The sequence below is a fragment of the Cyanistes caeruleus genome, chromosome 2 (assembly GCF_971803275.1).
Source record: "Cyanistes caeruleus chromosome 2, bCyaCae1.hap1.1, whole genome shotgun sequence".
NCBI lineage: Eukaryota > Metazoa > Chordata > Aves > Passeriformes > Paridae > Cyanistes > Cyanistes caeruleus.
This window is the reverse complement of record NC_141702.1, coordinates 69465155-69753512: the sequence shown is the minus strand read 5'-3', so window position 1 is coordinate 69753512 and position 288358 is coordinate 69465155. Positions and strand designations below refer to the sequence as shown.

Sequence of the window (288358 nt, the reverse complement as noted above, 5' to 3'; positions counted from 1 at the left end):
AAAGTCAATAAAAATTGACAGTACCCCCATGGGGTTGGGTTTTTTTGGTCACGTATACCTGAAACATTTATTTCCCTGGGAAAAGAGAGATAAAGTCAAGAACTTTATTCTCTGCATGTAAGTGAAAAAGGTTATTAAGAAAAGCTTTTGTCAGGCAGGACACCCACTCAGCTAGCACTGTGCCTGACGAGATCCTTGGAGGCCCTGCTATGTGGGGTGTACCACAGGGAGAGGAGGACGCTTCATGCATGCATCTTCATTGATGCCTCTCTTGGGAGAGGCGCTGAATTCTCCTTCTCTTTCTCCCTGGGTTTATCTGTTGACGGATTACACCAAAAGAGCCCTTTCATAAAGCTCCATTAGAATGCCAGTGCATGCAGCACGGGCCACTGAAATATTCCCAAAGCCACAGACAACGCTGACAATCTGCAATATTTTAGCATAAGCTCTGACCCAGTATACAGCAAAACAGACGAATGGCACTTCCCCTAGGGCAGGAATCGCTTCTGAAGCTGCTGACAACTTGCTGTTTATCTCATTTCAGTCCCGTTCTTAATCACTGTTCGAGACAAAACTTTTTCTAACCCAGATTCCAGCTTGAAGATCTCCAGAAGAAAGACCCTTGACCTCCCTCCTGGTAGCCCTCTCAGCTGCTGGCAGAGCTGCCTGTCAGATGCTGCAGTATTGCTCCACGCTTCCAGGGCAGGAGGGGTGGTGGGGCTGAGCCAGGCTCTGTTCCCACTGCCCCACATGGAGCCTGCAGCTCAGCCTCCAGCCAGGAAAGGAGCTCACTGCAGCAGCGGCAGCTTCTTCAAAGTTCACCTCTGTTTGCTCCTGTTGTTAGCTCCAAAGCAGGAACAAAACAGCAGATGCACCATTTAGTCAGTTTTGGTATTGCACAACTGAAAGAGAATAGGAAAGCACCCCCAGGAACTGAGCCAAGTCAATAATGGAGACAGATTAAGCAATACATGCACCTGGCTGTCAGAAGTGTAAGATACTCTCTCTTTAGTAATTACAGAGCAATTATGAAGTTAACAGCAATTCCAATAAGGACATGTATTTCACAATACAATTTTGTTCACAGTCCATCAGGATCAGTCACACCAAGGAGATACAACTCTGAAACCAAACTGTCCTCACCCCTGCAGGCATAATCCTTTAAATGCCAGTCCTTGGTGGGGTGGGATCTTGCACTAAGCAGCAATTAAATTATTAGTTATTAATAGGATGTAATTTAAGCTCTACTTCAATGTGACTTCTAAAAAAATCCCACTTTTAAGATAGGTAATAGAAACCAAGATGAGGTGCAGAGTTTGGGTATTGAGTTTTTGCAAGCTCAGTTTACTTGTATTATAATTCTGAAAAAACACAGACAGATTAAAGCTGGGTTTCAATATATCTGAAGTCACCAGTCTGTTCTGCATGGTCTGGATGAAAATCTTAGATTTTGTGACTCTTTCTAGTGGTAAAATCACAATGATCTCAGTTTATCTTATCCATCCAAAGAGTGAACAGAGAACAGAAAAACTGTTCTAAGGTCCAGAACAGATCCATACCTGAATTTGAGATACTAAATCAAACTCAGATCTGCTGAAGTTTGCAAAGTCTGACTTGCACTGAAATCCATCTTTGCTTCAAAGTACTGAGATCTGCCATTTTGTGCCTGTTCTAAGAGGAAAAACAGCCTGCTTCGTGCTGCTGCAAGGCACACGAGGTGGAGGTCACCTGTGGTGGCACTGTACTGCTGTGGCTTGCAGCCAGGAGGAACACTGCACCATCACCACTTGCTAACAAGGACTAGAAATCACTGAGCAAGTGACCCAGGTTGGCTGCTCCAGCGCCCAGCCTGACCTGGGCCTGGGCACACACGGCAGCAGTGCCCGCGGGATGTCCCTCGGTGCCACCGCGCTGGATTTCTGAGCACTGCAGATTCCCATGTGGGCTGTGAGCCTCCCAACAGCCAAACACCCATCCAGACAGCAGTGACATTTGGGTACTGTCTGCTTCCCCCACCTTGCTCTGCCTTTGAAGAACATTGCAGACGAGCCCATCCGCACAGAAAAGAAAGGGTGACCCAGGCTACAAAACTATGAACATGAAGCGTGGACAACGACAAGAGGAAGTGAGCACACAGAACACTCATGGCTTTGGACAAAGAAATGTTACTAATGTGTGCATGAAACCCACTAATTCTAGTCTTTAAGGGACTTTCTGTGCAACAGCAGCCAGCCAGGAAGTCTTCCATCAAGACTAGCATTAATCTCCTCACTGTCTCTTTCTCATATCTCCTTTCAGGCTTTATTTCATTCAAGTAGTGAAACCTGTTGTGGTTTACTTTGATAGAGCCACTCACTCAGTGTGTTCAGGCATTGGGGATGTTTTAGTATCTCTCACTGCATCACCAGTAGGGCTGAAAAGGTGCTATTGTGGTTTGACAGCTAAGGGAATATGTGATTCTATCAAGAGGTATCCAAATATCTAAGTGCCCTAGAAAGATTAAATTATTTATTATCAGAACTCCTGGCAGAAATATAGCCAAGCATTATCCCCATTCTCCAGACAACAAGAACATTTTTGTAATGAGTCATGGTTACAAGAGCTACCCAAGGCTTGCTCTGAGCAAGTGAACCAAAGCACAGACATTGGGAAAGCCTAAGATTTATATGTCCCAGGCAGAAATTTTACTATCACTACAGATAATGCCCTCCAACAAACTGGTGGAGATAGGGACTTGAGCTCCTGGAAGACATGGAAGAGTATGTGGGAGTTGCAATTTTAGTACACAGAGCTCAGCAGCACTCAGAGGGTTCAGAGGGGAAACAAGGTGGCCATGGAAAACTTTTACACTTCTATCCTCCTTTCATCTTCATCCTCTTTGATCACTATGCATCACTAAGGACTTTTTCTCTTCAAATCATTTATGGGATGGATTTTTAGCAACTAGAGCTAAAGTGATGGTTGGAAATACACATATGCATGTGTGTATGCATGCTCACACACAGAATTGCATCACTAGTCTCCATAAACTTAGCAAAGGCTGCAGTACACCAGATATGACATCTCAGTGCCTTCCCTCTAGTCTCCTATTATGTCATCTTTTTACTTATGCTTTATCTATGTTTAGATCATATCTCTGGGGCAAAGACTACATCTTTTATACATTTCTCTGATGTGCTTCTGAGATTAGAGACACTGAGTCGAAATAACTCAAGCCTCTCCATGAAGAGCATGCTACATTTTTGTGTTTTATGGTGGGTCCCTGGCAGCAAGAAGCTTTAAAAGCAAAGAACTAGAAGGACAAGCCATAGATCACATTTAAATGGCAACATTTCAGTGCATTGCACTTGCTGTGCTGTTGCCTTAGAAGGAGCTGCACAGCACAGCAGACACAAGCAGAGTGACACAGTGGAGAGCTCAGCAGTCAGACCACCCCTAAACCCATCTTGGGAAGCAAATGTCCTCTGCTGCTGATGTGTGGGTACAGCTCTGCACCAAATTCCTGCAGGCCAAGTGGCTGGGCACAGAGCACCTGCACAGCCCTTGGGAGGCTCAAAGGCCACCAGTCTGGCAGCCCTGCACACCATGTTTTCTTCTCATTCTCTGCTACTGCATTTATTTCCCCAGTGGCTCCCTTTCTTCTAGGAGTTTTCTTCAGCAAGCTTAAAGTTAGCCTTTTCCTCTTGCCTCAGTCCAGGTCCACTAGCATTACCCTTTTCTAAAAAAAAAATCGGTTGCCTTGGGTATTGCCTTTTTTACAGCCAACTTAGCAAAACCAGATGCAGCTGCCCTGATGTTGTCTCCACACCATCTGGGAGAGCCCTGCCAGTGCTTTCTGCCCAGGCTTACAGAAATTCATCCTGGTTTGATTGGGACAACCGATACAGGGCCCTAGGTGTGACCAGTGAACCCTCTGGGTCACGAGGACCACATGCTGTGCCAGGGAGGAGACCCTGGCATCCCATCCTGCCACCATTGGATCAGCTCTGCAGGGCCTCAGTGCTGCTTCTTCCAAGTGGGTGTCGCTCGTTTCCTCTCCGTATCACATTCAAAGGCAGCATTCATCTTGTCATATCTTGCAGCAGTTTCTCTGTGGCACGTTGCCGAGGATGATGCTGGGATGTTTATTTCACCCTTTTGTTAGAAAGGATGACAGGTTTTTGGATGAGCTTGCTGCGGTTTGTAGAAGCAGGGAGGGAAAAACAAGTTGGTCCAAGGTGGAGGAAAAGAGGTATAGGCTGAGGACATTTCTGAGGCACCTGGACTTGCACTAGGAAGGGTTTGCTCCCTTGTGTGAGCACAGCTCCTGTCATCAATAGTTTTGACACCGTTGCCTCCCATTTTGACAGCACTGGCTTGCTCACCAAATCACTCTGCAATTCTGTGCACACAACCTTCTGGATATCTGTCTTCATATCTTGATGCAAACTGACATAAATGGGCTTTTCTTCACCCTATTTTTTTTTTTTTCTTTTAATATGATACCATTGCTCAATGGAAGTTCTGGGGATTTGGGTTCACTTGGGTGTCTTCTGTTGAAAGAGAAACGAGGCATCCAGTGGCACTGATAAAATCTGCTCTGGAACAAAGAGAGTATTAACAGTGAAGGGCTGATATCTCCTGGCACTGCATGAGTCTAAAAAGATGCAGTAGCTTATTTACAATGTGGTGGCTCCCCCTGCTCTGAGGAAGGAGTTTCTGCTGCCTGAACAGGCCCAAAAATGGATGGGACCTCCTCCCATCCTCTTCCTCCTCCTCCCTGCAAGCACAAAGTTCAACATTAGCCTTGTCATTCCCACATTTGCTGGAATGGTGTGTTGTGTCATGGTCTACCCAATACAGACCTAACACAGCATTGCTGCTGAAAGCTGATCATCTTATCCTGCCTCCCACCCCTGCTCCTACCTTTCTGCCACTTGCCTGGTGCCAGACCAAGGGCTCCTGAAGCTGTGGGGGGATTACCTCTGCTCGTCCACCCTGCAGAGACTGAGCACTGCCCCACCAAGTCACACATTTCCACCTGGAACAGCAAACTGTTCCAACACACAGTGTGGCTGCAGTGCTCACTGTGCACTCTGTGGCACATGAACCAGGGAAAATGCAGAAGGATCCTCTGGTGATGGCAGTGTGGTTTTAAGTGAGCTTGATGGTAGCCCAACACTGCAGCCTGAGGTCTGCACATGGCAAAGGATGCCCTGCCCCTGCTGCAGTGGGGCAGCACCAACCAGATCTGGGTGGTGCATGGCCTTGCAAAGACTTACGAAGTGTGCTTAGTTTCCAATAAAATCCACACAGAAAATGTAAAAATACAATTTTGATCCAGTTAAAGTGCTTAGCCTTGATCTGCTTTTCAGACAGATTTCTCAGGGGAGTAGGCCAGGAGAAGTGCCAGGGGATGCTGGGAACAGGGACACGGGAGCATGGAAAAGAGCTAAGGTGACTGCAGTTATAAGGTAGAAAACCACCAAAAGTTAGAGGGAGAAAGAGATATGGGGAGGTGCTGACAACACTAAAAGGTGGAGAAAGCTCTGGGAGGATATGGTAGAGCAAATATATTTCAGTGGGGGTGCAGAACACCAAGGACACAAACATATAACAAAAAGGAGGTTTTAAATTCCATAGCTCATGGAACAAAGGACTTCTGAAATCTACGTATTTTATACACAAATGTGCTGGATTTATCCAGCTACTGCCCAAAACTGCAGGAACTAGATTTATCATGTGAAGTCAGCTCTCCACTTAAAACAACTGGTCACTGCCTCTCAACAAGAGTCCAAACCAAACCCACAGATCTAAAATACCCTGAATCTTGGGAAATTGTAGTCTGCAGCCGGGGCCTCCTGTAAACTATGCAAACATCAGCATTTCAGACCAGCCAGCCAGCTGCAGGAGCCAAATGAAGCCTATTTCCCAAGACTTCAGACTATGTCTGACAGTGGGCTACACTCTCACACAGCCCATGTCAAACAGAGAGTGTTGCACTGCTCACCCCAGATCACCTACCAATACCTCAGCATAAGAAACAGGAATAAATTATTTATTCCCACCATCCCTGGAGAAGGTGGGAACAGCCACCAGCTGCTCCAGCAGCATGAGCAGGGATGTGGGCCCAGTGAGCAGCGTTCAGAACTGAGCATTCACTGCTCCCACAGTTGCCAGTGTTGGTACTTGCAAGCTGGACAGTTTACAAGACGCAGGTGGGAGGAAATTCCATATCTTGATGGGGGTACACATGATTAACAGTTGCCACTGACACAAATCTCCTTGCTGCTGAACTCACTGACATCGCAGGGTAGGCATCGCTGACGCTCTGTGTGTTGGTCTCCTGCTGATCTCAGTAAAACCGAGAAAAAGTTCAGCTTCTTTTAACTGATAGGGAAGCAGTGAAGAGCTGTGTGGTTTGCAATACTCCATCAGTGGCGTGAACACTCCAGCACCCCCACAAGGAGCCGATTTCCTGGTTCCTGCAGTGCAAGGAGGGTGGGAGCAGGGATGAACCAGTACAGGCACTGGGGTGCATCACACTCGCTGTGGTAAAACAGCTACCAGCGTGCAGAGCCAGAGACATCCCTGCCTCAAACGCTTCAACCCAACTCTGCTTTTTTTGCCCGCTGCTTCGGTGCTGCCGCTGTGCCCCCAGGCAGGCAGGGATGGATTGCTCATCCCCAAGGGTGAGGCACAGAGAGGATGGGGAGCCTGGGCCATCCTGAATGTTGTCAGCTGGGTACACAGACTGGCTGTGGGCACACACCACACCTGGGTCCCTCACCCTGGAAAGGCAATCTAAACTTTCAAGTGCCTTAATTGCCACTTCCCAAGCAGTCACCTAGCTCTTCCAAATGCAGGGAGAGGGGGTGGAGCAGTGGACTTAAAGCAAGCGTGGGGCTAGGATGTCCCACTCGGCATGAGCGAGTTGCGCTGTAACAGTACAGGCTTGGTGATCCTTCTAAGACTTCTTTCCAAGAGATCTGAGAGTGCACAGCCCCGCTTGCCTGCCCTGATCCCCCTTCCCGTGCCCGTTTGATCCCATGCTAGAGCTATAACCCTGGTCAGGTTTGTAGCTCCTCTCGGCAGGCACACTGTGAATTCCTATCCTGCCTGAGAAAAGGGTGGTTTGCTATCGTTTTCACAAGGTGCTGACTTAGCAACAGAGCCTTTGGGAAAACCACAGTAAACTCACTGCAGTTCTCAAAGACTATTTCCTTGAGTGCAGTGAGCTGTCTGCAGAGAGGTATTGACAGTTCTCGTGCCTCTTCTCCTCTCTACCAGCCAATTTGCATTGTGAGAAAGATGAGATCTTAAAAACGGACAATTACCGCCCTTACTAATTACCCATATTAACCATCTCACTTAGAGGAGTGCCTGAGGGGGCCTTACCCAAAGCTGGAGCTCTGCCACGCCAAGTTCCTGCCCCCAGAAGCACACGTGTGCTGCCAGGGGTTACCCGAGACACGCAGCGCTAACCTGACCTGGCTTGGCTTTCAGAAGGGAAAATTGAAGAACCGTGACCGCCAGCTATCACTTGGGAAGCAGAGCCCGTGTCATTGCATCCTCTTCTAGGAATTTACTCTCCACATGCTCATCAGGTTCGTTTTGGGTTTGCCCTCCATGTGGCTTTGCTACTAAATGCCTTGGGAAATTACTCTGTATTATGTAAAGTGCATTTCCCCAAGGTTTGGTCCCACTTTGCCCCATATCTTTCCTTGTCCCTCACTGGGCAAAACTGAAATTCCTGGGTCTGATACGGAGATGATGAAAGTGAAGAGGAGATTCTCTGAGTCTGAACACATGAGCAGAGGGAAACAATCATCCCATTCTTCATGAACAAAAGCTAAGATAGGATGATGTCATAGCGCCCATCAGTGGAGGATCTACAGTTCAAGTGAATGGGATTATGTAAAACTTGGAAGTAGCATCTGAGAGAAGGGCAAGGAACCATGCAAAGGACCAGGCTTTGGTACAAGAGTAGACTGGAAAGACACTAAGTGTGTTTGAAACTAAAGAAGGTAAGGAAATATTAATGAATTGGCACCAACCAGCAACAAAGAAATCCATTATTTATAGGCAAGACAAATAATTATACATGCAAGGTCAAAGAAGACACTGGCACGGAAGTTTCTTTAGAGACATGAGAGCAGAAAGTAATTGACTGTCTAGACACAGCCACGGCTGAAACGCTGAAATCCTATGATTTGGATGAGTAGGAACAAATGGGCCATGTTGGTCAAGCACAGCTGGTTCATGCAAGGAGCTCCAAAAGCACTTCCACGGAGGAGATGGGTCTTGGTGGCACCAGAGTCCATATTGTGGGCACGAGGCTGAAAACACGAGAGCTGAAACTTTTCCAAGGGGACCAAGGAGACTCTCACATCAAAGGCTGGGATTCAGACAACTTAGGGCAAGCTACATTTGCTCTATGGATTCATACCGATTCTCCAATAAACTCTGCTTTATTAGATACATTCTCGTGTTTGCCACAGCATATTATGGCCCCAACCAACAGAGGCAGGCAGCCTTGAGCATGCAAGGACACCAGCAGGAGCCAGGCTGTTGGGGCACAGGCCCTTCCTCACCAGCCCCAAGACCTCAGGAGGAGCAAAACACACTGGATTTGGGGATCAGAGGGAACTAAGGAAATGCCAGAGTCTGATGGGAAATGCAGAGCTTGCATGAAGCAGCACAGTGCCTTTGGCTCATCTGACAAAAGATGACACTGCCTTCCTTCTGAATTGGACATATTTAGGTGCCACCAGTGCAAATATGTTTCACAAGCACTCAGAAGAAAAACAAAGAGGCACAAGGATGGACTACAAACCCTTACATAGCAAAAGAGCTGCATTTGTTCCAACAAACTTCTTGCTGAATTTGTTTAAAGTCACTTTGCTTGCCGCTGCTGCCAGCAAGTCTGCTGCTGTCACTGGAGGTGCTGGCACAGCCACCCTGCTCTTCTCCCACCACAAGCACCCCATCTGCCCCAAATGGCACGGGGTGAGGTCAGGCTTGGTGCTTGTGCCTGGAGACTCTCCTTTCCTCTTCTCACACCCTCCTGCAGGCACCCTGAGCAAACAGCAAAAATCCCTCACACTGGCAATTTTCCTCTCTACTGAACCTCGTCAGTCTTTAAAAAGAAAGAGACACATGCACAAATATGAGAACCCAAGCTCCCAAATTTCTGCAGGAAGATCTGATGAGTGTTTGTTTTGGTTTTCAGTGTGGCATGTATGTCTTTGTGGAACCAGAGGGCATTCTCCCACTGAGGAGAGCCTTTACTTTAAAGCCAGAAGGCCACACAATTACTACTGCTGTCACAGTTATGAAATACTACCACATTGGAGAAGAGAGAGAAAAAAATACTCTCAAGAAAATGAAAACCAAGTACACATTGGCAGTTTAGGTAAAAAGTCTGGTATTAATGATGCTGTTCCAGTATATTATCTTCATAAGGACTGCATGGATTTCCTTCACGTAACACTGGCTTGAAACACTGGAGGTGATTTGCTTGACATCTAAAAGTGGGTCAAAGACTCATCTCTAACCTAAATTAGATGCACAAGGACAGACCTTGCAGTGTTCCCTTACTGGGAACTGAGAGCTAGTGGGCAACCACACGGTATTTCCTAAAACTCCAGCCCCTCTGGCAGTGCAGAAAGAACCACTCCGTAAAGAGAAGGCTCTGGATGGCACACACACCTCCATGTAAAAATGCAGGATAGGGAGAGGAAACCATATGGGGAAAACTACACACTGAAAGAAAATGGATCTGAGCATACCACGAGCACTTGTATGTCACATAAAGCAATTTGTAGTTGCAAGGATGAGTGTAGTTAAAGGACTTGGCACAGAGTGGAATCTATGCTGGAAATGGATGGAGAAATCAGGACTAGTGAGCTCTTGCTGTGACTCCCACTGTGAAACAGCATATGAGATGCTGTTATGACAAGTGCAGTCTATTGGCCATCACTACCAACCTTTCACACGGCTCATTAGGGAAAGGTCACAGGTTATTTTTATTTTAATTCCCGAGGACATACTTGGTTTGCTTCACACACTTCCACACAGGATTTCAATCTACACACCCAGATCACTCCACTCTTATAAACACAGCCATACATAGAGTGTATTCCTTCCTGCTCTTTACTTATAAAGCAAAACACAAAGCCATAAAAAGCCTTCTCAAACTCCAGCTGTGCCACTTTATGTGGTACTTTATTACTTTTTGTGAATACACTAAAGGTCTCTGGCATATTATCCCTGTTTTGAAGATTGATTTAGGAGGAGACTCTTACCACCCAGCACATCTGAAGTGGGGCTGTGCTCCAGGGGCAATAGCAGTGTCCATGGGACTACTTGTGGAAGACAACTCTGTCGCACAGGGAGACTCAAAACGTGATTAGGAAGCCTAACAGGATGCAGAACCAGTGGACTTTATCCTCAAACCAGTCTTAGTCGACAGTTGCCCATGCAAATTCACAGACAGTGCCCTTGGTAAGTCTTTGGTCTCCCTCTCTTTGTTACTTCTCCTCCTCTTCATTACACAGACCATCAGTGTAACACTTCTGTCCTAGAGGAGGTCACCCTCTTGGAATAACATGGTACTTTCCTTGTTACAGCCTGGAAACTGTAGTTTGGATCCTGCTTCTAACATACTGTCTAACATCTGCTACGGGATACTTTTACCCCTTCTGCAGAGAGGATAAAAGGACAGTGTTGGTAAGTGACCTGCTCAAGGTGGTGCAGTAAAGCAGTGGCAGACCTGTGGTGAGGCACTGAGACATTCTGGATTCTTCTACATGGCTCATCAGGACTTTGCATAGGAGAAAAGTTTCCTTGTTTTTCTTTTTTTAAGTTAATTCCACATGAAGAGAAGAAAGGACTTGCTTGATTAAAAAAAATATGTATGTTTCATTGCTTAGCCCTCCCATAACGTAAGAATTTTTCCTGTACGACAAAAAAAAGCCTATAGTTTGCCAAAGCATACTCCCCAGCAATTGTCCTAGCATTATAGTAAGTGGCAGCACTTTGGACCATTGCTGGAGATAAATTCACATTGTTCAGAAAGATAATGGCATTTTGCATCTGGTTACAGTTAATGCCAGCACTGGTTTTCTCCCAGGCAACTTTCTTTCCTATTTAGTGTTTGTTTAAACCTTCATTTTGTGGATGAAGTGGTTTTTTGTTAATATGATACTAATTTATTGATTTCATCACTTTTGTCATGGCTGTATTTTTCCTCCTTCAAAACACTTCACATATATTGTTTTAAGGAAGAAAATACATTGGTCAGGAAGTTTCTGTCTGGACATTTTCTTAATGTGCTCTGAGCTATGGCCTTAGAAGGTCACAGACAGGCATTCTTTCACTTAAAATAATGTCCTTTTCATTCTTCCCGACCTCCACAGGTAACTAGGACAACACTAAATACCATTTGACACCACTAAACCCCAAAGACCCCATAGACAAAAATACATAGCAATGAAAAAACTCCCCCAAGTATCTCAGAGCCAAGAGATGCCTCATTTCACAAGTGGGAAGATGAAGAGCAGAGAGATTGGGAGTGAGAGGAGGGCCCAAATCATACTCTGTGAGAACTGCAGGGTAGCACACCCTGCTGCTGATCAACACACTCATGGGGTCTCATGCTCACCCTTCTCTATGCCCAGGAAGGTCCCAGTGATATCAGGGTGTATCAAGGCCTAAAAACCAGCACAGGATGGATGAAAGAGATCCATGTATATTTTGTTCCCTCCTCAGCTGTGTAAAGAATATTTCAAGGGTAGGTTCTGCCGCTCCTACATCAAAGATGAAGCAGGAAGGAACAATTTTTTGCATTAAAAGGTATGAAATAGTGGAGACCACTCCAATCTTTCAAGGAGCAGAGAAATATGGCCTTCAAGGGCTGCTCTGAAGTGCAATCAGCTGCAGCACACAGCCGCTTCCTGTGACAAGTGCCCAAAGTCCCTAGGATGATACTGATCTGGAGACCAGCTAGCAAGACAGTGAGGACGGGCCACATCCTGGGAGAGTGAATCAGCATAGCAGTGAGGACTTTCACAAACTTTGCCTCAGCTGATTCTGTGGCTGCTTGCAGAGAGGGAGGGTGGAGGTGGAGGATGCTGCCCTGAGCAGATGCTGCTTGTGGGTCCCCTGTGCACAGCACTTCATGACAACACCACGGGTGGGACCCCAGTGGTGCTGGGTGTCTTTTGGGTGCAAGCTCCTTAAAAGTGACCAAGGCCAAACCCAAGGGCTGCTCTTTGTTTGGGTGGGCACATTGCAATACTGTTTATGATGGGAAGCCTGCTGAGAAGCGTGCCTCAGATGAAAGGAAGCTTATGAGCTTATGCCTTGCTAACTTTGATGTGCACAGTTCACACAGCCCTTGGCTTCCTTTCCTGTGCATCTTAGCTGGTCTCCCCAGCTGCCTGGTTACACCTTCCCCCTCCTTCCAGGCTGCCTTGCAGGCAGAAGCCGGGGAGAGGTTTCTCATTCCCAGTGAGCCTGGATATTTCATATCCCACAGCAAAGACCTCTGCTAGTGCCTGCTCAACCTTTGTTTCCAGGGGAAAGAAGTTGCATTTTCCACCCCAAGGGCTTGCATTAGGGATCCTGTAAGATCAGCAAAGTGATTTGAACAGCCAGTTTGCCCTAAGCTTGGGCCATTGCTGCGGGACCGTGACACCTTGCATGGCTTGGAGAGGAATGGGGCCATAAGAGAGGCCAAGGCCAGACATTTAAATAATGTCTGTTCCTTTAATTTGTGGATGGAAATTTGCCTGTAGAGGTATGTAGGTATGCAAGTAAGGCATGAGGGCTGACAGTTATCACCAACTGTTCAGATGTTTAAGGCTTTTTTAAATCTATCATCTCCATCCCTTGAAGAGAGATATGAGCCTCTCTCTTCCTACTGTTTTCTATTCCACTCCTTCCCTAGGCACTCCCTCGAGGCCCTGTGTCTCAGATTTATTTCATCTATTTTTGAAGAAGAACAAGGGGCAGGTGGTGCCTGCAGAAGCTGAAAGAGAAAAGATGGACATATCTAGCACATGCCAAGAAAACAAACATGAAATCTCTGGAGCCGCCCGATCCTCTGGAACGCTGAGCAACTTGCCACTTTTTTCTTCTTGACGCGCTTATTTTTATGAGCTCAAAGAATAAAATATTGGATGTTACACAGCAGCTGCCCCAGGAAATAATTCACTCATTCCATTGCTGCAGACTTCAAGGAAAAAAAAAAGAGCAGTGAAAGGAGGGGTGGGGGGAAGCCAGTTCCTTTGCAAAATATCCAATTTCCCAGCAGCTCTAACAGCATAAATGAGAAGAATGTTTGGGTTTGGTGTCCCTCCAATTCTCATGGTTTTGCTGAGGATTTTGGAGAATGCATTTACTCCTTTGCTAACTGCAAGAACAGATTTATCCTGCAGCCATGTGCTGAATGAGTATTCAGGCCTAGAAGGAGTCTGAAAGCATAAACATTTACTTCATAAAAGAGATTCTGCAGACAGGAGGCCAGAGACAGTTGACTCTGGGTAAGCATTTGAGCTCCATTGTAAAAAAACGTCCAGCAGCCAGAAGCAGACGTGCACACATTTCACACACTGGCCTTTGCCACAGTGGACAGTGATCCAAAGGGGCCCGGGAAGAGGCTGCCTCTTGACTGAGCCTGAAGTGCAGAGGAGGTTCCAGCATTTCCATCTTTACTGCAGATGGGAAACCAGCCCCAGCTCTGCCTCTCACTGTGCAGTGCTTCGCCTGGACTTGGGGTGGGGAAATGAAAAAATAGCTCCATAACCAGGGAAAACCCTGGAGCTTTGTGTCTCCCATCCAGATGATGCTGTAAGGAGACACAAGCTCATATTTTAGCTTTTCCCACAATAGGAATATCAGTGAGGACTTGTCTCCTCTTTACCTGGCTGTTTATTTTACAAAACTTCTCAAGAGAGCATAAAGCTGCTCCCTCCTGACAAATTGGATTGAAATCTGCCAAATGTTGAAAGATGTTGTCAGGGACTTACTTTCACACATAGTGAAGCAAGACCCCATGAGCCTTGCTCTCTTGAGAAGCCAGGCTGCAAGTGCAGCAGAAGGTAAGCACTATTCCAAGAGGAATGCTGTTGCACTGGCAGTCAGAGAGATGTTCACCAGCCACCCAGCAACCTGTAGGCATGTGTGGAATTTTAGGAGTAACCTGTACCCCACTAGCTTTGAGCGACCTGCATTGTTTTCCAATAAAGTGGCAGCACATTGTGGTTTTGCATTACAACATCAAATTCCAACGTAGAGCAAAGGACCAAAGCAAGAGTTGCACACAAAATGAAACATCCTGCATACTATTTATATTTTTCCTTCAAAATGAATAGTTAGGTAGTTCAGCCCTATCTGCCAGGAAAACCAAGCACAGATGACATTTAAAGAGGATGTAGCAAACTCTTCTGCAACATCCTCCTGGCCAGGAGCTTGCACAGGATGGAGGGGTATGAATCACAGCTGGGCAGCACACCACCAGATCACTGCACCAGACAGCTCCTCAGCCAATGACAATCCTCAAGCAGAGTATCATGCTTGCATATGAAAGCAAAATTCTGAGAAAGCTTCTGGCATTCTTTTTTTTTTTCATGCCATGGTATAGAATTGGTGGAGTTGTGCTTGGTTTAGACAATTGTTAACATTCTTGGTTTTCCCTATCTAATGTAAATGCTGCTTTCCCTATCTAATGTAAATGCAGAACCACAGCTCCTGGCAAAAAGGAAGAGTGTTTAGGAGCCTGCCCACCCATAATGATTTTCCTTTGCTACCTGCCAGGGTCTGACTATATGGGAGCTGGGGGCACAGAGTAGCAAGTCTTTTAATTGGTCACCAGGCTGCTTTTCCCTAGACATGTGTGGATGTATCTGATGGGCTGTTCTGAGATCTTAACCACTAATACATTTGTATTAGTAGAGGAAATTTGTATCTGTATTTTGTGTTTGTAATTTGTATTTGTAGAGGAAAGCCCACCAGTAGATTTAAAGGCAGTAGATTTGGTTTGGGACTTGGGCCACAAGATCCTTTATAAGATCCAGACTTTCCAGCTCCCAGGTGATGAAAAACAGTGGTTGATCACAAATGTTGCTCTATCTCAACAAATTCCCAAGTCAGTTGAAGGACAGTCACAACGGGTGCACAGAATAAGGAGCTCAGGGGCTGATGAATCATCGGCATTACCACTATTTGTATGCAAAACCAAGCTGTTGAATCTGTGCCCTTCAGTAGCACCTTCCTCCCCTTTGCCTTTTCAGATCTCCTCTGTTTTCTGGTGCAAATTCCAGGCTTGATGGTAGAAAGGCTCCCGCATATGGATGCACATAGGAAGCAAGGGGGAAACTAATCTTCCTACATGCCTGCCATTATCAGTGAAGATAGGCCAGCAACTTCTTGAGGGCATTTCAAAAGAAAAGCTTCACAGAGGTGCTCTGAACTATTTCCTGCAGGATCCTCTTTCTCTCTGCCAGGTAGCCTGAGGCTTGCCTTTGTGGAAACCTCTTTAGATCCAGTTTCTTGGGGCTGAAACTGAGGTTTGCTGTCAAGCCAAGAAAATCTTCCTTCATCTGCTTCTACTCAAGCAGCCCAAACCCACCCCAAAGGCAATGAATAGCAGCATCCTCTGCTGTAAAGGCCTAAAAGCTGGATCAGCACCAATCACTTAAAGTCATAAAGAGGGATCATCCTACTTGATGAAGCAGGCCTACAGCCCAGGGAAATTGTGAAATCTCCATCCTTGGAGACATGCAGAATGTGCTTGAGCAAGGCCCTAAAAAACCTGATCTCCCTGTGAAGCTCTGAGCAGGAGTTTGGACAAGAGACCTCCAGAGCTTCCGTGTATTCCACAGTGTAGACTTAAGCAAGAAGCTCTAAGAAAACAGAGTGCTGTGTGGTACACCCTCCTCCCCATGGAGAGAGGACTAGAACAGAACAGCACAGTGGTGGTATGTCACACACCTAAGGAAGGCATCAGTCATGTTCTGCTTGTGAGACGTGTGCAATGTGCAACCTGCCCAAAGCAGAGCCCTTCACCAAGCAGCCCGCTGCCCTCAGCACTTTCTGCAGCCTCCGTGGCTGCTGTTGACATGAAGGCTGCTATCTCAGCTAACTACTGGTTCACAAGCTGTAATGTGGCCAGCAGTGAGTCTGGGGACTTCAAATGGGCAAGAATATGCAAGACCTGAAAAGAAAATTGTCCTCACGGGGCTGTCACTCTCCAACAGTTAACTCTGAAAATTATTAATTTCAGGATTCCCAGGTTTACAAGCGCTAGGCTTCCTGGTTATTTTCAGTCACTGCCAAAATAAAACTCAGTTTCCACATGCATACATTTTCCTCGTACTCTCCCCCCTACTGGCCTCATCAACATTTTTTTATCAGGAAACTCATTATTTATACTCTTCTGGCAAGGACATTATATTTCATCAGTGTTGCCAGCAATGCCAATTTCCCTCCTTACAGTTCTATCCTAAAATATTTTCATTTCTCTCACCTTGTATTTCTCAGTAAACCAATAAAGCACAAATTCTAAGCCTTCCAGTTTCCCTCTTTTTCCTCCCACAACAGTCATTGAAGTCTAACCACAGACGTCTGTGCTTCTTTTCAATAACTGTGCATGCAGTTGCCTATAAAATATGCACATGATAGCGCAGGGAAATTCCACACACGTTTTCTCCATCTGAAGATATACTGGTTCATACGTTACATTTATATTGGGTCTGGATCGTGTCCTGCCATCATTCTGCAGGGAGAAATCCCAAGGCAGTCAACAGAGGCTTTTCAAGCAGATAAATGACAGAACTTGGCCCTACAAGCGGAATATTGTATGATATATTTCCTTTTCTGTTTGCCAAATTGATGTTAAGAAGGGGTTATGCACTTAGACAGTCATCATAAGTTTCAGAAATAATCAGCAGACATTTTTACTGAAACCCCAGAAAACAGAGCAATTAATCAGAATATCACTGCTTTTTCTATGAAGTTGCAGTTGCTTTTATTTTACTGGCATTGCATCACAAAGCAGTTTTTCCACCATGGGAGCTTTGAGGTCACCATTAATTTATGGGGGAAAACCTTTTTTACTCCGGGTTTTCTGAAAATACACAAACAAGCACCACTCAGACATGACATAACTGAACCACAGATCCAAGCCCCTCTCAGGTTCCAGCATCCCCTGTGGACCCTGCCAGATGTGCTGCACCCATGGAGAATGACCAGGGACGACACAAGTACATGGAACAAGCTGTTCCGTGGGGGCCGGTGAGCTGAAACAAAAGGCAGATAAGATTGATGCTTTGATGTATGCAAGCTCTGTGGAGGAGCAAAGTCAAATTAACAGCCTGAGCTCCCCAACAGCAACGGCATTGAAGGGGAATATTAATGCAGTTACCACATCTGCATCTCATTTTCCTTCAGTGTTTCCTAGTCATACTGAGATCACCCACTGGAGAGTGACATAACAGCATGAGCTGATGGGAAAGTGTCTTGAGATGTATTATGAAAAAAAAATATGCAGAATACACAAATACAGCAGGGACAGAGGGAGGTGAGCTGACCAAACCCTGCATTTTCCATTTATGAAAGATGAATGGAGGCATTTTTAGGACACCTCTTTTCTCACACACACCTGAAACAGCAGCATTGCCAGATCCAGTCCTTAGCTGTGCTCCTTTGTTACAGTCCAGCATTGCTTCCATGGGTTGCTGTGGCACAGAGATACACACATATACCTCCTGCCAAGTTGTTAAAATGCAAAAGGACACCATTTAGCCCCTGTGGAGGGTCCCAAAGTGGGCACTGCACACGTCTGCACAGCACCCAGCTAGTGTCCCTGCATGGTACTGCACCAGCACAGCACTTCAGCTCCTATGGGCATCTCCTGGAAGACACCCACATAGACAAGGTCTGTGCCTTCAGGTAGGATTGAAATGGAGAGGATTGAAGCCACCTTATCCTAAATGACTGGAGTTCAGTGCTCGTTAGACTCACGGTGATAGGTGAATTGCCTTTACTTGCTTGAGGGCATCCGTGCTATCAGGCCATAAGTCTGTGTGTGTCAAAAGTTCACAAGTGGTGACCCAATTACCTGTCTGTAGCAGTGGGGCTATGGTATCTGGCAGGCAGATCATGCAATACCTTAGCACTTAGGTCAAGGCACTAAGCCTTCTTGAATTGCATGAGATGTATCTGGTTTCGCAGAGAAGTCACGGACAAAAAATTAACTGCAGCACTGGAGGTAATCTGGGGAGTTTTAAAGATTTCTGTTGGGTTTTATCACATTCAACATTGTGTCTGCTTGACTTGCAATTAACAGCAAAGCTGCCACTGAGTTTGGCAGGGCAGGTCTGTGGAAATGTGAAAGAAGCATCAAGTCTTTTCCCCAGCCTACCTCCCCCCCACTTAGAAGCCCATCGAAAGAAACACTGCAGGATCCGAGGAAATGACAAGCTCGTGCTGCCAGTGCAAGTGAGAGGTGTATTGTCTTTTCTGTCCCCAGGGGAGCATCATAACAGCCCACTGGAGCTACCTGTCCATGCTGGGCATGAGCCCCAACAGGAGCCCCAAATCCTACTCCACGTCAGCATTTCCCCGGAGCTGTGGGAAATCTCAGTCAGATCTAATCGGTGCTTGAGCATGCTGGCACGGGTCCACCTAGATTGGGAAGCAATGCTGCTTTCAGAAAGTGACACTTCACACCATCCTCCACTACTGGCATCCTTCATCTGGCAGCTCTGGCTCCCCCCAGAAAGGTAGACCATCAAGGACTTCTCCAAGAGCAGATACACCCAGTGCAGATTTGCAGCCTGCCTGTGTCACCAGCCTGCAAGTGCCACTGGTACATTTGTTCAATTTGTGGCCACAGACCTGCCTGCCCCCAGCATTTTGCCCTCAACAAACAGGGTGCAGTTCTCACAGATGGGTGGGGGCCACACTCAGAAATGGTGCCTGGTGCTGCATCAGAATGTGAGGTCAGGTACAGTTTCTATCGCAGCAAGAATCAAAGATTCTGCCAATCTAAAACTCAATCTAAAACTTCTTTGTCGGTAGTTAAAAAAATTGGTAGCTCTGCAGCGTGCTTTTTTTTCTCTTCATGCTTTTCTAGCTCAGTAGAGGGAGAGAGAGGTGCCACACAAAGATTATGAGTGACAGGCTGATACAATGACTAAACATCTTTGGCTTATTTTCATCGTTAGACCAACTGAGCATAGCTAGCACATAATAAATCTGAGTTGCAATTAAAGGCCTGCAGCGTTTTTACTAGATGGAAGTTCAAATTCCCAAACCTAATTCCTATTCCTAGGCTTTGGTATCCTTTTAGGGGTGTGACATTTTATTCTTCCCTTTTTCATCACAGATGACAGGAACTGCACTGGAGGCAGTGGCCAGATGGCTTTCCTGCCACACAGCAGCAGCAACTTCAGCAGCAGCAGCAGCAGCAGCAGTAGCAGCAGCAGCAGCAGCAGCTCTGTCACTTAAGGGGTCTGTAGGTTTTGATCCTGGTGGCTCCAAACACAGACTTTATCCTAAGCCTGAAGGCTGGTCTAAGCTCTGTCTGGAGCTCAGGAACTTGGTCTGTCAAATGACAGAGTACCCCTTAGCTCCATTCCTGGTGATTTATTCAAAGGTGCAAGAGTAGCTTTTTGTAAATTTTAAATCCTGATGCAAGGGAAATTAGCCATTGTTTTCCTTCAGGGTCCCAGATTCACCACTATTAGCATTCAAAAATAAAATAAAGTTATGACCAGCTGTAAAAATACTAGCTAAAGAAGTTGCAGATGTTCCTAGGGGAGCTACTGAAATATTTTGGCACCTTTGCTCTGTCATTAGAAACAAAATGCGATCGTCGGTTAGGGCGGCAGTGAGAGTTCAAGTGGACAGAGAAAAACAGGAAAGCATTTAACAGTGCTAATAGTGAATGTGGGTTCAGCCCTACAAAACGTTTGCAGAAGCACTGGCAGGACTCCAGCTCCCAAACCCCATGCTTCACCCTGACTCTGGCCTTTAGGTCCTGGAGCATCAGTGGGTAGCTGGGGAGAAGTCAGGATTGCAGCACATGCCTTTGCTGCACGGACAGTCCAGAGCATGGGCTAGAGACAGCTTAAAACACGGCTTGGCACAGGATAAGGGCTCACAGCAGGCAGGTATAATGGTCTGACAAACACACTGCTGTGGGTAAACTACTTCTATGAGCTAAACTTCTTCAACCTAGCTGGAGTATCTCCACAAGACACTTAATCCCACTTCAAGCTAGCTCCAATGTTGGCAATGGGGATATAGCCTGAAACCCAAAGGAGACCAAATATCTTATAAAAATACAAATAGGCACTCAGGCACCCTTGAAATGTTTACTCCTAAGAGAAGGGCCTAGGCCATTGTGCATTTTGCAGAAAAGTGTAAATTGCTCTGCCTTAGGCCAGCCAGGAGGAAGCTTCATTCCAAGAGTGAATAGTTCCTGCCTCCAAATTCTTTCATCTTTCTCTGCCTGACTCTTTCTGGCTCATCTCTGGTTTTCCTCTTCTTTCCAGATGCTGTGGGGAAACTCTAAGGATTGAAGGATTCTGCCCTAATTCACCCCAGGGGAAAGAAACAAGATACATAGCCAAGTTGTCCAGGAAGATGCAGTCAAAGGAAGTCATATGGCCCAGAGATAAGGAGGTGAGTGAATCAGTCACTGTGTGACATGGTAGCACTGGGGGAGAAAAAATGGGACTTACCCATTCATAAAAGCCTGCCTTGGAAAGGGAGGCAGAGCCAAGAAGCAGCAACTGGTCCAGTACACACCATCACCTTACTGGGGAAGGGAGAACTCGTGCAGTGCCTTGTGCTTTAGGTCCAGGTAGCAGTATACACATGAACTGTGACCACAGAAATAGCTGCAGGAGCTGTCCTGTGCTACCACTCACTGGCATTCCCCAAGTTAACAGCTGGGCTGACATTAATTAGAAACATTTTTCCCCTTTTCTAATCTCTAATAGGTCATCTAATCCATGCCAACTGAATTGCAGGGTTTTTCAGAAAAACAGATTGTCAAAAGCTCTTTCGTCTGCTGGAGAAGTTTGAATAATTGGACATTTCTACTGGAAAATTAATCTCTGATCTAATAGACATCACATAGCTGAGATTTTCCTCAGCGTTCATTTCTGCCCAGACAACTGAGCACCATGCTGCATTCTCCACAAACAAAATGTCCATCCAAGAAAAAGAGGTTACTGCACTCAGTACAGTACTCAGAATCTTGATATGCCACCAACTATGCATGACAAATGCTGGAGAGGAGCAAAGCCTACAGGAAGAAAAGAGTGTGTGTGCTCTGGAGAGGCAGAAGGGTCCCAGCCCACAATATTTAAGCCCAGTTCCAAATTTTCTCAGCATTTCTGCTTCTTTGGATGGGAGTTTGGGTCTGTGTGCATTTCTGTGAAGGAGACAAGGAGGAAGGGAGGGAGCCTCTTCTTTGTTCCCAAACAACATCTCAGCCTGTCTCAGGCTCACACATCAACATCAAACAAGCAAAGACAAACAACATCACAGCTCTACAATGCTTAAGCTCGATTGAATGACGACAATTCCACGTTAAAATAAAAAAGAACATCAGAGCTTTCCACAGCTGCATCAACATTATCTATTAAAAAAAGCATGACACTACATGAAGCTTTGGCTGTGCAAGCCAAGAACCTAAATCAGCCATGGTTTGGAACGAGGCCATCGCTGAATTCTCGTGTAAAGTGATGCTGCCATATTGCTTACTTTCCACTGAGGTTTTCCACAAATTAACAGCTGTAGCAGACTCCCAGAAAACAGCAACTCTTTCCAAGTCTTTCTTCTCTGAAAATGTTGTTTCTTCACTTTATTCTTCCCCATATGGAGGGGGAGAGGAGGGTAAAAAAACTCAACAGCTCTATGAAACAAAAACCAAAAAAACTCCAGACAGACTGTGAGAAAAATTAATCGCAAAGATTGCCTGGAAAGAGAGCGGTTATCTGTAAAATTAAACCAGTGGTGGGCCCAATTTTTCTTTTTATTATACCAGCATGGTGGGATTGAGAATCAAACCCAGAAAAATATTTCTGGAGCAGCCCTTCTGATTTATGACCATCTCAGCCACTCTGACAAGATCAGAAAACTGCTGGATTCTTTCCAGTTGAGCACCACCAAAGGCCAAATCATTCCCATTTAGGGAAAAACAAAACTTCCCTCTGGTTCAGCGAGAACAGTGTTTGGCACCAAGCACAGAGAAAACCGCCTCGTTTCAGCTGGCTTGCTGAAGTGCAGCTGAGATGGAAAGGCGATACCAGGCTGGTGTGGGTGGCTTCAGATCATACTCTTTCCTCCTGATTGCATCTTGGACATCACTAGGTCCCACACAGGGCGATGCAGAGGGATTCGTTATAAGTGACAAAAAAACCTCTTAAAGCAAAAGTTATTTGATTTCTAGCATGCACAGATGGCTGTTGACTCACTTGTGAGAGGAGTGATGGAACTAGCAGTCTGGCAGAAGCATTGGGACTCGCAGCATTAGAAAATATGGATTCACAGAGCTGGTCGGAAGATCTGTGGTGTAGTAAAAGGCAATCCTTGTGTCTAGAGAAGGGGCTTTCCAGATGGTGGAGTCCTGGGTTCTGCCTCCTCGTGCCTACCAGCACGATGCAAAGATGTGGGTTGCTGTGGGTACTTGGGTGTGCGCTGACAGCGACACAGGGTGCTTTACAAGAACAGCAAATAAAGTCATCCAGGGCGCCTGGTGCTGTGCCCTTCAGAGCCTCTTGACCCCAGGGTCACCTCCATGCAGCTATGCTACAGACAGACACTTCAAAATCTCTGCCAAAGGCAAGTCCTTTTTGGGGAGGACTGGGAGGGTGATAGCACCGTGAGCTATCACGGAAAGAGAACCTTGGAAAGTCAGCTGAGGTGAGCCAGGACCACTGGTTGATGGTGTTACTGACTCCTAGGTGACTTACCCTGTGTGTCAGAGGCAGTAGCAGCCCCAAGCCCAAGGGCCATCACAGGACTGTGCTGGCTCCTCTTCCCCATCTGCTGTTGGCATGCTCTGCAGGTCTCAGGAGCCACTCATCGCAGTCAGGAAACAGCTACCGCAAAGCCAAACTTCCTAACTCCAGCCAGCACAGGATGTGATGACTTTGGGTCAAATGGCAAACTGCACCACATGGCGACTCTCCCAAGTGCACAGCTATCTGGGGAAGGACCTCGTCTTGCTGCCAGTCCCCTGCCCTGAGCAGTCTTTCTTGTCCCTGCTTTGCTCAGCTCATCATCTGAAGGCTTGCATATTATACTTCTGATGCTGGCCATGTGCAAAAGGAGCTATCAACAGCCAGCTCTCTACTCAGGGAAATTTCTCTTCAGATAAATTTTTTCCAAAGTATGAAATTAATCAGCCTGCTGGAGCACAGAATGCTGCTTCAGCTTCAAGTTCAGAAGCCTCTGCTGTCCAGGTTGCTACTGACACAGATCTTCAGATTTTCATTTGCATCTCACACCCCTGTGATCCCACTGTATTAGCCAGGTCTCATGTGATCAGTGCTCACTTCACACAACAAGCTTGAAAAATAAATATACCTATCTCATCTTTCAAGCATAGCCATGGCCTATAAGTTCCCAAAAAAACCCCAAACCACCAAACCTACAAGGAATGCTGGAGAACAAAGGACCTGATCATTTCTCCTGACATAAATTTTAAAAAAGCATTAAAATATCCATTTACTAGTGAGGGGCTCTGTCCTCAGTGCACTCCCAAGCCTCAGAGATGTTCTGTCATACTGTTCACTAATTGTTTTCAGTGTTTGATGTGAGTATTTTTGGCAGTCAGTTTGTCATGAATTGACACTTATTTTGTCAACCTATCTTCAGCAAAACTGCACACCCTCCCTCCTCGTAGACCTGTCAGAAACATAAAGATTACTCATTGCATATTTCTAAGAAGCTCCTGAAGCCAGCTCTTGGAGTTTGCATAACAACCATTGTCGACAATCCACCTACAGCAGCTTAAAAATACAGATTTGAATGGGTGAAGAGAGGCCAGGAGTTCTCAGAAGGACGAGTCAGATTCAGGATTTTATTAATAGAACCGGAGGTGTTCTCATGAAGGCAAAAAAAAACCCCAAAACCCACTCTCTTGTTATCTTAGCTGTCATCAGCAGTCACCTTTTCAAAAACAGGCAGGCGAGATGCAGAGTATTCCTGTAGATGAGCAAACAGAAAGCTGCTGCAGAAAAACATTGAGAGCGAGATGGAGAGCAGCAAGCACCACGGATCCTCTCCCAGGTCCTCCTTGGGAAGTGCTGGGTGCCCACTGACCTCGCTGGAGAGACTTCATTTATTTTTATTTTTTTTTAGTCTGGTGCCACACATTTCACCCCTGGAGGGTTAAATTCTAAATGAAGGGAATCCACCAGAAAAACACTCACAAAGCTGTTTGTGGCATGGGCTCCAGCGCTCTCTCCAACAAAATAAAGCAGTAATATTAACTGGAGTGCACAACAGGCACTCACCAAAAGAGCAGATGAACTGGTGCAGATCAGCATCTGGGAGGAGCAGGGCACAGGACAGCAGGATGATGGGTGGCTGGCTGCGTTTCTGCCACGCTGCCTCAGCAGCACCCTGCCCAGCCCTGCCTCCAGAGCTCAGCAAGGGCAGCATGGAAACCCGGCCACCTCCTCACCCGCGGCTTGCTCCTGGAGGATGGCCAGCTGCGGCACAGCAGAGAAGGTGCTGCCCTGCCTAAAGGTTTCCCATGTGCTTGTGCCACCTTCTCCCAGGTCTTGGAGGAAAGGAGGGACATTGGGGATGGCCACGAGAGTGAGATGCATGGGCAGGAGAGCCCAGAGAACAACAGCGACATCAGAGGCATCATCCAGCCACGTTAAAAACCTCCGCTCCAAAAAAACTTCAACGCTCACAGTCTTTTCCGAGCCAAATCCCCAGCCTGTTAGGTTCACCATTAACAACAATCCCTGCAACTTTCTCAGCCTTGCTGTTTACACAAGCTAGAGCTTTCATACATAAAACTCTTAAATGAAAACATTAAAGAGCAGCTGGCGCCTCTTGGAAAACTCATAAAAAGTCTGTTTCCAAACAGTGTCGCTTCTATACCATAAATTTCTATATTTCTCACTCCCCTCATTCCTTATTTCTAAAGACATTTGCATGAAAACAGGAACTTTGTTTATTAAAGAGTTCATCTGCTCCTGCTGTTAATTTTCCACCTGAAGCCAGAATCCCCCGGGTATGACATCATTAGCACAGCTCTGGAAATGATCATGAAGTCACAAACAGAGGGTTAGGGCTCCACTCGGAGAATAAACAGCAAGAAGACAGAACCTCTGCCACTGCCAAACCCCAGATCCTTATCCAGTTTTTCCTGGAGCAACATCCCATTGACTTCAGTGGGACATTGACCAAAATAAGGCTGTCAGCAATTCCTGTTTCAACCATTCCTCCCTTCCTGTTCCTGCCTCCGGGGCATGAGGGATTTGCCCTGTACAGCAGCTCTGGGTCAGGAGAAGCCCTGCCCTGGCATGATGCTGGTCCTCCCACTACCACATCCTCACACTGCTCCCTGCAGGCAGGGGCAGTCCGAGGGGGGCACCACCTCATCCCTATATCTGCTCCTATGAGCGCCCCCCTTTCCAGCTAGGCACCATGACATGTCCTGCTTGCCCATGCCACATGAAGCCCATCATGTGGAGATCTCATGCAGGCCAGGAGAGCAGCTGCTGGGCTGCAGGAGACCAGAAGGGAGCCCTGCTGCAGCTGCACATGGGCTGTGGTGGAGTGGAGCTGCTCCATGCGCAGCCATAGACAGGAACAGCTGTCTAGCAGTGCTGGAGTCTGGGGACGACTAAGGGCACCTGAAGATCAAGAATAAACACCTTATAGGGAGACCTATAGGAGGAAAAGATATGTTTCATGTGCAGAGGCAGAAAAAAGAAACACAGGAGCTAATATGTCTCCTTGTGTGAGGATGGAAAGACAAAGTAGAGATGTCTTTTATTAGAACAGAACCAGCAACACTAATCAAATCTACATTTTCACCTCCTGCTCCATGAAAAGCACAAGAAAATGACTGTGAACTTAGAGAGCTTCATTAAATCTCTTTTCACATATAAAATCTCCGAGACAGTTGAAGCCCTTCCCTCTCATCAGAGGCGAGCACAGCTAATATATAACTGCTCAGGCCAAACACTGCTCATTTTTAATCAGATACCTATGCATGCAAGCGGCGTATTTGTCATGTGATGGCTCTCTGCTTGAAGCGTGACGTCTCTGTGATGGGTCTCTGCATGAGTGCCACAATGCTGGCTTGCTGCAGCAGCAAATATCATCTGGCTCTACACGACCAGCACTCTCCATCCAGCAGCCTGTGGTAAGCAGGCTGCTTGTCTCCCTGCCTCCCCATCCTGGGCCACGTCAGCAGCTACTCTGGGCTGCTCAAAACTGCTGTTATGGAGCTGACACCTGAGCACAGATGTCTGAAAATCCACATACCTGTGAGAATGGGATGTGGCTGAGTGGGATAGAGACAGTCTGGCTTGAAACAAAGTTATTAATATTGCATGGGGAAGGTGGAAGCAGAATATGGGATTGATCAGATACAGTCCTTAAAGGATTTCTTCAGTTTATCCTTGTATTCTAAGCTTTAAAACATTTGCATACATATTGCAACATCTTTATTCAGGGCTGGTGCTGGGATCCTGAACAGTGTTTCAGAAATATTGACTATTTGTTGAATATGAACAGGTAATATTTGGTACAGCAGAGGGAAAAAAAAATAAAAAATATGTATTTACTCTTGCAAATAAAACCTAAGTTTTCCGCTCAGTGAAATCACCGTGATTTGATTGATTACCACAAAGCTGCTGCATGGTGGCAGTGCTCTGTTTTCATGACCTGATTTGGGCTTGGCTGCTGGGAGACACTGTCTGGGGGAGAGCTGGCCAAGGAGTGCTCCAGATGCATGGCACTGCACGACAACCACGTGCCTCTCCTCCCTCGGCTCTGCCACCAGGTCCCACTCCCCCCAGCTCCCTCCAGAACAGCCCCTAGGCACCACAGCCTCCCATTTCCTTCAGTTAGGCCCATTGTTATAGCAAGTCCAAGTGTTTTCCTTGGCATGGGCCAGCAGTCCCATAGCACTGTACTTCCTCCACACAGAATAAGTGTTATTTAACAGCTCTGATTATTTTGGAGAGTTGTTCAGCCTCTTTTTTTTTTTTTTTTAGAAAAAAAAAGAGAATACGTTGAAACTGATTGTATTGGCTGCTTGTGCCTATTTTTTTCTGGACGGTCCTCGTTCTCTTTGTATAAAACGTGGGATGCAGACCCAGGCAGTTTTTCAAGAAGGCACAGTGCCACTGTCATGTGTGCTTTGTTTAAAGGAGTTGTCACCTCTGTCAAGATAAGCATGCAAAAAAGGAAAACGCAGCCACGTTGGGAAGAGGTGTCCGGTCTCCGCTCTTGGTCACCCCAGTACGCACCCAACTGAGTCAATAAGAATTTGGTCCAAAGCAAGTAACAACAGGAAGAGCTGATAAAGCTCCTCTGGGTGCTGTTATTTATCCCCTTAGCACACCTTCTGATAGCATAACTCTAACCCATCAAAGAAGGTTGCCCTCCTTTCCTGATGTGGATACAGGCAGACAAAGAGTAAATATTTCAATGCAACTGAAAGTGTCTCTGACTCATCATACCATCATCATTTTTCTGGAAGCCACTGGCTTCAATCTCTTTCCTCAGCCCTTCCCTTAGGACAGTTTACTCTCTGCATTTTCTCAGAAAATCCCCAATGTTCTCTTTGAGAGTCAGTATTGTTAATTTTAAAGAGCAATCATGAGACGAGCCCTCCCTTGCTCTGCCTTCCAACCCTTGTTTTACCATTTCCTTACTTTCAAGCCCCAGTGTAACAAATGTTCAAGGTCTTCCTCCCACCTGCTTCTCCAAGGCAGTTTTAAATTAGCCATGATTTCCTTCTCTCCTCAGCTTCTCATTTTTTCCAAAGTCTGTACTATCAAATCCTAACGCCCTCCTTTCCTCTTTGTTATTTGAGGCAGCCCTGTTTCGTGCTGCTCATTCATGAGGACACTTCCACCCACTCCACTGAGCCAATATTCCCCACCTCTGCTCTGCATAAATGCTTTCATCCCCACATTAGTCTAGCTCTCACTTCCAGCAGCTGCTTTTTATTTCAGAGAGGGGGGCGTGGGGACTGTGGGGAGTATTTTTGTTGTCGTTATTGTTTGTTTTTTGCTATGTTGGGGTTTTTTTTTGTTTGCATATGTGTGTGTGTGCGTGTGTGTGTGTGTGTGTGTGCGTGTGTGTGTGCGTGTGTGTGTGTGTGTGTCTGTTTTATGGGTAGCCCTTCACACTCTGCAGGGCTGCAGAGTCTTTCTGAAGTGAGTACTTTCTTGGGAGGAGGGCAGATCATGGCAACAGAAGTGAAGGTTGCTTGCTAGAAAGATCGTTTGCTCTCTTGAGTATGAAAAAAACCTACTGCTGCTAACTTCAAGTGGGCCCACCCTCTGCTCCAGGCATCTTTACAGCCATGAAAATTACAATGTCACTGGTATTAACAGCACGAAATGGCAACGGCTCGCTCCACTACAACTCCCCTGCTCCTGCAGGGATAACAGCGGAAACTTCAAATTAAATTGAGAAGCTGCCTCTCCAGCCAATGCCTCCAGCAATCTTCCCCAGAGGAAAGTGGGACTACAGGGCTTGACTGGAGAGGTAGTGAACCTCCAGGCTGCTGGAGTCCATGGGGGAGTTAGTCCCAGACCATCTGTTTTTTTTACAATGAGGATGCTGAAACACCACAATGTGTTACCCAGAGAAGTTGTGCATGCCCCGTCCTGGGAAACATTCACAGTCAGGTTGGACAGGACTCTGGGCAACCTGATCTAGTTAAAGATACCCCTGCTCATTGCAGAGGGTTGAACCAGATGACCTTTGAACGTCCTTTCCAAGCCAAACTATTCCATGATTCTATGAAATCTGGCAAGTGTCCCCATGGGCAGAGCAGGCTGTGGCCCCAATGTACAAGGACAGTGACCCACAGAGAGCTGGCACAGGCCAAAGAACTCCGATGAGTGGGAGAGCTGGTCAGCCAGGGCATGGGCACACCCCACCCCAGCTCTGCTGGTGTGACACTGGCCAAAGCTACCTCCAGAAAGCACTTTGGGCTGGAGCAGTGCTGGGTTCACTCATGGCTTTTCTTCTCCTGGCCTGGAGGTGGTCTCATCAGCTTGACAACGTCATCTTACCCCAGCCTTTTGGCTTCTCTCCACTTCCCTGAACTGCTCTGCACCACCACCACAGAGGCCCAGGGATGCCTCCCATCTCCTGCTCCCTCTCACTTCTCTGGGTTTTCATTCTCCAGACTCTTCTCAAGTCTTCACTTTATTTCTTCTGTTCCCACACAAGGATCCAGCAGCCATAAATGGATCAAGTTGTGGCAAGATCTAAAACTGTCCCATCTTCAGAAAGCCAGAAGTACCCTGCAATCTGTGAGAGCTAGCCAGTCCAGCCACAACAGTGACATATCCAGACCTGGGATATAAGGGTTAAACTTGCCTGGCTTCTAAAATCCCATAATACTTGTGTGCACAGAGCTGTTACACTGCAATTTACTCTAAATTGATACTCCATTTATCTGTCCATAGCCTTGGCATCTTGCTGCCCCTGCACTCCTAAATCACCCCTCTTTAGCCTCTCCTTATTTAATTTTCCAGCTCTTCGAGCAAACTCTTCTGCTAACGGTCCCCGCATACCTCTGCATCCTCACCTTTGAAAATATTGCCCCTGTCTCACTTTCCATGCAAACATGTTAAGGCATGGAGCTGAAATGTCATGCCAGAAAAAGCAACCCAGGTTGTTTTGGTACATGCAGTGGTCAGCATGCCCTGCTGGAGAGCCTACCAACATGTAACTAATATCCTGAGTTTTGGAGCCAGACAAGTCCTACTCATTCTCTTGCCCAAACCACAGAGACAAGAACATCCAGCCTCTCCAATGTCTCACAAATCCTGGGATCAACGTGGAGATACAGATAGAGAAAAGCTGAAAAGCCACCAAACTGCCCAGCGAAGCTGGCATTGTGATCTGGAACCTTCTCATTCTTGTAGAAGCAGTCATGCCCCTTACTGGAGTGGGCAGGCTGTGACATTTGACTGAAGGTATCTTATCTGGATGCAGTAGCTGAGACCTCCCTTTTGAACATACAGATGAGTTTGACCTGCTTCTGCTGAGATAAAGAAATCAGAGGAAAGCCTGGGGAAAATGGAATCTGAACAGAGTAAAAAGAGACATTTGCATGCAAGGAATAGCTGTAGCACCACAAACCCATCCTTTTTTTTCTGCTAGCCCACCACACCACTTTGAAAAATCCTTCTGCAGGCTTTAGTCTTGTGGTCAGGGGAGCAAAAGCACGCAGCACTGCATGTTAAATATCCTCTGATGCTCCATTTCAAACCTGTGGTGTGAAAGCCCCTCTCAGACACCAAGACAAGCCTTGCTTTGCTGTGCTTCTAAACGGGCACCAGAACCAGCACAGAAACACATCTACCTAGGGCTGGCATCTTTGATTTATTGATTTATTTTGAATATGCTGTTCCTCTTGCACATCTAACTCCCTCCTCCAAGGGCACAAGACCTTTGCACTTTTCTGATGACTTCATCCTTTGTACTCCGCTCCCACAAGCTATAGGTCAGGGATCGGATGACGGACTTGACCCAAACTGGCTGACAAAGGCTTCTCATCTGCTTGGCATGGCATTCAGAGAAATCGATTCACTGAGGTGTCAGTGCTGCATTGCATTCAGCAGCAGTTTCCAGGCATGCCATGAAAGGCACCAGCACATCAATAAGTGGGATTATTGACCCATTCAGTAGAAACTCCAGTACTGAGCATCCTTCTCAGTTCCCCATGGTCTGACGGCAGACCTTCTTCCAACCATGTGTGTTATACTGAGTATAAAGAGTAAAAGTTTCAATTTTGCAGAGTTGCCTTCCCAACACTTTTGACAGGCACCTCTGAGATTCCTTCTGAATGAGAGGAATGCCATGCCTTCACAATATCATTGGATATTTTGCACTTTTTGCTGTGCAAGTTAGGTGTTCAAGGAGGTACAGGCCAGCATGAAGATAGGAACAGGTATAAATAGAAATGTGTCTCTGCCGTTCTTAAAAGACAAATCAAAAGGAAAAATCATCATCCTCAGATGAAGTCACCCTTCCCTCCAGTTCATGTCATCTTCAGGCACACAGGTCAGGCCTGGACTTTCTAATCTTGCTCCATCTTGCCACTGAACCAGATTTTATCCCCCCACAAAGTCCATCCACATCATCTTCTCTCATTACCAACACTTTCCTGAGCATCTATCTTCTCTATTTTCCTTCTCAAGTCTTTATGAACACATTTAGCACTTTTGCTGGTTGGCCTTGTTAATAATTGCCTACTTCTCACCTTTTTTTTCTGGGCAGAAGAAGGGACCATGTCTTCCCAGAATTAGAAGCCCTGTCCAGGAGTGTATCTCATCAGTGGGCAAATGTTCATGTCCTGCTGGTGTCCTTACACCCCCTGCCCTCAAAATACACCCACAGGGCAATGGGGCACTTCTTAATAAGACCACCTCACAGTGGAAACCAGGTGCCATAACAGTAACATAAATTTTCTCAATTCCTAAAATTTACAAAGGATTATGCTCCAGTTTTTGGTTTTTTTTTCACCAGCTGCTGGTGTGGTAAAACTAAAGACCCATTTATGATGGATGACAGTACCTCAACAGTGTTTAAATGGAAGTCTATAGATGTTTTTGCCAATGGTGTCTGAATAAAACAAGGCTAGACACAGTTTGGCTAAGGATCAGACCAAAGATACCAGAACTTCTTGAGTGCTTTGAATGTTTTAAGGTATATCCATCACTAACTGAAGACAGAGTTAGTTCATTTCTTGAGATATATTTGAAGTAATTTGCAAAAGCGAGCATGAAAACTGAAAGCACCATGGAAATGTGGTCTGAATGGTTACACTACACTGACTGTGAAAGGAATTCAGTACAGATGAGGGAATATATATATATATTGTGTGTGTATATATATATATATATATATATATATATATATATGTATACACGCACATAAAATTCAGTTTGGAGCTGGCTGGCTGGTTCCAGCTCGGCTGTGGTGCCCCAAAATGCCTCATCCTGCAGCCTTCTGAAATGACAGGCTATCTGTTATGAAAATCACTTTGAACTTTGATATTTCTGGTCCAGAGCCTCCCTCTAGAATTCTCCTATGTATTAACTGCTTTTGCATATGATAACTGTTTCAAAGCCGAGTCACACATTCAGCATATCTTTACATCGTGGTTTCACTATGCAAATTGTCTGTGCTCCTCTCTTCTAGGTACTGGATTTGATGCATCCCCCTGCCTTTCTTACCTCATGTGGGGCCCCTTCAGGGCTTGCCTCCCAGCTCCAAGAGCATAATTGAACATCAGCCCACCCAACTAAACAGGCTGCTCACATGGAGAAATGCCTCCCAGTCTGAGATGAAGCCTTGTCAGGTTGCCGGATAAAAAAAGCCCTACATTCATTTCTCTCGCTCACAGGCTCGCTGCTTAGTCAGCTGTTACACCGCCGCATAAAACCTTTGCTAAAAGAGCTGTGGTAGAAAATAGCTGATCAGTAAGTCTGAAGTGTCAGAGCTGTCTGGGTAGGTGGAGGCACTAACAGGAAGGCAGGAAACCCAGTCTGTAAGCTTAGGGCTGGGAGAGAGGAAACCGTTTCCATTCAGTACAGAGATTGTAGGGCAACACTGATGGGAGGGCTCAAGCTCAGCCAAAAAGCCATTTTTTAATCCTCTGTTTTAATGATTCCTGGTTGCTGGAACTCAGCACCCCAGGGAGGAAGCGTGGGCCAGCTTATGCTGAATGCTGCTCCTTGCTCCTACCCTTGCAGCCATGGGGAGGGGAGGCAGAGGATCTATAAACATATTTCACACAAGTGTGTGTGAAATAACCCACATAAATCACCCTGCGAGACTTTTTTTAAATGCCTGCTACCTGTAACACCAGCCACAATTAGCACACCAACTTATTTACATGCCATAAATCCGTGGCTCACAAAGACCTGTTGTACTGACTTTTCACCACAAACCTGTGAGCTTTGGTAAATTCGTTAAATCAGACTCACCCCCCTTTCTTATAAAGGGTTTCAAGCAGCTCACAGCAGCATAAAGGTAAATCACACAAGGGCTGCCTTGTCCTCCCAGACTCCGATCACAGCTCTAGCATTCACCCTTTTGCAATTCCAAATCCTGATTAGATCTGGGAATAGATCCTGCACATGGATCCAAGTGTGGGGAAAACAATGCACCAAAGATCTGGAGCTCACTAAACCCCTCGGAGCCCCCACCGACATCTCCCAGCCTGGCAGCTGTTCCAAGGCAGCTTTCAGTTTTAATCGCAAATTATTCTCCTGACAGCCCACAGTAAAATTAAAGCAAGCATCACAAGACAAAGAGGCTCGACTTTGGTTTACAAATTTCATGCAGGATCCTTTGGGGGTTCTAGCTGGATTCCAGGAAGAGCAAACCAGCCCCCCAGATGCAGCAGCTGTGCCCAGGCGCGCCCCGAGGCAGAGGTGCCGCTCCTGCGGTGTCTGACAGCGGTTCCCGCACGTGTCGGCACCTCTGGCCAGCCCCACCGGTGGGTTACACTTTGCTGTGCCCAAGTACACACTGCCACAGATGTCACCACACGTGGTTCACTCCTTCTCCTTCTCCTCCTCGCTGACCAAGCCCAGCAGGGAAATACATTTCTCACAAGCGGCAGAAACCAGACTCTCTCACACCAGGTGTGCGTTGTGTGAGGGAAATCAAAAGCAAGTTATGTTTGAACCTGCAGTACCCACACAGCTTGACCAAGCCATAAAAACAGATCTGTGTCAGTACAGAGACACCCAGAAGTGTCCATTTGCTCCTGTGTGTGCAGGCATGTGCTTGCAGTGTGGTCTGAGCACTGCCTGGCACATTGAAGCCTCACTGCAAATTAGGGATGGGGGATTATTTTTTAGTTTCCCAATTGCAAACTAAGGATTTACCCATCCCTCCCACAAAGGTCTTGTGAGGATAAACGGAGTTATTTGAACATTTTGAAGGCTGGAAGTGCTAAGAGCCAGACGGGAGGGAGTGGTCCGGAGAAGCAAGGAAGCAGAGCGTACATTCAGTGGAGGAGTCGTTCCAGCTAATGCACAGAGAGCTCTCTTGCTCCCTGAAAAGCCACTCCAGACAATGCCTAACAGAGTGCACATATTGCAGAGCCTCATGTTTTCCTGGAAAAGCACAGAGCAGCAGTGGTTTTGGGCTCTGCTCGGGCTCTGACCGCTTGGAGCACCACACCACCTCCAACCCATGCCCATTAACAGAATTTAGGTCCCACTTTGCTCGCTCCTTTTCCTGCTCCATTCTCGGTGGCTTCCAAGGGCAGATGTTCCCACATTTCTCTTCCCCAAAATAAGGCAGGAGTGTTCCTTGTCCTTCATGGGACTTACTGTACATCACAATTTATCATCTTCAGTCAGTGGGGCACCCAACCCAAATGGCACCATCCTGTCGGCAGGCCAAACCCCCTAAGAAGTGCAGCAATTCATTTATCTCACCAGCACCACACTGCCAAAGGGGATGGTAGGAAGAAGATGATCCGTGGGCTCTCACAGCACCCACCAAACACAAGAGCATGTGGAGATACAAATACAGAGCATCCATGAACTCAGCATGGCAGGCCAGTAGCTGGGAGCAGCGAAAGGGATGGATTTTCACACCCCTGTCACACATGGCCACGATCTCCACACAAGTGAGAGAAGGGAAAAGTCCATGGGCTGCAGCCAGAAAATAACCTGCACTTGCAATCCAGCTGCCTCCTAGCTAAGGAAGGTGTTAATAACAAGAAGGATTGAGTGGAAGAAGCAAAAAGGGCTGTTCTGGACCCCAGCATCAAGCTTTCCATTTCTTCCCTAAGCACAGCAGGGAAGAAAGGCTGCAGAGTGGACCACCAGTATATTGGCATTTTTCCCACTAATTGAAGTTTCCACTCACATAAAACTATCCCATGCTAATATGTTGCACTTTCATTAAAATCACGTCACTTCAATTCTTTATATTTTTATTGTGGCATATAAATTACACTGCCCAAGCAAAAAAAAAAAAAAAAAAAGAAAAGCCATTATAAAATGAAATTCTGAAATTAAGTGCTCCATTCTAACCAGAGAAAAAGGGAACGTTTTGAACAAAATAATTCGGCCTGTATATTTTTCTAAACAAAACTGTGTCACAACAAATGGAATCCTACAAAGACCATTTGTATTAATAAAATGGTATTTTTGCAATAAAAAAAATTGCTGGCAAAGTGTTCAGCTGGTTTTATTAGTGTCATTAAGAATCCTCCCACATTCTCCTATTTTTCTGCAGCTAGCAAAGAGGTACATTCAGAATTTCATTATTTGAGAATGAGGCAATAGATAAAATAAAAAATAAAGAGCAATTTGTACTCCTATAATGGCTTCCTCCCCAAAGCTTCACAGCAGTTTACAAAAAACTCCGTGATTTAACCTCCTCTCTTGCAATCTAGCTATTCCTCCTTTTTATGGCTGGGAAAAATATCTCTTGAGAGAGCCTCTGTTCATTTCAAACATCTGCATTCTGAGTGCCAAGAGCGTGATTTACCACAGTTTACTGCGCTCCAAATCAGTGTCCAGGATAGGTACTCAGTATTTCTAGCAAAAAAGACCACAGGCATCTCACATCAGCTATCCCAGACTCCTGGAATCTGCTACGGAGCTGGAGTGAATTTGGGACAGCAGGAAACTCAACCTCTGTTCCTTAGCTCTGGGCTTCTTCTCAATTTCCAGGCTCCAGGGCACAAGAGGCCGAGCCTTTCACCTTGTTCTAGCCTTCTCCAAAAACACACAGGGATATTTCAAATGTTTTGTTAGGCAGGAATAAGCTCTTTGCAGAAACATTGACTGGCTCAATTCTCTTTTGTCCGTTTTACAGCCTCTGCATTCCTGTTGGGCGACACTTAAAGACGTAAAAGAATTCCCAGTATTTAAAAAACTTCTTATTTTTAATGTTTTCTGGTGCCAAAACTGGCAGACGTCTGTGCACGTATGGAAAAGGCAGGAAAGCAGGGCTGCTTCTGGGGAAGAAACGCTTCTTTCATTTCCTTCCCTCTTCAACATCGGTTGATATTAATTTTAAACCTGGCTGGCACTCCACAGTAAGGAGAGTGAAAGATCTTGTTCTTTCATCCAAAAAAGTATCAAATAGGTGTAGCTGCAATTTTAAAGCAACCCCGCCAAGCCATTAAGTTCCCAAAAGGACGCTGGCCTTCCTGGCAGCACGGGCTTTGCCGTATCAGATGCAGCAGACCACCAGATCACAAAGCCTTACTGCTTCCTTCTAGCCATGACCCGTATTTCATCCTGTGCTTCAGAAGAAGATGAAAGGCCTTCATAATGCATCCTAAACATTACCATATGGAAAAATCTTGCAGCATTTAAAAAGGATAAGCACACAGGGTCCTGTAGAAATACTAGGACACTCTAGCATTCATTTCTAAATCCCAGTGGGACAATTATAACGTCTCTAATTTTCTGTGGAGGGGAAGTTTATCCCTGATAGATCCTACGGGCAGTGGTGAAGAGAGCTTTTCATCACAATAAGCACAGGACAGAACGCAAAAATATTCTTATGCCCAAACCTGTGAAAAATCGAATTTCTCAACTCCACAATTTTTAATGCAGGTAGGCCAGGGTTCAATTTGTACCTTAAAAATTGTATAATGACAGCAACTATAAAGACTCAGAACCAGAACAAGGACCAATGAGGCCATTAATAATAGTAATAAATGCAGTTCTGCATGAGGAAAACAGCCAAGGAATAAAAAAAAAATAAAAAAAAAGGCATTTTAGAATATGTTAGGTCCTCTGTAAAATTCCCACTGCATTTGTACAATGCAGTAACAATTAAGGAGCAATTCCCTGTCTCGGAAAAGAGGCTGCAATCCACCTTGTGTTATCAGATGTTACCTAGGAGGTCAGGAATGCTCCAAATGATGCTGCTTGTCCCGGCTCTCCTTGCCCTAGGGGCACAGGCAGCAGCCGGGCGCCGGGAGCCGCTCTGTGCCTCAGCAGCGGGGCAGGGGCTGCCCGAGCATCCTTTGCTCCAGGAAGGATAAAGGAAAGTCCACATCTCTGCCAGGCTGCGCAGGGAGCGCGGCAGGAATAAAAGCAGGACCCCTCTAGCAGGAGCGCTCCCCACGGCGTTATCTGCAGGATCACGGCTCTCCCTGGAGAAACTCTCTGCCTGGGAATGGGGGACATGCAGCTGGCACAGACCCCTCTTCCAGGCTCCAGTGGCACGAGTCCTGCCTCACTGAGCACCACTGAAAGCCAGGAACCTTCCAGTCTCCCTCCTTCCCATGCGCCTCCAGCTGCCACAGGCCTGCAGGCGTACAGCTGCATTCTGAACAAACACACCAGACGTTTCTTTTCCTTGGACAATTTTTCTTGAGCAACTCTGGAGAGCAAACTGCACAAACTGTCCTCGGTCGCACAGCTTCAATGCCCAAATCTTTTCCTCCTCAGGCAGTAAATGCAGCTATTGTTTTGCCAGTTGGTCGGGTTACTCTCTTTTTATTTTTTTTTTGGGAGAGCCTCGTGTTGCTGCCAAGGTAATGCACAATGTTTCACACTTTTAAAAGCCAGCCCGGGTTGTGTAACGCTACCCTAGCACCACCAAACAACAGGACGGTGTCAGCCCAGGGAAAAAACAAGCCTGGAAGCTAGAGGAGGGAAGATTAAAGCAAAGCGGCAGCATGGTTTTTAATTGTGCCTTAGAATTTGTAATCTAGTTAATGGTCCTTCCAGCCCATCCTGTGTAAAGACATGAGCATGTGGCATGTGCTGAAGGAGGATCAACACTGACACACTGACAGATGCGCTTATTGGCACAAGAGACTGGATTAGGTTTTGGACTGGATTTTTCAACTTGTTAGCTAGCCAGCAGTAACTTGCTTTTTTGGAGGGGAAGGGAGGGATCAAACAATTGCTGCAGTGGGATATTAGTTCCCTGGCACTTCATCTTCTTCCATTACAGATTCTCTGCTTGAACATGAGACAATGCTGCCATTCCTTCCCCCTGACTCACTGGCAATTCTTTATCCATCTCTGGTTGGCTGCTTTGGAGATTTTTTTGGCTGGAATTTGATCACCCCCACCTGCCCTTTTATTCTCTCTCCATACTTTTCAACACTTCTGTCTCCTTCATCACATCCCAAAAAGCTCTGCTGTGTAGTGGAAGCCCGTAAGTTAGCCAGAAGTTCAATACATTCACCTTGGCGTCATGCGATTTTGCTTGCCCTTTTGAGGAAGATGAGGAGCGAGTGCCTTGTACCGCAGGCACGCCGGCATGCGTGGCAAAGAGAAGGTGGAAAGTGGCTGCCTGCCGAGAGGGATGCAGCTAATGTTTAACAGCACACCTATGAAAGCTAGCTCTGTTCACATTCCTCGGGAGAGCCGTCCCACAGGTTGACAGAGGGCTGTTCACAGAAGAGGGCAGGAGTAACCAAGGAGAACCAAATCCTAGCCGGTGGGAGAGGTGGGGGATTGCAAAAGTCCTTGGAGCCCGGCCAGGACGTGGGTTAGAGGTTACAAGTGCCATGGGTGCTCTTGTTCTGACAGCAGAGTGACGCCTGAGGTGTCATGCCCTCCTGCAGGGCTCACAGCTTCCCGGAATCTGAGCAGCAGCTGAGCAGCTGGGTACACAAACATCTCCCATCCAGCCCATGAGTTCCCAGGCCCGTCCCCCTTTGCCATCTCGCCACATTCCAACTACACAGGTAAGCGCAAGGGGGTAGGTGTTTGGGACAATGGTGGCACTGTCACTGGACTACACTTTTTGATAAACCTTCTGTGTTCTTTCACTCTTCCCCACTTTCCCTCTGCTGAGTCCTGCGTTCCACGTGTTTGGTCCCCAGCCCATGGGACCCTTGGTCCCACAGGGAGAAGCCACTGCTAGGACACCACATCAGTGCTTTGAGGGTGGCGGGAGCGGGCACTGCGACTTCTGTGTCTCGCACAGCAGAGACACCACAGCCAGGGATGCTTGCAGAGGGCTGCTTGTGCCTGGCTGGGTCTGTGGCTCTCCTGCAGCCACCCAGCCCCAAGGCTGAGCCTCTCAGGGAGGCTATTAACGGAGCAAAGGGTCAGGCTGGGACACCACCCCTGCTTGTGGCAGCAGTGCCAAGGGACATGCTTCCAGAAGCCAGCAGCAGTCTGAGGAGCCCTTGCAAATACCTGGCTCCAAAATAGGCACACTGGTTGCTGAGCCTGCACCCTCCCCATGGAAGGTGAATGCACACGCTTCCCTAGAGCAAACAAACAGGAGCACACCAGCCAAACTCCTGCCTAGCCCACGGGAGTAGTTCCAGGTGAGGAAGAGAACAATTCACCCACCTACAGATGAGACTGCAGTACAAACAACCACACAGGACAGAGGTGAGCCACTTGAAGGGGCCAGTTAAGCAGGCAATAACAAGGTCTGCCCTGCTTTCGCCCTCCAGAGAGCCACCAGCCCTCAGCCTGGGGGACTGTGTGTCCCAGGAAGGAGCCAGACTAGCTGCCAGGAACCTCACCATCCCCTCTGAGGGCTTAAATAGCTAGCATGCCTCCTGCATGTCCACACGGCCAAGCTGCTCCTTCAGTGGTTTTCCAAGCACAGTGTATTTACTTTTTAATTGGGTGAGCAGGAACAACTGACCCTAGAGCTAGTGAAGAGCAGGAAGGGGCTCATCAAGTTATACAGCCCCCTTGGGCCAGCATTAGCACTGCTGCACCCAGCTGTGCTCTGGCTCCATGTTCCACGGGAGGGTTCAGGGTCCCAGTGGGCCCCCAGGGCACAGCAGGCATGTCACAGAAATCTGGTCTGTGCCCACAAAAACTACAGCCTACAGCCAGGTTTGTGCTGCAGGCTTTTGCTGGCAGAACAGCGCCATTGAGGTGTGTGCAGGGATGCAGCCATGCAGCTTGCCAAAGCAGGATACACCTGCAGCCCTGGGAACATTGTACCTCCCCAAGGAAGATCGGCAGGCATTTCTCAGTCCAACATCCCAAATGTCATCACATGGGTTTTGCTGAGCAGAGGTCTGAGCAGAGAGCTGGCTGGCCCCTGGAATAGGTGGCTGGTGGTGAATCCTCTATCCAAAACTGCAGGTGGTTGGCCCAGGGCACAAATGGCAGAAAAAGCATTGATAGTTCTGCAGTGAGAACAGAGGGATGCCAGTTCTCAACCTGACCTGCAGTTCTGAACCCAGGGTTCAGCTCCCTGTTCAGAGACAGGACAACCTGTCCTCAGTCACAGCCCTGCTCAAATCTGTGCCCTTCAGATCCAAAACAAACAACAGCCAGTTCCTGGTAGGGCTGAGGAGCAAACAGCAGGGCCATCAGCAAGAGCCAGGTGGGAGCTTCTGGCTCTAAGCCTGAGGGAGCTGGGGAGGAGGAGGAGAAAGCTACACAGTGATGGGAACATTGCTCTCCAGAGAAGGGGTGCAGCAGGGGTGACAGAGAGTGCACAAGTGAGTTCATAACTGCCTGTCAGGGAACCAGCTCTGCACTTAGGAGATGTTTCCTTGTGCCAGCTGTAGCTCAGCACCTACGGGATCAGCAGCATGACAGCAGGAGCAGTAGGCTGCCACTTTCTCCTGGTGACCCCGGGTGTTCACCCATCAGCACACTTGCACTCACACACATGTAAAAGCCCCAGGCCATCTGCTCTTCTTCAGACTGCAAAATCATGTAGTTTGAAAAGCCCTAAAATGCTGATTCCTCCCTCAGCAGGGACACACTTCTCCAGAAATACAAAAGCATGAGTCCATTGGGGAAAAAGAATATACAGGACTGTTTTACAGTGTAACCGTCTATCAATGCCATGTGGGATGCTGCTGAAAGAATTTTGGAACAACTGTGAGACTTTTTGGATGCTCAAACACTGAATGAGTCAAAAAATCATCTGTGTCCTACAGAGAAACATTTTAGAAAACAAAGCAATTGGCTTCTAGCAACATGATGTAACCTTGGTTTTTCCTCCCCCTATTGTAAGTGCATCTCTGGGTGTTTGCTTTTAAAGCTGTATCCATTAATAATGTGCCTCTATATTTATTTAGAGATATGTCAAACAAGGAGTGCTTATCCGTAGCTCCAGGCAACCCAACAATTTTAATACATAAACAGCTATATAAATGAGTCTCATAATTGTCCAACAAAAGCTTCAGCAACAAAGAACCCCATAAGCACACCGTCTCTGCTCAGGATGCTCAAAATTCGGCATCCACTTCAGCAGCCAAGGAGAACAAATAAGCTTTCCAAGGGAACCGGCTCGGGTTATTACAGATCAAACAGAGGAACAAGTTGTTTGCCTTTCCTTAACTTAAAAAAAAAAACAACCCACAAATGGAAAAACATGGGCCAGTTTTTCAAGCAAGCTCGGCACGTTGCCTGCCTAAATTACACTTACATGCAAGTGCATGCAAATGTGTTGTTTCCCTGGTCATGTGCCTGAACTGCATCCACATTTTCCTCAAATGCCTTCTGGAACGTGACAGGACATGCACGAGCAACCTCCCCATCCCTTCAGAAACCAGAGCATGGGCATGCTGGTGGGAGCAGAGGAAACACCTGCATTCCTCCACAGCACAAATGCAGCCAAAATAATGATGAGTCTGAAAAAAGCCCGACCGAAGGCAAAGGTCAGCTTGCTGGGACATTGTGGAGCAGAGGGGGCTCGGCTTGGCAGGAGAGAGCCTTATGCCCTTGTGCTTTTAAATGTATTTTCCTGCAGGAGATGGGGAAAAAAGCCAAATAAAAATAAGCAAACATTTTCAGCTTCTGCTGCAGTTCTGTAGAGGGGTGGCTAAACACTGCTGGCGATAGCTCAGCCCCCATCAGAGCCTGCTGCTGTATCCCTTCCAGAGAGATGGAGTCTGCCTGCCACTGAGGCAATGGAGGTGCACAGCAGGGCACAACATGCCACCTCTGTGTCTCAGGCAAGCAGCTGTGCCCCTGTGCAGTGCTTTGTGCCAAGCCTGCTCCAGTGAAAACCCAAACAATGCACTTGCTGAAACCTTGCAGGACCTACTGTGCACATCCCCCGAACGTGAAATACCAATGGTGAGATGTGAGGTCCTGCTTTTTCCCCTCGGGGAGTTGGTGCTGATCTCTCAGTTGGACATCACCCACCCCACACAGGGGACTGAGGGAAGGCACTAAAGGCACCAAAGGCGGTTCAGCTTCCATACCTGCTTTTCTCTTCCTTCATGGGAGTTACACACAAAAGAATCATATGAGAGGGCCACAAGAGACAAGGGTAAGAAAAGCTTCAGTAGTTCAGCTTAGACATATGGGGTTTTTAATCCTCCTCCCTCTGTCTGTCAGATGCTCAAAGGAAAAAATAAAGTGCTTGGACAGGCCAGTTTGGTGTGAGTCCCTGTCCCTCCCTTCCTGCTCTCCCTCACTGCAGCACAAGAGGAAAAACACTTGAAAGGCTAGGGGTGGCCTCAAGGATGTCTGCTTTGCCTCCACTCATGCCACTCTTTTCCTTTTGTATCTTTTCTAACATCCAAAGAGGAAAAAGGCAGGACCATCTCCTGCACCCAGGTGCCTTTCTCACACACACACAGACAAGCACATTCCCATTGAAAACAAGACGGCAGTGCATTGAACTTGTCCCTGAATGTAACCCTTCTGGCTTGAACAGCCCTGCTGGCTCCTGCCCTGGGCAAGGTTTCAGTTTCCCTGTGGCTTGATGACGCGATTTGGGCAGGATTTATGAGGCTTACAAAAAAACACAATTAAATCTAAGGGGCAATGAAGGGGATTTTTTTCCTTCTTTTTTTTTTCCTCCCTTTTCATTGCTTGCTTCTAGGACTAAGGCGAAAGTTGAATTGGCAGAAGCTGGCTGTGTTGGCTGGAGCCTGAATTTCTAGCCAAAGATGTTTTCTCCAAGTCTAGTTAAATTAATTTCCTTGATTTTTTCAAACATTTTCTTTGCTCTAAGTGACTGAGAAGCCATTGATATTTCAGTTGAGGAGCAATCAAAACACAGGACCTGAAGGGCCAAAGCCATCTCTGCTGTAAATGTGGTGTCTGGCACTGCAGCTGCCACCGCTGAGGGAAACAGCTGAGGTGGACATCCTGGAAGATAAAGCAGGTAGGGAGAAGAAGCCAGGTTGGGACTGAAATATCCCCTCTGCTTCCAAGAGATAAAGAGCCATCCCTTTGGGAAGAGACCCAGTCAGGTCCCTGTCTGACCCTGAAGGCTCGAAGACTGGATGTACCCAAATCCAACAGAGAGGAGCATGACCTCCACTGGAAACCACACATGCTGGAAAAGAAAAAGCCCGTGTCCCAGCTTTGTGCTTTGAGTCCTGTTCAATAAATAATAACAGAATATGCTGGAACTGTGTCAGCTATGTCATTTCAGGTGAAGAAGGCTTGTGTTTTCTAGATACCAGCTCTGTAAACCCCCAAGGAGCAAGGTGCCAGGGCAAGCAAGGGTCACACGGTGCCCAGCGAGGCACGTGCGCACCCACAGCCACGCGTGCCCAGGCAAATGCACCTCTCTCTCTCCTGCAAAAACTAAACTTCGGATCTTGTGGGCTGATTTTCTTAATCCAAAAGCAAAGGTCAAACAGAAAGTACGTGGCTTTGGTTTATTTATGAAGAACCTTAGCCATCAGACTTTCCAAAATCATCAGCAAATTCTGCACATCCACGTTTAAACCCCTCAGAAAGGCGTTGTGCCCTGCCCTTCCAAAGGCCCCCCTGTTCAGGTGCTGGGCTGGCAGTGTCAGGAGCCAGGAGCCATGCACAGCACCAGCCAGCCTGGCACAGCCCACAGCAGGGCCACGTCCACCAGGAGAGGGGACCCGGTGAACTCAGACACAGCGCATCCTCTGAGGATGTCAGCTCACTTGAATTATTTACTTATTTCTTATGACATTACTGAAAAGGAGAGTGAGGAAAAAAACCCCTCCCAACTCGCCTGAAGAGGAAATGAATAGGGAAACTTTGAGATTTCTCATCCCTTCAAAAAGCCCCTCGGTGAGCACGGCCACTGCAGCTGCCCCCGAGAGGCCTTGCAGCACCTCAGTCCTGATACCAACAAGGAAGCACCAACAAGGCACTTAACCACACAGCCAGTTTCTCTTCTAAGCCTTCGGGTTGCCTCAGAAGTTTTTTAAACAAGACGCTTTCCTGTTTTTGAAACCTGTGCATCCGTATGGTTTGCAGGTTACTCAAATAACCTTATCACTTGGAGCAACTCTGGCATGAATTTCAAAACTGCTTACTGCGGTGCTCCCCTCCCCTCTCCACACATATCTATTTACTCATAGGGAGCCTTATTTACAGTATCTTCCTGCCAACTGCTGACACAGAAGAAAAAAAAGCCCTGGGTTACACATTAAGCTTTATCGTTGAAGTATTCATGCCAGACGGTGTCCAAACAGAGTTAACTGACTGACCTTAGCTCAGGGTAAGCCACACAAGGGGGAAATTTCTATCGCAATCTGCTTGCACGGGCAGAGCTCGTTTCGCACCACCAGCTTTTTCATCTCCTCCCCCCCTTCATCTGGGCTGAAAAGGCTTTTCAAAGAAAACATGGTTTTGTTTTCAGAAAGCCAAGTAGAGCTGGCTCCTTGTAAGTTCATTAAAGGAGGAATTACCAGAAGGAGACGTTTGCAGGTAAATGTTAAGGCATGGAGAGGGGCTGCCTGTACAACAAATCCTGATCTAAAATCCACACAGCCTGCGAGTCAAATTCAATTCTTCTGTCAAAAGCGGGGAAACGAAGAGGACTGCCATGCAAGAATATGCCGTCCAGAGGGTCTGGAAAATTCAGAAATCAGCTTCACTACGCCTGTTTTGCACAGCAGCTTTGGAAAGATCTGCCAAACGTAACAGTTTCATTTGACAGTCATCTTTTGGCTTAACTTCTGAGCTGGCTGGTGGCCATCTCCCATTGCACAATAAATGCCTGCAAAATTAATCATGAACTCCCTGCCTGGAACTCCCAGTGCTGCTCTCCTGAGGGGTACCTGCAGCCTGCTCCAAAACCCTGCCAGAACCTCAGGCCCTTGTGTTCATTAATGGCCCAGCCAGCGAGGGAGGACAAACCATCACAAAAACAACCCATGAACTTTATTCTTCCACTTCTGCAATCTGCTGGCAGAGCCATTTACTTCTGTGTACACTTCATGACAGCCACACCACAACCAGGCACAAAGGCGCTTATCTCAACCTCACACTTCACATCCTTTCTTCTCACAGCTAACACTTGGCTGGTGAAGAAAGTTGTATGACCTGTCTTGGGGGAAAGAAGCACCAAGACCTGCTCTCAGATTAACCTGTCCTGATCCTCTCTCCCCAGTAAATTCGCTGCCACCAGTTCGGCAGGGGTGCGGTGAGGTCCCCATGCTGCAACACTGTCTGCGTGTGCTGGTTTTGTCAGCAGGGACCCGTGGGAATGCAGACGGAGTGGGTTTGTTGTTTGGAAGAAGTTCTGGCTGGCCAGCCCTGCCACGGGAGTGTGGGGCATGGGGCATGGGTGGGACATCACCGCACTTGCTCCCTGAATAAACCACACCCCACTTCACTGCTCCGCGTCCCCTTCTGTGATTGGAATGACTTTCTTCTGCCAAGCAAGCTGCTCTGCACTGGGGAGGAAAAGCCTCTGCTCCCCACTTCCCATCCTCAGCATGCAGTGCCAGCACTCGGGGAGTGCCTTTCCCCGGCGTTCCCGTCCCACCGCAGGGGTGCAGCCCTTGCTCTGACAACCTCCTTAATGGATTTGCACCTCGTTTGCAGCAGAGGTCTCTCCCTCCGTGTGCTCAGCGGAGCTCTCAGGCTCCCCAGACCCTCTGAGCGCACTTGGCTCTTGCCCAGATTGCAGCGGGCAGCTGCTGTCACATTCCCAGCCCTGGGCTTTCCAGCAAGGATGGGGCCATCAAATCCAGGGTGCCATCTCCTCTTTTCCCAGCAACGCTAATTAAATTGCTCGTTTTAAAAAGTAAGTGAATTGCATTCCTGCTCCGTTAATTAGTTCCTCCTATGCAGTTTTCTTCTTCCAATAGACTAAATTGAATTGTGCATACAAACATCCCGGGAAAATAACCAAAAAAAAAAAAACCCAATGAGGATTTAAACAGCTCCAGAAGGGAGCACGAATGTATTTCCTAATATGTCTAATAACAAAACATAAAGGTATAAAACAAATGTGATTAAAACCAGAGAAGCAAGCAGCACACATTTTATTGCTATGTTTTCACTTTTTATTTCTTTTTAACAAGGATAAAAAATAACTTGTGCAACCTCTGCCAGGAAGTGAGTGGATCTTTGAACTCTGCCATCTGGCTAGTGGAATCCGTATTTTTGTTGCCTCAGGTTACAGGTTAATCCTGCCAGTTTTTATTATTTGTAGAAGTAGTTGGCCTCTTGGAAGCTTTTATGGTCTCTGTCACAGAGAAGATTGCCGGTGAGCAAAATGCACACACAAAATACTGGGGTCATTGTGGTGAGGACATTGAGCAGGGAGAGAAAGAGAGAGGGGGGAAAAAGGCAGCTCTGTCTAATCTAAAATTATCCTTTTTATTACAAGAGAAGACGTTGCAACATGTGCTGGCCAATTTGCCTCACTGACTGCAAGTCAGCGCAGACAGGAAGGCTGAGCCTCCCTGCTCATGGTGGAAGTCAAGCCCGAGCATGCCCAGCAGCTGGGGAGACCCATGTGATGACAACAGCATCCAGCTCCATCTGGTGATGTGCTCCAGCCCCCCCCGGGCACTTTTCCATCTAGTCTTGCAAGCAGCTGGATCAATTTACTCTAGCCTACGGTGCATTGCACAGGCACAGACTGAAATTATTACTCATGGAAATCCCCTCTGTCTCAGTGCTTTGAACAAGGAATCAGGTAGCTTTCAACCTCCTGACAATTAATAGCCTTTGGTCGAGGGAGAGCAGTGCAAAAATGCTGGAAGGGATGGGTTTCAAAACAGCTTGCTTAGTTTCTAGTAAATTAAAGGGAGTGGGTGGTTGAGGTACACAGTAATATTATCCAGCCCAGTGTGGTCTTCACTGACGTCAGCAGGACATTTTTTTCCCTTCCCTTTCCCTCTGTCTGCCTGCCTCCTGAAAAGAGACACATGGAGGCTAACGCTGTGACAGAAGCGTGGCTCATACACCCGGAGAACCTCCAGCTTTCCATCAACAAAGCCAGAGCACAGATGCCACTACGTTGCAAATGAGCGGCACCAAAATATATGCAAGTCATTTCAGAGGAGGGAAAAATCTGTTGGAAACAGAAATCATGAGGACTTGCAGTATGTATTTCTCTTCATGTTGCATGATTAACTGTTCTGACTAAGACAACGCTCTTCCTGTGGCTAAGAACACATCCTCATCTCAGATTTTGCTTGAAATAGCACATTTGACCCTGACCCCTCCCCACAACTGCTGTGCCCATCCCAGCAGAGCTCTGCGGTGTTTGCAACTGTGTTTTCTCAGTCTCACTGAACACATCATTTTCTCTCGGGCCCCTGTACTGTAGGCTGGAGGCATTATACAATAACTGCCAGCTTTGCATTGAAAATATGCCAATAAGTTCAGCAGAAAAATTCCACCATGCTTTCAGCAAACGTGATTTCTGTGTACCATCGTGCACTTGCAGCCTTTTCGTGCACTTCTATTTGCATATGGAATAAAAGGTGGCTGGACAGCAAACAAAAAGATGTACAACACTGAGATGCTGCAGGTAGGAAAAATGAACCCTAGACTCGTAGACATCACCTTCCAGGTGAAACATAACACTACAGTGCCCACATTTACTGTGCCAAAAATACAAAATACAGAAAACGTCCAGGCCAGAATTTTTTTAGGGTTGCAAAAGACAAAGGGGACTTTTTTATAACAAAAATGTGTACTGAAGCTGCTGTGCCAGGTTCTGACTCAACACATGCATACGGCTCAAAGTGGAAGATTTTTCCAGTAATTGAGTGGACTGAATGAGCTCATCATGACCCACTGAGCAAGTTTTCTTAGTATTCGTTTTGAGCAAGAGAACAGCTTTGATCAGTGTTTGCACTCATTTGACTTTTCCCCTGTTCCCAAACTTTTGTTCCTTTCATGAAACAACCGTTCCATTCGGCTCCTCTTGGTGAAAGGAGCAATTTTTTCCTAAGTGTGGCCACGGGACTTAAGTAAATATCACTGAAGCGCTAAAAATCCAATGTATTAATGATACTGCAGGCATTGTCAAGTTGCAGGATCTCCAGAATGAGAGCAGAAGAGTACTGTCCATAAAAACCAAAAGACACGGTCGTTCCACAGAACATTGCAGACACAGACAGGGCATCCTTGTGCAGGAGGCTGAGGGGGATGTGTGAAAGTGGAAGACCATGAATTGCTGCAAACAAATTATGCAATCACCAACTGGCACATTCTTCTTGTCCTTCCATATCCTGATCTCCTGATTTCGTGATGGTCACCCATGCAAATTGATGGCATTCTGCCTGCTGCTCTGAAGAGGATTTTTGCAGCATTTTCTTATTACGGCGTGAAACTTTACGTGGTGTGAAGGTTGAGGAAAAGGTCTTGAACCAAGTCATTTTTGGCAGGAGTAGCTACAATTCCCTCAGGGCTACAGCTGTAGGCTGGCCTTTGCTGCAAACACCCCGTATCTTTGCGTGCCTGCCTTCAGAGAACCACTCAGAGATTTTTACAAGCAAGTATCGCCCATTTGCCTTTTCTGTGAGTTGCCTGCTGAGGTCCCTTTGACAACAGTGTCTTTCGGGATTTATTTGCAACTTTCATTAGGGCATTTTGGAGAAAAAAAAAATGGAAGGAATTAATAGCTATCCGTAATTACAACTCAGTGTGGCAGTGCCTGTGAGTTAATGGAGCTCATATTTCCAAGTTGCCACTCCTGAATTTTAGCCACCAACCTCTGCTCCCTTCTTCCTGCAAATGGAAAGTCCCTATTGCTTTACACGGTAGGCAAAGTCAATTGCCCTCTAGACTTTGAAAGAAAAGGAACTTCGATGAATAGATAACTCAGCCATGCAGCACTCTTCATTTAAAAGAAAACACTCTTCCATTTTGACACCTGACAGGTGCAGCTCAGGTGGTAGCCTGCTTTCTTCCCAGGTCTCACCAAAAAGTAGGAATGGCACTCCAGAGCCCTGCCTACAGAGCTCCAGGCTCTCTGAGTGAGCATTTTAACAACTCAGCTGTGGCCACAACAGCTTGCAGCACAGTGTGCCCAGCCATGGCAGATGAGGTTGAAAGGAAATCCACAGCCTTCTCCAGTTCTCTTTTTCAGCTATTTTTGGAGATGTAGTCAAGTCCACACCACATTGATCTGCACAGCTATCTTCAGACAGCCTTTGGCCACCCTGCCATGTAAGAGCAGAGCTTGAGCCCAGGTTTTAAGTTCCAAGCAAGGTGGCCCTGATGGTGAGAAACAGCCCAGCTTGCTCCGCTTGGACTGAGGTTGTCAATGTACACTGGTTTTCTAGCAGAGGATCAATGGCAGCTGTCAACTCATGTCACCCTGGCCACCAAACAGCCATGGGCTGGTCATGGGTCTGAGCCATTCACGCTGCAGGCAAGGCTGAAGGTGGACCTGAAGGTGCACTTGCCTGAAGGTGGAAACAAGACCACCAGGCAAAGCAATGCCCCATCACCCCCCAGCCAAATGCAAACAAAAATATTAACCTTCCCATAAGATAGGCCCCTGGAAAATATCTTATGTGATTGCTTCTCACTAGCCCTGGTGAAAAGCATGCAAAGAAAGAGAGCTGCACATCTCAGCTGGCAGGCAAAGAGTCCTTTATAGGGACGCCCCTGAATTATTATTACCACCACTCTCCTTCTTTACAAAGCCTTCAGAAATCTTTCCAGGATGGTATTTTTGTGACCAGACAAAGGTCAGAGTCCCTGCTATGATAAATCAGGCCTGATTCAGAGGCAGGTTCAGCTGACAGAGTCATCTGACCAGGCAGCTGTGCACAGACCCTGAACCAGTTCCCTTCTTGTGCCTCTGTCAGGCTGGGCATGAAGCTCAGACATCTGCTAGTTCCTGAATTACAGCGTGCACGCAATAACGGACGTGCCCTGCTCGGGGAAGCTTGTGTTTATTATTTTCCAAACTTTGCATCAACTACACACACAACCAGACCGCAGCGTCCGGTCACCAAATCTGCTGTGTGCAGCTGCCTTGGCTGCTAAAATGGATGGTGACTTCGTAAGGCTGTGGCTTCCCTAGGAAAAAAATTAAAAAACAAAACTAAAGGAAAAAAAATTTGCATTTCCCCTTTTCTGTCTTGCAAAATCCTTCCCTTTGAGAAACTACGCAAAGTGCTGCTAGGTCACATCGTACTTGTAAGGAGGGCAGCAGGCCCAGCCATATCACCCACAGCTTTGTTCATGTCCAGAAAAAGTGTTTGGGGATAGTTCACAGGCACCCGATGGGGGCCAGTGCACCCACGTATTCCCTGGGGTTTAGGGGGGATTGATGTCAACCCCGAGCCAGCACAAGGACAAGTGGCCCCACACGACTCCCCAGCATGTCCCGGGTGTCCTGCTGAGCAGCAGCACAATCAGCTCTTGCTATCATGCCAGCCTGGGCCCCAGGGCATCCCCTGCCCTGTTCCCACTCCGTGCCTGCCTTCTGAGGTGCTGTTTGTGCTCCCCCATGAAAAAATGCTGCCCCGCTGAGTGGCCTTGGATCATTCCCTGCACCAGAACCTTCCCCAGCAGGAAACTGTGCCAGGCCCCCAGTAACCTGTGAGGAATGCTGGGGCCACCCTCCAGACCCAAAAATGCCCACACTGGGGGAGGTGGCAGCTGGGGTCCCCCCACAGCCAGCACCAGTGCTCAGGGTGAGCTCCCAGCCCACAGCTGTTGTCCACAAATGAGGCTGAAATCCCCTTCCGCCATTCCCCTGCCAGCACCACTGAGCTGCACTGCTGTGACCTTTTCAGGGAAATCTGCCTGGATGCTTTGGCTCTGCCCCTCTGGCAGCCGCATCAGAGGGGGAGCTGAGCCCACTGTAAAGGTCAGAGAGGCACAGCCTGCCCCTCAGGGAGCTGCTGGACCTGCCAACTCAGCTGTTGTCTTCCCATGGCTACGGCTGCCATCCCTGCTTGGAAAGGGCACGAGCGCGATCCGGTTCTTAGTCTGGAAATTGTAAGGCCATGGTCTCAGATGGGCTCTCAAGAAACAGGAGAGGCAGGGTGCTCTGCGCTGGCTCCTTGTCAGGGAAAACTGAGAAGGGTTCTCACAAGAAGCTGCTTTTAGGGTTGATCATTTCTCAGAGCTACTTAGTCCCACACTGAAAGGGCCAAGCCTCGTGCTTCACATAAGGCATTTGTGTCTGCTTGGAAAAAACAGGAAAAAGCCCCTGAGACTGAGAAATTTTAAAGACACTGCAAAAAACCCCAAAGCTTCAAGCCTGTGAGCACCTCTCCTAACCATACACAAATTGCTTCCATATTTTACAAGTTTTGAAGAGTGTGTGTATGCGCTTTGTAAATCAGCAAGCCTGACCCTGAAGCCATCCAAAACTCATGATCAAAAACTTCTGAGTATTTGAGGTGCAGGTGACATCATGCTCCAAAGGGTTCCTTCATCTAAGTAAAAAAAAAAAAAGGAATTTTTGAAGCAGAACAACAGAAGCTCTGAAAACTTGCTTTCTGTGCCAGGAAACACGATGCATAATGGGGACACACACAGTCCCATCGGGACCAGCGAGAAGCAAACAGGCCCTTTTTTCTGTACTTATGGGACTGAAATGACCTCCAGACAAATACCCCACCACCTGTGACATTTGAGCGTTCAGAAACAAAAATCTGTCCTGTGGTCTCTGCGCCTTTTGTCTGCCCTCCTGCATCTCTGCATCCAGTCTGGGGAGCACAGGTAGGGCACGGGGACATGGCTGGGAGCTGCTGCTTTTGTGGTGCCCCTCACTGCAGTGCCCCTGGGTCTTTTGAGGCATCGTGGGTTTCTGCCAACACTGCTGAACGGCTACGGTTCACACATTGCTGTGTCAAAGTTTCTTGGTAGCCATTTCAGGGTAGCATAACATCCCAGAAGGCTGGGCTGTGGCCACTACCAAGACAGCTCAGGTTTGCTCCTTTACCCCAACAGCAGTCCCAAGGGCTGTGACTGTGACAGCAAGTCATGCAGTCCAGTAGGAGCATAGCATATCTGTGGGGCAAAGCACTCGGGATTAAGGATATTACATCCATGTAGAATGGGCTGCATCAGACTAGCTGCAGTCTGACTCTGTGAACTCAGATGGGAAGCAAATGGGGAGCTCCCAGAGAGCACTTTCCAGTTTAGTTTCTTCCACCAGAAACTCAGCCTATGTATTGCAAGGTCACCCCACAAGGTTGAAAGCTGTGTGGGAGCAACAAGGATGTTTGTCCAAAGGATATCCCCAGCCTGAAATGAGCCAGTAATGCTGGTGCTTCCAGCTCATCCGTCTGCCCTGGGCACAGAAATGGAAGAGCCCCAATGCCACTGCTCACCAGATGCTAGTAACTTGTATGAGCAACCTAGGTGGATCCAGGCAATCTGACACAAGGCACAAGCACAGAGGACACTGGCTGAGAAGGGGGAGGAAAGGAGATATGTTTAGGAAAACAACACTGCAGAGGAGGATGGATGCAGTTACAGCCCCTGCCTCTGTACATTGGGATCCAGTGGGACAGGACAAGGTTTTTCGGGCAACCCCATCTCATCCCCATTTCCATCCCCAGCCCACACAGTGCTACTGCAGGCTGTGGTGAGAGAGGAGGAAGATGCTCCTCAATGCACATCCGAGTGAAGGCCTGGACACAGGGGTGGTGGTGGTACAGAGGCACCCAGCTCAGCCCAGCCACCTCTGGGAAAAGGCAGTCGGGCAGGCTGGCCTGCAGGCCCCAGCAGCTCCAGAAAGGACACGAAACCTCATCGTTGTGAAAGCAGGAGGTGACAGTTCATGCTAAGACAAGAGGCTCCAGGGTGATTTCACTGCTGGCATGAGGTGCAGCTTGCTGTGTGCCACCACTCTGCAGCTCCTCAGGGCTCCCCTCTGGCACAGCGAGCCTCCAGGAGTGTTGTTCCTCCATCCACTAGCCAGGACAGCTCACAGCATGGCCAAGGACAACTCTCCTGCCTTGAGAGACTTGTCTTTATAGGAAAATACAAGGACAGGGGGATAAAGGCAAACATTTGTGACAAAATAGAGGTGTAAAATCATGAAGGTGCCAGGTAGTTTGGAGCTCCATAGCAAGGCAGGGCCATCTCAAACAGCCAGATGCCCATGAAATGTTATTTCTGGACACCGCTTCAGAACTGATTGGAGGGAAGTGTGACATTTACTGAGTCACCTCCACCACTTCCTGCAGCACCTGGCGCTTACTTCAAGGGCTCTCATTTAGATACTGGGAACTTGCTTGCTGTTCAGGCTGAAAATAACACCATTTTACTTTCATTTTTTTTTCTGAGAAGCTTTGCTGAAATCATGATCTGTAATGCAACAGCCTCCAGTGCAGCCCCATGTGCACAAGCACGATGAAAGAGCAGCTTAAAAGCTGTCAGTCACCTGGTACTTCTCCCAGAAGGCAATCAGCAGCACATAGCTGCTTTCTCCTTGAATCCTGTAACCAGCAGCAAGACTTTCATTTTCCAAGCCACCCAAACCATGTTGCATCCTGAACACTGATGGAGGTTTTTGCCACTTCCTCTGACTGCACCAGTAAGCTGCAGCCTCCCCAGCCTCAAACATGGGCTGCAGCAGCCGCACCATGAACAGAAATAATTTTGAAGGACAGCTCTGAATCTCTGCCTTTATGAAGAGGCATTCAGGGCTCCCGTGTCCCTGCTTGTTCTTGTCAGAGCCCTCCAGGGCTCGGGATGCACAGCTTCAAAGTGCAAGCAATTTCTGAGAAGCGGAATTGAAAAGAAAAGCTAAATCTAATTTAAAAAAAAAACAAACCACAAAACCAACAACCAAACACAGACAAGTGTTTCTTTAGTTTCATATCTAAATTATTTTTACATATTTCTTCTGCTTTTAAGTACTCCCCTTGCTGAGGATCTAAAACGGATTAATTCATTGTGTACACACATTAAGCTTCCCTGTTTTGATATACAGTTTATTAATAAGGAAAGAACAGATTTTCCACCTTGTTATTACAGAATTTACACAACATTTCACATCCAATCCAAAAACATTTGCGGTGTTTCTTTCAAAAGTTGAAGCTGGATAAAAAACATTGTGTCCTTATGGAGACAAAACCTTTCATTAAAGGCCATTACAGTCACAAAGGATCAGCCACCTAAACCCAAGTGTCTTCGTTGGCAGAGCATCCATTAAAACAACTACTCGAACAGGATATGACATGTGAATGTTTAGTCTGTGGAAAAAAAAAAAAGAAAAAAGGAAAAAAAGTATCAAATGTAGAAACATAGAAATGTCAAGGGTGAAAGAAGAACAGGGGCTGCTTGCTGTTAGAAATGTCTCCTCTTGCATCACACTGGCCTGTGAGGGCCATGCATGCAGAAGCACCATGGAAGTTCTAAGAACGGATGAGAAGCCACCCTTTCTTGTGAAATACACTGTTTTTCCAGAGACTGTTCCAATTAGGAGTCAGACAGGAGTAAATGTGCAAAGCTGTCTGAGGAGAGCTGCAAAGCCATGTTGTTCTGCCTGTGCATTTCGATGTCAAGGCTCCCGGGACGCGCTGTACACAGCGGCTCTGCAGCGCCAGGGAGAACAGTGCTCGCCCAGCAGAGAGCAAAGCCACTGCTGCAGACACTGTGCTGGTGCTCTGCTTGCTCTGTTGCTTTGGGCAGACTCTAAGGGAATAGTTCATTTGTTTCCAATCTCTCCTTGGTTTCTTTAGTCTGGGATATTGACCAAAAGGCACAGAAAAATGTTGTGTGGACAATAAACTGCCTATCTAAAAGAATTAATATTGCTGCATTAAACCCCCAGGGTTTGGGAGGTTTCATCCAGGTACACAACTGGACATTAAGCTCTGAAAAATGAGGCTGGACAGAGTAAAACAAAATTATGTTCTCTCCAGCTGGACATATTTTATAACCTGTCTGTCTGCCACATTAAATGGAAGAGAGGAAAGACCAGTTGGGACGTGCACCTAAGCTGAGATCTTCTGATCATTCCTCTTTTTTCCCTTCTTTCTACTCATATATCTGGAGACTTTGAAAACTAGGTGCAGGCTGAGGCTGGTTATTAACCAGAACAAGGAGAGGGCTTTTGTGGACATCTGTGCTTGCTTTCTTGTGGGACTTGTCAGAAAAGGAGGCAGGGTGCATTTTTACTGGAAGGGGAGATTAATCATCTAGGAGATGCAAACACAAGAGAAAAGAAATAGTGTCTGTTGAGACACTTCCAGCTACATCATGCCCCTTGCCCAGCATGCTCCTGGCCTTGAGGGCAGGCTCAGCACCCAGAGGTCTCCAGGGCACTGAAAAAGTAGAGTTGCAGGGGAATGGCTGGGTGCCAGAGACAGGCACCTCCTGTGCCACTGCCAAGGCAGCAAAATCCTGCACACAGCCACATTCTTCATAAAATTACAGAAAATGTTAATTTATAGCAAATCCTTCCCAATTAAAGACCATAAAGCTCCACAGTTAATCAGGCTGATTAAATGAATTAAACTTGTTAAGAACAGTTTTATCAAAACATTTACATTTCTGCTGAGCAGAGATTCATGTGACTTTGAGCTGCAAAGTACACAGTTGCCATGAGAGGACTGAAAAGAGGATTGGGAACATTAACCACGTAAAAAATCAAGCCTACCACTGCTTCTCTTAGCATTCACTTAAACAAAGGAGTTCCCTGGTCCATTAATTTCATAACCATGTCAAGTATCTCCTGCTTTCTGGAAAGAGAAGCATTGTTTACCATCAGTGGTAGGAAACATATGGATCAAAAGGTGGGGAATTCATCCCCACCTTAAGAAACCTTTCCAAGCCAAAGTGCTGCAAGGGGTCCTGGGAGAGCAGCACCCCTCACCCAACCCATGGTGTACACCCATGGCACTTGTCCAGGTAAAATGATGGCCTGGGTCCGAGAGCACCTATGAAGAGACATGTCCACAAGAGTACACAACACGCACGTGTCCACAGCTCTCTGAAGGATTAAAGTAACACAGCAGGGGACTTTTACCTTGTGTGTAAGTCTGCTCAGCTTCAGGCCCCACAGACATGGGTCCAATGAAGGCCTTAGATGTCTAGCTTAATTCAGACACTCATCTTCAGTGTCACCCAACCGTGGTGTAGTGCTGAGAGGAACTGGATATTCAACCAGCGCCCTAGGTCCTTCAAAAGAGATCAGAGCCGGTTGGTGGTGACATCCCATTTACCTGTGCCATACCAGGACCCACCAGCCCCATGTCTTCCCAGAGCCTGACTTGATAGGGCTGAGCTGGGGGCAGACAGACCTGAAATGGCTTGACATAGGCTGAGCTGGTATTGAGGGTTTTCTCTGAGCTTACGCAGAGAGAGGGGCACCCTCTCACAACACTCCACACCTCCTGTAGGATAAATAACATGTAGGATTTGCTGTCTGTCTGCTCACTGTAGAGCAAGTCATGGTGATAGGACTTACACTGGATGACTCACTCCTGCACAGCTCAGATACAGCAAACCACAGCCAGGGACGAGGTATCTAACCACACACCAGCAGGCATGCCTGTCACAAATGGGTAGCCCCTGCAGAAGGCAGGTTAGTGTAGGCTTCAGATCCTTCTCAAATACTTAGGGCCACCTCACCAGTGGGTTTTCTTTGCTGCTCAACATGCACTGCCCTCCATGGCAGGTAGTTTGAATGTAGCACTGTATCCACAATAATGTCCTGAGGATTCGGTGAGACTGCACAATCCCAGCTAAGAAGGCAGTGAAGTGGGAACAAGCATACTTAGAAGATCTGCAGGTTCAGCATTTTTCAGTGAGTTCTGCTAAGGCAAAGGCAAACTTGGCATTGCTACTTCATCTTCTGTGCCATATGCTTTATTCATCTGAGAGTTGTTTTTCCTGCGGGGGAGGGTGGACTGGCAGGTATGGAAAGAAATTCATTAAAATTACTTTGGTCGGTTCTTTGTGCTGGCCACCATCTCCATTTTGGTTTTTATTTCTCATGCCCAGAACAATCCTGAAACAAAGGCATCCTCTCCTGGAGCACAGTAAATACTCTCAAAAGGAGTGTCTGAAAGGCCATGCTCCTTGGATGAGCCTGTAAAGGCTACAAGTTGTGGCTGGAGTATTTATAAAGAGTGGTAGAAACCAAGAGACTGATAATAAAAGTAACACATGTTAAGAAACCAGCTATACTTACATTCCATGCAGCAACTGGGTATTGGCAAAGGTACCATCTGCTTATGTGCAAGCCACTTGCCTGGTTTTGCAACAACAGGTTTCTCAGATGATGCTTGAACTGTGCTACCTATTCCATTTTGCACTACTTGTCAGATAAATGGCAGCCTTTTTAATGGAAAGACAGGCATTTGATTATTTTAGGTCCAGGGATTCTGGCCAATTCCTTCCCAAAAGTGGCTGGGGCTGAATAGCCAAAGAAAATTTATGCATTTCAACTTAATTATGCTTAAACACTGCAAGTCACAACACAGAAATGGACAGAAGCCTGAGGGGTCGTAGAAATCTCCAGGAAAAGGACTTTTCTGTTCAGTGAAACTGCCAGCAGGTCCTGATAATGGCCATTACAAATGTATTTCCATGTTCTAACCTTTTAAAGTATATATTATTTTCAGTTTAAAAGAGGTCTGCATTCATTCTTGAAGTCCTGTGATGTTTCTGCACCCAATGGTTTCCAGGTCTGTCCATAGGCTGTAGCAAGTTTTTGTTTATCCATACAAGACAAAGCTTTGAAGGGTTCAGACCACAAAAGTAAAAATCAAATAACTCATGAGCCACAGGCAAACAGGGTGGGACATTTGGCTCCCACGGCTTTGGAGAAGCTTCCAGTTCACTGCCAGTTTGATGCAATGATACTGGGTAGCCACACAGACAAAGCCATTTGCCTCTCCTTTCCTTGACTGTGAGGTTAGGTACAAACCCCTTCCTAGTTCCATGTCTAATGCCCACAGGGAAGAAATAGTCAAAAATGTTTCTTAAGAAAGACAAAAATTGCATAGACATCCCAATAAATGGTCTTCAGGTATGTAGTGCATGTTTCACAGGTTGGGCTTAGGTGTCATTTACAGATTAGGTTGAAATTGAGTCCTTTCATATTCTAATCCAAAATGAATATAAAAATGAAGTGTCTCCTGCACATACAAAGTGCATATACCATTCCAAAGCTTATACATGTCCAAATAATCAGCTCTTAAAACCTCTGCCTGAGTTCAGCAGAATGCATTAGTGCTGAGAATAACCAAGGGCTGGACTTCTCCAGAAAGGCCTTGCTCACCATTTTAATACACTTCCCTTTCCATATATCCAAACTGTCAGCCTGCTCAGACCCCAGGGAGTGCCCAGTGCAACTGTCAATGGACACGAATCATTTCCCAAGCTGAGGACATAAGAACCTGTAAAACATTTCTTTCTGTTAAAAGATTGTTTTGGATGTAGTAATGAGGAGGAGTGTGTGAGGTTTGGTTTCTAGTTAATGATCTCTCAAAAAAAAAGTTTCTGAAATGGGGGATTGGGAAGGAAAACAGCATCTAACAGCTCCTGCTGGGACATGGACAATGCAAGGAAACATTTGGAAAAATAATCCATAGCAGTTGCTGAAAAGGGCTTAACAAATGGAAAAGAAGAGGTATCAAACTAAATGCTGGTTTATAAAATAAGAGGGCCTCATTTGGACCTGTAGAGAGGTGAAGAACATTGTGCCATTGAGCAGAAGGGAGATGGCTTTTCTCTGCAGTGTGCTGCTGGGTTTGAGCCGTCCTATAAAACAGATAAAACAACAGCAGGCACTCGTGTGTCAAAGAGATGTTGGCTTATTGGAAAGAATTCAACAATGAACAGCAATTGAATAACTGAAGGCAATATTAAATAGCTAGACAGCACAGTTTGGATAAGTAAATCCCTAAGAGGAAAATAAAATCATTTGACGGTATCAACATCAAGGAGAGAGTGCTGTTTACAGAGCTCTAGATGAGCTGTAACAAGAAAGGAAAATACCCCTTCCTACAGAAAGGGAAAATGTGGACTGGAAGTTTGAGCTGCTAACCCCCTGCTGGTGACCTTCACAGCCCTCTCAACCCCCTGCCAAAACCTCATTTGGTGCAGAGGTTGCCAAGTGGGTCCCCTGGACCACTCACAGCCACGATGGCAACAACCTTCTGCCACACACACCACGTGTGCTGCACACCAGCAGGCTCCTTTCCCCCTGTGCCTGCACCTCCCACATGGAAAGAGAAAGCCAAAGTGTTTCTCTTCACAATTTCCCATCACTAAAATGACATTTCTCCCCAGCATTTGATTCAACAGCAAAGCATGAAGCACCTGGTAGGTCTGCAAAACAGCAAGTCCACCTCTGGAGCCTGAAAATGCCACATTACAAGCACAGGTCAGTACTTGCCTGTAGCAATTGGACAACCGGATGCATAGCAGCAGGATTTCACACACATCCCTACATGTTTTCTGGTGGGGCCATCCACAGAGCCAGTTTCTAATTTCCCCCTGTGAGCTCTGTCTGGAGTTAAAGTTGCTTAACTCTTCCCATTAGTGATGCCTTGCTCAAGCTCAAATACACCATGCTGGATGTCTGCCTCAGGCCGACTCTTCTGGTAATTTTCAGCTAAAATATTTCAACTGTCTCCTAGAATAAGATTAGAAAGATATATGTTAGTTTGCTCTGTTCAAATCAAGAGATCAAGCGTGTCTGGCTTCAGAGGCTGGTAGTGATACTCAGCCAGGGAAGGGGGATGTGCCTTTGCGAGGGTCTTAAGTTCCCCCACCTGTCGTCAAGTTACAAGTTATACAAAGCCTCACTCTGCATGTGCCTCATGGGGTCTTGTTTGAATTTGGTAGATGATTTATCTGAGGACCCCATCTGTTCTGGTCTTCCTGCAGGCCAGGGACACAGGTGCTGCCTACTGTCACCAGTGCCAAGGGCTGCCATTGGCTCTGGCCTTGAAGGTGAAGTAGGGATCCTCTCATCCTGCACAGCTGCAATTAAGCAGGACAAGGACCTTTCCCCACACAACCTCATGTCCCCTGAGAACTGTCTGTCCTGGGCATCAAAAGGTATAGAGTTGTTGTCTGGAAAAAAAAAAAAAAAAGTATTTACATATGGATTTTAATCCTGTAGCTAAAAGCAACACTACCATGGCTCCTGTGCAGATGGGACTCAACTGGCAAGTGTTACATCAATCATGTCTAACTGCTGAGTGCTTGACCCTACAAGCTTCCCATACTTTCAGTCTATGCTGGGTTTGTGTCATTTCCTTGACTTACACATGGCAAACTGAAACAAAAATGCAGGAATCCCATCCCACGTGACATCACACTGGCTACCGCATGACTCACTGGCAGGGCTGGCTCTATTCTCAGATGTTAATTCCATCATGCTTGAAAAGTAGAATAACTGGGAATACTGATAGCCCAACAACCTCTGCTGAGGGAGCAAGCAAAAGTGACTCACAGCCTGTGCCAACCACTTCCCCATGTATTGCTGACAATAGACAATTACTGCACAGCAGAAATCTCTGGGTTCTCTGCACCCCAGGTTCTGCAGAAGGTGTGGTCTGGTGAGGATACTCCCAAATCTGACTTCTTCTGGTCCTCCTGGTGCTTCCAGCCTGCCTTCTGCCTTGGTCCTGCTCCCATATCCACCTCCACATGTGACATTAGTTCCCCGCTCCAGGCAGGGGCCCTCAGCCTTTGCACTGCAGTAGGGTTCCCTCCCTCCTTCCTTCCCTCCCTCAGCCAGGTTCTAGCCCTAGTCAGCATCAGCCTTCCTGCCTGTTCACCTCAATATCATCAAAGGAGCACCTCTGGGTGCACCTCCAGGCTCTGGTGAACAGCAGCCTGACAGTGACCCCGTCAGCACAGAAAAGCAATGTCCAAGAGCTGCTGCTCGGCACTTGCAGCAGGAGGCTGCAGTGTGCCTGCCCTATCATCATCTGTGATTCAGCACCAGACTCGAACGAGTCTCCACTGAGCAAGTGTCTTCAGAGAATTCAGATTCTAAGTCTTAAGAAGTTTCTGTTGAGTGGCTGAGATTTGAAGCCTTTTTTCCCTATGGCTTCTTAGTTCAACTTATTTCTTTTTTCCCCCATGAAAAACAACCAAAGGTGCATTGCTGATATCTGCCAAATTTCAAGCCTTTCCTGTAGAAGCAGAAAGTGATAGAGTTCATCAACAGATCACTTTAAGAACATGTTTCAATATGAAGGAAAAAATATTGTTTCTCTCATCTCTTTCCTGTGAGCAAACAAAAGCATTTTTTCCTGAAGCTTCCCAGATGCATTCAGCCTGAGACAGAATGGCTAAGTGGTAGATAGATAGTTTTCAGAGGTTTTCAAGCATCTGAACACTTGGTCTTATAAGAAATGTTAGCTAGTCTTAAAAACAGACAGAGTCCACATCAAAGTCATCAAGTACATGTATTTTAAATTGAGCTTCTGCTGAGTCAGGAGTAGAGATGAACAGAAAATGCATTAATTTGATGGTAAATTCCCCAATTTGTAACTGCTTCTGTACTTTGTAAGAAGACCATGGTGAAGAGACGCATTTCCTTCAGAAGTGCTCATGCTCTGCCACAAGCTGCCTAAGCAGAGACTGGGATCTAAATGAGCTTGATAAGTGATTCTCCCCAGGACCTTCACTCCAGGGCGCCAGGGCTCTCCAGGAACCCACTCTGGGACCTGGAGCTGTATTTTCCCACTTTCCCAGCACTCACAGACCTCCAGAGCAGGCATTCTGAGGGGTGCACCACAAGGATGCAGGTGCCAAGCAGATGTGTTGCATTGCTCAGTGCTCGATTGGGAGCTAGACACACAGAGCTGCTGGGCTGGGTAGGGGAGCAAGGGCTCCAGCTTTTCAGATTTACTGTGTATGTGTGGATTATTTAGAGCCCGGAGTAATGGGCACCCTCAGTGAAGGGTGCTGCCAAACAGAGGGAAAGCTGTGGGTTGTTTTTTTGGATCAGGCCAGGAAGGTCATATCACTTAGCAATCATGTTATGGCATGAACTAATAAAAGACTCAGCCCATCTCCCGCTCCATCACTGCTGAGCATTTCCATCTCTACATCACACACACACATGCAGACACTCTCCCTGCACAAGGCAATCCCACCAATACTCATCATGGCACCACACCCTACATCAGGCCACTCTTGCTCATGATGCATGTGTGCAGAATGTGCAATTCTCTGCCACCTCATTTTCAAAGCACAGGCAAAGCCTGGTCCCCATTTGTTTATGCAGAGACAAGTCTGCAGACAGATGGGCTCAACCTGTCCTTCCTTCCTTCCTTCCTCTTGCCTCCCACCTTTTCCCAAGAAGGCCCAATGCATGCTTGCACCTGCAATGGTGCCACAGCACTTGCTGAAACACCTCCTCTCCTGCTCCAGGGATGTTTTTGCCTGTGACCAACAAGCTGGTGCTGGTGTTTCACAGTGCTGCTCTTCAAGCCCCTCTTTCATAGCCACACCACAATTCCTGATCCTTGCAGCCGGGAACCTGCTTATTTGTTATCCTTTGCTGACAGAAACAAAAAGGAGTGGAGGTGGGGTGCAGGGGGCAAGAGAGAAGTGTGTTTTCATTTCTGTGCTTTTGATTTTGTCTGAGCAATATAGAAAAGCTGTTCTTACACCAATGGTGTGGTCACTGCTGGGGCAGCAAGGGCATGAACAAGAGGGCCCGTGAGCCCTGCAGTGCTGCATGAGGTGTAGTGGTAACGCTCCCTAAAGGGAACCCATGCACAAGTTTTCATGTGAATAATAAAAACCCAAGCCTCCTCACTCTTCTCAATGTTCCAATCCCTCCTTCTGTTTTCTCTATAATTCCATTTTCATCTCTCTCGCTTCTTTGTACCCTGATTTTACAGATATCACTCCTTTGGCGAAGAGCATCCCTGTGCTGAGATGATGAGTTTATAAGCAAAGGGCTGCAACAAATGCCTCGTGAAGCCCAGCCAGCAGGCCCCAGCCCCCTTCTTCCCCTCCTCAAAGTTCACACGGTTTAGTATTCAAGCTTCCTGCTGCCTGCCCAGCCAGCTCACTATTCACAGGCAAACTGCGCTCCTCCGCTTGGCTCCCGAAGAAGAATAAGTATAAAAAGCCCTGAAAGTCTTGCTGCTGAGCCAGCAGGAAACTCAAACTGCTCTGAGCATGGGAACCAAGAGAAATGCTGTGGCCAGCACAACAGGTATTGTTTGGGAGGAAATCCCGGCAGCAGACACGACTGCCTACGCACACACAGATATATATGTATATGTTTAGTGAGGGTTTGGCAAAAGGGAGGGTTGGGGAAGTGTACGAGGAGAGAAGAATAGATTAGCAGCTATATCCAAGAAAGAATGAGAGAGCTGCTCAGCCAAGATAAACAGCTATTTCACTAGCCAAAGAACTGACCCGTTTGCCACGTATTCAAACCATGTGGGGCCTCAAAGTGAAGTGATGAGTCTGGCCTTGGTCTCTTGACATTGGGTTTTTAACAAGTCTTTCTATATCCTGGATTTTGTTCATATCATGAGTGAGTTTATGAGGCAAATGTCATGTTTCTCCCACTTGCTGTGTTTTGATTTATGTCAGGGAGCATTTTTTAATCTGGATTCCCTTTGAGTGAAAGGAAACGAGGAGATGGACTCCAGGAGCACAGCTCCTGCACTCTGGCCTCTAATGAGCACCCAGTCCCTGGGAACCAGAACTGAGGCAGTCTGGTGTAAATCCCCTGACACAGCAAGTGCTCAGCACCAAATAGCCACCTCTGTGAATCAGTTTCCCGATGCATCACACCAGCTTCTAACCATAGGCACAGTCAATCTGCAAATATGGTAAATTTAAGTGCAAAAAGAGAAGGAAGAAGGAAAAACTTGAATTACATAAGTTCTTTTTTTTCAGTGAATAAAAAGTGAATAAAAATTGTGGTAAATGAGCTAACAAATGTCAATTCACAGGGATCACAACAAGAAGTTTGACAAGATTATGGTGATCTAGAAGTATTTTAATTATTATGTCTTCCAGTCTTTCTTGACAGAGATGCTCTAAAGAAATAAACCTGAGAGCAACAGGTCATTCCACGCAACTCAGCACCCCTTGCAATTATTCTAAGGAGAAGCAGCTGTGAAAAATCCCCATAAGAGAATGTGTGGCCCCAAGTCTTTGGATAAACACCAAAAAGCAGTTTGGAAACCTGGCTGAAACAAGCTGATTCTCCAGAGTCTATAACACCAGTGGAAAATGTGGCTAAGAGCTTACCTCTGCTACTAACAGCTTTCCTATAATAGTTTTTTCCTGTGCTATCTGGAAGTTCCAGGCTGCTCAGGACTTCTGCAGTGCTCTTACCCCTGAAAGTCCACTGCAGAGCCATGGCAGAAGGAGGGAGATCTGAACTCTCACCTCCTAGGCTCCCAAATGAAAAGTCCTCCAAAAAGAAAAGTATCTTAAAACTCTGCTAACTGCCTTAGTGACCCTGGCATGGGCACTGAGCAGAGATGAAAGCCAAGCAGTAGGAAAGGCAGCTGGTTGGTGCACAGATAACCTGGGATGTTCAGAGCAGCCACATGGAGCCAGGAATGGAAAATGTGACCAGTCCTTTGTGGCAGAAGGGACAGAGTCACATGCAGGAGATTTTAGTAAGCAGTGTGAAGCTCAGAGATACCCACCAGCATTTCTCCCTGTGATGGGCACCTGGAAGAAAGCAAAGCAGTCCCCTGGGGAGCAGCAGCCCCTCAGCCCCAGGAGCTGAGGTTTCCATCCTGCAGGGTGGTGACATGAAGCAGAGGCACTCACACCTCTCCTCACCTGTCCCCACTCAAAAGTACTTTGTGGAAAGGGAATTAAACTGCAGTACAGCATTCCTGCACAGCAGATGGGCTGCATCATGGATCACCCCTGCCCCGGGGAGTGCTGTATGCACACTGCACCCACAGGCACAGCTGCATGGCTTACAAATGTGCCCTTGCACATTCGTAAATGCAGTGCTGATCACAGGGAGCAAACAAGCAGCCCAGAGCTTCCCAGGTCTCTGCGGGATGAGCAGAGAATGGCCGGTGCCACTGCAAGTGCAAAGGTCACCGAGTCATCCATGTGCTCCCCCGTGAAGCACAGGGACTGAGGGTGTAGGGAAAGAGATCCCACCTCCCCAGGGCTCAGGAGCAGAGGGAAAGGAGTGAAAGCCTCCCCGCCGCAGGTTCTCACACACAGCCTTGGCACTGTGCCTCCCTGCCGACCAGGAAAACTGGCTGCCATTACGTAGAGCCCCATTCAGCCTCACAGGCCCATTCAGAGCGGTGCTGGGGTGGACTGCCAGCCAGGGGGACACCCATTGACAGGCTCCGTGAGCACTGCACAGACAGGCCCTGCCCGCCGGCTGGGACATCCGCCAGTGGCTGCATGGAGAAAGGCCCTGTGTGCTTGCCCGTGTTTGTTATGGGAGTCCAAAGAGGAGAACAAAACTGCAAAGCAAGACAATACTTCTAAGCTGAAGGGGAACATTTCTTCCCGCATTAATTATTTCCCATGCTATTCCTGGCAGTGACCTTCACCAGGAAGGAAAAAAAATCAGATTTGTTTTTATATCTTTTATCCGACTTCCTATACTAAAGCCTCTGGCTAGAATGACTCACATTTATATCAGCCATCACATTATATTACACTGTATGAGTGCTGCTACCTGTCTTGTCTTCCTCAGCATTAGGGTTCGTTACCATTAAACCCAGCAATTTGCAGCTATATTTAAAACTACCTGCCTCAGTGGCAGTGTCCATAATACCCTTGTTTCATCTTTGGAAGTAGTACCATGAGGATTACATTTGAGACTGCTGGTGATCTGCCCTGAATTGAAGGGAAATTTTTCTGGTTCTGTGCAGAGAAGTGTTTGCCTGTTGCAGAGCAGGCTCCTCTTCTCCAGCCACTTAGGATGAAATCACTTTTGTGCATCACTGGCCTGTTACATACCCACTTGCCCTGTTAGAGGCTCCTAGCATTATTTCCGCTCCCTGTGTGCAACAGAGCTGCATGCTGAAACCATGGCCCCGTGGGGGGAATGACCCTGATGGTTCCTCATCAACCACTGTCCCAGCTTCCCCTGCCCACAACTTACAGGGTTCTGTAGAAATTCCATTAGAGGAGTTTCAGAGACTCACGCCCCTCCCAAAGAACCTCCCAAAGACGGCAGCAGGCTGGTCCTTGTTCTCGCATTTCATTTACACTTGGTTTCTTTCTCTGCTTTACAAACACTGTGCTCACAAAGCATCACCTTTGTCATAAAAAGTGCGTTTGCAAGCAGGTTACCTTCCAGACTTCTCTTTTTTTTTTAAAAAAAAAGGCATTTGGATTGCAGCAATGGCCTGTCTCCTGCCAGAACTGAAGCTGTGCCGTGCCAGGAGCTGTGAGAGTGTCCAGGGAGCATCCTAGCCCTCAGCTGCTTCCAGCCTAAAAGTGAAGCAGTCTAAAGGTTAAAAGAAGAATGTCAACTAGAGGTTTTAACATAATAATATACCTGAAAAAGAGCTTGATCTTCATCCTACAGAATCCCAAGGAAACCTAGTGAAAATTTAACCATCCCACAGAGTCTAGACCCTTTTGCCTGCCACAGAAACACTGTTGTGTCCACCATTGCTGAAAGACCCCTGACCTGCAGTATGAGGATGGAACCAATGCTGGCTGCTGGTCGTGCTGGGGCCCTGTTCCATCTCTGAGCTGTGGCTCATGGCATGTCGGCACGGCCGGTGCAGAATGTACCGACCTCTTCTATAAACAAAGCAGCACCATGAACCTTGGTGTGAAATCAACTAATTTAAGGCAAATTGCTGCAAGTGTGACAAACAGCAGGAGGTAAGGAAGGCTTAAGGGTACTTCCAAAAGTGTTTATTTCATTGACAGCCCCAGAAGAGGTCATAGTCTGGAGCTGGCAGAATGTCTTCAACAGCCATTGTTCTTTCTTGTGCAGGTCCATGTGATTTTCCATAACGCAAGATCTAACCACTGGGCTTGAGGCTGTAGCACAGGATTTTAGTTCAAAGATAAAAGCCCAAGAGAGAGACTTTAAAAAAAAATAAAATATATATATATATCTATATATATCTATATGTTCAGGTCACTAAATAAATAAAGAAACATGAGACATGAAAATAAATGCAACTTTTCTTTAAATTTACTGCTTCTTTCATTCATTTACTGCTGCATGGAATATATTCAATGGCTTATTGTCATCCTGAAATAATAGGTATACATTAATATCCATTGCAAAACCATCCCTTCATGTTTGTAGGCTTTGTTGATAGAGGAGAGGAAGCACACAGGCCCTCCCAGGCAAGATCGTATTCACAGGTACAAACCTTTTTTTCAGTGATGAATGAATCCTTTCAGAAATGCTAGTATCAGCATTTATACAAGGTGGCCAATGTAAACAGTAACTGCTGGTTCATTATTCTTTTTGTATCCTTTGCCAATTTCCAAATCTTCAGAGTTAGTGTTGAAACAGGCACCATTTTGTTGGAAAAGAGCAAAAATGCATTTAGGAACCAAAACCTACTGATGGGAATACTGATGACATAACCTCAAGGAAGGGCTTTCCTGTGAACTCCACCAGTGTGAGAGAGGAGGAGAGAGATTAAGAAGATGGGGATTTTGATACTTGGATCATATCTCACTGCTTGCATTCCCCCAGGAGATTTAGTACTACTTCTGAAAGCAGCTGCCAAAAATATGCTTTGATGTATCTTTCATCTGAAGCTATCTGTATTGATAAACTATGTTTGTGCAGATGAAGCACTGAATCAGATAGGACTTTTTTGTTCCCACTTCTACCACAAGTTCTTGGTGTGTCCTTGGAAAAGCAATGAGTTTGTGTGCTTGACCCCAGCCTCTCTCAGCCAAGCAGAGACCACTTTCCTACACTGGCAGCATGGAAAAAAGTTCTGTGCATCATGAGATAGACAGGTCCCACCGTACTGAGTTCTCCTGAAAGAAAACAAATTGACACTGGTCAGATTCAGGCTGCTCTAAAATGAATAATATGATTCATTAGGAAACAAATTCTTCAGTTCAGAAATTACCAGTAACAATCTTTTCTCCTGAGATTATTGCTCGCACAGATGAGCCAAATAAAGGACCATTTCAAAGGCTGTGATTAATTTCAGTGCAAAGACACTGGCTTTGCTTTGATTGCAGGGGACTGTGACTTAAATTAGGCCAGCTGACTTTGTCCTGAAGAGGACTACAGTTTCTCACATGGTCTGTAGCATAGCCCAACTGTGGATGGTGGCCAAAGCCAAAGGACATTCAACCCTGCCCTAGGACATTTGCCCTGATAAAGAGAAAATACACTGGATGGAAATGGAGTTGTCAGAAGCTGTTGAGGGCAGCTGTAGATTCCAGAAAAAAAAGCATTTCCTCAGATCACAGGGGATGACCATTTCTCCTACTTACACTCTGCTCCCCCAAGTAACTGAGCACTGCTGGATTAAGCTGGGGAGATGGGGATGGAGGAGCATGAAGCAATCTTTTTTGGTAAGGGAACATGTGTAGTAAATAACAGCTGCAAAGGCTCCCTCATGTATTGAAGTCATTATAATTCAGTGTTTTCCTTCTCAAAATCAGGTTTTAATGGGAAGCAAGTTTCAACCTTTCTAAAGGAGTACTCTAAAATAAGCTTGTTAAGCTTGGAAAGTACTTTGGGAGCCCCTGGGATGAAAGGTGCTCTAGGAATGAAAGCTGATATTTACGATTATTGCTTGAAAGGAACAGAGAGGAACAGTAATGTAAAATATGAATAGCTGCTGGTGCTAAAAAACATATCATTGACTTGGTGCCAAAGAAGATAGTCCTAGCTCTCAAACCTGGATGACAAGGATTTAAGAGATGCAAAAAGTGGAAGAGAGTCCTGCAAATAACAGCAAAAGCCAGCCTGACTGCAGGGCAAATAGGTGTCTTGTGGGTTTTTCTTTTCTTCCTCCTAAATTGCAGCCATATGATCTGATCTCTCTCATCCCAGCTCTGCCAGACAAACAGATGCCTGTTAACCAGAGTAAGTACTGCTGGTTTGTACTCATCTTAAGAGAGGAACCTAGAGATCCCTTTGGACATCAGGGGAGAAAAATATCCTTGGTAAATGGTCATATGTTATGGATTGGCCTAAGTAAATTCGTATCTTATCTCACTCAAAGGACTAAGAGCAGAAGCACTTCAGGCTAATGTAAATTAAACTTCTCTATTTTAGAAAGCTACAAGAGAAGAGAATCAGGCTAGCAGGCTCTGCTCCTGCAAACACCTACCTGCATACTCTCAGCTTGTAAAATGCCTGCTATTGATTTTACACTGGGCATTTGGCCCCCTAATGTGGCACTCCACAGCTGCTAGAGATCTTTCTCTATCCAGACCTGCTATTGAAACATCTTTATGTTGGTCTCCTGCTCTTCCACTTCTCCCTGAGAAGAGCTAAAAAGAAAATCCTTTAAGAGAAAAAATTCTAAATCTTCACTTCTTCAAAAACAAGCTTGAAAGCGACTCTAGTGCATAAGAAATCTTCCCTACAAAAACCCACAGGATTTCAGGATGTGATTTTTTTTTTTTTAATGTAGTAGAGAATAACACAGCATGTAGCACAGGCTGAATGTTAATATCATACACATTTAAATTAGCTATAAGGATATTATTTTTTAAATGAGCTACTGCAATGAATTAACAAAAAAAAGGCTGTGCACTCCAATTCACAGGCTCCAAATGAAGACAGGATACCTTTCACAGGCATGCATCAAGAAGATGTGGGTTAGTGGGCTAGAAGAACTGGAGTGGCTCTAGGGACAGGGATTCTGCTAATGAACACCCCACCCAGGTTAGCAGCAGTCTGTGTGTCTTGGAGCAAAGCCTTGCAAGCTCTCTGCAGGCATGTCTCCCATATTTCAAATGTGGCTGTGCCCCACATCAGCCAGGAGAGCAGCATGATTGTGCTCTCTGGGTCGCTGAAGGCCGAGCAGAGCCCTGGCCTCACCTCTGGCTCTGGAGAAGAGCCATTTCATTGAATCGACACTGACAGGGCCGCTTGGCACTGCAGCTGCAGCACTGGCACTCTGTAAGGGGAAGAAGGTCCCCTGGCAGCTTGTGCTGCTGGGGCTGGGGTGTGGAGCATGCTCCTGCACAGTCCTTTCCATCAGCCCTGCTTCCTCTTCCTGGCACAGTCTAATGCTGATGGATCTGTATCAGAAATAACAGAAAGTCCTTGGCCTTTTTTTTCCTTCTTTTATTTCTTTTTTCCTTCCCTTTAGCTATTTAGGCCAGCTCTGGCTAATCACGCTCTCTAACTTACACTCAGTCACTGCCATGGCAACCATTTCAACATGCAGTTCATAGACTGCCTCTGAAACACACACACCTTGATGCTTCAGGAGAGGCATTAGAAGAGGAGAACTATCATCTGCTACACTGACACATTTTTCTACAGTATTACCTCTGGCAGCATGAATCTCTTCTTTTAGCTCTGAATAGCTCATCACTTGTTCTGTCCCCTTTTCCTCCCACCAAAATAGGTTCTTTAAAAACTGACACAGATTTATGCAGACGAAAAAGAAATGGTGTAGGAAGGGAAATGCATTCAGAAATTCCACTCTGTGGCATCTGAATTCACTCTTTTAAGAATCTTGAAAGCCTGTCCTGTTACTGCTTCACAGGAAATCCTGAGACCTGGTTATAACCATGGTGCTAGTAATTGGTTGTGGGTCCAATCCCTTATATGATCCATTCACTTAGGAGTTAAACTCAATGATTCCTGTGGGTCCCTTCCAACTAAGAAATTCTGTTTTGTTCTATTATGCCTCAGTGGAAAAGGAGAAAGCTTTGGGGGCTTCCTTCCTGGTTTTTTCGGACCCCAGGAGAGAGAGAGCGGCTCAGGAATACAGTGAGTGCTTCTCCTTTCTCCTTTGCAAAATGGCTCCTCTTCAGACGTGCAGCTGCCCTGCAATGTGCAAAAACCAGCTCTGCTTTAGTCCAAGTATAGAAAGCAAGATTTGAACAGCAGTGAAAAAAGATCTACCTGGAACATGTAGGCACATTTTTCCAACAGTCACCTCCGAGGATCTTGCTCAAGGTCTGCTGTAATTAGGTTTGCTTTTGTCTAGTCATGATGCCTGGCACCCGGGCAGCAGTGAAGTGCTGCACAGGTGTCTGCCATGCTGCCTACAAGCAGACCATTTATTCTGCTCACACTTAACACACTCTTCTCCCTGATGCAGTCAGAGGGGAGGCTCTGACTGCCAGCACCACGGTATAAAAAAATCCTTTTTAGTTTCTTTATGTAATTATAGCTGCTGTGTGGAAGAACCTGATTCCGTGTCTTGAATGTTTTATGTGTTTATGTGTGTAGGTTTCAAATGTGTATATATCACATGTAGTGTCCTGTTGATCCTTATCAGGTGTAATTACACTATCCATTTCTTTCTTCCCATCTTTTTCTGTGTTTTTATCATTGTCAGCTGGCCACTAGCCACAAACAAGGCCTGCCCCCACCACTACCACCTACTTGACATCAATAAGAAAAATGTTTCTGCTGCTGAGCAGGGGAGAAGAGAAATTCAGATGCACCCATGAGCAAACAAATATTGGTGCACCTAAAGTAAACTGTGTGGAACATTTGATTTCAGTTTAAATTATTTCAGTTTAAATGATTTCACTTTAAACTCAGCCCCCCTAGCCGTAGTAGAGTGCCCTCAAACACAGTTCTTCAAACCCAAATGTTTCCCAGGAACAAAATCTGGGAGACAAGTGGCAGGAGTCCCTAAGGCAGGCAGATAAATCTCAGCCAGCAGGTAAATAATATACAGCAGTCACCTTTGCCCTGTTATTTTAGTGCAGGCACATGCAGACACGCACGCTGTTTTATAAGAACTGCAAATGCACTTTCCAGCAAGCATCATTTGTGCATACTATCTTCCACTGAAATCAAGAGAATAAGTCAATCTAAGACTGCTGAAGTCAGGAAACGTTGTGTGTTCAGAAAGAAACATCATGTACAGTCTATCAAATCTCTGGGACTCCTTGCCTATGTATAGCATGCTTGGGGAGACCCAGATACTCAGCTGTCCTTTCTAATCTGCAACCTAAAGTCAAGACAAAGGCTGGCAGGAGGAGAATATAGGACACAGCTGACTGCTTTTAGGCCACATAGCTAATGCATTTCTGTTACTGTATAATAATCATGGACAAAATTACAATACATCTGTGAATGGGGAATACCACCTCCATGGCATGCCTACACCCCACACCCAACTCTTCAGTGAATCCAATTTCTATAAACCACTGTCATGAATTTAGACTTTCACCACACCTCCCTGTCCCAATGTTTCCAAATGTGCCAGTCGCCCTTGGTCTGTAGGTAAGGATGCACACTTATCCCCATGTGACAGGGGGCATGAAGTGACAAAGGCTGGAAATTAAGCTGGAAATCTTTTCCTTCTTATGTCATGCATTAGGTAACTTGCCTGACACCAGCCAGACTGGCAGCATCTAGAGCAGAAAATCAAGCCAGTGAATCAGGTGGAGCTCCACCATCCACCCCCAAGCTCTTAGTGTGGTCCTGGGCACAGTTCTGGCCCAGGCCAAACAGTGCTCTACCAAACTGTTCCCAAGCATAGTCCAGGAGTTAGCAAGGCCCAGGATTGTTCCCAAAGTAGTCTGTATGTGACCAGTTGGTACTGGAGTGCAATGGCATTTAAACATCTGTCACACCAAGGCCAGACAGTGTTAGCCATCCACAAAGAATACAGCTGCTGCCTGGTTTATTAGCACAGACATGGCCCATGGCACACAGGCCTGTGCCTCGGGCTTTTGCCCAAGACAGTGTACTTTGCTGATCAGGACACAGCTCTGAGCCAGCCATGCCAGTCCTCTCCCCCACTTTTTTCCAGTGTAGTGTCAAACTAACTTTGGCTACAGCTGCTTTAAACCATCACATCTGACACTGAAGAGGCTGAGCAGAGCAGAGTTGATGTAGCCAGTGCCATGTCCAGCTGGGAGCTGAGCCTGTCCCCGGGAGCATCATATCCTGCTATGCTCCACCCTACCAAATCCCACCAGGTGAGCATCTGGGCATACCTGGCTTGTAGTCAGGGGAAAAGATGGTGCCATAGTTGCCTGTTTCTCCACTGGAAGGGCTTCATTTTGACTTCACACAATAGGCAAGCAGAAAAGCAGCAGCAGCAGCAGTCCATCCCCTGGCATGTGGCCTCTGCAAGGCCTTCCTGCCTCAGCCCCAGCCCCAGCCTGATGTGTCTTGGCTCCAACCAAGGAGGACATCAGACTTGACCAAAGGGGTGCTGCAGACCAGACCAGAACCTTAATTGCCCAAACAGGCAGTGCATGAACATAGACTGGGCTCACACCCGGACTAAGCATTTGTTACAGACATACCCTCAGCAAGTCTGGCCCAACCATGAAATGAAGCTGGATGTCCTGAGGCCACCAGTCCTCTCTTCCTTAGCATTGTGTTCCTGGGAATATAAACCAAACCTTGCAGGGGCAGGAGAGCAGCAGCAGACATTGATTCTGTTTTCGTTTGATAAAAATGAAAAGAGGGTGCCTGCAGAGCAGATCTCCTGCATTTTCTCTCCTGCATTTTCCATCAGAGAAACATGACCTCTTGGGAGGTTGCATTAACAAGCACCTCTCCTTCCTCCACCCCTGCCTGGGCAGCATGACATCTCTTCACAGTACTGAGCTGAGGAAAGCTGACAGTTCACAGACAGTGCAGAAACCTGTACTGTGTGCACTCTCATCTCCTTTGGAATCCAGCATTGGGCGCTGTCTTGCTTTCCAAAGAGATGTGAAAGAGATTAGAAAGAAAGTAAAAAGACAGTTTTTATATTTACTTAAGAAACATTCAGGTCTTGTTGTGTTCCAAGGAAGGGTGCTGGCACAGGACAGAGATCAGGAGTGCTCCAATTCGTATGTTCCCAAGCAGGTCAGGAGAGATTGCAGAGAAAAGCAAACATTGCAAAAACCTTTTGCAATGCAAAACTCTACAAACAATTGCAAATTGTTTGAGTTAAAGCAGAGAAATTGCTTGAATGGGTTTTGAATCCTTTTCCTTCTTCCTAATAATGAGCATTTTCTTTTTTGCAAGCATGACCCTGGAATGAGAAGTCTCATAGTTTGGGGATATGTTCACACTGGGAGCATTCACGTGATCTTTCAGATCACATTCCTCCTATTTATAAGAGTATTAGTCATCCACTTAGAGAGCAGAACTAATACCATGTTTGTTAAATGACTAAATGCATGCTATGAATAACCAGTGGAGGGTACTTAAAACCACGGTTACATTCAAGAGCACACAGAGAAGACATGGCCAGCTAATGCTTAGATGGGATACAAATAATACTATTGAATGTAAAATACATTTGAAAAACAATTTGAAGACAGTTCATTCACAGGAAGAAAGGACTAAATTAACTGCATAGATTCTTTTCCAGAGAGTTCACCTAGTTATTTAGACATATAGGGGAGCTGGCAAGAATGCATGACAGCTGGAGACTTAAATTTGACAAAAGTCCAGGCAGAACTAGCAGTAAGACTAAGAGGATGGATCACAACTCTGCTGGACCTTGGCCTTTACACTACACAGAAAACGTCAGGGTTGTTGTACTTCAAGTTTGCGACTTTGTCACTGGCAAAACACGAGGTTTAGGAGCACTGAGTAATACCTAATATGTTGCTCAACTTAGCTTCAGGGAAAGCACAATACAAACCCTGCATGTTATTAGCCTCAACACGTTTGTGAGTCCCAGCCAACATGAGTAAACTTTCTGTGCCTCAGATCTTCCCAGTGGCCAGCAAACTTTCACAAGCAGTATCAGTTCCTGGGTCAGGAAAAAATGGTGCTTCCCAGGCTCTGAGGACTTCCCTGCTGTGCACACAGTATTATCAGCACTTTGGGAAGCATTCAGCAGAACGAGATAGACGTAGTCAGTACACTCAGACCATTTTTGCAAAAGCATATGAGTGCACGCATCTGTCAGGAGAGGATCTGGAGGAGAGGAGAGGAAGAGTGAAAGACAAAAAGGTGGGTGGAACAGGAAGAAGGGAAGTATAGACAGCAGACTATGTGCCCCTCTATAAAAGAAACACAGAAGCAGTCTGGGCTGTGTGAGGTGCACATTTCTGACAGCAGGGAAAATGGAAATGGGAACAGCTCTGCAAAGAATTTACAAGAGTTTTGAATAATGATGTGCAAATTATGGGCTGGAATGCAGAATATGAAAGGACTTTAAGTTCCCACCTGCCCCTCAGTTCAGCATTAAAGTCCAATGATTGCTTTCACACTGTAGAGGATGGTGCTGGGGGATGCCTGGCTGCACTCCATTTTGGCCAAACATTCTGAGGGTGAGGTTGGACATTACTGGCAGGAAGTGCCCAGATGTAGTCACCTGGCACATCAGGGAGCTGCCCTTGCCAGCACACCTCCCCAATCTCAGCCTGCCCAGAGGGAGACCAGCGCCACACCACAGGCAGCTGCTGAAAGGTTCAGTGAGAAGGTGGCAGCTAAAGGTGCAAACATCACTTCCTCATTGCAGCCTCCGTGAATGCCCTGCCTGTGCAACACAGAGGATGTTTTGAATGGCAGAGCACAGGCAGTGAATCATCATATAATCACTGCTGGTGTGTCCCAGCCTCAGTGTATCATCAAGCCTTCCTTTGGGTCAAGTAACCATCTGAGTCTGACTCACCGCCACCGCACAGGTTTCTCCTCGCACAGGCTGGCGTGGTCAGTGAACAGAGCTAATTGGATGTGCTCTCACTCTTTCACCCGTGATCCAGGAAGGACAGCAAGGCTGAGTGCAGCTTTCTGTGCCGACCCTGGTAGCACACAGGGTTCCCATAGATCACCTAGTCTGTTGGGCTCTACAGAAGTCAGGTAGCTAACTGTTAACCTTGTAAGTTGTCACTGTTTCCTTAAAAACTCCCCATGGGTCAAAGGGTTAGCACTTTCATGGGCTAGAGCATGTCCATAGCAAGACAAGGCCTCCAAAACACAGAATAATTGAGGCTGACAGGGACCTCAGGATGTCATCTGGTTTGACACCTCTACAAAGCCAGGCTTGAACACCCCCCTCCTAGTCCGCAGAGTCTGAGCTGCCAACATAGAGGAAGAAATCCCATACAAGCCAAGAAGCACTTATGCTGCTGAAGCCCCACCCAGATCACACAGTTAAGAAATAAAAACAATAGAGAAATCCAGCAACATCAGGTACTAGCAGAGGGCCACTGGAATGGCAGAGTAAACTGAGGGAAAGACCAGCAAACCAAGTGTAGGAGAGAGAGAAGTCATGTTTGCTTCCTTTGCTGACAAGATGGAGGCAAGAAGGGTGGTGTGCCGACATTTCTCTGTTCTCTCAGTTTGCTGCACGTGAAAACGTGCCACCTCCTGACACCACGAAGGCAAAGTAGGAGTCAAGGTTGCTGCAGTTGGAAGAGGGAGCAGAGTCCTGGCTCCACCCTGCCTGCACAGTTCCTCCTTCACAGGCCTTGAGAGGGGTGGAGGGAACAGGCAACCCTCATTCCTCTCTAGGCCAGATGGGAGCAGGGCTCACCAGGTCTCACCTCCACCCTGTCACTAATATCAAATAATAATAGTATTTAGCACTTCCATAATTACCTTTGCACTCTGATATCACAGACACAGCTGAATTGGAAGTCATTAAGATCATTATAATGAGCTTCAGTGGATCCTTTCAGTCAGAGGCATTATTTAGCCAGCCCTCATTTTCGTGGTTACATCTGAATAAGCACTCTGCATTGAGGTGAGGTTCGCCAATGAGACACTGGCTTAAAGGCAGTCTTCTACTTTCAAAGGCAGAATAAGTGTCATTATGCATCATGTTTCACCAGACTTCAAAATGCCAAGGAAGGTAAGTCAGGTTACAGCTGACTCCACCTGCAAATTCCAAGAGCTGCAAAACTCTTCCCATGGACTGGCACATGGGGAAGGTCTGACATGACCCCCAGTTATGGCAGGTGCCGTTCTGGAGGCCTTCAATGCTCAACACAAGCAGCCACTACAACCTCTCGCTGCAGGTGTCAATTCAGCAGGAATTGTTACTAAAGCAGAGAGGGCAGAAGGCCAGAAGCTCTGGGAGCCCCTTGCACCGGGAACAGGAGTACTGTGCTGACCTAGTGAAGGGCTGGGCTGCTGGCCAGAGCTCAGGCAGGCAGGCACGTGGACATATGGCTGGACCGAGCATTGTTGGGGCCTGTGAGCAGAACTGAGCCCGGGGCCATCTGCAGAACAGAGGTCTGCTGGTCCTCAGTCTACTTACAGCCTCACTGAAGACGTCTTCCTTTAGCCTTTCACTAAGAAAAATTAAGTGTCCCTCTAATTGTGGTTACTTCTCTCATACCTGCTCATAAATGCAAATAAAGGCACTTATTTCTCCCATTTTTGTTCGCCCTTTGTGTTTGAGCTGTGAATCCCTTGGGAATCCACAGCCCAAATATCAAGGGCTTCTAGATGTACCTGTCTTATTAATAACAAAAGTAATGTGCTGCTTTTGTTACTGAAGTGGGAGGAAATGTAGGCACACGGAACAAGCACTTGTAATGCTATTTCTTATCTTTAAAAAAAAGAACAAAAAGGTAATCGAGTGCAATACTTTGACCAAGAGCAAAGGTAAAATCACAGCAGCTGACTCAGTGTAACAGAATAGAGTTGGCAACATTTCAGCCTGCCTTCTCAGGAACATAAACATGGGAATGTGTTAAGAGTACCATAACATATCCAAAACACTGTCTGAATGAAAGGAGTTAGTGTTGGGCAAAAGTATTATTTTCAGCAGCAAGAAAGTTATTCCAGCAAAGCACGAGGACAAACTTGTGTTTATTTCTTGGTGTTCAGGTAGTGTCAACTTTACAAATAAACCAAATCAAGGCAGAGAATCTAAGCCTGCACTACTCGCCCCAAATACAGCTAAAATGCTCTCCTAAAGTGTTTGTGACCTAACCGTTCAATCCATCCTCCAGAAGCAGGTTAAAAGAGAAGACTTGGGCAAGAACCAAACAAGTTTCAGTGCAGCTTAGAAATACAGTCAAGACACACAGCTGCTTCTCTACTTCAAGACAAACTGCTGTTTTAGTTGTTACAAAAAAAATATTGAGGAGCAATGACACTTCCTGAGCTCTGGCTGTATCTGCAGTGGAAAGGAGTTTCCCACGCCGTTTCCTTAATTAGCACAAATATGCTGACAACCTTCTCCATGCTGAAATCAAACCATAGGTCACAAAAAAGTTGATCTATCTATGCATCCAAATTCACCACATGCTGAGCCAACATGTTTCAAAGCCTTAATCAGTACCCAGATTATAACATGGCTTTGTCATGCATCCAGCTGCTGAAATAAACTTGGATGTCCCAATATGAAACCTATTTGTCCTGCAGTCAGCAAATATGAAAAGTGCCAATATATACATTTTGCAAGTGCTAGGATTGTGTGCTGGCATTTATTGGATAATTTTAACCATTATGTGAATTTATAAATATGACCAGTTGAATTAGAGAAATAATATGATCTGAAGATCAGATTCTAAGCTTGCTTAAACTGAAATAAACAGGGAGTAACTCATTCGGCATCCAGTAATTTACTCTGGTTTCCTCATGGAGAGATCAAGGCCACAGTTACCTCTTTACACAGCTCAATCTGAGCTTTAGTCCTTGTCAACAGCACGTGCTATAGTACAATCATGCAGCAGTTGAACAGAAAAGACAGCATGCCAATACAGTAAATAGTGTAGTACCAGCCCTAGGGAAAAGTTTAGCAACCTTATGACAGGTATGGTTAAGTGTGTGAACCTTGGACAGTTTTTGCCTTGTTGGTAACGCAGCTGGCAGGACAAACCCTAAACACAATTTATGCCTGGCCAGCTCCTGGCCAGCTCACAGCTAATTCTGAATGAAAGCTGTGATGTCTAAGCTGCTTCCTCCTGGCCAAGCAGCCCATTTTCCGTGACCGGTTCAGTAAGGTTGCTGCCTGTTGTGTGGACAGGACACTGCAGCGTGCCAGTGTGACTGTCTGACCCCTTCTCCTACATTTCAGTTGTCCCTAAAGCAGTACATCCCACAGTATGCTGCACCAGGGGCTGCTGCTCTCAGAAGGCTTCTTCCAGGAATCCACCTCGATCGTTACTGTTCTGTGGCGTCACTGCCCACATTTTCCCAGAACCACTTGGCACCGATGTGGCTGCACAGCATGGCAGGTAGCTCTGCCAGCATAGCTGCTGCTTGGAAAATCTGCCCTGTGGATGTAAGATGAGCATCTCACTGGTTACCCGCTATAATTCTTTTAGCTGGATACAAGGTCACAGTTGTGAGTAACAAGAATGTCTCTTCGATGACATTGACATCAATTACCTGTACTTTCTTGCCAAATAATAAAAAAAAACCACACCAGAAAGTGATGCCCCATGAAGAACAAATAGAACAAATTAGATCCCATTTTGTGTCCCTTCACCTGTAAGACAGGTTTGAATGTCACTGAATTCTGAACTTGTGAGTGTCACCCAGCCCAAAATGAATGAAACCAGGCTGATGGCTAAGTCTGTAACTTTCCTCTTGAGCTGTTTTCTCTTCTGAATTTTATTTTGCTACATTTATTTATTAATTTCAGTACTACCACAGAGCAACTTTAAGACACAAATGCACTGTCATCTGCCACAGCAAATTTTCCTTAGGCACTGTCAGTAAAAGTACTTCCTTCAAATTTGTCATGACTGGATGGGACTCCTCCTGAGCTGGTAAGGCTAGAGGGAAAACTATGCCAAGGGCCAGACATGAGTGGCTGCAAGAACTGAAACTGGCCTTGGCTTCCATTTGAGGTACAGGCAGCTGGACGCTTCAGTGGTTGCATGGGGAAGGAGGCAGATGTCCCTCCCTGCTTGCAGAAGGACAAGAAACCGACAGGAAGTAAAAGTACTTCCTACTGCTCAGACTGCACCCTGAACCCTTGTTGCTGTTAAACAGCCTTAGTCTCCCCCAGGGAGAAAGGGAGGGAGGGATAGGTTGAAAGTAAGTCTGACCTTCCTGTAAGAATGGACTTACTGATGCTGTGCTGGACTGAAATATGAAACCACTGAAACCCTGGGCCTAGAGAGAGGGAATTACCAAACCAAGCCCAGCATGATTCAATAAAGCAAACTAAGTCTCACACAGCAGCTTCCTCTTCCTAACCCCATTCCTTCTCTCTGAAAGGCACTTTGCATGTTTCAACCACATAGCCACTAGCAGTGATCTAGACACCAAGAAAGCTGCCAACATCCGGCTGTGCATCAGCACAAGCCAGAGGGACATAAATCAGGCAAGGTGCAGGTAGTCAATTCACTCATAAATCCTTCTCCAACAATGTCCATTGTGCTCAACTAGTGGCAAAAACCCCCATCCACACAAAGATTGACACACCTTTGCCTCCCACTGACCTCAATATAAAATTCATATTTGGAGAACAGAACCCCATGATCTTGGCCTCATTTACACCAGTTTCACACAGTTACCTCCTTGGGAATACCCCATCTTAGCACAGGTGTTCCCAAGACCAAACCTGTCTCACTCAGCAACTCTGAGAACCACTAATCTAGGACTTTCTTCACTGAAGAAAAACCCAAACCAAACAAACAAAAATAAATAAATAAACCCCCCCCCCCCCCAAAAATACCACCAAAAAAAAACCAAAACAAACAAACAAACCAACCCTGTTTTTCCTCTCCCTCAGTTGCCACTGAAGGCATAGCTTAGGGAGCTCACAAACAGGAGGGCAACTTGGAGCCTGCAGATCCTTCACTGAACACATGAGCCAGCACCACACAAACCTTCCCTGCAGTCCCACTGCTGCTAGGCCTTGACCAGAAGGTACCACCAACACAAGGCAAGTTTCCACGGTCCTCTTTCTCTGGAGGGCTTCTGCTGCATTGGCCATTGGAGGCCATGGCTGAGCTGCTGGTTTAGAATGTCAAAGTCCTCCCTGCTAGAAATGAGAGCAACACTCACAGCATACGCTTCACTTGAGCTGGCACTGGTTTCTTCCCCTTTTCTAGCCTTTGCCATCACAGCTTAGAAGTTTGGGTCTATGCCTTGTTTACAAATTTGGCTCAGGAATAAAAACCCCAGGTTTTAATTTGCTGGCCAAAGGCTAACAGGCCTGACCTCAGTCATTAGCTGATATGAGGACTTGCTGAAGAATTAGGAAGTGCTAAACCAGAAAATGACCAATATTGATGGCCCGAGAGGAGTCTTGCTCCATTTCTGACCTCATAGACAGCACTGTGCCCAATGAACATACCACAGCACACTACACAGAAGAAATTATCTCTATCCCAGACATTGTAAAATACTGTACTGAGTTACAAACTGAAGCAAGGATGTGGTGCAGAAGTCCCAGACAGCCTTGGAGGCAGGACTATTCGTGTATCACAAAACTCAGATGAAGTTGTGCTGCTTACATTGCCATAGGGCAAGGAGATGAGAGAGACAGGATTTAGTATTTCCAGAAGGCTTGTTTTAGCAACTGATGACATATGGGGACAGGATTCTCTAAATTTCCCTTGGCTCAAGAATACAAAATCCTATTTCCCCATACACCATTAGTTTGCTAGCCACCTAGTCAAGTGCTGTTTAAAGCCCTAGGCTTTTAAATTCTTCTTGGTTAATTCTTTGTATTGACCTCTGTCCTGCCATAGAGGCAAAGACCCTTGCTTTGGGAAACTATTTTCCCTCAAAGTTGTCTGAGCTGGCTCTACCCTTTCCCCAGAGGTGTGTCTACAACCAGCATCTTGAATTGATGAGATCCCAAAGAAATAAATAGCTTACACAGGTGGAATTCGGTACAGATAATGGAAGTAAACACCAGCTTGATATTTGAGGAGTTTCTGTGCACAGTTTCATTTGTGCCTACTAGCCTACAGGTGTCCTACAAGCTAAGGATGCTTCAGCTGACTGGTTTTATCACACCACCCTCGCATGTTTCTAAAAGCATCTCTCCTTTTGATCACATGGCAGCAGGTACTCACTTGCTTACACACACAGCAGCGTTACAAGTGACTGTGCTGAACACATGCTGCACCGGTGAGCTCTGCAATATTATCTGTGGCTATAGGGCTGCCACCCCTCCCACACGGTCTCATTTTTCTCAGTGTAACCCCAGCTTTGGCCCTACTCAGTCCTTGGCCACTTTTCAGAGGGAAGTTTGCTCTTCCTCTCCTCCACCCATCTGAGTTCAGCAATCAGGAATACAGAGGAAAACTTCTGCTCTTTTACGTTTGGGATGAGCAGACAACTGGCCCACACTCTGTCCAGCAGCGTGAATGCCAGGTTATGTGAGGACAGCAGAGCCCACATACCACTGCTGGGCTATGAGCACTTCAGATATGACTGACTCTGCTCAGGAGACTGAAATATAAACAGCAATTTCTGGGAGGAGTGGCTCCATCCAAATACTCCCCCATCTTAGTCACAGGCTAAAATAAATAAATAAATAAATAAATGAACAAACAAACAAAGCCATATAGTCTCCCAGTTGTTGTGCTCACAGTCATGTGACTGGCGTCAGCCCTCATCCCAAGGTGAAATACGGATCCAAAGACTGGGTCCTGGCTTCGTGGTGCTCCAATGGCACAAACGGGACAGCCCCTACGTGGGAAGGCACAGATTTCACCCACCTGGCAGACAGCAAAGCCCAGCTGTATGCCACCTGCTCCCAGCTCCATCACGCTTACATAAGGGAAATACTGAGGGGGCCAGGACACATTTAACCCAGAAATCCCCACTTGACCAAGCGGATCCAAAGTGAATCCATCCCACCCAAAACCACATCTAGGAAGCAAAACAAACAAGGGCCACTGCACAGCAGGGACCTGAAGAGGCTGGGGAACAGGCCCAAGGAAGTAATTTCCTCTTCCCCCGTGCTTTGGTGAATGGGAATAGCTATGCAGTGAGCCAAGAGGGCACACTGGGGCAGAATCAGTCTAGACTTGCTCTGCTTCTTGTCCTCCTTCCCGCAGCATCTGCTGCTGGCCCCTGTCAGAGGCAGGATAAAGAGCTAAGCAGACTTCACATCCGGCACAGCACAGCCATTTGTACTCCCCTGCCTTATGAGTCTGGCCAAAGCTCCTGCGTGTGCATGAAAGGTGATCCCAGCATTACATTTATTCCTCCTCTTTGTCCAAATTAGAAATGGCTCCTCAGCCTACAACCTCGCCAGGCTATGTTAAAACATCTAAGTATAATCAGGAATGCAGATGGAGGTCCAAGCATGGGTGAGCAACCACGAGACTATATTTTAACAGGAACTATCCCATTGGGCTCTGAAAGCTACCTAAAGTGTATCTGCATGTTGCTAATTATATTTACTGGTGGTGGTTGGCATTTTTTTTTTTCAAGCTGAAGATGAGTCAGAAAAAGAAAAAGAAGTCCTTTATTGTTGTGGTAGCAGAAGGATGTCTCCTGAGGGTGTATGTAATGCACTACTGTCACGGCATGACAATGGAAAAACTGACTGCTGAGCCAACCAAACCCCCATAAATACCTAATGATATCTCTCTTGGCCCAGATTTTCTACAAGTCGGTGCCTGAACTGCATACAAAATGACAATCGATATGAAAGGATCTCTTTTCTCAACAGAGCCAGAATTTAAGAGCCCAACTGAGCATTATATTCCAGTTCATACAAAGACATCCTTCTAAAGGTCTGTCATAATAACTTAAAGGTGGTGATCCAGCAAAAACCTGCCAGGCCTCTCTTCACGATCTCCCCCACGCTCCAGCCATGAGCACAAAGAACAGCTGGCCTCAGCGAACAGCAGTATTAATTACAACATGGTGACACAAACAATGAGTGCCTAGGTATGTTATTGGGTCTGCATTCATGTGGGAAAAGAACAACATTTTCTTCCTCTTCTCCTTCTTCCTCTCCTCCTGGCTTGAGTAGCTCTGCCACCTCGTGTACTCGGCTGGGGAGGCAGCCGTGCCAAGCACCTGGCCCAGTTACAGGTATGTGCACAGACACAGGGAGCCCGTTGTGAGAAAACTCAGCCTTAGCAAATTTCTCTGGCCATCATCCAGCCTCTGCACATTGGGCAAGAGACTCTCCCTGGCCGCGGTTACATCAGTCACCACCACCTCCCTCAATGTCATGGCACAGGAAGCGGCTGCCAGGGGAGGGGGGGGGGTGGGGGGGAGAGAGAGAGAGAGAGAAGCAGTCGCTGTTTTTTGAAACAGGCTGTCCAAAAAACATTACAACACCCTTGCCGGTTTCCAGTGGGTTTGCTCAGTTCCTCCCTTCCCGTGAAGACCACACAGGCTTCGCGAGGGCGTTCCGCCCTGCCGCAGAAAGGCGGTCTCTGGGGCCCACCGCCCCGCCAGCCGCTGCGCAGCGCCGTGATTCCCCCGGCTTCCTCCAGGCGCTCTCCCACTTTCCATCGAGAGCCAGAACCAAACCCAAAAGCTGACACTTGTGGGGGGGAAACATAAGCATTTTCTTACTTACTTTCTTTATATATATGTATATGTATATATATATTTTTTCCCCCAGAGGGAGATTTTCTCATGCTGCTCCGCCCCCAGCACAAGGGGGAGGCAGGGCTGGAACTCGGAGCATTCGAAGCCCCTCAGTTGCACTCGCTCCTCTCACGCCTCTCCTGTGCCTGCCCCAGGCCCTCGCACCCTGCCGGACTTGCACGCTCTGGGCACAGAGGCCGCCCAAGGCCGCCCTCGGGCCACCAGGACTCCCTGCCCTCCCCCAAGGCAGCAGCAGGCCACAGGGGCCCAGGCTGGGACTGCCAGCGCCGGCGGGCTGCAGCACCGCTGCCGGCACGGCCATCAGCCAGATCCCACTCTTGGCTACTGCCAAGGGTAAATTTGTAAATTTAGAATGACATCCTCCCGGCAGTGACTGGGAATCTGGTCTTTGCAAGGGCTCAGAGCAGACCCTGGACAAGGGATGGCACTTCCAAATGGTCATCTGGGGCGTGGTGCAAGCAAAAGCAGTGTATAAAATAGAGCAAAACTGGCAAACAAAAGTACTGCTCCTGGCATGAATGTACTTCCATATTGATTCAACACTTAAAAAGGCAGTGAATGAGAATGAGGATGTCCTTTCTTCAAACCCTCCAGCAAATTCACTTTCGCTTTTGGCAACCTGCTGCTTTCTCACCCCTCAGCTCCTCACCCTGACCGCAGCAGCACCTTCCTCCACCGCCAAACCCTCTGTGCTGCCTCCCCTCGCTCCCTCCTCTGCTCAGCTTCTTGCCTGAAGTCCTCCTAGAGGAGGAGCTGAAATTTTTCCCTGACCACCCTGGCAAAAGCGGGGAGACATTGCCGAAATCCGCTGGGAAGCCATCACCCATGTGGGCAGCACAGCTGAGCCCCGGGCTGTGAACCTGCCCCTCAGCCCTGCCTCTCCTGGGACAGGAGCCCGTGCGGGTTTGTGAGCTGGCCAGACCGGGGAAGCTTTTCTCCAGTCAGAGGCTCTGGAAGGACTATTTGGCTGCAACGTATCATATGACTTTGTTCTTAGAGTTACATTTTAACTGAGAAAGTTTAACAAGTATGACTTATGGGCTTCTAAAATTGGCAGCAGAAAAATGAGCTGAGGAAGTCATGGAAAAAAACCACAAGCGAGGCCATTCCATGTTATGCACAATTTCTGGGCTCTTTTTCCAATCTTCTGGTTTTTTTGGATGGTGGAAAATATTTTCCAGCTACACAGGCCTGGCTTCACTGAGTATGTATTTATGCCAAGTTTATAAAAAGCAGCTGCAGACATGGTTGAATGAAAGGATTACACTGCTGTCTGTCTTCCAGAAGGTGCTTCAGTTCACACCCTGTCCCATAGAGCAAGGCTCGCTTCTCAAATCTCCATGAACTTATGTAAGGAAGGACAAAATTTGAACCACACAATACAAACAGCTGTGGCTGTGCATGCGAGTGGGCACGCACGTGTGTACACACAGCTCTTGGATAGCTACGAGCATTTCCTAGCCACTGCTAACGCTGGCTTCTAGCACTTCAAGTTTACCACCGTTCCTCCAACCTCTCCCCAACCTACAGCCTCCATCTTCCATGAATACAAAAACGGGGAAAGGGCTTTCAGGGTCAGGAGCCTGGTCTCAATGTATTTCTGCTGCCTGCTTCATGCATACCTGCTCTCCAGCTGCTCCCGCTGAAATTCAGGCTTCACCAGCCTCACGTATTTTCAGGCTGCCAGGGTTTAAGGCTAGGAGAGATCGCTGTAAGCGTGCAGCCTGATCCCCTCCGCAACACATAACACTGAATTTCAATCAGGAATCCAGGCAGCAGAGGCATAACCTTAATTTTCAGCCATGCCTTGTCACAGTCTTGGCCTGATACACTAGTCGCAAGAGGAGAGTCACAAATAATTCTTCGCTCTCCTAAACAGAATGGCTCCAGGGGGTGGGGGGAGGACACAAACTGAAAGCAAATGTATATAAAAAGGTAAGGTAGGTGGTAAGCTGCAGATCATGCATTACAGATCTGTATCCTGCTGTTTTTTCAGTTGAGTATGTTAGAATAACAGTACTGAGAATGACAGTGTTACATCAGGAATATCGGTCAAGACAATATTTCCTGGCAATTGTTTGAGAAATGCATTTCTCACAGCTAATTGCTCCCAAGAGGCTGTGTTTTCTCTGTTTTTAGAAGGAGAGTGATTAAGAAAGAAGGTTTTTAAACCTCTGCACCCTGCTGCGGGACAAAGAACTGTGGGGGAAAGAAAGGAAAAAAGAAAGAAAAGAAAAAGGCACAACAGCTGTAATGTTCTATGAAATGATTTTGTTCTGTTCTCTTGCCGAGCTGGTGGGTGCAATCATCAGTTTGGCAGAGATAAATACAGGAAAAGCAAGCCATTTTTCAGGAGCCGCAGCTGCAGGAGTGCCACATTGCCATCTAGCGACACGGGCTCTGGAAGCCGAAGCAGCGTGGCTCTGACAGCTCCCCAAACCTCCTGCACTGGTGCCCGCCTCTGGCCAGCACACCTGGACATAGCACCCCCTTTCCTTCTCATGATTTACAGCCAAGCTTGAAAACTGCAAAACTGCTTGGTCTATAAAAGACAAGTGTAGGAAGGCAAGGGAAAAAGGAAAAAAAATCCACCATAAAGAAGTATAACATGAACTTGGCTTTGCTAGGAAAAGCTGGTTTTTACACCGATGTCCACAGATTCTCATCTTACATTGCTGCTGCTACTGCTGCTGCACACAAAACTTCCACAACTTCGTCATTCTCTGCAGTTATCATACATACATATCATCTGTGGCAAAATGATGGGCTGGCAGGAACAGTGAGCACTGCCTTGTCCCATGGAGACAGGCCTGACTGATGCCCTGTTCCCTGTCATGTTGGACCAAACACCTGTGTGCTCTGATGCTATCTGCAGTGCCAGCCCTGAATATTTGTACATCTATGTACAACTGCAATGTACAACAGCTATGTACATCTGCAATGTACCTCTGCATTTGTATTCTGAAAAGAATACAAATGTTAACCTTTCAATGCTTTAAAAAAGAAAAGCCGAAGTGCTAAGTCCCCTTGACAGCAAAAGGAAGGCACTCAGTCTTCAGAAGATGCCCAGCAAAGGGCAGCGTACAAATTTTTTTTCGTATGATCTTCACGTAGCAAGTTAAAAAGAAAAAAGAGCTTTGGTGTATGAGAATTCTGACATTCACTGAAAGCTGTTAAATTGAAAGACCCTCACTACAGCAGACTTATATTTACCCAGAAAACAAAAACACTCCCAGTGCTAAACTCTGCCAGAAGACACCATCATTTTGGGAAGCAATGGAAGAAGCCTTGCATCAGGCATCTAAGACTGCCCACAAAGCTCTGCTTCATGACACATGCCCTTCCCACTGAAATAAATGACCAGTCTCACACCTTATAGGCACTAAAAGGTGACGAGCAGCAGACTGTATTGGCTCTGGGGCAAAGGATGGTGTGTCTAGCTAATCATTACCTCTGTCTTTGGTCCTTGTTTCCTGTGAAGCTTCACAAGAGTACAGCTATACTGCATCTGCAGGCATGTCAAGAAGGGTGATATTCTTTCATATTAGCAAAAAATAATGTGGTCTTCCAAGAAAAAAGGAAAATGCAGTTAAGTTCCCCCAAATGAAGATAATTAATGCTCCTCCAGTGAACTACTCTCTCAGCAGCATGTCTTCAAAAACCCAGTGAAGTGTCTGCAAATTCTTTGGTGACTACATATACTATGAGGACCTACAAATACTTTGAATTTACAAAACCACTCCTGCATCAATTAATAACAAAGTTTGTGGTGTCAGCCCCTGAGACCCACATCACCTGCAACATTACCAGGAGCTGGGCAGGCAGAATTTGAACACTCAGATTTCAAAAAAGGAAAAGCCATGAAGACTCCTGAGTTTGAGCTATTACTGGCTCTGTCAGACTGCAATCTGTTTTTTTTTTCTTTAAAACCAGGGTGAGATCACCGTTTTTCTTGAAAACATGCTGCCCAAGGTAGGAGATGGCCATCTGTGAAAAGATCTAAAGTTAATGACAAATATTGTCAGGCCTGCTGGAGATCTTCAAGGGCAATGCAGCAGAGAAAACACTGCTCCTGACTGACACCAGAATGGTCCTAACACCATTCTGGAAACAACCAAAATAAAGAGAGGGATTCTACACAGGAGTCAATGTTTTTCCCCTGCTTCACATTTTATGACCAAAAGCATGGGGAGAGCACTGCCCCAGTATCAATACATTACAGTATCAATTCCATCCCAGGGGCTGTGTTCCCTTTAGAAAATCAACAACTTATGAGCACTTGCTTTCACAGTTGCCCAGAGAAGCCAAGGCGCCCAAGTGGTGCTCGAGCTTAGTGCTCAAGGTCCCACTAAGAACCAGACAGTCCACTGGTTCTGGAGGGTGGCAGGGCACACCAGTCTCATCATCTGACTTCCTAAACATATGGCTACCACATAACCAGCTCCTGCCAGGCATGTCCTCCTCTGCTTTCTGAAAACCAGCTCCAAATTAGAAAAAAGAGGATAGAGTCAACAGGTCTGCTCTAACCACCAAGACCTGGAGGGTCAAAAGTGTGCTTTAGAAGGCTGCATTGTTTTTAAGGATGGGGCAGCTGTCTAAAACAGGGCTACAACTTTCTCTCTGTAAAGTATCTCTCAAATTTGCAACTGTTTTATCAGGTTATTAAGCATTCGCAGTTTGCAATCCAACATCTATGATGGACACTGACTCACTCTATTGTCTTCTAGGCTGTTTCCCTTATTTATGCCTGCTTTAATACCCTATGACCCAACTTTCCTATTTGCATGATGGTATCACTGAATTTCAGGCACTACAGTTTGGGCTGATTACAAAGTTTTGACAGAATAGAGTTCCTTTTAAAGTTGCTATCCAACAGCAAGCTACATTTCTGAAAGATTGCTTCTTATATTTTCAGTGTAGAAGGTATTTACCAACTGCAGGACTGACAGCAGAGCTATTAACCCAGTGCTTGACAGCTCATGTTATTGCTTTCAGCTGGGGGGGAAGTTGTGCCTCAAATCTATTCGGTTATAGAGGGTGCCTTCAATACTTCTTTCTTTTGGTAGGTTTAATGATTTATAAGGAGATCTATGGTTGGTTGAAGTCCGATTTTTCCTGATTACATTAGTGACTAGCATTGATTAGCCAACTAGTCTAAAATTCATTTGACTTAGAAAAGCAAGCTTTAGAGCTTCAAACAAAATTCAGATAAAACACCCACCCAATTACTACCAAAACGATCATGCTATCCTAAACCTTACCTTCTCCCTTCCTGTGTCACTGTCCCAATGTCCTGCTCTTGACTGTTTAGGTTTCCATGAGGAAAGGAACATGCAGAGTAAATTGCAGGATCAGGACCACAGGTTGTGAATTTGCAGAAGCAGAGACTTCATCTTGACAGATTCTTCAGTGTCACACATATCTCTGCTGATACAGAAGTAATAATAATAATTTCATGCTAAGAATTCTGCCAGTGCCAATGGCCACTAAGTAACATCCCCACAAAGAAATAAAAAAGTGTCAGACAACTTCTAATATAAGCCAAGGAACCTGATGTTAAAGCTCAAATTTTTAGATGGAGAGATAAAAACAAATGAAACATAAACCAAATAGCAACCCCTCATGGTTATGCAAATTCAGGTGTCATTATAACAAACACTCCAACTAGAACTCAATAAATATGGAGCCAGTAACCTGGGGTTAGATGGGGCTTCCCTTCTTTATATAGGCAAAAACTTCTACTTCCTCAGTGCTAGGAACTGGCAGTCTTCCTCGTGGTAACTTAACAGGACCAGGCTGTATTAATCCAGCTCAATGTGTGGTGAAAGTAAATTTTCATCAAAACCAGGTTGTTCCCACCAGTAATGAAATACAGCTATGAATTGATTAGGTGTGTACTAGCAATTAAAAACAAGGGAGAGTTTCTCAGAGAATATGCTTGCTCAAGAATCCCTTTTCTTGATTTCTCCATTTAATTAGTCATTGCATTATAATTCACAAATTCATGCAATAATCATTGTCATTTTAATCATCAAAGCTGAATGTACATTCTTTCTCATTAAATAATATTAAATACAACAAGAGATGCTAACCAGGTTGTTTCAGAACTCCAGGGAAATACTCTTTTACATACATGCCAAAACAGGCAAATACTGTTTTTTTACAGCAAATTTCTGTATCTTCCAGGCTCTGTTACAGGGTGCAACATGGCCAGAGTGATCTAAGGAAGGAGAAGCAATATGGTTTTCACACAGTATCTTTTATTAAACAGGTTTCTCTACATGTTGTCATGTGTTGAGCAGACTTTGAAGAATTTCTTACTAACAAGTTGAATGTTTGGAAAAATGCTGATTGACGGCTACAAGGGTGGAAAATTTCCATTTACTTGTATAGCATACATACACTTTACCCCCCACAAACACAGACCAGGAAGCAGAGAAAAAGCACTTTGGAGATGTAGGAGTAGTTAAGATTCAGTTTTGAGCCAGGGTGACACTACAATGCAAACAGCTGCCTCCAAGGCATGAGAGAGACAAAGCAGGAGATCAGCTCACTTCACGTCAGCTGGAGGATCACAACAGGGTGAGTAGATTTTGTCAACTTCAGCTGAAATTCAACTGGCATCGAAATTGCATCCTGTCACCAACCTATAATATCTTGCCTCCTTATTTTTTTGGTTGGGTTTTCTCACATGGCCCATCACAGGCAGAGTCCAGCTCCAGGCAAAATTTCAAAATGCAGATTTCACTTCCACCCCTAGCAAAGGTCATCCACAATAATCACAGGGGGGCAGGGGAAAACTTCTCTTGTGTGCCTGGAATCAGATACAGTTGCATTTTATTGCAGAGCTGAAGTTGTATAATGAAGCTGGCTTATCTGTATACCTAGTTTGTGTTGAGGGATGGAGAGAAAGAGGGAAATCCTCCTGATCATGTCATCACAAGTTAAACACACAGGATTTTGAAAGCCAAAATTAGGTATTATCAGTAGAAACACATTCCACTGCTGCTCCACTGAGCCTGTCTTACACACCGTACCAAATCTGTCTGGATGAAATGCTGCATTGCATCACCTCACCAGACAAGAAGATTTTAAAAATTAGGATTTTGCAGGGTGAGCTTGCACAAAATGTGTGTGCAAAACTGCCCCCTGCTGTTTAGATTAAGACCTGCTCAAGTAAATGATTTTGTGACCAAATCAGTTTTTAGCTGTAAGGGTTCAGCATGCAAAGAGGTAGAACTATCTGACTTCATCTGTTTTCTGCCTCCATGCACACTAGAAATTTCATACACAAAAGCTACTCACAACTGCCTTGCAGTATGGACCATCCCAAGAGATCTGTAGGCTGCAGGAACACTGTGCCAGCCGCAATACTCGCTCTGTCAAGCAACCCTCCCACCATGGGAGCACCACTAGACACCCTCTCATGCCGAAGATGAGTCGAGAACATCTCAGGGAGCAAGGGAAATGATGAAATTGTGAGTACTGCATGACATCTGCCTGTCAACCTGTTAAAGACAGACCTGACCTTTAAAAAGTAGGAACAGGAACTGTATGCCTGGAGTCAAAAGCTTATAGCTCAGAGGCCTTTAAAAGTTAAGGACTATTAAGTTACAGGAATGATTGGAAAACAGGGAGTGAGTTCATTAAGAGATGTCCAGTAAATATTCTTTAAAACTAGTCCCTACTGCAGAGAAAGAAGAGAGAACCTGGAATTTCTTTTCAAGAACACATGGAAACCACTGTACTTTGAAAAAGCTGCCCATTATCTAGAGCCAGCATGTCGGACAGTTTGGTACAAAATGTAACACAGAAGGGCCAGCTGTTTTCTACAGCTTCACTCACACATTCATACACCGGATGTGGCAAACTCTGCCGTGTGAGAACAGCATTAGACATCCACATTTTTTTGGGGAAGTTTGATTTTGGTACAAATGCAGAAAACAAGTACTGTTAACTGAAGCTAGTTCGGTTTCCAGAGCGCCTCTGATGAAAGCCCAGTCCTTGTGAATTAAGCACAGGTTTCGGCTCTTTGCAACAGGCTTTTGGTCAGTGCACAGAGAATACTGTAAGCTATGCTGGTATTTGTAAACACATTAACTTAGAACCAACCCAAAACTTGGGTGCAGCAGAAGCCTTGTAGAATTTTTTTTTTTTCTTTTCACAGCAGCCCTTTTTATGTCCATACATTTAAAAACACAGAAGCATGGGTGTGCAGCACAACATGCCTTTGAAACAATCACTAAAAGCACTTAGTGACCACTTCAAAGATTCCCTTGATGTTTAACTCATGTTAACTGTAACACAACAGTCATGTAGGGCCACTGTTCAGCCTAAGGGACTTTAAACACACCATCAACAGATGTACAAATGAAACTTTAGAAAGATTCTCCTGAGTGCTTAAATAGCTGGAGCTTTACTTTGATGATGGCTGGCTGGCCTCCTACACAGCAGGGCTGGGACTTCTCCATTTTTCATGTTAAGGGCAACAATAATATTGTGTCAGCCCCCAGGGAAAGGAAATTAGTAGCAGATGATTCAGTGTGTGCCTGACCACTCTGGTTTTGGATTTGATTCCATAATTTAGAAAACTTAAATGTGAGACATCAAAGGTAGACCTGCATGATAATGAAACTATCTGGGTGGGTTTTTTTCCTATAAAAACTGCCTGAGAAGCTCATAACTGATGACAGAAGACTTCCCAACATAAAAGTAACAGACTTCTCGGTTTCTTTATAAGAAATCCTTTTAGTGCTGAAAACAAGTGCCATGTTCTTGAAGAAGCAAAGGGAAGATGGTTCTTTCCGGGAGAAGGACTAGAAGTTTAACCTGCAGAAAATAAGATTACTGAACTTACTCTCCAGCAGCTGTGAGCTCCACAGCAGCAAATCCACAACTGGAATTGTAGATTACTTCTACACTTTTTTTCATTTGCACAAGTGAAAAGAAATGCACAGCACTATGGACAGCTAATGCAATGGCATTACTACTGCTGATGCAGAACCATCCATCATTACCACCACGTTTCTGATGATGTACACTGAAACGTTGTAGCAGTGTCTGAAAGCAGTGTATTTGCTTGAGTCTGAAACATCTGTGGACTGTGCATGCTTAGCTATACCTCTGTCAGCCTGCCACTCTTGGAGCAACAGCAAATTTGCATTCTAGACAGTATCTTCCAAGTCTTCACAATTGTACAGTATTCGCATCACTGGGACATTTGGGGAGAAGAAAAAAATTCAAGTCTTGTTAAAAGGATCCAGCATTCCACCCTATTAGTCCAAGGCACTCAAAACAGGTATCAGAGCTTGCTCTAGCATACTAACCAGGTACTTCTGGTTTATCAGATATGAGAATAAATTTGCATTTAAGGCTACATTTAAACCTATGCTATCTTAAATTTTGTTTGCATCTAACTTTGCAAGCTCAAGAAAATGAAAAATGTTTGAGCAATATGTGTGTCTATGTTCCTTATTACAGCCGATACCATTTATAGACATAATCACTGTCACCAAGGCTTCCATCAAAATCAGAATTGACACCCAGGTTTGCTGAAACCCAGTTCAGGAGAGCTTTGCTGCAAGCTAAAATGTGAATTCAAATTGTCATCATTATACCAAAGAGTGTAGAAAAATGCTCAGGTTTGTGTGACTTTTGTCTTGTGCTGTTTGGGTTTGTTTTTCAAGGCAGGATGGAAGTTTTATTCACCTTAAAACAATGTTAAAAGTTGAACTAAAAAGACATGCTGAAGCGATCAGCAAAACAGTAAATATGCCAACAGTTCTGTCAACATAACCTAAGAATTCCTACCTTTTACTTTTAAGGGTTAGAAGGGAAAAGAAAAACTCTGGCAAAAAAAAACCCATTAAAGTCAGAATCTTCTGTAATTACACATTTCACATGTAATTTCACATGTAATTCTGTAATTTTAACAGAATTTCATACATATTTTTATTAAGTGCAAAATAACTTTGTCCCTGTAAAATAAATTAAAAGAGCACACTGGCCATTATCCCCTGAAGAATATGGCTACTACATTTTACTTTTACTTTATGCTACCTGAAAAATTCAAGCACAAAGATTAAACTACATCCAGTTGTTTAAGACATGTTTGTGGATACCAGCCACTAACCTTAGTATTTATCACATTACAGAAAATTTCAGTAGCACCTCAAATCTTTGGAAATAATGTTTTCAAGGGCTTAAGGGGAAAATACCTATTCCATATCAAACCATCTCAGTAGAATGACTCAGTAAGAGCCACTTCTACTTCCAATTCCAGGTATTGACTGCTAGGTCACCATCAACTATCCCCTTAACCTCTCAAAAATCCTGTGTGAGGCAATTCCTGAACCAGAGGAGAATCTACCTTTGAAGAAATTTGCACAAGGCTGAATAAGACAGAGTTAGCTAGAGTACTCTCAAAGTCTCACTTCTACTAGATTATGTCACCTAATACCTTACTATTCATCTAGCAGCATCATAAGTACTAATGGTCAGCTGGTCTGAAAGACACCTCAAAGCATTCTCCTCGAGCTAAAATTCACTGTGCCAAAAAGATAAACCTACATTTTTAATTGTTTCTTCTGCCACCTAAGTGTTGACAGCAAACCTAGAGAATAGCAGAAGCCAGTCTGTTTTAATGTTTAGAAGATTCTACCCATGAAAAGTTTGTTTTCATAAGTACATTTACTCACTTGAGCCTGCTGTATATTTGTCTTCTTTCCACTGGCAAAGCAAGATTCTCCACACCATACTGAAACTGTACAACATCTAATTCCATTAGCTTTGCTATTTACCCTAGGGATAGAATTGTCTTACCTTATCAGTGCAATTTTTTTCCTTAAGGCAAATGCCTTTAAAAGACTGTCATCAACCATTTCCTATGGTCTTGAAGACTACAGACTGAAAGGTCAACTGTCTATCTTGCAGCATTTCAAGCTTTCCAAAAAACCCCAACCTTTGTGCTCTTAAAAGCTGCCCAGGTTCTATTCCAAACAGCTTTGTTTCAGACACCTGTATTAACAGAGCTTTCAAGTTTGCCAGTAATTTTTAATTGATCACTTTACATGTTTTTGTTCCTGACAGAAACGGATTTGTCATTCTTTCTGCAGCCAGTCATCTATTACCATTGTGATTTGCATCTCCTTCTAAGTTGATCTCTTACTGTTTAAATGATCATAAATTTATTTTCTCAGGAAATTACACAAGGTTTTAAATGTAATTAAAAGCACTGGAAGACCAGCCATAACATTAAAAATAAATTTTAATGTTGTCATTTTTAGATCATTTGCTCTGACACCCAAATATTCTGGATTTTAAAGTAGTACTGTAGGGACACACAAGTGCAGATAAATCTTTATTGCCATAACTTCGTTTTTTCAAAAATGAGCACTGGGTTTTTAATAGGTCGTAGTTTTATGTCTGTATATGTACAACATTACAACTGCGTATTTTAATAATAATGAAGTTAGTGATACTTTGATAACTCAACACAGTGTATTTATAAAATGAATTCTTATCAAAATACACTTTTCACTGGGATAATAAATAAAATCCTGCGAAACCCACCTACACAAAGTTAATTTTAACTCTGGTAGAACCCGATGTGGTACACAGTCCATTAACTACTATGTTTGCCCCTTTATCCCCCTACTGATGCTCATCTTCTGGGGTAAGAAAACTTTTTTCCCCCTGTTGTGGTGTGACCTCATTCAACATCATCTTCAGCCAAGCACTGTGCATTTACAATTCTCTGTAAGAAGGAGAAAAACTCATTCACAATTACATAAAATTGACAGCAAGCAACTGATTATCAAGCAATGTAATTTTACACTGAACATTAAGCAGTGTAATTACTGAACAAACTGATTAAAGTTAAAAATGGCAATCTATTTGACTTAAGTTTTTGAAGTCAGTTCCACAATAATTACATACAGTGCAATACCTAACAAAGCCAAAGTCAGATAAACAATATTCTATCAACCTCAAGTGATGACCTTTGTGTGGTTTCTGGCACTGTTCTCTTGGGGAACATTTTTGTTCAATCATTTCCCCAACTCCTATGTCTTAAGTACCTGACACTTTCCAGTGTTAGCACTGACTATATGGACTTTAACCTGAAATGTAACCAGGCCTGAGCTATAAGAAGAGACAATCGATACCCAGTACTGAATCTCTGCTTTATGTCAGGTTACACTGTTAGGGAGTCCCCTTGTAGTTCTAAGAACATAAAACATTTATTTTACAACAGACTCACCTGCCAGCATATTAACAATATTACCCACTCAGTACTCAGACTAGAATGGGAGAGCATTTTATACACAATGCTGCTAACACTTTTGTCATCAGGGAAACTCCCAAGCTTCCAAAACTGTCAGGGGTTCTGGTGCTAGTTAACATCTTGTGTCTAAAGCTGCCCCCAGAAGCAACAGGGTAGCAAATGCAAGAGATTAATTTTGATGAACTTTCATAGCATTTACACACACTTGTAGAAATGTAAATTAAAAAAACCAACCAACCAAACCCTCAAGACCCAGTGCAATAAAGTTACTGTTTTTTCCAATCCCCCCAACTTCTATTTGGGAAACACTGGATCCACTTATAGTATCAGAGCTGTGGTCAGATGCCTCTACTTCAAGAGCTTAGCATACCCTACACACAAGAGAAGTTTTGTATTTCTATTTTATCCTGGTTGCTATTAATGCTACATGGTAATTTTTATATTCACTTTTTACCATCTCAGGTGAAATAAAACAGCTTCTTTTAATCTAACTGAACATATTAAAAAACCAACAGATTACAAAACCTGATACTCAAGACTGGTGTAGCAGATAAAGTATTTCAGCTATTTCTACACCAAAGCAACAGGGAATGTTTCACATACCTGACTTATTGTAGGGAGCTTAGTTAGAAGCATTTGAAACACTGGTGGTGGAAGAGTCTGCTGTAGAACTTGTAGTAGCTGCTGCGGCTGCCCACACACAGCAATGGCATTGGTCAAGTGATCAACGCCTTTTTCATATTCACCTGTGTGACAAATTAATACAGTGTTTTGAAATCAAGCATCTTCCACACTGTAATACATTTTACACAAAACAGACACCAAGAGTGGATTAAATTACAGTGAATCAATGCACACTAAGCTGTTCTCCTTTCTTGATGGACTTTCTGAACACACAAACAAATAAGCAGATTTTCTTGGACGAATTTGACTCCCCAGAATTTCTTTGTGTACAGAAGTCACCTTCTAGCAAAGTCAGAGAAAAATTATTTTACAATATACCCTTTGGAAACTAAAATATTATTACCTTGAGCTAGTAATTCCTCTCCAAGCTGAATCTCCTCAAGGAAAAACTTCTGAACTGCTTCAGCATCTTTCAGATCAGGCAACTATAACACACACAGTAAATCGGCCCTTAAACACCAGCTAATAAAAAGTTAGCAGAAAATATTCTCAACTGAAATTAAACATGCACACAACCCTATTGTTACACAGACACTGAAGAAACAAGTGTCATCACTAAGTTAAGTGTACACAGAATATTTTTTGAAAATCAGACTCAGGTCTCATAACACTGCATCACAAATATGTAGAGACAGAGCCTGAAATACCTATACTCAGTTCATTAAGTACACAATTTAGGAGAAAATACAAATTCTAAGGTGCATTATGTTTATGTTTTTATTGTTTTATTGCAATTGTTCAAGAGAAATCTTATATTTTCTTTCTGGATCCATTGGTAATAATGAAAAGGAAATCAAATACTTTTTGCAATAGAACCTATCAAGTTCAGTTATAAGTGTATCTCATCAGTAATTTTAAAATAAAGTCTGAAAAGTCCTTGTTCATATTACAAAGAGGAAAACACCATCAAATCACATAGCAAATGTTGTACTTTCCAATATAACTCCTCTGTCTGACATGAAAAAGGAATGATCACAGTTATTACTGAGCATTAAAAAAACCTAAAGACTGCATATTTGCAGGGGTGTTTGGAATCCTGGAATCAAACCCAATCCTTAAGTAAAGCTTACAAATAATACAAGTGAAACATCTTTCAAAATAGCACTGCATTATTGAACACAGTATTACCTTGGAAAGTCCTGCTCTCTCTTTGGCAAGCTTCTGTTTCTTCCTTCCTGTAAGAAGAAAAACATCTTTTATTTTCAATTTGCAATCAAAAAGCCCTTCAGATTATAATCTGAAACCATGAACAAATCAAAGTCCTTTTCAAAAGAAGAAACAGGCAATGTATTCCAAATATTGAAGACTGAGCACAAGACTGCAACCCACTCAGTGCAAAAGAGCATCATTTAGAGGTCTAATGAGGACTGGCAGTAGCACCAACCCAAAATGGCAATTCTTCTCCTGACAACTGCAGCAAACACCAGCTGTGCAGGGCAGCACAGCAGCAGCACAGCACACCTCATGCACTGCAGGCACACAGAAGCAAAGAGAATTAGAATAATACAGGAATTAGCTACATGACTTTTAACAACAAACCCCAGTAGAACTGTCTGTAAGTCAAGGCTATCTAGTTTTGAAGGTGCACCACCAAGGAAGGGGAACTTCAGCAGGCCACAGCAGACACACACAGAGCACTCTCTCAGCTACTTTATAGCAAAGACTTAGGAACTAGTTAATATGTGGCAATGTCCCATGGTTCCCCCAGCAAGAGCAATAGGAAAGCATACATCTCTGAAACCTGGGGGAAGAAAACATTTACAGATGGAGCAAACATTTACAGATTTAACTGCCTAACCTTGAGGCAAAAAGTTGGTCTGCTACATGAAGTTGTACTACTCCAGCAAAACCAGTGTAATTAAAGTTGCTTTTAATGCAGCTAGGCAGGTATAAAGAGTTTTATAACAGCATCTCTTCATACAAGAAAGCATAATTATTCTAATACTGGCAATTTCCTTACAATAATGATTTTTGTAAGTCTTCAGTTCGTCAACTGAAATAGTTACACCACTAAAACCTCTGAATACAACCCATGGTTAAACTGTTCTTTTCTCTCTTTGTCCTCAGTGTCTGCTCTGGAAACTCCTACACTGACAAAGACCAACCATCACACAGCACTGATTTTTCTTTTGATACAATTTTACAAGCTGGAAATACTCCCAAATATGACTAGCAGTTTCACATGCTGCTAGTGTTAAATTAAAAATTTTCAGTTGTCCACATGATGAAGACAGAAATATTATTCCCTAGTATACTGATAACCTAGCACATGGCATTCACTGATGAGTTTGTGTTCTTCATAGAAAGGGAGTTTCTAACTAGATGGAACACCTTAATACACCATATTAATAAAACTTAGCACCTAGATTTCTACAACTAACTGACCTGTGCATGTCATTTTACACTACAGATGGAAAAATGTGTTGGATAGAACTGTAGTATACTACAATTTTATCATTTTGCTGGGTTTCAATATTAAAGAATTGCCCTTGAAAATTAGTGCTTCAGTGAGCTCACTCCAACTTTTCAGAAGCATTAATTTGCACAAAACTTTAAATTGCACTACTATGCAAACAAGTTTTGATAATAGATAAAATCCAAAAGATTAAATTTTAAAAAATTTAGTATTTGAAATGTTTTACTATCAAAACAAGCCACATTGCAGCTGTAGTGCATTCAGTAAAAAACCAAAAAGCAATACAAAACATAACAGCTTAACATTTGTACATCATTTTGAGGAGAAAATTGTGTTTTCTTAGCATGACTATGATACCTTCTTATTAAAATATAATAAAAGGTATCATTCACTAGGTTAAGCATTCTGAAATAAAGAACAAGACAAAAGGTATGCTGGTAACTGGAACTAATGAAAGCTTTTGACCACTGATGACACTGATTTGAAATCATATGCTTTAACCTGAAAATAGTGGAGGAATATGAAGAATCACCAAGATTTTAAAACTGAAAAATTATCAACCAAATCTTTCAAGTCTGACTACTACGGAACTTTTTTTTTCCTCTTCTTAATACTTTTTTACTGGCTCTTTAAAAGTTCACTGGCTAAAACAATTAGAAAGCTCAAGTAACTCTAAAGGATATTTATGAATTCTTCCCATACTGGTTGGGAAGAAATACTAGTTTCAAAGTATCTCTGCAATAACAACCAAAAGTTACATTTTTAATATGACAAGCAAAAAGTAATGGCTTTGATGGGTAAAAATGCTCAAAAAACAAACAAACAAAAAACCCCACCCCATACCTAAAAAATCCCCCAAGTTCATTTTCCCTCAGGGACTTCCACAAAAATGAAACACTTCCCTCTATTCTAAAGAGATAATAATCACATTTTATAAAGGGTAAGGCAATCTTTCATAGAATGAATCTTTATTTTCACAGAAATGCAGTGCATGCATCCAAAGCACAAAGCTAAACTGCAGCTATCACACTGCAGGTCCTCCAGGCAGAGCTCTTGTACAAGGGTACAAGTTTCAAAAGAGAATCAAATGGATGACCTGTCCTGCTGGCACGGGTTACAAAAGCCCCTGAGTAGCCCCAGCTGTTTCCTAACCAGTCCCAGAAAGCAGAAAACCCAAAAATCCATTTGCATTTTCAGCTGCCACCAGTGAAGTCTGCCTACTGCCCTCCTCTCACTCTGCTGTTCAGGCAGAAGGTGCTCTTGGGCAAAATTCAGCACTGTCAGAAATTCTGTCTCTGAACAAAGATATCTGTGTCTGAGTTTTAAAACCGAGTACTTCTATTTTATTTGTTCAAGAAGGCAAATAGTGAACATACCTGAAGTATTTTATTCATAAAATACAGCTAGGTAAGCTCAGGAGCTACAGATGTTTATAGCTTTGCTATCTTTTGGTCCCAAGACTTTGGACATGCCCCCAAACTAGCAATAGCAAGACCTAAAAAAAAACCCAACAGAAAAAACCCACCCCCAAACCTGCTAAATAAGATCAAGACATCTGGAAAATCAAAGTCTAGCAGTCCTATAAGCCTTCCGGAAACTTCCAGGAAATTTTTTTCCCAGAAACCTAAATCAGGTCACCTCATTTTTATGGCAGACCTTTGCAAATGTAAACTTTGGCCCAAACACAGCACACAGAGATGTGCAGTGTAACTGGGAGGGCAAAAAAACCAACCGGTTCTTCATTTGTCAGCATGCGCTTGATGAAATATGACAGGCAATCCACGGATGTGTCAAGTCTCCTGTCCTTCCCAAATTCTGGTGACACTGCAGCACAGAGGCTGAAAAAGGATCTTATCCTAAGAAGGTTACTGGAAAAGATGTGCTGTGAAGGTGGTTTCTCCAAGCTTTCTATCCCATACCCCCACTATTGCACAACACATGGAGCCATCTTTACATAAAGAAATGCAGCTGGCAGCTGCACTGAACCGTTCCTGGTCAAGTATTTTACAGCCCAAGCATTCCTGTCTACCCAACAGTAAAAATGCTGTAATACCCAGATCCCTGGCACCACTGCTGAAGCATCCATACTAAATTATCTGTAACACTACCAAAAAAGTAACAACCAAACAAATAAGGCCTAATAACTAAATGCAGACCAGTGCAGCATGCGCAAGGACTGTAAGTCCTACAATTAAGTCCCCCAAATGACAACTGCCACCTCCTACCAAGCCAAAATGCATTTGTTTTCCACTTCAAAGTTAATTTTATTTCTTAATCAGAGCAGTTCTAAGGTTTATTCAGAACATGACTGGATAGATTATGGAAACCTGGAATCCAAAAATAATTTTTGGTGCTTCTGCAAAAACCTTATGTAATTCGGTCCTTCTCCTACTGCATATTTGGCATCATAAAAAAGGCCCACGGCTGATTATGTTGCTGAAAATTGAGTCTCTTTGTGAAAAACAAGCACATACCAGTTAACTGCACTGAAATTTTCCAATTAATGACTTGCACTGCAGGGAGAAAAGTACTTGGAACACACATGAGGTATCTGCCCAAAATCCTACACACAGGAGCGAGGGCCTGAAGCTGAAATATCTGACAGAGCTAACTTGCTGTGGAGGAAATTCTGGAAAGCAGAATTAATGCACCGCTAAGTGACCACAACGGCCAGGCAAATTCAATCCATGAAGGCAAAACCAAAGCTGTTAAACCACATTTTAATGCTATCAGGTAAATAATCATTCTCAACCAGTCTAGTTATTGACTTTTCCATCCATGAAACTGCTGATCACATCATGTTTACTTCCCAGGAAAATTTACCTTAACGGTAACTTCTTATCTTCAGATTAGTTACCAAAGGAATAATATACATATTACCCCAACAGAAATAACTCAGTATAAAAAGTACCACTTTACTGCTCATGATTAATTTGTGTTCCTTCAGTATTCATGCCTACAACTGCATTTAAAACCCCCACTGATTATTAGAACGTTTAAATAAATGTTGAAGATGTGAAATGATGAAGAGCCATGGGAAAAGAGCTCTACATCTTGGATTAATCAACAGTTTTCTCTGGCATTCATTCTTATCCTGGAAGCCAATGGCAGGGCTGCCAGGAGGGTTTAGAATGCAGCCGATGAAACACCACCGACCCCTGCCTCACCACAGCAACAACTTCACTGTAAGAGATCACACTGCTTTACCTGCTCATCTTCCAAAAGCAAAAAAAAAAAAAAAAGTGCATCACCACATAAACGTGGTGCCTTTAATAGCACTGCTGAGCCTGTAGGAGAGCAAGACTGGAGAAGAAAAAAGGCGGTGGGGAGGTGAATTTGAACCAAGCATGGACGGGAACCACAGGTTCCCAACACCTACAGCAAACGCTCTCTGATGGGATGACCCTGTCTAAAAAGAGGCTGTAGTGAGGTGGGGATCAGTCTCTTCCACCATGCCGGCAGTGAGAGGACCAGAGAAAATGGCCTTAAAGCTGAGACATGGGAGATTCAGATGAGACGTTAGGGTGGCCAGGCATTGGAACAGGTTACCCAGGGAGATGGTGGAGTCGCGACCACTGGGGGTGTCCAGCAGGGGACGGTGTCTGGCGCTGGGCGATGCTGGTTAGTGCTGCAGGGGTTGCAGTGGCAGTGCTGGGCGGGACTCGAAGGCATCTCCCAGTTTTGGCGGTTCTGTGACTCGTGCCCCGGCCCTGGTTTCGGCGAAGGGACGGCGAGAGGCCGCAGAGCCGCCGGGGCCTGGGGCAGAGGGGGCGGGGGGTCCGGGCCGGGCCCGGGGGCGGCGCTGCGGCGACAGCACGTGCTGCCTTCCCGCGCCCCGCCGGGCGGGTGAGCGAGGGAGAGAAACGGGGGGAATCACTGAGGGGAACGCGCGGCGGCGGGGAGGGACGGCACGGCACGGGAGGAAAGGGGAGGGGGCGCCCCGGGACACTCACGCTCCCGCAGCCGGTTCTTGAAATTGGGGTCGCTCCGCCTCTTGCGGTCGAAGTAGATGCAGTATCCGATGAAGAGCGCCCCGCAGAGCCCCGCGGCGATGGCGCTGGTCCTGCCCACCATCATGGCGCTGCCGCCGCCCCCGCGCCGCTCCCGCCGCGCGGCCCGCGCCGAGCTCCGCAGGCACCTTGGGGCGAGCGGGCACAGGGAAAGGACCCCTCCTCGCTTCCGCTCACGTCATCAGTCCGCGCCGGCACAGGGCGACTCCCGCAGTGCCTGCGCCGAGGCCGGGGCGCATGCGCGAGCGGAGGGGCGTGGCCTGGGCGTCGGCGTTTGCCCGCCAAGAGCCGTGAGGGGCCGCGAGAGCGGGAAACGGGATCCCGGGAAAGAGCCCTCGAATTATCCCGTCCAGCCTGACCCAACAACACCCACGACCACGGCACTCAGTGCCACGTCCAGGCTTCCCTTAACCACCTCCAGCGATGGTGACTCCACCACCTCCCTGGACAGCCCATCCCGAAATCTAGCCATCCTTTCTGCAGATAAATTCCTCCTGATGTCCAACCTGAACTAAGGCACAGCTTGAGGCTACGTCCTGTCATCCTGTCCCTAACTGCCTGGGAGAAGAGACCGGCCCCCACCTGGCTACAGCCGCCGTTCAGGGAGCTATAGAGTGGTAAGGCCATCCCTGAGCTTCCTTTTCTCCCGGCTAAAAGTCCCCAGAGCTCCCCCAGCTGCTCCTCGTAAGACCTGTGCTCCCAGACCCTTCACCAGCTCCACTGCCCTTCTCTGCGCAACAAAAAAGCCACCCAAATCAAGGTAGCAATTTCGTCACAGACCCAGTGTGAATGTGAGTCACTTTCTTCTATAGCCATTGTGGGTAATCCTACATAACTCCAAAAAAAAGAATTCACAGTTAGCCTCTGCAGCAAGACCTCAGCTGGAGACAGATTCCTGGAACACTGGAATAAAATCATGCAGCACCTCCCGCTGCCTTCCGGGAGAAGCCAGATGCCCCAGAGCAAACATCAAGAAGGACAACAGCTGTACTAAAACCAAAATTTATGACACTCTCACATATAAAAGCCACTCATATACATCCATCCTTGTAACACTAATTAGCATTTTTACTGGATTGATTTTTATCAAAGGACTGTTTTTTTTTCCCAGCTTTACTCTTGGGAGTAGTTTTCAGTCTTTTTGGTTTCGTGCTCTTCTTTAATGGGGTTGCTTTCTCACCAACAAAAGAATTGTTAGAGGAGCTCTTTTCTTTTTTCTTCTTCTTATCAACTCTGTCCTTGGTAGCATGAGACTTGTCGGGATTTTTCTGTGCTTTCTTCTTGTCCACCACGCGCTGCACTCGTATCTTTCTTCCCATCAGAACAGAGTTGTTGAGTTTCAGAGCAAGATGTACAGCATCTGTGTTCTACAAAAACCAGAGAGCCCCTTTAAAAGCAGCATTACTTCCCAGCTGAGTGCTTTCAAATGAACACTTACCTGTCTTGGAAATTGGTAAGCATGATTTTACAATGCTGAGCACTCAAACCACTCTCTTTAGGGAATGACACAACAGCTCTGCTCAGGAACACCAGCACCCCCACACACTGAGGCACAGACACTTGAAAATAGGCTATGAAACAGCTTACAGTGAGACACTGAAGTCTGAGGCAGAGAGAGACAAGGAAAAATTGTGAAAAAAGTCATTGGGCTGCAGGAAATGAACTAAAGAAAATGAGGCTGGGAGACTGGCATGAGAAAGGAAGTTGTACTGAATCAAAAGTGAAGAACCGGTACGCAAACCAGCTGCAGGAAAGAATTCCACTCACATTTTGACACATAAGAAATGGGAGAACATTGGAGTTATACCAGATGAACTCATCTGTCCCTCCTTTAAGTCTTTAAGGTAAAGTCACTTCTTTCACCCCAGTGTGTACAAAACCTAAGATACTTTGTTTTGTATCTGCTTCCGCAGCACCGGTCTTCCAAGCTGCTTTCACCATCCGCAGCAACGCTGCCATTTAACTTCATACATATACACACACACAAACCCCAAAGAATTACTAAAAAGAGAACAGAAATGCTCTAAAGGCAGAGCCCAACTGAGGTTTTGAAGAACTCCCCGTGTGCTGGAGCAAAGGTGCACACGTACCTCAAAGAGGACGTAGCCGAAGCCTTTCCCCAGGCCCGTCCTCCAGTCTCTCACCACTCGCACTCCCACGACGTCTCCGCAGTCATGGAAGTGCTCCCGCACCGCATCGTCGCAGATGTCTGCAGGCAACACAAGGGGACAGATGCTTCTTCAGGGAAACACATGGCTTTGAAAGCCTGGCCCACATCCAGTTAGTTCACATTTAGCCACTCAGGGACACGAACAATAGGGAATACGGATAGGTAGACAAATAGCAGTGGTTCAGAAAAAGCCCAGCAAGCTGACAATGCACACTTTATGCGGGGCTATTTGCTCTGACAGTTACCGAGTCACTGCTTCTCCAGCTCTGAAGAGTATGACATAAATCACAAAGAACTAAGGCAAAAATGGAAATAGATTTTTCAAATTATTTCATTTATGCTTGGAACATAGCAGAAATTAAGAATCCTGCTATACAATTTTCTAGCTCCTCCTTATGCCAGAATTTCTTTCTAAGAATTAATGCTGTTGATAATGAGCTTGAGCTGGCAGTTCTTTGACTGCTCATTGACTGAGCCATGAATTTTAACTGAATGGGGGAGAAGGGATTTACAGTTTCCAACCACGGCTGCTATCCAATTATTCTGATAATTGCTGAGTGTATGAGCCTTTCTCCATCTCATGCCTAGGCAGACAAATCTGATGTGCCATCACAGATGGCACAAAAATGAAAAAATGCAGGTTATTTTATCTTTTTTGTATAGGTACGCTTCATGGAATCCCCTGACGTAGACATACATAAAAACATCTCTCTGCTGAGGGGAGGGGCTAAACTCAATGGTATGGGTTTAACTACAGGAATGGGACCTAGACATGCTGAGAAAGGTCCAAGCTGCTGAAGTCATTTCAGAGCACAGCAAATCACAGAATATTCTGAGTTGAAACTGGCTCACAAGGATCGTCATATCCCAGTTTTAGCCCTGCCTGGACAGTCACTCAAGCCTGTGGTTCACAGAAAGCACCACAAGGAGAAGCCATCACTGTCCATCATTTGGAATTGGTTCACAAACAGGTATTGGTAACCCTTGAGTAGTTTAGAAAGCCATGGCCTATGCAACTTAGTCGTATTTATATAAAAAACATGAAGCAACAACAAGAACTAAAAGCACTTGCAGTGCTGCCTACAATAAAGGAAACAATCAATGTGCAGAATTGGACAGAAACTTCCAATCTCTTTAGGTGTTTTAATTAACAAATAAAAATTACCTCCAGCAAAAGGTATCTATCCACCTAATACCAAGAAATAAAAAGCCTAATGTAAACCATTCCATAAATGCAAATCAATAATGCATAACAATCCATTTCAGGCTTACCATATGAAAGATTTCCCAAGAATACAGATCGTTTATTGTCATGCTAAAAAACAAGAGAGATGGGACAGTAAGTTTTTTGATCCAGAAGTTATTTGATCCAGAAAAAAACCAACCAAAACCAATAAAAACCACACAACCAAAGCAGAAAAGGGGATTTCTAGCCACACATCTTACTTACCGAACTAGTTTTAGATGCAGTGTCAACTCTGATGTGAAATCCAGTAGCAATTTCTGTTCCATTCCTTTTGTGATCAAAAACAGAAGGTTTCAGAAGTGAAATAATCATTACTTATTTGACAATGTCACTGCAAAGCAGTATTCCAAAAGGAAAGTTGTTACTTTTAAGTTTGAGCAACATTTTATTCTGATTCAAGCAAAAGAGGGGAAGTTGTTTAAATTCAGCTATAAATCTACCTGAACTACCCCTTCAACAGGGAATGAGGAACAAAACTGAAACTTACTCCTTCAGAGCCTTCTGGGCATCACATTCTTCCTTAAAGACCACGTAGGCATTGACAAACTTGGCATTGGGGTGCACCTTACGCCTGGAACGGGAAAAGGACACGTTACTGCTCAAATCCTGCTGATGCTGTGCAGTGCACAGGCACTTCTTACTGAGCACCTTCATGCCTCTGCTTGTTCTGTGCACACCAACAACTTCATTTCCCTTGCAGGTCAAGCTACCCCTGTATGTGCAAGGGAGTGCCACTGTACATCTTGTTCAGCCCATATATGCACCCTGAGCAAGCTTCCTCAGCTCATAAACATATCTGAAGAAATTAAAGACTTTTAGCAGCTTCCTCCTTCCTAAAATATAAGAAATGCAACCTCAGGTAACAAATTACAAGTACAAATGGCACATAATTCTTTATTACTCGTTGAGAAAACTTAATACCCACAAAGGTAATGACAAAAGACAAAGGAACACAAAATACATAAAAAATACCTAATACAGACAAACTTTTAATGACCAGCATTTAAACATTGTTTAGGCCTTGAAAAATACACAAAATTCACAAGGGGAACCTACTTGATTGCCGCTACCTTTTTGGATACAGTATCTTCTGCTGGAATCTTAAAAGATAAAAAGAGCTTGCGTTAGGTGGGCCTAGCATCAATTTATCACAATCAGTTTTTCCCTTAGACGAAGGTGAATTCAAGCAGGGGCCACCCAAAGCAACACAGCCAGTACAGGGAGAAAAGGCCAGAAGTGGCTGGACCTAGAGATGGTCTAAAAAAGCCCTCAGAGTTAAAGAGCTTGTCTTGACTTTGTCTGACATGTTTCTTGTGTTCCAAGAGGGTTATCATCAACTATTTTAGTGAGTAGCCTGATTTACAATAATGTCTTTGGTACTATGATTTAAAAACAGGTGAGCAATGCCTCAGCCAAACCAGCAATAATAATGGCATTCCTCTTTCGGAGAATGTAAAGCTCTGATCCTGGATCAGCTGCTGCTGCTGCTACAGGAAATGTGTATCTCTGGTGCTCCAGGGGTAACATCTCCAAGGCTTCTTCTAATAGCAAAACCCACATATCCCAAACCACTTCTGACCTAGTGAAGGTACAAGCCTTTCATATACTACTGCCCTTTAAAATCAACAAATAATTTTGTTATATAACATTAAAGGAAATAACATACCAGAGACCGGAAGCGAATGGATTGGATTTGTCCATACTTCTTAAAAAGAGATTTCAGTACCTAAACAGATGATGTTACAAACACTCAGTACACTTTTCAACCTGGTAATGAAACTTATTTTTTAGTATTTATAAGTGATACCGTTCTTACACTGTTTCCCTTTTACTTATAGGAGGTCCCTTAATGCGCTACTAAAACAAATGCAAGTAATTTCTAACTATTTGTGTGGCAGCTTCTTCTTCTACAGATTGCCAAAACTGAAGTCCTGCCTCTTACTACAGAATAAAGTATAAACTTAACGTGTTTAATGTTACAATCTGAAGCACTGTTTACATGCAAAATCAGAAGCAGAGTAATTTTGTAAATGCAGTTCTCATTTATTCAGTCATTTTTTCACTGACAAGGAACTGACCAATTCAACTCAAGAGAGAGTCACTGCATCTCCTGCTGCAGGAAGTCCAACTTCAGGAAAGCAGAGATTGTCTCTAATGGTTTCTGAGAACAAGCACCATTCCCTGCTTTCCCAAAAGCAGTTCCAATCACAAGTGTCTGTGACTTTCCCAGCTGGAAACATCCCCTCAAACTGAGAACTGCTGCAACTCCTTTCATTCCTTTAGCAGACAGAACCCACCCACGCACCTGAAGAGTACAGCTGACAGGCAAGTTTCCAACAAAAACCGTTCTTCTGTCTGCTGCTTCATCTGCCACCCTGTTTATCTTCTGCTGTTTTGCAGTAGCACTCCTAGCTGAATTAACACCACTTTTGGTGATGGCTTGAGAAGCCTTTTTCTTTTGCTTTGCTTTGTTTTGAAACAATTTTTGATCCTCCTCTTCATCTGCCTGCTGTAAAGCGTTCTCTCTGACCAGAAACAAACAAGCAGGTTACAATTCATGGGAAAAAAAGCAGGGGGTTTGGGGTCAAAGAACTGAAGCCTCCAAGATATTTTAACTTACATTTGAAATTATGTTTTAACTCTAAAATTTCAAACATTATTTGCTCATTCTGCATTAAACAAATGTATCTGACCGTTCAGTAACATGAAAAACTATTTGCTGTCTCCAGGACACTGCATTCACTGTTTACCAGGAGTAATACAGAAATACTTCAGGATTAAATAATTTGATAGCCTCTAAAATTGAAGGGGAAAGAAATAATCTTTGCATTATGTTGGAACTTAGAACAGATTTAATCCTTCTCAGTATGCAGGAGACTCAGAACAAACCTCTGGAATACTGCCATGCACTAACAGGTCTCTCTCTATCCCAACCTGCCCTAAGAGCAGGAACAAGGAGCAGATCTGAAGGAGCCTCTGGAAGGCTACAGACACAAACACAGCGAACAGGTTCCACGGGCCCTGTGCCAGGGACAGGATGAGGGGTTCACCTTGCACTACTCCAGTTCGCTTTACTATCCAAACTGCATTGAAGAGCCAGCAGCTTCCAGCCTGCCCTGAAGCACCCTGCTTCAAGTATTTATGAGAAGAGAGTCACAGAGAGCTTGTGTGTCACTGCAGAGGCCACAGACAGCTCACTGTGCCTCGCACCTTGCTCCTGCTGAAACCACCTGCGCTGGATAAAGCCAAGAACAGCTAGAAAGCATCTCCCGAGCCAGAGAGAACTAGATCCATGTGTTTATATCTCCAGCCGCTGGACCTCACGGCTCTCTAGCAGGGCACTTGCACTTCACAGACCCAGAGTTTCAAGAAGCTGCACTACTTTCTCCTTCAGGGGAAAACTACAGAAAATTTGCACAATCTTAAAAATAATCTTAAACACCAAGCTGAAGATGAGTAGACGAGAACTTCGTTGTTTCATCGAACTCATATTACAATTAATGTAGATGCTAGGGAATTTAATTTTACTATAGAATGGTGTCACCTACTCACCTCTCTGTCAGTTTTTTCTCTGCTTCTGAACGTTCCTTCTTTCTGGCCTTCTTCTCTTTTACCGGAGGTTCTTGTATGACGGATAAGTTCTGCTCTTCTGACACTTTCTCCGCTTCTTCTGCACGCTTCCTTTTCTTATTTCCCTTTAAAAAAGTGATGAGAGAAACAGACCTGAAGGACAAAATTCCAGGAACACCCTGAAGTTACTTCACATACCGCAACTTATTTGGAGCGCCGCTGCCGGTCGCTCACTCACCCCCGGCACAGGCAGCAGCACCGGCGGGGCGGCGGCGCGGAAGAGGCGAGCGAGGGGCGCAGCGGGCGCCGCGGCCGCCCCGAGGCTGCCGGACACCTGCCCCAGCACGTAGGGCTCCCCCTGCTCCTGCTCCTGCCCCCGCTCGGCCTTCGCCGGCCGCCGCTGCCCCGCACCGCCCCGGCGGCCCCGCATGGCGGACACCGAGCGCGGCGGAGCGGGCGCGGCCGCGTCACTTCCGACGCGCGGGGCCGGGAGGTGCTCCCGGGCTGGGAGCTGCTTGGCGTCCTGGAAACAGCCAGCATCAGCAGCGGAGGGACACAGGCTGAAGCTGCGCCAGGGGAGGCTGAGGCTGAGCATGAAGAGAAACATCTTCACAGAAAGGATGACCAGATACTGGAATGGATTGACAGGGAAGTAGCGGGGTCAGCATGCCCGGGTTAAGGGAAGACTGGACATGGTCCTTTTAGTACCATGGTCTAGTTGACGTGGGGGTGTTTGGTCATAGATTGTACTGCATGATCTCAGACGTCTTTTCCAACCTAATTGATTCTGTGATGAGCGTGTGATGAGAGGCGGTCTCACCAATTTCCCACGACCCTGAGTTCCAAGGGGAACTGAAGCAAAGCTGGCACTGCTTTGGCTGTCTTGTTACACGTTTGATGCACTCTTTGAGCTGCCACTGTAAGCAGCTCTGTTGGCACCAGCATCCAACTCTAGGCTAAACAAACAACCCAGCTGTTGAATGGAAGTGTTGGTCTTGACCCGTCCACCAGGTATCGCCCCTGCCTTGCCTGCTGCGTGCCAGGAAAGGTGGTGACCCTCGTGGATGGGGTCAGCCCAAGAGAACACACAAATCCTTGAAAAGGGGCAGGTGGCTGCTACGTGATTTGTAGTGGCTTCTCCTATCTGCCTTCACACAGAAGAGTGGCACTGTAGTGACACAGGAGGGGCAGAACAAGCTCAACCATCATCCAGCCCACTTCAGAGACTCATGGCAAATAAAACTCAGCAAGAGGCATACAGCCTCCAGGAACTCTCTCTGAGAGCAAGTTCAATCCCTGTGCCAACAGGAAAATTCCACAGTGGGAACTACCCAGTCATAAATATGGACAGGTATCAGTGGAGACTGCAACTAAGGGGAGGTGGGAGCACTGCAGAGCCTTCAAATAAGGCATTTTCCCTCAGCACACACCAATCTCAGCTATTCCCAACACGATCAGTTGTGACACAAACCTGTCTGTCCCTCTGCTAAGGTTTAGAGATCAGAGCAGAGGGTGTTTGCCTTGCTTCACCTCTGGGATCATGATCCAAGCAGGCACTCAGGAGTACGGGCACAGCCCAGCAGGCACTGCTAGTGGCAAGCTGCCTCAGCTGCAAGCAGAGTGCATGTGCCAGGCAGGGGACTCACACACACAGAAAGCTCGTATAGTATGCTCCCTGAAAAGCAGCTCAGGTTTAACCCACTGGAGCATGGGATAAAACTGCCTGGCTAACAGCTTGCCAAAGGTATCTTCCTTTGTTACTTACTAGAGACAAGTGGTTCCATGTATCCGGAGAGGAACATTTACAGACTACTTCACAGAAGAGGTGCAACATAACGCGTTCAGACAAATGTTTGAATAGCCGCTAAAATGTATCAGAGATGTGATGAAAATTAAATAATCTCTGTATTAAGGAAAATAAAAAATCCTAGTTATGCAAAAGCTTGACTTGAGAGAAGGGAGCTAACCAATGATACCTGTTTTAAAAAAGTAAACAAATCCCCCCGCAGATCACAGAGTAATTGTCACATCAAAGCAAATATGCTGGCACTAAAACTGAGAGCTGATCCAGAACTAGTAGCGGGTGAAGAGCTGAATTTGAATCTTGCTTGCCCAGATGCAGCTCGCAGTAATGTCCATACCCCTTATGCCTACTGAAACCCAAAAGCAGAACTGAACTACCATGACGCTGATTCCACTAAATTTAAACAGGTGAAAACATCCTCTTAGGATCTTCACTGAAAATATTAAAATTACCCCTGTCAGTCTTGGATCATTGTAATTTTTAACACAGTCAGTGTTTCCAAAGCTCATTTGTCATGGATTGTTACTGTCAGTTTCATCAGTAATCTGTCACCCTGCAGGGGTAACAGTATTTTGGTCACCTGAACTACAGACAGTAGCTTGTTTCAACTGGCTCTGCCTAAATGATGGGCCACGCTTTCGCCTTCAGTTGAAAAAGACGATGGATTTGAATTAATCACCAACCGGAAAATTAGGCAAATGCACGTGCTCTATCTTACCTTTGTATGTCCACTACAGCACAGCAAAGATCATTTGCTAAACTGATTCTGCAGCTTGATGTAATTTTCATGAACACACTACAGTTGCTTAATTGAACTGTTAGAAACAAAATCAGGGATTCACAAACTATGGCATTTTATTTCAGAGGCCTTTGCTTACATTTGTACAATATATTACATAACTCTCCATTTTCTGCAGAACCTAATATATATTTTATAGCTTTTTTCTATAAGCTTTTCCTTCAATGTCTGTCAACAAATTTTTACAGTCCTGTACAATTCTGAATACTTTGAAACCATTTTCAATAAAATCAGTTATAACCTTAAGCGCACACTACGAAGACTGAAAATGCTTTTCTTAGAAAAGTCAAATGAAAAGGATTCTGACACTCTAGCATCTACAAACAAAATGCTTCAAATTCTTACATGTTGTATTGCCAGAAAACAAAGAAAAACATGCCAGCCCCTATTTCCCCAGGCAAAAGAAGTACACAGAACTACAATTAAAACAGTAAAACAATCTGTACAATAAAGTACTGTGTATTAACAGTGCCAGGTATTAAATAGCTTGAATGAACACTTCCGCAATATACAAATGTCTTACAAAGGTATAGAATTAACAGGAGAGAGCTTGGGATTCATTCAACATAAAATCAATACAAGTGAAAACATTTTGAAGTTGGTTTTGGAATTTGTACAAGGCATTTAAAAAATTAAACATCTACCACTCGGCTAGCTAGTTATTTTAAAAACAACTACCCTTTTGTGGCAGTGTTGGTATCAGTAACCACAAATTATAACCTCACACCTTACTCCCTCTCAAAGTCCTCTCCTAGAAGCTCGTAATAAAATAAGCATTACAAATGAAATATTTGTTGCTTTAAGGGGAAAAGAAACATTTACAAGAAAACACAAAAATATACCTGTTATAATCCATTATGAATAAATATACACTTTAAACTGGCTGAATACAATCTTTATACATTAAGATTTAATACAGTTTGTTAGCCATTTTCTTTCTTTTTCATAATGTATTTTATCAAAATTAAAAAAAAATACTGTTTTATAGAAAAATGGCAAAGTACAGTAGTTTCATTCCAATTAATGGGTTCTTAAAACCCAGAGTAACCTATTTAAGCCTAATTCAAACCTGTAAACATTAGTCAGTCTTTTTTTTTTTTTTTTTCTTTTTTTTTTTTAAAAGGAATCCTCATATTTGGTTATCAGGACTGATGTCAGACATCCTACTAACTGCAGGTTTTGAATAGATGTGCTTGACGTATACAATTAAAGCCACTATAAGGTGACTTAGCAGTTAAAAAACAATTAGCTTGTACAAATGAAAATATTTTCAATATTTGTCATAAATAAATGGAAAAATATCAAATGTTCCAGCTTTAACAAAATACCAGGGAATACAGTAAGCCTCACCACATTGATTTAGATCACCCCAACAACTATATACTTATTGTCCTGTCTCTACAGGCAGTGAACAGCCTCCATTTGCCACAGTGGAAGGCCTTCGAGTCACTAGACTTACAATTCCCAGACAAGTTGGAAACAATTATTGCTTGAGGAAAAGCAGTTTGTTGTACTTTTTCTTCATAAAAGTGCACTTAAGTGCAAAGTTAGCTTGTCAAGAAACAACTTTAAATACAAAATAGTGCTTGTCTGAATTTTGTGCCACTGTGCAGTATAAAAAAAAAAACAAAAAAAAAAAAGGAAAAAAAGAAAGAGTGGCCCTCAGCAGCCATTAAGTGCAAAGTGCTTTGGCAAGTCCTGCTGTCACCTGCACTCAACTGACATTCCATTCTGTGATGAACTTGACATAGATGGTTCTGCTAAGGTTAACATAACTGCAGCCGTAATGGAACTAGAGGAAGGTGATGAGGAGGAAGATGACGTAGTAGCAGCACCTGCACAGGAAAAGGAAAAGACAAGTTACAGGGATTAATAAATCAAGCAGTAAACATGTTTTCCCATTCAGCAGCAAGCATTGGTACACACTGACTCTAGCAACCAATGCCTTGTAATGGAAAAGAAACCAGCTTCCACTGCCTGGTTTGTGTAGGAAACACTCAATTTAACTTGAAGGCATAGAATAAACCCCTTATTCTACGGGGAAAGCACTAACTAGGCCCACGAGCAATACTACAGTAAATTTATTTGTAACTTGAAGAAAACTCAGAAGTTATTAATACCCTTTGTACACTGCTTAGAAAAGTTTCTTTTCTGTATATTTTTTCCCTGTAGGAAGTAGTTATGCCTCATGAGCATTAAACAGATTGCTCTTCCCCATCCACAGTCACTGGGTATTTGATCCTCCTAATGCTCATAAAATACCCGCACACAGCATTTCCCAAAACCCAAACAAAAACCACGCTCCTAATGACACCCATCTCCCTGCAAATCATCCTTAATATAACATGCAGTTAAGCTCTCTAAAAGCAGAACTTAAGTTTCCAGCACTTACTTTCCCGCTCTTTTTTCTTTAAGCGCTTTCTTCTTCGGTCAATGGAAGCCACCTCAGATTTCAAGGACAGGTAATGTTTCCTGATTTCTTGCAATTTTTCTTGGAGAACTGTTATCCGCTCGGCACTAGTCAGATTTTCCAAGTCAGCTGCAAGTTAAACAATCTCTGTTAACTATTGTATTGAAGCATTTCCAAACACTTCTGGATGTCAGCGAAGTGGAAGGTACTCAAATCTTAGTGATGTTATTTGAGGTAGTGGACAGCAAACATAAGAAACAACAGCAGCAACAGCTGCTCTTTATCACCCCAAATTTGTTCATTTTTTATTATTCTTTACAAGATACCACCATATGCTTTTTGGGGACTTTTTAAAGAACTGGGAGAGGAAAAAAAAATTCATTCTCTTCCCCATAAGGAGAAAAAGGATAAAAAAACCCCAAAGAAACCCTCCCACAACGGATGAAAACATCAGGGCTAAAAAACAAGCTCTGAGCCTGCTGCTTTCAGTCCTTCCTGGAGCTCAGTTTGACCCCAGACACTGTAGAGGTCAGCCTTGCCTGACTTGTGTTGGTACAAAACAAGCAGGTTACAACAGGAATGTGCACAGTTGTGGGGTGGCTCTGGTGGAGTCCCTGGCATTTGTGCCATTGGGAAAACCCATACAGGACAACCTTGCTGGACATGGCCAGCACAGGAGCTGCTCCTCTGGTGTTCCCAGCTGGGAGCTCCCCACAGTTTGGTACAGGCAGGAGAAACTCTTGGTTCAATCCAGGGAAGCCACACTGGAGACACTCCATTCTAAAGCATTTAAGAATCATTTAAACTACTGTTAAATGCACTGCAACAACCTTTAATGAGGGCAGCACCAAAGGACCAAAAGCCACAACTATATTAGGCTGTGGGAAAAAGCTCAAGTGTCTGACTTGGCTACAAAAGGAAATGTGTCAAACAGCACTCCGTAGACCAACTTCTGCCAAGCAACTTTAGCTTGTGGAGTGTAGCAGGGTAAAAAGAAAGGAAGGAAAAAAAGCCATTCAAATGTGTTCAATGAATCTCAACAGGACAGTAAGTGACAATAAAGACCTTCTACATTACATACTCCTGAGGAGCACAAGAATGTAACTGGATTGTGGAGAACTACTGGGAAAAAATACTTCTGGAAGTAGACTAATGCTGAGGTGCAAGGTTGGGGAGAAAAAAAAAACAAAAAACCAAAAAACAACCCAGCAAAGTCAGATTCAATTGGTAAATTGCACTAGTATCAGTGAATTAATAAGCCACTGATCTGTTTTTCAGATAGGCAAATGTGGGAGCTTTTCCACACTGCTCACCCCTGGCTAGAACACTAGCTTGACTGAAACAGAGTGGAAGTTCAACATGTGCTGGTTCACTAATGCAAAATGGATGGGGAAAAAATTACAAATCAATCACCTAAATGTCTGAAAAAGAACTAGAGGAATAAACAGCAAAGAAATATCAACAGAAGAAGCACACAGAGCAGGTAATGTTCATGCCAGAATGACAGGTATGCACACCACAACAAAAATAGCAAGACACCTCAGGAGTCAGATCTAAGAACAGTCCTGGGAGAGTGTGACACAGGCAGCTCCCTGTGTTGCAATTGCAAATTCAGGATGGGAACAAAAAAGCCAAAATACAGAACATTCAAAAAGCCTTTTTACACTATGCCACAAGATGATACTAGGTGAGTTTTCAAGAAAATACTTACACATTTGAAAACTCCACTTGTAAACTTTGGGCAAACGATTATTCTGTTCTTTGAGATCAGACTCCTTCTCTCCATTTTTACCACATTTTCCTGGAGACTGTGTTCTTGTGAGTGATTTGGTTTGGTGAGATTTCATGCCAGTAGAAACCGATTTTGCTGGCTGAGACTTGGACACACTTTCACCAGCAGATAGTTCATCACTGTCGCTGCTGTTTGCTGAAGAAACAAGAAGACATCGTTACAAAACAAAGCCCAAACTAAAGCTTGTCACAAGCAACTTGTGTTCTGATTTTCATACAACAGGAATTTATTTGACCCAAATCCTTTACTTTCAAACAACAGAGTCCATCCTGGTGCAGCAGCTTGGCTTGATGCTCTCTGCATCACTGAAGCACAAACCAGGTATAAAGCAGGGCCAAAACGAACCACATCATGGGGCTGTGCTTTTTCTAAGAGTTCACAAGACTGATCATTATGGTCTATCTCCTAATTACATCTAATTTCTAACATCAATTTCTAATGCAGTATTCAACATATATATAAACCTCCATCCCATTTTAGAGCTAACAGTTACAGACAGATCTTTAACTGTATTTTTAGGACATGTATAGCAGAAATCAGAGCAAACACAGCCTTTTCTTAGCCTTATGTCACCTTTATTTTAACTTTGCTCTACTAAAATCACTATCAATAATCTGAACATGTGTGACATACTCTACAAATTCCTCAGATATGATGATAAATTTTTTTAATTTTGGAAAAAGATCTTGCACTGACACAAAATGGGAGAACTATACCTCATGCTGAAGAAACTTTTAACTATAAAGGAACAGGCTGAACTGAACACAGGTTTTTAATCAAACCACTCAAAGGAGAGTAACAAAATAATCTATCTAAAAGACAGGATTTATGAGTAATGATTGAAAGAATGAAGTTTTTTAGCATTACTAAAATAGAACTGTTGAAAATTTCTTGTTGAAACTCTTTCAACGAAAGAGTTGAAAGCAGACACAAGAGACTGTAATTCAACACAAGTCTAGCAAAGCAGTGAAATAAAAAGCCTAGGAAATCTGCAGAACCTCAACTGTTACAGTAGTTTTTTAAAAACACACTGAATTTATATTTATTAATAAAAATGTATGCCTTAGTTGTACCTGCCCCAGGTGTTGACAAAATGAGCCCTGAACTCTTTGGCCTTTGTGATCTGGTGATCTGCACAGGAGAAACTCAATACCCAAGACATGCAGTGTGAAAGAGCTTGGCCAGTTGCTTGTTGGTGTTGGTTTAATGCAAAGGCAAGAGCTGAAGGTGCCACAAAAGCAATTTAACAGGTACACCAGAATTTTGCTGAAAGCTTTTGTTTTTTTTTGCTTACAGCTGAATCACATTTTATCTATTTATTTTGCTTATTACATCCAGTAGTGCCTGAAGTCTAACAAAAAGAGCCCACCAAAGAACTACGTGGTAGTAACTTTGAAGCTTCACATCCTGATGAAGACATAGGTTGAGAAAAAGGGGTAAATTCACCAAATCCAAGGGAATAAAGGCAAGGCTAAAAATGGTGTATTTGTTCTGAAAATTCAGTTTGTTTTGTTACTTTAATTTCTGGGACAAGGGCGGGAATAAGGATTATAAAAGGAGGAGATCAGTGAAATAGAATTAAAAAGGATGAGAAAATATAAAGAGGAGATCAATGAACATGAAACACAGCTGGGGTAAAAGCAAATACCAGAGCACCAAATACAGACTTTTACTAAAAGCTGTTAATAGAAAGAGGGGAGGGAAGCTGGCCAGAGAGAGGAAAAAAGGCATGGCATATGCTTTTTAGCCTTCCTTTAACTCCATTTTTTACAGTTATCCTCCAGACTTCAGTTTCTAGCTGTTTCCTGGTATTTTTTTATTAACAGTGAAATGAAACAGTAATTGATCTTCTTGTCTCCCAACAACCCCTAACACAACTCTTCTTTTATTATGCTTCCCTTACCCAGTACAGTGGTTTCTATTCCAATTAACTTCTACAACTACAAAAAACTGCAAAGGCTGCATTATTTACCGTAGATGTAACAGACAGCACAGGAAGAAAACCAGAATCTGTATTCTTCTGGAATTATTCTCGTATTTGGCATAGTATACAGATATTAACCTCTAAAAATTCATCTTGCAGAAAATACAGAGTATAATTTCCTTCAGGTCCAAGTCGCCTCTCTAAAGCAGGCAGCTATCATGATACAGAGATACCTGTCCCAATTCTGCCATGTGTATAATACCCTCTTTTCTTGGCTTTTCTGAATTACACAGTACAAAGGAACTCTTAGAAATAGGCCCAGAAATAGTACAAGACATTTAAAAACACTTCGGTGTTTAGGTAGAGCAGTTTCTTCATTTAAACACTGTTAAGAATTCCCTGATGAGAACATTTTGTCCTAATGCATTTTTTATTTACAGACTTCATCTCCTACAATCAGTTGAACAAATGACACGCTACTTTCACACCTTTTATTTCACACTAAGGTGCTGTACTTACTAGTTTTACTCTTCTTTTTGCTGCTCACAGATGTTTTGTGGCTTCTTTTCTGCTTTTTTGAGGAGCTGCCTCCTCCCTGAGCATCTTTAAGTCTTTTTTGGCCTGTACAGACTATAATTGGGAAAAGAAAGTAAAAAAGAAAGAAACAGAAATTAAATAAGTGCTTGCACTTCTCCCACAAAACACTTCAAAGCTTCAGTTTGTAGACAACAATGCAACTGTTCCTGGCTAACCTTAATGCACCTCAGTTTTCTACTTATATTGACAAGAATATGGAAGGCAGACAAAGTTTCTTTGCACAGAGTGCACATGTATGATGATTAAAAATTACTTTCCCATATGCATCACCAGAATTTCTCTTGAACCACATAGATTTACTATTTTTTAATACAGTAAATTGAATAAGAATGCATTTATTAAAAAAGTTATCAAGACCAACTGGGACTAAAAATTGTTTTTAAAAGTTTGCTGTACTTGGAAGCTGCGAGAAAAAAAACACAAAGCCATAATCTGTGATCAGTAATTACATTGATTGAATTGTTAAAAAAAATCCTAGATAATGTTAAAAAGAAAAACAAACAATAAGAAAGGAAAGGCAAACAAAAAACAAGGGAAAAATCCTACTGGTATTTGTGACCACAAGGGGAAAAAGTAGAAAAGGAACAAGGAAGGATTCTAGTACACCTGCTAAAAGAGAGTGTTTTATGACTTCTTCAAACGTTGTTTCAGAACCATGTGACTTACAGATTAAAAAAGACCCCTGGAATAAAACAATTTAAATTAAGGAGCCAAATTTTCTGAAACAGGTGACATGCTGACAAAATCAGAGAGAAAGTTGAAGTCTAATGCATGTAAAAATACTCTTTTACAATAGTGTAAAACTTCTTTTAAGTGGCAATAAACTACTTTCATATAAAAAAACCCAAGCAACTTAAGTTCTAAACCAACACAGCTCTAACTAGCAAAGCAATACAGGTGTATTTATTGAGGGCAACCTCAATAAATTCACCTCAATTCACCTACTCCCAATTGTCTCCTTTAAGGAAACATATTTTGCTGCATACTTTCAGAAGAACATTTCCAACAGAAAGCTGAACACACCTTTAAGGGCATTTTGGAAAAAAATTAGCTAATTGTTAGCCAAAATCCACTGAGATTAAAAAAAAAACACTTCTGTCTCAGGATTGTAGACAAAATGTATTTTCATCCTCTGTGTTCGTAACTTTTAGCCACTACAACACAGTGAAAGTAGTTATACTTCTGATAAACTGCAAAACAGCCAGTCACTTTCAAAAAAAAGCTTTTGGATCTTGCCTTGCCAGCAGTTAAAAAGAAGGCAGCACTACAGTGACATCATGTGCACAAGAGTTTATTATCCCCCATTCTCTAGTGGTTTCAGAAAAGGAATTTCAATCTGAAAAATCACATATGAAAGTGAAACATAGCTGAAAAGGTTAATGCTTTATCAGCTTGACTTGAATCTTATGAAGTTAATGTTCTAGAAAAATAAAGATTAGAAATGACTGCTTAAGCACCTGAGAAGCAAGAGGGTTTTCTCCAAAACAAACAACTTACAGAGAATTAAATTTTATGCAAGAAAAGCAGCTCCTGCTTCTAAGGAGGGTGTTGAAAATGCTTCCCTCTTGCTACAATAAATTCTCCCCTACACAAGCTATTACAGTTTGCTCTGGGCTTTTTTGCCATATCTAGTATAAACTTCATTCTTTTATCCTTTGTCCCTCAGTGAAACCACCACAATTGCTAACAAAAGGCCAATAAACTTGCTAGCAGATTACATTTTCATGACAGATTCATGAGATGATTATGCCATTTCCACACATCTGAAATGGACAGCAGGCTACTACTTCCTGCAACAACTAACTTCCCTTCACCATAACCAAAACAGCATGAAAACACATCAGCAATGTTAGAAATAAGAGCTAGTTAGGTTGGAGACAGCTCTGTTCACCCTTTCCTTTATTACCTTTTTCAGCATGCTCTGGCTCTGGTTGATTACTACTACTGGAGCTGACGCTGGCATCAAAACCTGTTGGAGAAATATTTCCCTCAGATTGGAGGTCTTGGAGCTCCCCTGCCACACTGTCCACCTCTATTGTGCTATCTGTTTCACTTTTGATGCTTCGAATCTCTTCTTGATTTGGTGGCAATGCCTCAGAGACAGTGACACTGGACTGATGTCTACTGGACTCTGTCACAGTTACAGAGGAAGGTGACTCAGGAGTTGTAGGAGGTGTATTTAGCACTGAATTGCTGCCGCTGCTTGGAAATTCAACTTTCTTCTCACCCACTTCAGTTGGTTTCTCCTCAACAGGCTTAACATCCACACTTGCCGGCAAAGATTTTTCAAGTTCACAGTTAGGCAAAGAAATGCCTTCTTCTGCGAGAGTCTGAAGCTGCTGCTCTGCCGCAGCATCCTCAGGAGCAGCATGTGGAGGAGAGGCAGCAGCCTCAGTATCAGAGTCTGAGAACAGCTCCTTCAGCGTTTTCTTCGGCCATTGTCCTTGGATACTTGACCACACATCTTTTCGATCCTTCGCTCTGGTGTTCTGGAGTCTTTCATCAGAGTTATTTAGAAGCTTTATTCTTTTCTCTCCCACTTCAGAAAATCCAGAGTAGAAAGTACTTGTCCGTAAAGATTTCCTTTTCTCCTCTAGTCCATTGTACTTTTTCGTTGGAGTGATTTTCAGTTTAGATTTGTCTTCCTCATCTTCATCAGAGGAGCTGTTACTGCTATTTTCTAAACTAAGGGAGTCTTTGTTTTTGGACTTCTCATCCTTTCTATTAGGTGACACGGTCTTTAAGGACTCCTCTGCAACACAGTGTCTTCTCTTACCACGCTTCACTTGTGGTTTTGCTGTTTTATCCACGATCTCCTTCTTTCCATCCTTTCTCTTCTTTGTGGCTTCGTCTTCTCCATCAGAGTCACTATCTTCAGATAACTCTTCCATCTCTTTCCGCAATCTTTCAGGAGATTTGGATACAGACTTGGGTACTACTGCATCTGTAAGAGCTTTTGTTTCTTCTGGGAGGGATGAACCACTCTGTTCTTTTAGACGGAGTTCATTTTTATCTTGGCTTACAGCTTCAGGCTGAGATTCCTCTTTCCCATCAGCATGTAAATTCGGGGCACTTTGGTCATCTTCTTGCTCACTATCATCAGAACTTTCAGAAGCTAATTAAAAAAAATCCAAACAAAACAAAAACAAAACAAGAAAAGTTTGTCTTCATTCTGGTTACAAAGAACTGTTAAAAAGAAAAACCAAAAAAACAACTAAAGGAAACTGTACAGATATGAAGACATGCTACACGGATCTCTAGCAGTCTCTCTCTTAAATGGTACCTCCTGAAGAGTTCAGAACTCATGGTACAATGGCTAGATTAGAAACTATGAAGATTCTCTGTTACACAGTGCATCTCCAAGAATCTCTGAAGAGGTAGAGAAAGCACAGAATGCATTAATCCATAAATACAAACTTCTGCACTATTACCCAGACCAGGAACTGAATATATGAATATGCCCTTACATATTTCTTATGAGTTACAAATACTACCATTATCTGCCTTTTTATCAAAGCCCATAATACAGACATCATTTTCCCTGGAAAATCCAGAGTCTAAAGGACAGAACAACAACACACACATTGGAAACTCTCTAACAAACCAATGATGATCAGCCTGGAAAAAAGAAATGAAAACAATACATAAAGGCACTTAGGGAAACAAATGGACAAGAAGAGTGTAGGACAACTGCAAGAAAATTCAGGGTCAGCAATAAAGGAACAGAGAAGAACAAAGATATATAATCCAGAAGGAATCAACAGCAATCTCATACAGTGAGAAAAGATACGGATTCAAGGAGAAACACAGGAACTGGCTCAAATATATATATAAATATATATATATATATATGTAACTCCTCGATTTGTAAAGTTAATTACAGATTAATTATCACACTAATGAAAGTGTCACCGCTAATTGGGTTTGTTTCTCATTTCCTAAGGAAATGAAGCATAATAAATTACGTTGATTGTTATTCTACCTACAGTTTTGGAACTCAGTGGCCAGTGTCATCCAAGTTCAAATAAGCTGGAATGATTATTAAATTCACACAGCTTCCACAAAAGTTTGTGGTTACCCAAACTACCTACACCATACATGATTTGTTTCTCTGGAAGCATGCTCTAAACTAAGAATGAAGAGAAGTAAGTAGGTATTAAAATGCTGCTGTAAATGTGTGGGCAGGGAAACATAGTCCTAGCAACAACAGACATGCATTAATAATGGGTCCTATAGCTTAGGTAAATCAAAAATTAAAAATTTAGAAATTAGGGAGTAAAAATGCTTTGCTCTATGTCAAACAAACAAACAAACAAACAAAAAAGGATGGCAACACAAAATGTAATTGACTGTAAAAGACTGTTAACAGACTGAACTCACAGAAACTGCCAACATCGTTTTGTCCAAGGGTTACTTCTGAAGATGATGTTGTAATTAGCCAGACAGACTCAAGCATTTAGTTACATCACTTATTCTACATTGTCATTTACTCCTGTCTAAAGTCCATTTACAGAACCAGAAAGAGCTTTTAAGTGCAATACCTTGTAGCCCATTAATGATAGAAGTAATTTCTATTGATTTAACTGGAGCTTGTTCAGTATTTTTGGCTTCAGTGCTTTCAAGTTTGGACCCAGTCTCTGGTGATGTGCTGGTGTGAAAGGGGGGTTTTGACAAACGTCGCAATTTACAAGGTTTAGGAGAATACTTCTCTTCCTTCTCTCTGTCAGTTTTATTCTAGGTGGAAAAAAAGATACAAAAACTCTTCTCAATGGAGCACACATCTTACCATGGATTACAATTAAACAATGCTTACAGTTATCTTAAACATTGAATCTGTATAGGAAAGCTCTCCTCTTTGTTTAAAGGACTACAAACACTTTTCTACACTCCATGCCAAGGCCTTTCTACTGAAGACAGGGACTTTGTCAACACTAAAACAATGGGAAGACAAACACAAGCAGTGCTCCAGGAGCAGTGGCACTGCAGGATGCCAGGCTCAGCAGTGGCAGAAGGAAAAGCTTCCTTGCAAGCCCACTGTCCAAAAAATACGTCATCATCTAAGCCTAAGTATCAGTTGTGGAAGAATCAATTTTGAAAGAAATCTTGACAATATACTGAGTCCCATGCACATGGATTGGTCCATACGTTTGCTCTGCAAAATCAGAGAACTCTAAAATTTAACTCCCTCAAGCTGGCTCCCAACACTGACAATAATCTGTATCCTTCTCATTTGTTCTTTGTAAATGACTACATGCATTTAATTAAAAACTCAGGAAAGAGAAGCTTCCCCTCCTCACCTCAAGGAGAAAAAGCCAAAACCATGATGAAAAGGAGTATCCATGTTTACAAGGCTATGAAGTTGCTTTGCCTGATAAGCATTTGTAGGCCAATCAAAAGGTCAGGAAGGGAGGCTGGGATTACTTAACTAGGTATCAAACCAATGCTGGGAGCAACAAGAGAGAAAAGAGAGAAAAACTACCTTTATTTTCTTTCGATGCTTAATTTTTGGTACATTTTTATCAGCTGGTCTCACTATCTTGTCTGCTTTTATCCATTCATCATACCTAAACAGAAAAAGAAATAGTATACATTTAACATTTTAAGAGAACAATCACAATAAAAATTTAACTGAGGAAAAAGAGAATTAGTAGCCATATAAAACCAGAATTGGATTTTGAATCAAGTAATCTGTGGAATTCTCACGTCTGTGAAGTTTCAGCTAAGGTTCAGACGATTAACATCTTTTTACACTGAAGGGTAAATGCAAAACCTATTTTCCAGTCTGCACAGAACAGCAGTAATCCATGTATGCAGGTAAAACAAATTACCTGAATGAGAAATCTGTACACACTTTTAAAATATGTACTTCCTATTTATACATTGTAAAGCCTTAACAATAAGATAAATCATTTCACCTAAAATGTGACCAGTTAATAAAAATAAACTCTTTTGATCCCAAGTGACTGCAAGAGTTATCTGGAGTGAGCAACCCTTGGGAGTCACCAACTCTGAGTCACTGACTTCACAGTCATGTTTTTCAGTCCCTTTTCTGTTAAAGGTTTCCATTTTGTATCAGGGTGATACAAGACAAAAACATACTAAATAGCAACAAGATATTAACAACAGGCATCTTGTTATTCAAGACTGGACCTGTTAAGTACAAATCCAAGACCGAAGAAGTACATTCTTAGTAAGAATATACTGTAACTACAGCACTGTGCTTGCCAAATTGTGTATTCCTGAAAAACTCAAGAATCATTTTAAAACAATTTTTTTTTTACTCCTAATAAGAGTAAGTTGCTTTGATACTTAAATTGTTAATTCAAGAACCATCTGCATAAGAAAAAGTTCAGTTAAAAAATAGTTGGTATTAACTTTGACCTAAATTTACATACAAACAAATTCTGATCCTCCTAGGCAAACATAAAAATAGAGGGGAAAAAATCAACTTCTAAAAACCCAAAAAACCAAACCACACTCAAAAAAAATTGTACAAGATCCAGTTGAGCACAATTACCATGCTGGCTTTCCAGCTGGGCTTACTTGGTCATTTTGATATATGCAATATACAGTCCTAATTCAGCTTCTTCACAACCACTGCCAATTATAACCACAATATTAACATAAATTCAAAAGATTTAGGGAAAAACATGCAAGTTTCCAACTTCCTTTCCTACTTACTGTAAGTTATGAGCTATACGAGGGATTTCAGAAGCTAAATACTGTATTCTACTAAAATTTCACATAATAATACAGTGAAAAATTAAATAGCAGCAGTCTGAAAAACAGCTTCCCAAAACAAATTGTTCTGATTTTTTCCCCTCCATGTGATAATAAAAATCACAAAATCTCACAGCAGGCCATGCAGACTGTGATGTACCAAGACTGCCTACACTGCTGCAGACACCACTGTCATTGTACTATTACACTATCATTACCAGGTGAACCATCAGTAAACAGGTTCAAAACTGAAATGCAATTCTGCAGAGTACTTGATCACACAGAAAAAAAACATATTCCGAGACTGTGGGAAACCCTATTTGAAACAATTTTTCTTGAAGATAAAGACATGTTTTGCACAAGAAATACCATGAAGTGCCTGCCAAATGGACTTCGTGACCCAGAGAAATGCAGGAGTGTTTTATTAGATTTAAATACACGCAGGAGAACAGCACAAGGACCAGACAAACACATGGTGAAAAGTGAGGATTCTGACAGTGTCCTTTCTGCCTCAGCCACATTGCTAGAATACCAAATTCGTATTCACTCATTCTTATGCATCTCCAATAAGAAATTAATCTTCCTCCTATGCAAAGTCTGTGCACAGCCCACACTGTCTGAGATTCATGGCAACTGTTGGGGCAGGAGCTGATAGACATGGGGGCACACTGAACCAAAGGAGAGAAGTTGCAGAATCTGAAAAGAGAATACCTGCCCAAACCACAGAGTCCTAAACATCATGTATTAGAAACAGTGGTCAAGCAAGCACTCATCTGAAGGAGCACAAACTGGAACATTAATGTGTGACAGTCACAGTTGCTGGCCAGAGCATTTCCTGCTTTACTCCTGACTGCACCCAAAACAGCAGACAGACCCTTCGAGGAAGCCACAGAAATCTCACATCTTTTCCAAGCAATCAGCTGCCCACTCTTCACACCTTTGCATCACACAGCTCCTTTCACTACTCACATATTGGATGCATATGGTTTACCTAAACCTGGGACAACTGGACCCCAGGCTGAAACAGATTCTGCAAAAAAGATACATTCTGAGCCACAGTTGACAACCTGACCCTAAATTAAAATCTCCTCCACTGCAAGACAGAGAAGCACCCTGAAAGTGGCATCTAAAATGGGGTGTATGACTCAGACTAGAGCCTCTTTCCAGAACTGCACCTGTTAACATATGAACACCTACCTCACCACTAATCTTACTTTGGACAGTCTGTTCACAAAACAAAATTAACCCAAAAATATTACAAAAAAGTTTTTCAGCTCTCATTACAAGAAGCATGTCCTTTCAGAGGACATGCTTTGTTTTACTGCAGTGCTGTCTTTCACATGTCTTCACCACCCTAAGGTGAGCAGATGAGAGTGGAGAGGAAGGAGATAATATGGGGAGCTGCTCCTAAAAGAGGTTACACAGATTTCTTTGAAAATCAAGACTGGGGATTTAATAAGGAATTATTATTTACTTATTTTTTTTAAAATCAGGTTTCATATGAAAACCTGTGATGCATTCATAAAGAAAATCCCCTTGCCTTACCAAAATGAAGACAAAGAAGAGCACCTTGCATCAGAGTATGTACTGATACTACTACATTCCTATGTGCTGCTTACTAGATAAAATGCACCACAACATACTCTCAGAGACTGCATAGTCAACCTCCACAGAAGTGCTGGAGGAGAAACAAGGAAGAAAGCATACTTGTCCAGACTCGATTTGTACTAGTAAAGGTGCTACTTTCCTCAGAAGGACAAGTGACCTCAAGGAGCTAGCAAGCCTTGGCAAATTCACTGAAAAGGTCCAGTATACTATCTGTAGCTGGTAAAAAGGCAGAATGAATTTTTTTTTTCCTGTGATCAAAGAAAGGAGAAAAATTAGTCTGATACTCAAATACTTAAATATTAGATGGGGATTCTGGGATTCTAGTTTGCCTAATTTCTTTTTTGGGGTTTTTTTTTTTGTAATCCCTCCCCATGACATACATTACTCTCCAGGACCCAAAATTTTGCTGCACATTTAATTTCAGTGGTTTACTGTAAAGTATAAAATTTGCATATGAAGTAATGTTTCAACAAACTTAGATAGAAATTTGCACTTTCACATGCAGATTTCTGGAGGAAAGAAGTTTTGAGACTAACAAGTCTTAGCTTTGAACATTTGAAACATTCAAGAATAATATGTCTTGTGATGTTGTACCATCATGACATACAGTTTCAACAACCTAGATGCTTTTTAAATATGCACCCTCTAATTACTGGGAACACAGTGCAGAAGAAAGTCACCTCCAACACGTACACAATGAACTGTTCTTTGCACTGGGAGCTGAAGATTAAAATTACAACAGAAGGAACTGGCACCATAGGCCCCAAAGAAGTTTTAATTACATACAAAGCACACATAATTCAGAACATCACTGTTCTGTCAGAAGAAGTACAGTTTCTCTGTATTTCTCTGCTTCTTCTGGTTAACATGTGATACCATAAGGAGATCCCTCTAACAGGCTAGAGATTTGTACCATTCCCTTTGACTACAAGTCAGGCTCCACTGAACACTACCATTCAGAGACCTTTATCAAAGACACACATCACCTGAATCTCAGGAGTTAACAAGATCCTTTAGCATAATGCTGTACAGCTTCCGCACTTTCTATTTACTCTTTAAAACAAAAAAAAGTTCCACAGTTCTTAATGTCACTGTTCCAGAGCATTTAAAAAAACCAACAAACCCAACTAATGAAGGTGAGTATCAAGTTTAACTAACTTCAGTCCAGATACCCTAAAGAATGTGAGCATGCACACACAGAGTTATTCTGAATTCCAGACTGATACTGAAATTACCTTGTGATAAGAACCATTCATAGTCATTTAGGATTTCTGCTCAAACTTATGAGTTTAAAGAACAGGCCATTACATGGCATACTTGACCAAAAGGGGAAACAGGAAAGTCAACTTTAAGGAGCAGAAGAATGGCAGAATTAAAAAAAAACTGGATGATTAGCACATCCTAGTTCAGTACATTGGCTGTACAGTACATACAGTACTTGTACCCGCTGAGTAATCTACAATGAATAAGGAGAGGAGGGAATTGCTTCCTACCCAACTAAGGCAGCTGCTTTTCCAGGTTGTCACTGACTGAAAGCCAAATCAAGCTATTACAGCCTACAACACTAGGCTTCACAACATAAACTGTCAAAGTGCTTAGATGCTGGTTAAAGCTGAGGCTAACACACTCTTTCTGTCAAATCCATAAACTTAAGTAGTATTACATGTATGAAAAAAATTAATCACATTTAGCAGAGTCCACGCACAGTCCCACGGCTGAATCTCAATCACTGATGTGATTTTCAGTGAAGAATCCTACTCCCCCCTGCCCCCCAAACCTTTTCAGAGAGCTCTTTGGAAACACCAGGTAAAAATATAGTCCTGCTGCCAAGAAAGACCAAACAATCAACAGTCCTTACTTCCCAAATGAGTGCAAGTTAACTAAAAATGCTTTTATTATCAAACATATCCTAGTCACAGAAAGAATGCCTCTGACATCCATCTGCAGATTTATTTAAAATGCAGAGTTAAAAATTTAGAATCTTGATTTCTCCTTTGAGAACTGGGATGCTGGGATCTCCAAGGTGAAGAAGACTCATTTTTGACTTCTCATTTCTTCAGATTTGAAGCGGCACTGCTTAAATAAAAATGTGATCATCTCACCTCAAGCACGGATAATAGCATGGTGTTTGCTCAAAAAGAAAAATAACTTCTATGCTTACATGTGAATTCCAAAATAAGAGTTTAAAAGCAAGAAACCTCTTGGAATGGTAGACACAGTAGTCTTCAGTGAGTAGGATGAAAATTTCAGCAAACTGCACTCCAAGGGAGTCCTCCTCAATAAGAACTGGACCAAAATGCAAGTCACAACCCAGCTCCCAACCTTGAGCAGGCTGCATCTCCCCTCATATCTTGGCTTCACAGCCCACTATGCTTACAGATGTTGCCTGAAGACAGTTTATGTCAGATCCTATTCCTGTAGATCAGTGTAGATCAAAATTCTACAGAAGATCAGTACCAAAACTGGCAAGAGCGAGATTCCTCCTCGGCAGTAGCTCAGGTGTGGCTGGAAATCACCAGGCCTTGATGCAAAGAGGTGAATTCAAGGCAGCAAGAGAAGCATCATACTTCTCTGTTACCTTAGCTAGCAGATCTTGCTAGAAATGAATAAATGATGTTCCTCCTGCCTTCTTGGTCACAGGCAGTATGCCCAGATGACAGATGAAGGTTACAAGAACCTCAGCTTTCCCAGAAAAGGAAAAACAAGAAAAAAGTACCTCAGACTTGTCTCAGACTTGTGGGTGTTGTTTTTTTTTACAGACAGTAATATTAAAAAGGCAATAATTAAGGACAATGAGCAGTTATGTTGAAACGGAGGAAAGAAGCAGACATGCTTATATGCTGTTCAAAAACTTCAGTTTTCTCTACTATTTTCAAAGTTGCTTCAAGTTTCAAATGGCAAAAAAGAGGTCTGAAATAGCATCAGAAATACTTCAACTTATTTCTAATAATGCTAGACTAAAGACAGTAAAAAGCATATGCTCCTCCTTATATTAAAGAAAGCATGAGAAGCCACTAGGCTAAGAAGAGTCTGGCTGGGAAGTTTAGGGCAGCCTCAGGGGCAGGTGGGGTAGGGAGGATAGATATCAGATCAGATGAAATGCAGTTATTTGCCGTGCACTTATTTGCCACTAAGAATCTTGTTGGTTTCCAGTTAAACACACTGTTGCTGGTGTACTCTCTGCTTCACTGACAGGAGTGAGTTCACAGCCTCAGCTACTACTATCTACTCAAACAATGAATCAGAGAAAATCGGCTTAAGAGAGCCAGAGGAGGAACCTGAAAAGAGTGACGTGTCACTTGCATGGGAAGATCTAAAAGAAAGATGGGGAATAAATGAAGCCTTCTTTGAACAAGCCATTTTAAGATGAGTTGCAAAGTAACTAAAGCCCTGCATTTATATAGTGTTAAAAATCTAAGTTTCATACAGTACAATGACCTTCACAGAACACCAAATACTGAAAGTTTAGGACTCCAGATGTCTATTAGTTTAGTTTTTAAAATTCATAAGTGTATTTGAGAAGTAATTCAAGAAGTAATCACTAACTAAAACTCAAGTTACCTCACGTTCCATCCACAGTAGTGCACCAAGTAAAGGACTTCTCCACCTTCGATGTCAGAATCTTTAATACTAGCTTCATACATTTTTTGATTTTTCCCTCTTCCATACCGCACTTGGACTTTCATGCCTGGTGGATAGCATTCAAACTCTTCTTCCTCATTGTTATTGTTGTCTTCTTCCTCCTCCTCCTCCTCTTCCTCCTCCTCTGCTTCTTCTTCATCTTCATCTTCTTCCTTATTCGTGTCATCTCTTGAAAGGTTTAAAAAATTGTAGAGTTAATATGAGATACTTCATAAGCTTTTCAGTTCCAAACCACATATATTGATAAATATTGTGGATGCATTAGAGAGTGGGAAACAGGAGGCTCCAAATATGTGAAACTGTACTACAGCTGAGTAATATCAGCAAAATAGAATATAGTAACACACACAAAATCCAGTGACTGTAAGATGCAAAAGTGACTTAAAGAAAAAAAAAATCCATCAAAATCTGTATGAGTAGAAGTTGCTCAAACTCATCTTTATATGATTCTTGCATGCAGTTTCTTTGTTTAAATATAATTTTCTCACTTAAAATTCTTTTCAATATAGAGAAAATTTCCTAAATTCTATTTTTCAACCTACAAGTTTTACAAATGCTTCTTGAAACTTGCTTCTCAAAAAAATCCTTGCTTGATTGCCATACATAAACTCTATCTCAATAGCTTAAAATTACTGCAACCACAACCAGATTTCAGACAAAAAACCCCAACATCTTATGTGACTGTATTAGCAAATTAAACAACCCGTGCTAATTTATGACCTTGTCACTCCTTGCCAATTATGCCAAAAGTATTCTAAATATGTCAAACTTACGTTTAATTACCATATAAATACACAAGCAGGTGTTCACTGCTTTCAGAAGCAAGCTAATTTTGAACACATCTTTAGATATTTTGGACCAATTTTCAGAAGCAGTAAGAACCCACAAATCATGCTAGTTTCAGTCAATGGTAGCTACAGGCTGCTCAGTTATCTCAAAATTATCTGCAATCAGCTTAAAGAGGCAGAGTACATTACCAAAGTTAATGAGAGAAAATATCTTCTAATCTTAATTAGACTTATAAAGCAGTATTATTGACCCTCATATCATTCTAATCACACACTGCAACACAGAACAGATTTAGTTGCTGACTAAATTCACAATAACTGCAGGCTGCCAATAATAAAAAAACCCTGATATGAGGAACAGGTATGTTTGGATATCTGGATAAGAGAACGTAAGTACTGCTCTAAGTCTGATTCACACCAGTATTTCAGTAAAGCTCACAAAGAGAAGTCTGTATTAATAATCTAAACCATTCCATAACATTTTCAGTAGAAAATGCTCATATAAACCAAGCTACTATCTCTCTGCAAAAGGATGCTCCTTTGCAGAACTGCAGTAGTACTATCTAATTAGCTGACAAAATTCAGAACAAGATGCTAAATTCAACTGTAGTATAACCACACTGATTTAATAAACTTACTCCAGAAATTAATGTTGTCACACCTATATATATATATATATATATATATATATATATATATGCATAGGCACACTAAATATATAAGCACATATATGTATATACACACATGTGCATACACAATGCAATAAAGGCTAAAAAAATCCATCTTTGTCTATTAAGTACACCAAGTCACAGATGTTGCATCTATTCAGGTATATATAGCATGGACCATACAGTTTAATTCTAGAAGGCCAAGATTTTAATTTTATTTTTTAATGTATATATATGTATGTATGTATATGTATAAATACACACACACACACAAAGTCTTGGCCTTCCAGGAGGTAGACAGATGAATAAACAAGCTTTGAAAACTCACTTACAGCAAAATTTACTTCCCAAGGAAATCAGTAAAAAAAGGTGCCTGAAGATTCAGATGAAAAATTTGAGTAGAATTCCACAGCTAACAATAAAAAGCACCAACTAGTAACTTAAATGATTTTAAGTTAAACTCTCTGCTGCACTAAATAAAAACACCTAGCCAATTTCAGTTCAAGAGGTACTATCATACAAAAGCTAAAAAAGAAAGGGATCAGAAGCCGAGCTACCACTGCTCCAATAACAAGATAAGCTTGGGATTTTCCATTACTAAGTACACGTCAAAACTGCAGTGAACCAAATTTTGCCTTTTTTTTTCTCTCCAAGATCTAGGGGCACAATCCTCGAATGCTGTCTGCAAAGTAAAGTATGCCTATGCTGGAGATTCAGGATTTTCCAGACACTGGCAATTATGGTGCCAGTGGCTTTTCAAAAGCTGAGCAAATCTGGAGTCTTTCTCATCTTAATCACCCTATGGCTTTCTTGGTGTCCCAACATATCCTACAAAGACTCCATGAAAACACCAGAAATTGGTACCTTCTGGAAGAGATGTGTGAAACCATCATTGTGAAGTTGAGTAACTTGGATGGTCAAGGAGATGTGAACAGCAGGCTGAACATAGGTGTAAGGGCATGTCAGGAAGCAAAAGCAAAATGGAAGCAGAGATGGCTGGAATTAAAAAGTGTTCTAACAAGTGACTTGGTTAGTAATCATAAGCTCAAGATTTTAGGAAACCAAACAGAAGCAAAGAATGTTCATCATTTTGGAGCAGAAAAAAACCAACACACTCATAGAGCTCCTGGATCAAACAAACCAACCAAACCAAAAAACAACAAAAAAACCCCAATACAACCCCAGAACACATACCAACGGTTGCAAGGAAGATATTGTCTTATAATGCCATAAATAGTTCAAATCTGGCAGTGCAGACAAAGGAGAAGTCGTGACTGCCACAAAATTGAGGTTTTTAAGAGGAAATTGTGATTGTAGGCATCCATTATTGCACAGTCAGAACTTCATTAGTCCATGTATGTAATGCATGAGATCACTGGATTTTCTTCAATGCTGTTTAGTCAAAGTCCCATTTGAGGGGAGGGCATGGGGAAAAGGAAAAAAAAAAAGAAAAAAAGAAACAAACCTCTTGGCAGCAGACAGTAATTGTCAACTTAAAACCAGTACCAAGCAAAATCTACCACAAAGCTGCAACAATCTGAACAACCCAAGCAGCAGCTGATGAAACAAGGCAGCAGCAGATGTGCATACACAGTGTACAGGAGACACGACAGTACAAGTGTAACTCTGTTCCAGGATCCAAAGTATTACCAGAAAGCTTATCAGGACTCAAAAGCATTTCAAATTACAACCACAAATTAAAAAGAATACCCCCACCCCATCTCACAAGGACTGGGAATATAAACTTCAGAAGCAAGAAATTATTGAATTACAATGCAAAACTATTCATTAATAAAACCATTAAAATGTTAAGATCATACAAACATTGCTTATCATTAGTTTCAAAGGGCAATGCAAAATCCTCAAAATGCTAAACCCACACACACAACAGGTCATTCTCAGTCAATATAAAGACTTAACACCAACAAACCCAAAATTAAGTGTCTTAACAACCAGATGTAGTTAAAAATGAAACAAATACTGCTGCTCTTACACCACTCAAGAAAATGCAGCATCATGCAAATCTCTTTCAACCCACATTCTCTGGCATGAAACATGAGCTGTAACAAAGCCCAGGTGAAACCCTGTGATTTGGAACATTCTATCTGCTTCCTAGGATTCCTGTTTTGCAGCAAACCTAGCCCTACTCCAATACACATCCCCTGATGCACCAAACTGGTACACACAGCAGGTGAGCTGGCACATGCAAAATTATTTTTTCATGGGTTATTCTAAAATTTGAGGAAGCAAGATTATTTCAATTATTGGCTCAATTAAGTCATTACAGTTAATTGAGTCACTAGCAGAAATAAACTTCAGTATAATTGACACTTCAAGTTTAGGAATTAGCTTCTATTTTAATTTCCTGCTTATTTTTTTCCTTTTTCTCATCCTAGAGAATAATTTAACCTCTACTTCTCATAATACAGAGCTGAAAGACGTTCAGTCTCTCTTTATGTTGTCCATCACAAATGTATTAAGGTAACCTTATGTTTTAAGGCAGAGAGGTCATTAAGACCTTTACTTATGCCATGACAATGGAATCTCACCTTTAATTACACAAAATAACACCTCCCCAAGAAATCACCAGTATTTGTCTTCCCTCTTGTCTTGGTTTTGGCTGGGATAAAGTTTGTTTCTCCTTGGTAGCACAATGCTCTCCAGGGTGGGAGGAAAGTGAGCCACTGGTTGCATGGTACACAACTGCCAGCTGGGTTAAACCACAGCACATCTGAAGCTACAAAGAAAATCTGAAAATAAAATCCCCAAGGACTTCTGTCTGCACACAGAAAGTTGGAATAAATGCAGTTAGGGTCCCCTGTCCAAAGGGAAGGGGAAGGCACTGCCTTGATCTGAGTCACAGTCAGTCTAGTACAGTAGACTTCAATCATGCAACCACGTAGTCTGTAACAGTGTGTTCCCTCTGCTGCCACAGACAGTGAGAGAACCTCATGTTATCGCTTCCCATCATTCAGCCACATGTGTTGAAACATGCCTCAAAAGGATAAAGGGTGGTTCCAAAGTCTGACTGTTTTTACAGCACTGGGTCACATTCCCTTTGGAAACATCCAGTATCTGATGAATGTTTAAAGACTCTCCCACACATGTAAGCCTTGGTGACCACCAGGATTAACAACCTGCACAATGACCATTTGTTATGTAAAATATGATGGCAGAACCACTTTTCCCAAATCAGATGTCTCCCTTCCATTCAATACAAAGAGCTAGTACATTTACACCACCACTCTGTGCTTTATTATTGTGTCACTTGCGGCTTATTGCTGTATCAAAAGCAATTATTACATGTATGTATCAGTTTGTACTCCATATTAAAAAAAAATCAATTAGACTGTTTCTGAAAACATGACTACACAAGAACTTCTTTCCTCATACAAAGACAGCTAAAATACATAAATAGAACACACATCACAAATAAGAGAATTTAAATATATTCCTATAAATAAAATTACTAAGTATGGTCCTTATAAGCATTTTTCTTTTGCATACACACCAAGAATCTCAGATTCTGAGCATATGTTTATACTACACAAGCATTGAACATGACACATTTTTCTCCTTTTTCCCAAGCTAATCAATTCCACATAGCTTTCTCCAGTTTGATTCAAGTTTATCTCAATATATAGTTCTCAACTCTTCAGAAGCTAAGACATATGCCTTTTATATCAAATATTCTACACTCCAAAAGATTCTAACCTCCTTGCTACCAATTCAGATTCACCACCACAATGATGTGTGATTTCAACAGATAAGGAACTGAAGAAAACATTGCCTCTAACAATGTCTTTCTCCCATATGCGAAATGGAGCGTCTGACTATTATATAAATCCATTGTAAACTGCTTTCAGAAAATCCCTAATAGGTATTATCAGAAAATATAACTCTTGTACAAAAAGTTTCAACAGCAGCCCAGGCACAGCAGGTAATCCTCTTACCCCACAGGGGCAATAAACCTTAGTAAAATCCTTCACATGAAACAATGCCCATTGTTACTTAGTTTTCAATTACTGCTTTTATTAATCCTACTTCCCCCCTACTGCTTACAGGAGGGGAAATGTTATTACTGCGTGAAAGATGCATGTAACAGCTTTAAGATTATGATTTTTTCCCTTTGCACGTGAATGAATGGTTGATAGTCTTGAACATAATTAAACCAAAGATGTTTAGCATTTTCACTTTGTGATATTGTCAAAATATGACAGCACCACCTGCCAGAAAACCACACCATGAAGACCTAAACCATCAGTATCAGACAACAAGAAGTGTTCAGGTTTCTAAAGACATTTGTTCATGCATTCCTCGGAGGAAATAAAAAAAAATTAGACGGTTTTCAAGAACAAGAAACAAGTAAATTCAAGAAGTTTCCTAAGGCCAAGGAAGGACTTGTGAAAATGACAGTCTAATGAGCAAGAACAAGGTAAGAACCAGACATGGCTGCCCTTCCTGGTGTTAAGGAAAGAAGGAAAATACAAGAACAAAACCTCTTGCAATGTCTACGTACTGCAACTGGGATTCTTAAAAGAATTTTTCCTGGGCACCTCAAATACCACCCAAATACTACCGTCCAAATACTACACATATAAAAGTCTGCTGCCAATTTTTGTTGAGAAGCCAAAATTACCCAGATTCTCAGCACTTAACCTTTCATTTCAGTATGAAGCTCTTGACAGTGGTCTGTCCCAGCTGCCTTAGAGCAAAGTGTTAAAACCAAAATAAAACACAAAACCAACCCAAAAAAATTCTCAATAAAAAGTCCAAAACCAACACAGAAACTTGGAGTTGAATTAACTATCTGGGGAAAAAAATCTTACTAACATTGGCTATATAGCAATTAACCTACACTTCACTTTCCAAACTGCACCTACTACAAAATTTTTGAAGATTTACCTTTCATTTTATTTGCCTGTATTAAAAAATCCACACCTCCTAAAAACTCCACTGGGCCCCTGGCCTCAATCTCTTTGGAACATATTCAATTGCCTACACTGTTCACTGTGTAGAAAAACACCTCAGTTCTCAATTTGCTGACTTCCACTGAAGCATTCCAACAAATTAAAACAGTTACGATTGCATGCTACAAAGGAAACAGCACACCAACTATGCATTGCTACAGTTGAATATCATGACTTCCACAACATGAAGTTTGCAGGAACTTCTAAAGAAGAAGGATTTTGAACTTGTTGATTCATTGGCCAAGTATAACTACTTTCTTTGATTTTATCAAAAAGGATGATTTACAAAGTCAGTTTTGTAAACGACCCTCTGGGACAGACACTTGGAACATAACACATCACTGTCCTTTTTTTTAAACTTGTTTTAATGACTGTACAACCTGTTATCTAGCACAGGTATCTTCCACTAGCCACAGGAAAAAACAAAACCAAAACAACAAAGCAAAAAGTGAACAAGTAAAGCATGTATAGAATAAAGTTCAAGGTGTCTTTGGAATCTCCACTCTCAGTGTTCACAGATACACAAGCAGGCAAGAAACTGGCACTCTGGGGAAGAAAGGAAGAGAGAGCTGAGCCTTTCTTCCTCTTAATCATATTGTTAAAATCTGTGTAGATGGGACCATACAATTCAAATGGTAGCAATCTCAAAGGTTAGAGACACATGGGATTGCACAGAGAAATAAAGCCCATAGAAAATAAACAACCCTGTCTTCCAATAGCATTTCCTGAGATCTGGAAGCTGGGAGTTACATCCAGTCCTCCCACAAGAAAGTCAGCAAGAAGAAACCCAGAAGTATTTCCATCTTCATGGTTCCTTGTGTCTATAGACAAATAATCTACATGAAGATGTCCAAAGTCCTACAGATATAAAAAACAGAAAACTCTGCAAGCTTGCCGAATATAATATTAATTTCTTCAGCTATTTTGTTAGGACTGTGAAGGACAAATAGTCCATAACTTTAAAAAGTTCCAGGAAGACATTTTAAATAGACCAAATAACAAAATTTCAGTTTGAATTTCACATTCATCTATTTTGATTACAATTCAGGTATTGGTATGTGTGATCAGTTTTCTACCTCAAAAATGCCTATTTTCATTTTACATTTCAGTTCAACAAAGAACTCCAACCACAACATTTCCACCTTTGTATAAGTTCTGCCATTTCTAATCCATGAATTTTGGTATAAGGAAGTACAACATCAAATACAATGCGCCATGAAATTCCTTTAAGCCTTTATGAAATAAATGCTAAAAACATCATTTAGCATTTAAGATGACACTGACACTTTTAAAACCTCTTTAAAGCTGATACAAGTGCATTTTGTACTCCTTGTCAATCTGAGAGGGTAGAAAGGAAAACTAATCATGCTAACAGTGCTACTACAGTAACACTGCTTATAAATACTCACAATTAACTGCTTTAAGTGTTCCATTTTTGTAATTTAAATTATTCCCTCAGACAGCATAGCTCCCAGCAATGACCACATCACCGCCTACACCTCTTTTTAGAGTTATGCTTTCTATTCTAAGCAACTTATTACAATCTCCCATGAGTCATAATAGCAAAATACTAGTTGGAAGAGTTTTCCACTGGGATGAGTAAGGAGAAGCCGAGGGAAAAGAATTCACTCAGTTGCTATCAGGTGAATTGAGAAAACTTAAAAAGGAAATACAGATTTTCATTGTTTCCATAAATAAAAAGCTAGGAACACTTGTAAAATTTTTCTGACGTCATAAATAATGCAAAGTGACATGAATTAGGATTTAAACACCCCAGGCTCAAAAAAAATAGAAATAAAGGATTACTAAAAGGCCAATGCAGCTTCTAACTTCTCATGTACCATTTACTACTGCAGCATTGTAAGCATGAAGCCACCATACTTTTCAGGTATATAAATAAAGTAGCATCACAAACATACACAGGTACAAATACACAATTTTGGGAACTTTAAAAACTGCTATTCTCTAAGCATTGCAAAGTCTTCCATCTATTTTGTTCTGTATTTTAAAAGCAGCATTGTAAAATCAGTCTTTAATAATTCTGAAAATCTTGCAAAGCTGTTAAAGTACAACTCATCTAGTTCATGTTAAAAATAGCAAATGCAACTAAGTCCAGCAATTAGTATTTTAAAAAAGAAAAGTTTACACAGGATACAAATAAAATCACATCCATAAAGAAAAGGCTCTTTAGCTGAGTTCCAGGTAAACTTGGTTTTTCTGTTTTCTGCATTTCTGAGTAACAGAAATTGCCAGCAAAATTTCACTGAAAACATTCAGGAGCACAAAAACATTTTACAAAAGGATCATTCCAGAATCCACTAAAAAATAATCAAAATCCTTGATAAATAAAATAAAAAAGTATTACCAGTGAATCAGAAGTCAATATACTAAAATATAACATTCTGACCACAACTTTTAATGGGCCAGAAAAAGCATGAAGAGCTAATGATATTTAGACAGAAGATCAAGACAACTGATCTACTAAACAACAAAACTGATGGAATGAACAAGGGAATTACTGGTCAGGCAACAGATGGTAGTAACTACCAAAAAACCCAACACATCCCTGATATACAGATTGCTGTGAAAGTATAAGGAGGTGTCATTATCTGCTTTCCCTCCTGTAACAGCTTCTCCCTTAAGCATCTGTTACCAGGTTTTATTGAAGACAAATACTGTATTAAAAGAGATCTATCCGACCTCTAAGGGGAATTTTTGTGTTCTTAAAATTAGAAATCATATTGTATGAGGGTTTTAATTGTAAGAATACAAACTGTTAATACACTGGGAATTAATGAGGATTATATTCTGGTTCTATTATTTTTATGTAGCTGCTGAAAAACACTTGTGAGATTTTCCTGCACTGAAACAGGAAAACCTACCCATTCCATGAGCCAAATGATTCTCACACACTCATTGATTAAGATGGCCCTGAGCATCCCTATTATTTCCATCTCCTACTTTTAAACCACCTGTGTGAAGATTTGCATCAGAGACTCCTGCCAATACCAGGCCTATTCCACAGTAAGGCTGTTAACTGAACAATGCAAGGTACTTCCACCTTTTCTCATGTTACACACCACTGTCCAAAAGCAAAAGCTGTAAAACCACAAGTTTGCCATATACTTGTACTAAAATCAAGTGTAAAAACACTCTTGGCAATGACTGCAATATTTTTGTATTAAATCAAATAGTCACCTATGCTTTGTATATTCAGTTCTCACTCAGCTTACATTCAGGCCTGGAACCTGTAAAACTTAAGCTGCCTTATCTATCAAAAACAGATAGATGAACTTCAGTGGCCTAACCACAATGAAGTTATAAACACATCGGTCTCTGGAAGATACAAGACAATTAACAACAGTATGTCTAATTTGAAGTTCAAATTACAAGAGTAAAATTTAAAAAGCACCTATGTCTCATCTTATTAGAAACAGCACAACTTACCCTGATTTTTCTTTTTCTTCACCATCTGCATTTACTGTAGGATTTTCCATTTCTTTGATCTTCTCCTCCTCTTTATCTTCCAATTTGGTTTCATCTTCAGTTTTGATTACATTTAAGTCCTTTTCTTGATCAGGTTGAGTAAACACAGAATCTGGCAAATTTTTTTTGTTTCCCTAGGATAACAAAACATTTAGTTAACTCAGGTGAAAACAAAGGATTTAAGAAAAGGCAGACAAAACACACTGAAGTTGTAAAAGCAAAGCAATGCTACAGTGTGGGGCTTGTCCTGAAATTACAGCACCTCAGCTGCTTTTCCTTTTGAAAATCTTAAGATAAACCTAACAGTTTAAAGTGCAGCCAGCGTCCTAGTTTGTTTTATCACAATGATACAGGCATGCAGCTCTTAGACCTGGACTGCAAAGCAATCCCTAAGACAAACACTTCACAAAGCATGTTTCCACTTGGGATGCAGGAATACCAGTACTAGCCTGTCTGCCATTCCTCCCAGAGAATACCAGCACACAGACCAGAGCTGCCTGCCACTTATATGCAGAAGTATTACAGCTGTGTTGCACACTGACTTGAGGAGCCACACTGCTTCCACAGCAAACACTGAGGTCTGTACACTGCAGCACATCAGTTTATGGCCTGGAACTTCCTTTGCTAACTCCAGAGTCAACAGTGGGTTTTGAAAAGCCATAAACATTTGTCTCTCTGGACCACCACCATGTTCTCTAAACTACATTGGACCATGTGTACATAATATGACCCAGGTCTTTGTAGAGCTTCACTGACTACACTGGAACACAGAAGTAACTGCAGAATTTATGAGGGCTTACAAGCATAGCTAAATGAAAATATCAGCATATAGTTATATCAGCAATATAGTGAGCTGTGAGCATGCATTACCCAGATAAGGATAAAGCTGGACACTAATTAGTCTCCATTTCACCCAGGAGGCCCTCAACCAAGTGGAATGATGGAGCTGTTTTCTAAAATGTCAGACATTTTGACATCACGACCTCCTAAAACAGGCACCTAGGGTAAATATAGCTGAAATGTCTTTTCCTGAATTTCCTGAATTAGGTCTACAGCAAGCTTTTGTCTTATTTTAAATGCAACAGAAATTTCAATCTTTATATTAATTCACAGTTACTAACACACCAACTGACTTTATAAACTGATTTTAATAAGATAGAAGATGAACTTTAAAATGTATTACCAGAACAGAGGGCTTATCATTTTCTTTACTTTCATTATCATTCTCAGCCGACTTTTTTTCTTCTTGTTGTACTACTGCTACTTCCTCCTGCTTGCGCTCGTCCTTGTCCACTTTTATCTCTTTTGTATCCTGCTCTGGTTCTTCACGTATCTTCAATTCTTTTTCTTTTTCACAGTCTTTACAAGGCTTGTTCGTCACTTTCTCTGGCAATGCCATTTGAAATTCAATGTTAGCTGATGTACAATACTCTTCAAAACCATAGAGATATCTAAAAAAAGAATTGTTTGTGATAAGCAAGTTTGATTCAAGAAGGAAAATCCAACCTAGAGATGTTAAACATGGGCTGCAGGTTTAAAGGCTTAAAAAATGTATTACAACAAAAGAGTTATGGATTTTTATATATTACTCCTAGCACAGGATCACTTCAGTTCACTGTAGTTTGAGCATAAACTTCATGGTTTTATTACTTACTTTCTGTATGCACATTTAACATTATATCCTGCAGCTGAATTTAATACAGGGATTCCAAGATCTTGATAAACTTGCTTCCACACTGCTCCACTTTCAATCTGTTAAAGACAATGAAATCATTGTTTATGAATTAATTCACTGACAAAAAAACTCCAAAATTGACAAAGTTTACAGCTTCAGAAAATAAATGTAAGTAATTTCCTCTGATCTATAAAATTACTATTTATCACACACACAGTATTTCACTGTAATGCAAACTGTAGTCTAATGCAATTACTTTAAGCAATTTAGCATTCCTGCAATGCAACAAGCCACAGCAGGCTTTCCTCTCCAGGTGGCAATAAAACAGAGGAAAAAAAATATAACTATCAGAAAAAATCAGTACATCATTTTTATTTTATAGTTGAAGTAATTCTGAATATCAGAGCTAGAATTTTAATTAAATTGGAAAGAAAAAAATAAGTCAAAGCATTAACAACACTCAGCTCTGGTAGTACTGTACCAGACATAGTGCCTACCAGTCTTTCATTACGTCCTTAGTGTGCCCTTTGGTGACAAAGTGTTGTGATGTGCCTATTTCTAAACATGTGTGAAGGTAAAGCAGATGTACTGCAATACCCAAGTACCACATCCTGTCCATCAGAAAGGTGTCACTGCTCAAACAGACCTCAGCTGACAGACTACATTTATGGGAAGCAGTTCAAAGCATGAACAGAATCTGCTTGGCCATGAATTCAATATGTTTCAATTACTCCTCCCAAGACCGGTCTCACTAATCCCAGTCAGCAAATTCTTCTTTACACTGCCCAGAATAAACAGAAATTAAGGGCCTCACATCAGGCCACTAAATTGGTTGTCTTTGAGATTTTACTGAGCAGTGGCTCCTTTCACTTGGAGGTAACAACTTTATCAGACAAATGTTTCTTGAAGTATTATAAAAACACACATGCTGGCTGATTTTATGCAACAATAATTAAACATGCGGAGTGGATGTGTAATTTAGCATTTAACTAATTCGGCTTTGTGTTAAAGCATGGTTTTTAGAGCTACAAGGTGTCTTACACAGTCATAGTAGAAAACTTTCATACATCTAAAGGTCCTGTGTTATTTTTCAGTACTTTACAGAGTAATAAATTATTTCACAATAATGAACAGCATACTCAGGTTTTACGGCTCTGGAGTACTCATCATACTAATACTCACGTTATCAAATCCTCCAAGCTTGTGTACAAGTCTGAATAACTTGAAGAGATTCAAATTTCTATATCCTAATACAGGTCGTTTGTTAATAGGAGTCCCTGGATAACAAAGACAGCTGTTAGGGTATTCTGAAGTCTTTTTTTCAGAATAACATGAAATTCACACCATATGCACTATTATTAAATACAGTATTTTAAACTCCACCTCCTGCATCTAGTACTTTCTTTTCATGAAACTAAAACTCTTGAGTCTTACTGAACTAGAGGGAAAATGGGTTATGTTATTTAATGCATATATATGCATTCTTCCATACATTACTGAACATGCAGAAATGATGCAAATTTTCTTGCTAACTACAGTATACATAGTTTCATTTCACCCACTGAAACAATTACATCTAAAAATACAATAGTCCTTTCACTGATACTAAAAACAACCCAACCCAACCCTTACCAGGAGCAATCCCACAATGCTTCAAGAGCTGAAACTTCCTGTGCTACTGTACTAAGCAGTAGCTATCACATTGTCATCTCTTGTGAACAGTTTAACTCATTACATAAGGCATTAAAGATACTAATTTAACCAGTTATAATAGTAATTTAAATACAGATACCCTCACTCCTGCCTCTACAGACACTGCACGTTTTTTGCAGTATATCAAAACCTGGTAAAGGTTTAACGCAATGGATAGTACTGGCTTTAAAAACATCTCAATCTACGGATAATGTTCATGCACTTAAGTGATCAGGATTCACAAAAGAAAATTAATAAATGCATTTTTCCATGACCCAAAAGGTGTGTTGGTATTTGAAAGTTATTAAACTTTCAAATAAAGATTTTCAAATAAGAGAATAAAGATTCATATGATTGAGAGTACTAAATGTTTGATTTTATACACTGTAAGTACACTATTGCAAATACAGTACAATATATGCAAAACATAATAATTTTTATACATCCATTTAATTCTGCAAGGAGAAATATGGGACTGCATTTTAGGAGATGAGTCAAGTGACAGACTCATCTTCCAAACAGTAGGGATGTCAGAAGGAATGAGTACAGTTTCCCTGTTTCCAAAACTGTACCGCAAAGCACTACTAATTTACAGACTCAATTTTTCACAGCACTGGTAATTAAAATGCCTACCTCTGTCTTCCATGAACTTGTACAATTGCTGAAGAAAGTTCTCTCGTTCTTCAGGAAACGGCTCTATTTCCTCCTGTTTAAAGCAATGCATGCAAGAAAACTGTCACCATTTTGAGTTGCAGTCCTTCATTAGGAAACATAAGGCAGTGATAATTTAGGTTTAAATGTTTAAGTTTGTTTTACTGTAGTCAGCAACAGGATACAGCACAGAGCAATACATGCTCTCAGTGCTATGCCACATGAAGCCAAGTTTTATAAACTACAGTGTTTCAAAATATATAAAACATTGACTGTAAACATACATCGAAATTGGATTTTTTACTGATCACTGCAGTATTGTAAGTAATACCATAGATCAAGATGTGTTCTCAATTTCGTCCATTTATGCAGAAAGTCTGGGAGACAGCACTATTAATGACCAAGAGATTATATCTGAAATCTCAGCTCTATTTCTACTGCAGTTAAGTGACTCCTTGGTTCCTGGATAGACTACGTCACTTTCAGAGATGAAGTCAAAGAGCAAATGGTGCTTTCACTTTCTTAGGAGTTCTAATCCACTGCACTGGCAAACCGCAGCCAATGGCACTGCATGCGAACTGCCATGGGGTACCAGCTGAGCACGTGCTGAGCAGGATCAATCCCAGAACTGAAATAACAATGGATATTTTGCAAGTTCAGTTCATTGCACTAATAAACCTTTGTATTAGATTTACTTAGATTAATATACACTGGAGTTTCATAACAAAGCACTATGGCTTACTTTATAACACCTCGTAATTTCCTTCGGAAATGGGGCTTGCCACAGCTAGTAGCAATAAGATATTAATGTATCAAATTCTGAAGAAATTCTGATGACTGAGCTACTGCAAAACAATACACCAAATATGAGCTGATTAGTTTTTAATATACCTGTAGAGTTTCCAAAATTAACTAGTTATTCAATAATCTAAATGAAATTATTTTTCTTTAGTGTATTTGCATTCCATGTTCATCATTTCCATTCTTCAACTGTCTCCTTGTACTAAATATTAAAGCTTCACCTACCCTGAAGCAAGGGGAAAAAACATACTGTCTTTAAAGTCATACTAAGACAGTTGAGGAAACAACAGAAACAGAATATCAATACTGAACAGAACTGGGAAAAACAAACAGAAACAAAAACAAACCCCAAACACACCAACATGTGAATCTATTTTATAAAGAGATGGATGGCTGAAAATAAGGTCAGGAAAGGCTGTAATGGACTGGAGATTTTTCTTATTCTGTACTTCCTCTTACCCATTAAATGCACTTGGATGACATCAGAGCAAGCAGGCAAAAGAATTAAGAACCACTATTCACAATATGCTGGAACAGTTGCCCTTCAGGTATAATTAACAACAGAAATGCAATGAAAATACTCCAATCCTGCAAAGGCAATGCCAGAGGAAAGTCTCTGCAAGGGGCATTATATGATGGGCATTTGACACCCAGTGTACCAGCAGAGCTCAGAGCAGGCAGCTTTGATGGGCAAGGATAGGCTCAGTAGAGAACTGCAACCAGTATATTAGAGATCGTTTTCACAGGGCAGGGGCACCAGAAACTGGCACATCTAGCCCAATTCCTCTCTGACAGGTACAAGGTGATGCTGCAGCCCTGGGTGTAGTACAGATAAAAGCCTAGTTAAGAACACTCATATTGCACAAGCCACGGAGAACAAATTATTTGGGTGGAATTAAACTCCAAAACAGGGTATTTTATTTTTTTTTTAAATTTTATTTTTTAATCTCTCATAGCAGGTACTTGGAAAGGACTTTTACCAGATCATGAGCAGCTACTTGGGTTTCTCATGTTCCTCAGCAAAAAGAAAAACATGCTATAGACATTAGTCTCATAGAGCATTTGGGGGAGGGGTGACAGATGTCACTGAACAAAACCTTCAGGAAACCAAATAAAGTTTTGAAGAAGGAATGTACTCTTTAAATACAGGGGGAGATAAGGTAAAGGTGATGAAGAGGCTGAATGAAATTCTCCTTTCCTACTATACAGTCCAATGCCTGAAGGGTACTCCTACATCCCTAATGTGATAATTCACAGAGGTGCCAGAATGGCAAGTGAATGAACACTCCTTATTCATTTTTCCAGTAGAGAACAAAGTAACTTTCTAAGAAAGTGTGCTAACATTTAAAGCTTAGGATCCTGCATGCCTCTGAAAAGTGTTTACACTTTCTCAGAATTTCTACAGTGCCAATATGTATTACACTATACTAATAGTATCTGCTAATAATCTCTTAATCTGGTTAGACAACAAGGCTTACTAGATAATGGTTTGAAGCAGGCATGTCACACTGTCATATTTGCTTATTTTCAACTTAGACAACCAGAACACTAGCTGGTCACTCTACGAGCTCAAATGTATCTGTCTATGCTACAAGTTAAAATAAAGTGGCTTCTACATAGGATAATAAAATCCAGGAAAACAACAATGTGTTTTTTGCAACACAAATTCACACAGTACTACAGCAGAGCACTGGAAGAGAGGGTCTTTGACAACTCTTTTACCTACCTACGTCAGATTTCATAAAGTAAAGGAAGGCCGTTTTCCAGTCTCTTCCATCAGAGGAAAAAAACAAACGAGGCAGCAACTACTCTTCTTAGAAGACAAGTACAGAGGATTTGCATGCCAACTCCTATTTATATATGATGGAAGCAGGTATAGAGGTATGAGATATAGAAGAGCATTTACGTATCTACAGAATGGGATGTGAACAAATATGTAGGATAGAAGTGTCTATTTTTGAAGCCTGTAGTGACATCTTTAAGAGCTTAAGTTTTCTGCTTTGTTTTGTTCTGGTTTATTGGTAGTAGGACCACATGGATGGCCTAAGGGCCACCAGTGAGAACTTTTCATGTCTTGGGAAGCAGTAGAACAACCTGCAGGTGGATAAAGTCCCAAGAGCAGGCCCACAGTTCCTGTTTGGGAAGAGATGCTGCTTGATAACCAGGAGGTTATAAGCACAAAATTACAGAAACAAAAAGAAGCTGCAGAAACTGCTCAAATATGGGTTGAGAGAAGACACGTGTCACTGAACACCAAGGGGAGAGGAGAAGAAAAAAGGTAAGTGAAAAAAAAAAATTTTGCTTGTTTTTGAAACTTCTTACAAGTGACTGAAATCACTGTTTACTGAATAAGATGATACAGTAAATTTCAAAATATTTGTCTGACATGAAATCTTTATGTCTAACACATGGAAAGATTAGCTCAAACGATGTCACATGCAGCTAAGGGGAGCTCAAGAGGTGCTGAAAGAGTACAAGGTCAAATGTTTACAAATGCTGTAGCTAAAGGCTCTGTATTTTTCACCTAAAAATAGTGTGGGAATGACCACTATATAAAGATGATGTGTCTTTCTCCATAGACACAAACCTATCTATGTGTATCATGTTCATGGCTGGATGTGAACCCGCTGAGAAAGTTCAGAAATTGTACTGAGCCCAAGAATGCTCAATTCCTTGCTTCTCAAAATCCTAAACAGAGTATCATCCTAAAAGATGCCCCTTGAAAACTTTTGATCAGAGCTGGATAATCTTCTGAGAGCTTAAAGACAAGGAAGAAAGAAATTAAAAGCATGGAGAGGTGGCAAAGTCATAACTTCACACTTTTGCAGTCTCCCAACACGTTTTCAAGAAATGAATGACTCAAAGATGAAACACTATCTTATGGTATGCCAGAGCCACAATATCCAGGGAGGATGCACTGAGAGAAAAACCCTAGCACAACAATTTAAGACCCAAATCAGTTCAGTTTCTTATTTACAATTCCCTTACTAACATGAAATTAAGTCTGCTGCACTACTGGCACTTGCTTAAAAATTAAGAAAACGCTCAAACCCTGGCAACAGAAGAAGTTTTTGAGAGAAATGTTTATTACAGCAGATACAAATTTAGAGTACTACAAGAAGGTATAGAGAAGTAAAAGCTTCAAAAGCCTCTCTTTCAGCCTCTCAGCCAGCTGTGAAATAAAGTTCTTTCCACTAATTTTCTTCTTTTCTCATCTTCACTTTTTTTTTGGGCTAGGAGGCTGGGAGTAAAGAACAGATGATTAGAAAACCAAGCATGAGGTGGGAACTCCATACTTGCAGAACAAAAAAGAGAAGAGAGGTGGAAGTGGAATGCATGGGCTAACACCTTGATTGAAATTTCTTCTGCTTCTTTACACAGGGTGGCCACAGAAACAGCTGGTGATGAAGCAATTCTTCAGCAGATCAGGGAAAGAGCAAGTTACTCAATAATGCCTATGTTAACAGCATTGTCTTTGTTAACATGTTCCGTGTTCCCTAATTTTAAAAAGGCCTACTTAAATACATACATTCCTGCTAATTTTTATCAGCTGTGCATCTATGCACTTTACTAATTTCACTTGCCTCTTCCTCACTGCTGTTATCCTCTTTTTCTTTTTCATCCTCTTCCTCTTCTTCAGCTTCACTGCTGGAGCTGTCTTCTTTCAATTCTGTTTTCCAGTTACTAGGAACAGTTCTGTTTTTACGGAATTCAAGTGCTTGGTCAAAAGCTGTAAAAGAACCAGCCTTTGTTAGCACTGCAGGAAGTATCAGTTTGCACAAATATTTCAATTAAAAAAACAGTGATCAGGGGTGATGGGGAAGAGGAGAAGGAGGAAAGACTGCTAACTAAGAATTCCATTCCCAATTCAAAGAACCTCAACAACCACTCCATTTTGTCCATCCTTATTTGTCTTATCCAGTCAAACTGGCCTAGTGTTCTCTGCACATCAAGGCACTCAGAGCTATTACTAGTATTTTTACCATGTTACTGTCTACAGTAGGATCCTCTGCATAGGCCATAAATGAAAATTTAACTGAAGAAACCCCTATCCAACAGGTTTACACTGCAGTTTCTATATATCAAATAGGGAGAGCAAGGAGGAAGAAACAACCACCAGCTAATTCTCAGAGTTCCATCACACAAGCTTAACCTTTCAAATGCACCCACAGTTCCAGATTTTCAAAGGTCATTAAGGCAATTTACTTAGAACTATTAGGGGCTCTACTGTGAGAATATTTCTATAAAGTTCTAAAGCAAAATGAAAAATCTATACAACCAACATGTGCATGTTTGGCATGTCTACACTTAAAGTCAGTGCAGAGAAAGTGAGCTGTTGTTTTTGGGGGTTTTGTTTACTTAGGTTTTATTTGTTTTAATAAAAAGTTCCTCTAACTTTCCCTAAGTATTCTCCTTCAATATATTATTCTGTAACAAAAGAGCCTATATTTTAGGAACTTTAAGACATGAATCAATCTGCCATAGATTTAGTGAAATTCATGTAACTAAGCAAAGACATACAAGTGTTTCTCACAGAAAGTTATTTTTACCTTGTTTTAACAAAGCGTCAGGCTTTGGTGAAGTTTCATTGATTTCCCGGACATCTTTTCTTGGCACAGAAACGCTGGATAATTTAGAAAGTGTTAAAAAATTAAAATATTTTAAAGGTAAACTAACTATACAATACAAAGCTACCACTAAGATTATAATACACTTACTAAATATACATAAGAAGCACATGAAGTATATCTTCATAATTCTACAGTGTTAGTCTGGTACAGTATTAATCGTAGATTAAACCCAAAACTTTTACATTAAATTAATTAAACTATATGCATTCATTGTGTATTATAGAAAGCAAGTTATTTCCACAAACATGTAGTTTCTGGAATCTCCCATATATGTATTACTTTAAACCCTCACATTAACTTAACAGTAGTTTAGAACTGTACCTTGCTTAAAACATAAATGAGTATTAGTGTAAATTGTTAATATGAAATTAAAGACTTCCAAATTGAAAGAGCGAAGTACTTTCTGACTTCTACTTTATCTATAACCAAGGAAGCAAAAAATTGCAGCTCTGGAGGATTGGGGTGTAGGTATGTGCTTGTGTGCACACATCTTATGTGTGTTCCTTGGGTGATGTGCGCTGATGCCTGAAAAACTATCATACGTAAATGATAAAACTTACTAGACTTAGTAATTAAACCGTAACAAAACTGTTAATACTTCAATATGCTTCCTGCAAAACATTATGTTAAACTGAACTAAGCACAATAAATAGCTGCAACTTTTGAAATAAAAACTAAAACCTAGAAAAAGAATTCTATTGTTGTGAGTTTAAGAACACAAAGTTCTTTATTTTGTTGCAAATACCAGACAGTCTGGTTTCTATGTTTCTCTATCTTTTTTCCCACTTTGAGTAGCACTACTCTTTGCAAGTAGCATGATAAGATGCAGTTGCAAGTCTAGATTGAGATAAACATATGCCTTACTACCTTCAAACAAGAAAGAGGATTTCTGTGTGTGTGTGTGCACATGTGGTGTACGTGCAGACATGCACACATCCCCACCGACCCTTCTGTAGCTGGATAAGCTTACAGCCACTTCCCTGAAAAGCACTGCTCTATTCCAGCCACAGCAGGAAAGAGTTTCAGGCCATTCTTGAAGTCACGTAATGCTGCTGTGTTTGCCACATTTTTAACAATGAAACTAAGACAGATAGATTTATGCATCCCATTACTAATAATGATAAAGTTCAAGACTAATTTCATCACCATGTAGGCTGTTAACAGGTTTTTTTAAACATTAGAAAAATCTTGGCAGGAACTTACTGAGCTTTATGATATATTAATACTTTACCCAACACATCTCATGCTACATTTCACTTCAGGTATACACTTTGTTCAATTATCAAACTCTATATTCCTACTCACAATTTGCCATCCTTGAATGAGCGAACAAGAATATTGTCTTTTTTCACCGCAATATCATCACTACAGTCCGGACAAACCACCTGCAAAGGTATTACAATTGCAAAGTTTAGAGAGAAAAAGCTAAAACAAGAGAGTCATAGTAAATATCAGTGTTTCTCTAAAAGCTTTTGTGCTCATTTCTCATTGGCAATTCTGTAATGAGAGCAAGTGAGATCCCTCAAAACATAGGAGTCACGACCTCCTGAAATTACTGAATGCCTAAGGTCATGCTTGCTCCTGGAGGGAAACTGATGGCTGCTACCAGAAACATAAGAACATTCTGACAAAAGGTCAATTTGTCATGCCTCTACAGCTCATTCTACTCCTCATCCTAAAAGGACAGAAATTTCACCAAGTGCTGCCACCTGACTTAGAGACTTCTTTTGAAAACTTCTGGAAATGGCAAGGATGTGATTATACACAGCATCAAAACCAAAAGCTAACAGGATTTATGAAAAGCAGTTTTATGAGGGAAGACTTAGAAGTAATTTAGGAGAGAAGAGTACCTCAAGTACAAGTATTATGATAGGTTCTTTAACTCAAGAAGTAGACAAATCAAGTCTAGCCCTAAGACAACATATTAATTATTCGTTGCAATTTTAAAAGCTATTTAAGTTTTGTTAAACCAGTGTACAAGTCACTAATCAAAAAGCTTCAAGAATTTAAATTAAAAAAAATAAATATAAGTAGCCAGAGATAGAAAAACAACCCCTCTCCATTGCTCATCTGATGTCTCATAATGTGCATAGTTCCTTGAAAGTTAGGAAGATTCTGGCTGCTACAAAACCTCAAGGAGCAGCAAATGACTGTAGCCCTAAGTTAGCCCAGGTAAATACCTCTTTTCTGTTAGACAAACTTTTCCCTTTCGGTCCTAAGTTTTCCACCAAATACAAAGATAGACAATGGCAGAAGTTGGGTTTTTCTCCTGGTTACATATGTCACTGCCTATGCAGCATTTTGGGAGCTAAAGTCAAAAGCTCCAAGCGATTTGGAAATAGATTTACATATCACAAAGCATAGGCAGAATATGCTCCGCAAGACAAATAAAATGTAACAGAAGTTTCAAAATTCAATGCATTCTATGGTTTGCAAAAAAATTACATTAGAAAACTACAACATTCTAACTGAAATTAAGCTTGAGATATAATTTACAGTGTCAGGGTAAAAATGACAATTTTCATCCTCTATTTTAAACTGACAAGTGCAAACTCCTAGCTCTTTAAAGATGGAGAAAGGCTCTTCAGGCTTTAGCTACTGGTTTTCTAGAAGCATCAAGATTTTAGCAGTCAGAAATCTATTCAAAGGTTGGAAAACAGCTTACTATAACCTCATCTAGTGCCTTTACATCAAGCAAAATCACCTCAATGTTGCCTGAATCAAGTTTTCTCAATTTCCTTGCAAAACAAACTCCACTGGAGTCATAGGAGGATGAAAGAGATGATCCTATGTAAACTCAATTTTCTGAAAATGCTGCAGGATGATTTCCTCACTGCACCTTTTGAAAGCCTTTAAGTACACATAAAACTAAGCAATGCTGTAAGACTAAATCACACTCCTTGACATAAGGAGCAACTCTCAGACCCTTTTACTATTCCAGTTAGTCACTGTACTCACACCTTCCCCACAGAACTAACAAAAACAAGCAAACAAACAAACAAAACCCCCACCAACACAAACATGTGTGCAGGATTAAAATAATGCAGTCAATCACTGAGTCCTCAGAATAATTTTTACCAAATTGAGACTTCTACAGTTTTACATTTCAAGTGATAATCTATCTGGTTATAGGCCTGATATGCAAAGTACTTGGTTTCCACTACTAATCTTAATTGTTCCATGTAAAGGTTTAGACTAATCCCTGAACTTGTTTGCAAAATGTCCTCTGTGCTTATATACAAAGTATCTGTATATAGTATCATTAATAAGAAATAATGCTGAGATACACATTCTTCAGCACATTAAACCTGAATTTTCATTACATTATTCATGTAATTACCATAACACAAAGTTAATGCAAAATTTATCAGTAATAAGATAAATTACTTTGTTGATACAGTAGAGGTAACCTGCTTACACAGTAAAAAACACAAGAGAAATAGCTACTGGGGAGGGGATTACAACAATAAAAAACCAAGCCAAACCAAAAAACGCAGCTATTTGAGGTATAAATCTGTCCTTTGGCTCAGCTGTTCTGGTTAAATGCAGCATGATGGTTGTTTGCAGAGCTATAAACCTGATTACTAAATTAAGAGTTAATCTAGGATAAGCTATTTCAGGGTTAACAAGCTTCACCCTCAAACTTTATCCCCCTACTGCTTTTCATTTGTTGCAGGAAGTTTTCCATGAAGAAGAAGCTATTCCAATCTTTAAAGGAAAGCCAAATAAATAATTGTGTATTTTTAGTACGTCTTTGGAGCGGAAGCAACAATTCAGCTCCTCTTTAAGGTAGGACACACAGCTGTCCTGAGCAGCACTACACGAGTCACAAGCAATGCCCTCTAAGAGAGCCTGCCATGGAAACTGGTATCTGTCATGGGCATGACCAGAAAAGCAAACCCAGCAGTGGGACACAGAACTGCTCAAGCCAGTTTCACTGACCACTTCTCTGAGTGAACTGTGAGGCAGATGATACTGCATCATCTTGATGAGAGCTTTCAGCAAACATCTCAATTATTCTTGTTTATCACTGAAAACTTCTCTTAAAGCTATCTGCTGTAAACATGGTATCTCCTTGCTGTTCATTCTGTCCTCCCCCTTGCAAAAAACACTTCAGTGACTCATTCTCTTCCACAAACTTCCCCAAAAGAATTCCTACTGGAAAGCTGCTGGACTGCATTACAAGACACAGCAGGTGACAGGCAGAAAGCTGCAATTGAGAGCTATTGCACATACTAAGAGGAGTTAAATGTTACTGCATGGCACCATTTCAAAAGCAGAGCACAAGTTTCCCTAAATTATATAAATGTCTTAAGCTTTCATTGCCAGGAATTAATCAAATATTACAATTAAAAATAAAGTAAAAATTTAAAAGCATGGTACTAGAAGGCACCACATACAGAAAGATATTAATTTCCAAATATATCAATCAGTGAGTGTACATGCAATCACTAGCTGTGATATTTTTTTAGAAGTTAATTTCTTAAAAAGCTCCTTTAAGCCAGAATAAAGGAAGAGAAAAAATACTAGTACCAAAAGGCTACAATGTAGTTTTAAACTAAATTTATTGCCAATTTTTCACTACCTACCATAGTGACCAAGAAAAAAAACATTTGATTTTATTATCCAATGTGTTTCTATTGAATGCTGAAGAATTATGCCTATGTAATCACTAAACTTATCCTCCCTTCAGTACTTCATATTTCCTTCCTTGATAAAACTCAGTAATTTGGAAAACTGACATGGAACAGCCTAGGAATAAAACCCTGAAATTCTAGTCCAATAGTATTGAACACACTGTTGAGCTAGAATTAGGTCAACAAGCTCTGGCTGTTTGGAAAAACTCAGGCCATGTCAGCAATCCCTTTTTTTAAACAAACATATCTAGATATATTTCACTTGACTGTTATTCTACAGTCCAATTTGAAAAATACATACTAATTTCTAATACAAAACACCAAAACAAAAAAAAAAAACAACCCTTTCTTCAGTGCTTAGAAAAGGACAGTAGTTGTATAAAATTATAATAAAGATGGAACTCTTACCAAGGCTGGAAACCACAGAGCTTTCTTCTTATCCACACTGAAGCAGTCCACACACACAACTTTTCCTAGTAACTCATCACTTTGTTTTCTTTCATCTTCATCTTCATCGCTGGAAGAGGATGAAGATTCTTCTTCAGGACTAAACAACAGAAAGAGACTTAAAACTTAACTATTCAAAACTTGCTTATTATAATTACAGGAGATCCAGAGCTAATTATCAAAGAGGCACAATTAACAGTGACTTGAACTGCTTGTTAAGTGTTTCGCGATAAAATGAATAAAGTATTTATAATTATATTATAGAAACAATTCAAACATTACAAACTCAGAAATGCATATTCACCAGTAATACATGTAAAACCCAAATGAAACACCACCATGCACCCATATGGAGGAAAAGAACCACATTGTCAGGGTATTCAAAGTGAAACCATTCTGCCCTACATAAACACTGTTCAAAAATACTGTTGCAGCTGTAGTTTTGCACTAATGTTAAGCTTAACTGTTTTGGTTTTCCCTCTTAATCTCTCTGGTTTTACTTTAACAACCACACAGAATGGAAAGCTATTTTGAGAGAGGACAAATCTCTGAAGAAGAAACATCAGATACAAAGATGAATAGCAAGGAGAAAGTCTATTTATCCTTAAACAGTTCTTTAAAGATGTGCAGTGAAGCACTTCTATGACTATTTCAATTTCACATTGAATGAAGTGCTGGAATGTAAGTAGATGGGCCAAGGTGCAAATGCATTTAATTTAAAAGGGTTCTGGCTCATTGTTTTGACTGTTCAAGTACAAAGTTGCACCTGGTTTTAACCATATGAGGAGTCTAAATGCACAAACTGGTCCAACTAAAATTACTTGCAACCCAAAACAACCCTCTCTTGATGCTCTCTCAATAACTTTTTTATAGTCACTTCAAAGGTTAATCCTCAGAAAATATACAGCATCTTCAATGAGCACAACCATCATTACATTAAAAGCTATCTTCCATTTGTCACGTAACTGCTTTTGAATACAAAATACAGTATTAACAAAAAACTCACAGTTAAAATTTGTATAGCAAAAGGCAACTAATGTACAGTTTAAGGAGAATTTCCTTTTCTCCACATTAAATTTATGCTATTTCTAGTGATGATAATTGTTTTGGTTTATTTTTTTCCTTCAACATTTTTTTTCAAGTAATGGCTTCTTTTAAAATATATGAAAGTCTTTCAGGCTGCTTTCTGGGGCTCAAGAATCTCTTGTACGAAGAGAAAAAAGTCAAAGACTAAAGGCAGAACTATTTGGGAGAGACACTTCCTAATTCAAATTGCAGATACTGGTCTAAGTGTCTTTAAACTCAGTTAACTCAGTATTAATGATAAGATAAAGGTAAGAGTGTTGCTTCTGACATAATAATATCCTCTACAACCCAGTCAGAGACACCAAGGATGCTACAATCATTCTCTGTGGTAATGCCAGTTTTTTTCCTTCACTACCTCACAAATTAGTAACACAACAATTTTCTGAGTAAATTTATAGCTCCTCTACATGTACAGGGCAACATCTATTTCAAACTACTAAAATGTGCAAAAAGGTAAGCCAAGCATGAAAACCACTTCACCCAAAAAATGTTAAACAAAAATACGCCACATAAACACCCCCCCCCCCACCATAAACCTCACAACCCACCCACAAACAATGAAGAATAGGCAATGGACTATGTAGCACTTGTTTATCAAGACCACAGCTACCAAGAGCTTTGGCACCCAAGAAATCCTGAAGTTTATTTTTGTATGAGTAAGTTTTGTTGCAAACTAGACTAGAAGCAGTGGGAAGAAACTGTTGCACAGGAAGTTCCATCTGGATACAAGGAAGAATTTCTTCACTGTGCAGGTGACTAAGCACTGGAAAAGACTGTCCTGAGAGGTTGTGGAGACTCCCTCACTGGAGATGTTCAAGAACCATCTGAACACAATTCTGTCCCAGGTGCTCTAGGATGACCCTGACTGAGCAGGGAGGTTGAACCAGATACCCCCCAGTGTTCCCCTCCAACCTGACCCATTCTGTAATTCAGTAATACTGTTCATCTATTTCTAAAAGCCCTTCAGAGACCCTGAATTGAGAAACCAAAGGTCTATAGGAGGATTCTGGGACCTTCCCCAAAGACTTTGTGTCACCTGGACAAAGACTGCTTTGTAATTATTTTAGCTTGAGTTCAACACATTCACAACACTACAGAGATGTTTGTCAATTTAACATCACATTTCCATTTGGGATGACACCTTTTTTTTTTTTTTTTTCTTTTAAACCAAGAAAAAGCTCTTGCCTATACCTGGTACTACTTTAAATATTGATTACATGGAGACTTGAAATGCTTGCATGCAACAATAGATATGAACCTGACTTTCAAACTGAGTGCTAAACAAGATTTTTCATCCAGCCTCCTGTTTATTTTAATAAGAGAAGCATGAACATACAAACAATAAAACCTGACACACACTGAAAGCTTCAGAATTGATTACACACATCACAGATATCAAAATATTTAACTTACATATGATTGGATCTCCTTCCCCTGTTTGTTTTCTTTCCTATAACAGGAGTCCCAAAGTGTTCAGGATTGGTGAGTGGAAGCTGATCTAATGTCTGTTGAAATGAAAAAATACATATGCATATACATAAGAAAAACTTGGCATAAGTTATACTCCAAACCACCTTCACTCAAGCAATTTTTGTCAATAGAGATTTTCTCATTACAAAGAAATACAGAAGTACATCATACATGTCATGCTTAGATTTTAAAATAGGAATGTTTTGTTTTGCAGTTCTTTCCAACACTTTCTCTGCACCGCCGAATAATTAACTTTTGTCGAACACACACAGATAATTCTTCTCAGAAGTCTTGCCTTTGGACCATCAAAACACAGAGAAATAAGTATCAGGTATTCTGCTCACCTGGCATATTCCATCTCTACCAGATTAATTTTCTGTCTATCCTATCATTGGACTAAATACTGAATCATCTACTTAATAATGAACAAAGATCCCCTTTGAAATGAAACAGCAAGATCACTCGACAGCAGCAAACATGACAACTTAATTGTATTTTATGTTAGTAATTCATACTTTGATATGTGAGAGAGATTCTAAAACAATTTAAAAGAGGCTGCTATATTGATAATTGGGAGGATGCTAATTGATGCTTTATCAGCATCAAAACAAAAAGAGAGGGAGAGAAAAAAACTTTCCCTCTTCAGGAAGAATTCTTCAGAAGGAACTAATTGACATGCAGTATTATCTCTCCTTAAGCCTGCCATTACCTGTTTAAATGATAACGATTCCAGATTCAAAGACTCCTGGTACACGAGAATTTTTTGTACAGCCACTTATTATTAGTCTTTGAAAGAAGGCAGAAAGCCTTCAAAATAAAATATAGTCCCCTGACTTCAACTTCTTTGTCATGTATGAATTTTTCAATGTGTAACACCAACAAGCACCTCAAAAGTATTCTGTCTGAGAGAGAGCTGACTTAGGGACAATAAAATTGGCTTTTTAGAATCTAAAAATAAATGTATGACTACTTCTAAGTGTGGTGGACATCCTAAAAGATTCTACACCACACACGTGGGAAGCAATATCAGAACAAGCCAACTGTGGGGCACTGGCCTAATTACAAAATAAATTTGAGATGCAATTTTCCCTGCTGAGTAGCTGTGCAATCACAAGGTAATTATTAGAAATGTACAACATGTTTCATTCAGAGCTGGTGACAGTGAACTGCAAATCAGTGACTTCTGGCAAAACATCAGAAGCTTAGATGATAAAAAAGATGATAAAATAAGAAGTACCAGTCATCTGGTAATGTAAGGTTTCTTTCAATCTTACAGAATAATCCAAATTACTCTCATTCAGCCAAACAGGTCACAAAGCAATATACGTAGGCCAAAATTTTCAATCTGCGTACTCTAAGGTAATACTCCTGAAACCGTATTAAAATAGTGCTTATGGAAGAAAAGAAATTTAATTTTCAGTTCTGCTGATCATTAATAACAAAGAACTAATTGAAGGAATTGCACAATCTTTAAAATAATAGCATTTCTATGTGAAGCTGGATTTAGGCATCTAATTAGGCTCCCACCTTTACATATGTTTAGTCCTGATTTAGGATTCTAGAAGATATGTGAATCTTCACAAGAAGGCAGCACACAACTCAGCTGACTGCAATAACAGCACACTTATGTAGAGCAAAAAATCCCCATCTTCAGTAGCTGTCCAATACACAAACATCTTTACGTAAATCTGCCCATCCATCCAGATTGTCTTATATAATAAGAAGGAATAACCCTCATTCTGAAATTCCAATTGGAATGTGCTGCAAACTTTGGCATACTTTAATGTGCAAGTCACCTCAAAGACATGAGCCAGCTGCAAAATCCTGGTAGGTGTTGTCAAGTAAAGGAGTAACAGCAACTTATTATTGGCCATTAAAAAGAAAAGCATTTGTTTCACCAATTATTACAAATTGGGTTTGACCATCAAAAATGCAGCAGAATTTTATTATGTGGAAACATGTACATGAGTTTTTTTATGTTATAAACTACATTACTTTTCATGTTTTAAGTATACTTTGATTTCACGACTAATACTTTTTTATACTTTTATAATTTAAATCTAAATTTTATAATTTAAATTTATAATTTTTTATTCAATGCAAAGTAGTTGTGCAATTGCAGGTTTTTCGTGTGATCTACAGTCTACAAATTATCAATAATATAAAAATGAAAAACATAAAATGATGATTTTGTTTCTTAACTTACACAGTTTGGTGAAATCTAACTGTAACACTAACTTTCTTGGTTGTAAAAAAGAATAAGATCCTGTGGACTGCACTTTGTATTACCCCCATTTTTAGTAGCATGATAAAAATTGAGGTGATAGAAGTATCACTTATAAATTTTTCTGAATAAAAAGTTGTAATATAAAAACTCTTCAATTACCTCACTCTCAGCAAAATGTCTTTCTCCTTTTAAACACAGGGAAGAGCGTCTCAGAGTCTTCTCATCACCATCATCAAATACTGTCACCAGGTAAGAAGTGAGGAAAGAAAACATTTCTTTTTAACTCAGGATATTAATAAGCAATTCATTTACATGTCAGAAAGAACTGAATATATATTCCTGTAGTCAAACCTATGCCCAGATAATGCTGCAAATCCAGTAAAGCATTTCACAGATCAACCAAAAACAAATACATAAGCTGCTCTCTCACCATAGCTACTTTATACTTGCACACCTTGAGTAATCAGTAGTTGAGCAAACAATTCATGGTGTTATGAAATTAAATTCAACATACTAGAATTCAAAAACTATTTTTTCTAACATTCAAAATCTATTTTTCTAACATTTACAATTTTTAAAGAATTTAATTACACAAGTCCTGTGATATTCCAGTGGAAGCTCTGCTTACCATGGAGAAACATAAATGGATATTTATAGAAAAAAGCTGCAATTTAACACTGTAGGGAATTTCAATGTCTTTCTCTATTGACCTCATGCAACTATGCTATAGAGTAACAGTGATACCAGCCTAAGGAAGATGGCAATAGTCAAAGTGCTGACAATCATCAAAACCAGCTCTCCTGACAGAACTGTGGAGCTCCCAGTTTCTAAACATTTTGCTACCTCTGCTATCACTAAGTCAACTGGAAACAAGTTCCTAATACAGTTCATTCAGCTACATACATTATCTTTTATAATCCTGAAATGCACTGCACACATTTAATGTGGGGTCTTCACAACGTGATAAACTGGTCATATAAAAAGTAAGCTTTTGTCAAGTCTTCTGCAGGCACTTAACAGATGAAAACCCAGTGACAAATGTTAACTCTTAGGCTTTGCTTGCACTGTTCAGTGAGACAAGAATTTACCTCTTCTTCCCTCTTGAGTAGTGGTAATAATTATATTCTTGCTCCCACACATCAATGACCTTGATGACTTTTGTGGGCACAGAAACTACCCCAAAACAATATTAAAATATTACATTAAAAAAAAAAAAAGTTTCAGCAACTTCTTAACATGTCTCTTTCACCTTCATTTAAAAATCCTCTTCTGTCCATCAACAGATCAAAGTAACAGTGTTAGGAGAATGGCTGTTGACCAACAAAATTAGAGATTTTAGCCATTTCTTGCTTTCACATGTAGGGTGCTCTACTCTTCAACATTTACTAACTCAAATAAAAATACACAAAAAGCAACAAGGTACACAAATTTCTTGACTAATATTTACTTGATATTAAAGAAGCTTTTATCTAGTTCTAAGAATTTTTCTCCCCCATATAAATCTGAGTACTGCTGATTAAGAAACTTCCCCTTCTACTGATGAAGAAACTTCCCCTTCTAACTACAATGCCCCAGCTTGTATTATAGACTATAGTAATTGTTGAACACTGTTCCATTGTGATAAAGTATCAGTTAGAGATGCACAAATGTCACTTCAACACTTGTTGAAAAGTATCACTGGCAAGAACTGCACACAAACCATGTAGATTTGGAACTGCATCTCAAATGGTCAACACATAATTAAGGCCCCCTTTGTTTAAGTGAAGTAGAAGTCAGCAGGTTCCTAATCCAGTTTGTGTTAATTAACAAAACAGTCTCCTTACATAATGAGAGACAAAAAAAAAAAAAAAATCTATCCACTTCAAGAGATAAGCTGACTACAGCAGAGGTAAACCTATTCAGAGCTAGGCAGGTAGCCACATAATGTGTCCTATGTGGTAATCTGCTTGTGGCCTCTTGCCTGCCAGAGGGAATCTTAATCTTGTTCCATAACATGAATACTTTCAGAAGAAAAGCTTGACCTCCCTCAAAGACTTATGTGGCCAGCATGGCTCATATGGCTTAATGAGCATGACATTCTGATCTATTGGAATATCATGAAAACAATCTACTGAGCAGGCATCAGGAGTGCAATGTATTTAAAATCACATATTCTGAAACTCCAAGAGAAAAGATGGGGAGGGCAGGGAAGAAAAGAGACAATTTAATGCAACCAAAACCACCTTGAATTCTGTGAAAAAGCATTGTAACAACAAAGAAAAAGTGCAGGAAATAAGATTACTTCTGAACATGCACAGCTCTGCATTTTTAGTAAATCAAATAATTCTGCAATTTCCCCCCCCCCCCCGATAGTAAACACAGACTTTACGAGATATTTATATGAATGACAGAACAGTATCTAGTTATCAGGACTTAAATACCTGGAGCTCTTTGAGGATTTTTTACAGGGCAGGCAAAACTAAGGATGCTTATGTAAGTGTATTTATATATGTATGCCTAATATATTTACAAGTTTTATGCCTATATATACATACATATATATGTATATTTATTTATTATATTGAAATATTTATTATTTATGCCTGTATATACATACATATATACATATACACAGTGCTATACTAATTTTAAAAGACTATACTAGCTAGATTTTTATAAAAAAATTATTTAGTTGTTGTTGTTCTTTTGTAGGAAAACAGTACCAATAAAAAAAAAATCATGCAAGCAAATTGATGTACAATTTCTATTCAGACAACACCTTAGGAAGACAAGATACACAGGGATGCTCAAAGCAACTTTGCCCATACTTCAGTATTAAAAGAGGTCTCAAGCAGCCCTCAAAGGATTATTCTTCTCCAGATACTGCTGCAATGGCATATCTGGTCTTAGGTAACTTTTGGAAAGGTATTATTTCAGATGGATCTATGCTTTCACAAAGTTTTTGACCAAATCATAGTAATTGTATTCACAAGATCATTAACATCAGTGCAAATAATTAGATGCTTCTCAGCAAGTGCTAGGACAATATTAGGTAACTGCTTGTTAAGATGTGTGCAAATTCTAGAATCTGGTAAGTGGCAACTATATCTTAAAGTAGGACCTGCGCTCAGATCTGCTAAGTCATCACTGTCTGTAAAGGTAATTTTCATCCCATTCCACCCACCCTCCAGACAAAGATAAGAATTATCATCCACAGCTAGAGTCAATTCTCTATCAAAGTGCACTGCACTGCCAGCAGCTGTGCTGCTTTTACCAATTCTGCAAGGTCTACATGCTTTTGTCTGGTTTTATCTACAAAACACAAGAGTTGAGACTGAAACCCATACTTCTTCCTTCTTCCCAACTTCAGGATTTTTGACAGACATCTCCTTTGACTGCAACTCTCTGACATCTACCTTCAAAATTTAATCTGCAAGGATTCCTATCTTATTCTTGCTTCTGAACTGCTAACCTCACACTTTCTCAGAAACATAAACGTAGGCATACAACACAGCTCTAACACTGGCTATACTATTTGCTTCTTAAAAGCCCTCATATCTGATCCACTTCTGTATTAATTACCAAAACATTATCTATAATGTTAATTCTTGTCTTTGTACCTTATGTTTTACCCCATCCTAACCCAGTCTCACCTTTACTAACAGATTCTACATCTCCAATGGGAAAACAGACATATTTTCTTCAACACTTATCTATAAACTCTTAGCCACATTTAGAGCTCTATTCCCTTCTGAAATGACTATGACTAGGGAAAATTAAGTCTTTCCCTAGTTGTTCAACATCACTTCATTAACAACAACCCATATCTCAAAAGAACTAAGCCTCGCAAAAGTTCTTTCAAGATCTAGTCTTCATCTTCCCATATTTACCCAGGAGAGGGCTATGTAGTTTCTCAGGAATCAATACATTTCCTGTAAGTAAAAGAATGAAAAGCTCCACCCTCTATTTGCTAGAGATTGTGTGGTATATTATTGAACATCTGAAATATCACATTATAACAAGCTATATGTATTTTAACAGCAGCTGTTGTAACGGCTAAGTCTGAGAGTGGGGAAAAGCAGGTGCTTCAGCTTGTGTTTTAAAAGCACTTCTTTGCTTCTTTTTTTAAGGACATGTGACAGCATACTTTCCTTCAAAATATTTAACAACAGGGTATTGAATTATCTAAGGGGCAGTCACCAGTTATAGAGCAATTCACTACGTCTTTATTTAGTGTCCCAATTTCAGATCGTAAGGGGTACAGTTTCTTATAAACACCCAAATTATGATGTTCATCTTTAAAAGTTTTTCATAAAAACTCTGAATACCTAAGCATCTCAAAAAAAATCTCTCTCACCATGTTTAGGACATGTCCAGGTCACAGGCTTATTTTTAAGTAATAAATTTTATTCAAATACATAAATCTTTCTCTTACCTACAGTATACCAACTTGCATCTGTTAATTTGTTGATAACTGCTTCCTGGTATGTTCCATCTGGATTCTTCACCTCCACAACAGTTCCTACCTAAAATAGAGAACTCACTTAGCACTGGAGACTTTCTGAAGCAGGCAATGAAATCAACACTTTTATGTTAGCTAACAGAGATAATCTCTTACCTATTCCATGTCAAATATAAAATGTTTTTCCAGTTTCACTTGAATGTACTTGTATCCCTCAAACTTCTTTTTTCATTCCTTTAAAATAAGCCAACTAACTGAGCTGATTATTTCCTGCCAGCAGGTGGGGAACAAGAACCAATTTGAGTGATGTCATTCTCTTGTATAAGAGCTTTCCCATCAAATCCTCCTGCCGAGTTCTCTAAAGGAACAGTGACTAAAAATCAGTGCCAGCCATACTTCTTAGCTTTAAGGCAAAAAAGAACAGAGGCTTGCACCAGCCCGTGCTGCATCCCCTTTAACTACAAAGAAAAAAGCTAACATGAAGAGTATACCTAACTTTGTAGCATTACCTTTTATGCTTTATGCTCCTATCTAGCCTGTGTAATAAGTTGAACTTTCTACATACCATATATGCACATTTATGTCAAATACTGGAAAGAAAAATGTTTTTCAAAGCATTAGCAAGATATAAACCAAATTTATTACCTTTAAGGGACCCTTTATGTGGTCATCTTGCACTTCCACTGTTGAAGAATCGTGCCTAAAGGTTACCTAAAAAATATAATTCAACTGACAATCACTTGATACAATTGAGCAGCATAAGCACATGCAAACGTCAATAGCCCTTCTCTTACTCTCATTTTACAGTTAATCACCATAATCATTCCACTTCTGAAAGCCTTTTTATTCATATATTTTAGAAATATGAGGGGCTAATTTTTTAGTTATCAAAACTCCTAAAATATTTTTTTATCTTTCACAATAGAATCATTATCTCTAAAGGAAATGACAGACAAGAATGTAACAAAATTGTCTAATGGCTCAAAATTATCTCTGCAGTTCTCTTAAATTATTTGAAGTTGTCTAGTATCACAGCAAGAAAGAAAGTTTCAAGACTTCAAGAGTACAACTTTAAAGAAACACTTATATTTCAATGCTTTGAAATCAAACAGTTTTAGCACCTTTATCTTTTGCTGATAAAAGTGCATTTTTCCCCTCATGGTTGAACGACTCAAACAAATACAGGACACTGCTGTCGACTAAACAAAATGAACAACTCAAACAGGCTCTCAGTTAATGTCAGTCTAGGCTACACGCAGAGTTAACTGGAAGAAAATGTAAAAACAGCAAACTTTTCAGTCCTTCAAAACAAGAGTAAGCAAATCCTTTAAACACTTAAGGTGTTTTCCCTTGTCATTCCCATAAAGACACAAGGGCTGCTGTCTTTAATTCCACACACTCTGTCCTCAGAAGAAAAAATTGGTCTGGAAACTCAAATGTATGATTAAATTAACTGTACCAGGTGCTACAGACATTCACCATTCATTTCATTCACAATTTACTTGATTACATTGAAAGTCACAGGATCGTCCTATCAATTACATCTGAAGTTTTATTTCCACTCCAGTTTTAAAATTATAGGAAACTGAGAAAATTCTGGAATTACATTTTATGTACCTATGTACATTTATTAACACACAAATGATGTTCTGATGGTCACCAAAACATACTCTCTTGGTATATTGATGTTGAAGTATACGATGTTTTACTGAGTATTTGAAATAAGTAAGAATGTAACATGAGATCCAGCTGTGTAACACTAGCTCTCAACTACAGCAATCCTACCTCAAAACTCTGGACTTGTTTCACCCATGATCATGTTCTCACTGCTATTGAGACCTTCACTGTAGTACACAGTAACAGCAAAATTTTCTTCAAAACCACAGTGTTCTCTTATCACCAGCTCTCCTACACAGCCTTCTCAGTGATGAGACTTTAAGGAGTTTTGCCAAGAACAGTACCTACAACCAGGACTGAGGACAATCTATCTTCACTGTCTGATTAGAAAACAAACACACTAAAATGCTACACTGCCTTCCAGGTGCTACTTCAATGAAATAGTCATCTTGCCTATCTTCTGTCAGAACTACAGCAGCACATATTATGTTCTTTTTAGACCTGTATATTTCACCTGCTGATGGCAAATACTTTCTGTCCACCACACAGACAAAATCTTATCTTGTAACTAAAAGACAGACAAGGGATTCAGGCTAGGAATTAACTGAGCAAGGACTACTCTTCTGAACTTCATCCTGACATATACAGGTTAATTCTCTCTGAGGGGGAATTTATCTAGAAAGCCAAAATTCAGTTAAGATGCAAAATAATCTGAAACCAAGAGTCACTAGTGGCTCATATGAAATATCTAGTACATCAATTCTGATTTAGAGACATCTGTTTCTATTTACTTTCTGTAGGTATCTTAAATGTATTTTGCAGCACAAAGGAACTCTATCCAAAACCATCAGTCAGCCACAATGTACTCTGATGAAGGTAAACAAAGCAAATTGCTATTGTGTATTCCAGAATGGTTTGTCTTTTTAAAGAAGTCTTGGGGCTTTGATTGTGGGGAGAGTTTTGATACCAACAGATTTTGCTTTTTGATATATTCATAAGTGCTCAAAAAATACCGGTTATTAACAGAAATATCCAAACTGCAAACTCAGTCTGACACTGCTGGCCTTTCTTGAAACTGAGAAAAGTGATGTCAGTATTTGCTAGTTGTGGGTTTTAATTCCTATAGTATTTAGCAGTGTAGAACCTTTCTGTCTCAGGCAAAAGATTAAGGCATTCAGCACATTGTCAACTTGGTTAGACTCAGCTGGAATTTCTTTTCACCATCCTGAAATGACAGTCCTAATAAGTCCTATTACAGCAGAAGCTTTACTTATTTCTGTTTAACAAAGACCTACACAGAAAACAGTTTCTTCTGAAACTGCTATGCAGAGTGCTCAAATGCAACTGGTGGTGGATGATGCTGCTAATTGTTTTAGGAGACGCTGCCAAAACAAACTGGCTTAAGTCTCTAAAAAAAGTGATAACAGATCTGATAAAGTAGACTAACACTCTTGTAACACCCAAAATCTTGCCCTTGAGTAAAATTTGTACTGCCTTTAGCACTTTTGAGAAGTCCAGGCAAGTCTGAAGTTCTACTGCTTTCCATGAGCAAGTGTGCAATGCTGTTATATGTAACTGTAGAATTCCGTATCATGTACAGAATTTGCCAAAGACTGCTAAACTGTGAAATACAGTACCCATTGGTACTGAATTTATTAGTACATAGCACTTGCATTAAATTGAATGAGGTTATTAAATTATGCTGTGATGGGAAAGTTACTGTGAAGGTATCTCCTCAAAATATTCCAGGAAGCAGAATTCAACAAAAGGAGAAAGCACATAAAAGGAGACACAATTAAACATATTTTACTTGTCTGAAGATTACAATATTCTGCATCAAAATAATTTTGTTGCCATCCTACTTTCTCAGCAAAGAATCTAGTTATAAAACTTAAATGACTCTTTACATTGAAATTGACAGTATGAAGTTAACTGACATTTCTTCTCCTCTAGTTCTAGAAGACTAAGGCATAAAATACATACTGGGGCCAAAAGAATCCCATTCAGCAAGTGAAAAAAATAATGCAGCAGATAATATACCAAAATTCCAGACAAAGCACAGCTGATTATGAGAATCTTTGTTAGAGCTAACACTGGGGAAAGTAAGCATGTGCCAGAAACAGCTAAACAGATTTTCAGAGAAAATCAGAGGGACACTTTTGAGTTTAAGGAATACACATTCTTGGTGGTGAAAAAGCCATGTAAACAGATTTTGTTACAGCACCTACATACAAAAATCTCAACCATAAATCACATTACTCTAGAGCAACAATACTGGGGGAGAACTGCTCTTAGTGATATAGTAACAATGAACACACACGCCCACACACACCCCTCTATATCCAGAAGGCTTTGTACAAAATCTCCACAAACAATTGACAGAAAAATTTCATTTCATGTCAAGATCTTTCTGCAATCCTTGCCGTGACCAAATTCCAAGTGATAAGCCCATAAGAAAATACTTAGCACTGAGTAATAAATAGTCCCACATCTAAGGAAGTGGACTGAAAGTCCCCAAAAGAACTGAAATGAGTTAAGATTTCACTGATCTAGGCACAGCAAAATTCCAGTACTTAAATACTGATGCTTAACTGCTTAAATAGCAATACTTAACCACTTAAACCAAATGGTACTGTAAAGCATAGATCAGCTGATGCTATTAAAAGTTTTGACTAATGAAATGGAAAGACCACTGATTTGCTCTTCTGGCAGATTTAGGACTAAAAACTTCTTGTTGTACTTAACATTACTGTCAAATAAGTAACAACAGACCTTCCCACCAGAGTTTATGGAGAATGTTAGCTCTCTCCCTTAGACACACTGTAGGCAAAAATCAGCTACAGCATGAGGGCAGAATTAAATAATCCACATTAGTTTATAGTGTGCAACAGTCTTCAATAATAGGTTACTGCCACTCACATTTCACATATTTTTCACTTAAATTTACAGTAGATATAAGAAAAATATTCTGCCACTATAACTCTTGCAGAGCAACAATCTAATTTGTATTTTCTAGGTGGTTTTTGCCTTTGCTCTGTAATGTTTCTGTGTGAGGTCAAGAGGCAAAGCAGAAAAATATTATCTCCTCCCAAATCAGAAGTTTTTAGGGCAACATTATCCCAACAGAAATATACAGCTATTTTACAGTGCATTGTTCTCTTTATTTCTAGAAATGATACTTTAAATTTTCAAGGAATATTAAAATGAATATCTTGCAATCCCTCTGCAGAATTTTTATTTGTCTTGCATGTGGCTTATATTGATTCAATCATTAACTAGTTATCATAAAGCTTAAGTGAGATCCCCTGCTTGCTATCCTGTAAGACTCCACATGCCAAGTGTGTTTTTGGAAGGCAGAAGGGTTTCAGCTTATTCCCAAAGCATTACCTAGTTGCCACAGCTAAATGGCAGTGACCTGTACTCCTCAAGTAAAAGAAACCCTATTAAAGCCTACTTTGAGCAGTGTTAGCTATTTTCCGGTAATATTCTCCCATACATAAGCCTACACTACTCACATTTTAATAATTTACTTTAATGTCAGCCTATGGCATTGAAGGTCAAAAACACATAGATGACAAAGTAAGTGACAGGAACAGAACATGTTTATTTGTGTGGGAGTGGGGGAATCCCTCCCATTCCAGCAATAATAAGCTTACTGTTATTTCAAAGATCATAATGCCAGCCTCCAAGGACAGGACAACCTCTCAGCAGTCTCCTGAGACTAAGAAGAAGTTTCACATGGTGCCATTTTGAAATCAATCACTTTTTTACTCTTCCCCTCAAAAAAAGTCTTTGCAGGAAAACCACATACCTTGACTTTGACAAGCCTTTTTGCTGTCTTGATCTTGGCTTCACAGAAGGCTCCTCTATACTTCGCACTCACATCAGTGCCTACTGTGAGATAGGGAGGCTCATCAATTGCCTGGAACAGAAAGGAAAACAGTTGCTTTTTATTTACTGACCACTGGCAATACAGTTACCATAGTCTCACCAATTTCTGTGGACAAAGTAATACAAAAGTATTACAAATAAAACTTAAATGGACAACAGTAGAAACATAGAACACAACACTAAGGTAATACAATGAATAAAATTACAATCTCATAATATACAGATATAATCTCATGATATAAGATCATAAATACAATAAACTGATACCACAGCTACCTACAAAAAGCACCACATAAGCTTCCAGCCTCTGTACCATCTGAAGACACAGCAAGTGATCAATTCTGCTGCAGTGGTGAAGGCCAACCAAGTGTTCTCCTTAAATTACCTTAAGAGCTGATACATCACATGAAGACACTGGTGTTTATTTCCCTCAAATTATTAAGGTTCATTTTTCATTAGTAAATAGAACAACTCTGAAGGGACTTTGCTTTTTCACTTTGTAATAAAGTAAATGATAAAGGTGTTCTCCTCATCAGGAGAGCAGCCAATGGGCAAGGTATAGTAGGAGACTGACAGAGACTAAACAGACAATGAAGGGTCCAAACGAAAGACAAGGTTTTGTGACACGAAACACAGGAACAGGTGACACCCAAACAGGGAAATAAGAAACGTAAGAGGTGGAAAATAAGAGAACATAGGTCAAATCAGTATCCTGAGTGAGATCACGAAGGCACAGTTCCTGCAAAGAAGTCCATCTTCTCTCACACAACCTCTCCTAAAACCATCTGGATGAGGAGATTCCAGATAACTGAACCACCTATGAAGTATCACTTCACAGACTCTGGGTCAGAAGAGGGAAGGCAGAGGGTGACACACAAGAGGAGAGGTTTGTTTTCAAGAGCTGCAAGCCTCCATGGAGACCCAGACAAGAGCAGAGCAAAGAGATTTAAACTCTTATCGAAGTCACATTGTGTTTCTGTACCCTACAGATTCAAACACACCTTACAAGGGGCATCTCTGGCACATCCAGGTTCTCTGGGGGAAAAATATAGAGATAAATCTTCACAGGCATCAGAGACTGATACTGTTTGAGACTGAGGTGCTTGCACTCAGCATCAGATAATTCCTACTAGCTGCTTCCAGTTCTGATACATCAGAAGGCATGAAAGTGTGTACTTGAATGCTTCAATGCATCATTTTTCAGAAATTTAAGTTTTACAAAACTTGAAATTGATTAGATGTTACAGGGTTTAATCCTTATTAATGATGTTTTTTTACAGTGACTCTATTCCAGCCTCTCTCCTCTCACTGGCAGGCAATAGAATATATTTCTGCGTACTATGAAATCACTATCAATCTGCACTTTCTGAGATCATCAGAAGCATGAATGCACTAATGAACCCCTCACTCTCTCTCCCTGCATGTGTGGTACGTGACTGCATGCAGAGTAGTAGGATATACTACGCTGGTGGTAGTATATCCATGAACACCTATCCTTTCCTAATCCAGGCTTACTAGCAATAAAACTCCACTGAGATTAACAAGGAATCTGTTAAGCGTGTTGGGATTCTGAAATTCATTCCCTCCTTGCTTGCCCAGCAGTACTTGCCTCTGAGGCAGGCTGCAATGCTTTTCTCTTGCTGCACTTGGACGGGTGCTGAAAGAGGGACTCGGTGATAGATTTGGTTTTGGTCAGCACTCTCACTGAAGTGAACCAAGAAATGGCTGTTTCACACAATATGACTCTGAGCAAAGATGCAATGTATTCTCTTGGAAAGACAGTAAAGCTCCAAAATGGGAGCATCCCTCCTGCTCCACTGCACTCTTAGTGAAGAAACTCATTCACCACTACAGGGATGATAGCATTTCATGCCAGTTCATCTTCCAAAATTAAAAGGAATTGTGGAGTGCTGAGATTACTTTAACAAGAGAGAAAGATTCCAGATGGGTCCACACAGATGCACACAGCTACAATTCTCCTATAAACAAAACTTAAAAAGCTGTTTGTGTCAGTGTCAGGCTATACTTCCCTACACAGACAAAAGAATTACCACAAAGACCAATCCACTATATCAAGGTGAACTTACAGAAAAATATGGAACACTTTTTCTTCACTGCTATTGACACTAACTAAAACAAAAAATTTTGAGCACCAAGATAATCTGAAGCTCTACTCTTTGAAAAATTTATGGCATAAAAAACCAAAACAACCAACCTTTAAGCAGAACTTTAAATTCTTATATAGATCATAATTACCAGTATTGTGATTACTTTATCACTACTCTAACTTATTCTTAACAATCTCTTCCAGAAAGAATATTCTTTAAAAAAAAAAAAAAAATTGTAAGAACTTCAGTCACTAACACACAAGTTAATTTAAATCTCCAGCATAAATCCTTTGAAATTACTCTGATTCCTTTCACTGGAATTAGTTAGTATTTACTACTGTAAAGAACTTCAAAGACTAGTAAACATATGGACTATTTGATTACCAGTGTAGGTATGTTTACTAGAAACAGTATTTTGAAACACTAGACAGTGGCTTTTGAGGAAAAATATGATGAAATTAATTTATTTAACTGCCACTATAAATCATTATACACTTTAAAACAGTACCTAAATTCTTCAGTGGATATGTACTGCATTTTTTCCAGCGATTTCATTACTTCATTGAAAGACAAATTACATGGGCTCTCCGCCCTCCCAAATCACTTAACTGAAATTTCCAAGTTACTTCTTTCATTGTGACAGGGAAACAGCTGAAAGTGGCAAGTTAAAATAATTAGCAGAATGTGATGCAACATAGTGAATGCAAACTAGAAAAATAAAAGTAATGATCAGAGTCTGGTAGTAATTTCAGATAATTGTTACCATGACTTTGTCATTCTCACCAACTCTGAGTCACCTGTTTTCAAGAAGGTTTTATTCAATTCCACCAACATTAGAGAGATTAAAAATTAGTATACAGCTATTTTTACTTTTCTGTTATCCCTTCCCTGCTTTGTGCTTACGTCATTTATTAGATGTCCTTATGTTCAGACAATGTATCTCTGCCTATTTAATTTTGACATGTTTTATCAGGATTTGTTTTTACTCTTTTTTTTAGGATTTTTAGAGCAAGTTTCCAGAAAAGAAAAAAAAAAAAAAAAGACAGTATGCTAAACTGCAACTAGAATTTGATAGTCCAGTGATCTTGGAAAAGGTACTGCAAGCATTCTGAAAATATCTTAACAAGAACCACTGCAGTGGAATTTAAAGGGAAGGGGGACTATAGGGACTACCCTATAATACAGGAAGTTCTGGGCTTCCTAAAATTCTTGAAGGCCTATTCAAACAAAACTGTACTAGTCTCATACATTGCTGTCTCAGCCTTTATTTTAAAAGGTAATGTGAACTGGCATTTAAATTTTATATGTGAACATAACCACCTGCACTTTATAATTTAAAGATAAGAATAATTGTTTCAGGAGCATATCACAATCAATCAGTAAACTTCTGTCAACAGCAGAACTGAGAAGTATGCCCAGCACACGCCATCATTCATGTATAATGAGATCATGAACTTCTTTCATTCAGAGCAGCTTCAATACACACCCCAGGATATCCTGTCAGTGTTCCTACGTCTCTACATGTAGTCTTTCAAAAATCTCAGAGTTCACACTGGAAGGAGAAAAGTGAAGCTGATGGAAGAATCTCGGCTCGTTAGTTTGGTCGTTTTACTACTGCCAAAAGACTGGCATTAAAGATCTTCATGGAGACCACTCAGCCAGCAGGCGGTTCCAAGAGGAATCAGGATTTGGTCTGCACGAATGACCGAGGCCAGACTCCCGAAGGGGAGCCGGCTCTGCGGGGTGACACCGGGAGACGGTCATCCGTCCGCACCTGGATACCAGGCGAGGGCCTGGGGCGACGGAGGGGCTGTTTTGGGACGAGATGGGGATGAGCCCTTCCCCAGCATCCGCTGCAGGGGGTGCTGAGCGCTACCAGGGCGGCTCGAGCAGCGCCCCGAGGAGCTTCGGCAAGGCCGCCGGAGGAAGACGGCGCCCGGGTGACTCGTTCCGCTCATTCGGGCGAGCAGCCGAGCACCGGCGATGCTCCCGGGAGCTGCCGCTTTAAGGGGAGGGGCCGGAGCCGGGAAGCTGCCAGAAGTTTCTGGCTGCCCGAGCCAGCCCCGAGCGCAGCCGCCCGCCCTCGCCCTCTCCGCGAAAGCGCCCACGGCTCCAGCAGATTAAGCGCGGATTGCCGTAAACTAAATTTGTCCCCTTAAGGCGATTGCCGGGTTAATCTGCACGCAGGGCTTCCCGGGAGCCTGCCGCTGCTGGAGTCGGGCACGGAGCAGCGGCAGTGCCAACTCCCGGGATCCGGCCGGGAAAACGTGCGAGCGCTGCCCGCGGCCCTGCAGCGCAGCTCCTCCGGAACGCCGCTGGAATGCGCCTGGCCTTGAATATCCCAAATCATTGGCCAAATTACTATAAAAAATAAGTTCCGGCGCTCTCTTGGGTGAGCAAGAAGGGATAAAAAGAAAAGCACTTCCTGCAGTTTCGCACTTTCCATTAGGAAAGCCAAACTAATGGACAACCGCCGTGCAACTACTAGCACTTTATTTTGTTTTATTAATGAGAGTAGGATGAATAGTTTTCTCTGCTATCTCAATTGACAACTGCTGCGTGCGCAGAGGAGCTGCAGCACAGGCTGCCGCTGCTGAAAAGCTGGTTTACCACGTAAATAAGAAGCAGTCTCTAGGTGACCAGTCAGCAATTTCCACCAATTCAGTTGGCGGAATTTTCTTTGGCAGGAAAAGCAGGCTGCTGGAAAGGGTTCTGCTCCAGCCTTCATGCTGATTATACCTAGAAGGATTGATAAATGGCTAGATGCCCACATCATAAAACAACCTGCACGTCTTCTGAATTTGGATATTTACATCGGTACTAATAGTTCTGGTCTTCCGTGTATGAGGGAGAAAACACACAGACACCTCTCCAGGGCACTGTGGAATACACATTTTAACACTGCAATCTAAAATCACACTTTTACACACATTTTAAAGCTGTAAAGAAGTTGGTTTTCCAGCATTTCTTTTTTTTTTTTTACACACATTCTTTTTTCCATCTACGTGGGATGAAATCATCCTCACATCCCATTTTTCAACTGTGCTGCATTACTATATTCAAACTCCTTTGTAAAGTCTGTCTTGCCATACAGCAACTGATAAAATTGCTTTACATTGTGCTTTGCCCATAAGCACATCTAATACGGCGTGTGTGAATGTATTATTTCTGTCTACTAATCTGTATTCTTCTGTACCGTGCACAGGATGTTCCAAGTAAACCACATGAAAACAAGATTAAGTATTCAATCTAGAAACATAGCAGACATGGTTACTAGGAAGGCCTGCAGGACTGCTTTTGGAGTAATACACAGAAAAAAAATTCCTTCCCTCAGTCTTCCATGTATATGAAAAGTCTGAAGAGCCAAGATTTCAGTTTGCATTAAACATTGAAAATTCAGCATTTATCTACTCTACAAGACTCTTGAGTCAAGAAACTAGTGATACATTTTTAACAAGCAAAAACTACCTCAGCTATTCCACAATTAGTGAAAAGAAAGGATTGGTTTTGAAAAGTAAAGACTTGTTTAATTTTAATAACCAAGGTTCAGGGAAATCTTTTTAAAAATTCAAGACCTTCTCCCCCGACTCCACCTGGCATCCAAATTATTACTGAGTTTCAAAAAGAAACATTGTAAGGCTCAAAATCAGATTTCTTTTCTCATCCATAGTAAGCATGAGGAGCAGTGGCAAAACATTTTTCCTACTGCCTATGGTATTTTGAAGTTATTTTTCCAAGGGAAGGGCTTTCTCATGGTTTGCCTATAGTCCATCATTTAAGATGGAAACACCGTTTACAAGTGGAATCATTACACACATGCTTGATTATTGATCTACAGTCATCCCAGTCCCATAATTTAGTAGGAAAACCCACAAATAATACTCCACTACTTCAATCCAAAACCAACCATACTTTAAAGTCTTCTAATGAAGAGCAAAAATTTCACATAGCTGGAACCTTAAATTCCCTTTCCATCCTGCAGAATTAGCAACCATCTCAAAGTCATTCAATAGGCTTTCAGAAACTTTTGGGACAATAAAGGCTTAAAAAGAGTAAATTTTTAAAAAACAGTATTTTTTTTTTTAAACAAGAGTAAATTCAGCATCTAGACAAGTTCTGAAAAAACTTCATGACAGGTGGAAAAAAACCACAAAACATAATAAAATTTCCTCCCCAAATAATAATGCATTTAACTTATAGATTATTACCTTAAATAGTCTCAAACTGCAGTAAGTTCCACCCAACAGCAGAGATCCACCTACACACTGCAGAATCAATCTTTTAATAAGCAAAATCACAGTGTAATTAGGAGTGCAAGATTTTGCTTACAGCTCAACCTGCTGTAGAGTTCAGAAGATGTTCAGCTTTATAGTAATAGCAGACATCTTCAGGAAAAGCTATTATTATAACACTTCTAATATACTCAATTTTGCAGATAATATCTTTATAGTTGATTTCAAATACATTCCTCGTGTATTTTCAGAGCAACAAAGCTAGGAACCTTCTAAAACCATTCTATAAACTGTATCAACCAAGGCACGCAATTCCTCAAAGGCAAATGAAGTACCTGAAAAAAAGGCTGAAACCCAGAAAATAAAAAATTCCTTTTAAAGGAGTAAATCCACTGGCGCATCATCTACCTTACAGAAATGAGAACACCACAACAGGAAGCAGGAGGAATTTTTCTGAAACTTGCAAACTACAAAACAGAATAAAAGGCAGTGATGTTTTCCACATGAAAAGGCTATTACATGAAAGCCCAAGAGTAAGAGTGTGCTTTGAGCAAATTTTCTTCTGGATGAAAAATCAGATTTTTGCTTGCTTTTTGGTTTTGTTGCTGTTGTACATTTCATAAAAAGGCAGAATTATTAATTTTGAAATTCATGAAGGAAAACAGTTCAATTTTGTCAACATTTCTCCATAAATCAAAACTATGGTAGGAAACATCCTGACCAAACCAAACATTTACAAGTTATACAGGGGGGAGGGGAGTTCTTGTAATGAAACCTCTTTCCAGTTTCAATTTAAAATCTACAGGAAGTTTCAAGTAACACCTCACCAATCTTGTAAGCAAACATTATACAGCACATAACTGTGGCAAAATGTCATTGTTTATCCCCTCAACGAAGCTGGAAGTTGCCAGAGCTTAGTGCACTGATGTCTAGAAGCATTAAACCAACTTCTGACAGCTTTAGCCGTCCCTACAGGTGCAAAGCGGATATATTTTTTATTTCAAATTATTCAGTTAGATCAGTCCAGTGCCAAGCTTATTTAAAGTTCTTAAAGACTTGAAAGGGTTCAAAAGCTGATTTTCCTCTCCAAATGAAAGTGAGCTGTGGAAAGGATTTACAGGTTTCTAAGATCCTGAAGGACCAAAAGATCCAAAACAAGAAATTCAATTCAGTAATCACAAGTAGCACTTCTCTTATTTATTATATCTGTATCAAATGCAGAATGGATGTTCATCGTTTTTACTTACCCATATGAAGTTGATTTTTTATGGAACTAATTCATTTTCTTTTTGGAACTTTAAGTTGATGAATAAAACAATAAAAATATTTAAACTCTACTAAGAAAATGAGAAGTAATAATTTAAAGATTTTAAAAGTTAGTCTATTGTAATCATTGCCAAAGACCGATTCAATTCTCTGTCCAGAAATTTACTGAGTAGTGTAACTTCCAAACATCTAGACTGTAATAACCTCATTTCCTATTCAAAATAGCAAATTCAGAAAGGTAACTATGCTTTAAAAAATTACAGCATTTAGGTATTTTTTCCCCTACCATACTGAATAAAACCCACTGACTTCTAATTTTGTTCCTAATTTGGTCACAGACTTGCTGCACCATGATGTGTCCCAGCAGGCTTGTACCAACTTTCAAGTCTGTAGAATGGGTGTAATGCACACCTTACTCAAAGGCAAGTAAGTATTTGATGTTTCTCTATAGCACTTTCAGACCTAAGAAGGGAAATGTGTATATCTATCAGAATAGCATCACACTATATAAAATCACTTTATTTAATAAAAACACTCCAGAACTGCTGATCAAACTCTCTAAAAATAAAGCAAATGCTTTACAATTCCTTCTGTAGGTCTCTTGTTCTGTATTGCTGAAAGACTACATTAAAAAAAGATATTTTGAATGCCTACTCCTGCTGTTTATCCCCTTAAATAGAAAATCTTTCTGGAAGTCAATTATTGCCATAGCTACCAGATTGCATTTTTTTTTCCGGTAAGGTTTAGCTAAATATTCAAACTATTTAACATTATAGCTTAGTACTGTAGAACAGTACAACTTCATTAATTTTGGCAAGAAAATTTTGTACATTTCAAGCCTGAACTCTGTTTCTACATACATACAGATAAAAAAAAGTAACAATTAATTTGAAATAAGGAGCTTTTCAATGAAGGCTTTTAATCAGAAATATTTTAAAGTATTCTTTCACATTTCCTGTGTTCTGTGCAAGCACCAAAACTCATTCTAGTATGGAGAAATATAAATCAAAAAAAGAAAGCAATCAATAAAGTGTTTGTTCTTAGAGGGTAAAATAATTCAGCAAAAAGTATGTTCTCAATTCCTGTTTAGCACTTTAACTAAGTTAAATTCAATTTTTACACTGATAAACACCTTTTTGCCAACTAAAAGCTTCAGATATTGCTTAGAAGCATTATCTAAATTATTTGCTCTAGAAAACTTGCTTCATTTTAAAAGATGTGCCATGGTTCTGTCTAGAGATATTGGTATGAAAAACTTGGGATGTTTCAAAGCACTGAAAAGAATGATATACTAATGATATGCTTACTTTCCGAACGGATTGGAACAAAGATCATTTGATAGTTTAATCAAACAAACCAGTCCAGGCTGTTCCTGAGCAAAATGATGATGTGACTACGTAAAGTCTGAAAAAACAACAGTCAGTGAAATCTCAAGAGAAAAAAACCCCAAACCTATTTTTTAAACAATTTGATAATTCTTGGGCATTACTTCTATTTCCAGTCAAAGACAATTTAATGATTGTTTTCTTTTTAAGAAGTTAGTTGCACAGTAAATTCAGTATAACAATATATAGAACAGGAAACAATTCTAAGTATGTGAAATGGCTTTTCTGTAGTCTAGATAACTGATAATACTGGCATTTTAGTTGAAAGAAAAATATAACAGTATTTTTAGATAGTAAAACTGATAGCAAGAGCAAGAACAGTGAACAGATACTCAAATCAGATAATTACCTAAAAATGTTGGGGTTTTTTTCCACTGAAATTGCATCATATTAAGATTCTGTTTATTATTTTTAAAACTATTTTCTATTGTGTAAAACTAAAGAAGCAAATTAATGCTAAATTGAAAAACTGAACCTTAAAAAAGCTGCCACCAAAACTCAAAACCAACACCCAAAAAACCCCCAACCATAAATCATGACTCCTTTTTCTGCTGATACAAAATAAAATGTCATGCCTTGGTTTACTTCCATTCTTTGTACACTTTCTAAACTGACTATGAGGAAGGAAAAGAGGGGAGGAGTTATTTTTGCTCCTACATTAGAACAGAAAGGGAAAGCTGAAGGAATGACATACAATTCAAAATCCCCAAGCAGAATGAGATTTCTGCAACACTGACCCAAGTCAATTCACTAAACACAGCTATGATCTTATTAGTCTGACAATGTTTAAATATGTACTTATAAAATTGTATCCCAAAATTTAAGCATTTAAGATATTATTTTGTGTATTTGTATGAAATCATAACTGTATCTGATTTGTAATTTAATATACTTTTTAGAATATCACATTAAAACTTTAACAGAATAACATATTAAATCACATCATTAGACTGGTAAAAAAATAATGTGTAGCCTTTGAATTTGTTTTTCACCATTGTTGCTACCTAGAAGAATGATGGGGGAGTACACAAAAACAATGCCAAACCTACACACAACTGTAAAACATACAAAACAAAAAATGTAAACACAAAACAAAGTGAAAAAAGGAAAGTCTTCTTATTGAGAATCAATCCTTCCTCAAAACACATTATTTAGTAAGTTAAGCACAACCAATCTGCACATGAAGGCTATGCACAAATCCAAGCATTCAAGAACTAAGAACTTGTACAGTGTGGTCCGGAGACAAAATGAATTTGTAGCAATAAGCCAACTGTACACAAGAGTGTACCAAAAGCATGGTAGTATAAAATGTCTAATGTCATACAGCAACACAAATTTTAGACAAGAGAGTGGATTTTACATCTGCCATGCTCCCTCCATTGCTGTGTAGTAATTCAGTGTAAAACTGCTGGTCAGGGACAAGACACTTAGAAAAGAACTAAGAAAATTAGTTTAGAAATTACCTACAGAGAGACTGAAATAACTTATTTGAACCACTTTATCAAATATTAAATTACAATGGATGAGATTCCTGGGAAAAACAAACAAAAACTTAATTACACAGAAAAGGTTATCAAGGTCATTCTTCTCAGCAGGATCATTTTAAATGTATTATTCCTAACAGGTGTCTATAATACCTGTTCTTACATTTAGGAGTCAATACCCCACACGCTGCAGTGCTTACAGGCATTTCTATAACATCTCATCTAAACACCCCATGCTACTGTTATTACTTGTCTTATCAATATTGCAAATGGAAACAAGTATACTTCTGTTTTGTAGCTTTCAAGAGATGCAACTTCTTAGAGTAATCCTATTTCTAAAAGAAAAAGAAAACAACTTATGGTGTAAACTTTATCTGTAGGCAAATATATATATATATATGTGTGTGTGTGTGTGGATATATTTATAGACCCTGTATTTTGAACTGTCCCTCTGGAGTTCGATTTAATTACCTCATATTTCTCCTAGCTGGTGCCTAAAATTGGACAGAGGTACGGCCTAGTTAATTGCAAGAGAAGCAAATACAATTTCACACAATTTTCAAGTAATACTTTAACATTCCAGTATGGCATTTGCCTTTTTGGCAGAAGTATGACATTGCCTCATGTTCCATTTATTTTTTGGCTATTTTTCCAAGAACTGCCCCCTCAGGAGGCAGGGATAGCATGCAGCAGGTTCCATTTTCAAAGGCAGTGAACTACTTAATGTGGCACGTAGCACACCATGAAACTGTGGCAAGTGTTGATGGCTCCCCAGCTCAGCCTGTCTTCAGCCCCAGACGCTAAAACCTTAGATGAGAAGGCAGCAAAATTCTCGATTCAAAGTGCTGGGAGTCTTGACTCACTGAATAAAGCACCAGCCTCACTCCTCCAGAGGATCTGGACTACCACAAATCCATGACACGAAGCACGTTAGAGGAAATGAGATAGCTGAACAAGTCACGAGTGCTTGCAGATACATTCTGAGCCAACCATCCACCATAATCTACCCTGCTTTACAAAGCACCGTTACCAAATTCTTTCTGCCCAGTGGACAGAGCACCCAGTGCCATATGCCCACGTTTATGACACAAAGGAGACTTCCAGAGTGCCATCACCCTCACTGAGAAGTATCAAGAACACCCACAGGTTAGCTAGAGTCCTTCACTGGATTTGGCCTATAGTGTCAGACTCAAGTGCTCTTTCATTGCAAAGGAAAAAAGCATTGCAGGGATCTTTAATCTTACAGTCTAGGGCATTAAAAATCCCATAGCTTCAGTATGAACAGAATTTTTAGGTTTAAAAAAAGGATGTTAATAAGCTGTGTAAGTAGTTGCTTGAAGAGATCATAAGATCGATTAAAATACTCCATCACGTCGAACCTTTAAATCAACAGTCTTGCTAAATACACATTAAAAGGATGATCAAGCAGCTTTTGAGGTAGCAGTTCAAACTAAGCCTAATATGGCTATAGGTATTCACACTCAAATTCTGAATCAACAAGGAACTCCCACAGTTAAAACAAAATATTTTGATAAAAGGCAGCTACAGAACATGAAGTCTTCTAAACAATCACCTGTGCTTTTCAAGATTCTGTGAATTGCCCCATATACAAAACAGCCTATCAAAGTAATCAGAAAAATCACTCAGTCAAAGAATTACCAGCTTTACCACTTCTGATTTGTGCTGATGTATGTCAAAACTCATTTTGCCACCCCCAGGCACTTGTGCGATGTCTCAGACAGACAGGAAGTATGCACATGGTTTCATCTCTGGTTAGAGCTCAACTTACTTACCATAATACTAATTTTAAAAATACTCTGTACACAACGCCACTCAGCAACAATCTGTTCACTTCTTTAGTTTTAAAAGCTCAACTGTTGCAGTCTGTCCCCACTTCCTCTCAACAAATTATGTAGGCCAAAGCTGGCTGCCTTGCCTTACACTTACATTCATTGCTCTAAAATCCTGCAATCTTGTGGCTATTATGGCTGTAGGGTTTTTAGCCTCGGAGACATCCCATTATAATGGATTAGAATTTCATAATGCATTTTTCTTAGTGCTTACAAAAAAACTGGTAACATAGCTTGTATTTAATACAGTTGCTTATTAGATTTCTGAAATGGTAATAGTCATAATGCTTTATCTTTGCAAAGAAACAAATGGAATAGGCCCTTTAGTTAAATTCAGGAGGGGAAGAAGAAAAATGGGACTACTAGAAGAAAAAAACCAAATTTTAAGCGAGAAATTAGTAACAGTTTCTGCTGTTTTTTCAACCAAAATATACAACTACCTGTACAAGACTCAAAACATTAATGTTTTGTGTAGAATTACAAGCTGACAAGTGGCAAGAAGCAAACCAGCCTGATTGCTACACAACTCACAGGAAACTTCTGAAAATATAAGTGCTTTAAAAACTAACTGGTGCAAAAGTATATAGCTTCTTTATGGTAGAAATCTAATCAAACAGAACTGTTCTAAATGCAAGTCACAGTCATTTATTTGTTTTTTCCTGGTTCTTTTGAATAATCATCAGGATGGAGTTTTGATCATTATGCAAAGTTAGAAAATCAGCCGAGCAAAAAAGGTTAAACCTATTTACTCCTCTGAGAAAGCCAGGAATGCTAAGATAAATATTCTAAAATCTCTGTCTACCTGCAGAAAACAACAACAACAAAAGTAGTGATCAAAAATAAATCAAATAAAATCGGTTTAAGTAATCAAAGTTGGTGACATATACTACCTACTACCAACAGTTCTTAATTTCTGAAACTAGGAAAGGTGGGGGGGTAGATGTGTACTGCTAGATGCTCACCAGCAGTTAAAACAGATGGTGTGTTCCTTCATACTTCTTTTGTGAGTTAAATTAACAACTCACAAGTGTAAAAGAGGAAAGCCTGGGCCCTCCAAACTCAAATCCACATGAATGACGATGCTGCTCCCTTGTGCATCCTTTCCTTTTGCATCTGTTCTGATACACCTTTGATTAACAGTTAAAGTGCTTCAACTCACCAATTCACTTGTTCCTGTTACTTTTTCTAAACTGCTATTCTTTCACTTTAGTACGTTGTATCATTTCACTTCAAGATCACACAGCCGAGTTAACAAAGTAGGAGTGGATAAATCAATGGGTAAATTGGCAGCCTGCTTCAAACTACAAGATGAGGCAGTACTCCACAATAATTTAGAACTTGTAAGGTTCTTGCAGAAAAAACCCACAGAAAATTTGAAACTTAGAAAATAATCCTCTTCTTTTCCCATGTGTGTTTGAAAGCATTTTCTACATTTACCTTTTTATTGCACACTCCAGCTCCTAATTTATTTTTTTTTTCCTGAATTCCCAACATTGAATGTACAAGGCCCTTAGCTGGATGGGAAAGATGACATTTACCATGCTACTTTTTTTCTTTTTTTTTTTTTTTTCCTTTAATAACTTGACAGTCAAGCTGTCTCTTCTTCAAATGATCTGGGTGTCAAACAGCTTTTGGTCAAACATCTCCACTAAAACCCTAAAGTGGCTTTAAACTGGAGTATATGCAAGGTCAAATACAAGTTTCTATTCAAATGTACTTGGATAGCACTTGAAAAAACTGTTTTTGTTAAGTTTTATATCCAGCACACATTATTTGCAAACAAAGAAGGTATCAGTAATTCAAGTCACTAGGAATGCTCTAAGTTTTGATTTTTATAGAGAACTAACAAAGTACCATTAGATGACAGAACAAAACGATATTTAATTAATCTGTTTTTGTAAAATAAGAAGTCCAATTGTAAACTGAGAACTAACTTCAAGATTAACTTCAAAAATTTCAGAATTTACCACAAAATAGGAACTTTGCTTAATTCAATTTATAAATGGGATCAGTCCTGTTAAAAATCACTGCTTGGTTTGACTTTCCTGAAAAATGCAATATTTAATATGATTGGACTACAGATAACTTGTACTGCAATGATGATCCAGTGCTAAGGCAGTCTTTAAAAGTCCAAGGAGCAGAGATCCAGAGTAGAACAAGAAAATTAACCAGTCATACACCTGAACAAGCAAGATTGCTCACAAGTCACTGCCTTGCAGAGGGTAACCCCATTAGGTTTAACAGCAAATAACAGACACTAAAGCACACTTGAATCCAGAAAACCTGTTTCAGGTTACACCACACTGGCAAAGAGATCAAAATATGAGAAAATATTCTTTCAGTCCTCTCGTGGTCCTGCACGAATTTAACCCAGGGATCCCTTTAGCACTGTTTGAAACACTACATGTACCCAGAAACACTGCAGTTAGAGGAATATGAATATGCAGACTTTCTCCCCCTTCACAGAGCCTGACACTGTGATTAAAAACATCAACCAAAGGAAGGTTCAATAGCAACGCAAACATAATTTCATTAGATTAGACCTATGGCATCTAGTTTCTTCAGATAAATTCAGACTTGGTGGAGATACAGTCATCTAAGTCTCCATTTCAGACCATATTAAATTAATAGCATGTAGCACAAAGATACCCTACCTACAGAAAAGACTCCTGTTCTCTCTACCAATTTGCCTTTTGCTTTTCTCCTGGTTTTTCCAAACAGATAGTTTTCATCTCAGACAAAGTGCAAGGCTCAGATTCACTAAGATATAAACTCAAGAAACCGAACCAGAAGATGCAATTTAGAAGAGGCAAACCAGGATCTCCTCTGCTTCCCAGTGACTTTGTCTGAAAAAATATCCTCAAATTTCTCCACTGGCTTCAGGAGATCTAGCATGCACAGACCAACAGTCTTGTCTTCCTTTTTAGGTCAGTCCCTTTTAAGACTCTCATTTTGCAAACTAGCCAAACTAAAAATACTTCTCACTTGTTTTGGGTTTTGACAATGTTTGACTTCAACTAGATATACACCAATCCCTACACCTTTCCTTAGGTTTTAGTGTTAAGCGAATCCTTCTTTTGAACATTTTGACAGATCTCCACTCCTGGTCTAAACTAGCCATTTACTCCTCACCAGTAACCTGTTATGCTATTCTTGAGTCTCCAAGGGAAACATTACACAAAAGTTAACAAAACACATCTCAATTGGATAAAACAAATAATGCACCAAGAGTGGAGTATTTTTGGCTTAAAAATAGCAAGCCCTTGTATTTGGCTTTCCTGGAATTCCCTATGCCACAATTATGCATTTGAAACATCTAATAGAATATAATTATAATGAAATTCAAAGGCAAGCTAGCCAACAAATGGAACCTTTTAAAGAACTGTATGTAATTTCTAGATATTAAAATACATACATATGTGTTCATGTGTATATATAAAAAAGTGTAAACTTGATCATTATTACCCTTTACAGGTATATATCTATCCCGGTCTCTTTGATGATAGACTCTAGATATATTTTTCAGTGTCCTGATGATAAACCTTTCCTTTATTTTTTTTCCTCCTTTTACAGTAATCAAATAATCATTTTTCTCTCCAAGTTTCCTGTGAAGAAAATTCTACTCCCTAATAAAAAATTGTTTTACATTACATTATCTGAGATGCAAATAGCATACAATAATTACATGCATTCAAAGTATCAATAGTGCTTCAACATTAGTCCATGCAGAAGCTCTATTTTCTAACATCCGGAGTATAGTCTTACAATCTTTGAACTGCCATTAAATTATATTGCAATATAAATATCTATGTCCATACTATCTTTCTTTTATGGAAACATGGAGATCTATCTTTATAGAAAGATATTACACCTCTCAAAACAGTAAAAAAACTCTTCAGCTTCCTCTCCTAGTAAAAAAGATAAGGAAAAAACCCTCTCAGAAAAATTTAAAGCAACTACAACTATTGCATGTGCAAAGAAAAAGGTGACTATATATATGGAAATAAATAGAATTACATAAGAAGAGTTGCATTAGGCAAAGCTTTTCAATGTTCTGATTTCCCCCTAAAATTCTAATGAAGCTATAGGTCCCTAAATAATGAACAGGACTATTAACAACAAGATTGCTTAATTGTATCTTCAAATCTCCTTAGAAACAGGCTACAGAACCCATGGCACTACATTAAAGACAATGAGAGACAAGACACAAATAAGGTTAAAGAGAAGTGAAGTATTAGCATTACTATACACACACTTGCACCATGTAGAAGCAGCCAAGCAGCACAAAAACCAATTAAAATTAGGTTTGGTCTGCTACTACAATAAAATAGTTGGTTAAGAATAGCGATAGCTTCCAGTCAAAACCAGCAGATTGGTTAAGATTTTAGCAACATAACCAATTATCTGGGTATGAAGGAAAAAAAAAACAAACCCACATTATTTTCTGTTAAATCTCCTATATCTTATCAGCTCCTATTGGGCCACTGTTGTAAGGTAAAATATACACATTCTTGCAGAACACAAATGTTTTAACTAAGCTGGACACTGGTTAGCTGGGGCAGCAAAGAAATTTGTACCACAAATAATTTACCAAGGAAAACTGCAGTAAATTATAGTCATGCTTACAACCAGACTAGTTCCATCATTGAACAAACTTGATTTTCTCTAATGTAATCCTCTTCCAGAAAAGTATAAACATTATTTTCCACAACACACTTTTCTTTCAAACTGGCAATTCTTCAAACTATTAAGTAAATTTTAAATCCTTCCCTCACTCTACAAGCTGAAAAAACGAACAACTTATTTGTATATCCCACTTTCCCCAGATTAACAGAAATAAATGCCTCTGCTGAAGTAGGGCATATGTAACTCAGTACAACTGCATATGGGTAAAAAAAAAAAAAGAGGACTAAAATTTCAAACCCACAGTTTTCATTTATCTCTTTTTATTGTAAAAACTACAGTGTTTCTTTAATAACATTCTTCTATGAGCTAGTTTTACAAGTATCCTAACTTGTAGGAACACAATTCATAACTTGCAAAAATTTAACAAATATAAGTACACATGCAAACTTCCATCTCAATTCATTTTTGGAGAATACTACTAGTCAAATACTCTTGCATGATCAGTAGCAAGGGTAATAAAAGACAATTAGTAATTTCTATTTCTCGTTCCTCTCCACAACAGCATTCATCTTGCAGAATAAGAGTTCAGTACCTATATGTAAGAATTCAGTACTTAAGTTTGTGAAAGGATGTATGGTGGAAAAGGGCAAAAAATGTAGTCAATGTTGCAACTATTCAGAACAGTAATGCAATATTTTCCTGTTCAAATAAGTTCTATTTTTCCATCAGAAAATACCCATAGCCAACCAAGTCTGCAAGCATTAAAAATAAAACAGGTATTAAGAACACAGAAATACCCAGCTGAAGACAGGTTTGGAGGTTTGTTGAGTGCTGCACAATTATGAAGATGCATTTTAGATGCAGGCTACATGGAAAGTCTAAGTGCCACTGTGGTAATATTACACAGTAGTAATATAGGGAATAAGAACAATATATTAAAAATATTCAGCTACGTTACCTTTCAGACTTTAAAGAATTAAAGAACCTAAACAACTTGTTTAATACCTTTTATCCAATTTATCCACCCAGAATACTTCAGTTTCTTTGGCTACTCATTGCTGCACCTGTTTCTAAAACATCTTCAGCTGGCTTAGCCTGTGACTAATGGCAGTCATTTCCAGGGAGTGACTATTTAAAGAAAGATCCTTACTCAGATTCCACAAAACTCTTCAACATATTGAAGAAAAGAGAATAAAATTTTTGAAGTTACATAGGTAGTGTAAGAGTCTGTTCACTGCTTTCAAGTGTGCTGAAGCTATTATGTAAAGCCTGGGTTTTTTCTTAAAAGTCTTTAAGCCTCTTATACTAAAACCTTCATTTTTCTAGCCTCTTTTCAAAAAGTAACATTTAGGATTACTCAAGTGAAAGAGAAAAAGTCTACCTTAAGTTTTACTTGATAGTCTTTTGTATGTCAACAATTCTACTGCTACTTTCCACATGAAACCTTGTTCCATTCTCAGAAGTTGAACAAGAGGTACCTCAAGAGGTCTTCAGTTCCAAGACACAACGCAGGAGTCTCACAATGCTTCTCAAGAAAATATTGGTGTTTCCATCAAATCACCAGGTTACAGTATCAACTTTATGTGCCAGTGAAATTCTAATTAATTAAATGTTTATGATCAATGTTTTTCCCTAAGCCTAAGAAGATAATTGAAGAGAAATTCTGAAATACCTGATTTAAAGGATAAACTATATCTTCCAGTACCACTATATGACAAACCAGCCCAATGTAATATTTATTTTCACAGAAATACTGTTCATTACCCTGCTAGAAGAGGAATAACCAGTTAAAGCATTCACACTGGCCTTACTAAGCAACTGATGTGCCCACGTACTAGACTGGAATGTTGTTTCAGTGGACACAAAAGCTGTTTGAAGAGAAACTGCCAGAAAAAAAAGGAAAGATGGTGCAGTTCCTTAGGAGCTCTTTTGTAAACCCAAGTCCCATCTGCACATCACATTTAAGTATTGGAGTGGCTTGTGTTTTTTTCCCCAGGTTCAATTCTGAGCAAACATAGTAAGAATATCCTTCCTATGCTACAACAGCAGATAGCAAAGTTCTGGAATTGCATCTGGATTTGTCTAGAATCAAGTACTGTGGAAGGAAAATTACCATTTCCTTTTGGGTTTTTGTTTGCTTTAAAATATATATATATATTTAGACAGATAGATAAATATTAATATTTATATGAAGATTTTAAAAACCACTTTGTTTCCTCAAAACTCCAACCGAGTAAATATAACACACATAACTAGAGAAACTTGATGAGGCCAGCTTAAATACCACGGATCATTTTTATTCCACATAATAAATGCTATGTTTAATATTTATTGTAAGACCATAACTAGGATTTCATTACACCATTTCAAATGTTCAAATAAGCGCTGTCGCATAGCCAGTTACTCCAGTGACAAAAAGGAATATTTTAGTGTAAAAAAGAGTAAATATAATTTTCCTGAATTGAAATCATTGCTACTTGAGCCACAAATGAAAAGATTTCACTAATTTAAAGTTGACCTACCACCACTTGACCCACCACCATTGCTCTCTGGATGCTACCAATGCCACATACAGCACCAATGAAAAAGTCTGTCATAGCAGGAGATACACCTATCTCTCTCATATATATCATTATGCTGTCACCAAAAGAGTATTTGTCTTACAATACAGAATGTAACAAAAGCAACTTATTCGCTTCACTTGCATCTAAAAACCTAAATCACCCTATGCTGGCAAGTGTACATATAAATATGTACCTTTTTATGTACCATGTATGCAATAGAAGATGATTTTTTTTTTTAATAAAATGAAATATATTTACCTTATCCAACATTTTGGTTTGCATCAGGCAGAGTAAAATGAAATCAGAGTATTAGCTCAACAGCCAAAAAGCTACTAGCAAGAAAAAACTGAATTAGAGTAGACAGGCATCTAATATGCATACTAATACTTTCTGGAACTTCATGTTAAATTATTCCAGGGAACGTACTTGGCAGGAGCCTTGGCAGTCCAATTCTAAAATGGTTCAAGAATATCAGAACATATTGAAGAGTGACCTTGCAGGTTTCAACCTGTGTATCCAGTACTGTATGTCATCAAGTGACACAATCTTTTGTACTACTTGATTTTTAGGAATGTAAAAACTGCACTAGTAATCTGTGAGTAAAGGAATGAATCCAAGATTTAATGTCTTTTAAATTGTCCAACATTGCAGGAAAATAGGCATGAAATTCTGCAAAGAAGACAAAGACACCACACGGTTACCCAAATCATGTTCTATGTGAAAAGGTATGTGGATTGTCATTGTAAAGTTCTGGAAGAGCACCTCTGAATGAATCTGCATTTAGAAAATGGAAATGACTCAAAGTTGAATTATTGTCTCCATTTTTGTCTCTGTTACAGGCAGCAAGGTATTGGTACAAATCAAACTAATTTTCAAACAGTACTGCAGTCTTACTACTTATGTCTAAGTATTTTGCTATCTCCCTTGATGCCCATCTAGCAGGACAACCTTCTAAAAAACTGAAGTGGAAATTTATAAAATTATTGCTGTGTTTTAAAAAATGCATTTATATTTATTGAAGCACAAAGATTAAGAAGCATATATATTTTATTTCTAAGTTTAGTGATGTAATTTGAAGTAACATTCATTTAATACCACAGCAACGTCCATCTTTAATGAGCAGAGCAGTAAAATAAGTTAAAAGCTGAAAATACATTTTTCATTACAAATTCCTGAATTCAGAAATGGTGGGATAACATGGACTCATTAAAAAAAAAAAGTCTCAATCCCTTATTATTTCTCCCAGGAAAAGAAGTTAAACCAACCTAAGTGTCACAGCATTAACAAAAAGATTAACTTAACACTCTTCCACTTAAATGCTCATAAAAGATATTGGAAAGTCTCTTCCACCATTTTAAATTTATTTAAAATTTGGAATTAATTAAATTTAAAATTAAATTAATTGAAAAATTTGAAATCTTAGAAGAATGTATTCCATATTTGTATTTAAGAAAACACAAAGTGGACTATTTTAAATAAGATTTAGCGTTTGCAATCTACTGTTGAGAGGATAGCTGAAAACAGGAAGGAAAAAAATTATCACAGTGGATCAGGTTGCTCTGCCACAAACTGAAACATTTTTTTTTTCAGATCTGAAAAGAACATGAAAAAACAAATTACTCCCTACTACATTATTTATTACTAGCTGAAACCTTGCATCAGATACACTTGGATCTGAATTTTGCTGAAATCAAATCCCATTTCCCAAATCCCATTTAGAAGGATTGTCTTAAACGATGAGGAATACTATGTTATAAGGGCACTTAAGAGGGAAAAGGGAGAGGATCACAGATAAAAGCTCAGCTAGAACACCAAATCTTAGAAAAGAAGATAACATATCATCTAAATATCTGCATTAAGTTTGTGGTAATAAGCAGAAAACATCACACACCTCACTCTATCACCTCCAACTGGCATTAACACCCAACTGTCACCAAGTCTCCACTTGTCTACCTATCAATATACAGGCCTTCTTAACACATAAAAAAAATAAAAAATTGAAAGTTTTATTTCGACTCCCTTCAGTTTCCTTGTCGAAGAGTGATGACATTTCTCCCCAAATTATCATTTCCTATGTTTTAATTTGGAATAAAAGTAGCACAATTGCTTACATCTTCCACCCACTGGTAAAAGTACCTATTGTCAAAATGTATTACAGGCATATAGAGATTGTCACCTTTATAGGATAGAAATCTAATATTTATCAATATCTTTCTACAGGAAATTATAATACCATCTATTTCTCTAATTTAAGTAGAAAGAGACACAATTGTTATTAATGGTATTCTTTCCAAATACTGAATAAGAACTTGAAGGAGGAAGGAAAGCAAAGCTTATATTGGCCTCCTTAAAAATGAGGGTTTCCATCTCATGCAATCTCTTCTTTAAGAACTCTCCATTTTTTGAAATCAATGTTCATATTTAAAATTAAATTTTATTCAAGCACATCAATTAAATCTTTTCACTCAACATCAATGAAAATATGGACTTCAAACTTATAAGGAAGTCTGGTGTTCTATGAAGCAAGCAAGCACAAAAAACCTTCTATAGCAATTTCACCTGTAGAGAGTTTACAAAATGTTTAGCCTAGTGATTGTAAACTACTAACTTGGCAAAGGGATGGGGAAGGATGTGTGTTCACATGCAGTTTAAACCAATCCTAATCTTGGTGCACTTCTGCTTTTGCAGCCCTTCTTCCTCTGTCAGGCATCAGTCAGGAAAGGAACAGTCTGCAAGTGAAGAGTATATGTATCTGGTTGTTCTTAATTTCAGCTTAGTTCCATATACTCTGGCACCACACAAATGGACTGCTAGCATGGAAGACATCAAGAATAAACAGCCAAGAGTAGAAGAAGAAAACTGTGTTCTTCCATGACCGTACAACCTTAATTTGACAAACTACTTATGAAACAAAATCCTTTGCTACAGGTTGTTGAGGGACAAACCAACAGGTTAAGAACAGTAACCAACAGCAAGAACAGCAAACCCCTCTGTCCAAGGAGAGTGTTACTCACATTAGTCCAGCCTGGGTGATCTGTTCTGGAACAAGGCTCTACAGATGTCTGCATTCACACTTAGCTTAAGTGACAACTGATGAATGCTGTCTCTAGTTACTCCTTAAGGGGATCTGCATAAGTCACAATCAAAGACTACTTAATCTGGGAGTTCTGGATGCTAAAAAGTCTTTTCTTTGGTGTACTGACTACCATCTTCACTCTACAGCAAATACAGGCTCAAAGAAAACAGCAATGGGAGCAATTAACTCCATGTTAACTGGAGTGATGCCTTCTCCTACTGCTTTTGCTCACAGTAAGGAAAATGCCTTTTTGTAGTTCAGCACAATTTTCTTCATAGTGAAGACAGGTTCAGGAACCCCCAAAATAGTACTCCATATTCAGCTAATTAATAGATACTCAGGAAGTCACTGTCACACAGTGGTCACACATAAAGCAGCTGGCTCATCTCAGCCCTAGTTTTCTACAGGTAACGCAGCAACACCCTCCACCACCCTGCTCTGACATTCTCACAACTGGCTTTCAGAGCTTGCTTACAAACACTTCTTGCTAAACAGGTCATGACTGCTTTATAGTCTGCCAAGAAAAAAAAAAAAAAAAGTTTATTGAATTTCTCCCCTGGTTCGAACTAATCTTCAGAAAGAAAATAGATGTATTGTCAAGTATTGAATATCAAACTGGTCTTTTCCTCACTTGAATTCCCTGAAATATCCCCTCATCTGGTTACCCCACATTAACAGAAAAAAAGAACAAAAAACTCAACTATCCAGATTTATGACTTTCCATCAAAACCTTTTAAAATAATTATTGTAACACATATTAAATCACTAACATTCAGTTTATGCTAGGGCTGAACAATTTTTCTTAGTTCCCTGGTGGCCTTTTGAAGTCTTCTAGAAGTCTTTAAAAATCCATTCTATGCACATATCCAAGCAAATATCCAGGGAGTGATAACAAACACAGTAAGTGGACAACACTAAGTGCTAAGTGGAAAAGGCAAAAAGTAGTATTTTTTACCAAAGCACATCAATTAAAAAGCAAGCAGCCACAATATCTGACTTCCCAATATTCCTCAACTGTGACCTGAATCACATTTAAGGCAGAAACACTTCAAGATCCATGGTTTTCAGCTTTCTACATTTCAGTAAAAACAGCTGAAGGGACGATTAAGTAGAAATGCAGAGAATCCAACTGTTGCATTTCACAACAGGTAGTGAACAGAAAGTGGGTTAACTACTTTCAAATAAGTATGAACTAAAAATTAATGAAGCATTTGGATGGCTGTGTATCACATTAGGGTGCTAAGTAAAGTTAAGCTCTAGGTTTTTCTGTAATTTTTTTGACCTTTTTCAATGAGGATACCTCAAACTCCCTTTTATTCTTCAGCCTATTATAAAGCATATGTTTCTAAGGAAAATGTGTCTATCTGTAGGATTTAAACAAAAAATTTGAAACCAGTTTGTGACAACAGTATCATTTCCACCTTTCTCAAAGTTAGTGCTATTTTTTAGCATTATTTTTTTTCTCAAAGTTAGCACTACTTTACTCAATCAGCAAAGCATTCAGATTAAGTATTTGATAGTGATTCTATCTCAAAACCTTTGCATTTTTTTCCAAAGGGCTTTTCAACTACAGTGCTGAATTTCCTTGAAAACAGACATGCAATGTGTACCACAGCATGATTCTGCTCTACATGTATACAGTTCTTGTTTCAGATTACAAAGTGAACTGAATAACCACCTCAACGTGTTCCAGTGAAGATATGCACATTCATTATTCTGCCTACTAACATTTCTCTTAGACAGTACGCTCATACAATAGTTATGCTGCCGTGAAAGCATTGATCCAAAAATCCTTCACCAACTTTGAAGATAATAATACAGGGAACTTAACTGTACTAATGCTCACAGTTTATTACAACTTCGGTCTTCTCAGTTTAAGACAGCCTTTTTTTCCACTATGTGGTCTAATTAACTTTGAGCCCTTATCAACCAATACAACTATTCAACAGCCACATACTACCCATGCAGATTTGAGTTCAAGACTTCCATGCTGTTTAGCCACTGTAAAATGTACAGACTAGCATTTAAAAAGTGCAAATAAACAATTTCAAAATAACATAGATTATTCCAACATGACTTGTAATTGCTTGGTGCAAGTGGTGTTTGCTTTCCTTTCTACATAATTATGCAAGCATGAGGAAGTCAATAACTGCCTATGATCACTTGTTCAAACTGGAACATCAGGAAAGATTTTAAGAAAATAATTTTTCACAATGTAGAAACAAGTTAAATGGGAAAACCACCTCTTAAGACTTACCTGTTCTCCTGCCTCCATCACAAAAACTATTCTAATGGTAACTCCTCCTTTAGAAATCTCCATTTCTGCTGCAAATTCAAATAGTTAACCAGAAAGTGAAAGGTCACTACATTCCATTACTGGTTTCCAGCCTGCATAAGACAAATGGGATTTTCTACTGACTTGTACTCAAAGTTGGAAATTAGTGGCTGAAAAGTTTACTAGATATTTTGCTTTTGTTTTCAGCCATAGTGGCAGAGAATATGAGCAATTGTCTGGCACACGTTAAGGGAAAGCAGCTACAGCATCAGTGTACACCAGTGATCTCTCTAGGTAGCTGGAGAGGTCACTAGGACAGACTACTGAAACAAAAATGTAAATTCAGGGTGAATTAAAAGCAAAACGAAACAAAAATCTACCATAAACCATAGGCATGGCTTTCTTAATTTGTTAGTGTGGCAACTTTGAGCAAGCATCCAGGAACACCTAGGATTACCAACAAGAAGTATCAACAACCATTAAATAGTTTGTACTTTACAGAATGAAAAACATTGACATGCAAATAGTATCAAAACATTTAAACAATCATTTCAGATCTCTTAATTCACAGACCATTGCTCTAGCTTCTGGGACATCTATTCTTTTGATCCCCACTCAGTAGTGAACTTTTTAACTACGGTGGGTATATTACCTTCATTCACATATTTATATATCAAACAAATGCCATGATACATATTAAAAATCTAACGAGCATTTGCAGAAGTTCTTAGTACAAATCACTGGTAAAACGAGGCTTGTGTTTATTCCTCTCTTTAAGCAGACACTTTGCTTTCATGGGGTTTACTTCCTGATTTTGGAGCTAAAAAAAAGCACTCTATAAGAACGCTTTTACACATATTGCTACCTACTTAGTAAGTAGTAATTTCATGGCATGCAATTAGTTTTTAAATCATCAGACAGATTCCACATTCTTCTGACACATACTTAATGCAAAAAAGGCCTTACACAAAAGGTGCTAAATTAAACAACAAAAAAACTTCACAACATGCAAGCAATCCTAATCATTTATCTACACAACTGTATTATTTATCAGAGGTCAATCAAGACAGGAAAAAGCTTGATTTAGTAGAATATCACAATAACAAGCATAATTCTGTTAAGACTTGAACACTTCTCATGAGGCATATTTCAAGTCTCTTTTTAAGTGGTCTTTGCAGTCCATGGGAAGACTACTTAATAGGCTAAAGTTACTGGCTTATAAAAGGGACTTTATTTCCTTGGATTAAGTTGGGTTATTACAAGAAGAACAATTATACCAACAGCTTTGGTAATCTCTTAGCAGGCAGCATACCTCGCTTGTGTCAAAGTGTTGCGAAATGAAAAAAAAAACATGACTGAATTACAGTTTTGTGTCAATACAATTCTTGGTGCTGTTCCTAAATATACTTCACTGTGTTTTACAAAGAAAGATCAACGTTTTATCCCTACCACACAGGTGGGAGAAAAGAGGCAGTAAAGCTAAATGAGTTGTTCAAGTTCACATAAAGAGACAAAGATACCAATAAGGAATCCAGTTCTAAGGCTCTGTACACCAGAATCCACAATGCTCTGCACTTGAAAGAATGACCAAGGAATAAATCAAAACACAGGCCTCAATCATGCAGTCAGAAGCAAGTCTGCAGTCAGCAGACTCAAAGCAAGACTAGGTCTTAAAGCATTAAATCCTCTATATGCTTAAGTGTCCTTGAGGCACACTCTTTGGTTAACTTAAAAAATAAAGGCACAGAAATATACTCATATTTAAACAGTATCTTGATCTAGTACAGTCAATGTTACCTTGAAGTGATACAAACATCAAATAATTCTCTTAAGCATTCTCCCTTACTGCCTCTTATTGGACTAGCTTGTACCCTTGTAAACTTAACTAATAAATTACAAATTTAAGTCAGCCAGGACTGATGCACTGTATCAGTCCTATAATCTTGGTTAGGTTGTTGAATCTCAGAAATTTCTTTGGAACCACAATTCTGTTAAAAGTTTCCCTGTAATAGCTAAAGCTTCAAAGTAATGACTTACAGATTAACCTCCCTTAACACTACAGCACACAGTAAATAAAATACTGGAGTTATCTCAAGCACATGTTTATACACACACAAATTGCAAAAATTACAGACTTAACACCTGAACCCTCGACAGAATTTATCCCAACTTCAAAAATAAACACACAATAGTAGGACAAACCTTACTGAAGAATAAGTAAGCTATGAGAGTTTTTAAAAAAATATGGGTCTATTAACAGGTTTTTGTGTTTGTTACTCCATATTTAATCATCTGCTATACATTCAATTCAGCCTGAAGTGGATCTATATCACTATTTCACAGAACACTTTGCATTCTACTTGTGATCTGACCTCCTCATGCTCCCAAACTGTCTATCTACATATTAATACAGCTCCAAAAACCACAGTATCTGAACCTAATCTCTATGGTAACTGTAAGATTTGTTTACATTGAAAAAGAATATTAGAAATGTATGTAAATTTAACTGCCATTTAAATAAGTGTTTTTTCCTTCTGGGGAAAAAAGCTCCCTATACTGCCTCCTATTTATCTTACTTCCATCTCCTGTATCCCCACCAGGCAATGAGCCACATTTGGAAAGCTCCCTATCATACAACTTCAACAGCCTGTTGTAAATTCGTAAATAGTTTACTTTTAATAAGACAGATGTGTGCAGCATTTTAGATCTTAGCACTTGCTAAAGAAAAATCATAGGACAATTAAAACATGATTTTTAAAATATACTGTCATAAAGTCACCAAAGTAAAAAAAAAAAGCTAAACCTTTAACAGCTGGACATAAAAACTTTGCTGCTCGGCAACTCAGATCAATCTAGAAATTAAAAGAGTCTATTTCATTTCCCATTTCCAGCAGTGAATATAGTACTGGGTACACGTTTTACATAATACTCATTCACAGACAGTAGGCAAAAACTCTGATAGTGGAAGAACACACATACGGACTGCTCTTTTTTATTAACAAAAAACCAAAGAACTGATGCATCACAGGTTTGTAACAATTGTTTCTTATAAGATTTACAGTATTTTGAAATGAGATTTACTGCTACCCAGCAGGACCGGGAGCTGAATTAAATGGGGGTGATGGTAACCTAAGTGGCAGTTTGAGCGCGACGTATCAGCAAAACGGTAAAAAAAAACAACACCCTAACAAATGCAGCTGTTAAAAACTACTTTTATATACACAGGTCTTGGCCACGCACAGAAGAAATCATACTATTCCACCGATGGGATCTTTTTTTCTATAAAGCTTGCATAATATACCAAACATAAATAGTCTAGAAAGGTCTAAGAGGAGGAAAATGCATGAGAGTGAGGCACATGAATACTACACAGCACCGAGAGGAAAATTAGAACCTGTTTGAAAATCTTTCCGCACCTTTACAGCAATCATTTCACTGCAGAGAATCTCTTACATGCACCCTCCCCGATCACATCAAGATTATTCATTCAACAAAACTCCTATTGACGAATAGAAAGTAAGTAAATCTAGCCTCTATTCAAGTAAACAATGTTGTAGAGCCAGCACTTCCCCCACAACGTTACTTTCTCGAGCAGGGTGACTGTGCCCTGCTCCTCCATGAAGCAAGCTCAGCCCAGGCAGCCATGTCCTTATTCTCCTACAAACAATGTTTCTGAAGGAGAACAGCCCCTGCTCGGGGAACTTACAGCTTCCCCCAGCATAACGCGGCGGAGCAAAGCCCGCCCCACAACCAGCAAACGAGCCAAGGCACCGAAACACGGCAGTGGGGGCGAAGCTGCCCGCAGTCTGGATCTGCACCAGCACCGAGCCTCGCACCGGGGTCGGGACAGATAAGACTGACAGATAGGACAGCATTTCTCCATGCAACCCTCCCTCCTTTCCCCTCCCAGGCATACGAGCGAGTGTTTTACCTTCATGATGAGCTCAGGCTGCGGTAAAAGCCTCGATCGTGGCTGAGCGGCCGAGGCTGGACCTGGAATTTAAAACAAAGCGCTAAGGCACCGCACCAGCCGTTCGCACCGGGCGGGGGGAGGGGAGCCAAGGATCGGGTGGGGGCGCCGGGCTCCTCCCGAAACTACCCCTTTCCTTCCTCGGATCCCCCCTGCTCCCGCCGCTAACCCCCTTCCCTCTCTCCTCGGCCGCTGTTTCCCCCCCCGGCTCCCACACGCCGCGGCTTCCCCTACACTCGCTGCCATTGACGCCATTTCTGTCAGAGGAGGAGAAACTTGCCACAACAACAACCCACCCCCGGCTGCCGCGGGAGGGGGGAGGCGCCCCGGCCGCCTCCCCGGGGCGCTGCGCCCCTTCCCCGGGCACCGAGCGGCGGGAAGGCACCCGCGGGGGTCCCAGCGCAGAGAACACCCCCCTCCTCGCTTTACCGCGGGGAGCGGGAGAGAGGATAGGAGGGAGAGAGGCTCTTCCTCCATTGTACGAGGAAGAGTGCCCGTGTGCGCGGCGGGGGAGCGGGGTGTCGGGAGCAGTCCCCCCCACACCCGACACACACACACACACACACACACACGCTTTTGTAGGGGCTGCGGCTCCGGATCGCGGCGGCTCCTCCTCCCTCTGTCTCCCCCCCCCCAATAAAGGAAAGCGCTGACTCCGCCGCAGGAGTTTCGGCAGCAACAGCCGCAACTCCCCGGCTCGGCGCAGCGGGTCCGGGCGGGGGGAGGGAGGGAGGGCAGGCAGGAGGCGGCGGAGGAGGGGAAGAAAAGGAAGAAGACGAAGAAAAGAAGGGAGCGGGGAGGGAGGAAGGGAGGGGGGCGGGGAGAAAGGGGCCCGACCTGCTCGGCGGGGACACGGAGCGTGTGTCTGCGTTGAGTGTGGAGGAGGGGGCTCCGTCCCTCCGGCAGAGGGGCCGGAGGAGAAGCCGCCGGTCCCTCCCCCCCGGGCCGCCACTGGGTGTCTGGGGCGGGGGGGGAAGAAGAAGCAACGGCGAGTCCCGCCGCAGTCTCGCTACCAGGAGAAAAACAAGCGCCCCCCTCCCTCCCTCCCTCGCCGCCGCACGCCCGGCCCCGCGCCCCCACGGGGCCCCTCGCCGCCTCTCCGCCCGTCGCCGGCGGGGCACGGGGGCTCCTTCTCCGGGCTCGGCGCCCTCACCTTTGTTCCGCGGCGACCGCCCGCCCGCTACTCCCCCGGCCCGAGGCGGAGGGCACGGAAGGGAACTGGGCGAAGGCTCCTCTCAGCTCCGGGCACCCCGAGCCCCGCTCGACGCTGCTGCAGCGGCTCCGCTGGCGGCGGCCCCGCACGGCGCGCGGAGGGGCCGATCCGTCCTGCGCGGCCCCGGCGGCGGTGACTGCTCGGCTCGGTCCCCCTCCCCCTCCCGCACCGATGACTGACTGACGGGCGAAGGGGAACGGCCACGCCCCCTTCTCCACCTCCCTCATTGGGCCGTGCCTCGCAGGGCCCGCCCGCCCCCTGGTCCCATTGGCCTTCGTGTCGGAAATACTGACATCATTCTTCTCCACTTCTATGGAAACTGAGACTCGGCGCCGAGGGTGCTCACGGGAAACGCTGTTCTTACTCGCTGCTCGCAGCATTTCCGCCTGACAGCGCTGCGCGGCTTAGCGGACTACAACTCCCAGAGTACATCGCAAGCGGGGGGCGGGGCCCTCCGGTGAATGCTAACAAGCCATGGGGCGGGGCCTGCGCGTGCGCGGGGGGCGCTCGGTGGCGCATTTTCCCCCCAGGAGGGGAAGGTGGCGCCCGGCGGGGCGGAAGGAAGGAGGGGGGCGGCGCTCCTGCTTCGGGCTCTGCCGCCACCAGCGCCGCCACTCCCGGAGCGGCGGCTGCTCGGAGGCGCGGCTCCGGCGGAGGACGCGGCGAGGGAAGGTGAGGTCGCCTGCCCTGTTAACTGGTTGTGGCTGAGGGGAGCGCTGGCATATGGGTGGCGGAGAGAGAGGGAGCGCCCCGCTTGGATGGGCTGGTCCGAGCCCGGCTGCGGGGGAGCGGGTCCTGCGGCCGCTCCGCCTCGCCCAGGAGGGGCTTGTACGCTGCCCGGGAAGGGGCCGGGTAAAGGGGGCCGCCGGTAGTTCTGGGTGGTGCCGGCGGCCGCCGGGGCGGGCGGAGTGACTGACAGAGCGCTCCGGGGCCGGGGCTCCGCTGGGCTGGCGGCGGGCGGCGCTTCCCGGCCCTTGTGGCTGAGCCCGACAGCGCCGGCCAGAAAATGGGGGGGACGGCGGGCGGGGGGAGCGATGCGTCCTCGACTCTCCATCTCCTAAAATGGCGCTGAAGAGCTGGGCCTGCTCGTCCTGGAGTTTTGGAGGCAGCTGAGAAGGCTGCGCCTGTCGCGTTGAACTCCGAAAAAAAATGAACCTTATTTCCCTCGGTCTGGCTGCGGCGGGAGTTTGGCAGCTGCAGACAGGGCGGCAGCAACTTCGTGATCTCTGTGAATTGTGAGTTTTAAGCGCTCGAGCAGCGCGTTTTGCCGACTCATGTTCTGTGTTCGGGTCAGCCCGCAGCTCAGAGACCCCGGCCCCGTCTGCCTGCGGGGACTTCGGCCGCCCAGGTATTGTTGTCCAGCTTCTGCGGCGTTCGTGCTCAGTTTTTCCTGGAAATCCCATTAAAATGAGCCACGATCCCAGGAGTAGTATGCTCATGGCGTTCTGGCGTTAGTGTTGGAGTGGCGGCTATGGAAAGCTATTGTTTACTTAGCTGCATCTTCGGGGAAAATGTGTGGTCTGTGACTGCCCTTCCACCTGTGGGAAGTTTGCCCGCCTGCAGCTTGAATGCGAGGTGTTGTTCGGTGTCAGCCTAGGAGGGGTTATAAACACGACTCTGCTAATTAGAATGGTAATGTGGGCTGGTGTCCCAGTTGCATTTGGATTAAGACTTCTGGTAGTCTCTGTTTAAAACAATACATATTTACTATGTTTTCTGTGTATTCCTTTTGAAACTCCTTCTCACTCCTTCCTACTCCCCCTATATTGGGGCTTCTTCCCCCCAGTGGTTACAACTAAGTTAGTGCCTCAGTGCACTGAGTTCTGTGATGAAGCTGTTTTGAGAACTTCCTGAATGGTTCATTTTATACTGCAGCTCTTTTCTTTGTTATTTTATACATATTTGTCTTTTATTTTCTCTGTAATTGCACTTTGACTGCAGCCCCTGAAATGATGATACTTCTTAAAATACCATCTATTTAGCCTGGACTATTTCAGACTATTATACTCCCTCTATTTGCGAGGAGAAGAAGGTTCTGCAGAGTGGGATGAAACAGGATAGTGTGAGAAGCTGTTTTGCAAAATTCCAAAGGGAGACTTTTTTCTTGACACTTGACCTAGAATTAATTATCATTGCTCATCAACTTTCATCCTCTCTAGAAAGGTCCTAGACACAGATCACAGTTTCAAGTATAGCTTTAGAGTAGTTCACATCATGGAGGCCCATGTCACCATCTTATGTTTGTCACATGTGTTTTCAAAGAGGTCATCGGAGATAAGGTCTGATGCAGTCCAAAAGGCAGCTGTGTGGGCTCTCCGTTGTGTGTGGCTGTTCTTTATGCCTTTGTGAAGATACTGAGAAATAACTGGAAAATTAACTTTGTCATGCATATGAATTGAAATGCAGCAAGTTTTCGTGCTGGTTTAAAAGGTAAAATGGCCTTAACTGCTTTAATCCTATGAATAAGCATCGATGTAATCAATTCTTGCACTTTCACTAACAAAAGGCTTTGCATTCCCTTTCATTTATTGTTAAACTGCTGGCTTTTACTTTTTCTTGGGAGATGGTGACTTGAGATCTTGTGTCTAAATCACTGAGAAGTCTTTCTCGGTGCAACAGTGTAACTTCCGTAGCAAATCGGTCAGTCACCTCGGCAGGAAACCCTTAAGATCAAGCATTTCCCAAGTGTGCCGTATGTGATAATTTTGTGCAAAGAGCAGTAATATCACACATCTGATATCATGGTATTTTTGCTTAGAGGCTTTTGTAATGAATTTCATTTACACATTTCTTTATCAAGTGTCCCATTCTATGTATAAGTTTGGGGGAGGTTCTGTTCACTGTTTATGTGCCAGTGGGTGTGTTAAGTGTGTAGCTGTCTGATGAATAATCAGACTTTTTTTTTTTTCCTTTGCTGGGGATTTACCCAAAATTTCATTTAATGGTAGAATAGTAGTATAGAAAATTCTAATTATATTGGTTTGAGATGCGTTACTTTTGCTCATTAGATCTTTTTTTGCCTGGCAAGAACTTTTATAGGAGAGCACTTTCAATCCTAACATCTCAGCCTAGCTGGATAGCTATGCACTTTCAATTCTGTCACTGGCTTGTTGACAAATAATAGTCACAGGGGAGTTGTTAGGTTGATAGTATATCCTTATATCTATCTCTACTAGATTCTTTCTGCTTAAAACATCTGGGGGTAGACTCTGAAAATCTTTGATTTTACCTCCTCACTGAAGTCCTTTGAGACTTTATATGTAAGGGTATAGTTTGACAGCTGACTCTCAGTGGCAGTACTGGTTGAAAGCACTTGAGTTACAACAACAAGCTGGCAACAAAATAAGGAGTCAGAGGTGTCAAATCTGATTTTGATTAGTGTGTGGCCTGACTGTAGTTGTGCTGGCACATTGTGGATAGGATGGAAAGGCTGCACTTACACACCATCACTGCCAGGAAACTATGCAAAGCTTTCCAAAAGGTGTAGTCTTATGAGCATTTTGTTGACTACTGTATTTGGTTAAATAGCCTTTCTTGCCCTTGAAGTGCCAATACATTTGATGAACACACACTGTGAAGCAAATAAAGGAATTGAACTAAACCTAAACTTGGAAAATACTTATTAACACAGATCAGTTCCCCAAGTTACAGAAGCTTGTGGGTGTGGAAGTTGGGAATGGGAATAGACAGGAACTGATTGAGCTATATTCTCCTAGTTTCTTGTGCACCTGCTCCCTGGCAGAACTTGGGAAACTGGAAAGTCCTTCACTTAAAATGATCATTACTTACTTCATTACATTACTTCAGCAAAAGCTGAAACGTTACTGTGTTATCAACAGTATTCTCATACCAAGTCCAAAACACAGCACTGTACCAGCTACTAGGAAGAAAATTAACTCTATTCTAGCCAAAATCAGGACATTAATTTACAGAACTATTCACTTGCTTTAGGAGGAAAGAAATAAATCCTTTGCTGGATTCTAGTGAAGTACATGAGAAGTGATGCTGAAGTAGCATGAGACTTTATGCTACTGCTGCTGTTTCTGTCTTAAAACTACATGAGGATTGTTTTGAGTTGCTGCATCTGCAGTGCAGCAAGGAAGGCTAGAGGTGAAAGGACAACAAATCTATCACAGAAAACAGTTTGAAAAAAAAATGCAGATGGAAATTACAAAAGTATGTGAATTGAGGCTAATCAATGGAAAATTGTTGAGTTCCATAGGCCCTGGATCCTAAAAGATTATTTATAAGAGTCTGTTATATTTATGGTGTATGGGAAAGTGTGTAGAGCTGTTTGAATTCTTGAACAGTGGTAGGAAAATGGTATATTTCTATTTTGACTTACAACAAAAGATGGAGGAATTGTATCAAAAGACTGAATTTAGTATTTACTTCTTTAGGTTGCCTTGATCTGAGGAGTATTTTCTGCTCATAGACATTTCCAGTTTTGGAATGTCTAATGTATGGAGAAAGCATTTAGAGAGATCTAATCAGATCAGCCATGTGGGGTTTTGTATGAGCTTTTTTGAAGACTTGCAGTGGACCCTCATTGTTGTGAATGGTAAAGTTTTAAATACTTCATCACCTAAGCAATCTACTACATACAAGAAAGTAAAGTCTAGGAGTTTGCTTAAACTTCATGAATAATTAAAGAAAACTGTATTTAGCAGGTATTATATGTGTTTCCTTGGTAAATGACATCTGGAAACCTTTCATATAGGTGTCATGTGCAAAATTGGAATATTTGCACCTAACCTGTAAGTCAGCTCTTTAGTTATATGCATCTACTGTTTACTTGCATATTTTTTAATCTAAATAGTGCTAATAACACTTTCTTTAACAGTGAATTACGTCTTAGGAAATAAAGAAATGGATGGGATGGATGAAACATCTAAAAGAATCCTAGAGCCATACCAGTATTTGCTTCAACTACCAGGCAAGTTTCTCTGTACTGTGTTGTTTTAAGTATCAAAATTGGTTTTATAGCAACTTTTATCTTGGGAAGTATAAGCCAAGAAGTTTTGCCATTCTTGATTTGTGTATTTAAGAATAATAAAAGGCAACACTTTAGAGTTTCACTTTTACTTGTTCTTTCTCTTATGGAACCACCTTTTTTTGTGAAATTGGTACAATAGCTCTTGTGTCTGTAGTAATATTGTCGTATTTATATTGCAGTTGTAGTAACTAATATTGCAGTTACTCTGTTCTCCAGAATAGCTGACTTACTGCTTTTAAAAACTGATCAGGGCAATTACTGAAAACTTCATCCTGGTTTTAAATTCAGGGTTGACAGTGCTTTGTTCCTTAGTTGCTTGCTGTACTAAAATCAGTGGATTGTGGGTTTTGTTTTGTTGGGGGGGGGGGTGTTGTTTGAGGGTTTTTTGTTTGGTATGGGGTTCTTTGGGAGTTTTTTGTAGGGTTCTTTTTGTTTGGTTTTGTTTTGGGTTTGTTTGGTTTTTTTGTTTTGGTTTGTTTTTTTTGGCCCGTTCCTCTGGTGTAATTTATTCTCCTTGGTGTGTGTAAAGACAGGTGCTCTTATGGCCAATTTCAGCTGTCCATATTTATGGATGACTTCACCTGTCAGAGGTTCAGGCAGTCCTTGTGTAGTACCAGGTCACCAGCAATACATTCACATGAAGTTTTTCAGTCTTGAACAGTATAGTAGAATTCAGGAGGCAGTTTGGAAGCAAACTACTGTATTTATATGTCCCTTGGAAGCCTCTTTGACTAAACAATCAGATTGCTGTGACTTTTGTTTGTACACCTAAAGTGTAAGAAAGACTATCAAAGTGAGTAATTTTGTAAAAATAGTAGTGGAACAACTTTGTCATTGGAACTACTGCATAATTGCCTGATCGCCTTCTGTCCAGCTTATATTGCATGCTGAAGGAGTTAAGAAAGATACAAAATTTGGGTAAATATTAAGGTAATATTTTTGATCAAAATTATATCTGACCAGGGTAGAAGACCTTCTGCCTAGAGAAGTAGCATTATAAATCACAGGCAGAGTACTAAGTGGCTTTTGCACATCTACAACAAAAGCTGTATATCAGTAGGGTGGGTCCTCTGAGTCTTAATTCATTATACCTGTTTATAATGAATTTCATTATTAACCTCTACAAAATATCCAGGATTTTCTTGCCAACATTAGTGATTTCATTTAACTTGGCACTTAGCACCCAAGTTGAAAACTAAGAAAAGGGAAGAATTTGGCAGTTGTGCACCTTTTTAATGCCAGAAGGCTTGTTTCCCATTTCCTCATGTGTATTCCTTCTGGCTATATTGAACTGGATGGTGGTCTTTCTTGAGAACTACCTTGAGAGCGAGTCTGTGATAGTACAGAGAGCTTTCTAAGCCCTGGTCCTGAAGAAATTTGCTTTCCTCAAACATCATCTTTAAGTCTACTTTTTATTTGATTAGATTATCTCATTACCAAGGAATGTTGTAACACTTCTGCAGATTTAGCTGCTAATTGTTTTTGAAGCTATTGTAGATAACAGGAAGAAAAGCTCCTCTTCTTAGTAGGAAATAAAGAGCGCCCAAAAAGTGCCCAAAAAAACTTCTATGGGCAAAAGTGCTTGACTAATAGCTCTTCAGTTCCTTCCACTTTAAATCATGCATCTAGAATATATGTTTAACCTCCTCACCTTGATTCCTGTGGCTAAATTCCTTTACTTTGTGGGTTCAACTGTAATAACTCTGTACTGTGGCTTAAGTAACACTACACTCACTGGCATTACAGGTGTTTTATATCCTGTCCTGCTAAAGTATCATAAATCTGATAGTCCACTTTACCATGTTGACTTCTTGTTAATTTATGTATGTTTTGGGGAAGGTGAGAGACAAGATACACAGGTCTCTATAGAGCAGTAGCAGTGTGATTCAAAAGAGAAAACTTCTCTTAAACTAGACAGGTGAAAGTGGTGTACCTGTGGGAAGCTTGTACTGGGTAACAGGTGGAGCAGTGAAAGTTCACAATCATAAATAAACCATGTTTACTATGTTTGAAACACTGGCTTTGCCTAAGGTCAGCTATGCCAACTGCAGATGAGTAGGAGCCAGCTTACATGTGTGAGTCTTGAAGTCAGTATGAGTACTCACAGTACCAGTGCTCAGTAAGGGTGGAAAAAATATAGGTGCTGTTTCTACCTAGAGTGGAGCTCAAATGAGATGCCTGAGCTAATCTAACAGGCTCTTGTTGAAAGGCAGTTTCATTCCATCCTCTTAGCTTCTGGCAGTATTTTCCTGCTGCTTAACTTGTACCGGTTCTCAGGTTGCTAATCAAATTATTAGGTAGTATCAATCACCTAACCTGTTAAAAACTTGCCTGGTTAATCTCCTGTCTTGTTAGTGAGCAGGCATAACATTAGGGACAAGAAGCTGTTTCTCTGTTGGATCAGTTTGAGCTCTGAGGGGCTTTGCAGAAAGCTTGGCTGCGTGTCAAATATGTACACTATGGCTCTACAGTAGTCCAGTTCCTTATCTTGTAAGACTAGTTAAACTCTTCAAGCAGTTTAGTGACCTATGGTTGAATGACTTTAGGTACATATCAAAGTTTGTTTGCATAAAAAGAGATTGTATAACTGTATTAAGGTGTGTAGCAGGGAATGGGAAAAGCCTGCAAATACTGTCAGTAGTGTAAGAACACAAATTTTTATAACTGCTAAGGATTTATTCCTCAGTACAGGAAATGGATTACTCTCCTTTGCTGAAATAAGACTTTTAATGCTGTCTTAGGGTGATACTTAAAGTAACCTTGTGTATTTCTTTGACTTCAAACAGTGCTTGGATAGGGAAACAACTAGGCTTAAGGTATTTTTAGTATAGTGCTGTTTTAATTGCTAGTATAGTAATTAATGTTCAGTCTGGTAACTAATGTTTATTCCTTCTTGAGCAGAAATTATTGCTTGAGAGGAGAACATAGATTCTGCAACAGTAACTTTTCTTGTAAAATCTCATTGTAGTGGAACATTGCCGTACTGGTTTTTAGCGATGTTCTGCTTAATCTAGTATTCTGTCACTTTGTATCATAAAGTGCAGGACTGACTTTCGTAGATTGTTGTGGTTTGTCTCAAAAATGGCTTGATTCACACACATGGTAAATCTTTTATTTTTGAGAGTCTGAGTTAACAGCAGTACCTGATTTTGCAGCACTAAGGAGTTTATGGAAATTCAGTTGTCATACAACTGATATGGTTAGTAGCTTGCTGTTGAAAGGGGCAGATTCTGATTGCATTTATGACTATGCATCTTCCCATTCTTGTCCTGCTGGTCTTGGCTGCAGTCTTTCCTGGTCTTGTTTAGCAAGCTAAACAGTCAAGACTGGCTTTGTTGTTCAGCTTTTTCTGCTGGATTATTGAACTTGATCAGCCTGGTGAAGGAGTTAAGCACCACAGGCCCTGAACCCTACCACTTGTATAACTACACTTGGCACATCCAAGGCTTCCGCTTGATCCAAGTTCCTGAAAGAGGCTGCACCTCTCTAGATTGTGAGCTGCAGGGATGCATGAGGGCACCCACTAGCCAGGAGCAAGTGATGTCCCTGCTCCTAAAGCAATGTAGTTGTGGAAAACCTGTGTCACCAAGCAAAGGAATGGTGGAAGGGGGTCAGCAGGCTTGCACAGCATCAGAAATAACAAAAATTACAAGACTCTACAGATTCAAGAATCTGAAACCTCCAAGTATATTGACCGGGGCGGGGGCGAGGGGCAGAAATAGTCTGTGCATATCAGGGTGGGAGATGGATACTCCCGCAGTGGTGGAGGCTGGTGGCCTCTGACACCAGGAGAGAGATTCCAGTTCCTTGAGCAGATGTGCAATTGCCAAGTAGGTTTAGTGCACTGAATGGCTGGAAGCTCTTTATAGGCCTTTTGTAACCTAAATGATTCTATGGTTTTATACAACTAAACATCAGAACAGCGCCTGGGGCAGCAACAAGTGGTGAGATTGAGCAGATAGTGGCAGAACTGACTCCTGTAGGGAATAGAGGCTTCCACATGTGGTTTTGTGTTAGGGAGGCTTGCTGCTTCTGAATACCCCAATAGGGATGTGAGGGAGGGACTGCCAAGGTGTGTTTCACCTTTAAAATACTTAACATTACAGCTGTTCTACTTGAACACTAATGGATAGAGCAAGGAGGTGCCTGAAGCTTATCAAGCAAGACTGGTCTTTGGAATGAGGGCTAAGGGCACAGGAAGCCAGGTGGATCTTCTCTGTGATCCTCAGCCCCCTTCTCACCATCAGGAGGAATAAACAAATACCAGCAAGTTTGTTCCACAGCACATTCTGATAGCAGAGCTTTGGCTCTTCCGGCCTTGAGACCATCTTTGCAGAGCAAGAACTACCAGGAGGAAGTGTATAGGCTGATTTGAACAAGACAGTAAGTAATCTACAGATGAGATCTAAAGGCAAATCATCCCAGCACTCCAACAAGGAAGTACGAACAGAACTTGATAGGGGAAGCTCTTGCTTTTTCTGGGTATCTGCAGGTTTGGGTGCTTCTCTGAAGTGCCTTTATACAGATGCATACATTATTGGGAGTAAAAGGGAGGAGGTAGTTTGGCATGCAACTGCAGGACAACAATTCTATTGTTGTATAAACACACAGCTAGAGTGCTGCAAAGGATGGATGTGGATGGTCTAGGAAGACAATCTTGGGTAGCAAGGAATGGGAGTTGCATTTTATGTAAAAGAGCAGTTGAATTGCATGGAGTTCTGCCTTCAGTCAGATGAGCCTGTTGAGAGCTTATGGGTTAAGTAGGATCCAAGGGCAGATCAATAGGGGTGACATTATAGTGGGTGTTTGCCACAGACCCCCTAAGCAGGAAGAAGATGAGAGCTTCAGACAACTGCAAAATGCTTCGTATTTGCATTTAGAGACTTCATTTACCTCACAGTGTGGTAGAAGAAGCATCACAGCAGGACACAGGCAGTCCAGGAGGTTTCTGTAATGAATTGATGACCTTTTGCTAACACAGGTGATCAAGGAGTGGATATAGGAAGGCATTATGCTGGACTTCCACTTAAAAAAAAAGAAGAATTGGTTAGGACATTAAGACTGGAAGCAACCTTAGTTGCAGTGACCGTGGGATAATGACATTCAGGATTGTGAGAAGGAACAAGGCAAAACTCAGGATCACAACCCTGGACTAGTTAACCCTATTTTGAGCAGAGGAGTTCTGCTAGAGCATTCTATCAATGACCTTAATCAGGCACAAGTGCCTGCACAGGTTAAAAGTGTATGTGCTTGCTCTCTGCTTCTCTTCCTGCAGTTCACTTATGCTGTTTGTAGTGTTCTTGCAGCTGCTTGGAGAGGTCTGCTTGGGGCTTCATCCATTTAGTTTTAATCCATCAGAGGATGCAGCTAAACGTGCAAGTGTACAGTCAGCTGAGGTAACACAAGAGCTTTCTTCCTCCAGAAGGGCAATGCCCCTTCCCCTGATCCTCAGCATCTCCTGCTCACCCTGTACTGGTTGTGGCAGATCTGCTGCATAAACTGACTCAGTACATACAGCTGGCAGAAAGCGAATGTAGCAAAAAGCTGTGTTCTCTGCTGGGCTAATGAGTTGAATTAGCTGTAATAGGGGCTAGGTTAATAGTGCCTCTGCTCTTTCCCATGCTGTTCTAGCCTTTCATGTACCCTCGCTGTAAGTGGGGTGCTGCCTTAAGGGCATAATTTGTGGTTACCTTAATACAGCAAGAGTGAAGTAATACTAGCCAGGAGCCTGTCCAGAATGGGGGTCTGTAGCTTTTCAGTCTGTGCCCTGTCACAAGAGCAAGTGTGTATATAAAGAGTAAGTTGGCTGATTTTTTTTCTTTCCTTTAGATGAGAAGTTTCTCATCTGAAGACAGGAATGTCCTCAGTACAGCATCTTTAATCTAGCTGATATTTGTTTTGAGGCTAAAGCTTTAACATTCTTAGCTGTAGAAAGAATTTCTGGCTATTTTTATCACCTATTCCATGCAGCATTACTAAGGAGAAAAGCTTTCCATAGTTTTTGTTTGATTTGGGTAATAATTTGGGATCTGAGGCAGGTTAAACCAAATGCATTTAGCAGAGCTTTGATAAAAGCTTGGTGCAGTAATGTCTATTATTATAGCTCTATACAGTAGGTAGAGCTTCTAATTTTGGATGTTAGCCCTCTATTCTTCAATTTTACAATAGCCTGCTTAGAATAATTAACAGAGTGGTGAAATATGACAGTGAAGAAACTGGATAATTCTGGCAGTGCTCCTTTTAGTTTTGTTCTAGTGTCTCTGTATTGTTGTCTTATCTAATTTGGGGAGAGGAGTGGTGTGGCAAGGAATGGACTTTTCTGCATCCAGGCTTTACAGACCGGTATTGGAGGGGTTTGGTCTTTTGCCGTCACACTATGTCTGCAGGCATAAATTGTGCATAAAGATTGCTGTACTATTACATAGACCAGGTAAGATTGACTTCAGAGTCAGGTAAAATGGCATTTACGTAGTAATAATGTTCCTTTAGAAGACAAGCAAATCTGCATCTATGAAAGGAAAGATAAATGTCTCACTATACAGGTAGTTTTTTTTTCCTTGAATAGCCAGTGTCTAGGAAGCCTTGCTAGTCAGGGTAGACAAGTCTAACAATTCAAATGCTGTCTGTACTAAGGAACTGAAGTGGCTTAATTCTTTGTGCATGTTATAATCCATTTAGAGTGCATGCTAGCAGTCAAGTTCCTCATGATGAAATAATGCTTGTTGCTGAACATCCAGCATTCTTTAAGTGTATTTTCTAGGAAGCAGATTCAGAAAAACAGAATTAGCTGCCTAGTATAAAAAAGAAGGCAGGCGTTGTCCGCATCCAAATAATTTAGAAGACAATAAACAGCTGTAGATAAGGTACAATTCCCCAATGTAATATTATCTGAGTGATTTTCTTTATGAATCTGGTGGAATACTTGTTAATCCTTGACTGGTAAACCATACAGTTTGGCAGATATTTGTAACAGTTATTGTCAAGGAGATGCAAAACAATCCTTTCCTTCTGCAGAAAACTGTTAGTGTCTAAAACTGAGCACAGAAAACAGAAATGGAGAAAAGCCAATGGCAGTGTATGTCTAGGTAAGAATGCCTGTTCACATGTGGCAGAAGCAGAGGACAGAGCTGCTGGGGTGAAGAAGAGGAACATTTTGTTAATCATGTTTAGTGAAAACCAAAATACGATGGTGACAGGAAGCAATGGAAATCATTGAGAAATGAGACCAAGGGTGCAGACCTTTGGTCCAGGGAGGAGGGTTATCACCCTTGCTACAGAGCCCAGCTCACAAAGCTATTGCTTACCTGGGGGTGACTTAATTAAAAGGGGAAAAATTCTCAGTGCACTTTCCCTAGGGTCTGTCACTGCAAGTGAATTTACCCATACTTATTATTCTGTTCTAGATATGCTGGTTGCACAGTCATAGAGAAGCCTTAGGGGGAGATTCAAATGTTGACATTTCTTTGGTGCTATGGGCAAGATGGAATTATCAACATGAGGTCTAGTATTGCAGAATATCTCAAGTTTCGTCTCAGTACATCTTGAGTCAAGTAATGTGGGTTCCATGGGTGTCAATGCTGCACTGATTTGAAGTTTATTTAAAGCTTTTTCCAAATGCTTGTTTATATGAGCTATATATACGGAGCTGTTTTTGTAAACCTGTCTTGCAGCTATTCCAAGATATTATACATAGCTGAGCTTCTCAAAGTTCAGAGCAGAATTGTCTGTGTGGATAGGGGATGACTGTTTCATACTGAACATGACTAGATGCTGAATGGATATTTGTACATGGAAACTAGCAAATTTCTGAAGAAAGTTGACATCAGCAATGTATAGGTGTAAGGTTAACTTCTATTGAAATTCACTCTGTCATTTAGAAAGTATCTGTATTGAAGAGAAAAAACTTGTTTTAGCACTAAACTTGGTCATTTGATGTTGTCTTTCATTCCTATGAAACAGGGTGACTGCCTGGCTCCAACAAAGTAGATTTTACCAAAGTACACCAAATCCTATTTGTGGGTAGATTTCTTGAGTACAATAAAAGTATCTGAATTCTTGGAAAGTTCCATTCTATTCAAAATGTTCTGTTCAGACTTTTGTTTAGAGTTATTTAGTAAGTGTATGAAATGTCACTTTCCTGCTTGACAGATTTACAGTAGAAAGTGAAGAATAATACTACAGGAGAAAGACCTAAAAATTGAGATAAATATATAGTCAACAAATAGCCATACTTTCAACTAATAATGAATCATAGTTAAAACTTTTTAGTCTTTAAATTAACATGCCTTGCAAACTAGCTGATCTGTACAGGATACTAACATGGTCAGGACCCCTTACTAATTAAATTGTAAAAATTAAGTATAGTAACCTGTACATTTGTACTTTACATATTCATGTGAAGTGTTTAAAACTGAAACAGCTAATTGATGTTTATTCAATGAGAAAACAAGCCATGCGCTGATACATTTTCTACTTTTGTGTTGTCACACTAATCAGTTTTTGTTATTGGGTCTCAAATCAGCTATAGTTGTTAAGACAAACTGTTGTGCCTAATAATGAACTCTGTTATTTTTATAAATGCCTATAATATTTTTATTGTAGGTAAGCAAGTGAGAACCAAACTGTCACAGGCCTTTAATCACTGGCTGAATGTTCCGGAAGATAAAATACAGGTACTGGCTAATTATTTTTAAAAGGTTGTTATCTTTCTTCCAAGACCACTGGAAACAGATGATTCTCTTACATAGCATAAATTAGCAGATATCTTAAATGCATTGATTTCTGAATATAAAATGAACTTCCATGAAAACAACTTCAATGCAAAGCTTTTACTGTGATGCAACACTAAAGAAATTGCTTCCATGTCTTACTAGAATAGTTACATCTTTCCAACTGTGTTCAACCTTTGAAGCTGTAGATAAGCAGCTATCATTGTTACCGACTTAATGTAACCCTGTTATTAACACTGAGTTTTTAATGATTTACAAAAAAACCTAGACAGTTACCTTGTAGACTTCACAAATACAGTGTTTGAAAATAAAATCTTGAGATTTTGATACAAGAATATCAAAGACAGAAATTAAATCAACATGACAAACCTAAAACTGAGAGGGACAGATCATAGAGTCTGCAGTCCTTACTTTCTAATGAGACACATTATCTAGGAATTCTCATTCCCTTTTCTCTTGGACAAATTGTGCAAGATGCATGGCTGTGTATTTAAACACTGTGGCTTTTCAAATGAAAAATCATCCTCCTTTTTAGGTTAGACTGCAGTTTTGCTAAACTGCATACTGAGTGTGCAAAATATTTTCTGTCCAAGGCAATGTAAGGAATTAATATAATTGGTTGTGCCTTTTGACACACAGCTGGTCCTTTGTTAATTTCTTTAATTGTTGGCTGAAGTATCTTTGGACCTTGTGAAGGAGTCATTTTTAGGGTAGCTTAAGAGTGACACTTCATAGCTCTCAAGCAGCAAAGTGATTTAAGTGGTTTAAGAGGCTGCATTTCATAAGAGGCTTCATTCCATCTAGGAACTGTTCTGTGTCACTGTCTAGAAAAATTTATTCTGTCTTTCAGCTAGACACGTCTTATCCTTTGTGCTCAGACAAACATCCAACTAAAACATATAATATAGCAACCTGTGCATTGTATGTGTGGGTTTAATCTAATATCACAGATCAGAATTCAGATTGAAAGAAGCCTCTGGAAGTTATCTAGGACAACCCTGTACGTAAAGCAGAGATTGCCCTGTAGCTACTTTAGGCTTCTGGGAGCACTGTTCAGTTTTGAAAATGTGGTGATGGGGTTTCTGCAGCTTCCCAGGGTGTCTTCTTATGCTGAACCCCTTTAATTATAACAAACCCTTCCTTTCTGTTCAATTAGGATTTTTTTATGTTGCAATCTGACTTTTTTTATGTTGTCTGCTGCCCTTTTGCTGGGCACCCATGACAGTGTGGTCCATTTTTCCTCAGCACTATAGTAAACTAAAGCTGCAGTGCCTCTGTGTGAACAGAAATTACCAGTTCTGTCACTTTAAACTGATGATCATGTAACTGCTATTGAAAACTTGGACCACTTGTTTTGATTATCTTGATGAAGAAAACCAATACTTTAATGTCTCCTTTACCACTAAAGTTGTTTGTAATGGCAGGAAATAAACAAGACCATGTCATCTTTTAGTCTTCATCATGATGCAATTATTACAGCTTCTGTGCATTTTTGCTGATTTTAATAAATGAAGATGGTTGAAGTCTGGAGGACCACATCTGGTCATCTTTTTGACATCTTTCATAATCTTCATAAGATGTCTCCTGTGTCTAGCAGCCTGATTAATTTCCAGCTATTTGTATTTCTTTTTTTAAAAATCAGAATTCTGGCACTCATTCTGGGACTTTTTTTTCTTACCTTAGATGATACATTTGAGGCTACTGTTCCTTGGTGCTTTATTCTACCATTAACTGCCACTGTATCACCTTTTGCACCAACCAAGTGATCTCTTTTCCCAACACTTACTGAATTTCTAGTTCCCTTTTGGTGCTGCACTGAGACACTTCAACTTCTTGAATTAGAGAAGAGGTCAGAGCCTGGGTTTGTCAGGTGAACTTTTTTCTGAGAAGGCACTGAAATGGCCTAGCAAGAGTCAAGCAAATTTTAAAGCTATTGCAGATAAGTAGTGGAATAAACCTGTGTGTTGGACTAATAATGCAACGGATACTGATTAGATAGACGTAGGTTGTAAGAAAACATAGCACTCTGTACTGGGTCTCTTAAGCTTTCATTGTGGAGACCAGTGTTTTTATTTTCTCAGTCTACTTCCTGATGTTTTCTAAAATCATATTTTTCCAATATCTGAACTGTTTTAAGTCCTGTCCTTCACCTTTGAAGCACTTTTGACGCTGTCTTAAGTTCTCAAGGTAATTTGATAGAAGCACAGAGTCAGGAAACACTGTTCTCTTTAAACCATAAATATGGAAGTTCCAAGAGGTCATGAAACTGACAGTGATGTGAAAAACAGAAATACTAGAATAAGCTTATCCAGTGAATTCACAGAACACAGGGAAATGTTCCTGATAGTACTGAGAATGAGATAATTGACCAAAAGTATATTTAAACAAGTAGGTGTGTAAAGTTGCCTTCAGTAAGTACTTTATCCTGTGATTTCTTGAGTGTTTAAGTAGGTTGTTCTTGCAGTCATATCTTGGGAAAGGGATTAAATTGCTGGGGTATGAGTTTTAATCTTTGGGACAATGTTCACTGAACACCAGGTGGCTTGGTGCTCAAGAAAATGCTTACAGCAAAGTCCTTATTTTGTCCTACAGCACCCACCAAATAAGACAAGACTAGATATTTGCTGCCATTTTATGGTGGTCTTAGTATTTTTTAACAGTTGTTTGGATGAATGTTGACTGAATGCAATGTTTGTAGCTAAAGAGTATAATTGGTTCATTAGCGTTAAAATCATATCTTAATCAGATGTGTTTTGCAGTGAGTTTATACAGTATGCAGTTTTACGTGCTTAAATTTATTTCCATTTAAGCAGCTGCTGAATATACCTGTTGCTTGCGTGGCAGCTGTGGAATAAAAGCAGTGTATAGTGTTAAGACTCTTCATTTTTTGTTGAGTTGTTAAGGCTCTGTTCTACTCAAATGTAGTCAGCAGCAAGCCTAATGTTATGAATGGTTTGTTGCACACTTGAGGTGATGTGTGATATTGGTCTACCTAGTAACAAGCAGTGTGTAGGAAATTTCTCAAAAGAAATTGTGGCTGCTGTCTTCCTGCCAAGAATTTTCCAAATGATGTTTCAGAGGGAATAGTCTGTCCTTTAAGAGCTCAGTACTGAATACAACCACACAAAGTGTGGGAAAAGAAGGATGAACTCTCCACTTATCAAAACACAGTTCACAAGAGAAATGTGATAATGGATGATACCTGACACTCTCAAGAACTGACTTTGGGAGGTTTCAGGTTTGTAAATCTAAACATTTCAAAACATTGTGTTTATTTTGTTTTCTCCTAGTCATGTTTCAAATAAGTTATTTCATGACTCCTAGACAATGGCTTGTTTTGAACTGTGGCAACAGTGAAGACGGGTATGCAAGTGGAAGCACTTCAGGGAGTAAGTTAACTTTGAATCTGAAAACAAGACTATGTGATCCAGGACTTACGTTGGATAGTGAAAAGAAGCGTAACTCTATACTAACAGTAAAAGCAATTTATCTAAAGAGGAACATCAGTGATAGTGTATATGGGTCTTTAAAACTATCCATTTTAAATACAGTCTTGCAAAACTCATGGTTGAATTATAGTGACAGATTTAACAATTTTCTCTTCTTGCAATAGGTTATCATTGAAGTGACAGAGATGTTGCACAATGCAAGCCTACTTGTGGATGATATTGAAGATAACTCAAAGCTACGACGGGGCTTTCCGGTGGCACACAGTATCTATGGAATTCCATCTGTAATCAACTGTGCTAATTATGTTTATTTTCTTGGCTTAGAGAAGGTTTTAACCCTTGATCATCCAGATGCTGTTAAAGTTTTTACCCGTCAACTTCTGGAACTCCATAAAGGTCAAGGCTTGGATATTTACTGGAGGGATACTTACACCTGTCCTACAGAAGCTGAGTATAAAGCAATGGTACTGCAAAAGACAGGTGGTCTCTTTGGATTGGCTGTAGGCCTCATGCAGCTGTTCTCAAACTATAAAAAAGACTTAAAGCCCCTTCTTAACACCCTTGGTCTCTTCTTCCAAATAAGGGATGACTATGCCAACTTGCACTCCAAAGAATATAGTGAGAACAAGAGTTTTTGTGAAGACTTAACTGAGGGCAAGTTCTCTTTCCCAACCATTCATGCAATTTGGTCAAGACCTGAAAGTACTCAGGTGCAAAACATTTTACGTCAAAGGACGGAGAACATAGATATAAAAAAATACTGTGTACATTACCTTGAAAATGTCGGTTCCTTTGAGTACACTCGGAATACATTGAAAGAGCTTGAATCTGAAGCCTATAAACAAATTGAATCGCTTGGGGGAAACCCTGAGCTTGTAGCACTAGTTCAGCAGCTGAGCAAAATGTTCAAAGAAACAGAAAGTTAAAAAATTAACTTCTGGGTGTGGATCAAAACTTTTGAAAATGGGAAAATAACCAGATGGAGAAGTGTGATAATCAGTTTGATGTAAAACTTTCTCTTGTAGCCATGTTACAGAAGTTACTGTTAAAAATCACTTGTCATTGAGTTTTGAAATATATACCCTATAATCTCTAAAGTCTTAATTGTAATTGCTTACAGTTGGTTTTGTTAAAGCAGATCCATAAAGCAGAACCATAACTAAAACTAGTTTTGAATGTAAATATAATAGTCTTTACACAATCACAGGCATTATTTCATACCTAAAAGTCTTGTGCCCCTAACCAGGCTCCAATAGTATTCTGGTTGAAATTCTGTGTTAAATCAGGTTGACATGTATATATTGTAATTTTAAACAATGCTCTTGTAAACCAAAATCTGTGTTAAAAAACAAAGGAAGGTACTTGCAACCACAATGCACATAAAATTGTTGTGTGATATTTCTAAGTGTGACTTGGGAGTGGAGGCAGATCAGTTTACTATGTCCTAGGGTGAATGTCCTATCCAGCTTCTGTGGATATTTTCAGGGGAATGTAAATTATGAAAGATGTTATTTCATATGCAAATAAGACATGCTCAGTCTGAAATTGTGACTTCATAAAGATTTTGAAGTACCTTGGAGGAAAGACTTCTTCACATCAGCAAAGTGTAAATTTGCTGCTGATTCCAGCTCTGCAGTGAGTAATTTTGGTCACCTGGTTTTAGATTTTGAAATTGTCAAACATTCTGTAGCCAAAAACTTAAATCTATGCATTAGAATTCATATATGTACCTGTAAATAGCAACATAATGAGCTGCTATTAGAAATGGAAAGGGATTCACACCAGGTAGCTTTAGGACACCATAATTGGTGCAGGTCTCTTTAATCTCTGCTTGTAATTGAGGGGCTTCTCCAAGACTTTATTCATAATTCATATTTCATTACTGTACTGAATTGCAGTCTGGAGGCATGTTCTATATCTCTCCAAAGAGACAAGAGCTGTCATTTTTTTGTTAAAATGAAGAACAGTATCTTGTTTCACAAGTTACAATAACACTTCAGTTTTGCTAATTGCTTAGAGCTTTAAAATTATAGACATACCAAAATAAAACTGGGACTGAGAGGAAGATTTAGGGGTGGGGCTGATAAGTAACAAAGTTCTCTGCTCATGTGTATATATATATATATGTATATAAATATGTAGAAAAATGTTAATAAAATGTTAGCAGAGATGTTTAGTTTTTTCTTGCCTGGGCTAGCTTTAATCAGGTTCTGTTCCCTTGGTATTCACAGGTATATTAAGTTATGCTTTGGGGTAGCAAGGTAATGGTTTGGATCAAAGGTAAGACTGGTGCTATAAGCTGTGGTGTTAGCTCAAGCATACTCTGAAATGGGTATAGAGGTAGTTTGCTTCAGATGTCTAAAGGATAGTTTTATGCAGGTGTTCATTTACTGTACCTGCAAAACAGGGATGGCTGTGATCTCAGCCCACTGAGAAAACTAACTGGAGAAGGTTGCTGTAATGTCTTCCCTGGGCAGCCTTAATATCTTTCTGAAAGTGATCAAACATGACAAAATTGAGGATGACTGCTTTCAGTCTGAAATATTATGTAGTTAGGGATGATAGCCTATCCCTTTTATCTGCATGCTGAGGAGAAATCTTTGTCTGATTAGACACAGAATAATAGGCTTTTCACTGAATGGACCTGGTTGCCAGGACTGAATAGCTTAAAGTTGGTGAAAGGCATCTTTAATGTTAATGAAAGAGAATTGTAATTCCATTTTCATAACTTGCAGTGCTTAGTAAGCCTGTAAATTTTTAATGTGTTGTGTGAAAATTCTATCTGCAGCAAATTACATTTATTTTGTGCCATGTCTTGGGAGTTTCTAAGCACTGTTGCAGTTAATGTTGAATAGGGGAAAGCACTGAAAAGACTATTGTTGTCAGGAGAATCTCCTAGTCTTACTGTGAAATGTATCCTTGTGCCTGTTAGGATATTGTAACTGCAACACAATGCAAAGTGCACTTAGTGCCATTTCATTTCTGTTCTGTTGCTGGATGTAAACAGTTCTGTGTAATCAAACTTTCATAATGAAGTAGCTTTTCTTACTCTTTGTATGAAGTTTTTCTACCATCTGAGATTTCTGCTATGTCATCTCTCCTTTGTTTCATTCTGACAATTCAGCCCAGTATTTATTCTAATTCTATATCTTGTTAGCATGTGCCTTCATTAGGCATAGGAACGTGGATGTTTTCCAGTTTCAGACCATTTAAGCTACAAATGGGTAAGAAGGGAAAAGTTGGTCCAGCTTTCTTTTCCTGGGTTACAAGAGGCCATGCAGCTCTGTCTTCCACGTCTGCCTTCAAGGTTTTTGATGTCAGTATTCGAAGTCCCACAAGTAGAGCATTGCTACTCTTCACTTTGGTTAGCATAAACAGGATTGTGAGAACTTTTCTTGGTGTATTTGGGAGTTGGAGAGGCTGAGCTATTTCCCCTTCATCTGTTAAGGATGCTCTGGTAGAGCATCCTTAAGCACTAAATGCCAGTAGTAATGATGTCCCTTAGTCAAGGTAGATTTTGTATTTGGTGCCGTAAGATCAGTCTGTGCATTTTCATCAATATTCTCCAATGTTATCATGGTACTGGCTCCTGAGGTTTAAGCAATGTTAGGGAAAAACCCTTCTTTAAAGAAGCATGTGAGTTCTTGTGACTGCAGAATTAGTTGGTGTAAATGCCCCTCTCTGTTGCTATGCCTCCCACAACACAGGGAGTAGGGATTTCTCCTGATCCTCATCAGGATCAAGTTGCAAGTGGAGATGCCCATGGGGAAACAAAGCGGATGCTGGTTTCTATGTCAGTCCTTTTGAGCCAGAATCATTCCCCTTATGTCCCTACCATTGCCAACAAGTTCTACTTTGATCAGGTTATTAGTGCATTTCTTGGGAGTTTAGTTCTTGCAGTTCACATTAAGAGAAATGCAAATACTCATCAGTCTGGAGCATTCCTCACTACCTCAGTCTGTTTTCTGTTTGTGTGCTTGCTTGCATATAAATGAATGCTGTCACCTGTCTTAGAGTAGCCAGCCATTGGATGGGACATCTGCCTTGCTTTTGCATAGGCTTATGTTTCCCCATCAATTATGATGAAAATTGCATCATTTAAAGACCTTCCTGAGGAGATAGCTTTCTCCTCTTATTTTGAACTCAGGCGATTCAGGTACCCACTCAGAGCAACTTTGTATGTATCAGCCAGTTGTTGATACAAACAACATAGAAATGTTAATGAGGAAGAAACTGTTGGCGTTTCTTCTGGTTTTTTGTTAATTTTACTAATCTGGCTGCATGTGCTATGGAAATTTCCTATAGTAATGGCTGTTTTCCATGGTTAGTAAAATGCTAGCAAGGTATAAAAATGTGAGATTTGTGAGGGGGTTTGCATTTCTCATGTAAAATCGGTTTGAACTTCAATATGCCTTTATCACTGAATTGGGTCAGGCTTTTATTCATGTGCAAGAGCCATATGGGCATCTGTTGCTCTTCTTTGTCCCATCTTAATCATTTTATATTTCAGGTTTGGTATTTACTATGTTCTTTGTATTATTTGCTCAGTACTTTCACTGTAATTCTTCTTTCATCTATATTTCTATTCTGCTGTTAATACCAAGCACACATAATACCATCAAACTCAGTTTTGATCCTGTACAAACATAATAGTCTGAGTCTACTTTTGAAATGTTGAATCTTGGCTCATCATTCACCTTCAAAAAAGTAATCCAAGATTAATCCAAGATTTTCTGCAACCTCAAAATGCCTGAAACTTTTTTTCCCGGAAGGTAAAGCCTGTAACGTTTTATATAACCATAAATTATTTTTTGTCTCATGTAGCTTGAGCTGCTTTCCTTGCCCTACCTGCTTGCTTTCAGGATCCATTTTGCTTCGGTGGTAATGCCTGTTAGGTCTTTTTATGAATGGACTTAACTCACTAGCCCTGAGGGAGAGAAGTTAATTTTTCTCCAGGTTAATGAATTATCCCACTCAGCAAGAGCCTGATGAATGTCAGAGCTGGCAGGTGGACAAAGGCCAGGGAAAGGATTTGAGAGAATAAGAAAACTTTTTTTTCCTCCTGAGGCTGCCTCATGTAATTTCACCTTGTTTTACAGAATTTACTTGACTTTGTTAGGAAAAGCTAGAGTGCATGGTTAGTTTCTGAGTTTCCCTTCTTGCTTTCCAAATAGACTGTGAGAGATACTTAAGTTTAAAATTATTTATTCTGATAATTATTTATGTAACTTGCATATATCAACTGAAGTTTTTGATTAAAGGTACATATATAACAGTACATTGTTTCATTATGGTATTTTTCTTTCTCTTAACAATTTTTCTGTCCTTGAAGTCAGGGAAACATAATCTGCCATATGCCTATTAGAGTTGATTACCTCAACATTAACATCCTTCCTGAATAAGTTTTATCATAGCTGAGCATCAGTGTTCAACCTTTTCCACAGTACTTACTTTGAAATTACTTCAGATTCACCTTGTTGAGGTGTGGCTAGGAATAATCCATGAATTATTAACTCACTTCAAGCATATAATCTGCAAAACTTCTAATAAAGATGCAAGTTAAACCACATTAACCCTGATAGTGTTCCTCACCTGTGTACCCTGTGGAACAAGTAAGCTCTCAGTTAACCTCCTGAGAAAGTATTTACCAATCATCTCTGTTTAGTACAGCATAGAGAACCATGGGAGATACACCAAGAAGGCCTAACATGACACTTCCAGGGAAAACACTACAAAACCTGACATGAATTTGTGTATGACTAAATCTGAGGTGAAGGGAAATCAGAACTCCAGGAAAATGCTCTACTCATTGGTATACGAATTACATGCTGACGGTTAAGCAGCTGCATCATCTCTTGAGCACAGTAGGTCATTTTCACTCTCTTCATAATGCTTCAGTTGCTGTTTCTAGAGCATATAGTGTGAGCTACTTAATCACTCAGTAATTACTGAAGTCTGTAAAATGGCAAATGCATACAATTTGTTTATGTATTTTGAAATACATAAAAACTCTCCTATTCTCTTGCAGTCTATGTTACTCTGCAGGGAGCTTTTGTTGGCTGGGAGGCATAACCTTTCACTGACTGAACATTTAACATTGAAACCAGGCTGATACTAAGCATGTGTGAACAGATTAGAGGAGAAAAAAGGTTTTCAACGAAAAAACCCCAAAGTTCTTTAAAAGTAGAATTTCCTATAATTGCAGAGTTAGTATATGAAGCATGGAACTAACTCCCAGCATTTTTTCTGTGGTTTTGACTGAAGAACCTGTAGCTGTTTTCTTTATTGGGGTGGGATGGAATGTACAGGTCAAAGTAAAAGCCATATGGAGAAATTGTCACAGAAATACAAAAACTTTGCTACAAACATTATCTTTTATATGAACCAGCATAAATGTTGAATAAATTCAGAAGCTATATCCCTTTTTACATAAGTGCTTATAAAATGCTGAAGTTGTATTTGAGGTAATGAGGTGAAAATGTTAAATTTGTCTAGTTGTTTCATTGTGGCATTGGGACTGTCCTGTTCCTTGTCAAGTACAGATCATGAACTATGACTACTGAAACAAGAAGTGCAAAGAAGTAGAAAGAATAAGCAGGAAGTTATACTATTCTCATTATAATTTTAGAAATAATACATAAAATGGACAATATGCATGTTAGATTCTGAGAACGGCTGGATTACATGTCAAACTAGGAATAGAACAGGAGCAGCTGGGATCAGAAAGATCACAAAAGTATTTCTTGTTTTCAATGCCTTTCCTGTCAGGCAGTACACAAAGTGGAGGATGCTCTCAGCTTTGACCTTGGGAACAAGTGGAGGAGTCAGAAAAGGAGAGCATGAGGGATCACTTGTACCACTATCCATGTGGCTTCAGCTATATGGCTTGAAACTGGAGCAGATCGTTCCAAGAGTGCCCTCTGTGGGAGATGAGTGGGCTTAGGAACCCAGAAGAGACAGCACCACCACCACCAAAGATGTGGAAGAAGGACTAGGGTGTCTGTTTTCCTTTAATTCTACTAGTTGGTCTGAAATAACACATTACCTGTGGCAAAGGAGTACTATGAAATAAAGGCACAGAGTTCTTTGCTGGATTGTCCCTTTGGGGGAGCAGCTGCTGTGTACAAGACAGTGAAGCACACCCTCAAAGCCTGTTGCCTGAAGTTGCAAGCTATCAACATGCTAAAGAATATAGAGTATCCAGATTATTTTGATTGGAATGTACTAATGTTACGAAATACCCATACCTGATTTCTGTACTAAGTATCACAGACTAGTGAAGTAAAGGAGACAGAGGCATAAAGAGTACTAATATGCTGCCTGCCAAAAGAACAGATTTAATGTAATGAAGCCATGGGACTGAAAGGGCTGTTTGATTACTTACTGTCATGATTGTTCCAGTCTTGGTGGTGCCAACATCCAAATGATGTTGTCTACATTAAGCTGTTATGAGGCGTTGAACTGTGAAACACAAGAGATTGAAAAACATCAATTAGGATACTTTGATTTTTATAACCACAGCTATTAGATCTTGCCGTACCCATCTCTCTAAAACTGAAGTGCTCTTAGTCAATTTCTGTTCCTCACCGACTGGTACTAGAATACAGTCAGGTATTTAATTTTTTGCTGTTATCCTACTCACAGTGGCCACTTCGATTTGTACTTTTTATAAGTTGTGTTCGCGTTACGAGTCTTCTCTGGATTCCCCCCGGGGGTCTTCTCCCCAAATACTGCAAGTTGAAATAAATGCAGCAACAAACGTAGCAGCTTACAGGGGACTACAGCTGTGGGTTCCCCTCTCCCGGGGGTGCTGCGGGGGAGCTCTACTGCTCAGCGAGAGTTCTCTTCAGCCGCTGCTCCCGGGAGAGCCCCCCAGCTTTGAGTTACGGACTCGGAACCATCTTTTGCTCGGTGGCGGTTCACGGTTCCGCAGGGCTTTACAACACGGCAGCGCTTCCCCGGGCATCTTTCTTCTCCTCACAGCCCGCCGCAGGTCTGCGGCTTCTCCCACGAGGCGCAATTCCCGGGGACGGGCCGGACACCCCGGCACCGCCCCGCGGGCCCGGCTCGCCCAATCAGAGCGCCCGCCTCGCACCCCGCGGCATTCTGGGCGTTGTAGTCCTGGCCGGCAAGCCCCTGTAGCGCGCCACCTCGATGAACGGCATTACCCAGAAAGCTCCACGGCGGCCACGCCCTGGGCCGATTTGCCCCTGAGGGCGGTGAGTTGAGCAGAGTGGAAGGCGGGGTGAGCCAATAGCGGGCCAGGGCAGGGCTGTCCCGGGGCTCGCGGCCAATCGGAGCGCTCCGAGGGGCGGGCGGGGCGGGGCGGCGGGTGCCGCGCGGCGCAGGGCGGAAGTGCGGCAGGGGAGCGCCCCGGCCGGTGCGGGAGGTGCGGCCCCGCGCGTGTGGGGCCGGGGCTGGGAGCAGCGCCACAGGAGGCTGCTCCGGGAGCGGGACGGATGTGGGAGCGGCAGGCGGTAGCGCCGGGAGGGCGCCCGGCCTGGAGCCGGGCAGCAAAAAAGCAGCGCAAGGTAGGGGCATTGTGAGAGCAGCGGCTTGCCCGTGTGTTAAGGGCGTTTCTGGTGTCCCCGCAGGTGTGGGAGCAGCCCGGACTCCAGCTGTCCCGGGATGGCTGCTGGGGTGCCTCCCGATGCGCTGGGCCGGCGGGTCGCCTGTGGCACCGACTATGGGACTGTGCGCTATGTGGGCGGCGTGTCTCGTACTGCAGGTAAGCCCCACAAAAGTAATAACCTTCACGTTTTATGGTTGTTCTCTACTTCTGTTCTTCTTAGTTAAAAAAACCCAACATTGTCAAGCAGAACGAAGCAACTTACAGTTTGATTTTTCTTCATTGTTCTTGTGTATATATGGCGACTTCTAGTCTGTGTGAGTTGGGTTTTTTGAAAGACGTCTGAGTTGTTAAAAGGAGTGTAAGGAGAACTTTATAGTCTTTTCCCTGATCTCTGTGCTGGCATAGTCAGGAAAGGTAAGAGGCAGCAGCAGCAGATCACCAGACCAGGTGCTCCCTTGATAAAATATTATAATGGGTTTGTGTGACAAGGCTCTGATAGTGGCAGGGGCTACAGGGGTGACATCTTTGAGGAGCTCCTAGAAGCTTTCTCCATGTCCAGCAGAGCCGATGTGTCATTAAAGGACATGGAATGATTCACACGGACATATTTCAATGGTATGACAGGAAAAGAAGAACTTTGTTTTTCTGACTTCAGTATTTATAGATTCTTGACAATGACCAGGGATTGGATAATTAAGTTACCACCTTCCCAATCACACTGGTCTTGCGAAATGTCCATCAAAAGAAGTTTCTTAGAAGGAATGTGATAAACATCTATGTTTACAGTTACTTTCCTGGGGAAAGTATCTAAAACTATGAAAAACAAGATCAGAAGGCTTAGTTTGCAGGGTGACACTGATGCCAGCCGGCTCCAGGGCAGACCTGCCACTGGCTAAGGCTGAGCCGGTCAGTAGTGGTAGTTGCACCTCGGTGAGACCATCTTTAAGAAGGGGAAGGAAAAGAGACTCTTAGCACAAAAGTAGCTGTGGCCAGAGAAGAGCTGAGTGAGATATATGTGAGAGGAACAGCCCTGCAGACACAAAGGTCAGTGAGGAAGGAGGGGAAAGAGGCACTTCACACTCCAGAGAGGAGATTCCCTTGTAGACCTACTGAGACAGGCTGTTTCCTGGCAGCCTATGGGGTCAGCAGGGGTTCAGAGATCCACCTGCTACCCATGGAGGAGGCACACACAGATAGATGCCTGAAAGGAAGTGGTGACCCTGGGGGCAGCCCACACCAGCCAGACTCCTGGTAGACCTGAGAACCTGTGGAGAGAAGAGCCCTGCTGGAGTGAGTTTCCTGGTAGGTCTCGTGACCCTGTGTGGGACTGACACTGGAGTAGCCTTTTCCTGAAGGACTACACCCCATTGAAAAAAGGGTTCCACACTGGAGTTCCAAAGGAAGTATCCTGTAGCCCATGAGAAGGACTTATGTTGGACCAGTCCACAGAGGACTGTCTCCAAGGGAGGAACCCGCACTGGAGCAGAGGAAGGACTTCCCTCTTTGAGGAGAAAGCAGCAGAAATAAGGTGTGATGAACTGACTGTAATCCCTATTCTCCATCTCCCTGGACCTTTCATGGGGAGGAGGTGGAGCCCAGGAAGGAGGGAGAGCTGAGGTGAGGGTATTTTTAAGATTTTATTTACTTCTCATTATTCTACTCTGATTTTGATTGGTAATAAATTCAGTTAATTTTCAAGGTCAAATCTGTTTTGCCTGTGACAGTAATCAGTGGGTGATCTCTCCCTGTCCTAATCTCAACTCATGAGCCTTTTGTTGTATTTTTTCTTCCCTGTTCATCTGAGGAGGGGAGTTGACAGAGTGGCTTTGGGTGGGCACCTGGTATCTAGCCTGGGCCAACCCACTATAGATGTTCAAATTTATGGGAAGATTCCTGATGCTTGGAAGAAGACTAGCCTTGCATACAGTTCTAGAAGAGGCAAGAAGGATGACTAGGAACTGTAGACTTATTAGCCTCACTTCAGTTTCTGGAAAGATCATATAGCATATGTTTCCTTGGAATCCATTTCTAAGCCTGTGAAGGACAAGATGGTAGTTGGGAATATTTGGTACTTGGAAATTAGAAGTGTTTTGTGTGCTTGGAAAATGTAATTACTTTCTATGACAATATAACTGTGAATGTGGATAAAGGGAGAACAAGTCAATATTCCTTTACTTCAGTAAGTCTTTGAATAATGTGTCCATAAAGAATCTCATTTGGAAGCTGAAGAAATACAAGGTAGGTGAATGGACTGTTAAGTGAGTTGAAAGTTGTCAAGTGAAGAAGTAATTAATGACTTGATATCTGGTAACAAGTGAGTAGTACAAAAGTAAATGCTGGGGTGTGTATTTTTTCATGTATTCATCAGTAGTTTGGGTGATGAGCAGTGTTCACCTTCAAATGGCTTCTCTGATACAAGACAGTATTGCAATCCACGTCCAGCTGTATGAACTTTAGGTTTGAACCCAAGAGACTCAAGAAGGATAAACTTCCGCATGTAGTAGGGACCAGAAAGTGCTAAGGAAGTGCTAGTGACTCACAGAGTCTGCTGTCAAGCACTTGGGGGTTAAGTTGGATACTGTACCAAATATGAGCCAACAAGCAAAGTGATCTTTAAGCAAAGATACATCTTGTTACTGGGTTACCTTAGAGTGAAGAGATGAGCATGGCCTGCAAGTTAAAGGAAGCTGTTATCCCTCTCTGGGGGCAGCGGTTCTTCACAAGGTTACGTTTGGAGTAATGTATCTGGTGTGGACCCATTCCAGTCCAAGAGGCACTTGATAAACAGATAAACTTGAGAGGATCTCAAAGATCTCCTCTCGATGAGTCTTGGGGGACTGCCAGGGTGGTTAAGGGCACAGACCATACACATGTTGTGAAGAGGTTGAGTGATCTGGGCTTGGTTTTGAGAGAAAAAGTGACATCCAATGGCTTCCTGCAGCTGTTTGACAGGTGGTTACAAAGATGGCAGAGCCCAACTCTTCTTACAAGTACTAGATTATTTAATAAAGGGTAAGGCCATAGCAGGAAAACCTTTTCCATTACATTCCTACATTACAATGCATCTCTGGAATATGCTCACCAGACGTGTTGGAACCTTTCTCTCCATGGAAATTTTCAAGGTGTGGTTAGGCAACAGATTACCTGACTGACTCATTTCAATGCTCGTGATAATCTCCCGCCTTGAGAGAGAAGGTTAGGCTAAGTGAACTGCAGGGGTTCTTTCTGGCAATGATTTCTATGGATATGATGCCATAAATTTGAAAAAGTATCAATCATTTTTTTCAGGAATTTGGCTGGGCGTGGAATGGGATGATCCTCAGAGGGGAAAGCATGATGGCAGCTATGAAGGAATACAGTATTTTACGTGCAGGTGAGTTGATTGACAGCATTGGCATGTCATATGTGGTGATGAGATGGTCATGGGAAAAGGCCCTTTGGCAATTTTTAGGGCATACCCTTCTGTTATCAGCTGGTCAGTATTAAAAAGATCATAATTCTGAATGCTCTGACTAGCTAATCCAGAGAAGTTCTTACATTTATATTTATCCAGTTACAGGTATTAGAGTATAGTAAATACTTAGAAAATACAAGTCATGTTTTCAGAGGTACATTATAAAATAAGACTTTTGGATGTTAGTAGGTTTTAGACCTTTTACTTTAGTTAGGAAGTCAATATTTACTAGTGATCTTCATTAGGTAATTCTGAACTGCAATATTGGTCCATATTAAGTATCTCAAAGACAGCCTGTATTTGAATTTAAGGTGACTTGAATATATCTTAAGGGGAAATACCAAGTTCCTGTTAATGATTTAGGTTATATTTGTATCTCTAAGGAATTGTTAAATACATTCATTTGATTTTGTACATGCAAAATATGGTGCAGCTGTGTAGGGTTTTTAAATATTTGCATACATTACTTTTAAGTGCAAAGATTTGAGCACTTAACATGTTTGAAATTGCAGAATGCAGGACTCTAGGATGGATATTAACTGCAGCAAGCTGTTGATTTCTTTGTTAGGACACATGCAACATCTAAAAGTTTGTGAGTTAAATAGTAACTGGGTGAATTCATACAAGAAAGTCATTAATAGCTCTTAAATACTACAGACTGCTAGCTCTGTAAGTTCCTGAGCATGGAAGTGGTGAAGGATGAGAGAACAAAACTTATTCTTCAGAAAAATAAGTAAAGAAGAAAACATCCACCTGTGAGGACTGGGTATTTTTTCCCTTGTATCAAAGAATAATAGAACAGGGCTTGAGGAGGCTAAACACATTTAATAAAAGAAAAAAAATTCAACATTGCTGGATTTCTTGTTTCAGCTAAAGTACTGGAAATTATGGTTTTAGAATAGCCATGTCTTTTAAATTAATATATTAGTGGAAGTTGCTTCCTAAATGCTTTGAATTTAATTGAAACAATTTCCAAGTCAAAGCTAGCTATGTTCTGCTGTAGGATTAAAAATATAAATAATTGGCTTACCATTCCAAATCTCTCTGGACAGAGAAAGCAATCGAACATTTCATGAATGTTTTTCAGAAACTTGACTGCTTTACATTTGTGTATGTATGATATTTCTATACATGTGTATAGACTCTTGGATTTCAGTGGCCATTAGTGTGCTTCCAGGAAATGAGATCTCAGTAATCTTAATTCTTGATGTAAAAATCAATGTTTTGAGTGAAGCTCAATACCCATAACAAATGTATATGTTGTGGTCTTTAAACATGCTCTTTCAAAACCTGTTCTTTTACTCTGCTATTTTCCAGTCAGAAGAGGTCCTGCTGGAGTTTAAGGGAATACATAGTTCCAGCAGTCCACCAAGACAGACAGAACTTCCTGTGTGCAGACACATTTGTAATTCGTGTACTGACTGTGAAAATGTAGGCAAACTTGAGTAAAAAATAGTTACCTTATTTTAGCAAAAGGATGCTAAAAAAACAAAACCCTTCCACAACTTAAAACATCACCTCTTTACTACTGCTTATTAGTAGGATGGAATAATGTTTCTTTGTAGATGAATATACACATCTGAAAAAAAAAGCAAACATATTTTTCCCCTTACACCTTATCATGAGTATCCTTTGCCTACTTTGCTCACTCCTTGAATTCTGATAAGCAGAAGCAGCTGATCAAGTAGCTTGTACTGTAAACAAATGCAGTGAAAGGATATTTTGAAATTGTTTGTAAGGCAATTTTGAAAATAACTGCTTTAAAAAATACATCTTTCAGAGTGACATTTGAAAAGAAAATCGTAAAAAGAAAATAAAACTGATTTTGAGATTCTCATTACCAGAGAATCTTCTTTCTAGTCCTTACTCAAAGCAGTAGGTCTGCTTAGAGCTCTGTGTGATCTCTGTAGTAGTTTTTTTGAAAATATGACCTAAACATTTATGTTTCATGGCAGTATGTTTATCTGGGTCATATATTATGTGGTGATAATTGAACTTCTCGAGAATATGAATACCAAGGAACAAAACAGCCATACTTCAAATTATGCTGACATCATCAGCATGTTCATCAACCCTATATTAGCTAGAAATGGCAATGCACAATCTAGTGGTGTTTTTTTTCCTGATAGTAGGACCTTGTTTCTTAATAACTGAGCTTAATAACTTCAATAACTTTAACAATCAGTTGCAGTAGTGTATAATGTAATTGAATTATGTTCTGCAGTCCTTCAAGAGAAATGAGGAGAAATTAAGCCATAAAACAAAGTTCAAATTTGTATACAGCTTTTGAAACATGAGTGTGCTTTTCAATAGGTTCTTGTCCCACAGACCCACTCACACACTTGTATGCCCGTGTTCCCCTGGGTAATGTGGGTTACGAGCACACCCTTCTCCCCTGGTTGTCCTATACTTGTTGCATGATGGCATTCAAGATGATCTGCTCCATGAAAGATCTGTTTATATTAAATTAGGCAATTTTTTCTTCAAGGGTGACAGATTGACCTCCAGGAATATCTACCTAGAGCACAAACAAACTCTTTAAATACAGGAAAAAAATTATCATTTTAATGTCCATGAAGAAAAAATTATTTTGCAAAGGCAGAAAGCATTCCTAGTATTCCTGAGAAGGTTTCAGTTAAGAAGTCTTGTCCATCAGAAAAGAAGTTTTGTTCATCAGAAACTCGTGCTCTTTGCTGCCAATAGAACTGTGTTGAAACAAAAGGTTGTCCCTAACCACTGCTAAAACATGTCCTGTGCACCAGCAGAACCCCAAGACAGCATATAAAACTGCAGATGTCTGTCTTGTTTTTTGAAAGCTCAGAGTCAAGTTTCATATCTGTTTAACTAAGGTAAACTTTCAAGAACTTGAAGTACTTGATCATGTTTGTAAAGCTTCTGCTGTTCAGTCAGGACTTTGATACTCCAGGGCAGGTTAGTGTTAGGTGTCATTCATAAGCACAGTTTGGTGCCATGGCCAGTCCTAAAACTTGAAGGATTTTCTTGACTGCAGTGTATAGATTCTTCTAATAGAAGTTTTGTTTGTTGAACACCTTCCCCTAGATGGAAGAGATCTGTTCAGTGCCTGTGTAAAAAAGACATGCATGGATTCAAACAGCTCCACTTTATGACACCTTATGAACCTTGTAGTGCATTTGCTGCAGTCATGATGGTAATTGCCTGGAGCTGAGCATTGCAAACAGACAGTACTGGGCAAAGAAGCCCTTTGATCTGTGTTTACTGCCTAGGCTGATAAAGCTGACATCTCTTTCTGTGGCTCAGAAGCTTCTGCACTCAGACAGCTCAAGTGTGTAGCTGTTATGATTTATGTACTCCTGCATTATTCTTCAGTACTGAGAAGTGTATGTGTGGTATTTCCCTAGCATATGAAGAGCCATCATGTACCTGTAATGATGAGCAGTGCCATGACTTCGTTTTACATTTGCAAAGAATTATGCCAAATTCCCTCCTTATTCAGTGAAAGCTGACAGCTAATCTAAATTTTAATGAATATCCTTGAAGTGCCCTAGGCATGCCAGCAGATGGGTTGTGTGCTTCAGGCTACTGAATCATGAATAGGAAGTGTCCTGCAAGATGACTTCTGAGATTGGGGTCAACCTCTCTATTTCAAAAGTTAGTAGGAAGTGTCAGTATTAACAAGAGCCAACTGCTTGCCAGAGCCCACTTGAGCATATTCCACATTTTCTGCTTAAGAAAATTGGGCCAAATCTTCTACCACTCTGTTTCCACACAGTGTTTTGTTCTGGCTGCAAGACAGTTTGCATACATGAGAACAAAATCCCTGTTCTCAGACTTCTGAGTGTTCACCTTAAGTCAGACTGATCATGGGTTCTTCCATCTCATAATACGCATGCTGGATGGCTCTTTGGATTAGGATTTATCTGTTTAGTTCCCAGTTATGGAGATTGATGGTTAATAGGTGTGTTTTTGTCTTAGTCCAGGTGCTGTACATTATTTGTTTGATATGTACATACAGCTTGTACAGTTCATATGTCCTAGTGTGAAATTTAGTATAGGAAGTGTGTTTTAGGGAAAATGAGTTACAGTGACATCTCTCCTTGAACGCACAATAATTTTGCCTGAAAATTGGTTCCTATTGCAGTTTCCTTTCGTGTCCTTTGTGACAGTTCCTAAAAATGTAGATCAAATAAATAGACTGGAACTGAAAAAGAAGCTTAGGCTGTGGAATGAATTTAAATATACATTATGTGACTTACAATAATGTGCAGAGTAATGGGAAGTAATAGCAACAGGAGAGAGAAAACCTATGATCTTGTGATCAGGACAAAAAGAGAAGGGTCTTGAGAGATAAATACTCTAAAATTTTCATGTAGCTTTAAATGACAGGCAACAGGGTGGCTAGGTTACTCTGCTTTTTTAATTTTTTTTCTCCCTAAAGATAGAACTGGTTCCTGTACAGAAAAGGAGGAAGGAGATGCCAATAGAAGTGGTGACCTGAGAGGACAGAAATGGGCTTAGGAATGGATATGGTGATGGGGAGACCCAAAGGTCTTGGCTATGACAGGGATAAATGGCATGACAGGACAAATGCAGGTGTCAGGTTCTGGTTTAGCTTTGGTGAAAGGGTTGAGGAGAGCAAAACTGTTTAGTGTAGAGGGATGGTGATAACAAAATCATGGTGATAGGAAATTGGACAGTTGTTATCAGAATAAACTTACAGCAGGACCTAGTGTGAATTACAGATAGAAAGGAGTACAAGGACTTTTTCCAGAGCCCCAAGCAGAATCCTATACTATCTGCCATCTATGAAGCTGTTTGACTTAATTAAATGCAGAAGTGATATATTTGCAGGCAAGAGATGTTCTAGTCCAGGTCATAAAAAGGTAATTTACTGTTTTAAGAAGAGGTATTAAGAAATAATCACATCATTTTTACGTTTGAGGAAGTTCAATATTTAAATCAGTCAAGTGTTTGCAAGCTATGAAGAATTTCAAAGGAATGGAAGAAATTACTTAAGAGGTTACTGGGTTAAAAATGTGTTGAAATGCTTATCAAATATGAAAAGTTCACACCAGATTTACATTCTTTAGGAATTTGCCTTTCTGCTTCTTTTGTAATCACTGCACTCTAAACTTAGTCATTACAAAACTAGACTTAAAATACTTTAAAAGTAAATCACATCTAGTTTCTATCCAAATAATTTTTTAGGATATGAGAGTAGAAATGTTAATGAATGAACTTGGCACAGGAAATTTCCAGTACTTATTTTTTAACAAAAATGTGAATACACGGTGTCCAAACTATTCCATCTATTTGTAATAGGTTCAGAGGATTTGGGGCCTTTAATTACTGGTTTTTCCTATGAGAATTTTGAACTTTGTAGCATTGGTGGTTTATACTATGGTTTGTTAATTAGACACTTGATACTTACATACTGTTTGGAGAAGTTTTATTTAGGTAAGTGATGTCTACCTCCAGGGCACTTTCCTATCAAAGTCTGTTGTCTTCTCAGATGGCAGACAGATATTCACAGCTACCAATTTTCTTCCTCATGCTTTCTGGCTGATGCTCCTATCAGATCCCCATCTGCTCTGTGATACCATTCCCATAACTTGTCCCTGCTAGTTCTTCCCTGATACTGTGCTTCCTCACTAACTTTGATAGAAAGTGTCAAAGCAAGTGCATGGCAAGTAATGGGCATGCAACAAAGTTTTTTCAGTGCTCAAGAAAAAACAAGAAACTTCATAGGATTGTGTTGAACATACATTATTAGTTGGATATTTCTGTTGAATATTCATAATCATTACGATGTTGGTATCAGGACTTTTGAAAGTTTGTTTTTGTGTAAGAGTTCTGAGTGCTACAATTTGTATGTTGTATTATTTGTGTGATAGAATTACTAGTGAATTATGCAAGCCAAATACAATGTAGCAATCACTATCTGAGTATTTCTGAGGCTTTGGTAAAACTCCAGGCACATTTATTGTATTATTTAGGTAACTTTGTGTCTATCCATAGGTAGAAACTTCTTTTTCTGGAGAACCTGAGTTCATAATGAGTTTGGAAATAACAGAGCAGTTATTTTTAATAGTGGCACTGACACCGTAATTTTGATGTGTAAGTACATTTTGGGGAGCCCCAGTACTCCAGTTCTCATGGTATCTCCCTATGTAAACTTCTGTCAAGAACTGTCAAAGATACTTTGAAAGTCCCTGGCTTGCTGGGAACAGTGATGTTTACAATTAGCCCATAGCATTGCCTTTTGACTGCTTTGGTTCTCAGTACTTTTGTTTAAAGTAGTAATTCATTAGTCAGTCATTGTAATGAAAACTTTGTGTATTTCATCTTTTCCTGGCTGCTCTGTTCTAGGCATCCTAAAGGAGGATCATTCATCCGGCCAAACAAGGCAAATTTTGGGGTAGATTTTCTTACTGCGGTAAAGGATCGGTACGGATTGAATGATCAGCAAGATGTGCAGTATGGGACAGGGGATACAGTAGTATTTGGAAGGAAGACTGTGGAATTCGTTGGCATGGATTCTGTTGCAGAACAGCAAAGGCAAGTGTAATATATGAAAATCTAAGATATATTATTAATGATTGATGAGTCAAGTAGTATTTCAACTGTAAGGAAGTGACTGTCATGCATATTAAATTGTTATGTGTCTAAATGCAAGCCAGACTGCACAATGGTGGAAGAAAGACAAGAAATCTCCCAATTGTGGATTCCTAATTTACAGGTTTTACAAATAGGAACAGGGATTGTGTGATGTTTGAGTGCTAACAATCCTCATTCTGGTTTCATAAAGTAGCAGATGATGGTATCTGGTGAGAAATGAGAGAGAAATTATCATGATATTGGCAGTCATCATACACATGCATGGTCTTTTTAAAATAGATGTTTTCTTAATATTGTACAGTGTTTTTTAGTCTTTGTTTACTCATATCACAAATGAATTTGTAACCAAGAGAGGGAAGGCAGAAAGTCACTGTACTGCTAGTGAAGAAGTTTTTCAATCAGTTCATGTCATGTTCGTGTACCTGGAAGGGTAAGAAAGGAAGTAATGTAATGATGTGTAATAAATTGCAATTCTAATGGCCTCCAGCAGAAGAGACATATTAGTTCAGTAGGTGGCAGTCTCCTTCTGAGCTGATATTCCACAACTATTCTCCTTGTCTCCCAGAGCATACCAAGTAGTCAAAAATACTTTCAATAAGTGATACAAAGAATGCCCAAATAACTCTGAACCTCTTGCAAAACATGTTGCAAGAAAACTTTTTAACTTGGAACCTCTAATTAAATTCCAGTTTGCACAGCTATATTTAATCTGCTTTACCACTCTTTATTTCAGTTGAATGAGGTTTTTTCGGGGGGTGTGGGAACCATGGTTCAACCAGACTTATTTTGTAGTAGTGATGTAAAGGCAAAAAATAGAGATGTGTCTGTTTCCCAGTGCGAATGACAGTGCAGGGTAGTAATCTGCACATTGCTAATTCCAAAGGAGAGATATGCAGGAAAAGGATGTTATGTAGTTGTAAAAACCAGGCATTTATGTAACATACCTATTTCTGTTTGAAGATTACCTAACAGAATGTTCTTTCTCGTGTAGACAACTGAACAAACTGGTGGATATCTCAGTGCGTGAGTGTGCAGTGAGCCATGCTGGTCAGGAAGAGGAAATCAGCAGAGCGTGTGCCAGTATCCTTTTTTTGCTATACTGCATGTTGTCACAAATAAAGTACATACTTTAGCATTCCAAGTGCTTATGTCAATGAATGATACTTGTATCCTTTTATTAAAAAAAAATAAAAATTAAAACTGAAGTTTATATTTACAAGTTTAATGCAATGTTAAAAAGTTAAAAAGCCAGACGCCTACAAGTTTTGAGAGCAAATGCAAATTTTATATAAAAATAGAAGTATAGTCATAGGTTGTTACTGTGACTGCAGTTTCAGAAGTCTCCAGTAATGGTGTTCTAGAAAATTCCCTAGACTAGATAAGCCTATGTGATATGTCCTGTAGGCACCAGTGGTTTCCAATATATAACAAATAATGTATTTAGTATACTGCATGTAGTGGCAACATTACAAAACTATAAAGCAGTTATTATTTGTTAATTTATAAGGACTTATAAGCGTTCCTGACAATATAGAAAATAATCCATTAGAGAATTTGTATAGTTAAGCTCTTTTTATAAAACTATAAGCCATTTCCATATCACAAATCAAAATAAAATTTACTGTAACTGAGCAGTAACATCCCTTAGTGTAATCTATTTCTCTTTGATTCAAAACAAAACCCTAATTCTAATTCAGAAAAAAAGGAAGTTCAGTTTTGAGATAAGTTTATTTTTCTTAACAAGAAATTAAAGATATGAGGCACATAAACCTATCAAAAAATCTGATATCATCTTGGGAGACAGTAACAGCAATTGCTTCTCAAGTTCAAAATCTAGAAACACTTAATGTCAGGTATAAATATTCATAATTTGGTTTCTCTTCCTTTGGGGTAGGAACAAAAACCAAGAGGTTCAGAATTCAGCTTTGTAAATGTAACTGGATACAAGACTCATTCTAATGGGAGGTTTTTAAACACTTTTTTATTGTTTTTTAAATCTTGTTCTTAAGCAACTGCTCAAGTTGTGGGCTACAGTGTGGGCTGTATTTTTCTAACATCTGTATTCAAGAAAAGACTAGAATCCTAGGAGTTCAGCTTCTGTGTAAAACTAAGTTCTGGAGAAGATTTTTCTTCAAAGTTTTAAGACTTGATTTTTGCTTTTTATTATTTTTGATACATTCTGGCTGTTCAGGCAGGTCTGCATTTAGGACTCCATTTTTGTTTAACCAACCATGTCTTGACACTAAACTTAATTGTCCAAAATGCTTTAACCAAACCTTAATTATCCCAAACCTTAGTCTATTTCTGTCCTAAAATGATGCTGATAAGAAACTGGTAAGACCACAGTGACAGATCTAGGAGAAAATTTCTTGTACAATGATGACACTGGAAAAGGAGGGAGGATGTTGTTAAATAAAGCTACAATTCCATTGAAACAAGAAAATTTATAAAATAATTTTAAAATAAAGAACATTTCTAGTAAAAAGCTATACAGTGTAATTGGCACATGCCACAATAATTTTCTGCTGTGAAATAACACAATGGATTAGGTAACAGCCTAAATCACCATCACTTATCATTAATGTGACAAAAATGTATTTTTAAAATAGTTGTAGGTGTTCCATTTTCTTCAATTGTTTAGCACTGAGCAGCTGTTTGCAACCTGGGTGCTATTTTAAAATCTAACTTTGCCTAGAGCATATAATGATTTATGTTTATCAGCGTGAATGAGAATACAGAGAATTTATTTTAATTCACCCAGAATCATTTTTTCATTTTTTTCATTGTTAAGAAGTGTACTCTAGACTGAAGGGTTTTCAGAAGTTATTTGTGAAAAAAAAAGGAAAACAAAATGAGATTGATGCTGGAATCTCATGCTTACTACTACCAATGGACATAGTCTGAATCAGTTTTTTATTGTTTTGACCTTCTGTTTGCTTTAAAAAAGAAGGAAGGTAAATCTGTCACTGTTTTGGTTTTCTTTGTGCATGGAATGTTGGAAGACAAATAAAAATGATTAACCATCCACCAGCTCTTTATGTGGAAATTTTACCCAAAAGTATGTAACTATAAACTACACCGAGATTTTTATGAGACTATGGATGTAGATTTGGCCTTCCAAAAGAAATAAAAACTTCTTTTTCAGGGTGAATAATGAAAACTTATTTGAAGACTGCAGATTTGAGAATCTTTATCTTTTCTTCTTTGTAGTGATCCTTAACTATTGAGAGTTGATTTTACATACTTTTGTTTTACTGGGGTCTGGATAGTCATGTAGGCTCTTCATTTTCAGTCAACATTAAGGAATTTAATCCCAAGCTCTGGCTTTGTTTCATTTAATATTAATGAAAATAATTCTTTTCATGTTCAAAACTTAGTGAAAGAGAAAGAGGCCACAGATGAATATATATGCATTTTTGAATAAATATGCATTCCTGAAGCAGGAAAGTAAATTAGGAAAGAGCATGTTTGAATATAACTAGAAATATATTTTATTATATTTTAAAATATGTGACATCTTGGCAGTGATTTTAATTTTTGCAGGGTGTAAATTTCTTTTTCTTTAATGTGTAACTCCAAACTAATGACTTAAATAAATGTGATTATTCATTATGCAAACAATTATTCTTTTTATGCAGTGAAAACAAAATGAGATTTCCATCTACATCAACTTTTACATCCAGTGGCTTTTCAAACTTAAAGATTCTGGCACTTAATCAAACTGAAATAACATGGACCGAGGTAATAGCCTTTCCTGATTTTTTAAAATTTAATATCATTAGGTTTCTGAGGCAAGGAAAGCACAATAAACATTTGTGCACTGTATCGTTCTACTGAAATCAAATAATCCTTAGAAAAGGTGCTGTGGGGTAACTGTGTTACATATTAACTAATGTACTTCCTACATAATGAAGGAAGTAATATTGGCATAGGACTATAATAAGAAACATTTTACTTCATCTACATCTGTAAATTGCCAAATCTAAATAAAGCAGTTGGAATAAATAAAGCAGTTTCATGTCCCAAAGTTTAAGTGATAACTTTTTGGTTCCTGGTAGCTGTTGAAGATATACCTGTACTTCTCTGCACGCAACAGAACAAATGCAAATGGAAAGAAAATATTTCCTTATGATGTTGTTCTTGTTTTGGCATCACTTTGCATCAGCAGGAAATTGGATTCATATCTTTGCCCATACTGATGGTTCTTGAACCACATGATGCCTGGTTATTGGCAGCACCGAGCAGAGGAGAAACAAAGCTCTGACTTGTTTCAGGCACTGAAATGTGTGACATTTAAATTACTCTTTCCTGGTATGACATCTTATTAAGAATGAAGTCCCATTGTCAACTATAGTTAGCAGTAGGCCTTTTTTCAGAGATGGGGCTTAGGAAGTGCATCTCAGTGTCACGTTACTTATAATGGCTTCTAAATTCCAAACTGTTATTTGGATTTCTCAGGGTCAGATTTTGTAGTACTGCATTGTAAAATGACATGACTTTTCAGATTTTGGCTGCCAGCTGCTATCCGGTAAAAGAGCATTTAGCAAAACTGGGGCTTGAGTAGAAAGAAGCTTCTTCATTCTCTTGTCTTGCAGCAAGACTAGAGGATGGTCACTGCTGTGTTTTTGTTTAGTGTCCATTCACTGTGCTCTTAAAACTGCCTGTGGGATTTATGGTAGGACAGTTGATAATCCTTCTGTAGGAGCAGCAATATGAATGGTGAAGGGAATGGAAGAATTAAGTGGCTACAAACACTTTAAATGCCATGCAGTCCTCATCAGACTAAATCTGCATTGTGGTGTTTAAAATGTTGGCACCTGCCAGCAGCTGTCCTTCATTCCTCCACGGGGTGACTGAAAGGCTGGTTGGAGCCATGGCTGCAGGCAGATTAGAGTCCTTCAGGGCTAACTAAATTGCAGTGAAAAAGCCTCAGCTTAGTCAGAGCAATTTAAAATGATGCAGCTTTTGTTTTGGGGTTTTTTTTTTAACTGCTTTAGTTAATGATTCGTCATTGGCCATAAAGACATCTTTTGGCTCCAAAATCTGCTTTATATATTTGTTCCAATTCATTCTCTGTAAGTAGGGAGACATAAGCCTGTGCTTGAAAGTGATGTTCCAGGGCAGCCAAACAAAAGGGAAAAAAATAAAGGCATGTACCTGACATCAGTACTCCGTGAATAAACCACTTGAAAATGTCACTGCTTAAGCTCTGAGGGGAGTTACTTGAAAAGTCAACTTTTAAATAGAAAATAATAATGAATATAATCCAAGCAAATAAGAAATACATTTAAGTTGTCAATGGGGATATAAGCAAAAGTCTTAGGAGTGTTTTGATTAAAATTAAAACAGTTTAATGGTGAACAGCATTTCAAAATTACTTGCTGTTATATGTAAGACTATATGGCATTGAGACAGTTGTACTTTTTTTTTAGTTTGTTCCTCTGTTTTGAAGTATTTTTCATAGGAGAGGGACATGCTTAACTGTTAGGCAATAATACATAGCTCCACATTCACTTGAGCATCAGTTTTCAAATAGAATTCTTTCATTAGTATATGATTTGCATATATCTAAATACTTCTGAGATTATTATTATATCAGTAAAAGAGCTTATTACTGTAGAATTGTTGATTGATTGTTCAAAACATAACATATAACTTTCAAAGGGGAAAAGTGTCCTATAAAAGAACTTAAAGTTAGCAGCCATTGATGTAGAAATTGAATTAATACATTTGACTGTAATGAATTCATATTTATGGCTCCAAACCCTTTCTTTCTTATTCAGCATTTAAATCATAACATTATATTTGTGATTCTGTTTTCAAACTAAGATTTTATATTCATAATACAATCTACTATTATACAGGGTAAAAGAAAAATCTGGGTTAGAACAAGTGCAGGATCTTGCCTCTGACACTAGCAAATAGAAGCAGGTAGTTGGGAAAAATTCTAGGCAAAGGATAAGCACATGGTAAGAGCTTCTCAGAAAGTAATCTGGAATTGTGTGGCTTTGTAAGCTCAAGTCTATATACCTCCAATTAACATTTGTGCATTTTTTGTTTTATGACTTAGATATCTAACTGTGTTAAGAACCCATTTGAAAATTTTATTATAACTATAATTTAACATCAATTTAACCTTTTTTGGGTTCTGATATTGCTGCCTGATAATTTCATTTAGTAAGTCCCAATTTGTTAATATGAAAGTAACTGAGAACAGCTATTCTCTGCTTCGTGGCTTTAATTGTTTAGCTTCTTTGTGCCTTTCCCAATTATATTGTTTGCTTCCTGGGATAAACAGACAAAAGATACAGGAACATCGTGGACTTACATGGTGACAATTGTTTCTTGTTGTCATCTTTATTTCTTTTGCAATAGCTCTTGCATTTCCATTCTTCTGGTTTTGAGCATCAGTGGCTCTCCTCTGGGGGTTTGTTACCTCCCCATCAGCTATCCAAATGAGGCCCCAGTCTTTCCTGAGGGTTAATTGTCAGGTCTGTGAATTTCTGCTTCTAAGGAAGCTGTTTTAAGCAGGAGCTGGAAATTTGGCAATTTGAGTTTCTTGGAATTGTGCTGTGACTATCATTTGGCAATTTTCTAGTCATTTGGGCAGCCTATTGAAAAATCTTCAGATACTTCAGGTTTGTGCAGTTTTTTTTATTCCGTCCATCCATCCATCCCAATGCAGGGCTGTTGTGGGGCAATCTCTGTCACTCAACATGCACCTCATTTCTCTTGACTCTGCAGGTTTCTTGTCATGCTTCTTCATCACCAGGGAATAACTATTTTGGTCTATCTTGTTGACACGGGGAAACACTATCATATTAAAGAGATGAAATATCGTCATTCCCTGCTCTTGCTTTGGAACAGGAGAAGTTGTTATATCTGAACTTTGTGTTTGTGTGTTACAGATATGGCAGCAGGTTGATTTTTCGTATTTTTGGGTGTGAAGCAGTTGAGCTCCAAATCAGAGGCTGCCTCTGGAGGAGATCTGTGTTTACCCTTGGCATGGTGTCTGAGTCAGTTATACAGACCTGCAGCTAAGATGGGCTCGTGCAGCTGTAACAGAGAATGGTGCCAAGGAGAGGGGATGATTACAGGAGAAGGGGTCAGCTGTGCACAAAACCAGTTGAATTGGACTGTCCAGATCTCTGAATTCCACTGCTTGTAACCTTTGTCACTTCCTGTATAAACAAGCTTTCAGTGACTGCTGCACATCTGTCTGTCTGTGTTCTTGCATCTCAGAAACTCGGAATCCCCTAGTCAGTTACAGTCACATTTTGGATAGAGTTAGGGACTTCAAAATAATTTGTTAACTACTAATTCCCTCAAAACAGGAATGTAGATGAATGAAAGAGCCCCTGTAAATTCCCAACCAAAGAAAGGGTAGCAAGGTGAGCTCACACTTATTTTGATTATGGAGAATACACACCAGAAAAAAAACTCAGCAAAAAGAATAATTTGCTACTCACAGGCACAAATTTGTAGAAAAGCAATCAGTTCCAGTGCTTATGGAACTCCATGTGCTAAAACTGCACAATTTTTGACACTTTCACAATTGCAGAATAATTTCACAATACAAAACTATTTTATGCCACCAATTTATATCACCTTGTAATAAGTGTTTATTTTTAAAAGTATAATTACCTCCTTTTTCTTCTCTTGTGAAGAAAAAAATGGCCTAAAATAAAAGAATATCTTTTATGCAATTTCAGGGCATAAGATCTAAAACAAAAATATCTTTGTTCAATTTGTAGTGCTTTTTGAATTTATTTTCTTTAAAGAACTTGAAAATTTCAGGATGTGTTGAATTAATGCAGTTCTTGGCTTTTAGTGAGTTATAGGCTGGCACAGTCCCAAGACAGAAAAGGCTTCAAGCTCTGATAAATTAAGATATTAAAAAATATTCTGTCAGACGTGATGAGGTATGTGTGTTAGCTGGTTCTGGAACTTCTGCATATATATATATATATAGTTTGTACAGCCAGTTCCTCACCTCATCATAGGGAAAACCTGGTCACTCCAACTCACTGAATAAATTAACTCAGTTTCCAGGTCACTCAGTTTCCAGTCTCAGCTGTGAGGGTGGCCACAAGCCTGGGACTTACAGTCTTATGACTGCAGAACCCCTTTGATGTCATCTGTGCTGGTAGATCCAGGTACAGGAGAGCCATCTGGAAGAAAGGGAAGACTAGGAAATCTTTAATAATTGTTCCTCTGGTTTGGGGAGCCATAGCTTGTTCTGAACACGTTCACAGCAAATTTGGATGAAGTATAATTTCTGAAATATTTTTCCCATCTTTTGTTATATTAAATAAAGTTTTGCTCTTAGGTTCTTCTTTGTGCTCAAGGATGGCCAGTACTTGAAGAGTTGTACCTTTCTTCTAATAATATTACAGTTTTGGAAAGGTGAGTAACATGAGTCAGTCAGCTGTTAGCCACTGATGTATCACAAAGTTACATAGAACATGAAGTTACATTCCTGTAATATATATATCACCACGACAATAATTGATGCAAATTTCATGTGATGTACTTCAGAGTATTCATAAATGTGTACAACTGTGTGCATGTGATTATATACTTAGGAAAACAGTGTTTTCATTGGCCAATAACTTTAAATATTCTGTGTTTTTTTCCAATGTATCAGGCCTGATAATGTCCTGCAGACCCTGAAGTTGTTAGACCTTTCAGACAACCAGTTGCTGGATGGAAATCAGATGCATCTAATAGCACAGCTCCCCAGGTAGCTGTAAACAAATTTGCTGGAAATTCTTTGTCCTACATATTCATCTCTGTAGTCCTTGTTGGCTGAAATATGATAGTATTGATGTTGCATGAAAGATTCATGAGATCTTGAAGTAGAGGCATTTTGCCCTCTTGAGGAGAGTAACTGCATTATTTAGTTGAGCTATTTTAATATAATCTTGCTTTTGTTGTATAATAACACATTCTTCAGCTGTGTGTTATTAGGTTTTCATTATATACTTATGAAATGAAAGTGATTTACCACATTTTGCTAATTTGCAGAATTATCATCTTTCCCTGTACACCAAAACAGCAGCCATGATTTTCAATAGCCACAAGCTATTTTAAAAAAAATCATTTAGAAAATCACACATTTTAAATCCAGGAGCCATTCTGAAAGCTTGAAATTGTTGCACTTACTCACTGAAAATTTTATTCCCTGAACACTGCTGAAGTCTGGGTACTGTCTGTGAGGCTGCTTTTCATTTATCAGTGATGCTGCACCACATCAAAAGCTGCAGATCTTTATAAAGAAAAGAAAAAAAAAAACAAAACTAGGTTGTATTTCTTTGCAAAAAAACTTCCTGTGCCACATACAGTGATCATTGTATTTATTAAATTTCAGATTAGAACAGCTAATACTTAGAAACACTGGGATATCTTCTATACAGTTTCCTGATGTTGCATTTGGTATGTAAAATAAGTAATTTATTTATAGTTTTAAAATTCTGTTTATTTAAAGTTTTCACTGTCATCTTACTCTTTTCCTAGGATGCAAGACTAAAATGTTTCCCTCGCTAAAACGCCTTGCAATAAATGGCAATAAAATATCACAGGTAGGTTCGATTGTGATGGTTTCACATTTTGTAAGTAAATGTATCTTTGTTAAGAGTAACTTGAAGTTTTGCTTTTTAAAATTTTCTTTGATTGTATGTGTAAGATTCTGAGGTAATGAACACTTTGGTCAATACAGAGGCATAATTTAAAAATGTAAAAACATTTCTTTAACAGTTAAAACACATTTATGTTATAGCAGCTACCTCATAATTCCTCTCACAGAATTCTAATGTTCTAAAATTCTGACTAATTCCTTGGTTTGCTTTGGTTTTTAATTAAGTGGAGTGCAGTTCTTTCCTTAGCTAAATGAACAGCATCCAAGTACTTGGTTCTGATGATCAAAATAATTTTTCCAGTCATGTTTGTTGTACATGAAAAGTCAGTGTTATCAGGAATTGTTCTGAAATGAAGTTATGTTTTATATTTCCTCAAAAGTCTCTTCCCTTCCGTTTCAGTGGTCATCTATCAATGAGCTTGATAAACTGCCAAGTTTGCGGGCACTGCAGTGTAACAATAACCCCTTCGTGGACACAGAGAAGAACCCAGAGACCCTGATACAGCTCATTATTGCCAAGATCAGTCAGTTGGAGGTTCTGAACAACTGTGAGGTACGTGATATTTCAACAAATTGCATGAGTCTGGCAGAAACTTTCAATCACTGCCTGAGGAATTGTTTTCAGTTTCTTTTAAGATGATGGATTGCTTGGATGCAGGAAAAGTAGTCCATCTAACTATCCATGCTAACTAGTCCATCCCCTTGTCAGCGAGGCAGGCAGTAGGGCTACAAGACTGAGCCCTCTCTGTGAGCATTGGTAACTCAGTGGGGACTTGGACAAGATGGGTCAATGGTGGTTTTCTCTCAGTCCCTGAACTGCGTTGAAGTTGAGGACTGTTAACAAAAACCATACTCTTAAAAAAAAGAAAAAAAGAGAAAAAGCAGCTTAGTCAGATCTGTTTCAGTGACAGCAATACCAACATTTGCCTCCTGCAATGGAAAAATACCATAATCCACACCAAATCAAACTTTCAGCAAATGTTTGTTGTAAAGGAGAGCAGAAGCAGCATCTGATCCATTGCTACAGAAAACATCCTTGCACCATGATACACAGCAAAATCTTTGCTTAGATACTCAATTATGGCTCAGTGAGTACACAGAGGGGCTTTAAGACTCCTAATGGCTCTAAAATGTACTGAATATATGGATCAGTCAGTATTTGGAGCATGGTTTGTAAGATTCTTGGTAGCGTTAAAACATACACAACATTAAAACATGAACACCACATAACACCAGGGAGTCTGTGGCATTGATTAGATTTTGTTCTCTGGAAAGTTATATAATAGAATTATGTGTCATTCCTGTGTCAGTACAGATCCTTCCTGCTGAAAGAAGAGGAGCAGAGCTTGATTATCGCAAAATATTTGGAAAGGACTGGCTAGAAGCTGGTGGGCATTGGAACCCAGAGAAAAACAAACCAAGTGAAGAATTTCTTGCTGCCCATCCCAGATACCAAGCACTCTGTCTTAGTAAGTACAAGCAGAGTACAACAGTGTTTCCTCACCTCTGGCATTGTGGCAGCACTGGTTTGTCTGTTTTCAATTTCTCTTCCCCTTGGTCCTTTTTCCACGTGGAAAGCCCATCCACTGGCGAGCCTGTGTGCCAGTGGGCTTTTGCTCCTGTGGGGCTGCTGCACAGAACTGCACCCTTCAGGGCACTGCTGCCTCAGGAACTCGGGCTCCCTGCCTTGGAGACCCCAGCACCTGGGAGCATCCACTCCCCCACTGCTGCTGAGCAGGCAGTAGCTCTCTCAGCAGTGGGAATGTTAAGCAGCTCCCCCATGTCCTGAATGCTGCAGCAGCTGAAAAAGACTCACATCTGCAGCACTGCGTGGTGCAGGATCTACCACGTCTGTGCTGTGGAAACTTGTGCCTGATCCTGCACCACAGTGGTCTTTAGAGCTCAAGTTTTAGTCTTTGAAGGGTTCTACGTGCACTTTTCTTCCAACAGAATATGGAGCACCTGAAGAAGGAGAACTGAAGGGACAACAGCCTTTGACTCTGAAAAACCAGCTCCTGAGTAAGAGGCCAGAAATGGTCAAAATTGTTCCTTCTGCATTTAGAATATTTTATGAGCTTAGTGTCTCCTGGGTGTATATGGAGAAGAAAAAGTTGTGGCTTGTAATTCTGCTTTTCTGAACTGTCTCAGTGAGTTTGGCTGAAAACCTGATTCTGTGTACTCTCTTCTCATTTCCCCTCTAAACCCAAGCCAAAGGATTTTCTCAGTTCAGATTTAATGGAGAACAAACACTATTGATACTCCATTCTGACAGTGTGAATGGCTTCTTTACAGAAGACATCCCAGATTTTAATCTCAACAGCTGCACTGTTTTCTGATATTAACTTTTTTATGACTTCTTAACTTTAGGACAGACAAGAAAAATATGGGTAGCTTTGGTTTGGGGCTGTCTACATATTTAATCTAGGTTACATCCTGGACTTGCAAATTCATGTAGCTGTGTTTCCCAGTTGATAAAAGAACTGAAACTTTTTACTCCATGGGCAAAATAGTATTTTAAAATGTAACATTTGAATGCATTTAGGTGGAAGACTAAATAGAACGAGGAATCTTGTTGGCTAGAGATATAATATAAACCTTTTTTTAAGGATAAGTCTTTTAATCTCTGTAAAATAATTAGGCTAATAATGTCCTTTCAAACTATTTGTATGGTGCTTTTGAGAGGACCAAAAGCCTGTTTTAAACTGAATAAGCAATTTCCATTCTACTGCAGGTTATTTTTAAAAAATGAAGTAGAAATTAAGCATTTTTATGTAAATACTCATTTTGACCAAAAAATCCTATCTTTAAGCATTAGGGAGTCACTTCTACAATAATTTACCAAAGATGAATAAAAACTTGGTTATTTTGATTAATTAATCTTTCAGATAATGACTAAATGCTATCTTAACTGCTCAGATGCAGGCAACCTGCTAATTTTTGAGATCAGGCTGAGGTAAGGGAAACAATTTCTAATAAAATCAGACTAGAAAGACTAGGCTTCTGCCAGAACAGGGCTTATCATTCTTTCAATAATGCCTCACCTTTCTTCCTTAAGCTCTGACAATTAAGTGTCCTGAGAAACCTGAACAGAAACCAGTGGAGAAAAAACTACCAGGTATGAAGTCTTGGCTTATATTCAAGCATTTGTTTCATTGCTCCTTTTCAAACAACTGTATGAAAGAATGGCAGCTGCCTCTGGCTTTGTCAGCTCCTGAAAGCTTTTCCTCTGTCATACAAAGAAATAACAAAGGAAGAAATTGTTTGAAAAAGTCATTACTCTTCTGGCCTTCATACTTACTTTCAGTCCAACTTGAAGATGGAAAGTTGATGCTTGTCTTATGACCTCTGCTGCTGGTTTCATGACTAATGAGTCTGAGGCAATTAAAGCCCAGTTAAGAGGGATGAAATCTGGTGGATGTGTTAACCAAGTAACCAGACCATGAAGTCTTAAAAGGCAACCACATAGTGTGTAAATCTAGATATTGAGGTCTGGTATCTAATACATGAAGTTAGGAATCTAGTTCTGACCTCCATCAAATTTGTCTTTTGAAGTTTTAGTGCCTGTAGTGAGACTGAAATGAATTAAGACCATTCCCAATTGGGCTGATGTTTTTGAAAGATGTATCATAATGCAGTCTGAGAGAAAAAAAGTATTCAAGCTTTAGTCTAAAATAAAAATCACATTTATTACCACAAGTTGCATAAAATCAGATAGATACAGCTTTTACAAAAATGTTTGATAGAAAAATATTTGTCTAAGTACAATGTGTGGTATTACAGGAATAACTCGCTATTGCTGTGCCTTTAGATAAAGCTTCAAAAGAAGTGAAAGTTCAACCAAAATACTGAGTTTATCTATTGCAAACACAGGTATCACCTCTGGAACAAACTACATCTACTCATTCGAGATCCATTACAAAAAATACCCCTTCCTATTACTGACTTCATAATATAAACAACTCTGCTGACGATGTGTTTGGGACTAATAACTCAATACCATTCCTAAGAACATCACTGGTTCCACAGTGCCATTTGCTTACTTGTGCTGGGAAAGCCAATTCCTGGTAATGAAAACTGCAAGGAACATTTGCCAGATGCAAGTAGTCAGAACCTGGCTGGTGTGTGTCCCAAAGGTCACTTAGTTTAGCATGCAGAAATACAAACAAAATACTTTAATTTGGTATATGGGATCTGTAGTAGCACATCCTGCCCTAAGCACCACAGGTTAAACCATTTTCCTCTTGACAGTAGTAGATATTTCAGGTACCAAAGACATTGCAGTGTTAGAACTGAAGCAGCAATACAGCCTTTCACTGTTGGTATACGCAAGTAAAGTGAAATGCTGGTACTTTGATACAGCTCAGTGGCAGCAGCATTTTTCTAATAACTTTTCTTTCCCTCCCCTCAACAGAGTCTATGACTATTCAGAAGGTCAAAGGACTGCTCTATCGACTATTTAAAATTCCTGGTTCGGAACTGAAACTGTCCTACGAAAGTTCTAAAGTGAGTTAAAAATGGGTATTCAACAACAAAATATTTCATGCTGCTAAAGGTCCATAGCATCTTTCTAAAATACTGTCTAAAGAAATTAATTTCGCTTGAGGAAGGCTGTCTTCATGCTGTAATTTAGGACCTAATTTTATTCCTGTAAAATGACAGATTCTCTCTGACTGCAACTGTCTGCTATTTGGTTTACATGAAGGGATTTCACTTTAAGTCTGATTAGGTTTTTTTTTTGCTTTCTTATTCTAGTTGGAAGGAAAAGAAGTTGAACTAGACAATGACTTAAAGCCTTTGCAGTTTTACTCAATAGAAAGTGGAGACTGTGTGTTAGTACGGTGGTAAGAAGGGACTCTCTTGCTGGACTAAAGGAAAAGCTGACACAGAACTGCAAAAGAGAGACAGAGACACGGACAGCCCGTGCCTGAACAGACATACAGGTGAATATGAGTTTCACATGTGGCACCAGAGGACTGTGCAATTGTACTTTCAGCTCCTCAACTTGATCGTCAGCCTTCATGAAAACATCTGCTCATTTGTCCTACTGGAGAGATACCAAATAGTGCTTAAATGCTTTAATTAAATAAAACTCAAAGTCACCCTTTTGCCACAATTTTATACTGCCTTCCCTCAGCAGTGGTGAGAATTTGTTTTACTGAACCAAATAAATACAGGGTTTACTTGTGATATCTTTGCTGACAAGACTAGATTAGTGCTGCACTAGAGAGGCCACCTGCTCTTTGCCTTCACCTACGTCCAATGACCTTAAAGTGAACGAAACCCAGTAGTAATTTTAGAAGTATCTGCCTTAGATGATTTGGGTCAAAATCTGCCAGACCTTTCTTCTACCCTACAGTATTAACATACCACATTATAAAGAAGTTCTCAGCATACTGCAAGGCATTGCTATTTATTTTATAATCTTATGCATGCTGTTCTTTGATCTTACTTTACTTTCACTTGTGTAACCTCAGATTCCAATCTAGTAACACAGTGAGCTCTCAGAAATCCCTCCTAAATCACGCCAACTTTGCAGTACTTGAAGATTCGGTATAAGCAAACCTTGATTTTATTTCTTTCTAAATGACAGTGGTATAAACAAACTGATCACAAATCCTGGCCCCCATTGCTGTCCCCATCCCTGCACAGATGAGGGCAACTCCTCAGACAGCACAGAATCTGCTGCAGCAAGACTTACCAGCTGCCCTGGTGCTGAGCACAACTCTCCACGGGATCCTGGAACAGCCCTATACTCAGTCAAATCAGTAGTGCTTTAATTTACAAAAGACAGGCTGGTTGGCATTCTTATGTGCATTTATTAATTACAAGTAGGTCTTTGACTTTTTATAAAAAGGATTTTTTTTTTTTTTTAATATTGAACATTTTGGTTTTTGTCTGATCAACATCTATACTATAGAAAACGAATAGTATCAGTCCACTCGTGATTATCAAAAGGGATGTGCAAATATTGTTATACTTTAGTTGAAACCCAACATTAAAAGTTACCTTAATATTTCTTATTCCATGAATGAATCCAAATGTACACTTTTCCATTATCATTATACACTACTCTGTTTTCCAAGGCAAGTCCATCATCTTTCCTCACATCTACATGGATCTCCACACAGTTCCTTTAATCTCCAGAGCTCTCCCAGTTCCTGGGGAGAGTACTGGGGGGAAGACAGCATGCCACTCTCACATGTCTTCTCACACAACCAGAGACCATCCTGTTAAGAGAGAGAACCATTTCAACAGGTTTTCTTAGAAAGTATGTACTCTCCAACAATCTTCACTTCCAAGAATCAGGTGTTTATTGTTTCTAGTAACAAACATTGCACACAATGGTCCCAGACTGATCTGCTAGACCTGTTCAGAGAACTTGGGGGTAGGGATGGAGTCTGCAGGTGCTTTGTGGCAGTTTTGTGGTTTTTCTTTTAAACACATTTTAAAAGATTTTTTTTCTTCTGGATTTTTAATTCAATGGTTATTTAAATTCCTTTTAAAGAAAAAGCATTTATCCTGTTTTATGCTACTTGGGACAGCAGGCATGTCCTCTTTCTGTAAGGTCAGACAATTCCTTCAGACTTACTTGATATCGCTTGGGTCCTACAGCTGCCATCCAGATGCCCATGCTCACATCTTCACCCTGAGATGACACATCAGAACAAAACATACAGATATGAGCACTAACAAAGCACAAAGCATGACTGTGACCTGGAATAAGTTGCATCATCTACCAGCAGTAAAGAATGGTTACTAAAAACCTACACCAGACTACTGCAGAGGTGTTAAAATAATCCTCCCACCTTCCCCATGATAATACACTGTTCTTACAAAAACAGAGTATAAAAAACAAGATTACAGCTTCAGAGGTTCTCAGTCCAAAACATCTGTGCTTTGACCTAGAATAGACACTAAGCATAGCAACCAGAACTACGGCAAAAGCCCACGTTAGCCAGGAGAGCCCAACACTAACACTTGAGCAATGTTCTTTCTGACTCACCCAGTACATGCTGTTCCCCAGACCACTTTAACACAGAAAAACTGAACCAGTCTTTATTACCTGGTACGTTTTTAATCTTTCAGAGTTGCTTGCCAGCCACTGCACAATGTCTTTGGAGATGACATAGCCAGACCCACAAGCAAAGGCTGGGTATGCAGGACTTGGATACTCCAGTTCTTGCCATTTCCCAGTTCGATCAACTGCCCAATTTAGTCTGAAACTGAAGACCACGTTAGACGTGAGATGTTTATAGAGAGCTCTCTGTGGAACCTATGAACATTGATAACAACTGAAATAATACTGATAACAAATGACTGAGAGGAAGAAGTAGGTGATCCTAATTATAGTTCCTAGTCTTATTTCTCTAAGGCATAAAGCTAAAATTGCAACTGTTGTTTGGTCTCAATCTTGGATAATAAGAGAAAGTTTTCAAAACAGAAACAAAAGCAACATTGACAGTCAGGTCTGCAGCGTCTGCACCTTGCTGTTGGGTTTTGAACTAGCCTTACCTATTTTCTAACAGGGGCATCTGTGTCTTGCTAATTAATCCCTGCGGTTAATCAACATGACACAAAGGCAGTGCCTCCAGCAGGGATGCAGATAGCGATGTTATGCAACCCATTTTCCTGTTTAAACTAGTGGCTGCTTAAAAATCAGGAAGCAGTACCTTCTCTAAGCTGTTTTCCAAATGAAGCTCAACAAAGGAGATGTTCAAAGGCTGCCATCACTGAATTACAAAAAAAACTCTTCCTGGCGGTGGTGTTCTCTAAGGAAGGCTTTATGCACTCCTCGAGGCCTGCAGGAAGCAGTCTCTGTCAGCATCATCTCCCCACACGCTCCCAGCGTGGCAGAGCTCGCACTGTGCAGCGCTATGGACCCTGTCAAATGCTGAGTGAGGCACTGAGAAACATCCTGCTTTTCCTGTTTGGAAGCAAGCTGCTGTTGCACTCCTCTGGCCTCACAAATACCTCATGCACTCACAGCTAAGAGACATAACTGTGTCAATGCAGCAGGGTCTCCTCGCTCCTGTTTTACAAAGAGGTTCATCACTGATGATTTCCAGTCATGAGCACAAGCAGCTGAAAAGCTTGAGTGAGCTACCAAGAACTGTCACCTCAGACAACAGCCCCGAAAAGGAGGAATTAATTACAGCCAAGTGGCAGATGTTATCAGATTCTGCCCATTCTCAACTGAAGCTGACATCTTAAAGCACAAAGTAAATAAAAGTCTCAGCTGATACCTGAATTCACTTTAGACCCAGTATCTTCCACTGTGGAATCACAGCACAAAGGGTTTAACCCCCTCCAGGCTGAGAAACATCTGCTTTGATAATAATTTTACACTTTCCTGGTTATTTCTGTGCTGTTCCCTACACATCACTTGCCAGACCTGAAGACTATTAAAGAATTTACACTCAAAGATGTCACTGATACAGATCTTTGAGATAATCACAAGATAACCAACTGTTTCACACACTTGACCACACACCTTATTAAATCACTTTATGAGTAAGCAACAGGCAGGACCAGGTTTGTGAAACAAAGCAGCAAAGGCCTGCTATTCTTCAGTGAGCAGAGGGCAACATGAAGACACACTGTACCATTATGCTATACTGAATGCTATATTAGCATAGAGAGTTTCTGCTATACTGGATGTCACACCAGAGCTGCAATGCATTCCATGGATGTGGAAGGGAAGATATGGGCTATTTGGATCATTGTAGTTATTCACAATTGTAATACAGGCTGGGGAAGTTCACTCAATTTATTATTCAGATCTGCTATTTTGAACAGCAGAAATGGGTAGCAATGCCTGAAATTCACAGATGTTACAATAAAGTGTAAACCATAACCAAAATTTTGTTTCTTCTTTTTATCCCACTTCCTCAAGCCCACCAGAAAAATCACATCACAAAAAGTAGTATTTGTAGTTCTGTAGGATGTACTTTCCTTTTAACTTCACTGTAATTGCTGGAAAATTCTTAATTACTCAAGTACCACAACAAAGATGTCTATAATACAACACATTTTAAACCCAGGTAAGATATTCAGCAAGTTTAAATTAATTTAAAGGCATACTCTGGAAAGTTCTTGTAAAGGACTGATTTCTGATTCTGACATTCAAAGTTCTAACATACAGAAGTCCTGCTTTTTACAATTAGCTTCCTTAGGCAGAGGAGGGGAACCCACATGGAAGCACACCTAAATCACTGAACCATTCTCTAAAGAAATGGTATCTATCTCTTAAAGATAATTTTAAAAAACAACTTACTTTCCCCACCAAATATTTGGCCTGTCCAATTTTTTCTGCATTATCCTGTTAAAAACAGCTTCCAAATCAATGTAACAGTCATCATCCGTCTTCAGCAACAAGTCAAAACTTGTTGATTCAACTGTCCTGTAGCCAAAAAGAAAAGTGATGAGATGCTGAGCTGCACACCACAAACTACAGACAGTATGCTCTGCAAGGGTTTTTTTGGGATGCAGGGGGGAAGCAAAAAGGGAAGGAATGTCTTCTAAATGTTTTCTCTATCAACCAAGGTTGATTGCTTGTCCTTCAGTGGAGATGGAGCTGTACCTTATGATGATTTTACAACATGGACTTTTGTATAAGCAGAAGAAAACAAATTTGAAGTTTTGTTCTCTAGGACAGATAGTGGATTTACTAATGAAACCATCTTAAGCAGTATTGACCTCAGAAGGATATGAATCCCTGATGCAGGGACGGCATCACAGCTGTTAAAAGCCACTGGCTACACGTCAGTAGCCTACTTTCAGGACAAGACAGTCAGTTCAAGGGCAATGAGAAAGTTGTAGGTGGTAAAAAACATCTGTGGAAACAACTCTGTACTTACTCTTTCTCTGTAAATGCACCCTTCAAATACGAAAAATGTTATTTTTAACTGTCTGAAATGGCTGAATGTGACATGCATAAATTTACCAAAAAAGCTTAAGATTCTAGGGATCATAGCTGAGTTGGTTAGAAATGTTTGTAAGGGTAACTCCTTACAACAAGAAAGGTATATTTAAAAGCCTTTTATTACTAAATCTTGAAAAACTGCTAATCTGTAAGAAATTATCACAAAGATCTAAATCTTGTCATGCAAACCTGCTTTTAGAACTGAAAGCATCGTTCAGTTTTTCAGTTACATTCATAGCTATGGAGTTTGTGAAGTAAGTGCATAATCTTGCAAGCAATTAAACTGAATTTTGGCTAAATTACAACTGTCAACTGTATTTCTTACTCCACAGCAGCATCAATTAACTGAAACAGTTGTCTCAGAGTAACAGAAATCACTGCAAATTAGAGATAGAAACTTACTACCATTCAGATTCACCACACACAATGCATTACACTATGAAAATTCTTCCTATCAGCCTTCTGTCCTCCCTGTACAGAAGCTTCCAACCCTTCCCCTCCACTCAGCACTGGTGTGGCCACATCTGGACGACAGATGTGCAGTCTCAGACTACTCAGTACAAGAGGGATACAGCCATACTGGGTGGAGAGTGCAGCAAAGGCCCATCAAGATGATTATGGGACTGGAGCAATGGCCACAAACCAAAACACTGAGTATGTACACTAACTGGCCAAAAGGCATCCTTTCAAATACTAAAACTGCTAGCTTTCAGTTAGATACAAATGAAAAGAAATGACATGGAGAAATGCAATTTTTTACACCTGGACTCTTAGAGCAGAAGCCTGTCTTGCCAGCTTGTGCTGATTTGGGGCACCAAAGGTCAGCATTCAAAAAAACTACAGGCACTGCCACTTTACTCACTACATGCACCCAAAATTGTGAGAGAGAAACGCAACTTAATGAAGTAAATCACATAAGGCTATAAAAAAACATAATCTGCTGAATCATCCTGCCCTACAAACAGCACCATTCCTAAGAGGAAATAAGGAAATACTTTCTTTACAACTTACCATCGGTAGAAGTTCAGCAATTTGGAGGGAACGTTTCTGTAAGTGTCGATCACATCCACAAAAACAATGTCATCATAGGTACTGCTTTCTTCCTTCAATAAAGCATCTTCTTTCTCAAGGTTTTTAATGTGACTTGTAAACCTTTCTGGGCGAGTATGGAGGCTTTTTAAAAGAGCATCACCTTCTGAAAGAAACAGCACCCATTATTAAACAAAGATGCATATCTACATATTATTTCACATTTCTCCTGGATCATACAGGGCACACATTGACAAAATTAATCTGAAGAAGCATTCAAATTAATGGGGTTATGAAAATCCTGTACTTAATTTTACAATTTCTACGAAATGGTAAACGTTGCAGAACTACAAAGAAATATATTTTTGTGTAAGGTCTGACACTGAAAGTTTAAAGTAAAAAAGTATTCTCTTCCTTTTCAGTAATAAAATAATTAAACTCTTTAAGGTTCCTTAATATAAGGAACAGTCTGGGACTTCTCTATTACTCTCACCTGTAGAGTAAAAAGGCCACTGTCAATTACTCCTAAGTATATGTAGCTAGCATAAAAAAATAAACACAGGAACAAACAAACAATGCTGAATAATCAAATAGGCATTGCTTTGATGTAGCACAGACAGCCCCTGCTGAACCACCTCACATAACTGCAGGTAAAAGCTAAAAATATATTGCAGATAAGGTGGTAGTTTGTGGTTTGATAAAGAAGATGGAAGGGCTTTAGCACACACCTCAATTCAGGCTCTGCCCAATTATATCTGCCAGGCCTAGCTACAAAAACACAGCCAGAACACTCTCAAAACCATTGCTTATATTGGCTTTAATGGACCAAAAAGAACACATTGACTCCAGCAATGTCTAGACAAAATCTTAGAAATTAGAAATGGCTCCTATAAAATCTCAGAACATTCTGCTGAAAAAGGTGCAAAAAAGCAACAACTGGGAAGGAAACTGCTTGTCCATATTAAACATTGTGTACAGTACCTCTAACTGCAGCAGAACTAGAAAGAAGTGTCAAAAATATCAGGGAACGATTTCATTGCATGACATTTTTTAACTCGATTTTGGATAACAAAAAGCCAAGAAGAGAGTCTGGATAAAAAGACAAAGGGATGCAAGGGAGTGGCTGACAAAAGGAAAGCAAAGCAAAGCAACCACATCAGGACATTGACTTTAAGCATAAAAGAGCCAGGAAGAAAATGTTTCTACTAAAAGAAAACCTGGGGTGACTAAGATCATGGAGACAGCACAAATTATACTCAGAAGTGTAATTGAAATTACCTGCTTTACCATAACATCAAGTGTCATGCTACGTTTTGTGGACTTACCTTGAATAGTGTAGATAAAACCACCTGCTATTCCCTCCACACCTTCTGTGAGTTCATGTGGCAGTGACCCTTCCCCTGCCTGTTAGGAACAGATTAATGGAAATGCATAGATTAAATCATCTGTCCTTATTGATTTGTTTACCCTCTGATTTTAAGGTGTGAACTTTCCTGGCAACTAATAATGAAATTAATTTAAAGCTCTGCTGGTTTAGGCACCTGCATAATCCCAGAATCAGAACATCCCGAGTTGGAAGGGACCCACAACAATTACTGATGTCCAGCTCCTGGTCCTGCACAGGACCACCCCAAGAGTCACACAAAGCGCCATGAAAGACTTAGACTAAGATTTTTAACTGAAGTTTTGTGGCATTTTTTTAAAAGTTTCACCCAAAACTAGCAGTAGCACTGAAACTTTCAGAAAACTAGTTTCAAAGTTGACAGTAAAATGCAAAATTATTCTGGCTAAATGATGATAACGCAGGATGTTTAGGCAAGCAATTTGACACAAAAAGAGACACACTGCCAAAAAGCAAATAACCAGACTTTCTCCCATAAGATGGGATTTTAGCACAGGATTTTTGACCCACATTTTGCCATCTCTGATATACTGATACTGCTTCACATCTGACAATGAGAGCTTTATTCTCCTCAAAATAAAATGCCACTTGCAAGCGTATTTTTTTTGCAAGAAGGCAAAGCAAAACTTCTCTTTTGAGACAAAAGGATAAAGCCAACTGAATTAAGGATATTTACACAGAGAAACACAGGAAAGTAAAATGCTAAATTCTCAACACTTATAGGAAAAATAGAAACATGGTGGAAAGGAAGATGAAGGGACTCGACTCACTGTAATGACTCTGAAAACACCTCCTCCATCATTCACCATCACTCTATGAAGATTTCTTGAAACCAAGCCCTGAAGATCCTGGCTCTCCCATACAATTGTACCTTCAAAACTCTGGTAAGAGAGCAAAACACTGTTATGGTATACAAAGACTTAAAAAATGGAAGTCAAACAGTTTGGGCTCTTTAAAATTATTTTAAAGGAGTCAACTTCACACAAGATTTAGCTTGGGTGCACAACATAAATTTTTTACTTATACATCAATAAAAATAAGTTATGCATAAATGAAACATGTCCATGAAACTCAGTAACACATAATCATTCTTTTAAGACTAATCATGAATCTCTATATTAAACTTTTAACAGAAGCCTAGTGTAAAAGACTTTGGCTTTCTAAAATCATCAAAATAGCATTTAAAGGTGACCTGAAGTGAATTTTCAAAAATCAAATATAAAATCCTACATTACAAAGGGAATACATTAAAAGAGATTTGGAAACAAGTTCAGCTTTTATCATTATCTGCCAAACAGAGATCAGAGACTCGATCCTGACACCAGCAAAACTCAAAGAAAAATATGGCCACCTTTACCTCAGTAGAATTGCCACAAGCTACTGCAGGAGTGACAGAATTCTTACCTCACATCTTAGTTGATAAGGAATAAAAAGACAAGTGAATAATTTCAAAATTTTCTGGTTTTAACTGTCAAATTAGGTTATACCACTCCATGTTTTACATATATATGTGTGTGTGTGTGTGTAAATTCTTTTGAATTTCAAAGGACTTAATCTCAACTTTAAACTGAAGACCCCTGAGAACATACAAAGGAACAGGTGGCAAGTTGTACAAGAGTATTGGTAGAATTTTATTTTTTAAAATTTTTAAGGCAATCTATCCTTTATGAAAAGGTAGGGTTGTTATACTCCTGACTCCTAGATGAGCATATTCCATTTTGTCTCTCCCAGTTTCATAGGAAACACACTGGTTGTTAGTGTGGAACAGAAAAACAACGTGTTTGTAGATGCATCTCTGCTGCTGTAGGAAGTCTATTTACTTATAACAACCTCTCATCTCGTCCCCACTTTAGCTTACTTGTACACTAGAAACCTTCTCCAAAAATTCTCCAGTTACTGAAACACTTGTAAGTCTACATTAGAGTTCAGCTTACTTTTTTGCTTTCCTCAAGAAGCAGGTCTTAACATCTGCTGCAGTCTCAGTGTTTAATGACAGCTGTGTGTGTATTTCAGAAGTCTCTCATCTATTATTTAAAATGCCAGCTTTATAAGCTAATAATGAAGCTGGCCAGTGTTTATTCAAGCTCAATACCTTCCCCTTGTTTCACAGAATCACAGAATAAGCTGAATTGGAAGGGACCCATAAGGATCATCCTATCGAACTCCTGACCCTGCAGGACCATTCCCCAGTCACACCCTCTACCTTCAAACATTGGCCAAACTCTTCTTGAACCCTTGGCTTGGTGCTATGACCACTTTCCTGGGGATCCTGTTCCTGTGCCCAACCACCCTCTGAGCAAAGAACCTTTTTCTAATGTCCAACCAAAACCTCCCCTGACACAGCTTCAGGCCGTTCCTTCAGGTCCTGTCACTGGGCACCACAGAGAAGAGATCAGTGCCTGCCCTTCCACTTCCCCTCAGGAGGAAGCTGTAACTGCACTGAGGTCTGCCCTTGGTCTCGCCCAGGCTGGACAGACCAAGTGACCTCAGCAGCTCCTCACATGGAGCTCCTCCTTCACCATCTTCATTGCCCTCCTTTGGACACTCTTGAACAGTTCAATGTCTTTCTTGTATTGTGGTACCCAAAACTGTCCCCAGCACTTGAGGTGAGGCTGCCCCGGCTCAGAGCAGAGCGGGACAATCCCTCCCTTGCCTGGCTGAGGATGCTGTGCCTGAATGCAGCACCAGGACATGGCTGGCCCTCCTGGCTGCCAGGGCACTGCTGACTCACATTCAGCTCTCTGTTGTTTGTTTAATTATTTCTCAGTTATCAAAATAAATGGACCAATATTAAGACTTCTTCTACTGGCTCAATTTTTCTTTTTGCAGTGACTGTCATCTCCCATTACAATGTTTTTTACTGTAGTGATTGGGCTCTAATCACACTTCAGTGTCCTGTTCATGGACACAACCTTTGGAAAGTTGTTTAGTGAACAGGAGAGTCCTTTAGGAACAAGGGAGTCCTTTCATGCCTCTGCAAGCAGAAACATTACAAATCTCACCACTGACTATTACTGATACTGACTTCAAATGTACCAGGGGTCTTGTAAACCTCAGTGTAAGGCATCCTAAGGCTGCAAATGATCATTATTTTCCAGGTTGAGAGACTTGTAAGCAAATTTTCTAATGACTTTAGCCTTCAGCTATTCTTACTGTAAGCCACTTAATGAAAGCTGAGGCCTGAAAATGCTTAAAGCAAAAACATTAGTGGCACACCTGAGACTACATCATCTGTTTTTTTCCCATTTAAATTCCAGCCTTGTTGCTGCCAGAGCGCAGTGGCATTTACAGTGAATACCGAACAGGTGAACTGACATAATGCAGCCCTGCCAAACTCCTTTCCTAATGCTGAACACTGCTGTGCTTTTTGTTCCTCCAACTATTCCCCATTAGTAACACAGAATACGTGCAGTACAGAGCCCCATCTTCATGCAAGTGGCCCACAGCTTTTTGACAAAATAAGCGCATTGCTGAGACTTGTCTGTAAGAGCCCTGTGTGTTTTAGTTATCTGCTGGCGCTTCTGCTGCTCTGCGCTTTCAGTCCTTCCAAAGCTGAATGATCGATCCTGTCTCTCACAATCTGGCCTGCCAGATGCTAATTCTAATACTGCATTTCCTTTCCTTTCCCCAAGATGAGCAGGAAGAGCAGCACTTCAGCTGGAAGATGAATGAAGCTCTTCAGCAGTCTGTACAATCCATTACTTCTTCAAGGTGGAAAGACAGAGAATAGACACTGTCTCAGACACCATCCTATAACAATTAAACAGTTCACTAAATTTAGTGCTCTTAAACAAGCAGACAGGAACACGTGGGCATTGCCACCTCCTCTGAATCATCGTGTACGCTTCAGCATCCTGAGCATCACAGGAGACTGCATGCTGTGCATAAGCCCTATTCATCTACGTTAGAAACATCGTGTTACCCTGTAAGCATTCAGCGCATGACACACATCAGACTAAGGAAGCCCACACAAAGAAATATATGAATACTAATATTCTCTCTCTCAAGGAAATACTTCCCATCTGCCTCTCAGGAAAATTGCAACCTTTTATAGCAAAATTACAACTGCCTGGAACTTTAGCATCTCAAAACAAAGTCTTACAGGGAAAAGGCTCACACGATAGACTACCAAATTACTGGGTAACCAATATTCTTTTTAAAAACGTAAAATAAACCCTTAATCATTTTAGTATGAAATTAGATTGCCAAAACATAGGCACAAAATACTGCAAGTTGTCTGATAACCTGAAAGGTCTCCTGCCAACACTACAACTTACACAGCATTCAGTAAACACAGTCTAAGATGATAAACCAATCGGCCAGCTGCAGATTCCCCTTGAAATTAACAGATTTCCAAATGCATTCATTAGTATAGAGCCAGGGGAATAAATCAGGGAATAAACTGGCCCAAATTGTCCTCTCTTCCCTCTTCAATCTTCATTTGCTTCATTTTTTTGAAACACAATTTGTTTAATAATAAAACATCCCAGACTAAAGACAACATACAGAAATAGTAGCAAGAGTCCAGGAAAATATTTAAATTAAAGAAAACTGTCTAAAATGGTAGCTGAGATATCTATCAAGAGATCACTGGTCCACTGAGAACAATTCCCTGTACCTGGGAGGGTCTGCTAACTAGGATTCTCCTTCTGAGCCAACCTTTCTTCATTAAACCATTCATTAAACACCAGAGTATTTTCCTACAATATTCTGTTCCTTTTGTGTTCAATCACCTTCCTTCCTATACAGCCACAAGTAGGTTCCATATCCTTATATCAAAAACAAATAACACTGTGCAAAGGTAACACACAATATCTTGATGTTATGTCCCAAGACATCAGATGCAGAAACCTCTTTTCCAGCTGCTCCCTAGAAATTTGTGCCATCCTCCCCTCCCTATCTTGTGTGCTAATGACTGACAAAGCAGAAGGGAGAAAGAGGCCTCACATTTTTTGGTAAACTCTCCCACAGAATCAAAGCAGGTACAGTTTTCAATCAGAAATAGGTTAAGTTTTCTGAAGTTGCTACTATTTGACAATGTAATTTTTTATCAATTTGTATTTTCCAGGCTTATGCTTTATAACTACTTGTGATAATAAGATTCTGTAAAACAAATATTATATATCCATATATCCAAATCTGGATTTCAGCATTTCCCTGCAACTACTCATCCATTCTGTGATTCTGTGAATTAACATTCTAGAAGTTTTCGCTTGCCCTTTTCTGCCTCAAGCAAAGGCCAGTTTTATCAGTCAGTTTGTCCAGATGACTTAAAAGAACTGCTGACAGTTCTGATGCTGCACATACCTCTGGCAAAATAAACTGCTCTACTGGCTTGTACCACAATCTGTTCACCTGCACTCCACAGCTTGGTGGACTAAAGCGAGCACTGAAGATCGCTTCCTGTAAACAAGAGGCGGAAAAAAAGCTAAAATTAAAAACCCAAAACAAACATTAAAAGTGCTACTGTATTACACAGGCCATCAAATGGGTCTTAGATAATAACAAATTACATAAGGATGCTGCATTGCCAAATTCCAATCTTCAGAAAACAGTTTCCAAGCTCTCTTATGATACAAACTTTTCTCTTTCACTGGAAATAAAAAGCTAATGCAGATAAACTCATCAGACTTTGAACATTTAGAAATCTACAATTTAGGAAACATGAACTTGATTACAGTATAACTTTATTTTTATTATGGCTGTTATAAACCAAACTCCTTGGAAGGTCATCATGGAAGTCATACTTACAATTCTTTCTACTGTTAGCATAAGCAGAAGTCTTGAAATTGGCCTATCAAGTTATTGGTTGAGATAAATGTAATATATCAAATGCAACAATCTTACTCAAAAAAAATTTTCCCTCCAAATCAAAAGCTAGTCTATCAAACCCATAATAGCTTTGGACTGGGGGAAATTATCAATGAAGTCCAATTATTACCAGTAAATAATACCAGTATCTAGAAATTTTAAAATGTCTTGCCAGAAGACTGACAAGAAATTATAGCTGTTCTGCATCTCTGCCTGAAGACACCAAATGTATATTTGAATATATTTAAAACACGTTTTAAATATATTCAATAGCTTATTTTTTATTCCTTAGTAACTATCAATATTTAGAACCTCAAATACAAACAAAAAATTGTGCGCTGGAATTAGATCTAAGTGCTCTTTCATAACAGCATCTGGATTAACTCCCAGCACTTTGTGAATTTCATCTTTTCCTCATACAGGATGTACCTCTGTATACGTACATGAGAATTTAAAATGCAGCAGAAGAAAAATATAATTCATACACTTGTCAGTTAAATACTTCTCTTCCAACTCACCAACACAAGCATGTCACCTTCTGTAAGAACTTAATCCACAAAAAAGAGACATCATCCTTTCAAAACATAACTACAATACTCTACCTCATGTTCTGCCTGGTACAGCTTTACAGTGATGTTCCTCTGGAATCCCACCCCATCAGCCTCATAAAATACCCCAAGGCTGGTAATGACAATGGGGTAAAGCACACGAAAGTTCACACTGACGATTCTGTCCTCAGACAGTACAGAAGGTATGTCCTCAGGGAGACTGAATGCTTCAATTTCCTGATTCAAAACTGTAGGGAAGGGAAAGGCCAGAGGTAAGGTGAGAAAAGCTCATGGTTCCTGGATACACACAAAGCATACAGCCTACGTGCAAAGCATTCTGGTAAATTAGCACGGCTCACAAGTGCACAAGGATAATCAAACACTGGAGTCGAAGAAAATACAATGGGCTGCAGACTGCAGCAAGAAAAATTTCAGTGATACAGCAATCTGCAGGCTAATAGCAGTTGCAACTCAGTGCCTACATATCCATAGGGAAAATATTAGAAACAGAATAAATCCACAGCAGGAAGACAAAAATGCTATTTGACTGCATGAATACCTGCAAATTAGCTTAATAAAATAATTATTCATGTATCAAAATGGCACACACCTCCACTCAATTCAGCTGCCTGCTTTTTGGCATTATTGCCTACCTAAGCCCTGAGGTACCATTTATACTTGGGAACAGTGGATGTTGTCATTCAAAAAAAGCAACAGAAGTTACATTTTGTGTTGAATCATGGCTCAGGTGCCTAGCAGCTCTTAGTTAACGTGTGTTAAAGAGCAAAAATGAAATAAAATCCAAAAGGTAATTTTAGTTAGGAATTTTTGTATGGCATTTAATTTTTTCCCCCATTTTACATTTCTTGATTATTTTCTCTCTAAAGCAGAATCTGAAAAACCCATCAGCCAGACTTGCTTCGAGGATTCACTTTGTCACCAGAGAAGTCCATCTGACACTCAAGACTGTCACCTTGCTATTTTCTTCACATTTGCACTATGCCACGTCATTTTTTCTCTCTCCAACTTCATTTAACACACAAATCAAGTAAAAATGTATGTTATATGGGAGAGACTGTCTGGTGACACAAGGGAAATGCAAACCCATTCAAAGTCAATGGCCTCCCCTTCACATGCCCAAATATCTCTCCCTTTCTGGCCTGCACAAGGTACTTACAGGAAGGTTATGCAACAAGTTCTAGGAGGTACTTTTTTTCAAGACTAGCTGTCTCAAACACCCAAAACTACTCTCAGAAAATATGATTAGCTCTAGCTCAGACCACAAGATTTTTAAAAGTTAACTTCCATACCTGGGTTACTGATGTTCAGAAGTTTGCAGGAGTAGGGGTCTTCTCTGTCCTTCACTGGCACAGCACAACCATGCGCACCTATTATAAACTTCACAAGGACACTAAAATAATTTGCTTTTATTAACACCAGTTCTCTTCCCTCCTCCCTCCATCTTCAATAAACTCAATTTTATCATGGCCTGTCTTTCACAGGGTTAAGATTTTGAATCTCTTAAAAATCAGCAGTGACAGTTGGTATGCAGAGCAACCACATGAATCCCCTTGTAGGAGCTCAATTCCAAATCCACATTAACATTTTACATTTTGAGATCACAAGAAGATTGGCAGCTAGAAATGAGATTAAAGACAGCCAGCACACTAAACTGAAAAAAAGACCTAAGGCAACACTGAAGGAACCCAGAGACCTGCCCCTCCTGGCCTGGGTTTGTTACTTAATTCAAGACTGTTTAAATACTAGGCATTCAAAAGTCAATGAAAAAAACAGTAAGAAAAAAGTCACATAACATCAAAGGAGGACCAAGGATTCTGGGCTATCTGGTCCAATGAAATATTTCAGCTTTGGGTTGTAGCAAAACAAGAGGTTCCCCTCCAGCTCTAATCACAGTTATTTCATAGTAGGGAGGCACCAAGTAGTACAAAGAGCAAGGATGCACCTTAACCTATCTTTTCACCTAGCAGCTGAACGTCCTCCCAGAACTCCACATAAGTTATGAAAGGTCATAATTTAAGGTCATAATATAAAAGGTCATATGCTGCACTTCAGGCTGCATGTTGAGACCAAATATGGGAACAGCAAAATGCTTTCAATGCAAGGCAGGTACCAAGGTGTGAGGACTGGCAGCATTTCCAGGGATGAACTGCAGCAGAGCTTCCCAGCAAAATCAGACCTGTGTGTACATGACAGGTCTGTGCAAGCAATCAGGAAGGGCCACTCACACTGCAGCAGTATGGTGCACCTGGTTCAGTGGGAAATAAACCTGAACTTTAGAGGTGAGGCTGTTTGCAAGAGTTTTGGTGATTCTCTCACCACATGAGATCCTGCCTGCCTTCCAGAATCCTGAATTACCGAGGATTCCAGCTGCACACCATACATTGCAACACAGAAAAGAGGAAGGCTTATACATCACTAATGAACAGTGACAAGTAATTGCAAAAGCAAAGAGCAGTGTATAAAAAGTAGTTACAGCCCAAGGCAGTAAGTATTCTTATATACTATCAAGTAGACTTAAAAAAAAATCTATCAGAGTACAAGATGCTCAAAAACAAACAAACAAATAAACTAGGAAATACTTTAAAAGAAAAATTATTAAATCAAGATATTTCAGCCCTACTATATCGAGGTATTTCAACCCTGTCCCCCAGGCCCAAACTACAAAACAGTGGAGGTTACCGTTGGTTCAGGGCAGGATGTTGCTTCAGGTGCTTGACCCAAGTGTTCCTTATAACACTGCGTAGCTCATGATTGTGTCGAGCTGACAAAACACCTACAATAACATCATAATGATTCAGCTTCCACTGAGGAAAGAAGGACAGTGGACCTAGAAGTAGAAAGTGACAAATATTTACTTTATGCACATATTACCACAAGCCTGAGTTGCAAGCAATAATTAAAATTCCAGCCTTCCAGTACTTAGAAGTGGCTTACAAAAAGGAAGGGAAGCTATTTTTTGCAATGCAGATAGTGATGGGACAAGGGGAAAAGGTTTTAAATTAAAATAGGGGAGGACTGAGATTAGATATTGGGAAGAAATTCTTTACTCAGAGCATGGTAAAACACTGGCAAAGATCGCCCAAAGAAGTTGTGTCTGACTCATCCCAGGAAACACTCAAGGTTAGGTAGGATGGAGCTTTGAGCAACCTGGTCTGGTGGGAGTCATCCCTGCCCATGGCAGGGCAATTGAAATCAGATGATCTTTAAGGTCCCTTCAACCCAAACTATTCCAAAATTCTGTGATTAAAGGACCTCTAAAAGCAAGAAAACTGAAACACTAAAAACCAACAGCAGGATCACATTCTTGGTTCGGATTCAGAGAAACATTTTCAATACGCCAAAAACTTCACTAACATGCACATTTCCCCCCTTCTTTCTAAAGTTGCTGGCACTACTTTTCTGCCTCCCAATTTCAGTGTGGGATCTCAAGGCCTATTGTTTCCAACCCTTTGAAGTGGAACACCAGTCTGCCTTCACACAGGATGCTACATCCCTACACAGGGACTAAAGCTCTGGCTTTATTCAAAGCTGGATGCCACTGCCAATACTTGTAATCCAGGATTTAGCTTGTGCTGTTTTAATTTAGAGATCACGAAACCTGGACTTGATTTCCAGCAGGATTATGACCGGATAGAGACCTGAGAAGCTCTGATTTAGAGCCTGTAAACAGTCAGACAAGTAGCTAAAGTGAATTTGCTTAGTTTAATCTATCAGACATCCTAGAGTTAATACAGATTTACATTTAGTTTTAGCAAAGGATTGCTTCCCTCTCATCTGACTATGTTTTTCATTGGGCTGCAGATAAAGAAAAGAAATCTGAGTGCACTTTAAACTACTGCATATAGCATAGACAAGATTTTTTCGAATCTAATTAGGAGACTAAACATACTGCCAAGTCTGTATTGTGAACTCCCACTAGAAGGAGTTGAATTATTATCCAGACTCTACCTTCTGTACCAGCATCCCCTTTCTACACTTTGAAGCTGAATAGATGGTTTATTTTACACTGCTCTCTAACCTAGGACCTCACAGCATCTGCCACAAAAACTGCTGTGCCAAATCCCACCAGACATCCATCTAGCCTTATATCCCACTGTCAGTTCAGCATGCAGTGGAGAGGCCTTGACCTTGCTCTGTTCCATGCTGAATCAACATCAAGATTTCAGAACTTTTGTTGCTGTTCTTTAGGGCTATTAAAAATAGCCCTGACTCCAAAAGCCAAATAAAACTGCTCTGGAATTGGTTTTCAGAAAAATGCAAAAGCAGAAAAACCAGAAAGTGGTGTTTCCACAGGTAAACCTTTCCTAGTCTATTTCCCACTTAATATTTTAGTTCTAAGTATGCAAACACTGATTTTTCTACAAGAAAGTGAAGTTCCACCACTACTTAAATGAATCTGTACTGAAAACAGCTACAAGAGTATCAATTACTTAAGCTGAACATTAACCTATTAAGAGAAGCTTTCATCAACTTAGGCTGAGAACAACTTAAAATTCCAAACAATGAGTCATTAGTTCCATTCTTCATTTTTTTCACTGAAGTCAACTGTTGGACCTCTTACAACAACCACGATTGAACTGGTGGTGAGAATTAGGAATATTATTTGTTTGCTACAGAACAGCAAACCTAGTGCCCTATGTAACATCTGAAGAAACTTGTAAGTCAAACACACTGTTCAGTCAAAATACCAAGTTAAGTTTTCCTTTATGCTAGTAAATATCATTTATCCAGAGGCTCTGTATGTCTTCACAGATTATTATATAGCCAAGAATCACCAGCTCTCCAAGACAGCAGAGATTCATGGGACAGACATATGTTTATAAAGTACAACACTATGGCAAATTCCTGTGTAGCTACATAATTCCTGCTTACACATCCCTTTTTTTCCCTTGTTCTTCATCCATCCTTTGATTATTCTTCAGCCCTAACTCCAAGCCTCAAGCCTTCCAGTATAAAGTTCATAGGTCTAATATGCTTGTAGACTGCAGATGAAGTACTGATTACACAGATTTCTTTTTTAAAAACATTACTTTTAACAAGAAGCAGAACTATTCCATTAAATCAAAATTAAAGAAAAATAAAACTGAGGGCACAAGTCTATGGGGTGACTTGGCTCAGAATAACGTAAGCTAGCTTGAATGAGCTTTAAAAAAAACAATTAAAAATAAGCTACTCAAATAAAATATACATACTTTTAATGAGATTGTTTTAAAATAAGCGAAGCTTTTCCTTATGAACCATCCACATGGGAACAATGTTAATGTAACAGATGCTTTAGAATTAATATCCAATTGCTTTTAGAACAGCATTGCAGTGGTCTATATTCAGAAGATCTTCTCTGTCCCAAGAGTTATATCATTTTACTTTTAAAACCACTAAAAACTAAAAAAAAAACAAAACAAAAAAGAAAGCTTACTTTGACAAAAATTTTTTTGCTTGTTAGTAAAGATTTCTACTTCCTATGGAAAAGTAGGACTAATGCTATAATTTCAGGAAAATAGATTCATACGTGTTTCTCTGAACTCGCACTATTTTTAAAAAGGGAGCTAAAGTGAGAAGTACAGGGAAAAAATACTAAGGCTATTATTAATTTATAAGGATAATTCCAATATGTGCATAAATATTCTCTGATGCAGCATAATTTGAGAGAAAACATTGCTGACCTCAAAGTCAATAGTGACAATTTAGACAAGCAATCAATGCTTGCCACTGAGGACCAAAGCTATTTATCTTACATTCTATTTTTGTACACTTTCAGGCCAAAACTTTAAGTGTCAGATTGTATCACATCATACACATCACTCTTACCTGCAACTGCCTGTGCAAGATAATTACGTTTTTACATTTTCTGATTTCAAAGACAAGGAAAAAACTAAATTTTGTGATTTGGGAAGGGGGTAAAAAAAAGGAAAAAGCTACATATCACATTCTACTATAAACCCTAGAAGTGTTGCAGACCAAAGGTATGGAGAAGGAGAGGAAGCCTTCCAATCCAAAGCTCACACTACCACTGTCCACCTTGCTTTAGAATTCTTACTTAGTCAAAGCTGCACCTCGGTTGCATTACTTAGCCCAAGACTTCTCAGCAGAACCTGAGAAAAATACACAAAGCCTACCTGTTAATCCACAGCAAAACCTACAAAAACATGAAAGCGAGCATCCCTCCCTCAGCTGCTGAGGTTCATTTAATTCTCTGCAGCAGCTGTCAGCAGTAGTTCTGTCAGCTCTAAGTCTGCTAAGTCCAGTCTGCCAGAACCTTGTGTCACATTGTTTATGGTAAGCTCCTAATGAAGCTTTCTCGGGCTCTGATATTTGTGAGGACTGTCTTTCACACAATTCTCTGATATCTGACCATACAGATTTTCACCTCAACATCAGCTTCAGGAAGGTTTCACAGGATTCTCAGTCAACAGTTTTCATGAAATGGGTGAAAATGCTGGACAACCTCCACCTGTCTGTCAAGCTTGACTGAGAGCTAGCAACAGATAAAAGTTTAGGAGAGATACAGGAAAAAGTAAACAAGTGTTTACATAGAGTACAAAGCTGTGGCTTTAGAAGACACAGCTGAAGATGCAGAGGTGGGTGTCCTGCTGAGCTGGACATGGAAGGAGATCACCACTGACAGGCAGTCTGCTGACCCTACTTGGATTTTAACCACCTCAGCAGCAGTCAACAGCTCTTGAAGTTTTTCAGAATTCCAGACTACAAAGATGAACATGCATCTCTTCTTCCCATGAGACAGATTCTCAATAAAATGTCAAATTAGGCTGTTAATTATATTTGCTTCATTATAAGGAGATTAAAAGAGCGAGAGATCATTTAGCTTGATTTTGTCAACAAACACAGTCTTGCTAAACATATCTCTATTGATGAGTCTCCAATCAACTACAAAATTTGCCTGTCATTTTCAGTGAAATTTGACATAGTATGCAGTCCACAAAGTGATTAGGTCTCCACATTTCATGCAAGTGGAGTGGACAAAGGAAAGACTCATCATTAGTGCCTGCACTGAGAAACACAGCAGTGTAGGCTTACTTGCAGTATCAGGCACCAGAGCACCTCCACTGGATGCTGCTAAAATAAGTGAGCTCCACAGAAGGCTGGGCTTTGTATCTTCTGCTACCAATGCAGCTTTTTTACTTTTTTTTTTTTCCTCTGAATAAATCAATGAATGGATTTAAGTAGGTCAAGCAGAACTTATTTGGAATATTTTCAACTAATCCACTTTGTAAGATAAGACTAAAAAGGAACAACACTCCTCCAAAATAAAAAGCCCCACACATTTTTATCTCTGCCTATTCCTGTGATTTTACAACCATACTCCTGAGGTTTAATACTTTTTCTTCTCTGCCGCTTCACAAAAGATCCAAACAAACACGAAGGAAGGAATTAACTCAATATAAAGATTTGTATTCACAGAATGCTGACACGCACAGAAAAAGAACAAACCAAAGAGCAAAAGCAGCTCTTTCCCCCTTCTAATCTACTTCACTTAAAGTAATCTGCTACAGCTCATCTGCATTACATGTTCTGGTGCAAGCAGAGCTACCTGACCTTCCTGCAGTACCCACTTCACCCTAGAGCTAGAAAGCACCAAGATGTTCACCCCTGGTTTCTGCAGTACACCATGAGGCAGACAGGCTTTTATACAAGAGTGACAGATTCAAAGAACAAAACTGCTGCAGGCAGAGGTTTCTGTTTGTTTTACATCAACAGCATTTCTTAAAAGAAATAGGACAACAGGGTCCTTCTGAATTGCCAAGTGGCAGTAGTAACAGTGGTGGAATGATGATACCCTAAACACCTTAATTATATAATATTTGAACATTTCTAGACAAAACTAGGAAAAAGTGGCCAAAGCATTAGAAGCAAAGTCAAAAGAAACAATGCAAATTTGCAACACCAACTGATGCCTCCTTTTCTTTTTTAATTTTGTGGAGGTAAGGGACTGTGGCAGGGCAGGGGAAGCAGAGTATAGCACCTTTATCTGATGAAAATTGACTACCAATCCCTGCTGCCAAGGAACAACAGCCAGCTCCCAGGGAAGAATACTTGCTCTCTTCTGGCTGTTCCACTCAGTGGGCAATTTAGAGGATAATTGTTGAAAACATTAATTCAGCCAACTCTGGCAGAACTGGCCCTCTTTGACCCCCTGCTCCAATGCCAAAATACAAAAATGCAGTGCCAGTGCCACTCATTAGTAGTTTGCAAGGTCTTAGACATCTGTCTACAGAATAACTGAAAACCCAAAAAAGTCCCAATTCATTTGGAAAACACCATCAGCTTATTTTGTGTATTCTTTGTCAATTATTTTGTGTCCATCAAAAGTTAGGAGACTGTTTTATGCTGGGGGTGGCCTATCCATGAAAAACCATGTCATACTAAGATCTTACAGATGAAAGGTTGAAGGACACAGATGAAGGGTGGGGGACAACTGGCATTTTAGGAAGGACTACACACACACTGCCAATGCCAAATCTGACCTGTCAAGTTTCAGTTTCCAAGGCCACCAGTCTAAGTCTTTACACACCTACAAAAGATGAAATAACTCTGTCACCAAGCATGCTACTCCCTGACAGATAGGACTACCAGATTTCAGACAACATCCTTTCTTAAGAAGGCCCCATCTTCCAGCAAAACTTCATCTCATAGCACCTCATAGGTTGTTCCCATATTTTGGTTCCATTAGGCCAGTGCCTGAAGAAGTACATGCTAAGCCACAGGACAACAGATGGCATACAAGCAGACTCTAGAAAATGGTGGGTTTTAATCTATTGCATAATTGTTCACTAGTAGAAGATTGACTCTCACAAATCCAAAAGGGCCAATTTTTAGCTGCCACCCCCCCTCAGAAATGTAACAGGAATAACGACTTAAAGGGCATTAGCATCAGCCAAGTAGCAGAAGATTACACAGAATGTGTGGGGCTTTCTGATTAGGCCCTGTAGCTGAAGCCTTACAGTGAGTAACTTCCTACTCAATAAGATTTGTGCCATCAATTAAAACACACAATTAGCAATGAATCCACCTGGAGTGCTAAAAGCAGGTCTGTCTGTTCCTTCTCAAGTTTCTGAGGTCATTTTATAATTAGCATCTATCTAAGACTTTTACAAAAAATTAACTAAGCTTCCTACTCACGAACTTTCTTTGGATAGCACTTGTTTGTAACCAGTTAGACAAGGATTTCAATTAAACCTAAAAGCATGTTCCTGCACAAATCTGATTCAGAAGTGTGAATTAGAGTCTCATTAACTGATTAACAAAAAAAAAAAAAAAAAAAAAAAGCAGGAAGCCACCAAAGTCAGGACATTAAAACAAAGGCCTTTGGTCTCAAGATTGATCCTATTTAATTTTTTCCAATTACTGGGTACTGCCTCCAAGAAGTGTACTCTATTTTCTGTGACACCAAGGTAAATGTGATCATGAACACAGAGAACATCTGAATACTGCACAGGGAGAGCCACAACTGAGGGCCAAGGATGCAGGCAAACTACAGGCCTTTCACAAGGGGCAGTTAAAAGGAAGACTATTACAGAAGGTACCAACAGAGGAAGAAAAGTAGATGGAATGAGTGAAGACTGGAACACTGTTTACATTTAAAGCCATCTGACCTACAGATAACAAAACCAAACTGTTTTCTAGAAATGGAAAGCCTATTTTCCACTAGAAGTTAGAAGCACCTGAGGTGCTCGACTTAAGAAAGCAGAGGTTTAAAACAGACACCGCTGACATCTATGGTTACATGCTTAAGATGTACTTGAAGGAAGAGAAACACCCTTTTGACTGAAAAGCTTAAGAATTAAAAGGCATAAACTAGTTGCAAGTAAGCTTAGGCCAGAAATGAGAACATATTTTTAATCAGGACAATAAGCCTCTGGAAGAACTGCTAAGAATCCAAGTGAATAGACAAAAAGCTGCCCTGAGCCTTCACTAAATAAATGTAGGCTGCCCACCTGCCATTTGATGACAGAGACCTAGAGTTGCTTATTAGAAATAGTAAGCAGAATTGATGGCTGGGGATGTCTCCTCCAATCTTGTGTTAGTGAATCAATGAAGCCAAGGTAAATAATCATTAAAAGAGGTTATCAACTTTTTGACAGATTTCCATTTGAATGGGTGGTGATGATTACTCGGGAGGGTAATTAAACTCCTCAAAAAACAGAACTGATGTTCACTCTGTCTTTGACCTCTACTGGTAGCTAATTCTGCAGCTGTTGAGATAGCACACAACTATGGTACACAACTACACAGAAATATAAGAGAATATACAAATTACGCATTTTTATGTCACAGCTGCTGCAAAACACTGCCCCATGATAAGATTTACTTTTTTATTCACACCAGGAATTCCAAGTGATAGGTAATAAATAGCAGCTGGAGTAGTAAACAAGGGAAAAAAATTACTCAAGTGAAACAAGACTGGCTTTATCAGGCACTACCAGAACCTCTTAAGTGGTTTCAGATTCAAGAAGCCTTTTAATAAATAGGGACATTTCTTTCTCTTGTATACAAATTCACTAATGTCCCTAAAACACCCTGAATAATACAAAAATACAACACAGAAGACATCTGAGGTCCCTTGGCTCATCCTTCTTTCTTCTGCCAAGGCAGCCATACCTACCTCTTGTACATTTTGTGGTACTTTGAAGGCTAAGAGACAGACTCTTCCTTAAATACCATGCAAAGATTGGGCCTACAAAAAGACAACTCATGTACAGTATTGAGTATTTTCCTACAGATGACATAAGTTCTCATTTTATAGGAGGCATGGTTATTCCTCCTCAGTGTGAATACATTACTCAATAGTAACTTTACAATAGTATTTATTTACAACTAAATAAACCCTGCACAAAAATCATACACTTGCTCTTTCAGTATTAAAAAAATCCACTTATTAAAAATCCTAGTTTTCCTAGCATTATCCAATGCAGAATGGTTTTACAGTAATGAACACCAACTCCAATAATAACCGCCTGAAACAGGGAAACTATGAAGAGCAAAGCTACTTCTCCCCCAACTTCCAAGTGGTGCCTTCCTTCCACTCCTTAGGGCTGCTCCACCTCAGAAATTCCCATTAGGCCTTTGTGTAATGAGTTGGGCAGTCCCTTGACTGGACCAGAAACCTGCCCCACCACAACTAAGGTGAGGGTGACACTGACCATAGGAAGGAACTCCTGTTGTCTGACCAAGGAAGGAATGACAGCAGGAGCAATCAGTCATCCCGTGACAGGCCTGGAACATTCCTTACCTGAACTGTACCCTGAGTGGAACAGACTCCATAGTTACTGGATTTTTGAAAATTCCAGCAATTACTAATCAAAATTGTGTTCAGGGCCAAAATTCATGGATGACTAAAGCCAAACATCCAAACAACCCTAAAAACTAGTGCTGAGTGAAGCCCTTTGGCTCCCCTGGACCACAGTGACTCCCCAAGTAGGATGTCCCTCAGAGCTCATGGACTCTCCAGTTTGCAAAGTTCTGAGGATCAGCACCCAAAACTGACGACAGGGCCTGGGCTGAAACCTCCCATTCCTTGAGGCTCAACCCTTTCCCACTGAGAAATGCCAAGACATTTCAAGTGAGCATTTCACTGAACTCGAGGGGAATTTTTAACAGGCATACCTCTACACACTTATACCCATATATATCTGTATATAAATATTTCTCTTTGTGTCAGTGCACATGCACGTGTGGACTGACTTAGATACTCCTCTGCCAGTACAGCATGAATGCTGCTGTCTCAGATGTATAATAAAGTCACTGTAGCAATTATAGTAAATCCTATTACTTTGTATATAACTTTGCAAATGTTAAATTAGTTGATGATTAAGTGCTGCTAAATCCTTTAGATACCGGTTATTGACCAAGTCTGAGACTAAGACTGGACCTAGCTGCACCTCAGCTCCACGAGGAGTTTAGAAAGTAAGGAGGTCAACTCTGAATCCCATGACTCAACAGGAAGGTCTCCCTTTCCCTTTTGTGTTTCCAGCCTTTGTGTAAATCATTTTAAATGGATTCTAATTTGGTTCTTCCTTTCTCAATCCATGAAGGGATTTTTTGGTTGTTTTTTTTTTTATTGTTGTTTTGGTTTTGGGGGGGATTTTTTGTTTTGGTTTGAGGGGTTTTTTTGTTTTGTTTTTGTTTTTTTCCCCCTGATCCTCCTCCTCATCCCACTGCAGGAGTTGGGGGCAGAAGGAACTGAGCTGGCTGCATGGTGCTTAGTTGAGAGCTCAAGTTAAATCCAGGTGATACCTGGTTTTGCTACTATCTTTGACCGTGATTCTTTAAGCAACCTAAACCACTCATTTGTAACAAATTGGCATATTTGACTGGATGTCTTACAGAAGCACCGATTACTTAAGAAAGCACAGAATAAATCAAAGTTCCAAATTCTCAGAAGAACAGAGCTGTGTTAACTGGCATGACTGTACAGCTGTCAAAGGACAGGTAAAAGTGGCCAGGGCCAGATAAAGGATGGAAAAGGAAGTATTTGCAAAATGCTAGGAACCTGGTTAGAAGCTGCTTATCAAGATAGTAAGAATAACAGTAAAATGGTACTGTACCTAAGGAAGAAATAAAACTCCTAAAGGCAACTGAATTAATACTGTCCTTGAAAATGGAGCAGCTGCAAAATCTGTTAAAGAAAGAAAATGAGAAAAAAAAACTTGGAGGAAAACATCAGATTTATGTGGGCTTTCCATCCTCCTGATATTGTACAGATTAGGAAATTAATTGTATCCTCTGAAGAATGGGATGGAAACGTAGGGGATGACCCTGATGACAACAAACTGAGGAAAGCTGATTCTTTGTTTCCCTCAGATTCCTCTGAATATGAGCTCAGACTCATCACTAAAGCAAAACACATTCTCATTCCTTTTGGCCCTCAACAACTGACAAAATTCCACACAGATACAGGAGCACAAATTTCAATATTAATGCAAGAGGATGCTGAGAAGCTGGGTGTACAGCTTGGATGGCACAGAGTTAAAACCACTGCAGTGAAAGGAGCAAGTGTTATTCACCAAAGCACCAAAGTTAATTTATGGCTCTGGGCAAGAAGTGAATGTTGTCTACTTGCTTTGCAGCTGAAGATCACAACGGAATTACTTTGGGTTTCGATATTTTGAATGTCCAAGCCTGGCACCTGACAGTCGGCAGTGTGTGGTCCTTTGGTTCAAATCTTGCCCCTAAACCTGACAGAAACCAGGGGGTACAGTGCGTGTGCTTCGTGCAGTCCCTGCACTCCGGATCTAAAGACTACCCAGGTACTGCAATGCCTGACTCCTGCTGTGGCACGAAACAGAAATAATTCTGGGGTAGCAGCACGTTATTTCCAGAACCCACTGCACAATTCACCCACTGGGCCAGTCTGAAAACTGGGTGGGAGGTGGCATCTAGCAATTGATTATCAGCTCTTAAATGCCAACACGGCCCCACAGAGAGCTGCAGCACCCAATACTACAACTTTAATAGCCACAAGGAGCCACATACCATGGACAGCAGTGCCATGTGTGACAGATGTGTCCTTTATTGTCAGTCCCATTGCAGGAGGATAAAAAGAAACTTTCTTTTACTTGGAAAAATTCCCAATATACCTTTAGCAGACTTCCACAGGGGTATAAACATTCACCCACAATTGCTCATTCTGTATTTGCTGAACTTTCACAGACAGTCTCACTCCCTCAGAAAACTGTACAGATCTATAGGTGATATTCTAATTAGGGGAAATTCCCTTGAAAAGGTGGGGCAAACGGCAGCAGCAGTGCAGCAAGTGCTACGCAAAGCAGAAGCTGAGACAGCACCTGAAAAATGTCAGGGACCAAGCAGAGAATTAAAGTTTTTGAGCACCTGGTACACAGGGGATAGTGCAGTGATTCTTCCATATATCTTAAGAAAAATAGAACATCTGCAAATGCCCCATTCTAAAAAAGAGTAACAGCAGCTTGTGGATACTTTAAGGTAATGGAGGAAATATATACCTATATTTCCTATCATTTCTCACCCACTGTACTCTTTTAGGAACGGAAAATCACTTTGTAAATGTTAAATTAGTCATTGATTAAATACTGCTAAATAATTCAGATATAAACCTCTGCTCAAACTGGAGACCAAGACTGGACTTAGCTGCACCCAAACTCCATCAGGAGTTTGAAAAGAAAGGGGATCCACCCTGAACGTTGTGACTCAACCAGAGGCAACCCTTATCCTTTTGAGTCTTTGATCTCTGTGTAAATCATTCTAAACTAATTCTAGCTGGAGTTTCCTTGGGATGTTTCATCCATGCAGTAAGCAACAGAGAGAACCTTGATATGCAAGTCTGTTAACCTGCTCTTTTACAAATATGTGTTACTCCTACTTTTGCTAATACCTTTAACAGTGATTATTTAAGTGACCTAGGCCACTCATTCACACCAACACCAACTTGAGAGACTTCTGGATTTTCTTTAGAAATGTTTGTTAGTGGAAAACACATTTATGCGGGAAAGGTCATCACAAGATTCCACACTGCCACTTCTAACTCCAAATTAATGCTCTGAAGCTCCAAAAAGGCACCGTGAAAGATGAACAAAACCAACCAGGCAATTCAAATGCCCATCAGGCTAGAAGTTCAACAATTAGCTCTCCCATTATTTTATAATTCATGTGTGACCATGGCTGATGTGATATGCTAAAGCCAGAATACAGACAGAGACACCTATACAGCTCTGCAGCCTTCAGACTATGCAAATGCACTGACCCTGCTTCTTGCATATTTGCACTATTAATTGCCACTGGCAATCAGCAGATTCTTGTTTCCCCACAGCTGTGCACACCCTGCACGGGAAACAGGCACCAGTTGCAGAGTGTGGCTCTATTAGTGAACAACCTACCGGGTCACTAAACTGTTCTAAGCACACCCCAAGGAAAATAAACATCATTACGTGTTCGTGTACAGTATTTTTTAATATTATCAAACAGCACCTGTGGGTAGCTGACAAAAGTTTCTGTTCCAACAGGCGCCCGTTTCCTCAGGCACGAAGATCTGTGGCCTGAAAACTACACCTCATTTTATAAGGAGCACAGGGTAAGCCCTCGGGGATCGGATTTCACTTGTGTTGGATCATACCCGGTCCTATGAATAGCTTTTTGCAGCACAGGGGTTTTAAAGCCCGCTGAGACAAACACAGCGCAGTGCGAAGAGCTATTCCTAGGACCGGGAATGACGCGACACGAGCGGGCTCGGTGGGAATTTCTCCCCCACGTGTCTCGGTGGGTGCGGGACGGCAGCGGTGGCGCAGGAGGCGCTCGGAAGCGGGAGCTGCTGCCCGGCACCAGCCGCTCCGCACCCGCGGCAGCCCCGCACCTCCGGCTGGGGCGGCGGAGCCTGCGCCGCTCTCCGCCGCTCCACGGTACGAGACGCTCCCTCACCACGAACGCCGCGGGCACCCCGGCGCTGCTCCCGCCGCTCCGGCCACAGCACGACCCCGGCCCTCCCCTCGCCTCTCGCCCCCGCTACCTGCCCCGCCAGCCCCGACCTCTCCTCGCCTGGGCAGAAAGGGTGGAGAAAACCAGCCCGCCCGGATAGCCCAGGCACCCGGCGCCGCCCGCCCCCTCTCCTACCTGCCGGGTGGCTCCCGGGGCAGCTCAGCAGCAGCCAGAGGTGCAGCGCGACCCCGACCACACAGGGGCACAGCAGCACCAGCCAGTTTCGCATTGGCCGCCGCAGCCGCCAGCCCCTTCTCCTTCGCGCCGGCCTCTCCCAGCGGCGCCGGCGCGACGGCCCGGCTCGGCCGCCCGCGGCTCCTCCCCGCTCGGCCGGGCCGGGCTCGGCTGCCCCGCGGCCGCCGGGAGCTGCAGTCCCGCCCCGGCCCGGGCGGGCGGCGGTGGCGCGGGCGGCGGTGGCGGCCGCCTACAGCCCCCACAATGCCGCGGGGCGCCGAGGGAGCGCGGCGGCTCCGCGCGCCTCACATGGCGGGGGGCGCGGGAGAGCGGCCGGCGGCGGCGCGTCCCCCTCACGGACTGAGGGCGCCTCTCCGAGCCCGCCCGGCTGCCCTCGGCCGCGGCACCGGCCTTAGGGAAACCCTTCCCGGGTAATCGTTCTTCGATAACCCGCTGAATGCCCCTTCTCAAAAATCGTTGCGTTAGGAACAAAATAGCTTTCCAGAACAATCCTGTACTAATTCAATAAAGAGGAGAGAGCGCTTCGCCTTGGCAAAGACCTGCTACGGCGCTCGCAAAGTGCTTGTGAGGTATTTTATTCCAGCAAGTAACATGAGCTTTGAAATTCCAGGGGGGTGTTAAACAATCAAAGTGTCCTTAACTGCGGCTGGATCACGGCCAAGAATCCATAAATTAGTTATGAAATGTCAATAATCCGAGCTCGGATTATTGCACCTGTTACCTTCAGCCACCACTCGGAAAAACTGGGTCCCTAAGGACCGACCCTGCAGAGCTCCGTCCTGGCTGGGAGGGTTTAGGGTTTAAATACGGTCGGATGAAGGAGAGCGCAATATTGTCAGCACCTTGAGAATTTACTTGTCTCTGGTCTCCTGCACACAGGTAACAAGGAGAAACCTGTTTCCTCAGACTGTCCCAGGATAAATCTACCTGAAAAAGTGATGTGGATAAATAAGCAAAGGCTTCTCAGAATCAGAGGTTAACAAGAGTGGGTCAGGCTGGAAAGGACCACAGGGGGTCATCTGCTCCAACCTCCCTGCTCAAGCAGAGTCGTCCTAGAGCACCTGGCACACAGGATTGTGTCCAGATGGTTCTTGAACACATCTTGAACACATCCCTTTTGAACAGAGGCAATCTCTCCAGAAAAATCTGTTCCAGTGTGCAGTCACTTGCACAGTAAATAATTTCTTCCTCGGGTTCAGGTGAAACTTTCTGTACGTCACTTTCTGCCTTTTGTCTCTTGTTAATGTATAAACTAGAAGATTATGTGTAATGGATATAAGGTCCAAATGAATGACTGCTGGTGCTAGTCTACTTGAAACACATTTCATTAGTAACAGAACCTGATCTGTATAAAGTAAAATGGAAATAAATGATTTTTTTTAAAATACACAAGCCATGAAAAGTGTTCAGAAAATGCCTACAGTCCTTTCAAACTGCTTAGTTAAGATTAATTTTTCATCAAGTGGAGTGAGATACTAGAAGGCAAACCAATTATTTTAACCTTTATATACTAGGTTTACAAGCAGAAGGAAAATGTGTTGGAAATATATCAGTTTTAGGTTGCTGCATACTTAAACCATATTTAATATGCAATTGAGTACTTGTCACCAAATAGTAGTACTAGGGAAAACATTTACATAAAAAATTCTATGATTAATCACTATTTACATTTGACTTGCCTTTCAGGATGTTCAGTTGCAGAAATAAAAACTGGTCCATCTATTATTATTTATCTATATTGGGCTACATTCCTTGTACCCAATATCACCTGCTAGGTGATCTGACTGGGATTGAGCTTATAAACGTACTTGGGAGTGAGTGATTGTTTCTTTGCAGGCAAAAGAGAGCACCCAATCCTTTAATATCTTGTTTTCCCTATGGTATTATCTACCAGCTTCAAAGATAAGTAAATATTACATACAAACCAGGAGAAGCCTGTTTCTCCATATTATACAAAAAGGATATCCAGGTCAAAAGGATGATACACATGCAGTTTTGTTGGTTATGCAGGAAATGGTTACTAACACAGTTCAGTTGTAGAGGATTGGCCTTTCCTATTCCATTTTTTTGTTGCATCTCTACAAGATTTTTAAAGCCAAATATTTTACCTAAGCCTCCCAATTTCATCACCATCTGTATGATACCGACAGTGTGCACCTGTAAGTCATGAGGTGATCAGACCCAGCTACTAACCCAATTTCCAGAAGTTCCCATAAGTAAAAAAGTTTCAATTTGCATTCTTGAGGGCTTTTATGAGGACTAGTATTTTGGCGAAGCAACTGATATTAGAGTGTCTCAACATGGCTTCAAGCAACTGAGTTTTAAGCATGCTTTTTAAAAAGTGCCCATATAAAAATTAGGTTTTTCCCAAGATTTAAGAACTATGACTATATATACTATGAAAAGAAAAATTGATCTGGAATATAACTTCTAGATAATCTTAAATTACTTTTCTGAAAAACTAAAAAGTTTGAGTTGGGTAATATTTTGCTTTGGTTATAACAACTCTATTAAAAATACACCATTTTAATTATGCTCTTTCTGAGCAGATTTACTCTTCTGATAGTACAGGCTCAGAGGGTACCTCTGGCACACAAAGTATATTACAGGCACAACAACAGGCACAAGAGCTGGAGACAGAAGAGACAGAAATTTTATTCCCCAGGCTGCTTGCAAACTTAAGATGCTTCTGTTCAATTTGCAGAATCCCTCTGGATAAGCATCTCCTATCTGACACGGAGAAGACATGATGGATACCAGAGCTGTACTCATGTACCAAAGCCAGCCAGTCCATAGCAGTCAGGCTTTTTTTTAATGTTTGTTTGCCTAATTGTTGCCCCAAGTGGGCAGCTGGGATATTTTTAGGACAGCAGCAGCGGCAGATGAGAAGAGCAAAAATCAGTGTGGAGCTGTGTGTACTTTAACAGAGTTGGTTCCCAGGAAGCTGTGTTTTATTGATCTCTGCATGCTCCATCTGAAAGCAGGGGAAGGTCTCGTGAGAGACTCCATTTTAGGGGTTTGGGGCTTAACTTTCTCCCCAGGTAGTAGTAACACTGATATATTACTTTTCACAAAATCTTTATGCCTTTAGTTTTTTAAAGAAAAAATATTAAAAGAGATTACGGATCAGGGCATGAAGGGCTTTATTAGTTTAAAGGGCTGTAAATTTGTATCCCAATAATGTGTTTTATTCTTTTTCCAGTATTCATGATCTAAACAGATTCACTGTCCATACTGAGGATTTATCAAACCTTTCCTTACCTTGCTTAGGGTGTTTACCAGAAAGAGATTTTGCTTATCTTCCCAAACAGAAGAAATGTCTTACTGCTTCCCATTTCGGCTTTCTGATCCAATGAAGTGCAGATGCAGGGAGCTCCCAGACTCCTTTGGGAGTGCCTAGTGCTACTCCATCCCAGGTGCAGGATCTGACATTTCTGTTGTTACATTTCATCCCATTAATCACTACCACTGTTCCAATCGATCTAGATTTTTTTGTAAAGCCTCCAACGGAGTCAACAGCACCTCCCAGTTTGGTGTCACCAGCAGATCTGTTAATGGTGTGCTCAGCTCCTGCATCCAGGTTGTTGATAAATATATTGAACAGAACTGGCTCCAGATGTGAGCCCTGAGAAACTTTCCTGGTCACCAGCCAGATGTGGCCCCTTTATGCAGCCCTTTGAGTTCTGTCCGCCCTTCAGCCAGTTCTTCACCCAATACATCATGAACCTGCTCTGTTGGACAACTTGTCCAGAAGGGTGCTGTGAGAGACAGTAGCAATAGCCTCACTAAAATCCAGAAAAGCTACACCCATCTCCTTCCCTTCATTCACTAGGCAGCGACCCTATCACAGAAGCAGATCGAATTAGTTAAACAGAACTTTCCTCTTAAGAACCCATATTGACTGTGTCTGATGACTGCATTATTCTTTAAATGCTTTTCAGTTGTACACAGTATAATCTTCTTAATTTTTCCACATAACATTTTATGAATTAACTTCCAGTTAAGGAAGTTTTGTTTAAAATTATTTGTCTACTGTTTTGCTGAGCCTTTTATGATTTTATTTTTTTGCATCTTCTTGTCTATTTGGAGGAGTAGCTTTAAGTTTTGCTGAATTAGGTCACAGTTATACAAACTTACCAATATAGCAATAATAAATTTTACAGTCTAAGTTGACTCCTTGACATCTTCATGACAATCAAAAATAGGAATGGACTCAAAACTACGCTTATGGCAGCAGCTAAATCTTGACAAGCACATCTTAGAGAGCAAACAGGAATGTCTCACAGAGATTTGGGACATCAAAAATCCAATAATCAAGCAGCAGCCAGCTGGTGGGGTTAGGTACTTCATGTGCAGTTAGAATACAGTTATTTTTAACAAGCTGCACAAAGACTTCAGGATGCATGTACAAAGGAGAATAAGGTTTGTAGAAAGTCCTACAGAAACCTACATTACAAAAGCAAATACACTTTTTAATCACATGCCTTTACATGGTAAAGAGATAAGAGATTGGGAAATTGCAAAGCAAACTCGCCACAACATTGTTTATAATTTCATTGTTATCTATCACTGGATAGATAATATTCAGGCTATATTTAATTTTAAATAATTTACATGACCTCTTGCTATTTTCCCATCATGGTGCTTACCTTGCTCTAGGATGGATGTGCTCTGCTGGAGAAAGCACCAGGTGGCTGTTTCATTTGCTGCAGCAAGTGCAAAGTCAGTGAGGTGTGATCACAAAATAGGGGTTACAAGGCTAAGGGTCATCGCTGCCTGGGAGAACTGACAAAACCATGAAAGTCACGAAGCTAAATCTTTCATGTTACTTTTTTCCCCCTGTAGTTTCTGTGTGTTCAACTTGCAAAAGGCATTCCAGTTTGTAGAGCTGAGGACTCAGAGCTGGTGGCTGAGCAAGTGGGAACATTGTGTGAGGTGTCGAAAGAGCTAACTCTGGAGCAGCAGGTACTCACAATCTGTCCAGGCTCTGCCTCAGCTTCCCACTGTAAGATGCAAATAGCTCCACCCTCATATTCCTCCAGGATACTGTGGAGAAACTTTGTGAAGCAACCCATGATGAGCACCACGAAGCAGCTCATCAGGGAACAGTAATACATGGAAAGCAGAATTTGTGAGTAAATCAGGCCTGGGGCTACACAATGAATAACAGCACCAAAATAGGACAGACTAACTGCTCATTAACTGAGCACTGCCTATACTGTGCCTTGTGGGAAATCCTGCAGTGATGGTTCGGGATAGTAGTACATACAAATGAGAGAAGCAAATGGAATATTCATTAAAAAACCTACCTCTGACATTTCTTAAACAAGTGCTTAACTTGGCCTCTTTAATGATCTTTTAATGTACTTTTTTTTTTTATTTATTCAGATTCTGTTTAAATATCTTCAAATATATTCACACCCCTGTTGTAAGTATTTGTTTAGCTGGTATGAACAGAACTGTAAAGAAATGTAATCACTTTTATGGCCTTCTAATTTCTATCTTTGTTTGTCTATGTTCTATCTATGTTTGTTCTATAGTTGTTTTCTGTAGTAATTTTCCAGAGTGTGAAGCAAACTCACAGTACAAAAAGAGCACGTGAAGGCTGAGAAAGAAGACCTCAGAAAGGTTACTATCTATAACATTCTTTATATTCTCAAAGTTTCTATAGAGGATTTTTTTCTTGAGAATCTTTGCACCTGAAGTTTTGTCATTTGATCTTTTAAGGGTATGACTGATATGTTCATATCAGCACTGCAGGTATTTATATTGGAAACCTATTTATGTGTATTGTGGTCTGATGAGTAGGATAAAAGCTAGTATGCTCTCCAGGGAGGAGCCTCTCAGACAAGAATCCACAGTAGTGAAGAGTCTTTGCAACAAGAAATTTAAGGACAAAAAGTCATGTGAGCCACACTTGCCAGGGACAGATTGCTACACTGTCAATATCTTTAAAGTTACTCCTACTTGAAAGGTTTTTTAAAGTCACAATGGCTCTTTTCTATAAAGTATGGCTTATTCTTTCCTTTTGCTGAAAATCTGTGCATGTCTTCAGAGTATGCCAGAGAGAAAGTGAAGGGTGCAAGGATGCCACCTAAAGCCCAAGGACACAAGAAGGCATGGTGCAGTTGGAAACTACACGACAAATACATTTTGTGGAATGGGTGATCTTTTGAAACACATCCTTATGCCGTGCCTAGTGTATTTTTCATAAAATGACATTCTAAGCATAAGCAGTGGCCTAAGCTCTCTTCCTGCTGCATTATTATGCTGTGGTATATGAGGAAGTATTTGGCCCAGACTCCAGTAATTTGAGAACAGCCTCCACCCCCAAAATAAAAAACCCAACAGGCAGGAATGAAGTTTGAGTGTGAAGGAACAGAGCAGCAGTCAGTGAGATCTGTTGTGTGCTCTCTGGGCTGGGGGCTCACTCTGGCCTAGAGCTGAGCCTTACTGCTGTTAGCAGCCACCTCACCTGCTCCAGGGAGCAAAGGGCACAACTGGTGTTTCAGCAGCACTGAGGGGCAGGCACCCAAGTTAAACTGGAAAATGAGCTCCAACTGATACACACAACGACTCCCACAACTTTTGAAGGCATTTTTAGCCAGCCACCTGACCTATTTAGCCAAATAATGTGTTTGTCTTTTGTGTCTTCCTAAACTGAGCAGTCTGGAACTGAACTTTGAGGTTTAACTGCACCCCAGTGCAGCAGTGCCCGGCGCCAGGTGAAATCATACACAGTGCAGCCCACAAAAACAGGAGTGCTGGCTCTCTGATTCAGACAGTTTGTGTATTAATTGA

General features: G+C 41.2%; 6 protein-coding genes, 2 long non-coding RNA genes and 1 other non-coding gene across 24 annotated transcripts; 4 read left to right on the top strand and 5 right to left on the bottom strand.

The window, feature by feature from the left end:
* The first annotated feature begins 38589 nt into the window (after nt 1-38589).
* Nucleotides 38590-43537, top strand: LOC111926858 (uncharacterized). 2 transcript variants are annotated; one of them, XR_015283361.1, is made up of 2 exons: nt 38590-38923; nt 43161-43537. It is a non-coding gene; the product is annotated as an uncharacterized LOC111926858 (long non-coding RNA). The 2 variants fall into 2 exon arrangements; XR_015283360.1 differs by having other exon boundaries at nt 43003-43537.
* Nucleotides 43538-96076: 52539 nt separating this feature from the next.
* Nucleotides 96077-104431, bottom strand: TOMM20 (translocase of outer mitochondrial membrane 20). Of its 2 annotated transcripts, none has more exons than XM_086877787.1 (5): nt 104165-104431; nt 98924-98970; nt 98139-98220; nt 97715-97857; nt 96077-96583 (listed from the first exon to the last, which is right to left on the bottom strand). In XM_086877787.1, the coding sequence occupies exons 1-5, from the start codon at nt 104286-104288 to the stop codon at nt 96539-96541; spliced, it is 441 nt and encodes a 146-aa protein (XP_086733913.1). In that variant the 5' UTR covers nt 104289-104431; the 3' UTR covers nt 96077-96538. The 2 variants fall into 2 exon arrangements, with proteins under 2 accessions (XP_086733913.1, XP_023779379.1); XM_023923611.2 differs by lacking the exon at nt 104165-104431 and adding an exon at nt 99180-101705.
* On the bottom strand, nt 103214-103348 carry LOC111927094 (small nucleolar RNA SNORA14). The gene has a single exon (XR_002863368.1). It is a non-coding gene; the product is annotated as a small nucleolar RNA SNORA14 (small nucleolar RNA).
* Nucleotides 104432-105207: 776 nt separating the features above from the next.
* RBM34 (RNA binding motif protein 34) lies at nt 105208-113826 on the bottom strand. Of its 2 annotated transcripts, XM_086877783.1 has the most exons (11): nt 113730-113826; nt 112973-113071; nt 111190-111332; nt 109943-110162; nt 109304-109363; nt 108694-108737; nt 108125-108208; nt 107842-107905; nt 107664-107706; nt 106312-106430; nt 105208-105588 (listed from the first exon to the last, which is right to left on the bottom strand). In XM_086877783.1, the coding sequence occupies exons 2-11, from the start codon at nt 113039-113041 to the stop codon at nt 105277-105279; spliced, it is 1158 nt and encodes a 385-aa protein (XP_086733909.1). In that variant the 5' UTR covers nt 113042-113071; nt 113730-113826; the 3' UTR covers nt 105208-105276. The 2 variants fall into 2 exon arrangements, with proteins under 2 accessions (XP_086733909.1, XP_023779621.2); XM_023923853.2 differs by lacking the exons at nt 112973-113071; nt 113730-113826 and adding an exon at nt 111446-111652.
* A 15-nt stretch (nt 113827-113841) lies between these two features.
* Nucleotides 113842-202023, bottom strand: ARID4B (AT-rich interaction domain 4B). Of its 6 annotated transcripts, none has more exons than XM_086877771.1 (24): nt 201671-202023; nt 200479-200540; nt 171602-171712; nt 166819-166884; nt 166147-166237; nt 161892-161971; nt 159449-159540; nt 156911-157049; nt 153171-153250; nt 151785-151858; nt 150819-150964; nt 146416-146488; nt 145273-145367; nt 144070-144167; nt 143599-143866; nt 142377-142549; nt 132423-132671; nt 126013-126097; nt 125075-125267; nt 122440-123648; nt 120456-120566; nt 117932-118147; nt 116203-116349; nt 113842-115645 (listed from the first exon to the last, which is right to left on the bottom strand). In XM_086877771.1, exons 2-24 carry the CDS (start codon nt 200482-200484, stop codon nt 115515-115517), a joined length of 3933 nt encoding a protein of 1310 aa, XP_086733897.1. In that variant the 5' UTR covers nt 200485-200540; nt 201671-202023; the 3' UTR covers nt 113842-115514. The 6 variants fall into 6 exon arrangements, with proteins under 6 accessions (XP_086733897.1, XP_086733899.1, XP_086733898.1 ...); XM_086877773.1 differs by having other exon boundaries at nt 156911-157019; nt 201671-202020; XM_086877772.1 differs by lacking the exon at nt 201671-202023 and adding an exon at nt 200752-200811.
* A 146-nt stretch (nt 202024-202169) lies between these two features.
* Nucleotides 202170-224182, top strand: GGPS1 (geranylgeranyl diphosphate synthase 1). 6 transcript variants are annotated; one of them, XM_086877784.1, is made up of 4 exons: nt 202170-202402; nt 206574-206666; nt 215328-215398; nt 219069-224182. In XM_086877784.1, exons 1-4 carry the CDS (start codon nt 202192-202194, stop codon nt 219828-219830), a joined length of 1137 nt encoding a protein of 378 aa, XP_086733910.1. In that variant the 5' UTR covers nt 202170-202191; the 3' UTR covers nt 219831-224182. The 6 variants fall into 6 exon arrangements, with proteins under 6 accessions (XP_086733910.1, XP_086733912.1, XP_023779374.1 ...); XM_023923606.2 differs by lacking the exon at nt 202170-202402 and adding an exon at nt 202624-202965; XM_023923605.2 differs by lacking the exon at nt 202170-202402 and adding an exon at nt 202636-203078.
* TBCE (tubulin folding cofactor E) lies at nt 202244-252351 on the top strand. Of its 3 annotated transcripts, XM_086877780.1 has the most exons (18): nt 227222-227293; nt 227499-227632; nt 230765-230849; nt 236928-237026; nt 237279-237467; nt 238519-238607; nt 239281-239380; nt 241166-241268; nt 245857-245933; nt 246175-246270; nt 246898-246962; nt 247044-247108; nt 247565-247717; nt 248480-248633; nt 249115-249183; nt 250220-250279; nt 251576-251667; nt 251917-252282. In XM_086877780.1, the coding sequence occupies exons 5-18, from the start codon at nt 237442-237444 to the stop codon at nt 252007-252009; spliced, it is 1242 nt and encodes a 413-aa protein (XP_086733906.1). In that variant the 5' UTR covers nt 227222-227293; nt 227499-227632; nt 230765-230849; nt 236928-237026; nt 237279-237441; the 3' UTR covers nt 252010-252282. The 3 variants fall into 3 exon arrangements, with proteins under 3 accessions (XP_086733905.1, XP_086733906.1, XP_086733904.1); XM_086877779.1 differs by lacking the exons at nt 227222-227293; nt 236928-237026 and adding an exon at nt 202244-202402; XM_086877778.1 differs by lacking the exon at nt 236928-237026 and having other exon boundaries at nt 227224-227293; nt 251917-252351.
* On the bottom strand, nt 250825-281693 carry B3GALNT2 (beta-1,3-N-acetylgalactosaminyltransferase 2). Its single transcript, XM_086877781.1, has 12 exons — nt 281498-281693; nt 268577-268724; nt 267187-267287; nt 265931-266124; nt 264825-264920; nt 260288-260398; nt 259441-259519; nt 258098-258281; nt 256439-256564; nt 254228-254387; nt 253754-253810; nt 250825-253391 (listed from the first exon to the last, which is right to left on the bottom strand). The coding sequence occupies exons 1-12, from the start codon at nt 281589-281591 to the stop codon at nt 253257-253259; spliced, it is 1485 nt and encodes a 494-aa protein (XP_086733907.1). The 5' UTR covers nt 281592-281693; the 3' UTR covers nt 250825-253256.
* A 184-nt stretch (nt 281694-281877) lies between these two features.
* LOC147654896 (uncharacterized) lies at nt 281878-282959 on the top strand. The gene is made up of 2 exons (XR_015283359.1): nt 281878-282126; nt 282437-282959. It is a non-coding gene; the product is annotated as an uncharacterized LOC147654896 (long non-coding RNA).
* Nucleotides 282960-288358: the final 5399 nt, after the last annotated feature.

Coding starts and splice junctions, on each gene's coding strand:
- GGPS1 (XM_086877784.1), top strand. CDS start 202,192: ATGCTAACAAGCCATGGGGCGGGGCCTGCGCGTGCGCGGGGGGCGCTC. Junction 202,403..206,573: donor GGAGGACGCGGCGAGGGAAG/GTGAGGTCGCCT, acceptor TTTCTTTAACAG/TGAATTACGTCTTAGGAAAT. Junction 206,667..215,327: donor GTATTTGCTTCAACTACCAG/GCAAGTTTCTCT, acceptor TTTTTATTGTAG/GTAAGCAAGTGAGAACCAAA.
- TBCE (XM_086877778.1), top strand. CDS start 227,533: ATGGCTGCTGGGGTGCCTCCCGATGCGCTGGGCCGGCGGGTCGCCTGT. Junction 237,468..238,518: donor TCTGTTGCAGAACAGCAAAG/GCAAGTGTAATA, acceptor TTTCTCGTGTAG/ACAACTGAACAAACTGGTGG. Junction 249,184..250,219: donor TCTGAAAAACCAGCTCCTGA/GTAAGAGGCCAG, acceptor TTCTTCCTTAAG/CTCTGACAATTAAGTGTCCT.
- RBM34 (XM_023923853.2), bottom strand. CDS start 111,637: ATGCGGGGCCGCCGGGGCGGTGCGGGGCAGCGGCGGCCGGCGAAGGCC. Junction 107,707..107,841: donor CTGCATCTAAAACTAGTTCG/GTAAGTAAGATG, acceptor CTTGTTTTTTAG/CATGACAATAAACGATCTGT. Junction 105,589..106,311: donor TCGGCTACGTCCTCTTTGAG/GTACGTGTGCAC, acceptor TGGTTTTTGTAG/AACACAGATGCTGTACATCT.
- TOMM20 (XM_086877787.1), bottom strand. CDS start 104,288: ATGATGGTGGGCAGGACCAGCGCCATCGCCGCGGGGCTCTGCGGGGCG. Junction 98,221..98,923: donor AGAGAGCAGGACTTTCCAAG/GTAATACTGTGT, acceptor TGTGTGTTATAG/TTGCCTGATCTGAAAGATGC. Junction 96,584..97,714: donor AGCTCCCTACAATAAGTCAG/GTATGTGAAACA, acceptor TCCTTCTTACAG/AGAATTGTAAATGCACAGTG.
- B3GALNT2 (XM_086877781.1), bottom strand. CDS start 281,591: ATGCGAAACTGGCTGGTGCTGCTGTGCCCCTGTGTGGTCGGGGTCGCG. Junction 264,921..265,930: donor TGTACCAGGCAGAACATGAG/GTAGAGTATTGT, acceptor TCTTGTTTACAG/GAAGCGATCTTCAGTGCTCG. Junction 258,282..259,440: donor TTTTATCTACACTATTCAAG/GTAAGTCCACAA, acceptor TGTTTCTTTCAG/AAGGTGATGCTCTTTTAAAA.
- ARID4B (XM_086877771.1), bottom strand. Junction 166,238..166,818: donor ACATAAAGGGTCCCTTAAAG/GTAATAAATTTG, acceptor TCTCTATTTTAG/GTAGGAACTGTTGTGGAGGT. Junction 132,672..142,376: donor GAAGAAAAAGAAAAATCAGG/GTAAGTTGTGCT, acceptor AAACCTTTCAAG/AGATGACACGAATAAGGAAG.